Below are 288,358 nucleotides of genomic sequence, written 5' to 3'. Positions count from 1 at the left end.
TTGTGTAAATTAACTGTTCTTGTAATTTCCCACCACAGTTGATGCTTCATTGTAGTGAATGGGATTTTAAAAAGGTCACTCAGTGCTGGTGGCTTTGATGGGAATATTAAGGCACAATTTGGTTGTAGACATTTTCATTGATTCTTCACTAGTCAGTGGTTGCAATGAATGAATCCTGTTTTCCACACCAGATGTAATAGGTACATTTCCCTTGAAATCCTTCTTTACAAAATCTACAATAAAATCTACAAGTCCTTACAAGCACTTCTTGATGTAGATTTTGAAGCATTCCTTAAAGCTACAGTCATACATTGTGAAAACTTTCCGCTGTGAATTTGGTCTCAAATCTGAGACAATGCAGAAGCCGCATGTGTTTTTGTGGATTTCATTGCAGATTTCACCCTACGTCATTACTAAGCATTGATTAGGATGAGATCCATACAGGAAAGAGTATACTACAGATTTGAAGTCAGCATCATGATTTCATCCTCATGCAGATTTTTTTTGGAGAAGCCAGATGTGGACGGCACCAAACGTATCTCATCTCCGGATATGGTCCCCAGCCGGATCTTTTAGCTATATTTTCTTTGAAACATCGGAGAAATATGTACCTGGCTGCAATCGTGTATCCAAGCCTAGATTTGAGAAGCCTGAATCAAGTGACTGGTTTGCCGTAATATTAATGTTGTATTTATATACTTGGCCTATGGAAATCAAACCTAAGAACTGGCTAAAACAACCAAAATAATAATATAGGGTAGGACATATTGGAGGATCGTTTTGTTTTTTTATCTCCTTTAGCCTGTAAAAAGCACAGTCGCTCCTCTGACATTTAGCTGCTGTTTATGGCATTTTCCATATGGACATAACCGGTGGAGATTGATAGAGTGGCTGGCTCGTTATATTGTTGGAGGGAAAAAATTGGCTTATGTTAAATCAATACTAAATCGGTAAATAAAAATCTTTAATGCTTGCATTTAAGGCATGATTCTCAGTCCAATCAACTACAGTAATTTCATAGATAAAGTATTGTTTTCTTTCTTTACTGCACCAGCCCTGACATATGGATATTTTTTATATTGATGTCTGGGAGATGTTACTGTAGGCTCTCAACATCTGGGAGATGCTAAGACGTCCAGCGAGGTCTGTCTTATAGATGCATTTTGCACTGATGCATTTTCAGGATAAGACTATAAAGGAATGTCCACATCGGACGGAAATGTTGCAGATTTCCTATTCGGATTTCTTTACTGAAAATCTGCAGCAGAATAGAATAACAACAAAGTGTAGGAGGCTTTAAGAAATTGAAGAAATCTCATCCATGTGCCACAGAAATTGTCCTCATGAAAATGAACCTGTGGTGCAATTCTTAAATCACTGTTCTTGAAAGAGTAATAATTTGTTGCGGTTTTTCAAAATTCTCAAGTAGTCAATTTTTCCGACAATTAAGTAAAATTGTTTAATAAAATAAAAAAATGTAATATATATGTATTTATTTTATTATTATTTTAGACACTTTTACGTGCATTGTGTCACGATTCAACTGACGAGTGATTTGGGACCAGGGGGCACCTTTCCTAGCCCTAAAACTAGGATGCGCCCCAGCTCACCCTGTTCCCAGGGATACTTCAGATGGCGAAGATGCTGGAGACTTCGCCCTTGCCTTATCTCCTAGAACAGCCCTACGTCTGTCCTCTTTCCCCCATCCGGGGATGAGAGGAGCTACTGTGCACCACAGTACACCAACCCGACAGACAGGGTGACAAAGAGATGGATAAATTGAAAACCCACACACATAAAATATACACTTACATATAACAGAGGTATTCCCCAAGGTGTGAAGGGAGGCGAAAGAAAGTAAAACAGGGTAGGAAAAGGGATTTCCAAGTGTACAAACCAGCCAACAGTCTCTAATAAAGTCCTCCAGCTCTCCTTCACAACACCAGCTTGTCCCACTCCAAGATCATGCAGCAAACTGCTAACACTGGCGATGACTTGGAAATCAAGCCCAGATTTTATAGGGAAAAGGAGTGGCTAACCGAGCACAGCTAAATGTAGGAGTTTTCCAATATTGCCGATTAACTCCTGTTCTGGAAAGTGCTTCTTCTCAGCATAGCAGGAGTGACCAGTTGCTGCGGTCTTCTGGCTCCGCTCCATTGCGGTAACCCTGTCACACATTGCTTAGGAGCACATTCATACTGTAGCCACCCAAAAGACAAAACCAAAGGAAAAACTAAATTTGCATATACCTTGTAGTAAGTAAACAAGTAATTATACGTAGAGTGGGTGCGGAAAGTATTCACTATATGTTTCATTGCAGCCATTTGGTAAACTCAAAAAAAGTTCATTTTGTTCTCATTAATGTACACGCTGTACCCCAGCTTGACTGACAAAAACACAGAAATGTAGACATTTTTGCAACTTTAATAGAAAAGAAAAACTAAAATATCACAGGGTCATAAGTATTCAGACCTTTTGCTCAGACACTCATATTTAAGTCACTTGCTATCCAGTTCCTTGTGATCCTCCTTGAGATGGTTCTACTCCTTCATTGGAGGCCAGCTGTGTTTAATTAAACTGATAGGACTTGATTTGGAAAGGCACACACCTGTCTATATAAGATCTCACAGCTCACAGTGCATGTCAGACCAAATGAGAATCATGAGGTCAAAGGAACTGGCCAAGGAGCTCAGAAACCGAATTGTGGCAAGGCACAGATCTGGCCAAGGTTACAACAAAATTTCTGCAGTACTCAAGGTTCCTAAGAGCACAGTGGCCTCCATAATCCTTAAATGGAAGACGTTTTGGACCACCAGAAGTCTTCCTAGACCTGGCCGTCCAGCCAGACTTAGCAATCGTGGGAGAAGAGCCTTGGTGAGAGAGGTAAAGAAGAACCCCCAGATCACTGTGGCTAAGCTCCAGAGATGATGGAAGAAATTTCCACAAAATCAACTATCACTGCAGCCCTCCACCAGTCAGGCCTTTATGGCAGAGTACCGAGATATCCTGGATGAAAACCTCTTCCAGAGTGCTCTGGACCTCAGATTTGGCCGAAGGTTCACCTTCCAACAAGACAATGACCCTACGCACATAGCTAAAATAACAAAGGAGTGGCTTCAGAACAACTCTGTAACCATTCTTGACTGGCCCAGCCAGAGCCCTGGCTTAAACCCAATTGAGCATCTCTGGAGAGACCTGAAAATGGCTGTCCACCAAAGTTCACCATCCAACCTGACGGAACTTGACGGAACTTGAAAGGATCTGTAAGGAAGAATGGCAGAGGATCCCCAAATCCAGGTGTGGAAAAACTTGTAGTATCATTACCAAAAAGACACATGGCTGTACTAGCTCAAAAGGGTGCTTCTACTCAATACTGAGCAAAGGGTCTGAATACTTATGACTAGGGTTGAGCGAAACGGATCGTTCATTTTCAAAAGTCGCCGACTTTTGGCAAAGTCGGGTTTCATGAAACCCGACCCGATCCCTGTGTGGGGTCGGCCATGCGGTACGCGACTTTCGCGCCAAAGTCGCGTTTCGTATGACACGCTTGGCGCCATTTTTTTCAGCCAATGAAGGGGCGTGGGCAGAGTGATGACATAGGTCTTAGGGGCGTGGACGCCTATCGCCATGTTGACGCTTGTGCGCTGTAGCGATTTGCACTGTAACACCAGCTTTTCAGTTCAGGGACAGACGGAGGGGGAGAGAGAGAGAGAGAGAGAGAGAGAAAAAAAATAAAAAAATTTCCCATTGGCTTTGCATTGGGTTTCGTGTTTCGGTCGATCCTCGACTTTTCGCCATAATCGGCCGATTTCACTCGACTCGACTTTTGAGATAGTCGGGTTTCGCGAAACCCGGCTCGACCCTAAAAAAGTCAAGGTCGCTCAACCCTACTTATGACCATGTGATATTTCAGTTTTTCTTTTTTAATACATTTGCCAAAATGTCTACATTTCCGGGGGGGTTTCAGTCAAGATGGGGTGCAGAGTGTACATTTATGAGAAAAAAATGAACTTTTTTGAATTTGCCAAATAGCTGCAATGAAACAAAGAGTGAAAAATTTAAAGGGGTCTGAATACTTTCCTTACCCTCTGTATATCTGGAGCAGCATTGCAGAAAGTGGAGGGACCCCTGTTTACTTTCCACCTAGCACTTCAGAAACTTTATTCCTTGATACAAGTGTTTAGTCTCCTGAGGATTTACTTGGAAGAAATGCGTCGGGCATGCAATAAGGGAGAGTGCAATAAGGGAGAGTGCAGGGCCTCCATTACAGGGCTAAATGTGGACTGCCCTTGTCAGGGCGGAAGTACATGGGGCTAGAGCTAGACATAGCAACTATTGGGAAGTATGGGGCTATACTACACCCCTTCTTTCTCCTGGATAAACACATCAAGATGAAGTACATCCCCATCTGAAATGAAGAACATAGGATGGGTGAGAACGTTACATCATGTACCAAGCGCTAGTTTGAATTTCTATTCCTTATATTTGGACATGCTCTAATGTATACATCTTATCATGTTCTATTAGTCCTAATCTGACTACGGAGGACATAGAATGAACTTCAATCCAATATTGCGGCCAGCATGCAGCAAGCGAGTAAGGAAAGGGTGAATCAAACACCCGAAAACTCCGCCCATATGACCGAAAACCGGTCCCGCCAAATTCAGGTGACAGGTTCCCTTTAAGATGAAGAACCAGCCCTCTTTAGGCAGCTTTTTTTTATCTAACCGATTAAAAGTTAAGTCTTATCTTAATTTTCACAATTGCTATTATTGAATAAAATAAGAGCTACAACTGTCCATACACCTGGTGTCAGGTTCTCATTAAAGAAGTTTTCTGTTTTTAGGAAAAATTGGGGCAAAAAGTAGTTAATGCTTTACAGCAATGAAATAAGCATTACTTATTTGTGGAAGCTTCTGCCGCCAGCTCTGCTTTCCACTGCTTGCCACAATCTATTTTTACAGGGCTGCTGTAGTGGTGACATTCCATATACATTACAACCACTGAAGCCAATCACTGGCCTCATAGACAACGCATTGATTGGTTGCAGTAGTCATATGTTGTAGTCAGCTACCACACAGCCATGTTTATAGTCCATGTTCACCAAAACTTAGAATTGGTCCTAGCCACCTATTCAATGAAAGTCAGTACAATACTTGCTTACTTTGGCAGAGGTGGTGGTTCAAAGAGACCCCCACTAGAGTTGGGTGGATCTTTTGAAATTCGAATTCACCGGCTTTGCTGATTTTTCCCAAAAAACTTATCACTGCAAATCACAATACTGAAAAATCTCAAATTGCTCGGGAAAATACGTGTGTAACATTCAGAGGTCTACTAGGACTGTGCTGAACCCCTTTTGAACTCTTTAATTCAGACACAGCACAGGTGATCTAAACCTATCTGGCTTGGGGATAATGGATACTAACCATTGTTAACGAACAGTGGTACACGGGTCGCATGTACAAGTCTAATATCGGGCGATTACTGCAAGTATGTGTTCAAAAATTAGACAATGAGGTAGAAAATTGAAAATATCCAAAAAATTCAACTCGAAATTGAGTCTCCGCGAATCGATCCACTCATCTCTAACACCAACAGGCTTTTATGACACACCTAAAGACTCCAGTTAGAAAAAAATATTCTGATGTATGGGGAAATATAAACACATCACTAACATAGAAAAAATGTTTTCCCTTTTAAAATAGGGAAAAAGAAGGTTTAACTGGTTATTTCACCCTATTTTGTTTAACCCTCTTTCTTCCCTTTATTGATACTGATTTATTATACCCATACCCATCTTCTTGATTGCAAACCAGCATGTTCATATTTGTCATTTTTATCCTTGTGTTATATGGGGGTTGATTTTAGTTTTTGTTTGAAAAAAGGCCTTTCAAAAGATCAATAGTGACCAGTTCTTACTCTGACATTCCGACTCCTCCAGTGAACATTCTACTTTTTGTTTCTTTTGAATCCGCTATGCGTTTCTACCAAGGGGGCGTGGTTTACATGGTTTTTATAGGGCGTGTCTTTATGCTGTTTTGCATATTTACATTGTGAGCGACCAAAAAAATATGACTAAATATAAAGGCCCATATCTCTAGAACCGTATGGTGGAATTTAAAAAATAAAAAAGTAGAAAACTCAGGGGAGCATCACAAATAAAATAAAAGAAGAAAATTGACAGGTGAAACATTCTCTTTAAATTGTTTGTAAATAAACTTTTGGTTTTAATAAGTAAAGGAAAAATGTTCTATGTTGGTCATGTACAGTATAAGGGTTACCATTGCAGGAAAAATCTTTACTTGTAAAATACCAGTTCTCCAAAGTTTGGGTGGATGTTCCAGAGCATTGACGTAATGACTGATTCTTGAGAGGAGAATGGGGCAACCACTTTAATATAAAGGCCCAATTCCTAGACATTAGCTTACTAACAGGATGAAGAGGGCAATCTTTGGCAGATTTTTTTTTCTAACCAGAAATAAAAGGGGAAAAGAGTAACCAAGGTTGGGCTCTATATATCTCCAAACCCTATAAAATTAATGTCCTCAGGCCTTTTTTTGAGTCCTAAAAAGTTCTACAGACAAAAGGGAATTCTAAAAGAAAGGCATTCCTATTGCCATTTAGAAAAACACCATATGCTAAAACCTGTAATCAATAAAAACATGTTTCCTTGACATCCCAAAAGCTTGTTCCCGTGGCAGATGTAGCCCGAGGAGGCGTCTAAGCATCACAAGTAATAATATTACAAGGGGCACGCTATAAAAGGCCGTTCATGAATTTCACTAGACAACAATGTCACTTTGGGGCTCGTAATTCCCTGAGCAATTTATTCCTCGCAATATCTGATAGCAAACTCGTTCTCTGACATCTTTCTCCCAGATTTCCAATGCTTATCCACAAATGGTTAATATTCGGTCACATGTATCCTGAATATTATTAACCTTACGCTTTCTGACAGCTCCCAATCTTTAAAGGTGACCCCTCTACCCTGTACACATGATAAATTAGGCACCTATCTTTACCTGCTTCAAAATTACAAATCATCCTTCTTACCCCGATATCGTTCATTAGACACAAGGCCACATTTCGTCTTCCCCGGATGCATCTGTCCTTAGAAAGTCACGATGTGTTATGATATCTATCAGTGATGGGGATGAAACATTATAAGATATTTATATATTAGTTATGCTATATATGTTATATGTCAGTTATATAATGCCTGTAATGACAAAAATCATTAACACAAATCTGGTTTCTTTAAGGGCTCATTCACTCAGTACATGTTGTATGTAGCCAGGGGCGTAGGTAGGATTTTGTCAATTAATTTTTTCTGTTCTTTTTGACAACTTATCAAAAAACTCAGTCAACTTTTTTTTACAGACACATTGGAGAACCATAATAAATTACTAAGATGGCAGCCCATAGTTCTGAAATGAAGACATTAGCTGCATTCACTGTGAACTGAAAAATGATAATAGTTACAGTCATAATAATCTGCACAAGTTTGTCTGCAGGCACAGGAATCATCAAATTTTCTTATGGACAGAAGAAAAAGTGCCCAATTTTTACAAAAGTTCCAGAATTCTTCAAATGGTTGGCGACCCTGGTGAGTACACACAGACTTGAGCAATGTGTGCACTAACACACGTACATGTACATTATATCTGTCTATCTATTTATCTATACATAGTAAGATTTCCATCGGACAGGTCCTCGAGGGGAGATATGTATCATCGAGGTTTGGAGCCTCGGTGATCTCAGCCCAGAAATACAGGCTCCAGCACATATAGTGCTAACAGAATTAAGAGGACGTGTCCAGGACCTTGTTTATGAGCAGTCAGAGAAATGGGTGAGACTAATTATTCACATATCCTGAACCCACGGCAGGGTAGGCCTGATATAAGGCAGTCCAGCTGTATCATTGTTGCACTGTGACTGGAGGTGTGCAGACCTCCAGTGTTGTCTGCTGGCAGAGACTTAGAGCTGGACACATTATTTTGTTCGGGTTGAGCCCAGACTGTCATGTAGGTGCCTATTTGCATGGACTATTTATTTTGTTTTCTTTATACCTAGAGGCTGTTTTTATGTTTATTTTGTGGAAGATTTATGATTTTTTAACAAACTATCCTACATGTATTAAGAACTTGCTACAGGTGAATACCTGAAGCGCTGCCGAGTTACACAAAGCTGTACTGTGTATGTACATGGACACACATACTCCTCCAGTGGCTATTCATGAACTGACTTATATTGGCCCATAATATACAGAGTATTTGAGAAAGGCTCATTCTCTTGGGGCTTAAAGGGAACCTGTCAGAAAGATTGTGCATAGTAACCTACACATAGTGCCAGATCGGCGCTGTTATATTTATTAAAATGATGCCTTGGTTGAGTTTTTGTCTCTTTCTTCAGTATGTTAGGTATTCATTATGGTCAGTGAGGGATCAGTGACCTGTCAGCAGGTTGCATTATGAATATCTAATCAGAGCCCCACATACATGAACCCCGCCTTTGGGCACGAGAATCTCATTAACACAAAACTGAAAATAAAGATTAAACAACAACCACAAGACAGATTTCATCAACCCAGGTATCATTGTAATCAGTATAACAGCACCGACCTGACATTGTCTGTAGGTTACACGATAATCCCCTGGAGTGCTGCCTCTTTTTGGAGTATATGAAAGAAGATGGCTGGTTCTATATCTAGAGGCATGTGCCCACCATTGCTGGGACTTCTGACGCTGTTTGTCAGCTTTTGGACACCTTTTAAGGTGTTTTCTATGTGTTTGTATGTGTTTGTGTTTGCCTGCCATTGGTTTCAATGGGGTTCGACGGTGTTCGTCGATTGTTCAGTTCTCAGAACCGATCCGAACCCAAACACTAGGGAGGTGGCTCAACACTAGTGTCGGCCTCCCCTTCATCCGTCGGTACATGCAGGGTGGCTGGAGCAGGAGCGGCAGGCAGTGCTGGCACAGGTGAGCCTGCTTGGCGTGGATTGGCAGGTGGAGACAGGAGACGGGGGCCCTATCACCGGTCCTCTCGGTGGGGAGCTTACAGCAGGTGGCGATCGGCCGGCCCAGACAGTAGCGCTCTGCCTGAGACAGAGCAGAGAGCATCAGGGCCGAGCTCGGCACAGCTGCATAGGCCAGAGGGAGTTCTGTCACATCAGTCTGGAAGCTCCACTTCGCACTGTAATGTGAGCAGCGATTCTCAGCATGGGCAACCTTATATTGGCCTAGGCACCAGAGCCCCGGCAGCAGCGGCTGCAGGGGCCCCCAGACATACAGATGGGACACCACAGGACAGCAGTCAGCTGTCTGAATTAACTGGAGACCAGCGTGGAAGGAGTCCAGAAGAGGTTTCAGGATCTTCGGCTGCTGGGTCCACAGTGCTCGGGCAGCTAGATGAGAAAGATCCTTTTTTCTCTTGTACCCCTTTGTTAACTTCCTCTGTGAGTAGTAGTCGGGATATGTTTACAGGGGAAATTGGCAGAGGGGTTAAGTTTAATCATGCATGAGCTTAGAGATCTGGTTTCATTGTGGGGTCCGGAGGGGTACACGTAGGGGCACCACCATCTTCCGTGTGGATTGGGAATCTTAGGGAGACTTCTGGTTTTGGGGGTCCGCTGGGAGGGGGCAGCAGTGTGAGCTCAAGGGACGGGTTGTCAGAGGGCACAAGGAATGATAACGCAGTGTCGGGTGCCATCTCACCCTCAGTCGCTGTATCTGCTGCTAGTCAAGCAGGAGAAGGGGTAAAAGAAAAAGAGGATTCAATGCGCTTGGATGATGCGGCACGGGGCGAGGTGTATGTATGGATTGAGAAAAGGAATGACACCAATTCGACTGGACAAGATGGCGCACTTTCTAAATAGGTACCCTGATGCAGCAGAGGCTGCTCTGCTAAAGGAGGGTTTTAGGGAGGGTTTTCAAGAAGTATCATTTCTCCTTGCGGAGAGTGACATGATAAGCATGTCGAGGTGCGGAGACTTAAAGCCGCAATGTTCCTCTGGGAAATATGCAAATTGTCTCTTCAGAGAGGAAGAGGACTAAAACTCTAGTGCCACCTATAGGAAGTAGCAATCCTTAGCTACTGTCGACCCTTTAATGAGCCTTGTCACATGACTTAGGATAATAGCCAAACCAGCATCTCAATTTGCAGACACTGTGTTTCGGGGTACTGCCCCTCGTCAGTGCAAAGTGGAGATCTGGTTTGGCAGATTCAGAGGCGTCTGACCGGGATCCAAGAAGTATTGTGCGGAGAGTGACATGATAAGCATGTCGAGGTGAGGAGACTTAAAGCCGCAATGCTCCTCTGGGAAATACGCAAATTGTCTCTTCAGAGAGGAAGAGGACTAGAACTCTAGTGCCACCTATAGGAAGTAGCAATCCTAGTTGGGTTTTCGAATCCCATCTGTTGAAACATCAGTTAGTTTTTCCACGAAGAATTTGAAGTCGGCTTTGCAGTTCCCAGAGGTAGTCACAGAAAAGTTGGAGAAAGAAGTCAACCTGGGCAGGATGGCTGGTCTGTTCCCAGTAGCTTCCATACATAATCTGAGGGTAGTTCCAAAAAATGAACCCAATAAATTCAGATTAATACATCACTTGTCTTTTCCCAAAGGGTCATCGGTGAATGATGGGATTGATCCTCAGTTGTGTTCAGTGAATTATACCCATATGGAATTGGTCCGTTTATGTGGGCAAGGTGCAAAGTTGGCAAAAACAGACATTGAAGCGGTGTTTAGGCTACTGCCTGTTCACCCTGATAGTATGCATCTATTGGGATGTTATTGGGAGGGAGGGTTTTTTGTTGACTGCTGTCTTCCTATGGGTTGTTCTCTCTCTTGTGCTTAATTTGAAACCTTTAACACATTTTTGGAATGGGTTGTCAAGGATGTTATCTTGATGACTTCCTGTTTATAGGTCCGGCTCAGAGTTCCAATTGTTCGTTGTTATTACATACAATGGAAAGAATGGCAAAGAGTTTTGGGATTCCGTTAGCGGCGAATAATACAGTGGGACCAGTTACCGTTTTGAGTTTTTTGGGGATCGAAATTGATACATTGGAAAGGGTTTGCAGATTGCCTGATGAGAAGATTAGCGCTTTGCGCGAAGAGGTGTTGAGGGAGCGTAGTGCAAAGAAATTGAGGTTGCGAGAGGTACAATCTTTGTTGGGCAAGCTGAATTTCACTTGCCGGATCATGCCGATGGGCCGGGCATTTTGCCGAAGGCTATCATTGGCAACCGCGGGCGTAAGATCTCCGGCTCATTTCATCAGGTTAAAAAAAAGATTTTGCCGTCTGGGTGAATTTCTTGGAGAATTACAACGGAAAATCTATCTGGATCAATCCGGTAGTGAATGCAGATACTGGGGTTTGCTCATTGCTGTAGTGGACGAACGCGGTTTTGGTTTGTTTTTTCAGGACAGTTGGTTGTTGGAAGAATGGCCTGGTTTCTGGAGAGAGCAGGGATGGTTAACGAATTGGGTTTTGCTTCATTTGTTTCTGATTGTTGTTGCGCTATCTTTATGGGGCAAGAAAGTTCAAAACAGGAAGATCCGTTTTCCATGTGTGTCGGAAGGTTTGGCGACCTCGATAAAATTCTTTATCAGCGGCTTCCCCGGCGGTGGTAAAAATACTACAGCATTTGGTGTTTTTGGGGTTATCGTTCAATTTGTGGATTGCGGCAGAAGTCAGGTCAATGGCGTTCAACCCTGTCGTTGTTGCTCTTTCTCGTCTGCAGGGGGACCGTTTTCGAGAGCTGGTACCTCAAGCAGATTCAGCAGGCTTGGAATGTCCAGCGTAATTGTGGAGTCTTCCCGGTGGGCAGTAGCTCATTTGTTTGCAAATTCTTTGTCAGTCAGGACCTGGGGGCAATATGATAAGGCATGGGGTATTTGGGAGGATTGGATTGTGTCTTTAGGTGAGGGATTACAGGACGAGAGCAGATTGCTGTTGTTGATTGGGCATTGCAATGAATCGGGTTGGTCCGTGTCAAAATTGAATAAGTTATTGGCAGATCTTGCATTTGGCTTTAAAGCTCGAGGCCTTTTTGGTGATTCAAATGTTAAAAGGGTGGAGAAAGGGTTGGTCGGCAACGGATAAGAGACGCCCAGTTTCTTATGAGGTATTATTAATTTTGGGTAATCAGCTGTCAACATTGTGTTTATCACGGTGGGAGGTGGATCTCTTTAAGGCAGCTTTTGCGCTAGCTTTCTTTGGAGCTTTTCGTTTAGGGGAATTGGTTAGCCCCTCTAAATTAAACAAAGGGGGTGTGTTGATGGAAGATGTGGATGTTTATAGTGATATGGTGGTAGTTTTTCTTCGATCTTCCAAAACTGATGTTCAGGGAAAAGGTTGTAAATTGGTGTTTTTCAGGGTAGCGGTGACGCCACCGCTGTGCTTTACGGCTGACCGGCGCTTACACAGGGCAGAGAAGCACAGCGCCGGAGGACAGACACCGAAATGTAAGTATGTAGTGTTTTTTTTTTTTTACGTTTACGCTGGTATCCAGGGTAAACATCGGGTTACTAAGCGCGGCCTTGCGCCCTGACCCGATGTTTACCAGGGGACCGGCATCGTTGGTCGCTGGAGAGCGATGTCTGCAGGAGGTCCAGCGACGAAATAAAGTTCTGGACTTTCTGCTCCGACCAACGATGGCACAGCAGGATCCAGATCGCTGCTGCGTGTCAAATTGAACGATATCGCTAGCCAGGACGCAACGTCACGGATCGCTAGCGATATCGTTCAGTGTGACGGTACTTTAAGCCTGGAGGCCAAGGTTAAAAAATGTGCATATCTGTTTATTTTGAGGTTTCGAGGGCCACCCCTCCTTGGGGGGGATATTGTTGAATTTGTTGTATTTTATGTTTAATAAAAGGCTGCTGTGGCCATTTAATTCCAAATTTGGTCTAATGTCATTTCTTTGGGTTTTCGTCATAGCAACTAATATCTTCTAGAGTGAGTAAATTATCAGTAATGTGGTGAGGTATTTAGACCAGCAAAGGCGGTCATGACCACACTCTGTATGTAATGCTCCCATGAAATCTGCACAAGCAGAAGCAGAAAACATTATATATTGTGCCAAAATGGAGGAGAGCTGCAGGAAGTGGAGAGTCATGGAGAAGAACTGGGAAAATTCTAAAGAGTGTGTGAAGGCACAAGGATAAAGTTTTAACCCTTTGTCTATGCACCTTTATGTAGCTATAACATGGCACTGCTCTGCTATAGGGAACATAGTGCTCCATTGCCTTGTTATCACAATTTCAGGTTAGGTTGGTCACATGAAGTCACACTTGTACATCTTGTTTCATGCAGCCTCCATGTAGGACAATAATGAACAATACTGAATTGCGCTCTAATGTGAGATAATCATAAAGACAAGGCCTTAAAAAAAATCAGGACCGATAATTGTGTGTATATATTCACATTTAACCACTGAAAATTGCCTCTTTGTCCCATCTCTTTTCACAAACATTGGATGTTTCTTTTAGGCCAGGGTCACACTACAGCGTAATACGGATGAGTGCTATGCGATAAAAAATCGCATAGCACTCGGACCAACGTTAATCTATGGGGCAGCTCCCATCATCTGTTCTTTTCTCGTCCGTATTATATTTGCGAGTGAAATCGCAGCATGCTGCGATTGTCCGCGTATCTCAGCCGAGAAACGCCAATGCAAGTCTATGGGTGCGATACAAAATCGCACAGCACACGGACCATGCGGGTGACTTGCGAGAAATTCTCAAGCATTGGGCAGATGACAGGAAATTGGCTCAGCCATTATTTGCTCATTTTGCAAGTGTGTGAGAAAATCTCACCATACGGATGACACACGGATACTTTTTTGAGAAAAAAACACATCCTGGCATGGCACACAGATGACATACGGATCAACATACGGAGAACATTTGTGCGATTCTCGGCAGACAAAATCGGACAGATTTTTTATACATTGTGTGTGACTCCAGCCTTAAAGGGACACTGTCACCTGAATTTGGAGGGAACAATCTTCAGCCATGGAGGCGGGGTTTTGGGGTTTTTGATTCACCCTTTCCTTACCCGCTGGCTGCATGCTGGCTGCAATATTGGATTGAAGTTCATTCTCTGTCCTCCATAGTACATACCTGCGCAAGGCAAGATTGCCTTCTGCAGGCGTGTACTACGGAGGACAGAGAATGAACTTCAATCCAATATTGCAGCCAGCATGCAGTCAGCGGGTAAGAAAAGGGTGAATCAAAAACCCCAAAACCCCGCCTCCATGGCTGAAGATTGTTCCCTCCAAATTCAGGTGACAGTGTCCCTTTAATGTGTCAAAATAGGAGAATAACGTAACGTATTTAAAACAGTAATAGAGATGAGCAGATTGATCCGCAGAGTATTGAGATCAAATCGTCGTTTTTGAAATTTGAGTTTTCACACAAATTCGAACATTTTGAGATTTGATTCGTCGGTAGCAAAAAAATCTTGCCCCTACACCATTTCCTACATTGCTGAAGTGTCAGAGAGCTGGCTAACATGATTTATTGTTGCCACATGGGCCTCCTCCAATTCCCTGCAGCTTTGACATCTAGTGGATTCTAATACCTTGTACAGTGGTGGTCAGAACCAGGACCATCACAGATCAGCGGTTCCTGGTTGAGTACAGTCACTGGTAAGTCTCTCTCTCCTGTAGAGTGTAAGTTCTCGTGGTTAACGGGTTCCTCGATTTCTCTCTCCTGTAGAGTGTAAGCTCTTAGGTTATGTTTAGTGATGAGAGAATAGAATTGTTGCTCGGGTCTCCCCGAGCACGCTCATGTGATTTCCGAGTATTTGTTAGTGCTCGGAGATTTAGTTTTCGTCGCCTCAGCTGCACGATTTACGGCTGCTGGACAGCCTGAATACATGTGGGAATTCCCTAACAAACAGGCATTCCTCACATGTATTCAGCCTTTCTAGCAGCCGTAAATCATGCATCTGCATCGACAAAAACTAAATCTCCGAGCACTAACAAATACTAGGAAAACCCGAGCAGCGAGTATACTCGCTCATCACTAGTTATGTTCCTACGACGAGATTTTGGTGAGTTTTTGACATTGCAAATTTTTGATGCTTCAAAAATGCAGTGCCTTACAGTTCCAGCAAAGTGTATGGATTTATAGAAATCTCCTGCCCACTGCACTTCTTCTTTTTAATGCAGAGAAAACTGACCTGCGGTGCGTGTTTCAAATCCTCAACATGTCAATTTCTCTTGTGGGTACACTGAGTTTTCTGTATGAAATTTCCCCATAGACTTTCATTAGGTGCAGAAAATCTGCAGATAAAAAAATGAGTTTCTGCAGCCAAAATGCCTAAAAAACGCATGTTATTCAAGCATAAGTATATCAATAACGCTTTGTCAAAGTCAAATACCAAGAAGTATCAAAAGCAAAGCAGCATTATTTAAAGTATGACGCAGCAAACATAAAAAACACAGCGCTAAAACACAATAAAAACACGTTTAAAAAATGCACATAAAAACGCAGGTAGCCTAATATAAATAATTCTACAACATCAAATATTCAACAAAAGCTCATAGTGGGAATGTAGCCTTATGTTCAGCAGGGTCGTCTCTCTCTCTCTCCTCTCCTGTATTTTCTGAGAAATTGCAAGCATTACTTTATTGATATTCACACAAATTTGTTCGCTGTAAGGTTATATGCACACGTTGCGGATTGTATGCATTTTTGCCGCAGTTTTTCGCGAAAACGCATACACAACACAGCCCATTGAATTCAATGGAAAATATGCAGCATGCTCATTCATTGTGCGGAATCGTGGTGATTCAGCACACATAGGAATGCACTGATCTGCTTACTTTCCACATGGGGCCATGCCCACCATGCGCAAAGTAAGCGGATCATGTGCGGATGGTACCCGGGTGTGGGGGACAGGAGACTCTCCTCCAGGCCCTGGCTACCATATCCCTGTTATAAAAAAAGAATTAAAATAAAAAATAGTTATATACTCACCTTCTGGTGGCCCCCGCAGCCTTCCCGATCCTTGCGATGCTCCCGGCAGCTCCCGTTCCCGGTGATGCTTTGCGACAATGACCTGTGATGATGTAGCGGTCTCGCGTGATGCTACATCATCTGGGGTAATTGTCGCAAGGCATCACTGGGAACGGGAGCTGCCTGGAGCATCGCGAGGGTCAGGAAGGCTGCGGGGGCCGCCGGAAGGTGAGAATATCAAGATTTCTTCTTTTTTTTTATTTTTTAACATTATATCTTTTTACTATTGATGCTGCGTAGGCAGCATCAATAGTACAAAGTTGGTCACACTTGTAAAACACCATGTTTGACAAGTGTGACCAACCTGTCAATCAGTTTTCCAAGCGATGATACAGATCGCTTGGAAAACACAAGCATTCTCCAAGCTAATTACGCTTGCAAAACGCTTGTGTTTAGCGGGAAAACACATGCCAATTCCGCATGCGTTTTACCAGTGGCAGGGAGTTGCGGAATTTCCGCAGAAATTTCCGCGGCATTTCAGCAATGTGTGCACATAGCCTAAATCAAATTTTGGGGGAAAATTCAGCGAAGTTGCCAAATTCAAATTTCAAAAGATACGCTCATCTGTAAATAGTACATTCCTTAAATACATGGAAAAAAACAAAACAGTAGTTACCATTGTACTTGCTGTATGACAGTTATTCTCTCTGCCCCCCATGTAGGATAGGACAATACCTGCATGACAGGTAACTTGAGCCTTTTTACAGGGACTCTAGCACGCCCCGGGCTTTATATGTAACTGTGTCTCAGGTGTGTATGGTGGACAGGTAACTTGAAGTTCAGCTGTCCTGCCGGTGTCTGTAAGTCTTAGAGTCCCTTACAACCTCAGTGGTTCGGCTAACGGTTATCTGCGCTTCAGAAGGAGGCAGCCTGCTCGCAGCTGGTCTCCCCTGATATATCCTCTCTTGTGCTTCGCTCTCCTTCACGCTCTCTGAACAATGTCCTTTCTTTCTGTATGTCTCTTTCCAGGAGCTGTAGTACTTCAGACTACACGGCCCCTTATACGTTCTTCCTGCCTCAGACTGCTCCAGTCTGCTTACTGGCACTTTTTGATAAAACTGAACTCTCTTTCCCTCCAAACCACAATATATATAGGGGAGTCACCTAGAAATAGGATCATAAGCTCCCCCTTGTGCACTGGAGTGTGAACATGTTGTGTGCATTGTGGTTACCTGATGAGAGTTATCCTTCATCGCTTCCAAACGTAACATCACTCTCCCCGTGAGGAAAGAAATGCTACTGTGAGGACCAGGACCCTGGGGTGCAACACATGCACATTTGTGGCCTGCTGGAGTTCATTTTGCAGGGCTCTGACAGTGCTCCTCCTGTTCCTTCTTGCACAAAGGCTGAGGTAGCAGTCCTGCTGGGTTGTTGACCTCCTACGGCCCCCTCCATGTCTCCTGGTATACTGGCCTGTCTCCTGGTAGCGCCTCCAGCCTCTGGACACTACGCTGACAGACACAGCAAACCTTCTTGCCACAGCTTGCATTGATGTGCCATCCTGGAAGAGCTGCACTACCTGAGCCACTTGTGTGGGTTGTAGAGTCCGTCTGTAGAGTGTGAAAGCACAACCAACATTCAAAAGTGACCAAAACATCAGCCAGAAAGCATTGGTACTGAGATGTGGTCTGTGGTCCACACCTGCAGAACCACTCTTTTATTGAGTGTGTCTTGATAATTGCCAATAATTTCCACCTGTTGTCTATTCCATTTGCACAACCAACAGCATGTGAAATTGATTGTCAAACAGTGTTGCTTTCTAAGTGGACAGTTTGATTTCACAGAAGTTTGATTTACTTTAAGTTATATTCTGTTGTTTAAGTGTTCCCTTTATTTTTTTGAGCAGTGTATATATAATCATGATGTAAAGAAATGGCAACAAAAAGAAGCCGCAACAAAAGTGTGAACATGGGTTTAGAGGTGAAAAATGGGACAGCAACTCAGTAATAAAAAAAAACAGCATGGAAGAGGCTAAGTGTCTCATTATGTTTCTGTGTGTTATGTTTCGATCTATATTATATAGAACAGCAGCCAGACACATGACTGTCAGGTGCGGTGGGACTTGGGAACGTGGTGGCTAGCGGTATGACTTGACTACTTGACTGCGGCTTATAGGTGAGGGATTGCCTTTGGCTGTTCAGACTCAATTAGTGCAGCTTGCGTGGCTGGATTTTTCCCCCTTTTTAAGACTCCTGTTCTCTCTCTGTTTTCTTCCTTAATTGGAACCCAGAGAGACCAGCCAAAATCGCATTAACGCAGGGCCCCGCCAGAGAGAGCCATCCATCTTTTTTTATTACAGCGTAATGGGGCTGCTCGGGAGCCTCCATTCGATTTGTCACCGGCCTCGTTCGCTGATAACGGGCATTTGTCATCACTTTCTCTCCGTGTTAATGTCATCATCTCGAGCTGACAGCTGGCCCCGTCGAGGGAACACTGGCGACAGAGCACATCCGTCAACATAATATTTCCGTGACTGTGGGGACTGCTGCTGCAATGAACACACATTAAAGCACTTATGAAAAAAAAAAGAATGTCTTGTCATTAATTAAAATGTTAGTGTGTGCCATAGCATTCCTTGTATATGTTCGTGAAGACTTGTGTGGCACATGCATAGATTCTGCTCAGTTAACAGGGAGCAGGAGTGATAGGGTGTTAACCACTGCAAGCTGATCTGCATATTCCTTTGCTAAATCCTCGGAGGACACAGCTATATCAGGAATATAAAAATCTAGGAAAGCATCAAAATGTATCAAACATATTTACATCTACTTTGCACCTTCAGGAAGGATGATGAGATTTTAAATTTTGAACGTTACGCATACACAGTGTATGCCAGCGCTGCGTGCCAGCCTGTCAAGGGATGCCAGCGGAATTAATTTGCCTTTAGAATGAAGTAGAACAGAACAAATAACAAATTATTATGGATCAATAGTCAATATCAATGACAACCAATAATTGTCACGTTTATAGAAAGTGGGACGCTGGATAAATCACATTTAAGTTTCCCTTCTTCCCCCATCATGTCCAGGGTGTCACCCTCTTCGACTCATCCTGCGTTCAGAAGGGTAGACTTACTAAAACAGTTTTTGTCATATCTTATCACCAGCACTCTTTAATGTGCTGTTTCATTGGAGGAAGTATGATATTTTTGGGTGGAAATAGAGAAAAAGGAAATGTACTCAAATCAAAATTCAACCCAAGTTAGAATCCAATCTCCCCTAAAAAATATTATTAATAATAATAATATGCATTTTTGTAATATATTTCATTACTTTATTTTGCTTCATTCTCGCCAAAACACTATACTGTAATGCTGTTTCAGTTCCAAGTCTATGCTCCTTTAGGAGGTCCTTTTACTTACTGCTCAGCAAAGATTTGTACTTTATACTCAGTCTGTGTATGGGCGTTTACCTGTCTGAGCCTCAGTGCTCCACAAGTCTCTCCCTACTCAGACAGAGAAAGTTGTCCCATACTCTGACTGTTTCATGCATGGCTCTTTATTGAGCAGCAGCTGAAAGCAGCTTCTAAAGGAGTGACAAACCCCTTTACTTTGGTGCATCACCAAACTATAGGTTACACTTTTCTCCATATATGATTACTAGGGATGAGCGAATATGCTTGTTGATATTCGGATATCATTCAAGTTTCTGGGTGCTCAGATGTGCTCGGCTCTCGACATGCATTAGTTGGTGCTCGGGTTTGAAGCTTGAATCTAGCCCCATGTTTGGCACCTGTTACACATCCAATAAGCATGCGAGAAATGCCTGCCAGTCATTGTAATGCCATAGCCATCTTGGTAGCGGAATTACTATGATTGGCTGGCTGCATTACCTTATCAGAGGTTATAAAAGGACGGGCGCCGCGACACTTTGCTCACTGATGCCATTACACAACTTGGGGACCATTGGAGGGAGAGAGCAATTATACCGGCCTGTGTGTGCAGTTTAACTAATCAGAGTCTTCTAGTGTTGATACTGGTGCTGATGCTGAAATATTATAACAGTCCTTCTTAGTGCTAATCTTGTGCTTTGCGGTTTGTATCATATTCTGCATTTAGCCTAGGGAGTTTTGCTAAGAAAAAAAGATAGAGGTTTGCATCCTGATTTGGATTTAAGAGAGATGAATAAGATTACTGTACATAACCCATATCAGTTAACTCTTTTTCCTTATCTGTTTAATCAACTAGTGGTGGCCAAGTGGTTTTCTAAACTGGATGTGGCATATACCCTTATACGTGTTTGCAAAGGAGATAAGTGGAAGATTGCCTTCAATATTCCAGAGGGTCACTTCTAGAATTTGATGATGTCATTCGGTTTGACTAATGCTTCTGCTGTATTTCAGAACTTCAGAACTTCATAAATTATATTTTATCCTCTTCTGATTTGTGTTGATTTACTTGGATGATATTTTGATCTACTCAGGTTCTCAAGAGGTGCATCGGAAACATGTTCGACATGTGCTTCTAGTTCTTCGTGACAATCATTTGTTTGCCAAGCTAGAGAAGTTTCATTTTGAGGTGCAGCAGATTCAGTTTTTGAGTTATCTGGTTTCTGTTGAAGGTTTTCAAATGGATCCCGTTAAAGTATAGGTTGTTCTTGATTGTGTGCAACCTGCTAACATTAAATCTTTATAGAGGTACTTAGGTTCCGCTAATTTTTATTGTAAGTTCATTAAAAACTTCTTGGTCATAGTCAAACCTCTTACTTATATGACTAAGAAAGGTGCTGCCTTCACCTCTTGGTCGTCTAAGGCTTTTGATGATTGTGCTGCTCTCAAGTTAGCCTTTTCAAAATCTCCAGCCCTCAGTCAACCCGATGTTGATTTGCCTTTTGTGGTTGAGGTACATGCCTCTTCTATAGGGTTGGGTGCTGCTCTTTCACAGAAGGAAGGTTACTTTCACCCTGGTGCTTTTTTCTTGCGGAAATTCTCACAAGCAGAGTCGAACTAGGATATAGGCGATCGGCAACTCTTGACGGATAAGTGCCTGAATACTAGACAGGCCCTTTGGTCTATCTTTTTTTACTCAGTTTGATTTCTCTGTGAAAGATCTCCCTGGTACTAAGAATGTTAAGGCGGATACCTTTTCACGTAGTTCCGTTCTGGAGTTGAGGGATGAAAATTGAGTCAAAATTCTTAGTGACGGGGCAGAGTAGGAATGAGTATCGATCTCAGGCATTGCATTACGGAGGCTCAAGATGTGGCACCCGAGGCCTTGCCACTTGTCAAGATTTTTATGCCTTCCTTGCTTCTCACTGATCTTTTTTTAAAAAAAAGTACATGACTCGGTGTTGGCCAGACATGCTGGAACCTCTGCTACCTGAAGAACTGTTTCCAGGTCCTTTTAGTGGCAGAATACTCAAAAAGATGTGGATGAGTATGTCCGTAAGTGCAAGATTTGCGACAAGTCTAAAGTCTTTCGCCAGGCCCAGGCAGAGTTTCTATGGCCTCACGAGGTTCCGCCTCAACCTTGGATCCACTTGTCTGGATTTTGTCAAAGACTTGCTTAATTCTGGTGATAATACTGTGATGTGGGTGGTGGTTGACCGTTTAGCAAGATGGTTCATTTGCTTCCTTTGCCAAAATTGCCTACAGCTAAAGGTTTAGCTACCACGTCTTTAAACTACATGGTGTTCCTAAACACATTATTCCCTATGAAATTTCGAAATTATGTTTCATTATTAGGATTATACCGTAATATTGATATGTTTTTATATTTTCTGGTATTATTGTATGTAATATGTTCGTTTCCATTTATTACGTTGCATGGTTTTTTGCAATTTGTCTGTTTCTTTATATTCACCAGGACCTTACATACCATTTGATATGTCTTGAGACAATTGATTGTTTCTGGGTCTTTTAAAACATTTATGCTTTCCAGGTGTAGTAAATAAAGATTACTGCTGCGATCTAAACACGTCGCTTTTTGTCCCAGTGTGCACTATAGTGCGGTTTAGGAGCTTGTCATGTCTTAAGAATTCGAATAAATTAACAACCAACGTGCTTTTCTTACTCACATCCTACGACAGGTTTCTGTCAGTGTAACAAGGTGGCAGCCATTTTAATTCTATAGTGATTACCTCTCTAGGCAAAATAGTTGAGATTTGCTAATTAAATGTATTTAGGAATTTATAATGACAATTAGTTATTTTTATTCCTATTCCTGGAGAACTCTTTTAAATTACTCTGAAATGCCTGGGTGTAACATAGGCAGGGTTTCTCCTTCATTATACTTTGCGACCTACATGACCATTACAGCTGGTGTACATCACTTCAGACTCCAATTTGGAAGTCTTTTTATCTTTTATCCTGTTAATCTAACTCTTTATGGATACGTTGACCTCACAGATGTTAAGGTGAGAAAAGAAGTCCTAAACATCTTCTCATATTTTATAGAAACACACAAGCGATAAAAAACATCCTGATTTAAAAAACAACAAAAATAGAATAGCGTAAAATCAATAAAAATCACTTTGACTGAAGACTGACGTGACTGTGGTGTACTAGAAAATACCTATTTCATGCAAGCAGGTGTTTCATAATCACTTTACTTTACATTTTAATGAAGTTAAGATAGTGAATATAGCATGCCTCACAGAGTGGAACAATCTGATTGCCATTCATCTGCACAAAGAAACAACTGCGCTGAAGATAACAGGTGCGTAGAATGATCTGATTAGTGATATGCTGCAGGGTCTTTTTAATGGTGTAGAAAGCTAGTTTAGGAACGACAGCTAATGATTTATTACACCTGTAAAATACTCTCTGATGTCATAATCAGCCTCTAAATGCTCGAAAACACAAGAGTGTGATTGAAATAAACCATGGTGAAAAAAACAGATACACGTGCCACGAGGAATGATAGTATTTGGGTAAGAAACAAAGCTGGCCATCACTTACAATAAGGGCAATAACCTTTATGCATGGGGTCTATGGAGATGGTTAAGATGTGCCAAAGGACATTTCTACATAATCACCAAGTCCAGAATCAAAACTAGTCCATTTTCCATATTAGTAGGGTTTCAAGTGACTGGATCAACTGTGATTACGTTCATGTGGTATATCCTACTGACTAGTATGTTGTCATTCCATTCAATATTATTTAACATTTTCATACATGGTATCCATGACTTATTGGGTAATCAGCCACTGGGCAACCAAAATCTTGGTCCTTTTCTATGGTGTGCACTGACAGGAGAGGGCCCTTGGGCAACAACAATATATACAGTGGGTACGGAAAATATTCAGACCCCTTTAAATTTTTTACTCTTTGTTTCATTGCAGCCAATTGGCAATTTCAAAAAAGTTCATTTTTTTCACATTACTGTACACTTTTCACCCCATCTTGACTGAAAAAAAAAACAGAAATGTTAAAAGTTTTGCATATTTAATAAAAAAGAAAAACTGAAATATCACATGGTCATAAGTATTCAGACCCTTTTCTCAGACACTCATATTTAAGTCACATGCTGTCCATTTCCTTGTGATCCTCCTTGAGACAGTTCAGTTCAGCTGGAGACCAGCTGTGTTTAATTAAACTGATAGTACTTGATTTGGACAGGCAAACGCCTGTCTATATAAGACCTCACAGCTCACAGTGAATGTCAGACCAAATGAGAATCATGAGGTCAAAGGAACTGGCCAAGGAGCTCAGAGACAGAATTGTGGCAAGGCACAGATATGGCCAAGGTTACAACAGAATTTCTGCAGTACTCAAGGTTCCTAAGAGCACAATGGCCTCCATAATCCTTAAATGGAAGAAGTTTGGGACCACCAGAAGTCTTCCTAGACCTGTCCGTCCAGCCAAACTTAGCAATCATGGGAGAAGAGCCTTGGTGAGAGAGGTAAAGAAGAACCTCAAGATCACTGTGGCTAAGCTCCAGAGATGCAGTAGGGAGATGGGAGAAAGTTCCTCAAAGTCAACTATCATTGCAGCCCTCCACCAGTCGGGCCTTTATGGCAAAGTGGCCCGACGGAAGCATCTCCTCAGTGCAAGACATATGAAAACCCGCATAGAGTTTGCTAAAAGCACATGAAGACTCCCAGACTATGAGAAATACGATTCTCTGGTCTGATGAGACGAATATAGGCCTTTTTGTGATAATTCTAAGGGGTATGTGTGGAGAAAACCAGGTACTGCTCATCACCTGCCCAATACAATCCCAACAGTGAAGTATCTTGGTGGCAGCATCATATGGGGGTGTTTTTTAGCTGCAGAGACAAGATGACTGGTAGACATTGAAGGAAACATGAATGCGGCCAAGTACAGAGATATCGTGGATGAAAACCTCTTCCAGTGCTCTGGACCTCAGACTTGGCCGAAGGTTCACCTTCCAACAAAATAATGACCGTAAGCACACAGCTAAAATAACAAAGAAGTGGCTTCAGAACAATTCTGTGACCATTCTTGACTTGCCCAGCCAGAGCCCTGACCTAAACCCAATTGAGCATCTCTGGAGAGACCTGAAAATGGCTGTTCACCAACGTGCACCATCCAACCTGATGGAACTGGAGAGGATCTGCAAGGAATAATGACAGAGGATCTCCAAATCGAGGTGTGAAAAACTTGTTGCATCATTCCCAAGAAGACTCATGACTGTACTAGCACAAAATGGTTCTTCTACTTAATGCTGAGCAAAGGGTCTGAAAACTTATGGCCATGTGATATTTCATTTGTTCTTTTTCAATAAATTTGCAAAAATTTGCAAAAATTCCTCCTTTTTTTCAGTCAAGATGGGGAGCAGAGTGTACATTAATGAGAAAAAAATGAACTTTTTTGAATTTACTAAATGGCTACAATGAAACAAAGAGTGAAAACTTTAAAGGGGTATGAATCGTATGAATAGTTTCTGTACCCACTGTATGGGCCCTTCACAGTCCAATAGCTCATCATAATGCCCAATGTCAATTGCTTTTGAAGCTAGATGGGGCCCCCTTACCTCTAGGGCCCCTATGCGGCTGCATAGATTGCAGCACACCTGGTCCTCTTGAATGAACATAATTGCTTTTTATAGCTTTGTGTTTCAGCAGCCATCAACCACTACCTTCTTATACTGTTCCAGTTGGGGCTGGACAGGTTCCTCATAGTACAGTGGCTCACTCTCCACATTCGATCCCACCACAGAAGAAGTCTCCAAGCTCCTCTCCTCTTCTCGTCTGACTACATGCACCACCGACCCCATTCCCTCTCATCTCCTCCAATCTCTCTCTCCAATCGTCACTACTCACCTAACTACAATCTTTAATCTCTCCCTCTCCTCTAGCATTTTCCCCTCCTCCTTCAAACACTCTATCATTACTCCATTACTAAAGAAACCCACCCTAGGCCCATGCTGCACAAACAATTACAGACCGGTCTCTAATCTCCCCTTCGTCTCTAAACTCTTGGAGCGCCTGATCTACTCCCGCCTTACCCATTACCTCTCCACTCACTCACTCCCTCCTAGACCCTTCACAGTCTGGTTTCTGCCCCCTACATTCAACAGAAACTGCACTCATCAAAGTGACCAATGACCTTCTGACAGCAAAATGTAATGGTGACCACTCTCTGCTCATTCTTCTCAACCTTTCTGCAGCTTTCGACATTGTTGACCACCCTCTCCTACTCTCTAGGCTCTAGTCACTAGGCATTAAGGACACTGCTCTCTCCTGGTTCACCTCCTATCTTTCTGACCGCTCCTTCAGTGTTCTGTTCTCTGGCTCCACTTCATCTCCTCTTCCTCTCACTCTCGAGGTACCTCAGGGCTCAGTCCTTGGCCCCCTTCTCTTCTCCCTCTACACAGCCCCAATTGGACAGACCATCAGCAGATTTGGCTTTCAGTACCATCTTTATGCTGATGACACACAACTATACATGTCAGCCCCTGACCTTACCCCCGCTGTACTACAGAACGCCACTGACTGTCTGTCTGCAGTTCCCTCTCCATGGGTGGCACCATAATAACGCCTCGGCAGCAGGCGCGCTGTCTGGGTGTTATGTTTGACACACAGACAGCTCTCCAGCGACCAACGATGCTGGTCCCCTGGTAACCAGGGTAAACATCGGGTTACTAAGCGCAGGGCCGCGCTTAGTAACCCGATGTTTACCCTGGTTACCAGTGCTAATGTAAAAAAAAACAAACACTACATACTTACATTCCGGTGTCTGTCCCCCGTCGCTGTGCTTTCCTGCACTGACTGTGAGCGCCGGCTGGCCGTAAAGCACAGCGGTGACATCACCGCTGTAATCTGCTTTACGGCTGGCCAGCGCTGACAGTGCAGGGAAGCAGAACGCCGAGTGACGCGACAGACACCGGAATGTAAGTATGAAGTGTTTTTTTTTTTTACATTTACACTGGTAACCAGGGTAAACATCGGGTTACTAAGCGCAGCCCTGCGCTTAGTAACCCAATGTTTACCCTGGTTACCAGTGAAGACATCGCTGAATCGGCATCACACACGCCGATTCAGCGATGTCTGCAGGAGATCCAGTGACGAAATAAAGTGCTGGACTTTCTGCTCCGACCAACGATGTCACAGCAGGATCCAGATCGCTGCTGCGTGTCAAACAAGTTGTACTTTTGAATTACACCCCTGCATTTTTCCATAGTGTGAATTGGGTTTCATGATCTCTTCTTACTGCATTGATTTTAGGTAATGTAGGAATTTAGAAAAATGGATTTAGTCATTTTTAAAATGTTTTTATTTATGGCATTTGCCAATCAAATAAAGTAATTTTGATTGATCAGACTTCTAACGGGGGAAAGAAGGGTGTTGTGTGTTTTTCTGTATTTTTTTTCAAAGTGTTTAAAACTTTTTTTACTGTATTTGTTAGTTACTTTAGCGGATCAGTATGTGCAGTTGATTGATTGATTGATTGATTATACTGCACTCTTCAAAAAAATAAAGGGAACACTAAAATCCCACATCCTAGATATCAATGAATGAAATATTCCAGTTGTAAATATTTATTCATTACATAGTGGAATGTGTTGAGAACAATAAAACCTAAAAATGATCAATGTAAATCACAACTACAACCCCTGGCAATAATTAGGGAATCTCCGGCCTTGGAGGATGCTCATTCAGTTGTTTCATTTTGTAGGAAAAAAGCAGATCACAGACATGGCACAAAACTAAAGTAATTTCAAATGCCAACTTTCTGGCTTTAAGAAACACTAAAAGAAATCAAGAACAAAAATGTGGTAGTCAGTATTGGTTCCTTTTTTTAACCAAGCATTGGGAAAAAATTATGGAATCACTCAATTCTGAGGAAAAAATTATGGAATCACCTTGTAAATTTTCATACCCAAAAATAACACCTGCATCAAATTAGATGTGCTCGTTAGGAAAACAAATATAAAAAGGAGTGATCACACCTTGGAGAGCTGTTGCACCAAGTGGACTGACATGAATCATGGTTCCAACATGAGAGATGTCAATTGAAACAAAGGAGAGGATTATCAAACTCTTAAAAGAGGGTAAATCATCATGCAATTTTGCAAAATATGTTGGTTGTTCACAGTCAGCTGTGTCTAAAATCTGTACCAAATACAGATAACATGGGAAGGTTGTTAAAGGCAAACATACTGGTAGACCAAGGAAGACATCAAAGCTTCAAGACCGGAAACTTAAAGCAATATGTCCCCAAAACATGAAATGCACAACAAAACAAATGAGGAACGAATGGGAGGAAACTGGAGTCAACATCTGTGACCGAACTTTAAGAAACCACCTAAAGGAAATGGGATTTACATACAGAAAAGCTAAACGAAAGCCATCATTAACACCTAAACAAAAAAAAACAAGGTTACAATGGGCTAAGGAAAAGCTGGACTGTGGATGACTGAATGAAAGTCATATTCAGTGATGAATCGTGAATCTGCATTGGGCAAGGTGATTATGCTGGAACTTTTGTTTGGTGCCCTTCCAATGAGATTTATAAAGATGACTGCCTGAAGAGAACATGCAAATTTCCACAGTCATTGATGATATGGGCCTGCATGTCAGGTAAAGGCACTGGGGAGATGGCTGTCATTACATCTTCAATAAATGCACACGTTTATGTTGATATTTTGGACACTTTTCTTATCCCATCAATTGAAAGGATGTTTGGGGATGATGAAATCATTTTTCAAGACGATAATGCATCCTGCCATAGAGCAGAAACTGTGCAAACATTCCCTGAATAAAAGACACATGAGGTCAATGTCATGGCCTGCAAATAGTCCGGATCTCAATCCAATTGAAAATCTTTGGTGGAAGTTGAAGAAAATGGTCCATGACAAGGCTCCAAACTGCAGAGCTGATCTGGCAACAGCTATCAGAGAAAGTTGGAGCCAGATTGATGAAGAGTACTGTGTGACACTCATTAAGTCCAGGCCTGTTGTGAATTCTGTGGCAGAGCTCCCTCCTGTGGTCACAAGTGGTACTTCGGCTGATTCTCTCTGTGAGCTTCCGTTGGAGGAGGAAAGTGGTACTGCGGCTTCTGAGTTTCCTTCCTCAGGTGATGTGGTGAAGTCGTTAGGTGCTGCTCTATTTAACTCCACCTAGTGCTTTGATCCTGGCCTCCAGTCAATGTTCTAGTATTGGACCTGTTTCCTCCTGGATCGTTCCTGTGGCCTGCTGCTCTGCATAGCTAAGTTCCGCTTTGCTATTTTGTTTGCTGTTTTTTTCTGTCCAGCTTGTCTATTTGTTTTTTCCTGCTTGCTGGAAGCTCTGGGACGCAAAGGGTGTACCTCTGTGCCGTTAGTTCGGTGCGGAGGGTCTTTTTGCCCCCTTTGCGTGGTTTTTGTAGGGTTTTGTGTTGACCGCAAAGTTACCTTTCCTATCCTCGCTCTGTTCAGAAAGTCGGACCTCACTTTGCTAAATCTATTTCATCTCTACGTTTGTCTTTTCATCTTAACTCACAGTCATTATATGTGGGGGCTGCCTTTTCCTTTGGGGTATTTCTCTGAGGCAAGGTAGGCTTATTTTCTATCTTCAGGCTAGCTAGTTTCTCAGGCTGTGCCGAGTTGCATAGGGAGCGTTAGGCGCAATCCACGGCTGCCTCTAGTGTGGTTGGAGAGGATTAGGGATTGTGGTCAGCAGAGTTCCCACGTCTCAGAGCTCGTTCTATGTTTTTGGGTTATTGTCAGGTCACTGTATGTGCTCTGACCTCTATGTCCATTGTGGTACTGAATTATCTTATCATAACAGTACTGGAGGCCCAAAGTACTAATGATTCTCAATAGAGGGAAAAAAGAAGTTCTGAGACCATTTTTTTTCTCTGCACTGTGTTTTGCCTTTTTTTTCCCCTAGACATTTGGGTGGTTCAGGACACAGGTGTAGTGATGGACATTAAAGGTCTGTCTTCATGTGTGGATCAGCTCACGGCAAGAGTACAAAATATTCAAGACTTTGTGGTTCAGAATTCTATGTTAGAACCGAGAATTCCTATTCCTGATTTGTTTTTTGGAGATAGAACTAAATTTCTGAGTTTCAAAAATAATTGTAAAACTATTTCTGGCTTTGAAACCTCGCTCCTCTGGTGACCCAGTTCAACAAGTTAGGATCATTATTTCTTTTTTACGTGGCGACCCTCAGGACTGGGCATTTTCTCTTGCGTCAGGAGATCCTGCATTAAGTAATATCGATGCGTTTTTCCTGGCGCTCGGATTGCTGTACGATGAACCTAATTCAGTGGATCAGGCAGAGAAAAATTTGCTGGCTCTGTGTCAGGGTCAGGATGAGATAGAGGTATGTTGTCAGAAATTTAGAAAGTGGTCCGTACTCACTCAATGGAATGAAGGTGCGCTCGCAGCTATTTTCAGAAAAGGTCTCTCTGAAGCCCTTAAGGATGTCATGGTGGGATTTCCTATGTCTGCTGGTCTGAATGAGTCTATGTCTTTGGCCATTCAGATCGGTCGACGCTTGCGTGAGCGTAAATCTGTGCACCATTTGGCGGTATTACCTGAGCTTAAACCTGAGCCTATGCAGTGCGATAGGACTTTGACCAGAGCTGAACGGCAAGAACACAGACGTCTGAATGGGCTGTGTTTCTACTGTGGTGATTCCACTCATGCTATCTCTGATTGTCCTAAGCGCACTAAGCGGTTCGCTAGGTCTGCCACCATTGGTACGGTACAGTCAAAATTTCTTCTGTCCGTTACCTTGATCTGCTCTTTGTCATCGTATTCTGTCATGGCATTTGTGGATTCAGGCGCTGCCCTGAATTTGATGGACTTGGAGTATGCTAGGCGTTGTGGGTTTTTCTTGGAGCCCTTGCAGTGTCCTATTGTCCTTGTGGGAATAAAAGGACTAGAAATAGGAAAAACCCAATGTGGCTAAACAAAGAAGTAAGACAGGCAATTAACAGTAAAAAGAAAGCATTTGCACTACTAAAGCAGGATGGCACCATTGAAGCTCTAAAAAACTATAGGGAGAAAAATACTTTATCTAAAAAACTAATTAAAGCTGCCAAAAAGGAAACAGAGAAGCACATTGCTAAGGAGAGTAAAACTAATCCCAAACTGTTCTTCAACTATATCAATAGTAAAAGAATAAAAACTGAAAATGTAGGCCCCTTAAAAAATAGTGAGGAAAGAATGGTTGTAGATGACGAGGAAAAAGCTAACATATTAAACACCTTCTTCTCCACGGTATTCACGGTGGAAAATGAAATGCTAGGTGAAATCCCAAGAAACAATGAAAACCCTATATTAAGGGTCACCAATCTAACCCAAGAAGAGGTGCGAAACCGGCTAAATAAGATTAAAATAGATAAATCTCCGGGTCCGGATGGCATACACCCACGAGTACTAAGAGAACTAAGTAATGTAATAGATAAACCATTATTTCTTATTTTTAGTGACTCTATAGCGACAGGGTCTGTTCCGCAGGACTGGCGCATAGCAAATGTGGTGCCAATATTCAAAAAGGGCTCTAAAAGTGAACCTGGAAATTATAGGCCAGTAAGTCTAACCTCTATTGTTGGTAAAATATTTGAAGGGTTTCTGAGGGATGTTATTCTGGATTATCTCAATGAGAATAACTGTTTAACTCCATATCAGCATGGGTTTATGAGAAATCGCTCCTGTCAAACCAATCTAATCAGTTTTTATGAAGAGGTAAGCTATAGGCTGGACCACGGTGAGTCATTGGACGTGGTATATCTCGATTTTTCCAAAGCGTTTGATACCGTGCCGCACAAGAGGTTGGTACACAAAATGAGAATGCTTGGTCTGGGGGAAAATGTGTGTAAATGGGTTAGTAACTGGCTTAGTGATAGAAAGCAGAGGGTGGTTATAAATGGTATAGTCTCTAACTGGGTCGCTGTGACCAGTGGGGTACCGCAGGGGTCAGTATTGGGACCTGTTCTCTTCAACATATTCATTAATGATCTGGTAGAAGGTTTACACAGTAAAATATCGATATTTGCAGATGATACAAAACTATGTAAAGCAGTTAATACAAGAGAAGATAGTATTCTGCTACAGATGGATCTGGATAAGTTGGAAACTTGGGCTGAAAGGTGGCAGATGAGGTTTAACAATGATAAATGTAAGGTTATACACATGGGAAGAGGGAATCAATATCACCATTATACACTGAACGGGAAACCACTGGGTAAATCTGACAGGGAGAAGGACTTGGGGATCCTAGTTAATGATAAACTTACCTGGAGCAGCCAGTGCCAGGCAGCAGCTGCCAAGGCAAACAGGATCATGGGGTGCATTAAAAGAGGTCTGGATACACATGATGAGAGCATTATACTGCCTCTGTACAAATCCCTAGTTAGACCGCACATGGAGTACTGTGTCCAGTTTTGGGCACCGGTGCTCAGGAAGGATATAATGGAACTAGAGAGAGTACAAAGGAGGGCAACAAAATTAATAAAGGGGATGGGAGAACTACAATACCCAGATAGATTAGCGAAATTAGGATTATTTAGTCTAGAAAAAAGACGAATGAGGGGCGATCTAATAACCATGTATAAGTATATAAGGGGACAATACAAATATCTCGCTGAGGATCTGTTTATACCAAGGAAGGTGACGGGCACAAGGGGGCATTCTTTGCGTCTGGAGGAGAGAAGGTTTTTCCACCAACATAGAAGAGGATTCTTTACTGTTAGGGCAGTGAGAATCTGGAATTGCTTGCCTGAGGAGGTGGTGATGGCGAACTCAGTCGAGGGGTTCAAGAGAGGCCTGGATGTCTTCCTGGAGCAGAACAATATTGTATCATACAATTATTAGGTTCTGTAGAAGGACGTAGATCTGGGTATTTATTATGATGGAATATAGGCTGAACTGGATGGACAAATGTCTTTTTTCGGCCTTACTAACTATGTTACTATGTTACTATGTATTCCATTGAGAGGAATTGATGCTACGCCTTTGGCCAAGAATAAGCCTCAGTACTGGACCCAGCTGACCATGTGCATGGCTCCTGCACATCAGAAGGTTATTCGCTTTCTGGTGTTGCATAATCTGCATGATGTGGTCGTGTTGGGGTTGCCATGGCTACAAGTCCATAATCCAGTATTAGATTGGAAATCCATGTCTGTGTCCAGCTGGGGTTGTCAGGGGGTACATGGTGATGTCCCATTTCTGACTATTTCGTCATCCACCCCTTCTGAGGTTCCAGAGTTCCTGTCTGATTACCGGGATGTATTTGATGAGCCCAAGTCCGATACCTTACCTCCGCATAGGGATTGTGATTGTGCTATCGATGTGATTCCTGGTAGTAAATTCCCAAAAGGTCGACTGTTTAATTTGTCTGTGCCTGAACACGCCGCTATGCGGAGTTATGTGAAGGAGTCCTTGGAGAAGGGGCATATTCGCCCATCATCGTCGCCATTAGGAGCAGGGTTCTTTTTTGTAGCCAAGAAGGATGGTTCACTGAGACCTTGTATAGATTACCGCCTTCTAAATAAGATCACGGTTAAATTTCAGTACCCCTTGCCGTTGTTATCTGATTTGTTTGCTCGGATTAAGGGGGCTAGTTGGTTCACCAAGATAGATCTTCGTGGTGCGTATAATCTTGTGCGTATTAAGCGAGGCGATGAATGGAAAACTGCATATAATACACCCGAGGGCCATTTTGAGTATCTAGTAATGCCATTCGGACTTGCCAATGCTCCATCAGTGTTTCAGTCCTTTATGCATGACATCTTCCGAGAGTACCTGGATAAATTCCTGATTGTGTACTTGGATGACATTTTGATCTTCTCGGATGATTGGGAGTCTCATGTGAAGCAGGTCAGAACGGTGTTTCAGGTTCTGCGTGCTAATTCTTTGTTTGTGAAGGGATCAAAATGTCTCTTTGGTGTTCAGAAGGTTTCATTTTTGGGGTTCATCTTTTCCCCTTCTTCTATCGAGATGGACCCTGTTAAGGTCCAAGCCATCCATGATTGGACTCAGCCGAAATCTCTGAAAAGTCTGCAAAAGTTCCTGGGCTTTGCTAATTTTTATCGTCGCTTCATCTGCAATTTCTCTAGTATTGCTAAACCATTGACCGATTTGACCAAGAAGGGTGCTGATTTGGTCAATTGGTCTTCTGCTGCTGTGGAAGCTTTTCAAGAGTTGAAGCGTCGTTTTTCTTCTGCCCCTGTGTTGTGTCAACCAGATTTTTTGCTTCCGTTCCAGGTCGAGGTTGATGCTTCTGAGATTGGAGCAGGGGCTGTTTTGTCGCAGAGAAGTTCTGATTGCTCGGTGATGAAACCATGCGCCTTCTTTTCCAGGAAGTTTTCGCCTGCTGAGCGAAATTATGATGTGGGCAATTGAGAGTTGCTGGCCATGAAGTGGGCATTCGAGGAGTGGCGTCATTGGCTTGAAGGAGCTAAGCATCACGTGGTGGTCTTGACTGATCATAAGAACTTGACTTATCTCGAGTCTGCCAAGCGGTTGAATCCTAGACAGGCTCGTTGGTCGCTGTTTTTTTGCTCGTTTTGACTTTGTGATTTCGTACCTTCCGGGCTCTAAAAATGTGAAGGCGGATGCTCTGTCTAGGAGTTTTGTGCCCGACTCTCCGGGTTTATCTGAGCCGGCGGGTATCCTCAAAGAGGGAGTAATTGTGTCTGCCATCTCTCCTGATTTGCGGCGGGTGCTGCAAAAATTTCAGGCTAATAAACCTGATCGTTGCCCAGCGGAGAAACTGTTTGTCCCTGATAGGTGGACGAATAAAGTTATCTCTGAGGTTCATTGTTCGGTGTTGGCTGGTCATACTGGAATCTTTGGTACCAGGGAGTTAGTGGCTAGATCCTTTTGGTGGCCGTCTCTGTCGCGGGATGTGCGTACTTTTGTGCAGTCCTGTGGGATTTGTGCTCGGGCTAAGCCCTGCTGTTCTCGTGCCAGTGGGTTGCTTTTGCCCTTGCCGCTCCCGAAGAGGCCTTGGACACATATCTCTATGGGTTTTATTTAAGATCTTCCCGTCTCTCAAAAGATGTCAGTCATTTGGGTGGTCTGTGATCGCTTCTCTAAGATGGTCCATTTGGTACCCTTGTCTAAATTACCTTCCTCCTCTGATTTGGTGCCATTGTTCTTCCAGCATGTGGTTCGTTAACATGGCATTCCAGAGAATATCGTTTCTGACAGAGGTTCCCAGTTTGTTTCCAGGTTTTGGCGAGCCTTTTGTGGTAGGATAGGCATTGACTTGTCTTTTTCCTCGGCTTTCCATCCTCAGACTAATGGCCAGACCGAACGAACCAATCAGACCTTGGAAACATATCTGAGATGCTTTGTTTCTGCTGATCAGGATGACTGGGTGTCCTTTTTGCCTTTGGCTGAGTTCGCCCTTAATAATCGAGCCAGCTCGGCTACCTTGGTTTCACCGTTTTTCTGCAACTCTGGGTTCCATCCTCGTTTCTCTTTAGGGCAGGTTGAGTCTTCGGACTGTCCTGGTGTGGATACTGTGGTGGAGAGGTTGCAGCAGATTTGGACTCATGTAGTGGACAATTTGACCTTGTCCCAGGAGAAGGCTCAACGTTTCGCTAATCGCAGACGCTGTGTGGGTCCCTGTTATGATAGGCAATTCAGGAACACAATGTACATAGCGATCAGAGCACACACAGTGATCTGACAACAACCCAAAATAACAGAACGAGCTCTGAGACGTGGGAACTCTGTAGACCGCAATTCCTAATCCTCTCCAAACACAACTAGAGGCAGCTGTGGATTGCGCCTAACGCTCCCTATGCAACTCGGCACAGCCTGAGAAACTAACTAGCCTGAAGATAGAAAAATAAGCCTACCTTGCCTCAGAGAAATACCCCAAAGGAAAAGGCAGCCCCCACATATAATGACTGTGAGTAAGATGAAAAGACAAACGTAGGGATGAAATAGATTCAGCAAAGTGAGGCCCGATATTCTAGACAGAACGAGGATAGGAAAGATAACTTTGCGGTCTACACAAAACCCTAAAGAAAACCACGCAAAGGGGGCAAAAAGACCCTCCGTACCGAACTAACAGCACGGAGGTACCCCCTTGCGTCCCAGAGCTTCCAGCAAAACAAATAGACAAGCTGGACAGAAAAAATAGCCACAAAAAGCAAAGAAGCACTTAGCTATGCAGAGCAGCAGGCCACAGGGATGATCCAGAGAAACACAAGTCCAACACTGGAACATTGACAGGAAGCATGAATCAAAGCATTAGGTGGAGTTAAGTAGAGAAGCAGCTAACGACCTCACCAGATCACCTGAGGGAGGAAACTCAGAAGCTGCAGTACCACTTCCCTCCACAAACGGAAGCTCCCAGAGAGAATCAGCCGAAGTACCACTTGTGACCACAGGAGTGAACTCTGCCACAGAATTCACAACAGTACCCCCCCCTTGAGGAGGGGTCACCGAACCCTCACCAGAGCCCCCTGGCCGACCAGGATGAGCCACATGAAAGGCACGAACAAGATCGGGAGCATGGACATCAGAGGCAAAAACCCAGGAATTATCTTCCTGAGCATAACCCTTCCATTTAACCAGATACTGGAGTTTCCGTCTTGAAACACGAGAATCCAAAATCTTCTCCACAATATACTCCAATTCCCCCTCCACCAAAACCGGGGCAGGAGGGTCAACAGATGGAACCATAGGTGCCACGTATCTCCGCAACAATGACCTATGGAATACGTTATGTATGGAAAAAGAATCTAGGAGGGTCAGACGAAAAGACACAGGATTAAGAACCTCAGAAATCCTATACGGACCAATAAAACGAGGTTTAAACTTAGGAGAGGAAACCTTCATAGGAATATGACGAGAAGATAACCAAACCAGATCCCCAACACGAAGTCGGGGACCCACACGGCGTCTGCGATTAGCGAAACGTTGAGCCTTCTCCTGGGACAAGGTCAAATTGTCCACTACCTGAGTCCAAATCTGCTGCAACCTGTCCACCACAGTATCCACACCAGGACAGTCCGAAGACTCAACCTGTCCTGAAGAGAAACGAGGATGGAACCCAGAATTGCAGAAAAACGGTGAAACCAGGGTAGCCGAGCTGGCCCGATTATTAAGGGCAAACTCAGCCAAAGGCAAAAAGGACACCCAGTCATCCTGATCAGCAGAAACAAAGCATCTCCGATATGTTTCCAAGGTCTGATTGGTTCGCTCGGTCTGGCCATTAGTCTGAGGATGGAAAGCCGAGGAAAAAGACAAGTCAATGCCCATCCTACCACAAAAGGCTCGCCAAAACCTCGAAACAAACTGGGAACCTCTGTCAGAAACAATATTCTCTGGAATGCCATGTAAACAAACCACATGCTGGAAGAACAAAGGCACCAAATCAGAGGAGGAAGGCAATTTAGACAAGGGTACCAGATGGACCATCTTAGAAAAACGATCACAGACCACCCAAATGACTGACATCTTTTGAGAGACGGGAAGGTCAGAAATAAAATCCATAGAGATATGTGTCCAAAGCCTCTTCGGGACCGGCAAGGGCAAAAGCAACCCACTGGCACGAGAACAGCAGGGCTTAGCCCGAGCACAAATCCCACAGGACTGCACAAAAGTACGCACATCCCGCGACAGAGACGGCCACCAAAAGGATCTAGCCACTAACTCTCTGGTACCAAAGATTCCAGGATGACCAGCCAACACCGAACAATGAAGTTCAGAGATAACTCAACAAACAAACAGTTTCTCCGCTGGGCAACGATCAGGTTTATTAGCCTGAAATTTTTGCAGCACCCGCCGCAAATCAGGGGAGATGGCAGACACAATTACTCCTTCCTTGAGGATACCCGCCGGCTCAGATAAACCCGGAGAGTCGGGCACAAAACTCCTAGACAGAGCATCCGCCTTCACATTTTTAGAGCCCGGAAGGTACGAAATCACAAAGTCAAAACGGGCAAAAAACAACGACCAACGAGCTTGTCTAGGATTCAAGCGCTTGGCAGACTCGAGATAAGTCAAGTTCTTATGATCAGTCAATACCACCACGCGATGCTTAGCTCCTTCAAGCCAATGACGCCACTCCTCGAATGCCCACTTCATGGCCAGCAACTCTCGGTTGCCCACATCATAATTTCGCTCAGCAGGCGAAAACTTCCTGGAAAAGAAAGCGCATGGTTTCATCACTGAGCAATCAGAACCTCTCTGCGACAAAACAGCCCCTGCTCCAATCTCAGAAGCATCAACCTCGACCTGGAACGGAAGAGAAACATCTGGTTGACACAACACAGGGGCAGAAGAAAAACGACGCTTCAACTCTTGAAAAGCTTCCACAGCAGCAGAAGACCAATTGACCAAATCAGCACCCTTCTTGGTCAAATCGGTCAATGGTTTAGCAATACTAGAGAAATTGCAGATGAAGCGACGATAAAAATTAGCAAAGCCCAGGAACTTTTGCAGACTTTTCAGAGATGTCGGCTGAGTCCAATCATGGATGGCCTGGACCTTAACAGGATCCATCTCGATAGTAGAAGGGGAAAAGATGAACCCCAAAAATGAAACCTTCTGCACACCAAAGAGACACTTTGATCCCTTCACAAACAAAGAATTAGCACGCAGGACCTGAAAAACCGTTCTGACCTGCTTCACATGAGACTCCCAATCATCCGAGAAGATCAAAATGTCATCCAAGTACACAATCAGGAATTTATCCAGGTACTCTCGGAAGATGTCATGCATAAAGGACTGAAACACTGATGGAGCATTGGCAAGTCCGAACGGCATCACTAGATACTCAAAATGACCCTCGGGCGTATTAAATGCAGTTTTCCATTCATCGCCTTGCATAATTCGCACCAGATTATACGCACCACGAAGATCTATCTTTGTGAACCAACTAGCCCCCTTAATCCGAGCAAACAGGTCAGATAACAATGGCAAGGGGTACTGAAATTTAACCGTAATCTTATTAAGAAGGCGGTAATCTATACAAGGTCTCAGCGAACCATCCTTCTTGGCTACAAAAAAGAACCCTGCTCCTAATGGCGACGATGACGGGCGAATATGCCCTTTCTCCAGGGATTCCTTCACATAACTGCGCATAGCGGTGTGCTCAGGTACGGCTAAATTAAACAATCGACCTTTTGGGAATTTACTACCAGGAATCAAATTGATAGCACAATCACAATCCCTATGCGGAGGTAGGGTATCGGACTTGGGCTCATCAAATACATCCCGGTAATCAGACAAGAACTCTGGGACCTCAGAAGGGGTGGATGAGGAAATTGACAGAAATGGAACATCACCATGTACCCCCTGACAACCCCAGCTGGACACCGACATGGATTTCCAATCTAATACTGGATTATGGACTTGTAGCCATGGCAACCCCAACACGACCACATCATGCAGATTATGCAACACCAGAAAGCGAATATCCTCCTGATGTGCAGGAGCCATGCACATGGTCAGCTGGGTCCAGTACTGAGGCTTATTCTTGGCCAAAGGTGTAGCATCAATTCCTCTTAATGGAATAGGACACTGCAAGGGCTCCAAGAAAAACCCACAACGCTTAGCATAATCCAAGTCCATCAAATTCAGGGCAGCGCCCGAATCCACAAACGCCATGACCGAATATGATGACAAAGAGCATATCAAGGTAATGGACAGAAGAAATTTTGACTGTACTGTACCAATGGTGGCAAACCTAGCGAACCGCTTAGAGCGCTTAGGACAATCAGAAATGGCATGAGTGGAATCACCACAGTAGAAACACAGACCATTCAGACGTCTGTGTTCATGCCGTTCAACTCTGGACAAAGTCCTATCGCACTGCATAGGCTTAGATTTAATCTCAGGTAATACCGCCAAATGGTGCACAGCTTTACGCTCACGCAAGCGTCGACCGATCTGAATGGCCAAAGACATAGATTCATTCAGACCATCAGAATGAAAGGGCAGAGCTCCCTCCTGTGGTCACAAGTGGTACTTCGGCTGATTCTCTCTGTGAGCTTCCGTTGGTGGAGGAGAGTGGTACTGCGGCTTCTGAGTTTCCTTCCTCAGGTGATGTGGTGAAGTCGTTAGGTGCTGCTCTATTTAACTCCACCTAGTGCTTTGATCCTGGCCTCCAGTCAATGTTCTAGTATTGGACCTGTTTCCTCCTGGATCGTTCCTGTGGCCTGCTGCTCTGCATAGCTAAGTTCCGCTTTGCTATTTTGTTTGCTGTTTTTTTCTGTCCAGCATGTCTATTTGTTTTTTTCCTGCTTGCTGGAAGCTCTGGGACGCAGAGGGTGTACCTCCGTGCCGTTAGTTCGGTGCGGAGGGTCTTTTTGCCCCCTTTGCGTGGTTTTTGTAGGGTTTTGTGTTGACCGCAAAGTTACCTTTCCTATCCTCGCTCTGTTCAGAAAGTCGGGCCTCACTTTGCTAAATCTATTTCATCTCTACGTTTGTCTTTTCATCTTAACTCACAGTCATTATATGTGGGGGCTGCCTTTTCCTTTGGGGTATTTCTCTGAGGCAAGGTAGGCTTATTTTCTATCTTCAGGCTAGCTAGTTTCTCAGGCTGTGCCGAGTTGCATAGGGAGCGTTAGGCGCAATCCACGGCTGCCTCTAGTGTGGTTGGAGAGGATTAGGGATTGCGGTCAGCAGAGTTCCCACGTCTCAGAGCTCGTTCTATGTTTTTGGGTTATTGTCAGGTCACTGTATGTGCTCTGACCTCTATGTCCATTGTGGTACTGAATGATCTTATCATAACACAGGCCTCAGAGACTGCAAGCTGTTATAAAAGCCAGAGGTGGTGCAACAAAATACTAGTGATGTTTTGGAGTGTTTTTTTATTTGTTTGTTGTTCATGATTCCATAATTTTTTTCCCTCAGAATTGAGTGATTCCATAATTTTTTCCCTATGCTTGGTTAAAAAAAGTAACCATTACTGACTACCACATTTTTTTGTTCATAATTTCTTTTAGTGTTTCTTAAAGCCAGAAAGTTGCCATTTGAAATGACTTTAGTTTTGTGCCATGTCTGTGATCTGCTTTTTTTCTACAAAATTAAACAACTGAATGAACATTCTCCAAGGCTGCGGATTCCATAATTTTTGCCAGGGGTTGTAATATCCCAAGGAGGTCTGGAGTTGGAAAGAAGCTCAAAATCAAAGTGGAAAATGAAGTTACAGGCCGATCTAACTTCAGCGGAAATACCTCAAGACAAGGAATTTGTGCTCAGTAGTGTGTGTGGCCTCCACGTGCCTGTATGATCTCCCTACAATGCCTGGGCATGCTCCTGATGAGGCGGCGGATGGTCTTCTGAGGGATCTCCTCCCACACCTGGACTAAAGCATCTGCCAACTCCTGAACAGTCTGTGGTGCAATGTGACATTGGTGGATGGTGCGAGACATGATGCTACCTCTAGCAAGCACATGGAGGGCTATACGGCCCTCCAAAGAAATGCCACCCCGCACTATTACTGACCCACTGCCAAACCGGTCATGCTGAAGGATGTTGCAGGCAGCAGATTGCTCTCCACGGTGTCTCCAGACACTGTCATGTCTGTCACATGTGCTCAGTGTGAACCTGCTTTCATCTGTGAAAAGCACAGGGCGCCAGTGGCGAATGAGCCAATCCTGGTTGTTCTGTGGCAAGTGCCAAGCATCCTGCACTGTGTTGGGCTGTGAGCATGAGTCGCCCGACAGGGCCGTGGGGTACTCGGTACCGGGTCCAGTACTTAAGGGGATGTGTCACCGCGGTGACCTGGTTGGTGGCCCTGGGTGCCCATGTAAAGGGAAAGGTCTTTTAAGGGGTTTTGAATAAAGTTTGTGTTCATGACACCACCTGTGGTATTCGGTCAGTAGAGGCTGACGCTGCTTAAAGGGGTCCTCTGGGGTGATGTTATGGCAGCTAAGATGGAGTGACTTCCCACAAATTAAGTAGGTCCCCAGGGCCTGTGTAGATGGAGGATGGTGAGTGGTGCAGTAAAGAAAGGAGCACACAGGTTTGCAGTCTCTTTACCTGGTTTACTGAAGGCTTCAGGCAACCGCAGTCCAGGGCACCAGATCACAGGTACATTCAGGGTCCGGCCGGCTTGGAAGTTAGAAGCCTTCCTATCTGCGCGGTGATGTTGTAGTCCCTTACTGCCTATGGCTTCTGGCAAGGTCCTCACAGTTCTCTCTGTCCTCCATGAAAGTTAGGACACAACCTTTTATGACAGGTGGCTCAAGCCTTTTCACAGGGTCTCTATAACGACCCAGGCTCTATGTGTCCCTGTGTCTCCTGGGTATTAGGGCAGACAGGTTACTTGTAATAATCCAGCTGTCCTGCTGGTTTCTGCTGTGCCTCCTAGAGTCTGACACAACCTCGGTCTTCTGCCTACCAGGAATCTGTGCTCCACAGGGAGATAGCCCATACGCTGCTGTCCTCCCCTGGTGTTACTCGGCCTGTGCTTCACTCTCCTGCATGCTCACTTTATGCTGTTCTTCCTTCTCTGTTTTCCTGTCCAGAAGCTGCAGCACTTCTGGCTGCACGGCCCCCCACATGTCTCTCTTCTTTCCTCTTTCCGCCAGGAGCTGCAGACCCCAACGTCTGCTCAGCTATTCTCCTATCGTACCAGCTCCGTCTCAGCTGAAGTTCTGTGACAAGCTCCTCTCTGGCTTTCTCCAACTCTCCTTCCAGCCTCAGACTGCTCCAGTCTGCTGTCTAGCCCACTCGCTCGCTCTGCTTTGTCCCTCTGACAGACTTCCTTCTCTCTTGGTCTCCCTGGACCGACTGACTGCTTTCCCTTCAAGCCAGAATGTATCAATGGGAAGTTCCCCTGAAAACCAGATTCAGAGCTCCCCCTTCTAGCCTGAAGTGTGAACATGTTGTTTGCATTGTGGTTACCTGATAAAAGAGATCTTCCCTTCCTTCCAAGCATGACATCACTCTCCCCGTGAGGAAAGCAATGCCACTGTGACAACCAGGACCCTAGGGAGTCACAAGTACAACCCTCATCTGTGGATGTCAGGCACTCAGACCATCCTCATTGAGTCGGTTTCTAACCGTTTGTGCAGACATATGCACATTTGTGGCCTGCTGGAGGTCATTTTGCAGGGCTCTGGCAGCGCTCCTCCTGTTCCTCCCTGCACAAAGGCTGAGGTTGCGGTCCTGATGCTGGATTGTTGCCCTCCTTCGGCCCCCTCCATGTCTCCTGGTGTACTGGCCTGTCTCCTGGTAGCGCCTCCAGCCTCTGGACACTACACTGACAGACACAGCAAACCGTCTTGCCACAGGTCACATTGATGTGCCCTCCTGCATAAGCTGCACTACCTGAGCCACTTGTGTGGGTTGTAGAGTCCGTCTCATGCTACCACAAGTATCAAAGCACAACCAACATTCAAAAGTGACCAAAACATTAGCCAGAAAGCATTGGTACTGAGATGTGGTCTGTGGTTCCCACCTGCAGAACCACTCCTTTATTGAGTGTGTCTTGATAATTGCCAATAATTTCCATCTGTTGTCTATTCCATTTGCACAGCAGCATGTGAAATTGATTGTCAATCAGTGTTGCTTCCTAAGTGGACAGTTTGATTTCACAGAAGTTTGATTTACTTGGAGTTATATTCTGTTGTTTAAGTGTTCCCTTTATTTTTTTGTGCAGTGTATATACAGCACGACCACAGTATTAGTGCATATAGTAAAAATTAAGGTCTCCTTTAAATCCTAACTACAGGCTGGTTTTCATCAGAGCTCCGTGATGACAAGCACTGGGGTCCTCAACAAACCCCCAGCTGTCCGTTGATGTCCCGCGATGGTGTTGCAGAGTGTCTGATGGGAGCATAGAATGGCACACACATGCCAGCAAGCTGTTAGGCTACGTTCACATTTGCGTTGTGCGCCGCTGCGTCAGCGACGCAACGCACAACGCAAATAAAAACGCACCAAAACGCATGCAAAAACGCTGCGTTTTGCGACGCATGCGTCCTTTTTTGCTAAAATTTGGACGCAAGAAAATGCAACTTGTTGCGTTTTCTGCGCCCGACGCTTGCGGCAAAAAAAACGCATGCATCGCACAACGCAGCACAACGCATGTCCATGCGTCCACCATGTTAAATATAGGGGCGCATGACGGATGCATCGCCGCTGCAAACACGCAAAATGCTAATGTGAACGTAGCCTTATCGACACTGTCCAAGTTAGACTGCAGCATTGTATCAGCTACCAGTCACAGACGAGCTTCACTCCACCAACACCTATTAAAGACAGGTCCTGGCTGTGAAACGCAGCCATTATCTGCAGGTTCAGCTTTTGACTCCATACACCTGGCCACATCTTGCATTGTACATGTACGGCAAATGTTGGCAAGGGGTTAAAGCCATCCTTACTTTTGTTTTTTGTTTTTTTTACTGGACAAGGTGTCAGTGGTTTTCCTTATGTCCCAGAGGTCTTGGATAATTGTACTCCCTTATCCTACTGAATTACAATATCTGTTTTCTTTTATTTTTGAACAGTTGAAGACTAACATGCAACATATTTGAAGAATTACATGATTTTTTTGCTACAAAAATGCAGAGAAAAAATAAGTCAAAATCAGCATATTTGATTTTGCTGAAAATTCATGCCCTATTTTGACGAATTTGAAGCAAAAAAAGGCAACAAATGCAACTGGACAAAAGAGAAAAATCACAAATAATGTGTGAAATACATTAGCATGACTCCAGACCTGAGTTATGGTACTAAATGCATTCTTCAATGCTGCTAAAGAAACAATATGACTGTTCTAACACGAGTACTACATGTCTTATAAAAAGCCAAAAAGACTTTGTAAGATCGCAGCAAAAAGCTCAAGAGTGACCAAGATGGTTAAAACAAAAATATTCTCCTACCTCCATATTTGCAAATATTTTGACCCCTGAAGCAATTCACTATCGCATATTATCAAAAAATTTGTGCTAATGTCTAATATTTCATCAGACCACAAGTAAAATATTCTCAACACTAGAAAATGTACCCAAACAAAACATTCATCTTTTATGAAACCAGAAAGCTGCACCCATCAAAAAAGAAAATATTAAAGGCTGCAAATCTGCCGTTTTTTTTTTGTCAAACGCATTCGTAGCGCTGGCAAATTCTTAAATTCAAAGAATACATAAGATTAGTCACCCAGGGCCAAAGCCACTAGTCTATCTAGGAGAAGAGGTGCCAAGAATAAGTTATGAAATGCCCCAAAGAAAATCTGTCGACTTGTAATTAAGAAAATAAATTGTGCAGATCGTTACAGGCGAATTATCTAGAGATGTCTGATAAGAATTACTGTCCTGTTTATTTCAGATTTTGTTAATTTTTTTTCTAGCGGTGCTGAGAGAAACATGAAAACCGTTATATTTTGCCTGAGAGTAATGCAACGATGTTATATAAAATAATAAAAAAACATAATGGCTTCTTATTGAACTAGTTACTGCAGCGTAATTTATGGCTTGAAAGGCACAAAGAATAAATAGAGCCTTTGGTGGAGGTACTTAAGGAAGGTGGCAAGGATAAATTGAATATACATTTGGGATTAATTAACATATTTGCTTAACTAATGCACATTTACTTAGCCACACAGAAAGGACAGGTTATCCAAGCAGACAGGTCTAGAAATGTCATGTATACACATCTTCATGGGAAGGTAATGGGGATATTATTTGTAAAATTGCATATTATAGTATCCCTTGAGAAACATAATTTTTTTTAAAAAAAATTGTGTATCTACTAATCCACTCTATTACAAAAGAATTGCCCCCTCTATCTCGAATATAGAGAGTTCTCCTGTTCATATTCACAGAAACTAGGCAACATAAGATAGGTAAATAAGACCTTAGTTGGGATAACCCTATTTGCAGCGTAATAGTATATGGACTCTTCAACTTGGAAGTTTCTGTATGCTCTCTCACACCACCATATTTTCTGGCCCAGTGTGATCCAACAAAACCTCAGATCACACTTGGACCAATAATCTATGGGGCTGCACAGATGTCCGATTTTTTTTCCTCTCAGAGTCGGCGAGATGAAACAAATCACAGCATGTCAGAGTTTGATCTGATGGATCGCAATTGGCTTTGCAAGTCCATGAGTGTGTGAGAAACATCGGACTGTCTAAAGGTACCGTCACACTTAGCGACGCTGCAGCGATACCGACAACGATCCGGATCGCTGCAGCGTCGCTGTTTGGTCGCTGGAGAGCTGTCACACAGACCGCTCTCCAGCGACCAACGATCCCGAGGTCCCCAGTAACCAGGGTAAACATCGGGTAACTAAGCGCAGGGCCGCGCTTAGTAACCCGATGTTTACCCTGGTTACCAGCGTAAAAAAACAAACAGTACATACTTACATTCAGCTGTCTGTCCCTTGCCGTCTGGTCCCTGCACTGACTGCTGGCCGCAAAGTGAAAGTGAAAGCACAGCACAGCGGTGAGTCACACAGTGGTGACTCACCGCTGTGGCTGTGCTCTGCTTTCACTACGGCCAGCAGTCAAGGCAGGAACCAGACAGCAAGGGACAGACAGCTGAATGTAAGTATGTACTGTTTGTTTTTTTACGCTGGAAACCAGGGTAAACAGCGGGTTACTAAGCGCGGCCCTGCGCTTAGTTACCCGATGTTTACCCTGGTTACCAGTGAAGACATCGCTGAATCGGTGTCACACACGCCGATTCAGCGATGTCTACGGGGAGTCCAGCGACGAAATAAAGTTCTGGACTTTCTTCCCCGACCAGCGATCTCCCAGCAGGGGCCTGATCGCTGCTGCCTGTCACACTGGACGATATCGCTAGCGAGGACGCTGCAACGTCACGGATCGCTAGCGATATCGTCTAGTGTGACAGTACCTTAAGGATGACATCTGACTGCAGTCGAATTTCCAAATACTGACACAATGGAGAAGCTGGAGACATTTTGTTCTCCATCTTCTCCTCACAGCGTGCTCTGATTCTCTCATTTGATCACCCTACGCTGTCACGCTGATTAGAGGTTGATCAGAGTGCCGTTTGCATAATCAGCCCAATTCTCTTGGATGAGAGAATCTATGGTTGTGTGCCCAAGCCCATAAAATGGTGGTACGAGATCGAAGGAAAACAAACAAGCACATGGCTGTGTAATGCCGTGATGCCCTACTTTGCCATAGGTCACTCACCATATGGTGTGCTGATGTTACTACTTTACTATGACAGGGACAAAAGAATAAAAGAAACCGGAGTTTGTGACTCCAGGGTGCACTCAATTAACCTCTGCTGGTAACGTAATGTGGTGCCCCCCAAATAGTCCAGAAAACAGGGAGGCCAGAGAGGCTGTTAAAAGGCTTTACTTGTTGCACGACTACACAGAGGTACATCCAGAGAAACAATTATTTAACAGAGATTCAATTCCAATTCAGCAATCACAGTTACTTTCCGGTATAGTCATGCAGATATAAGAATGGTGCAGAGATTCCGGAGTCTCAGCTTCTGCTTATATGCACAGTGCTGATCACACGGCTATCCGAGCTGAAGTTGTGGTTTCTCTTTTACAAGAGTTTCTGGCTGTTTCCTACCTGCTCCTTTATCTTTCCTAGGCAGCTCACTGGTGCACACAAAATGTCTACTTCTCTCTCAGTGCTAAACCCAGGACCCAGTCATGTGGTCTAATCATGTGACCTTATGGCCACATATGGAAAGCACAGCTGCTTTAACTATTTACATCCTCCTGATAGCAGAACATAATAAGTCCATCACTCTACGCATATATAAACCACTTCTATGTACTGAATTCTAAGGCATACTAGCTGCAGAGGGAAATGTGAACATTGTGCAAACCGAATACATGCACTACCACTTTGGGGCATTATAGTTGGCTTAATCTATAAATACTCTTTCATATGGGCTGTTTTAAGTATTGCACCTCGTAGAAGTTTATAGAGTTAAGCTGCATGTCAGACAGAGCCTAAGTTGAGGTCAAGCGAGATTTACGGTACCTAGAATTTTTTAAAACTTTTGATATGTCATAAGTTTTGATTGGTGGGGGGAGGGTCTACTGAGAGGCTTTGCATTTTCAGATTATCCTAAATTTCCATAAACAGCAGATTATGAGGTGTACAAATCTATGAGGAGTATGAGGCACAGAGCTCAGCTGAATTCCTTTGTGCCCGTTCATTTTAGTGATTGTTGTGGTCTCACTGTTCAAAGCTTCTAACGTCACTATATGAAAAGTTATGGAAAATTATTGTTAAACTTTAAAATGAGTCATGTAAAAATGTACTGAGAGATTGTCATATAGGGATACCTTTTAAAGTGGAATTGCAAACTGTCTGTTTTTGACTAAACCAAGTTGCAGACTACAAGGCTTTGTACCATTTTACTCCCGCAATGGCGCACAGTGTTAAGTGGTAGAATCCTCAGAATGTGGTCCCAAGTGTTGTCACTAGTGATGAGCGAGTATACTAGGTACTCGGATTTTCCCGAGCACGCTCGGGTGGTCTTTGAGTATTTGTTAATGCTCGGAGATTTCGTTTTTGACAAAGAAGCTGCATGGTTTACGGCTGTTAGATAGCTTGAATACATGTGGGGATTCCCTAGCAACCAGGCAACCCCCACATGTACTCAGGCTGGCTAGCAGCCGTAAATCATGCAGCTGTGTCGACCAAAACGAAATCTCTGAGCACTAACAAATACTCGGAGACCACCCGAGCGTGCTTAGGAAAACCCGAGCAACGAGTATACTCGCTCATCACTAGACTAGTTACCAATCGGCAGTGGCTTCTGCAGCATTTCTGTCAAAGTGCAAAATCAGAAGAAGTTTAGGCTGGAACCAAAAGTTCAAGCAAGAAAAAAACTTTAGGAAATCATGAAGATAGAGTAAAAAATCCAGTGGTTAGGTCCAGAGAGATAACAGCGAAGACAAATAATCTAAAGGAGAAGAACAGAGGTGAAATTTGAATTTGAAAATATTATATGCTCGAGGCAATAGCTAGAAAAGTGAAACTCAAGAAATCATGCCTGATTATGACATCTCCATTGTGCACCAACTGCCACATCAATACAGCGCCTCCACCAGCTGAACACAGGAGAACGGCTCTGGATCAAAGTGCAATAATAAAATAGAAAACCATGTCTGAATAAAAAGATGCAATTTGTATGCATACTGTAATCAGAGTACTGTACTGTCCTCAAGCTTAAGGCACCCATACAAATTAAATTAATGTCGCCTGAACCCACCAATATCGACAGGTACAGATGATTGTCTAATGTCTAGGGGGGAGCAGGCCAACTGATCATTGAGAGAAATAATGATCAGACATGTCCAATTTCGGACTGCCGATTGCATTGTTCTCATTGAGATAATCCTCCAGCCTAAGGGTACCGTCACACAGTGCAATTTTGATCGCTACGACGGCACGATTCGTGACGTTCGAGCGATATAGTTACGATATCGCAGTGTCTGACACGCTCCTGCGATCAGGGACCCCGCTGAGAATCGTACGTCGTAGCAGATCGTTTGAAACTTTCTTTCGTCGTCTAGTGTCCCGCTGTGGCGGCATGATTGCATGGTGTAACATATATCGTATACGATGTGCGCATAGTAACCAACGGCTTCTACATCGCACATACGTCATGAAATTATTGCTCCAGCGTCGTAGATTGCAAAGTGTGACAGCAGTCTATGACGCTGGAGCGATATTGTTACGACGCTGGAGCGTCACGGATCGTACCGTCGTAGCGATGAAAATTGCACTGTGTGACGGTACCCTAAGTGTCAGTTGGCAGCTTTCTCATAAAGAACACGTGAGCGCTTGGCCAAACGAGTGCTAATTTCTATTGGAGAGACTTTGGCTGTTGGCCAAAGAATCGTTCGGGCGACAGCCATCTAATGTGTAGGGCCAACTTAAGCTATATGGAGAACCTGTGTATCTGCTGATGCATTACGCTTTATGATCTAACAGACAGTGTGTCAGTTTTGAAATAAGAATTTGGGTGCCTTTTTTTGGAGAAAGTATAGATCAATTGCTTTTTTCTTGTTTGTATTTTGTTCCACAAATTACAAATTGATATTGACCACATGCTATTAAGAAGATAAAAATTGTTTTTAGGTTTTAGTTGCACACAATAGTTCTAATTATACACATTAGCCTCTATTCTTTAAGTGTTTTGTGACCATTTTAATGAGGGGCTTGGAGGAATGATATGCCCTAAATTCATAATGCAGTGCACACCACTTAATGAATTTGACGAATCTTATCAGTGGTGTGTGCTTCCAGTCATGGACTGGAGTAACATTTTTGGCTTATGTAATGCTGCTACTTAACGTGAATTTGACAGGTTGGTGTAGCCACACCCTACCTTGTTCCAGCTCCTCCTCAACTACACCAATCTTGGCATGAAAATGTCACAAGTTGCAAAACTTTTGCACAACTCCCGATATGCAATGACAAGCACAGGCGTCTTCTGTAGTGATGAGCAAATATACTCATTACTTGAGATTTCCCAAGCACGCTCGGGTGTCCTCCGAGTATTTTTTAGTGCTCGGAGATTTAGTTTTCTTCCCCGCAGCTGGATGATTTACAGCTACTAGCCTGCTTGATTACATGTGGGGATTCCCTAACAACCAGGCAACCCCCACATGTACTTAGCCTGGCTAATAGCTGTAAATCATTCAGCTGAGGCGATGAAAACTAAATCTCTGAGCACTAAAAAATACTTGGAGGACCCCCGAGCGTGCTCGGGAAATCTCAAGTAATGAGTATATTCGCTTATCACTAGTCTTCTGCAGACCCCAGTCTGTCATGCCAAACCATCAGTGCCCCACAATCATGTGGCAGGGGTGCTGATGGGCAGGGTTTGTGACCTGTTTCCAGTGCGCTCATGTGATTGACAGCAGTATTTGACATGTTAACAGATGCGAACTGATCATGATTCCACCTGCGGCTGTTAAAGGGCACATGACAGGGCTGGGGTAAACACAGCAGAAATGCTTGGGATGAGGTTCGATGAAATTGCTGGTGATGTGAATTTAGGGGAATAGGGTGGAAAGTCTGTTATCACTAATGTTGTTGAAGGAGGTTATAGGGATTTTTGTAGTTGTGCAGAGGGGCTTGGTTTGGAGTGTTTTTCATCTATTGTTGCTCTGTAGATCCAGACATTTGCTTCATTTTTGACAGATTGCTGTGCCAGGGCAGCCTATTGATTGGTCAAAAGCTGTTGCATGTGTAAGGCGCCTGAGCGAGGTAGTTGTGGACAAGCTGCTGATTCTGCACGTTCTGGCACCCTACAGGAAAATATTGCCCCAGTCCCGATGTTCTGCTGTGTATGAGGTGCATCACATTTACTTGTGGCCCATAAGCCTTTACTGGCTCCAGGCTTTCATCTTCCAGAAACTGTGCAGCACACAATCCAGGGGACACTGAATGCTTAATGAAGCATGTAGAATAGGGGCACAACAGGTTACAGTTTTTTGCATCGGTACTGGACATAACTTCAGCCCTAGTTCTTGGTCTGAGTCTGGGTAGCGTATCCCTCTTGCTAACTCGTCTAGTGCTAGGAATTCTTCTCCCATGAAGACAGTGCACCTGGATTGCATTACCTTTCGCCTCTGAGAGTCTGAGTCCATCTTTTCCTGTAGCACTGCAGGCTTGGTGCCCCCGAAAGTCCGGACATCCATCTCGAGGTACCAAGCCCAACAGCCAGCCGACTTGCCCAGATGGGTTCTATGGCAATCCACTGCCCTGAGTAACAGGCTCATGTTGGCCCTAGCAGCGCAATGCATCTGACCACTGCTAGCACTTTACCACACTCCCTCGACCTGAACTGAAACTTCCTGAATGTAACACTAACCCTCAGTTCCCCCTCCCCATTCTGGGCCAGCTGTTACAGTTAACTTAACCTTGTCTATGCTATATTGCAGCTACGGGGGTGTCGGGGGGGGGGAGCGGGGGGTTCTGTCAGATAACATACATAACTATAAAATATATTTAACCACTTGGGTTTTAGAGAGTGGAATACCATTTCCACGACTCCCACATGTGAGAGGGTTGATGGCTTTGAGAGCTGCAATGACTATGGTGTTGTAGAAAACAACGGCTACTTTTTCTGTTCATAATTGGCAATATTACTACATTTTCCTGGATTGTCCTAAATTTTTTGTAAACATATCCGGTAAATTTAGCATACCTTGGTTCAAAAAGCGCTGTGGTTTACATTAACATCACCCCAAAATGAGAATGTCCCACTTGGATTTGGGCGTTTCTGAGGTCTTCTTAGGGAGAGACTTAATTTACCAACCAAGATGTTGCTAATAGAGATGAGTGAATACATTGACAAGAAATGGTCCAGTGGTCTGGTTAGTAGTGATGAGCGAGTGTGCTCGTTACTCGAATTTTCCAAGCAAGCTCTCTTAGGCATGCTTGTATATTATGTTTGAGTCCTCGCAGCTGCATGATTTGCAGGTATGCCTGTTTGTTACGGAATCCCCACATGTATTCAGGCTGTCTAGCTGTCGCAAATCATGCAGCTGCGATGACTCAAACATAATATACGATCGCACCCAAGATACTCGAACACTCGAGATCGTGATCATATTGACTCCATGGTTGTGTCTCAGAATTTTATACCATTGGGCAGTGAGAATTTTTTTTTTACAATTTTACCACAAAAAAAAAAATTTGGCCCCAGATTTAACATTTTCACATAGGGAAATGAGTAAAACTGGCAAAATAATATGTGTCACACAATTTCTGCTGTATGTGGCAATACCCCATATGTGCTTGTACAGTACTTCTTAGCCACACAGCGTGACTCAGGAGGGAAGAAGTGCTATTTGACACTTGGTGAGCAAATTATCGCAGAATAATTTGGGGACACCAGATTCAGAGCCCCTGAGTGCCAGAAGAGCAGAATTTTCCACTCAAGTGAACCCATTTTGGAAATTACATCCCTTTAGTGACCATTTTGACATGTGTGCTTTCCAGAAACAATCAGCAGTAGACGTTACTGAGTAAAAATCTGCCAGTGTAGTGACCGTACGTTGTAGTGCCCATACATTGTGCCTAGCTGCTTCTGGAGACAGCCACCCCATAAATTAAGCGGACTTTCACTGCTACAGGTATGCAAAATACGTGAACGCTAAATGTGTTTTAGACACACTGTGGGGCTCAGAAGATGGAGGGGAGGGGGTATTTGGATTTGGGAACTCAGAATTTGATGGATTTCTTTTGAGCAGCGGTGATCTATAGTGCTTTTCCATCAGAGTTACTGGCCTCTGCTCAGTGGTATCCTTTTCAGAGGTGCACACTGTTGTGCAGAGGTCCAAACTGGGGCCAGCAGTGCTTTTATGCACGCTTAAAGGGAACCTGTCACAAAGTTTTTTCCCATATAACCTATGGCCATCACCTTTCAGCCCCATGTGACTTTTAAAATGCTGTATATATGACTCCAATTCGCCCTATAAGGCAAAAAGAACAAGTTTTATTATACTCATCTACATGGCGGTCCAATGGGCATCGCTAGTCTTCATTCTACACCTCCTCTTTTCATGTGATTGTATTCTGCTTCTTTGTTTTGTGTGAATGACGTGTGTCACGGATCTCTCTCCGTGCGGCCACTAATTAGTCACGTATCTGCTCTCAACATGTGACTTGGTTTTGTGCCTGCAAGGGTTAATCTATCTCCCCACTCTCAGGCAGCATTCAACCTCTGTCCTATGCTGTAATGGGAGCATAAATCACACAGGCCACACAACCGCTCATACACGCTGCCACCACTCACCGAATACACAGGCGATGAGTCCCGGAAATATTACTAATACTGTCCATCACTCATAAAGCTCACACACCTTAGGCTATGGATTCTTTAGAACATACAAGGATCAACTGTTAAAGTTTTATGCTTTAATACAAAAAGGTTCAGTGCTTACAGTAAAGAAAAAGATGCAAAAATATGGTAAAAAGACATACAGGTATGCAAAACAGTATAAAATAAACAGAAGAAAACTTACAGAAATAGCTAACTTATAGTCTGCTTCTATTCCCTGAGGGTAGGATGAATATAGACTGGATCACATCAGCTTCCCAGGCTGCCCTCACATGTGAACAATTTTGAATGTATACAAGTCAAATTTATAGAGTCACCCCGGAGGTCAGATTTCTAGACCAGCCCCTCAAGTTGATATTCTAATTGCTTGTTTTTGATTGGACCACGGCTGCGCCCCCAATGAATATATTATTTTCTCTGAGATTCTTTGTGTAAAGCTTCCCACAGATAGTGTCAGGCCGTAATTGACATCTTTCTTCAAAGAGCTAGAAGGTGTCAAATGTTCCCTTTCTTATTGGTTCCCAGCACTACCCCCTGGTGAGATCGGAGACAGTAGACTGCCTTCTCAGGAAAATACATATTAACACCTGGATGAGACCTGCAGCCTTCAGGACAGATGTTACATTATTACTAGTCACACAATAAACCTATACATAGTTCACTGCACACATATATATATATATATATATATATATATATATATATATACACACACACACACACATATTTCACTACAACGTGTTTTATGTCATAAACAGAGTGTTCCCCTTTGCTCTCCTACACAGGCGCAATTCTTTCTGCCCTGCTGAGGGCAGTGTATAGTACTGTTCTGCGCAAGCATGGTGAAATGCCAAATAGTGAAATGCATCTGCGCAGGAGCGTGAAGGGAAACACTGTGTGGATGACATAGGACACGTCATCCACATGAAGCAGAGAAGGAATAATAATCATTTTTATTTATATAGTGCCAACATATTCCGCAGCACTTTACAATTAAGCGGGGACATGTACAGACAATAAATTCAATACAAGTTAAGACAATTTAAACAGTGACATTAGGAGTGAGGTCCCTGCTCGCAAGCTTGCAATCTACAAGGAAATGGGGGACACAATAGGTGAAAAATGCTTGTTATTTCAGGTCTTTTAATTATAGTAAATAGGGATTTTCATATAGCTGCATGATCCAGTCATCAGCCCCTGTGTTTATGTGCAATAGTCTAGTATCAAGTGCAGTTATTGTGTGCATGGAGGGTGTGGAGGCAGATGAATAGTAGGGTGCAGATTCAAAATAATATTTGGAAGGAGGGAACAGGGCAAAGTTAGTTTACTGAGTAGTTGATGTGGTAGACTTGTTTGAAGAGTTGGGTTTTTAAAGTGCTCTTGAATAGGTCAGGGCTAAGTATCAGCCTGATTGTCTGGGGAAGTGCAGTCCAGAGAGCTGGCGCAGCACGAGAGAAGTATTGGAGATGGACGTGCGAGGTTCAGATTACGGGGGATGTTAGTCTTAGTTCATTTGTAGAACGGAGGGCACGTGTAGGGCGATAGAGATGAGAGAGGAGATATAAGGCGGTGCAGAACTGTGGAGATCTTTGTGGGTGAGAGAGATGAGTTTATACTGAACCCTGTAGCGAATGGGTAGTCAGGGTAATGACTGGCACAAGATGGAGGCATCGGTGAAGCGGCTGGACAGAAATATGACCCTGGCTGCCGTATTCAAGATGGATTGGAGAGGAGAAAGTTTGGTAAGAGGGAGACCGATCAGAAGAGAGTTGCAGTAGTCCAGATGAGAATGAATAAGAGCGACAGTAAGAGTCTTAGCAGTTTCAAAGGTGAGAAAAGGTCGGATTCTGGAGTTGTTTTTAAGAGCGAGTGAGAGATCGGATATAGGGAGTAAAAGAAAGTTCGGTGTTGAATGTGACCCCAAGACAGCAGGCATGCTGCTTGGGAGTTATGGTTGAACCCTCCAGGGTAATTTCGATGTTGGGTAGAGTGAGGTTAGTAAAGGGGAGAAACACAAGTAGTTCAGTTTTGGAGAGATTTAGTTTCAGACAGAGGGAGGACATGATGTTAGAGACAGCAGACAGACAATCCTTGGTATTTTGAATTAGGGTAGGGGTGATGTCAGCGAATGAAGTGTATAATTGGGTGTTGTCAGCATAGAGATGATACTGGAACCCAAATCTGCTGATTGTTTGTCCAATAGGGGCAGTGTAAAGAGAGAAGAGGAGGGGGCCTAGGACTGAGCCCTGCGGAACCCCGATAGTAAGGGGACGAGGAGAGGAAGAGGAGACGGAAAAAGATGCAGTGAAGGAGCGGTCAGAGAGGTAGGAGAAGAACTAGGAGAGGACTGTGTCCTTGAGGCCTATAGAGCAGAGCATAGTGAGGAGGAGTAGGTGATCCACAGTGTCAAATACATCAGAGAGATCCAGGAGAATCAGCAGGGAGCAATGACCTTTGGATTTAACTGTTATTAGATCATTAGAGACTTTAGTGAGGGCAGTTTCAGTGGAGTGTAAAGGGCGGAAACCAGATTGTAAGGGGTCCAGAAGAGAGTTATCCGAGAGATAGCGGATTAGACGGGAGTGGACCAAGCATTCCAGGAGTTTATAGATGAAGGAAAGGTTAGAGACAGGTCTGTAGTTAGCAGTGCAGTTCTGGTCCAGGGATGGCTTTTTAAGTAAAGGGGTTATGAAGGCATGTTTAAATGAGGAGGGATAGATACCTAAAGAAAGAGGCTAAATATTTTAGTCAGGTGAGCGGTGACCACTGGTGAGAGAGACTGCAGGAGATGTGAAGGAATGGGGTCACTGTTGCAAGTTGTAGACCGAGCAGCAGCGAGGAGCTTGGAAACTTCTTCTGAAACAGGCTCAAAGATGTCTACTGAGCTTGAGGTGCTGCAGGGAAGGGGATACAGGCACTGAGGAGATTGGGCTGAGATATCCTGATGGATGTGGTTGATTTTTTCTAGGAAATATGTGGCCAGATCCTCACCGCTGAGGTTGGCGATGGGGGCCTGTACTTTAGGTTTCAAGAGGCAGTTTAAGGTTTCAAAAAGTCATTTTGGGTTGTTGGATAGTGAGGTGATGAGGATGGTGAAGTGCAATTGTTTGGCCATATGAAGGGCAGAGTTATAGGTTTTGAGTATGAACTTATAGTGAATGAAGTCTTCTACTAAGAGATTTTCTCCACTGCTGCTCTGCACACCTTGAGCAGTGCTGAAGAAAGTGTGTTTGCATTGTGTGCCAGGGCTGCCGTTGTCTGTGTCGTGTCTTTCTGCGTATAGAAGTTGCTGCTTCATCTAGGGCATTCTTCAGTATATTATTGAGGTGTGGCAGTGCTAAGTCTGGACAAGAGAGGGAGGAGATGGGGGCTAAAGATGTGTGGAGATTGTCCATAAGCTGCTGGGTATTAATGGTACATGTATTCCGATAAGTGTGGTAAGTGGGGGGTCCCGGGTGAGGAGACAATTCTTGACATAGAAGGAAAGAAGGTTGTGGTCTGAAAGCTGGAGAGGGGCGTTAGTAAAGTCGTGCAGCGAGCCAGGATGGGAGAAAACCAGGTCCAGAGTATACCCATCCTCATGTGTAAGAGAATTAGTAAACTGTGAGAGGCCGAATGAAGAAGTTAGAGAAAGAAGATGAGAGGCAGATTGGGAGAGGGGATCATTGATGGGGATATTAAAGTCTCTCATGATGAGGGTGGGGATGTCACCGGACAAAAAGTGAGTAAGCCAGGTGGCAAAGTGGTCTAGAAACTAGTGGGAGGAGCTTGGAGGGTGATAAACAACTGCCACTCGCAAGGAGAAGGGCTTAAAGAGTATGACTGCGATGACTTCAAAGGAAGGAAATGTAAGTGAGGGAACCGGGGGGTTGACCTGGAAAGCACATTGTGATGAAAGGAGCAAACTAACACCTCCACCCTGTCTGTTCTCAGGTCTGGAAGATGGCATCGCAAGAAGAGAGGAGACACCGTACCAAGACCAGCTATGCCCTTTGGACCGGATCACCAGAACTGTGCTTTTTTGCCTTACAGGTCAAACTGGAGTCATATATACAGCATTTTAGAATACTGTTACATGGGGCTGAAAGGTGGTGGCCGTAGGTAAAATAGGAAAAATCGGGTGACCGGTTAGCTTTAAAAAGAAGGACACCGCTGACTCATAGGCTAGATGGCATCTACAGTGTATCCACCTGCCTCATTATAGGACATCGTGTTACCTATAGGGGTTTACACGGAAACCCTGGTGTAAGCGCAAAGAATTACTGTGATCTTTGGGAGGCAGAATGTACAAATCACAGCAGGCCAAGAACTGGTTTTATTTTTTACACCATTCCTCGTGCAGTGATTAGACGACTTTATTCTTTGGGTTGGTACAATTATTGCAATACCAGATGTATATTTTTTTTTGTTTGGCTGCTGTCACACACTAAAAGATGCTTTTTTATTGCAAACACAAGTTTTTGCATAGCCATATTTTGAGAGCTATAATTTTTGTGCCAACAGATTAATGTGAGGGCTTGATTTCTGCGGAAAAGTCATCGTTTTTATTGGTACCATTTTCAGCCACATAACATTTTTTGATCGCTTTCTATTCAGATGTTTGGGAGGCAGAATAAACAAAATCCAGCAATTCAGTATTTTTTTTTCTTTGTTGTCAGTACAATTACAACATTTATATACAGCTCTGGCAAAAATTAAGAGACCACTGCAAAGTGTTCAGTTTGTCCGATTTTTCTCTTTGTAGGTATATATTAGAGTAAAATGTAAATTGTTCATTTATTCTATAAACTTCTGATAACGTGTTAGGCGTCGAGTTTCCGCCGCTGCACAGGAGGAATCTCAAGCCATGTCCTCTGCAGACTCCCATTCTTCTCCTGCCGCAGTGGAGCCTGCTCAGCGGATACGTCAGTCCCAGCGCCTGGCCAGGACAGATACTGAACATTTGGTTACTGCTGCCCTTCCAGGTTAAGCCATTATAACTAGTGCTGTTTTGCGGCGAGCAGGCTCTCCTGGGACTAACTAAATCCTGCTTTTCCCCTCCTGAGTATGCCCAGGGGAAGACCTCTCATTGGAGGTCGGGGGTCACATGCTCAGGTCCTGTAGCAGCTCTTATTGGTCCACTAGGAAGGTCCTGAACTGCTACAGCTATAAAAGGTTTGCATGGCCATATAATTTGTGTTAGGCAGTTGCCAGTGGATACTCTGTCACACTGTATATAAGTGGTGTGAATCTGTTTAGCCTTGGGGCTGTACACTCAGGCAGGCAGCTAGCGTCAGTGGGTGCAATTAGCCTTGGCTTAACATCTGGTTCCTTCATGTGTGCGGTTAGCACGGAAGAGTTCCAGAGTAAGCACAACTTTTAGTTAGGGTTTTAGTCCCTGTGTACAGCGCAACTCTGTGAGGCAACAGAGCTTGCTTTCATTTCACGTGGGGTGAAGTGTAACCCACGTGTGAGCTCAGTGTCCATCCGCCATTACTTGCTGCAGGTATCTCTGCACGGTGGACCCCGGGCTGCGAACGCACCTCGTATCTGTAACCCTATTACTTGGTGCATTCCGCTAGCCCTAACAATATGTCTCTGAATTTCCAAGCAATACATTTTGTATTTATTTTCTAAAAAGGAGAAACGGTCAAAAAAAGCAAAAAACAACATTGCTTTCAGAACTCAAATAATGTAAAGAAAACCAGTTCATAATCATTTAGAAACAACAATACTAATGTTTTAACTCAGGAAGAGTTCAGAAATCAATATTTTGTGGAATAACCATGATTTTTAATCACAGCTTTCATGCGTCTTGGCATGCTTTCCACCAGTCTTTCACACTGCTTCTGGCACAAAAATGTAAGCAGTTCTTCTTTGTTTGATGGCTTGTGACTATCCATCATCCTCTTGATTACATTCCAGAGGATTTCAATGGGGTTCAGGTCTGGAGATTGCTGATGACAGGGTTTTGATGTGGTGGTCTCTTAATTTTTGCCAGAGCTGTATTTATTTATGTTGTGGTGCTTTTACACAAAAAAAAACATTTTATAGAAAAAAAATTGTTTTATATTCTGAGAGCTTTAACTTTTTTATTTTTCCACTGACTGAACTGTGTGTTGACTTATTTTTTGCGGGTCAAGACTTTTTGATCGTGTTTTATTCCACTTTTAGTTTGGTGGTGCAATAAAAAAGCATCATATTTTGCACCTTTTTTACAGTGTTCACTGAAGAGATTAAATTGTGTGACAGTTTTATAAATTGGGTTGTTCTTGATGCGGGGATGCCAAACGTGTGTACTTTTTTTTTTTCTTTTTACATACAATGAATATGTGTATTTATTGGTATAATAATTTTTTCATTTCTTTGTTCTTTAATTTGTGATTTTTTTTATATATATATTTTTACCTTTATTTTTTTTACTTAGTCCCTCTATAAGATATTATTTTCATTCTGATCACTGGTAAAATACCTTGCAATACTTTATACCTGTCAGTGCTGCACTGACAGAAGACTCTGAGCATGGTCTAACAGGCATGACATAGCTTGCTGATTCGGAGGTCGTAATGGCGATTTTGCGTTGCTTTGGCAATGATCGGGCCCTCGCGATTATGTCTCAGGAGTGCCGATCAGATGAAAGAAGTTGCCCCCTCAGTCTCCCAGCCTATTAAATGCTTTGATCAATATCAATTGCGGCATTTAGGGGCTTAAATTGCCAGGGACGATATGGGCACCACTACTGGCAGTGATAGCCAAGTCTCAGCATTAACTTAATTTGAGCACCACTCTTGAAGACATACCAGTGTGAAAAGGTTGTTGGATGAATAGCAGATAATGCTTCCACGGTCACTTTGCCAGCACCACACTGTCCAGTTTCAGTAGCCATGATTCTTGGCCACATAATCCTCACCCTGATCCTCCTTCTTTCCACCAAGCCGAGTGCCCGGAGACAAGTGATGCCACACTTGGACACTCCAAAGAGCTGTTCACATTTGCATTAATAGATTCTGGCCTCTCACCCTGCCAGTTTCAAGCTGGACATCAGGAGATTGCATGTAGCGATGCCCAAATATTTGAGCAGCCATGGTCACTCAAAGGCGATGGTCGGAAAATGCAATTACTGTAGCAAGAAGTGGATGATTATGAGACACAATTGCCAACAACAGATGTTGTGCGAGTTAGCAAGTCAGGAGGAGGACCAGAGTGCGGAAGTGGAAGACGAGGTGGTGGACGATGAAGTCACTGACCCAACCTGTGAAGGTGACATGCAGAGCAAGGACAGCAGTGCACAGGGGGAGGGATCCACAGCACCACAACAGGCAGGTAGAAGCAGTGGGAAGGCCACAGACACAATGCGGGCAACTATTCCCCAGAGCACCAACATGAGTGAAGATTAGTGATGAGCAAATTTGTTTGAAAAAGATCACCAAACATAAAATCAGCACAAATATGGCACATTTGGATTCGTGATCGAAAACGAAAGCAAAATTTTATAAAATCTGAAAAAATCAGGAACATTCAGTAAAAAGTCCGGGAAAATATTTGCGTTGCCACTAAAGTATTTTGAGCACTTTGACTATGATAATGGTGGTGTATAATGAGCGTGGAGCAAGTGATTGATGAGGGTAGGGGGTTTGCAGAGTTCAGAGGAGCGGCTTGCTTATAAAAAAATGTTTTTCTTCTAACTGTATGTGTGCACATTGCGGCTAGCCAAACAGGGCGCGGGAAACATCCACAATGTCCTGACACAATGGCTTGTGTCATTGGATGCTGAAATCACATGTCCCTTTCCGCTTAAAGAGCACACATCTTGTTTTAGTGCCATATTGATACTAACAGCACAGAGATGCTGTTCCTGACGCTGAGACTGGTTGCTGCTAGATTTTAGCTAGTTAGCTAGGCGGTTGTTTCTTAGTCAGATAGTTTAGCTAGCTAGTTTCCTTTGAGGCTGTGAAATCAACCTTCCAAGTTTTTTTCTTTTGTGCTATTACCGAGGTCCACAGACAGCGGGGCACACTTCATACAAGTGTGTTATGCCTGCTTCTATTGTGCTCCATGAGTAGACCGTTCTAAATCTCATTCTTTTCACTTGCTAAATGTGAGACAGCACACCATAGCCTACCCTGTCTTTTAGTGGTGTGGTGTGTGAGGCAGTGACCGGAGCATCTGCAGTGTAAAGAGGAGACCCCCAAGATGAGGGGTGATCAGCGCTGTAAAGAGGAGACCCCTAAGGTGAGGGGCTAACAGTGGTGTAAAGAGGAGACCCCTAATGTGAGAGGCGATCAGAGGCTGTACCAGTGGTCCTTTGCAGAGACTCGTCCCCCCAGATCTCAGGCATATAACTTATTGCAGTTGGTGGAGGAGTGACTCCATCCTGAGACCTTGACCCCACGTCCAGATGGTAGAGGGTGGTGGTCGACCGGCTGGTGAGGGCTCTGCCAGCCACCGTGCCGCGTTGGGTGGGACAACGGGACTTGGGCACTCTGGAACATCTGGTAAAATGGATTGAGTGCTATACAGCAACTCAGGACATTGTACGGGACACTGCTCCTCTTCGACTGACATGTTGGGCATGGGAAAGATCCCCAAACCACTGTTGGGGCTAACCAAGACCAAGCCCGTGATGAGGGGGTAACCCGAAGTGAGGGTGACAAAAGTCCCATTTCCCCAGAGCATCTCCAAGGTGTAGTCATGTCGCAGCGATTAAGTGTTGGCAGTGCCAAGGGCCAGGACATGTGGCTGCCAACTGTCCCTTGATAACGGAGCCCATGGACTGCGGGTATGCTTTCCGTGTATGCCCAGCCAGTATGTACCGCCACTAGAGGCTCTGCCAACTGCGAACCCCAGTGGTGCCACTGCCAGGTACTTGTGAACGGGTACCAAACAGAGGCTCTCCTGGACTCGGGGAGCATAGTGACTTTGGTCCATGGGTCCCTTGTTGCTGCGGACAACCCCAAAGGACGGAAAGTGGATGTGATGGGTATCCATGGGGAAATCCAGGAGTACCTGACCATGGAGGTTAATTTTTCCACACTTTGTGGGGACATAAAACATGTTGTGAGAGTGCTGAAGACCCTTCCATATGGGACTGTGTTGGGAAGAGACTTGCTTCTGTTCTGGTCCCTGTGGAAGACCAGAGCCAACCCTCCCAAGGTATATGAGGCAGTTACTGGTGTCACATGTGATGGTCCCTGTGTGTTCCCCCCAGAAAACCTGCTCTAGGCTTTTATTTTTTAAACGGACTACAGGATGGTGGTGGGGAAGTCCATTTCCTTCCAGGCAGAGTTTTCCATGTGGCCTACGGCCAGAGGTAGCTTGTAGAAACCCCTGAAGTGTCAGGGTCAGAGTCAGTTTGGGTTTGGCAATTGTGCAGAGCAGATGGCTCTGCAGAGCTCCACCTGTGTAAGGCAACACAGGCAAGCGGAGCTGCAAGGTCTGGCACTTGCAGCATACACAGCAGTAGATTCACCCACGGCAACTGGTCTTAGAGGTGGACTGGCATGTTTATTGGCTGCAATCCAGAGGATATTGTGTACTGTGTATTGCTGTGAGTTGAACATTAAATAGACTTTTGTTTTTGAACATTGCTGAGTCACTGCCTCATCACTGCATAAGTGTGCTACCGATGGACTACAAGTGACATTGTTCTGTGATTTGAGCTGTTGGCCAGTTTGGCAGTTGCTACCGTGATTCAGCATGCCATATCTCACCTTGTTAATTAGTGGCGGTGAAATTCAACTCTCTGTATTGCTCATGTAGAATAAAAAAAGAAAAAATTCTGTTGCTAAACGCGATACAGCCTGCCATATCCCACGTTGTAATTTTGTGGCTGTGAAATTGATGTGTGTGTAGAGCTGTTGCTCATAAAAAAAAATATATTTTTTTACAAACGTGATAAAGCAGGCAAAATCCGAGTTTGAAATTGTTTGGAGCATATCCTCTAGGTTATACAGGCCTCATCCACACTAAAAAATGTGATCAGTTACTAATGTTCTACAATAGGGAAGATCTCACTTTGAAATTGTTTGTAGCATCTAGTCTGTGTTATACAGGCCTCATCCATAGCCCCCAATTTACTTTGGTTACTAACATCATACAGAAGAGAACATCTCATTTTGAAATTGTTTGGAGCATATCCTCTTTGTCATACAGACCTCATCCCCACTCAAAAAAATCTTTCTTCTGTTACTAACATCATACAGTAGGGTAGCTCTCATTTTGAAATGGTTTGGAGCATCTAGTCTATTTTATACAGGTCTCATCCACACACAAAATAAATTCCTTATGTTACTAACGTCATACAGTAGGGTAGATCTCACTTTGAAATTGTTTGTAGCATATAATCTATGTTATACAGGCCTCATCCACAGGCCAAAAAAACTGTGTTCGGTTACTAATGTCGTACAGAAGGGTAGATCTCACTTTGAAACAGTTTTGGAGCATCAAGTCTATTTTATACAGGCATCATCCACAGCCCCTCTCCAAATTTCATCTTTTACAAACGTCATACAGTAGGGTAGATCTCACTTTGAAATTATTTGGAGCCTCTACTCTATTTTATACAGACCTCATCCACACACACAAGCAAAATCTTTCTGTTACTAATGTCATACAGTAACATAGTAACATAGTAACATAGTTAGTAAGGCCGAAAAAAGACATTTGTCCATCCAGTTCAGCCTATATCCATCATAATAAATCCCCAGATCTACGTCCTTCTACAGAACCTAATTGTATGATACAATATTGTTCTGCTCCAGGAAGACATCCAGGCCTCTCTTGAACCCCTCGACTGAGTTCGCCATCACCACCTCCTCAGGCAAGCAATTCCAGATTCTCACTGCCCTAACAGTAAAGAATCCTCTTCTATGTTGGGGAGTAGTAGGGGAGATATAATTTTGAAATATTTTGGAGCATATCTTCTTTGTCATACAGGCCTCATCCACACAAACAATTCTTTCTTCTGTGACTAACGCAATTCAGCACGCCATATTTCTCCTTGCCGCTGAAATTCAGATGTTTGCAGAGCTAGTGCAGAGTTTAAAATCTAATTTTTTGTAGCCAATACTGTGCTCCTACCACACTATCTGAGCAACATGACTGGGAAAAAGCGTGGCCATGGTGGAAGAGGAATTAGGCTTGGTGTACGAGGGGTAGCTGGTAATGTTTGTGAAAGTACTAGTGAACCAACAACGTCACGTCCTATGCAAAGACAACTTCTGTTACTGGACGGGCTACTCCACTACCTTTCTGTGGCAGACCCACAGCGGTATGCCTTATTGATGAGACCCAGAAAGAGCATGTGTTCGAGTGGATAACAAGCACAGCTTCAAGTGGCCTCTCCTCCTTTTCATCCACTTCAACATCACACTCCAAATACGCTTGCTTACCCCCACGTCACAACTCTCGAACCACCCAACTGACTGTAGGGAACCACAGATGGGTGAGTCTGAAGAGCTGTTCACACATTCTATGCCATGGGCATCGCAAGGGTACGCAAAACCTTCACAGAGTCAAGAGGAAGAAATCAGCTGCACCAATGCCCAAATTTTTTTTTAGCTTGGATCTGGGGCAGGACGAAGTAGGGTCCAAGCCGCATCTTGACGGGCGGGAGGTGATTCTGGCGAGACTCATATCTGTAATCGAAATAGTGCTGACTACTGAGTTGCCATTCTGTTAGATCCACGTTATAAAACCGAATTTTGCCAGATGCTTCCTGCCCTGGAAAAGGACCCCCAAAATCTGGAGTATCGAAACACGCTTTTACACAACCTTAAGAGAGGTTTTCCCCAAGACAGCAGTAAGGCACACACTGTGCATCGCAGCTTGAGATTTCCAACCTCTGTCAAGTCAATGCTGCAGCAGCATTTGCAATTCCCAGATCACCAACTGGTGTGCAATGTCCCCATGCATTGGAACTGAACATTACATATGTTGGCAGAAGGCAGTAGTTGACAGTATGGGTATGTCAAAGGTCGCGAAGGGGTTAAAATTCCCTACTATTCTCCCTATACAGCTAATCTCTATATCTGTTTTTTTTTTCTTTATTGACTGTGATGCTTTGTTTGAGGGCAGTCTCAAACGGGATTTCTCACAAGGATGGCCCTCCAATCTCTTCCCCACAGCTTCTCTCACCCCCCAGAACAGTTACGTCATCAGGGGGCTGTACTGATGACACTAACCACAGCTTCTGTCACCACCGTTCCCTGCTGACACCCAAAATCAATCACAGTGATATAGCAGCAGAGAAGTGACTGCAATGCCGTAGTTTCTATCACCACCGCCACACTATCATCAGCTCTTCTTTTACGAAAATGAGACGTCATCAGTAGGAATTTTTTAAATAAAGCAAGTTAGAACAGTGGTTAGAGCTTAAAAATAGATATTTACAAAAGTGGTTATCCGATATTTATTTATTGGATAACCCCTTTAAAATATCCGAGGATGATGAAGGGGGGTCCGTTGACAGGAATAAATAGATATATAAAACTTTTAGGAAACCATTTAAAAGCTTTAGATCCAGCTTTTACATATTTAGAAGTTAAACATTTCATGTATTTCTTGTTATTTAAAAAATCTGCTTGTACAAGCAGCTGTTGTATTTTCCCTTATTTTGGGATCATATAACATAGCCACTACACCAGTTTTCATTTTCCAGCTGAATTCTTTCATTAATGAATACTTGTTAAATTAACATCATTGCTTATTCTGGTCCATTAGTTAAGTCTTTTAAGCATTTTTGTAATTTGTACCTTGAAACCTTAGAAGTAGTTTGCACACAATAGTGACATTCATATTATGTGCTAAGTACGGCTTTTACAGCTCGCAAAGTAAGGAATGGATGGTCCATACTCATTAGTTGTATCTATTTATGAGATTGGTGTATTCTGAGTAAATGGAAAAAAAACACATTCTAGTAACTGTTTAAAGAGACAGATTAAAAGCAAAAAACACTTAACGTAAACAGGTTTGTCACACACAGTGCAACTAGAGATCTTTTACATTTCCAATTCGCCAGTTTCGATAAATATTTCCCAAAACTTTCATTTACATCGAATCGCAAGTGCTGCAAAGGCTCCAATTGCCTGAAAACACGCGGACAACACTTTGAGGTCTCCTAGGGCTGTATCCAACCCTTTTTTTAACAAGTACAGACTTAGTAATGTCAAAGTAACCTAACCATATATGACGTTACCCGATAGCAAGCAACAGACTATTAGAGAACTGACACAGTTTTTCAAATGTTTAAGTGAAAAAAAAAACAGTCCAAAAATTATTTCTAATAGTATTAATCTTTTGTGATTAGGCAGGCCATTCTGTTAATGGCTATAAGTCAAGGAGAACAACTGAAATTTCTTGAGCACGGCCTACTAAGAATTTACTTGCCTAGGCCTACGGTCCAAGGCAAATAGTTTGACTTTGTATTTCTTAAAACGATGCACGCCAGGACTTGAGGACGGCCATCTACATTTTTATCACTGTTGTATCAACTTTTTTATGTAGCTTTATATGTCTTCCATATTGTCTAGACCATGGAAAACGTAGACCCAAAGTTTTATTCCTGAATCCTGATTTAATTACTCTCTCTAACCTTGTGAGCAAGTGAGGAAAAATAACACTAACAGCCTTTTATGCTCCCAATCCTGGGCAGAGACCCAATCCAGCGCAGAGGCCTACTATACAGGGGCATGCACTGCTCTGTGCAGAGAAATGCATGTTCTGGACGGGACTCGGTTGTGTGCATCTGGTCTTTCAGTAACAAATGGCCCTTTGGGGACAACCATTAAATTGGTGTGGCCCTTGGTGAATATGAGTTTGACACCCCTGATCTAAGACAAGTTACCATCATTTTACTGTCATGTACTAGTGGTGTTACACTTAATGGCTTCTTTTTGTCATCCATTACATATCATACTGTATCTAGTGATGAGCAAACCCGATCTGGAAAGTTCAGGGTTCGTATCGAACATTGCCTGCTCGGGTTCAACCACACCAACCCCAAACAGGGAATGTTCGGAGTTTGCTCATGAGAAAATAAATATCCCTTCTCTCCCCTGTGCTGAGGTCCCGACCGGAGTGGAGAGTCTTTTTGACCAAGGGAATCCCTAGCTAGGAATCCTGAAAGGGATTCCCTCGGGTACGATGACATATTCACACAATGTGGAAGTGCATGGAAGAGGACTGAAGAGGACCCTCCGCGTCTGCCGGTACCTCAGCGAAGGGGTAAGTAGCATTTTTCTAATTTTGGTTATAGACATTATTAAAATGAATTTTAAACAAAACAATTCAGATGCCGTTGAAGATCAGACTTTCAGCTTTCATTTCAGGGTATCCACATTAAAATAGCATGAAGGGTTTAGGAGTTTCAGCCCCTTAACATGTGCCACCCTGTTTTTAAAGTGACCAAAAGTAATTGGACAATTGACTCCAAGGCTATTTCATGGATAGGTGTGGGCAATCCCTTCGTTATGTCATTCTGAATTAAGCAGATAAAAAGCCTGGAGTAGATTTGAGGTGTGATGCTTGCATTTGGAAGGTTTTGCTGTGAAGTAAACATGCAGTCAAAGGAGCTCTCCATGCAGGTGAAACAAGCCATCCTTAAGCTTCTAAAACAGAAAAAAACCATCTGAGAAATTGCTACAATATTAGGAGTGGCAAAATCTACAGTTTGGTACATCCTGAGAAAGAAAGCACTGGTGAACTCCTCAATGCAAAAAGACCTGGGCGCCCACGGAAGACAACAGTGGCGGATGATCGCAGAATAATCTCCATGGTGAAGAGAAACCCCTTCACAACAGCCAACCAAGTGACCAACACTCTCCAGGAGGTCGGCGTATCAATATCCAAATCTACCATAAAGAGAAGACTGCATGAAAGTAAATACAGAGAGTTCACTGCACGGTGCAGCCACTCATAAGCATCAAGAATAAAAAGGCTGGACTGGACTTTGCTAAAAAAAAACATCTAAATAAGCCAGCACAGTTCTGGAAGAACATTCTTTGGACAGATGAAACCAAGATCAACCTCTACCAGAATGATGGAAATAGAAAAGTATGGTGAAGGCGTGGTACAGATTATGATTCAAAGCATACCACATCATCTGTAAAACACGGTGGAGGCAGTGTGATGGCTTGGGCATGATGGCTGCCAGTGGCACTGGGTCACTAGTGTTTATTGATGATGTGACACAGGACAGAAGCAGCCGAATGAATTCTGAGGTATTCAAAGACATACTGTGTGCTCAGATCCAGCCAAATGCAGCCAAACTGATTGGTCGTCGTTTCATACTACAGATGGGCAATGACCCAAAACATAAAGCCAAAGCAACCCAGGAGTTTATTAAAGCAAAGAAGTGGAATATTCTTGAATGGCCAAGTCAGTCACCTGATCTCAACCCAACTGAGCATGCATTTCACTTGTTAAAGACTAAACTTCAGACAGAAAGGCCCAGAAACAAACAGCAACTGAAAACCGCTGTAGTGAAAGCCTGGCCGAGCATCAAAAAGGAGGAAACACAGCGTCTGGTGATGTCCATGAGTTCAAGACTTCAGGCAGTCATTGCCAACAAAGGGTTTTCAACCAAGTACTAAAAATGAACATTTTATTTGTTCCATGGATGAAAGCACCATGGAACTAGGGGTCTTTAAATATACACCTGAGGAGGAGGAGCGTATTCTTGGGGGCATCGAGGGAGAAGCTTTTTTCCTGAAAACACCCTCCACGTTGGAATTAAAACGCAAGTATGAAAGTGATGTGAAGCGATTGGTTAACCTACAGTTACATATGATGTCTTTGGGACAATATTATAAAGAAGGCAAAATCCCTAGGGGACGGAGATCAGGTATACACCCAAATTTATTCCAGGGTAATGCGGTATATTGTGCACGCTTCGTCATGATATCAAACAAATATGCTATGGACACTATCTTGCTCAATATTGATTTTTTGCAAACTGAAATATAAAAATTACAATCGAACATTGGGGAATCTGAATGCAAGATACAAGCATTGTTAACAGTTGAAGAGTGGAATATATTTAAAGAAAAAGTGGATAAAGAGAGTGTAAAATTGCGCAATGACCTGGAAGAGATTAAAAGGAGAAAGTGGAATAGAGATCTAGAGGACTATGAAACGGGACATATATACACTTGGCAAAAAGAAAGCAGCAAACCCATCTGGAAAAAGAAAGGTGGCTGTAGCAACAACCATATAAGTGATGATAATGAGAGATTGACTAATAATGATATTGTTCCCTATAGATCAGGACAATGGTATGGAAGGACAATCAAGCGCAAGAGGAGAGGAGGCAAACATCACCACCGGTACCAAAAGAAAACCAGAGAAAAACAGGTCACAGCTACAGAGACAAGTAACCTCCAAGAAAAAGGATCAGAACTCGTGATTAACATCTCTAATAAGGTACTAACCCCTGCACAGATCTCGATCTTGAGTAGAGGATTATCGTTTGCCCCCTGTACACACACAAAGTGGTTTGATTTACAAATAGACATGGAGAGGTTTTTCAGATCAATAAAACTAAAAGAATGGTTCCATGACAAGAGTACAGTGAATAAAATAAGAAATAGCAAATTCGACTCCAAGAGTTTGGAGTTGAGGAAAAGTAGTGACTTTGTGCCACCTATAAATTCTGCCATTGTTGATGCCTTTGAAGGAGCAGTAAGGAGGGATATTGAGGAAATTAGAGATGGGGCCTCTGAGAAGTTTAAACATCTAAATATTTCAAGGGAGGAATATAGGGCGTTGCAGGAACGTGTCCATGATGACGACATCATAATAAAGCCCGCGGATAAGGGTGGTGCTGTTGTCATCATCATGGACAGGTCAAAATATATTGCAGAAATTAACCGGCAACTAAGAGATGAGATGATATACCAGAAATTGGACAGTGACCCTAAATTTGAAATAATGGGGGAAATTAATGATTGCCTAAAAGAAGCATTAGATAATGAAATTATTGATCAAGAACTAAAAAATTATCTGTCTATAGAATTCCCAAGAACTCCGGTATTATACATAACCCCGAAGATCCACAAATCACTGGTCGACCCTCCTGGGCGACCGATAGTGTCAGGGGTGGACTCTGTCTTTAGCAGGATAGACATTCTTTTGGATAAAATTCTCAACCCCATAGCCAAAAAATCAAAATCATATATCCAGCGTCAGACTGGAGTACCTTGGGCCCACCAGAGAAAAATCATTCTTGGGGCCCACCTTGCAGTTATATAGAAATAATACCAATTATGTTGCAAAATGATGTAATATCAAACGTAGTGTTTATTAACCAATAAATAACCAATTTAACTTACTGTATAAATAACAAACTAAAGAAACACTCCAATACTCTGACAACAATAAATACTTTCAAGGTACATTTCCTTAAAGTCGAAGTCCCACAAATGGAACTTGCATCTAATTTGAGAACGCGGCCCTGTCACACAGTGATGTAAGTGGTGAGGTAGTCAAAATTCTGGCCATCTCTCCACTAACCGCAAAACAGATGCCTGTTCCATTTGTGAGAACCACATCTACTATTCTGGCACATCCTGGAAATATGGGAGCCCCCATTAAAGTGCAGTAACAACAAATGAGTATTGTTTACTAGATAAAAATAAATATTATATAAAACCGATTTTACAAAACAAAATGTATAATTCCCAAAGAAATATGAATTTCACTTTTCCCAATTTTAAAAATTGGAAATCAAATTTGCCTACAAGCCATCTCAGCATATTCTTAGAATTAACTCAGTAATGCAAATACACAACATTAGCTCAAAGCATGATGACAATAAGCTGGGAATCGGGAATCACCCAGCAGCACCATTGAAGCAGCACATCAAACTTGCCCCACTGGAAAAAGGTTTAAAAATTATATGAACATTTTCAACTTTAGTTTTGCATGTTTTCTTCCCCTCTTTACTTAGTGACGTAGTATATTGCCCAGCCACGTAGTATATTGCCCAGCTACGTAGTATATTGCCCAGCTACGTAGTATATTGTGCAGCCTGGCCACGTAGTATATTGCCCAGTGATGTAGTATATTGGCCAGCCATGTAGTATATTGTGCAGCCTGGCCACGTAGTATATTGCCCAGTGATGTAGTATATTGGCCAGCCACGTAGTATATTGCCCAGCCACGTAGTATATTGCCCAGCCACGTAGTATATTGCCCATCCACGTAGTATATTGCCCAGCCACGTAGTATATTGCCCAGCCACGTAGTATATTGCCCAGCCACGTAGTATATTGCCCAGCCACGTAGTATATTGCCCAGCCACGTAGTATACAGCAGAGCCCCGTAGTTTATTGCCCAGTGACGTAGTATATTGCCCAGAGCCACATAGTATATACAGCACAGAGCCACGTAGTATATTGCACAGCTACGTAGTATACAGCACAGAGCCATGTAGTAAATACAGCAGAGCCACGTAGTATATTGCACAGTGACGTAGTATATTGCCCAGCCACGTAGTATATACAGCACAGAGCCACGTAGTATATTGCACAGTGACGTAGTATATTGCCCAGCGACGTAGTATATTGCCCAGCTACGTAGTATATTGCCCAGCTACGTAGTATATTGCCCAGCTACGTAGTATACAGCACAGAGCCATGTAGTATATACAGCAGAGCCACGTAGTATATTGCACAGTGACGTAGTATATTGCACAGCGACGTGGTATACAGCACAGAGCCATGTAGTATATACAGCAGAGCCACGTAGTATATTGCCCAGTCACGTAGTATATTGCAGTGACGTAGTATATTGCCCAGCGACGTAGTATATTGCCCAGCAATGTAGTATATTGCCCAGCCACGTAGTATACAGCAGAGTCACGCAGTATATACAGCACAGAGCCACGTAGTATATACAGCACAGAGCCACATTGTATATTGCAGAGCCACATAGTATATTGCACAGCGACATAGTATATTGCCAAGCCACGTAGTATATACAGCACAGAGCCACGTAGTATATTGCCCAGCCACGTAGTATATTGCCTTCCTCACTGTGTCACATCACCTGATTTCCTGAGGACCCCTTCCCCACTGTGTCACCTAATTTCTTGAGGGCCCCCTGTGTGCCCCTTTGGGGCCCTTCCCCAGAGGTGAAATGGTGGGAGAGGTGACCGGGCCCCACAGTAAATTAGGAGACAGTGGGGAAGGGGGACCACAGGAAATTAGAAATTTTATATGGGTGCCCCCCAGACCCCCACCTTGTGTCACCGCTTTAGATTGCAGGGGCCGGGGGGGGCCTCCCATAACTGTCTCAGTGGCTGTCTACTGCTGCAGCCTGCAGGCATATTTTACTCACATACTGATACTACATACATTAGTACATTGATTTATTACAATAGTAGTGACTCACTAAGACAGGAAATTCCTGGACTGTCTCTGAACCATCAGCTAGAGGCAGCACTGCAGCCTCTCCGACTATGAATGATAGTGCAGGACTCAGTGCGCCTGTGCAGTCTCTGTGCTGCTTGGGCAGGAGGACAGTCGACCAATCACAGCACAGCTTACTCTGTGCTGTGACCTGTGAGGTCACACAAAGCAAAACTAATGCTGATTGGCTGCATGTCAGCCAATCAGCATTAGAAAACCGTAGTCCAATCAGACCACAGAACTAGAAGAGGAGGCGGAGTTGAGAAGATCATGAATGATGCTCATGCAAATCAAATGTATGCAATGGTATGTGACTGAGACTGAGTGACTCCTCCTGACTGGTGCTGGTGGCGTAAGGGGTGGTGGTGGCCGGGTCTGCTGAGCGGCGAATCGCTGCGCCTGCGCACGGGCTGCCTGCTCTCAATAGCATGATAGCAGCCAGGCAGCCAGTAGCGCACAGTCGGCACTGCAGCGGCTGCAGACAGTACTAGCCACTGCACTGTCTGCAGCCAGCCCAGCACTGAGCGCGCGGTAATGAAATAGTGTGTGTGGACTAGTGTGGTGGTGATGTGATGTCATGTCATGTGGAGAAGGAGCTGCCGCGCGGCTGCACTTCTCATACAGGACATGAGATCACATAATTTTCTTCGGTTCAGCAGCCTGTGCGCGGCGCCGGCCCCGGGCTTAGGCTATCAATTTTGTTTAACTTGTTGTGTGCACACACAGCACAGTGCACAGTCAGCAGTGCACTCACTCAGCATGAGTCAGCACAGTGACGTGACTCGAGTGACTGAGGCTGAGCACACTATGCGAGCGTGAATGAGGCAGCCCCTGGGCACTGCAGGGACAAATGAAGGAGGCAGGCAGGGCCAGGGGGCGTGGCCCACCGGAGGATTCTCCGGTGTCCCGGTGCCCCAGTCCGACGCTGCATATATCCAAGATACCACTGATTTCCTGAATAAATTAGAGGCAATAAAGCTAGAGGGTGAGGTAATTCTGGCATCATTTGATGTCATTTCGCTTTACACCACAATTGAACATAGTTCTGGAATAAAAGCGGTTGGGGAGAAACTAAATACTCTTGAGATATCAGTGGTAGGTAAAGCATTCTTGATAAAATTGTTGGAAATAATTTTAAGGCGGAGCTATTTCTTATTCGGTGACACATTTTACTCATAAAATTGCGGTACAGCGATGGGGGCCAATATGGCCCCCGCATATGCAAATCTGGTCATGAGTGTCTTGTAGGAGTGGTGGAGATACATAGACGATGTCTTACTCCTATGGAATGACAGAAAAAGAACTAGAGGATTTTCACCAGTACTTGAGCAGAATAGAGGAGACCATCAAATTTACATTGATCTCCTCTAGGACTAATATACAATTCCTAGATGTCTCTGTTAGGCAGAAGAATGGAGAACTGACAACCACTATGTTTGTCAAAGAAACTGACAGAAATAACCTCCTTACCTATGACAGTCAACACCCTTGTAATATGGTGAGGTCAATACCACTTAGCCAATTGCTAAGGGTATGTAGAATTGTGAAAGAGGATGGGGAAAGAGATGGTGTCATGGATACCTTAGCAAAAAAATTTGTGAACAGGGGGTACCCACAAGGAGTAATAAACATTGCCAAAAAAATAGTTTCAAAGAAAGATCGGAAGGAGCTGTTGGGAAAAGATGGCCAAAATAAAAAGAGATCACTGACCAGAATACCATGTGTGAGGACACACTGGGGAAAGTGGAAACAGCAGGGATAATTAAAAAACATTGGGGCATGCTGGGCAATTGTTTACCAGGAATAAAAGAATTTAGAGAGCCCCCACTGTTTTCTTATCATAGGAGTAGAAACATTAAAGACTATGTAGTAAAATCAGATATTGGCTCCTTGAAAAATATAAGTCAAACCACAATCACTGGGGGGAGTCAGAAGGGCTGCTTTCCATGCCTGTCGTGTGTAAATTGCAAGTATAAAGGGATCTACTTTTAAGCACCCGGGTACTAATAAAAAATATGCTATTAAGCAATTTTTAACATGCAACTCTGACCATGTGATTTATCTATTGGAGTGTTCCCTGTAAATTATGGTACATAGGAGAAACGACCTGCGAGTTGAAAGTACGTATCAACAATCATAGACACTCAATTAGGAAAAAACACTTAGACCTCCCAGTCTCAAAACACTTCACAGAGTTGGGACATACCGAGAAAGATCTTAAATTTAGGATCATAGATAAGGTCCCCATACAAAGGAGAGGGGGGGACAGAGTAAGCCTTCTGAAAAAACTAGAACTAAAATGGATCTATGTTCTTGATGACTTAAGGCCGAAGGGGCATAATGTGGAATTTAAAATTCACCCTAATATGTATTAGCCCTATAGGGATATTCCTAGCAATCAGATGTATAGAGACCCCTAGTGTTGGAATATGGTATACAAATGAATTGTATGATTTTGGCACTCCAATTTTAATATTATTTTATATTGTTCTAGTGATATTGCAAGCAATCCCTGGCCTGCCAGCAGATGGAAGATAACCACATGGAGGATGAAAAAACATATATATTTTCTTTATATTGCTTTTTTTGTTTTTCTTTAAAAACATTTTTGCTTATTTTTCATAATTAATCTGTCATGACTGTCGGCCGGTTACATTGTCCCAGTAATATAATTAAACCATGCATGATATAAGATTGTGGTGTACTAAGAATGAGCGCGTTAAGGACCTTCGATGACGTCGCGGCTTGTGATTGGTCGCGTGAGCGGTCACATGACGCTACCGCGACCAATCACAAGCCGCGACGTCATTGAAGGTCCTTAACGCGCTCATTCTTAGGAAGGGAATCATGGCAGTTGCAGCGGTGACAACCAGGGCGCGTCCGAGGGTAAGTATATCAATATTTTTTATTTTTATTCTTTATTTTACACATGAATATGGATCCCAGGGCCTGAAAGAGAGTTTCCTCTCCTTCAGACCCTGGGAACCATAGAGGAATACCTTCCGATATTTGTGTCCCATTGACTTGTATTGGTATCGGATATCGGTATCGGCGATATCCGATATTTTTCGGATATCGGCTGATACCATCCGATACCGATACTTTCAAATATCGGACGGTATCGCTCAACACTACCTCTCAGTCTTCTTTTTTGCAAGCTAAACATTCCCAAATCCTGTAACCATTCCTCATAGGACATGGTTTGCAGACCAGTCACCATTCTGGTCACTCTTCTCTGAACTTGCTCCAGTTTGTTGATGTCTTTTTTTAAATTGTGGTGCCCAAAACTGGACATAGTATTCCAGATAAGGTCTGACCAAAGAGGAGTAGAATCCTTCAGGTCCATTCACATGCACTAAGTAGTTGCAGCAGACAATCTGCAGCTAATTTATAGCAGAAATTTCTACACTAAAATTGACATCTAGTGTTGCGGGTTTGATGAGACAACCTTGTCCTCTGGCTGTGATTGACAATGGCTGGATACCTGCAAATCACGGTTGGTGGACAAGGTTACCACTCTGCATATGACCATGGCAGACCACTGTATCTTAAAGGCAGGACTTCTGCTTTGAAGCTGAGCAGAGAATTAGACTGCAACTAAACAAGTGAGGCATAGTTGGAATCAGTAGGCCTCATCCTACATTATACTATCCTCAAAGTTTCGTTTTAAGGCAAAAAAAAAAAAAAAATCACATAGTTTTCTATATCAGCACTTGGTAATATATACTTTTTCACATTTGGGCAACATAAATTTTGCAATAATTCTACATAATGGAAATGTTAAATGCTTACCAGAGTCATGCAGAAAGAACAGCTGCTGGATGCCACCAATATTGATCCCCCGGAACTCCTGGGGAATGAAAAGTTGATCTAGGGTTTGGGGCAACCTTGGAATATTGCCAAGTTGCCTTGATAATCGTATTGTTCTCTTCAGTGATGCTTTCTTTGGGAGAAGTGCTACAACATTAGAATAGGCTCCTGAAATGACTTTTGTGAGAATCTGTTGTGGTGTCTCCTGTGTTGCCTTTGCCCTGGTGACCGCTTCATTGACAAGTCAGATTGCTTCAGGTCTTGCTGCTTGTGCTGCGTGGTTGTGGGGATTGGTTACTTTCACCACTTCACCAGATGCTTCTTTGGTCCAAACACATCCCTTGCAAGTCGACCGTTTTTCACACACCCAGATGGAATGGACAACATCAACCGCTCATTTGGAAAATACGTAAATGTGATTCTCGTAGACCAACTTCCTCCCATGTTTGGATAGAACTGAATTCATACTTGTAGAAAGTGAATTGCTGTGGAAGCTTACTGATTTTTTTTGTGCTACTACACCTCTCTCTTTGTAGAGATTTTAGACACTACTATATTCTGATGTAAAGATGGAATAAGAGCTGGTCTAATGTAACTTGCAGGACACCTGACATGAAAATTGTTACATCTGCAACAAAACTTGCAAACAAGCAGGTCAGTGCTGGGTCAGGTAAAAGTTCACAAAATGTTTTGATTTTAGAGTGATTTACATTCCCCACCTAAATCAGGCCTCATTCACACTACATTTTTTTTAAATCCGTTTATTTTTTTCGTGTTATGTTTTTGCAACACAAAAACGTTTTAGAAAAGTTTTTGAAAATGTCTTGTTAAAATTGCAGGCAAAATGCTCTGACACTATAATGCAATCAGGTGTGAGATTTACAGATGGAAACAGTTGATTTAATAAGTCATAAATGCAGCACTCTGTACAGTACTTTTGTGGCATGTGGATTGATGAGGGACGGGAATTCATGAACCACAAGGACAAACTGGTGAAACATCCAAACACAAACATCCGGGGGAGAACTGCTGGGGGCGAAACATTGACGGACGGGAATTCATGAACCACAAGGGTACAAACATCCGTGGGTTAACTGCTGGGGGCGAAACATTGATAATGGATGGGAATTCATGAACTACAAGGGTACAAATATCCGGGGAGAACTGCCGGGGGCGAACTGCTGGGGCGAAACATTGATGATGGACGGGAATTCATGAACCACAAGGGTACAAACATCCAGGGGAAAACTGCTGGGGGGCCAACTACTGGGTGCGAAACATCCAGGGGAGAGCTGTCGGGGGCAAACTGCTGGGGGTGAAACATTGATGAAGGAAAAGAATTCATGAACCACAAGGGTACAAACATCCGGGGGCGAACTGCTGGGAGCGAAACATTCAGGGAAGAACTGCCGGGGCGAAATGGCGAACTGCTGGGGGCAAAATGTACCCAGGGGCGAAATGTGCGGGGGCAAAACATCCTGGGGGCTAAATGCTGGGGACAAAATGTGCGGGGTGAAATGTACCCAGGGGTGAACTGCTGGGGGCGAACTGCTGGGGGTGAAACATCCTATAACCAGCAAAATCTCCGATTCTTCTTGAACATTTCTGTCCTTTACAACATCCAGCCATTGGACCTTTCCTACCACTCATCGCCATGATGCAGTCCTTGCTTGGCACGATTTTAGACCGCATAACAGTTGCCATCTTGCTTGTAACTCAAGTCTCCCCTGCATCATGATATTCTTGATGCAAGGCTTGATCCTGCGAACAAATGTAAAGTGCTGCAGAGTGGTAGTCATGAATAAGCTGGTGTCCCTTCACAATCTGGCATTTTACATGAAAATTGTGTGGGTCCTGGCTGGCTGTTGATATTGGTGTTGTGTGGGCCTTGCACTCGTGCAGGGCACCTTTAGCTAATGCTATTGGCTGGCCAGGACCACGGCTTCCACAGATCAATGAATGAGACTTCCATGCAAACATGGGAACTTAACAGAACTTAATAAGGGTTAAGTACATGGAATAGGGACCACTCAGTCTTAAGTATGTTTCATTTACAGCAAGGAGCCTTTTCAGAGACATTGTTTCCTTCCACTGTTTCACACTACTTTGTCACAGGCTAGGTTACACAGGATATTATTCAGATTACATATCACATTATACACAGCACTGATGTCATCAAAGGGGAGCAGGACAATACAGTTAGGGCCAGAAATATTTGGACAGTGACACAATTTTTGCGAGTTGGGCTCTGCACGCCACCACATTGGATTTGAAATGAAACCTCTACAACAGAATTCAAGTGCAGATTGTAACGTTTAATTTGAAGGGTTGAACAAAAATATCTGATAGAAAATGTAGGAATTGTACACATTTCTTTACAAACACTCCACATTTTAGGAGGTCAAAAGTAATTGGACAAATAAACATAACCCAAACAAAATATTTTTATTTTCAATATTTTGTTGCAAATCCTTTGGAGGCAATCACTGCCTTAAGTCTGGAACCCATGGACATCACCAAACGCTGGGTTTCCTCCTTCTTAATGCTTTGCCAGGCCTTTACAGCCGCAGCCTTCAGGTCTTGCTTGTTTGTGGGTCTTTTCGTCTTAAGTCTGGATTTGAGCAAGTGAAATGCATGCTCAATTGGGTTTAGATCTGGAGATTGACTTGGCCATTGCAGAATGTTCCACTTTTTGGCACTCATGAACTCCTGGGTAGCTTTGGCTGTATGCTTGGGGTCATTGTCCATCTGTACTATGAAGCGCCGTCCAATCAACTTTGCAGCATTTGGCTGAATCTGGGCTGAAAGTATATCCCGGTACACTTCAGAATTCTTCCGGCTACTCTTGTCTGCTCTTATGTCATCAATAAACACAAGTGACCCAGTGCCATTGAAAGCCATGCATGCCCATGCCATCACGTTGCCTCCACCATGTTTTACAGAGAATGTGGTGTGCCTTGGATCATGTGCCATTCCCTTTCTTCTCCAAACTTTTTTCTTCCCATCATTCTGGTACAGGTTGATCTTTGTCTCATCTGTCCATAGAATACTTTTCCAGAACTGAGCTGGCTTCTTGAGGTGTGTTTCTGCAAATTTAACTCTGGCCTGTCTATTTTTGGTATTGATGAATGGTTTGCATCTAGATGTGAACCCTTTGTATTTACTGTCATGGAGTCTTCTCTTTACTGTTGACTTAGAGACAGATACACCTACTTCACTGAGAGTGTTCTGGACTTCAGTTGATGTTGTGAACGGGTTCTTCTTCACCAAATTAAGTATGCGGCGATCATCCACCACTGTTGTCATCCGTGGACGCCCAGGCCTTTTTGAGTTCCCAAGCTCACCAGTCAATTCCTTTTTTCTCAGAATGTACCCAACTGTTGATTTTGCTACTCCAAGCATGTCTGCTATCTCTCTGATGGATTTTTTCTTTTTTTTCAGCCTCAGGATGTTCTGCTTCACCTCAATTGAGAGTTCCTTTGACCGCATGTTGTCTGCTCACAGCAACAGCTTCCAAATGCAAAACCACACACCTGGAATCCACCCCTGACCTTTTAACTACTTCATTGATTACAGGTTAGCGAGGGAGACGCCTTCAGAGTTAATTGCAGCCCTTAGAGTCCATTGTCCAATTACTTTTGGTCCCTTGAAAAAGAGGACGCTATGCATTACAGAGCTATGATTCCTAAACCCTTTCTCCGATTTGGATGTGGAAACTATCATATTGCAGCTGGGAGTGTGCACTTTCAGCCCATATTATATATATAATTGTATTTCTGAACATGTTTTTGTAAACAGCTAAAATAACAAAACTTGCGTCACTGTCCAAATATTTCTGGCCCTAACTGTATGTCCATCTACTTACAAATGAACCGCAGAACTTTCCTGGAGCAGATCCATTTACCAGAGGTGGAGACATTGGAGGTTAGACTTGGCAGTTTTCAAGTTGTGGATAAAAGACATAGACAAGATCTTAGACTCTGTACTGTAGTCTCTCTGGACATTTTCTCAAGAATTGCCGATCTCGTCGTCAGTTTAGCAATCTGTTGGGAGAACGTCTGAATCTGGGTGACAGCTGAAGAGGTCACTTAGACTCCCAGGTACCTTTTTCTTCCTCTGATAAAGTACTGATAAATATAATTTATCCTTCAAGAACCAGGTTGCATCAACATTAGAGTTCATTGACTGTGGGTCTGCTGCTAACTTTATTAATTTGGGACAAGTTCTGATGTTAGAGTTAGGGACAATTAGTTTAGACAGACCCATTCAAATGCTTTCCCTTGATAAGACATCATAAGTCTGGAATTTAGTCAAGAGGGTAATGGTGGATTTCATGCTCCAAGTGGGAGCACTCCACTCTGAGTCCATCTCCTGCTTTGTTTTTGATAATTTACCTGCTGGGTTGGTACTGTGGCTTCCATGGTTGAAGATTCACAATCCTGTAATTGATTGGTGTCAGGAGGAGATTGTGAAATGGAGCCCAAATTGTTGCAAGAAATGACTAAAAACTGTACAAATATGCTCCTTTAGTCTGAAAGGTCTGCGGGGAAACCTGAAGGACATCGGAGATGTGTTCTCGGAAAAAGAGGTGAAGACACTACCTCCCCATTGTGCTTATAATTGTGCTATTAACCCCTTCATGACCCAGCCTATTTTGACCTTAAAGACCTTGCCGTTTTTTGCAATTCTGACCAGTGTCCCTGTATGAGGTAATAACTCAGGAACGCTTCAACGGATACTAGCGGTTCTGAGATTGTTTTTTCGTGACATATTGGGCTTCATGTTAGTGGTAAATTTAGGTCAATAAATTCTGCGTTTATTTGTGATAAAAACGGAAATTTGGCGAAAATTTTGAAAATTTCGCAATTTTCACATTTTGAAATTTTATTCTGTTAAACCAGAGAGATATGTGACACAAAATAGTTAATAAATAACATTTCCCACATGTTTACTTTACATCAGCACAATTTTGGAAACAAAATTTTTTTTTGTTATGAAGTTAGAAGGGTTAAAATTTGACCAGCGATTTGTCATTTTTACAACGAAATTTACAAAACCATTTTTTTTAGGGACCACCTCACATTTGAAGTCAGTTTGAGGGGTCTATATGGCTGAAAATACCCAAAAGTGACACCATTCTAAAAACTGCACCCCTCAAGGTACTCAAAACCACATTCAAGAAGTTTATTAACCCTTCAGGTGCTTCACAGCAGCAGAAGCAACATGGAAGGAAAAAATGAACATTTAACTTTTTAGTCACAAAAATTATCTTTTAGCAACAATTTTTTTATTTTCCCAATGGTAAAAGGAGAAACTGAACCACGAAAGTTGTTGTCCAATTTGTCCTGAGTACGCTGATGCCTCATATGTGGGGGTAAACCACTGTTTGGGCGCACGGCAGGGCTTGGAAGGGAAGGAGCGCCATTTGACTTTTTGAATCAAAAATTGGCTCCACTCTTTAGCAGACACCATGTCACGTTTGGAGAGCACCCGTGTGCCTAAAAATTGGAGATCCCCCACAAGTGACCCCATTTTGGAAACTAGACGCCCAAAGGAACTTATCTAGATGCATAGTGAGCACTTTGAACCCCCAGGTGCTTCACAAATTGATCCGTAAAAATGAAAAAGTACTTTTTTTTCACAAAAAAATTCTTTTAGCCTCAATTTTTTCATTTTCACATGGGCAACAGGATAAAATGGATCCTAAAATGTGTTGGGCAATTTCTCCTGAGTACACCAATACCTGACATGTGGGGATAAACCACTGTTTGGGCACATGGTAAGGCTCGGAAGGGAAGGAGCGCCATTTGACTTTTTGAATGAAAAATTATTTCCATCGTTAGCGGACACCATGTCGCGTTTGGATAGCTCCTGTGTGCCTAAACATTGGCGCTCCCCCACAAGTGACCCCATTTTGGAAACTAGACCCCCCAAGGAACTTATTTAGATGCCTAGTAAGCACTTTGAACCCTCAGGTGCTTCACAAATTGATCTGTAAAAATGAAAAAGTACTTTTTTTTCACAAAAAAATTCTTTTCGCCTCAATTTTTTCATTTTCACATGGGCAGTAGGATAAAATGGATCATAAAATTTGTTGGGCAATTTCTCCCGAGTACGCCGATACCTCATATGTGGGGGTAAACCACTGTTTGGGCACTCGGCAGGGCTCGGAAGGGAAGGCGCGCCATTTGACTTTTTGAATGGAAAATTAGCTCCAATTGTTAGCGGACATCATGTCGCGTTTGGAGAGCCCCTGTGTGCCTAAACATTGGAGCTCCCCCACAAGTGACCCCATTTTGGAAACTAGACCCCCCAAGGAACTTATCTAGATGCATATTGAGCACTTTAAACCCCCAGGTGCTTCACAGAAGTTTATAACGCAGAGCCATGAAAATAAAAAATAATTTTTCTTTCCTCAAAAATGATTTTTTAGCCTGGAATTTCCTATTTTGCCAAGGATAATAGGAGAAATTGGACCCCAAATATTGTTGTCCAGTTTGTCCTGAGTACGCCGATACCCCATATGTGGGGGTAAACCACTGTTTGGGCGCACGGCAGGGCTCGGAAGGGATGGCACGCCATTTGGCTTTTTAAATGGAAAATTAGCTCCAATCATTAGCGGACACCATGTCACATTTGGAGAGCCCCTGTGTGCCTAAACATTGGAGATCCCCCAGAAATGACCCCATTTTGGAAACTAGACCCCCCAAAGGAACTAATCTAGATGTGTGGTGAGGACTTTGAACCCCCAAGTGCTTCACAGAAGTTTATAACGCAGAGCCATGAAAATAAAATAAAAAAATTATTTTCTCAAAAATGATCTTTTAGCCTGCAATTTTTTATTTTCCCAAGGGTAACAGGAGAAATTTGACCCCAATATTTGTTGTCCAGTTTCTCCCGAGTACGCTGATACCCCATGTGTGGGGGTAAACCACTGTTTGGGCACACGTCGGGGCTCAGAAGGGAAGTAGTGACTTTTGAAATGCAGACTTTGATGGAATGGTCTGCGGGCGTCACGTTGCGTTTGCAGAGCCCCTGGTGTGCCTAAACAGTAGAAACCCCCCACAAGTGACCACATTTTAGAAACTAGACCCCCCAAGGAACTTATCTAGATATGTGGTGAGCACTTTGAACCCCCAAGTGCTTCACAGACGTTTACAATGCAGAGCCGTGAAAATAAAAAATCATTTTTCTTTCCTCAAAAATGATGTTTAAGCAAGCATTTTTTTAGATTCACAAGGGTAACAGGAGAAATTGGACCCCAGTAATTGTTGCGCAGTTTGTCCTGAGTATGCTGGTACCCCATATGTGGGGGTAAACCACTCTTTGGGCACACGTCAGGGCTCAGAAGTGAGGGAGCACCATTTGACTTTTTGAATACGAGATTGGCTGGAATCAATGGTGGCGCCATGTTGCGTTTGGAGACCCCTGATGTGCCTAAACAGTGGTAACCCCTCAATTCTACCTCCAACACTAACCCCAACACACCCCTAACCCTAATCCCAACTGTAGCCATAACCCTCATCACAACCCTAACCACAACCCTAATTCCAACCCAAACCCTAAGGCTATGTGCCCACGTTGCGGATTCGTGTGAGATATTTCCGCACCATTTTTGAAAAATCCGTGGGTAAAAGGCACTGCGTTTTACCTGCGGATTTTCCGCGGATTTCCAGTGTTTTTTGTGCGGATTTCACCTGCGGATTCCTATTGAGGAACAGGTGTAAAACGCCGCAGCAGTTTCCCATGAGTTTACAGTTCAATGTAGACCTATGGGAAACAAAAATCGCTGTACACATCCTGCGGAAAAACTGCACGGAAACGCAGCGGTTTACATTCCGCAGCATGTCACTTCTTTCTGCGGATTCCGCAGCGGTTTTACAACTGCTCAAATAGAAAATCGCAATTGTAAAACCGCAGTGAAATGCGCAGAAAAAACGCGGTAAATCCGCCATAAATCCGCAGCGGTTTAGATAAATCCGCAGCGGAAAAATCCGCAGAGGACCAGAATACGTGTGCACATACCGAAACCCTAACCCTAACCCTACCCCTACCCCTAACCCTATTCTAACATTAGTGGAAAAAAAAAAATTTCTTTATTTTTTTTATTGTCCCTACCTATGGGGGTGACAAAGGGGGGGGGGGGGGTCATTTATTATTTTTTTTATTTTGATCACTGAGATAGATTATATCTCAGTGATCAAAATGCACTTTGGAACGAATCTGCCGGCCGGCAGATTCGGCGGGCGCACTGCGCATGCGCCCGCCATTTTGGAAGATGGCGGCGCCCAGGGAGAAGACGGACGGGACCCCGGCAGGATCGGTAAGTATGATGGGGTGGGGGGGACCACGGGGGGGGGATCGGAGCACGGGGGGGGGAATCGGAGCGCGGCAGGCGTGGAACGGAGCACGGGGGGCTGGAACGGAGCACGGGGGGGTGGAACGGAGCACGGGGGGGTGGATCGGAATGCAGGGGGGGTGATTGGAGCACGGGGGGAGCGGACAAGAGCACGGGGGGAGCGGAGCACTGGATGGAGGGGAGCCGGAGCAGTGTACCGGCCAGATCGGGGGGCTGGGGGGGCGATCGGTGGGGTGGGGTGGGGGCACATTAGTATTTCCAGCCATGGCCGATGATATTGCAGCATCGGCCATGGCTGGATTGTAATATTTCACCCGTTATAATAGGTGAAATATTACAAATCGCTCTGATTGGCAGTTTCACTTTCAACAGCCAATCAGAGCGATCGTAGCCACGAGGGGGTGAAGCCACCCCCCCTGGGCTAAACTACCACTCCCCCTGTCCCTGCAGATCGGGTGAAATGGGAGTTAACCCTTTCACCCGGCCTGCAGGGACGCGATCTTTCCATGACGCCACATAGGCGTCATGGGTCGGATTGGCACCGACTTTCATGACGCCTACGTGGCGTCATGGGTCGGGAAGGGGTTAATCTTGTCCCTAATGCCAAATTACCTAAAGCTCATCTTTACAATTTGTCTGGGCCTGAAAGGACTGCCATGAAAGAATATGTTAAGGAAAGTTTACGGGAGGGTCATATCCATCCTTTCTCCTCCCCAGAAGTTGCTGGATTTTTCTTTGTAAAATAGAAAGATGGTGGTCTCCATCCTTGCCTTCAATTTCCGAGAACTAAAGAATATCACAGTTAAAAATACTTACCCACTTCCACTCAACCCTAACTATATAATCAACTTCTGGGGGCCAGGATCTTTTCTAAACTTATTCTTAGAGGGAGGCTAACAATTTGATATGCGTCTGGAAGGGTGACGAGTAGAAAACAGCGTTTTTAACATCTGAGGGTTCATTTGAAACTTCTGTCATGCCTTTTGGGTTATCCAATGCACCTGCTTTGTTTCAAAATTTTGTGAATGATCTTTTGTCTGATTGCATTGGAAGATATGTTATGATTTACCTGGATGATATACTAAGATTCTCTCCCGATTTGGACTCTCACCAGGAACATGTCCATGATGTGTTACAAAGGTTGAAGGAACACTCTGTTTGCTAAATTAGAGAAATGTTTTTTCTGTTCAGGAAATTTCATTCTTGGGGTTTATTTGGTCAGGAGAAGGATTTAAGATGGACCCTGGGAAGGTGCAGGCCTTACTTGGTTTCAACCTCATGATCTCAAGATTTTGCAGCATTATCTGGGATTCGCCAACTATTATAGGAAATTTATCAAGAGTTTTTCTCAGATTCTTAAACCGCTTACTGACCTTACATGTAAGGGGGTGAATCTCAAGGTTTGGTTGCCGAGTGCCATCAGGGTGAAAAAAAATTGTCCTAGTTTAATTTTTCTATTACATTCAGGTTGGGGTTTAAGAATGTGAACCTCCATCCTTTATTATTCCTCAGGGTATTGTGGTTTCTATGGTAACCTCAGAATTGGAAGAGGAGATTCATAAAGTCCAGTCTTTGGCTCCTTTCGCTACTCCAGGTTCCAAATTATTTGTGCCTGTGTACCTAAGATTGCGTGTGTTACAGGAATTTCATGATTCCATCTTGAGTGATCATTCTGGGGTTACTGCTACATGGAAAGTCATTGCTAGACTTTTTTGGTGCCGTTAATGTATAATTAATGATATTAAAGATTTTGTATCCACTTATCAAATCTGCACAGGCACTAAAAGTTAGTCATAGCCAGCTAGAGAATTGGCTCCATTACCAATTCCAGACAGATAATGGACTAATTTTTCTATGAATTTCATGCTGTCTTGGGGGTAGTTGACCGATTCAGCAAACAAGCTCATTTTGTTCCAGGTTGTTTATTTTTCATATTGTAAGGTTACATGAGATCTGATAGGGGAGTACAAGTTGTCTCTAAATTCTGGGGAGCTTTTTGTAGTAAACTCAGGATTGACTTGTCATTTTCATTTGCTTACCACCCTGAAACCAATGGTCAGACAGAGAACAAATCAATTATCCCTCTGTGTCTGTACTGTTACATATTTAGGCTGTTAACCAGTTCATGCAGCTTTACATGAACACCCGATTTCTTACACTATGGCCGGTCCGAACAACGTAAGCAATTGTTACCATTCACCTCTCGTGTCTCCCCTTTTTCCTCATAGATTGTCAGCTTGCGAGCAGGGCCCTCATTCCTCTTGGTATCTGATTTGAACTGTGATTATTGTTATGCTGTAATGTCTATTGTCTGTACAAATCCCCTCTACAATTGTAAAGCGCTGCGGAATATGTTGGTACTATAAAAATAAAATTATTATTATCTTTGGAACAAATTTTAAGGTGCTTTGTGGTGGCTTGGCAGGAGTACTGGTCTTTGTTTTTACCTTTCGCGGAGTTTAATTTTAACAGTCGAGTAAATCATTCATAATCATTTTTCTGTAATTATGTTTTTCATCCCTATTTTGGAGAATTTGCTAGGATTAGTTCTGAATATCCTACTGTGGTGGTCGCCGTGCAGAGACTTGGGGATAACTGGAGGTAGGTTCAAAAGAATATTGGGACCTCTCAGTTTCACCAAAAATGGAAGGCCGATAGAAGATGTTCAGTGGGTCCTGTTTTTAAGATTGGGGATAAGGTTTGGTTGTCATCTAGGAACAGTAAACTTAACCCCTTTCTGACATCGGGCGTAATAGTACCCCGATGTCGGGCACCTTCCCTTTGATGTGGACTCCAGCGCTGAGACCACATCTTTTCCGGCACATGTCAGCGGTTTTCCTAAAATAATATTTAGATGCAGGTCCACAGTCCATAATTCTGATATGAAGAGAACTGTTGCATTCACTGTTAACTGCAAAATGATGATAATTGCACTCAAAATATATATACGGTACATTTGTTCTCTTCAGATTAAGAAAAAAAAGCCTCAATTTTTTTTTACGGACAGGACAAAAAATGTGACTTTTATTTACAGACTTGTGGAATTTCTGGACAGTTCACAACCCTGCCAACAAATCCTTTAAGCCTTTACACATATCGTAATGCACCGCAAAGTATATAACAATACCTCTCACCTCTTCCTTCGCTTCTAATCCGATGATTACCAAAGGACATTTAATCTAAAAGCAGAGGATGATAAATTACCCGTCAGCGAGCAGACAAGTTTTCCTTGGCAATAGGAAAGACTCGAGCACCCATAAACAAAAAATAGTTGCACGCGAGGAAAATGCAGTGCAAGATTTGGAGAGACAATTCCCAGATGTGAACGGAATTGCTTGTACTTTGTAAATGAAGAACATAATTAACATTAAATTAAGGTAATACAAATGAACACCACACAAAGCTTGACAACACGAGTGTTTGGGGAGACAGCCGAGATGTGATTCATATTTTTAATTTACTGTACAAATAAACTGGCAATCCAGGCACACAGGACTTCAAAGTCGAGGCAAAGGGTTTTTTTTGTTGTTGTTGTTTTTTCACTGTTTTGCTGTGCTTAAATACACAATGACTATTAAACTCAACTGTCCATATAATAGGACATCCACTACATGAGTGAATTCCGAGAGGCAGCTTGCTGTAACCATAAATTGCTTAATGCTGTCTGCTGGTACACAACCTTGGGGATGCATCAAAGGCAATTCTTTTATGTAAATACCCTTTCATCAGAGATTTAAGGGCAACTGTTGACATTGCTCCCTCCAGCATCTGACAAGTGCTCATCTTGTGTGAACCAAACCAGTGATATTTGGGTATTCGAAGAACAGCCAGCTCGGAGGCTAAACGTTCTAATGTGTTGCATGAAATGACGTATTTCATGCCAGGCTTGCTGAAGGGCCTGGGAATTGTCCTGTGACTTTTTGATGATCTGATCAAGGCCTTGAGGCTTACGTTATTATTTTACAATTCCTTGCATGATCTTAGGACAGTTTGGCTGATTCAGGACAAATAAATTGAATTTAGATACCATCTAAGGCTGAGTTTCTAAAACGATGTACATAAGAGCCCTAAGGTCCAACACTTATAAAAGGGAATATGCATATAGGAGTTACTGGATATAGTCGAAAAAAAGGAAAGATCCCAGAGGGCGAACATTTCCCTGATTTTCTCGTCTGTAATTTGAATAGACAGAAGACTATGAACAGCTTGATGTAACTACTTGAAAACGTACAAGACTGCATTTATAGAGGGGAGTGCTTTGTTCATTTTTAGAGATGTATAATTAATATTTCAAGCTTTGATAAAGACTGGTGCCAAGTTCCTTTTTTATCCTTTCTCTCCTTCCATATGCCTCCTTGGTGCTGCTTCTCTGTATAGCTCTGGGGTTGGGCCCTGAACAAAATCAGTCTCCTTCCCCTTCTGGCAGCCGCCAATATAGTCCTTTTTTAACTTACTTGTAGAAGTAGTCTTAGGTATAGTGCAATAGTACAGTAAGAGGCTGGGTTGCTTTACTGACAGAAAGCTATTTTTATTGGCTGCTTTCTAGTGAACAGAGGATTAACATGCATAAAATGGACCATGGTTGGTCAAGAAACACACTACTGTTGATATGAACCTTTAACATTGACTTTTGAGTTGATGTCTGTTGTAAGGGTACCGTCACACTATACCATTTCGATCGCTACGACGGTACGATTCGTGACGTTCCAGTGATATCGTTACGATATCGCTGTGTCTGACACGCAGCAGCGATCAGGGATCCTGCTGAGAATCGTACGTCATAGCAGATCGTTTAGAACTTTCTTTCATCGCTGGATCTCCCGCTGTCATCGCTAGATCGGTGTGTGTGACACCGATCTAGCGATGCGATCCAGCGATGCGTTCGCTTGTAACCAGGGTAAACATCGGGTTACTAAGCGCAGGGCCGCGCTTAGTAACCTGATGTTTACCCTGGTTACAAGCGTAAAACTAAAAAAAAACAAACAGCACATACTTACATTCTGGTGTCCGTCAGGTCCCTTGCCGTCTGCTTCCCGCACTGTGACTGCCGGCCGTAAAGTGAAAGCAGAGCACAGCGGCTGTGCTTTCACTTTCACTTTACGGCCGGCAGTCAGTGAGTGCGGGAAGCAGAAGGCAAGGGACCTGACGGACATCAGAATGTAAGTATGTGCGGTTTTTTTTTTTTTTAGTTTTACGCTTGTAACCAGGGTAAACATCGGGTTACTAAGCGCGGTCCTGCGCTTAGTTACCCGATGTTTACCCTGGTTACCCAGGGACCTCGGCATCGTTGGTCACTGGAGAGCTGTCTGTGTGACAGCTCCCCAGCGACCACACTACGATTTACCTACGATCACGGCCAGGTCATATCGCTGGTCGTGATCGTAGGTAAATCGTATAGTGTGACGGTACCCTAAGTCATTTTCTGTTATCTTGGATGACAGGAACGCAGGGTAATTGAACAATAGACGTTTGTTAACATGTTGATTACACATTGTACCAGGAAAGTTAGTTTGTTGACCTGCAAAACAGAGAAGGGCAAACTATGCAAATTGATTAAAAACTCAAACAATGAGAGTTAGACTCATTCCACCTACCCCCTGACCTGTGGATGATGACCTGAGCCACAGAAGTGGGTATAAAAAGGGATTTTCTATGCTTCTGAAAGAATCGGAGACTCTTTACAAAACCACAGCTAGTAACACTTAACAGGACAGCAGCCACGATATTATGGCTCCATCGAGAGGGACACAGATTTGACAGAGGAAGAAAGCACATGATAGGAACATAAATACAGGATAGAAGCTGTGCTGATATAGAAGTTAATGAGGACGGTAGCACCCTGGATACACACAGACCTTATTACCAGCCTATATTACTGGGAGAGACACTCCCACAAGAGAAAAATCTGATCTTTTGATCAGACTGGAAACTGCATATCAAGGGGTCTGACAATGAAGATCACTTGCTGAATTTAATTGACTAAAAATAAATTAGCAGCATACGTAAAAATTATTTTTTCCAATTAAAAGTGTTCACAGGCTTTAAAAGTCAATGAAGATATTATGGGTTTCCCCAAAAAAGTGAATGGGAGTTGAGCTGCAGTACTTCAAAATGACAACTATAAAGTGTATAGGAGCTGTGGTGTCTTTAGTTCCATACACTGTAAACTTCCAGTGGCCACATGAACTGTTACCAGCTCATTGATGGGGATGCCGGGTGTTGGACCATGAGTGATCTGATATTGATATTCTATCCTAAGAGCGCAGTCATACGGCGGTATAAATGGGACCGAGATTGGAACTCAGTACATGGACCGGACGGCGGCTCTATCAACCCTAGCATGACGTCTTCATGCATTTCTATGAATCTGGCTGGCAGCTCTCCCGACACACGCAGCCAGTCTGTACAATGCTCTTGGTCCGATTTATGCAGTGCTTCCTGTCTCAGCAGTGGACACTGCAGACCCTCACACAGCGTGGTTCCACGCAGATCTCCTCTATCCAGGTGACTGATGAAGGTCAGGTATTGACCGATACGTCTCTTAATTTTCTAGAACCTCTACATTCAATAAATACGTTCTAGAATACACCTATATGAGTGCCAAGTATTTCTACATTGCGATTTATACTGTCATCTGACTTCGCCCTAAGGTAAAAATAAATATAGTAAGGTAAATATCTATATAGGAAAAGTAGCATTGACATTAGTAATTTTCTTATACTGGAGAATTATTTTTATTAGATGATGAATTGGCAGAAATTTCTGACTGCTGGATCTAGTTTAATGGAGTCTTGCTGTGTTAGCATCTACGCATATATTTACCCATTATTTAACGAGATTCCTCTAAAGCTCATTCCAACACAAAGTGCACAAAAAGGCATTAAGTGCTGCATACAGTGTAATGTTCAGTGATTAACAGGTCCTTGTGGGGCGGAAATCTTCGCTTTCAAACTTCTAAATGTGATGTGGTCAAAAAACGATATCCATAGGAAAACAATACGGAATGCGATTTACCATCTGCTGGAAACCATATTCAGCGTGGTATATGTACTATAAATCTCACAGATACACGTGATATAAAAATATATATCACACTCAAAGGGGAAGAATTGCTGCATGATAAACTTCCCAATCACTTCCGTGAGAAATAACGATTATAATGTAATTTATTTCTTAAGATTCGCATTGTTCTAAGCAGCTTTAAATAGGAGAGAGAGATTTGTTTCAGAAGTTTAAATAGAGCAAAGCTCGGCATTTTATTCTGCTCCACGTGCTTTGCCAACGCAACAGAAGTGTAATTTAGGTTTGGATATTATGGAAGTCTCTGTGCTGTAAAACAGCGGGGTACTCAGTGCCTCATTAATAAAGAATAAACTTGGAATCTATTTACAATACACTTTTTAGTTATTTACACTCGGTTGTATCTATGTAATATACTATTACAATAGTCTGCAGAATAGGAGGAAGGCAAAATACCCATGTAATGGAGATTAGGGTAAATTGTAGGACAGAAAACTCTGTACTTTTATTATCTAAATGCAAACTATGCTCTTTTCTTTTTACAGAGTGTTTCGGAATTAAACAGTTTGCAAACTGCGCTATATTAAATCGCAGGGTAATTAAGGTTTTTTATCATGGGAGGCAATCATTAGAAAATCCAAGATTAATAAGGAATGGGACTAAAACTACCAACATGCCATGTCATTGAGTAAATTAAAGATACTGTATTGTCCACTAACTTTATATGGTCAGCACCTTAATAATAATGTCGGATTGTTGACGATGCAACACCCGACACCCTCCGCCGATCAACTGTTTTTGGTGCCGGCTCCGTCTACTGTATAGTGGCCGTGGCAGGGTACTGCACATCCAGCCTTCTATTTTAATCAGTTAGGGGAAGATGTACAGTACCCGGCAAAGGGCACTATGCAGTAGATGGAGCTGTGCTGTACAGCTCTGTAATTGTAGATTTCCGGCCACCGACGTCACCAAGAACAGCTGATTGGTAGGGGTGTCACATCCCCACCGAAGGATAGGCCATCAATTTTAAAGTAGTGGTTGTGGACAACCTCTTTAATGAACATTCTCTGTACATACTTAAGTGCAATTATACATATATATGGATAGATAATATGATCTTTTTGTTCCAAAACTTAAAATATATAACACAGAGGTAAATTTAACAGAGATATATTAATTGTTTAAAGGCAAATCGAATTCACTTCACATTTCCACCAAAAAACAGATTCGCCACAAATCCAACATTTTTTGCTACTCGATTCACACAAACCCAGATGGCTGGTCACCATTTTGTTGAAAATTGTTTAAAATTTTTTGAAAATTTTGAAAAAAACATTAGTTACCCAGCCCTCACATGTCTTCTTTGGTCTGGTCACTGGTGAGATCTCCACTGGGCCATCTTCAGTATTTAGCATCTTTGATGTCTCCTGTGACTAAGCTACAAAGTCATAACATCACAGCCTAGTCTGTGCAGGAGACACCAAAGATGCAGAGTGCCTAAAGGCACCAAAGATGGCTCAGTGAAGACCCAACTAGTGACTCAACCTACGAAGACAACTGGTCCAGAGAAGGGATATGTGGCAAGACAGATGAGGGTCAGGTATCCGCAAATCTTGTAGACCAGAATAACTCTGTAATATGGCATGGGCAGCACGGTGGCGCAGTGGTTAGCACTACAGCCTTGCAGCGCTGGGGTCCTGGGTTCTAATCCCACCCAGGACAACATCTGCAAAGAGTTTGTATGTTCTCTCCGTGTTTGCGTGGGTTTCCTCCGGGTACTCCGGTTTCCTCCCACATTCCAAAGACATACTGATAGGAATTCTAGATTGTGAGCCCAATCGGGGACAGTGATGATAATGTGTGTAAAGCGCTGCGGAATATGTTAGCGCTATATAAAAATAAAGATTATTATGTGAGGAAGCAAGCAATGAAATGTACACTGCATAGGTTATATGTTATAATAGATTGGGGGGGGTTTAAACAAATGACCTTAGTAACGCTGCTCGACCAGAGAATATGAGTGGTTCAGCCGGCATGCATGCTCGACTATGGCTCCATTTAAACTCCTCCTCGTGAGTGGCACGACTATTCATTTTTAGCAATCAAGGTGGTTCCTCTGGTTGCTGCAGCAATTCAACATTTAACATCTACTAAGTGAAAAAATCATGACACGCTCGAATTTGGATACACCCCCTCAAACCACGCAAAGAATGCATTGTGTCTCCCGATAAGTATAATTTTTAAAGCGAAACTACAGTCAAGTCTTTTAGTAACTTTCTGAAGTTAACTTTAATTGGTTTGGAGTAAAGTTTTCCTTATCCAGATGTTTTCGCCCAATTTATCATTTGTACCATTTCAACATTTTTTTATTTATTTATTTTTTTAAACACAATTGTACTCCAGTAACTTGAGTTTAAAATCTGTCTAGTCAAAGACTAACATACAAAATTTTAAATTTAATCTGAATGAGCCATTTTGAATCATTTGATGTAATAAACGGCAACAAATATCACATAACAAAAGTGTATAATGTGTAAAAAAACAAAAAAAACCTGCAAATAATCAATCGGGACCATGTGTTATGTTCGCTTAGCTTTTTCATATCTGTAGCAAAGTCTGGTAAAGTTCAGGCCAGAGGCTGGTAAAAGTATCTGCTCCTATTCATCATTATACAAACGGCATAACACATTGCATTTAATCAATTCACGGATGGCAGTCAACTCAATGAATCTGCTGTTGTGCCATTAATCACCTATCCTTACCGCATCAGATGTGCTGTCTAATTCATCTCACCTCCATGACATCCTTTTTTGCTCACTTGAGAATTATATTGTTCTAAAAAAGTAACATTTAGTTAACAGGATTCAATAGGATAATTTGTTCTGAAAATCACAAGGCCATTTACAGCATTTCTTCATATTAACTGTTAAGCTGCTCATCTTAACACTGTGGCTAGATAGAATTTTTGCAGCAATGCACAGAAATACGTTTAATCACAAGAGTCCGGTATAGATGTAGTTTCAATGACAAAATATGCAGAGATCATGGAGAGTTAAAAATGCTGTATAGTTCGTTTTGGATATTTTTTTTAAATTAATGTTGAAATTTCTTCTCAAACGTTTGTTTTAATTTTGTGTATTGCTAAATTATGTAAGTAAGTAAATTATGTAAGTGTTACACACCTGTTCCTGGTCTGGGCGTTGCCCCATCTGCCCTGGTCCGTTGAACTTTCTGGTGTTCCACGTCAGGCTTTGCAGGTAGCCTGGCATGCTTCCATGTCCAGAACTGCCTAGGCCTATTTAACAACTTCTAAGACACCCCCAGGACTTGGTATTGAATCAGAGACTAGACTTTCAGTTTGTGTGTGCACAGCAAACTGATTGCGGGCTGAAAGTCGTCTCCTATATACTATCAGCTTTTGGTGCCTCCTCCTACTGTCTGTGGCTTCTAGTTACTCTACAGTTATGTTGGCTACATGTCACCCGGCCTACTGGACCTCTTACCTTGTCCACCTGCAGTTTTCAGGACATATTCCTGGCTGTGTGCCACTTCCTTGGTTGCCAACTTTCTGGTTACTCCGTAGTGTTATCTGTTACCTGACAACGATTTCCTTCACTCCGCCTGCTTGCCTGCAGTTTCCTGACATTCGTCGCCTGCCTGTGGTCTCCTGCAAGCTGCATGCCTGGGGTTTCCGGACATCCTCTGCGTGTGGTTTCCAGCATTTCACCTGTCTACCTATGCTTTCCAGTCCCTCTGTTCACCAACCTGCTGCATTGACGACTGCAGCCAGAGTGCCTACCTTGACCTTGAGCTTAGAGAGTCCACCTCACCAAGTGAGCCCCTTGAACTTCTTGCACCAGTAAGAAGTTACTTAGATCTCCGCAGTTCCTCCAACATATATCCAACTTTCTATCTATCTAAGAATGATACTCTACATCGCTCTGGTTCCAGCTTTATCAGAGATTGGGTGACATCTTAGCTTTGCAGAATGGAACCTTGTCATGGACCAATTTTCTTAATTTCCAGCATAAATTGTTTTATCAGATGAAGATCCATCCTGTTTGTTTGTCATGTCACTGAGCTGATTTGCATTTCCTGAACCCTTTTTGGTCCATGACAAAATCCATTATCTTTATAACAAATTACTAAAGAAACTATTCTTAGGGTATTTTTACATTTCAGTGTTTGTATAATTACAGGCAGAACGGTAGGAATGAGAGTCCTGAAAACTCCAGCAATTGCTCAAAACCTTTCCCCTTCCTCAAAATGTTAGCAACTCAGCAAATAAGATTGCACATTTCCTGTCATACATGAATTCATTACAATGCATAGCTTTCGAGGTTTGTACAATTCCATTTGCCCCAGAGGTTTTAGAAGATACTTCCATAGTTACACCAAAAGTAGAGGTCAATTTTATATTTTTCTAACATAACTTTTCATTGTAGAAGTTTACTTTGCTGCCCTTTTTTTGCCTTATTGTGCATTGTACACTTGTCCAATATTGGTCAAAATTTTGCAAGTCAAAACATTTTGGACATGGTTCATTAAAAATAGCATTTTGCACACCAGTCTTAATAAATTTCACGCATCTTACTACAGCAATACCTTAGAGCAGTTCAACCCTTAATGAATTTGGCACATCTTACATATGTTCTGCGCCTTCACGAGAAATGTTGCCTCAGCCAGGGGCTGAATTTGTCCAGTATGCTCAGTCACGCCCAGTCGAGCCCCAGCTCCACTTACATTGGTGTTTCTACGCCAATTCTAACCAGCTCTCCCAAAGTCGCAAATGTTTTGAGCAATTTTGAGGTGTGTAATCATTTTGTAACATTTCAAGGAGTCTCACCTCAAAATTCTGGTAAAAACACGGTGGCCTTACTTCTCATCCCCACCTTCTAAAGACCCTTTCTGAGTGAGACATTTAAATAGAAATAATTTTGGCTACTAATTACGAAGTCATCATGAAATTTATTTAAGAAATCATTTTCAGTAATGGGAACACTTTTTATGACAAGTCTGAAATAACTGGACGCCCAAATTTGGGCTCTGGACATCACCACAAATCCAGCACATCCTACACACGCCAACATTGGCTCATTGTCCCACAGACTGGGAAGCTTCCACTTGATCATGATTTTAGTCATTTTCATGGTAGGGAGTATTCCAGTGAACTGCTCTCTAATGCTCCATATCCATTGAATCTCTTTAGTTTCACATCGTCTACAAGTATTACTGGCTTCGACAAAGATTTTTCTTTTGAAAACATTTCGCTAATTTCCAAAAAGGTTTTATTCTTTGTTTCTGGAATGATAAAGTAAACGTAGACAGCTACAAATAGACAAACCGCACAAAACACCAGGTAGGAGAATGCTCCTGCCGACATCTGCAAGGAAAATTACAAAATTAGTTTCGTTCACAAGTTCAATCCTGAGTATTACAGAACTAAAGGAATTGTCCGGCATTTAAGAAACTGCTCTTGTCGATGGGCTATCTATTCGTTACTGCGACTCACTTACATTCAAATGGGTCAGACATATTGTATATTTTAACAAATGTGTTTGTTATCTGTATTTTCTAGTATTGTACCTCTTCCCCATACCAGACCTAGCACACAGCCTAGGGATAGAAGTGGCACTCTGTGGTGTAGTGTGGAGAGGGAAAATGCGGGTAGACGATGGGTGCAAAATACTTACGTTGCCCGCTACTGAAAATCCAAGCTACACCACTTTTTGGGGGAAAAACATATTTTCTGTAACTTTTGAGCTTTGACAGTGTTTTCTCACAAGGGTAACCTTGGTAAAAGCTCCATATTAGAGCATATGAATTAATAGAGTAGATTTCCCTCCAAAACCGAACTCTCCCACATGAGCCAGAATGAAGACCTGCCTGATATGACTAACCTAAAAAAAAAAAATCATACACTGTGGCAAAAACTAAAAGATTCATGACCCAAGCCATTTTGCAAAATTTTTGCTAAAAATTAGGTTACCAGTCAAAGACTTTTTTTGAAAAAAAGCCAAAGAGCCAAAACAAAACCACTAAATATTAGAGATACAAATGGTTTGCTTGTAGTCAGTGGAGAATTGGTTAAGTTACATAAATAAATGATATTACTAGTTCACTAGTGCAATAGGGTATTGGACAAAATAGTCATTGATTACTCTCTCACTAAAAGAGATTCTGTCAGCATAAAATGACTGTTCAAACCAAACACAGACACCTGTTGCACCCTTGGTGTGGCCGTTCAGTTCATTGCACCTTTCCATTGACAGGTTTTTTTATCCATCTCTGCCCTCCACTTCTTTGTCTCTTGTAATGCCAGAGCTGTCAATCAAAGAAGAGGAAGGCAGAGATGGATATAAAACCTGTCAATGGAAAGGTGCAATGAACTGAATGGCCACACCAAGGGTGCACCAAGTGTCTGTGCTTGGGTTGAACAGTCATTTTATGCTGACATACTCCCATTAAGACCAATTTGTTGCCCAACAGCAATGTCTGTCAGTTGAGTTTATGATAGACCAGTTCTTCTAATTCACCACGTAGTTCAAGTACTATGGGTTCATTTATAAAACATGGCATACTGTTTAATGCCATAATGAAAAAATAAAGGCAATTACCTGTAAAAAAGGGAACACAAAACCAACTGTAAAGTTTGAAAGCCAGTTGAGTGTTCCTCCGACAATATAAGCTGCGGGCCGATGTGACTGCATGAAAAGTTCTCCCGTCATTATAAATGGAAGTCCAGCTGAAAAAAAGCACAGAAATTGAGATATTGAACAGTCAGTGAACAAATAATAAGCCGAAGCATGAGAATCTGAGGCAGGATGTAATACTGATTATATATATACTAGATGGCAGCCCGATTCTAAAGAATCGGGAGTCTAGAATCCATATATACTTTATTTATTCAAATGTAAGAATAATACAATTAATAAATAATAGTAAGAAAGAACAAAAATAATAGGCAGTATATGGAGAAAACACCAAACAAACGTTCAAAATTGGTGTGAAAATGTCACTGAACCACTTCACAACTAAATATATATAGTTTTGGTAAATGGTATTATCATTTTTTTGACGAAATTCGGCAGGAGCTTGAAGAGCAACGTCACTGGGCCCGCCTCCACGCAGTAGAAACTTGCTGTGAGGTAAAAATTCAAAAATCACACCAAAATGGTGGACGGAGTGTGTCACAGTACGGCACGTTTCGGATTGGTCGCTCGCAGCAGGCGGCAACCAGACACTGGACACTGTTGAAGTCACTTATCTCCGGACATTAGCTCCGGACATTAGCTCCGGACATTAGCTCCGGACATTAGCTCCGGACATTAGCTCCGGAAGTTGGCACAAATTGCAGGAAGTAGTATTCTAGGCAATTAATCTCCGGACATTAGCTCCGGACATTAGCTCCGGACATTAGCTCCGGACATTAGCTCCAGACAAAGCCACGGAAGTTGGCACAAATTGCAGGAAGTAGTATTCTAGGCAATTAATCTCCGGACATTAGCTCCGGACATTAGCTCCGGACAAAGCCACGGAAGTTGGCACAAATTGCAGGAAGTAGTATTCTAGGCAATTATATATTAGATGGTGGCCCGAATCTAACGCATCGGGTATTCTAGAATATGTATTTATGAATGTATATATCAGCCACATAGTATATAGCACAGGCCACGTAGTATATAGGAGTACTTCGTGGCCTGTGGTATATACCATGTGGCTGCTATAAACATATTGTAGAATACCCGATGCTTTAATATAGGCCATGCAGTAAATAACAGCCCACGCAGTATATAACACAGCCCACACAGTATATAGCAGCCACGCAGTATATATAACAGCCCACTTAGTATGTAACACTGGCCACATAATATATAGCAGCCATGTAGTATATAACGCAGCCCACGCAGTATTGAACACAGCCCACATAGTATCTAACACTAGCCAGGTGGTATATAGCAGCCACGCGGTATCTAACACAGCCCACGTAGTATTTAGCAGTGTGGACACCAGATCCCTCTCGAGACCGCTAAGTCTTCTGGGTAATTTCACAATGCATCTCTAGGAACGGAAGCTGGCGGCAGGTACGGGCGCATCGTCGGACTATGGAAGGTGAGAATAGCAGGTTTTTTGGTTTATTATTTTTAATACTAGACCTAGGCAGCATCAATAGTAAAAACTTGGTCACCCAGGGTTAATAGCGACAGTAACTGAGTGGGTTACCCACGGCATAACACGGTCCATTACCGCTGGCATTAACCCTGTGTGAGCGCTGACTGGAGTATGGAGCGGGCACTGACTGCGGGGAGAATGGAGCGGGCGCCGAGCACTGACTGCAGGGGAGTAGGGAGGGACTTATCGGACTGTGGCCGTCGCTGATTGGTCGCGGCAGCCATGACAGGCAGCTGGCGAGACCAATCAGCGACTTGCATTTCCATGACAGACAGAGGCCGCAACCAATGAATATCCGTGCCAGACAGAAAGAAAGACAGACGGAAGTGACCCTTGGACAATTATATAGTAGACTAGATGGTGGCCCGATTCTAACGCATCGGGTATTCTAGAATATGTATGTCCATGTAGTATATTGCCCAGCCACGTAGTATATTGCCCAGCGATGTAGTATATTGCCCAGCCACGTAGTATATTGCCCAGCCACGTAGTATATTGCCCAGCCACGTAGTTCACGTAGTATATTGCCCAGTCACATAGTATATTGCCCAGCTTGCCCAGTCACATAGTATATTGCCTAGCCACGTAGTATTTTGTCCAGCTTGCCCAGTCACATAGTATATTGCCTAGCCACGTAGTATTTTGTCCAGCTTGCCCAGTCACATAGTATATTGTCTAGCCACGTAGTATTTTGTCCAGCTTGCCCAGTCACATAGTATATTGCCCAGCCACGTTGTATATTGCCCAGCCACATAGTATATTGCACAGCCCACATAGTATATTGCACAGCCCACATAGTATATTGCCCAGCCACATAGTATATTGCCCAGTCACACAGTATATTGCCCAGCTATGTAGTATATTGCCCAGTCACATAGTATATTGCCCAGTCACATAGTATATTGCCCAGTCACATAGTATATTGCCCAGTCACACAGTATATTGCCCAGCTATGTAGTATATTGCCCAGTCACATAGTATATTGCCCAGTCACATAGTATATTGCCCAGTCACATAGTATATTGGCCAGCCACATAGTATATTGCCCAGCCATGTAGTATACAGCACAGAGCCACGTAGTATACAGCACAGAGCCATGTAGTATACAGCACAGAGCCACGTAGTATACAGCACAGAGCCACGTAGTATACAGCACAGAGCCACGTAGTATATAGCAGAGGTCCCCAACTCCAGTCCTCAAGGCCCACCAACAGGTCATGTTTTCAGGATTTCCTTTGCATTGCACAGGTGATGCAATTATTACCTGGGCAAGACTAAGGAAATCCTGAAAACATGACCTGTTGGTGGGCCTTGAGGACTGGAGTTGGGGACCCCTGGTATACAGCACAGAGCCACGTAGTATACAGCACAGAGCCACGTAGTGTACAGCACAGAGCCACGTAGTGTACAGCACAGAGCCACGTAGTGTACAGCACAGAGCCACGTAGTGTACAGCACAGAGCCACGTAGTATACAGCACAGAGCCACGTAGTATACCGCACAGAGCCACGTAGTATATAACTGAGTCACGTACTATACAGCACAGAGCCACGTAGTATACAGCACAGAGCCACGTAGTATACAGCACAGTCACGTAGTATATTGGCCAGTCACGTAGTATGTACCATATCCCTGTTAAAAAAAAGAATTAAAATAAAAAATAGTTACATACTCAACTCCTGGAGCCTCCAGATTGAAGCGGCCGGTTCCAGATGCTCGTCACGCGCTCCGGTCTGAAGATTGCATTGCGGTCTCGCGAGATGATGATGTACATATTAGACATTAGATATTTTTATTATTCATGCTGCATAGGCAGCATGAATAGTAAAAAGTTGGTCACACAGGGTTAATAGCAGCGTTGACCGAGTACATTACACCGCGGTCAACACTGCCAGTGTGAGCACTGACCGGAGAGGAGTATGCGGACGCCGGGCACTCACTGCGGGGAGGAAGGAGTAGCCATTTTCTTCCGGACTGTGCCCGTCTCTGATTGGTCGTGGCTGTTTTGCCACGACCAATCAGTGACTTGGATTTCCATGACTGACAGAGGCTGCGACCAATGAATATCCATGACAGACAGAAGGACAGACGAAGTGACCCTTAGACAATTATATATATAGATATATACAGTATATATATATATATATATAATCCTCCAACCATAGATTCCAGGTGAGGGTTGTTTTTTTTAATTAATCTATTTAACCATCAATACCCTGTTGGCCAATCACTTGTTTAAGCATACACTCTCACCTTCACTGAAAGCATATGTACGATCAGTCAAGTGAAAAAAACAAGCTACTAATAAACACCACCAGAATACTTAAAAAGGGAATCTGTCAGTAGGGTCAACACCTCTAAGTGGTCTACATTGGCATGTGGATCACAGAAAGATGAATAAAAGGATACCTTGATATCTGCAATCCGATGTCTTATTCCAGAGAAATACACATTTTTCTTAATATGTAAATGAGCTGTTAAGATCTATTTGCTGGACATAGATCTCCCAGAGAACTTGCCTCCAGAGAATATTCTAAATAAAAAGGGGGCATCACCAGTGTGAGACATGTAGATCAGGAGTGCACACTGTCAGTCATTACATGTCTCACCTTAGTAACATCTCCTTTCATCTACAATAAGTTCTGGAGATAGTTCTCAGGGAGATCTATGTCCGGCCTATAGATCTTAACAGCTCACTTACATATTAAGAAAAACGTGGACGTCTCCGAAATAATACATCGGATCGCAGATATCAAGATCATTTTTTGTAACTTTCTACGACCTGCATGCCCATAGAGACGGCTTAGGAGGGATAATCCTACTGACAGATTCATTTTAAAGGGGATATCCATTTTCAGGAAAGTGGTCTCTAAAGTATGTAAACCACTTAAAGTAATCAGGTACTTACCCTTCCTGGGTCCTGCACCGTCTTTCCGTAGCTGTTGCAGGCCCAGTGTCGTTACTGCTTTATTAACACGTGCTGTTGGCATGGTGTCACAATTCTAGTCATAGGACTGCAGCAGCAGCGGGAAGCCAGCGCTGAACTCTGGGAGGGCGAGTACCTGATAAATTTGTTATTTAATGTGCTCTATGCACATTAGGGACCACTTTACTGAAAGAGGATATCCCCTGTAAAGTTTGTGCACCTCAATAAAAAAAATAAATCTCCAACAGTGCCTCCAGCTATCACGGGTATTTAATAACATTGGTTTTCTCATATGGACCAAAGTGAGTTTTTGGGTCGCCATTAGTTGACTGGTACTACTGAAAAATTGAAGGGTTAGGCCTCTTTCAGTCTTTTGGCGTCAGTCTGAAACCGCCATTTTCCTCAAATAGCGGATCTGCCATTTTTTGGGGGGCGGATCCGCTATTTTCCCACAGACATACATTAGCGACGGATTGTGGCGGATGGTCGTCCGTTCCATCCGCCATGTGACGGATCCGTCGAGATTTGGCGGACGTCATCTAGACATTGACGGACATTATAATGTTTTTTATCTGCACCGAAATCGCGGTTCGCGACAGATCCGTCACATCCGCCATTCCATAGAATGGCAGCCTATGGGCGACGGATCCGTCGCGACCGTCATTTGGCGGATCCGTCGCCCCAATCCGCTTTTTCAATTGCGCATGCTCCAAAAAGTAGATACTTTTCCCAGACAACCCCCAAGTAACGGATCCGTAAAAAAAACAAGGATCCGTTAGAACCGTTTTCACAACAATTGTGACGGATCCGTCACTATTTCGGAGCAGACTGACGCCAAACAACTGAAGTTTGAAAGAAGCCTTAGGCAAATTTTCAACTAATGTGTATGGATTCTTGTGTCTTTATCCTAGGATCCTGGCAAGAGATAAAGGGAATTAGACTAAACACGCTTCCATTACAATTATGTTTTCCATTTTCAGTTTACAAATAATAATTACCGTTATTATATGAAGACCTATTCTTGCAACCTTATAAGAAGTCACCCAGAAAATAATAATATCAACAGATATGACCTTCACAGTAGGAATTAGTCTGTTTTTGTTAGCTGTTCCACTGTGATGATAAGGTTGGGATTTACCATTAGCACTAAGCGCATCTGATCACTGCACCCAACATAATAAGAGCAGTCATAATCGTGCATGATAATAATTCCTAATATTTATAGCGGAGGACGGAAAACATATTGTAGGGCTTCTTATTATCAGAATTCAGTGGGCTCTTTGGATTCAATATTTAAAACAATTTACTTATTTAACCAAAAATATGGGATATGAATTAGAACCGAAACCTTAAAATGTAACATTGCACTATTGCAGTACGTTATCATCATGTGGCTGTCTCTTTTGGCATATATCTTGGCCAGGAGGTGGCAGACACCCTCAGCTTTTAAGGCTTCCAGGAAGATGTAAGACAAGTTTAATATTTACGGAGATGACTACAATCTTTGCAGAAAAGAAGAGGGAAATTAAAATATGAAATTTTAATATTTTATTTTGATTTGAAATATAATTTCATTAGCAGCTTCTGCATATATACAATGCAATTCCAAAAACGCAACATGTCTCTAACCACACTTTGCAAATTATTTCCGAAGAATATTTGTCAAAATGTAGTATTTATGTATGTAGATATATTTAAACTTCTCAGTATTGTTTATTAATATTTGTAATAAAATTATTTAAGTTAATGAGACTAGGATGTCGCCTATTTGGAGACCCTCCCAACTTACCTTTTAAGAAGGCAACTACAGTTGATGTTTTTTTCTCCTCAAAGTAGAAGGTTTTAGTTTTGTCGTCTCTTTTTCAACCTGAATTTTTTATGGACATATGTTCCTGATATAATTGTTGCTGTAAAACATCATCCAATTTTTCTCATATTATTGTGTATAAAAGTTATAAGGAAACAGTGCCGACACTTCCTGGGGCTTAGAAGGATGGCCTCAAAAAGGGCATTGGTGGCATTGCAATTGGAGATGCCTTCAATGACCGATCTGCGGGGCTTTGACAAACGTGGCCCTCTCAGTTCTCTAGAACAGAAGTCCTATGGTTGTTACACTTTATTTGGAGGCTTCACATTATAGTCATGTTGGGAGAAAACTGAATGGAGATGACAGGAGATGAAATATCGTGACAATCTCTTGGCAACTTGGTCACCTCTTGGTCTGGTCTCTGCTAATCAGTCAGGCCAACAAAAATAGACTTCTGTTCAACAAGCTAGATTGACAAAGAGGGAGAGCTGCATCTTCCTGCCAGGGAACGCAGTCATTTTCCCTGTAAGAACAAGTTGTCTATTGTATTTTCTTGCAACGCAATACATGAGAGATGATCGAATCGTTTGAAATTCAAATTTGCCAGCTTCATTAAATTCTCGCAAAAAAAAAAAAAAAAACTGGCTTACCACAAATTGCAAGTACTGAAAAGTCTCCCATGCGTTTTTCCCCATAGACTTGTATTGACGACGCATTGCGACGGATTGCCACACGTCACATCCGTCGTGCGACGGATGCGTCGTGCTTTGGCGGACCGTCGGGAGCAAAAAACGCTACATGTAACGTTTTTTGCTCCTGACGGACCGCCTTTTCCGACCGCGCATGCGCGGCCGGAACTCCGCCCCCACCTCCCCGCACCTCACAATGGGGCAGCGGATGCGCCGGAGAAATGCATCTGCTGCCTCCGTTGTGCAGTGCGTTAAACGCTAGCATCGGAATCTCTGCCCGACGCATTGCGACGGGGAGATTCCGACGCTAGTGTGAAAGTAGCCTTAGGCTACAAGTCTGCAGTCACTCTGTGAGACTGCAGACTTGTGAATCCTCACAGCACACACATTGTGCGGTGTGAGAATTGTCCAGTACAGATGAGCGGAGCACGACCACAAGTATATTATTTGTACACATGCAGTCACATACTGACTAGCTGGGTGCGACCTTGCTCAATGCAAATGTATTAAGTGAGTCTGGATACAGTTAAGCCGGAATGTGGAAGTATGCAAATCACATACTGGTGGTTACATGACCGCCGGCCCCAGCGCTCGAGAATCCTCACAGCGCGCAGATAAGATTACTGCCGACTAGCAGGAGTGGATCACTTCACACAACCCTGGTCCACGGTCCAGGTCACTGCTCTCTGGCCATGGACAAGAGCTACACGAATTTCTTGAGCTCACCGAAACGGCATTCAATTTACCAGTCTGGTGAGATGGCATCTGTGCGGCACACACATGACGCTTTGCTAGTCTGGTAAATCATAAGCCAAGCCTGAGATCTTGGAGGGGAAATAAATTCAAGTAGCTCCTTTTTAAAGCTATAGAGCACTGACATGGATTGTGGTCTGGGGTTGCACGAAGCGATCTGTTCATCTTTATTATTCAGTATTTTATGACTCTCTCTCCCCATCTCTAATGCTCAAGTGCAACGTCCTCTCTTTCCAGATTCACCTAAAAACGGCTGCTGCATTTCCTCCATCTACTTTTATATGGGCTATCATAGTCCCTCCTGATTAGCTGCACTATTCCATGTGATGTGATAGCTGTAAAGCATTATTATGAAGCCTGCGGAGCAGTCACTAAGGTCAAGTGACCCTTCTCTCTTCTTTTTTTGCAAACCAAAAATTTATCAAATGTGCTGGGTATAGGGAATTTCCTAAAATTCAATAAGAAATTGATTTGCATCAAATCAATTTGAAAATCACTAGTAAACATACTATCAGACTATGTGGGTGCAATGCCAGCCTCTGGGACAATAGGCTTAGCATTTTGTTGGCTACTTACTCTTGGCTACTGAATGGTGCAGATCTAAACAGGACCTTCTTTCCAGAACAGCATTATTAACCATAGGACTTGACTCAAGGGTCACGGAGATGGCAAAACCCTGCACCAGAATTGTACGAGCTTTTTTTTTTTACTGCAATTAAGCACCCTCTCTACGCTGTATGTCACTGTTTCCTTGTTTATTGTGTGTTAAATACTTAGGGTGCGATAGAAAAAAATAAGCTGTAAGGACACAGCTATTGCTTCTACACTCACTCTAGCACTGGAGGAGGATTAAGTTGAGATGTATATAAAATAAATTTTATTTTTTTATGTCAATAAGGGACAGAAAAGATTCAAGTGAAAGGAAATATCAAAGTTTTGCTCTTAAGGTTTTGCTTTTAGTTTAGTATATCTTTAATGCGGACCAGTCACCAGATTATATATTATATAGATCATTAACTAAATCCCTTTGGCATTGCAGTCTTTTTTCTTAAAATCAACGTCAACTTGTCTGTATATTCCTGATATTAAATGTAGGCTGAAATAACTCATGAGTCCAAATTTATTAAATTTTCACCAGCTCAGACTGACAGCTGCAGCTTCTAATGAGCAGAGCGAGATCTCAGCAGCAGGAGGGACACTGTGGAGCGGTCAGATCAGGCTGGGATGGCAGAAAATGGGTTTTATAACTTTTATAAAGGATTACACAGCTTGATATTGATCTTCAAAGTAAATACAACATCCTCATAAGGTCTAAGAGTTATTTACTAATGTATTCAGTTTATATTGTGAAATCTGGTGACAATAATAATAATTTTTATTTTTATAGCACCAACATATTCCGCAGCACTTTACAATTTAGAAGGGACATGTAGAGATAATATCACGCATTACAGAGTAACACATAATTCAAAGCATTCCAAGAGGAGTGAGGGACGTTCTCGCAAGCTTACAATCAATGTCATGGCTGTTGTGTTTCTATACAGTAAGGTTTGCCTTTTAGAAGTTTGTCATCCCTCTCTCCCTGTTCGCTTCTCTAACTCTGATGTCAGCAACCTCCTTTCTTCCTTATTGTGAGCGTGGCAGCCATGTTATGAAGCCACATGTCCTTCAGCTCTGGTTCAGAATAATCTTCTGTCACTGTGCATAATTATAAGAATTAAGCTTGAAAATAAATCTTCTTCTGGAATCTGCTTCCTGCAGTCGAGTCAAGCTATTTATTATTATACTTTTTTTTATAGCGCCATTTATTCCATGGCGCATTACATGTGAAAAAGGGGGTAAATATAGACAAATACAATAAACATGAGGAAAAAACAAGGCACTAACAGGTACAGAAGGAGAGAGGACCCTGCCCACGAGGGCTCATAGTCTACAAGGGATGGGTGAGGATACACTAGGAGAGGGTAGAGCTGGTTGTGCAGCAGTTCAGTAGGTTGAGCATCACTGCAGGCTGTCGGAAGAGGTGAGTCTTCAGGTTCTTTTTGAAGGTTTCTATGGTAGGCGACAGCCTGATGTGTTGGGGTAGAGAGTTCCAGAGTAGGGGGGAAGCTCGGGAGAAGTCTTGGATGTGGTTGTGGGAAGAAGAGATAAGAGGGGAGTAGAGAAGGAGATCTTGTGAGGATCGAAGGTAAGCTATCTGACAATGTCTCTTCGTGCAAATAGAGGAACATACAGACATCCACAGAAATGTTGTCTCAAGCATCCTACATGCAAATCCTTGTTATGTAGCCAGAATAATCAATGAGGAAATATTTGGGGGAACAAAAGGTAAAATTAAACTGCTTGATGTAGAAGATTCAGCCATCGGTATAATAAATAGGGGTATTCAAATAATGCCATATGAACCGGTCACCAGCCAGTATCTGTATAAGTACAGATACAAAGTGGTACTGAATGTGTGGAAGGGATAACAGGGAAAAGTTAGATAGGTGAGGTGTAAAGCAAGTCTATAAATGCATTTTTAGGGCACGCTTGAAACTGTGGCTACTAGAAATTAAATGGGTTGTCTGGGGTAGTGCATTCCAGAAAACCAGTGCAGCATGAGAGACCGATGCTCTTTAACAACAATTATGGTCTTATTTTGATCTTTGCCATCTTTGCTATGGGACTCCTTTTCTGCCATTGTTTGCTCGTTTTTATCATGTGTTTATAAATTAAAGGGAACTTGATATGAATCAGGCACTGTGTTGTTGCAAGCTGATATGCTGCACTCAGAAGCGCTGCGTCATTTCAGAGAAAACATACCTCGAAACGCCAGGCAGAAACTATGGTTCAGATGACTAGTCCAAGGGTGGTCCCCAGTGGCTTCTGATCTGTGTGTATAGGGAGATGGCTGTCTCATGAGAAGCGGGGTGGGTATAAGCCGGGTGGAGACCTTCATCTTGGACTAGTCATAGAAGACACATAGTCCAAGGTTGGCTTCTGAAAATATGTCTGCAATTCATCAGTATTTCAGAGTAAAATATACACAGAGTGGGTCACGTTGTACATTGATTTGTGCAGCATGAATCTCCTGTCAGGTTCCCTTTAAGGCACTATAACATTAAAAAAAAATATATATATATAAAATACCTTAGGACAGAAAAATATTAAGCAAGAGGAGATATCATGTGAAGTCAAGTCTTGTATTTTAGGGTTTTTTTTAGTTCCGTTTGCCTTTAAGTATAAACAAGCTTCAAATATCTGTGGTTCCAACAGACGCCTCCATCGGTTACAAATCTTTAGATTCTAATCAACTCGGAGAACACCAACTGATTATAGTCCAACGTTAATAGAACATTGTCTACACTCAACCCATTGTTGGTGTAATGAGTTTAATGTGCTTCCGGAGAAGGCTTAGACACCAGTTCATTATTTCCACACCATGCCACATATAGAACTCTTAATGCAGATAAAATCATGCAGAACACGGAGTATATAGACTGGTTTTCATGCAGATTTTTTCCCTCTAATCCTGGTTGCTTTAAAAGTCATATTCATCATTGTTTATGAACAATGAGCCATAAAAATCCTAATTAAAGATGTAATTACACTGAATAAATTCTTAGCTGAAAATGAATTATAGATTTGTTGGAGGCACAGTTAATATATCAATGGGATAAACCACCACAGTCTTCATCCATCATTTTAAGATAGAGTCTGCAAAGCAGCTAATATGATTTTAACTCCTTATGGGTTCAACTAAATGAAGATCATGATATTGCGGCTAATTCGAGCTCATTATATGTAACTACAATGTACGGTGTATTTTTCACCTTGGTATGGAAAGGAAATTGCTATGTAAATTGCTTATCATTAGTACAGAAAATGTACTTTGTGATAGAAATGAAAAGGGGTGTCTACTACTTTGATATTGGTAACCATCAATATCAGATTGGTGGTGGTCCGACTCCCGGCATCTGCACCAATCATCTGTTACGAGCTCCGGCAGTGGATGGATGTATACACCATGTACAGAGTTTAAACAGTACAGCGCCATTCACTATTTAGTGGCCATTTTTGGAAACTGCACCTCAGTTCCTATTCAATTGAGAATAGGTCATCAATATATCAATGTATTGGACAACCCCTTTAAATTTAGTTAATCCATATTGACACATAAAAAGCCAAGAGAATCCACCACCTAATAAATTAGGGGCATTCAATACTACTCTGAAATATTCCAGAGCTTCCGATTATGTTCTCTTTGTATCCCCCCCCCCCCCCCCCCCCAATATAAATAACCACACCTGAAGTCACAAAGGAGCGGCGACAACTTCCGATGATAGAACCGAGCATGAGCGGTTTATTCTCAATGGGTTTAGAGTCATGAATTCTCAGTGGGTTTCTTTTTTTTTTAAATTGTAACACCCCAGGTAACTGGTTGTTGCAGTGATGTTGCCTTCCTTTTGGGGAGGGCGATATCACGCTTGGAGGCAAGTAGGATTCTCTTTACCAGGTAACAAACCCAACATTCAACACATTCCAAATCCAGGCCAGAAGGGGGAGCTCTGAACCCAGATTCAGGGGAGCTTCCCCAGCTTTAAGTGTTCTGGTCTGGAGGAGGAGTTAGGTAGTTGGTCCAGGGAGACCAAAGAGAGCAGTCGGTTGGACGGTGAGGAGAGAGAAGGAAGTCTGGAACTGAGAGCAGACAACGGAGCTGTGCAGTCAGGACTGAGCTGCAGCTCTGGGAAAAGAAGTGAACCCGAGGGGTTGAAAGTGGTGGAGCTACTGAGGAAAGGAGCACAGTGTAGAAGGAAAGGGGCTCAGAGGAGAACTGTGACCTGGCACCCTCAGAGCCGAAGCGCAGGAACCAGGAGCCCGAGGCTGTGGCATACTCCAGGAAAAACGGTAGAACCGGAGGGCATAGAACTGTATGTGATTTGCCTACACTACACCTGAAGGTGAAGCAGCACCTAAAGAGCCCGGGTCATGATAAAGACCCTAAAAATGTCTCAAGTTGCCCACCATACAGGTAACTGTCCCAGGACAGGAGAGAGAGGACTTTGCCAGCAGCCCCAGACAGCAGGGACCTCACATACTAGCACGAGTAGGAAGGCTTACGGACCTCACCTGGGAGAGGGATTCACTATTGCCTCCAGGCCGGCTGGACCATACCATCACCTGTTCCTGGTACCCTGGACTGCTACTGACAGTAAACCAGGTAAAGACTTTACACCTTTGTGTCCTCCACTTATTTGCCGGCATACACCATCCTTGCCCATACACCTTGAGAGCTCTGGGGACCCTACTTCACCTGTGGGTAGCATCACCATCTTGCTGCAACAACATCACCCCAGAGGACCCCTTTAAGCAGCGTTGGTCCCCTCTGACCGAGAATCACAGGTGGCTTCATGAACACAAACTTTAATACAATTCCCTTAAAAGACCTTTCCCTTCGATTGAGTGCCAAGGGCCATGGACCGGGTCGCAGCCACCGTGACATCCCCGTTAAGTGCAACCGGACCCTGTACAGAGTACCCCACTGCCCAGGCGGGTGACTTAAAATCATCCTCTGATTCTGAAAAAGTGTAGTGAGCGTTCCTAACACTGGCTCGTATGCCAGTGCTAATAATTAGTAGAAGAAAAAATACCGCACACTCGAAACTGGTATGATGCAAAAGGTATATGCCAGATTTATTCACGAAAACAAGTCAACAATTGCCACTGTGATAATTCGTAGATAGAAACCCGACGTTTCGACCCTCCCGGGTCTTATTTATGGGGTTACTTAGCTCTTTTGATACACAGACATAGGAGTGGCAGTGATAGAAGGCAAGACAATGGTCCTTTTAAGGAAAAACCTTATAGTGGGTCCAGTAATTGCTCCTGTGGTATAGGTAGAGGGGTACTGTTTAGGGTGAGCCACAGCATATAAAGAAGTCCTTATAATGGGTCCAGTGAATGCTCCTGTGGCATAAATAGAGGGATCCCGCTTAGGGTGGGCCGCAGCATGTGGAGCTGTCCTGCTCTGTCTTGTGTCCGGGGGTCAGCAGCGCATCCCGCGCCCAACTGTGTTGCCCAGGATTGGAGGTCTGAATAGATCCCTCTATTTATGCCAAGAGGAGCATTCACTGGACCCATAATAAGGACTTCTTTATATGCTGCGGCTCACCCTAAACAGGACCCCTCTACCTATACCACAGGAGCAATTACTGGACCCACTATAAGGTTATGCCTTAAAATGACCATTGTCTTGCCTTCTATCACTGCCACTCCTATGTCTGTGTATCAAAAGAGCTAAGTAACCCCATGAGTAAGACCCGGGAGGGTCGAAAAGTCGGGTTTCTATCTACGAATTATCACAGTGGCAATTGTTGACTTGTTTTCGTGAATAAATCTGGCATATACCTTTTGCATCATACCAGTTTCGAGTGTGCGGTATTTTTTCTTCTACTATTGACTTGACCACACGGTCTGTTTTACCAGCACCTCAGTGTCCTTGACCTGAGTGCACACCATTATCCTTGTTCAAGTGCTAATAATTAGGCGAAATGCAGTTACCAATCAATGGAAATGGTCAGACTGGAAATGAAGCACAGCTACGAAGGGGAAAAGGCCGGGAGAAGGCAACGGGAGGGTCATAAGCCTGAAATTAAGTATGTGAGTTGTCTTTACAATGGGAGAACAGAGGCAGTAATGGTGTTAAAGGAACAAAATATAGTGGAGACCACCTCTAAGGTCTCATACACACTTCTGTAATATGACTCTTCGACTATGAGATGCACAATGCTTTGTTCATGAAATAATACAAGGCTCTAGAGCAGGGGTCCCCAACTCCAGTCCTCAAGGCCCACCAACAGGTCATGTTTTCAGGATTTCCTTTGCATTGCACAGGTGATGCAATTATTACCTGGGCAAGACTAAGGAAATCCTGAAAACATGACATGTTGGTGGGCCTTGAGGACTGGAGTTGGGGACCCCTGCTCTAGAGTACCACCATATGCCTCAGATTTCATACAGGTACGAAAAAAAAATCATTCGGTGGACGCCACATTGGGGCAGGCAGGATTCTCCCTCATACATAAATACACCGGTTTTACATATGGGACACTATTGACCAATAATTACCTGCCAATTCAACAGGCATTCCTTTACAGGTTGAAACATACTTACTTCCCATCTCTTTTCCTTCAAGCAGGACTGACGAAGGTCCATGTGGGACCGAAACGTTTATTGACCAGACTGCATTAAATTAATCCTGGATTTACTATTTAAGTTGAGTGCCAAGTTCTATTTCTTCGAAAAAAAAATCATGACATGCATTACCAGACTATTTAAATAACATTATGTTTATGGGGAATCTAATACTGCAGCACACAAGGTGCTTATGGCTCTACATATACGGAGCCACACGAGTTCTGTGGTTCTCCATACTGGCCTGCGGACCCGGCTCGACCGTCAGATGGAGACCTAGTTCTGGATGGAGTTTTTGTTTGTGATCATCAGCCTTCATCAATAAATTGTCACGTTGACTGCTGCCCTTTGCCTAATGATTGCTGCTGACATTATTGATGACCTAGTTAATTAGCTTAATAATCTACTTTCTCAAAGCAGAAATCAGCAGCGAGCTCTAAATTAGCAAACAACCCATTAATAAACAGGTTTATGCAAATTACCTTAAAAATACAGCACTCACTCAGCACCATACTAGGATATGATATTCTTTTGGTAGACCTCCATTGAGACAACCTTAGTGTTTCCATGTCAGCAATTGACCATCGTGGTCAATGGACTAGTCTATGCACCCCAGATGAGTGATCTCACATGACCGATTGGTGGCTACCAGTGGTTCAGAAGGCAAACAGTCCAACAGCAACCTACCTGTGTAGGGTGGACCCCATCAGTTGCCACCCATCTGAGAAATTGGACAACAGGGCAGCAGCGGACTACCCACGATATGAACTTGAAAGGATAAAGGTTCACATCGTTCCTTAGTGTTTAGTAATATATATGGGCATAAGGAGGCCTATTTAAGATATAAACATGTAACTTAGGCCTCACTCAGATGTTTGGGTTTTTTGCATTTGAGAAAAAAAGACCTCCTTCAGTGAAATGAAATCAATTGTCATCCATTTCTGATCTGTGTTTTTTTTTTTTTTCTTATCAGTGGGGCATCTTTTTACTCCAATGCAAAAAAAATTACCAAATCTCTCCACCCACTGAACCCCCCCAAAAAAACCAGTCTGCTTTTGGATGACACACATATAGCATTGTGGTGCTTTTTTATGGCCCCATTGATTTGATTGTGTATTTTTGATCCCTAAATCTGATCAAAATTGAACACGCTGCTGTTTTTCTTTTCTGCATTTTGCAAAAACACGGTCACGTGAAGAACCGCGTAGACTATAATGGGTATGTGTGCCAGCCATGAAAAACACAGAGAGAACATGCAAGTGAAGCATAGATGTCTGGAAGATAGGAGAAAAGAGATGAATTTGTGTCTATAGGTAACACTTACCGGGCCCAATACAAAAACCAGCAATGATTCCAATCACAAAAATGACACTGGCATAACGCATCAAAGGAATCCGTGCCTGTAAAAGGGGCAGAGAAAGCACAAATATTTGCTCAGTTTTCCAAATACACTTCCAATTTTTTAAGCTAATATTGTATGTTTTAAACAGTTTATCTGAGACATTAAAAAAAAAGCTTTTTTATTCCAGGAACAGTGTCCTTGGGCCTGCCAGGTGTTGTAGCATAGCCCTTTTACTTGGTTTAATATGTCACATTTTAATATAAAGCTCAGCTTTACCTTTAGCACTATTTTAATATATTAAACAATTGCATCTATGGTAATTTCAATTTTATATCTGTTACACGAACTCGCCCTCTATAACACAAAGTGGTATCAAATTGGTAAAATCAAATTGACCATTTTCTTCTGATACTCTACTGGGCTCCAATCATAAGCCTGTCATTGCCATTGACAGAGCCTATATTTTGTGAATGGCGGGAGGAGAGGCTCGTTTTACAGTGTTGCAGCCAGGGATTATGATGACACCATTCCTCCCTCATCTTAAAGGATTCCCCCCCCAGTAAAATAACAACACCTATACTCAACCTCAGGTCTTCACTGGATCTCCGAAGACTTGCTAGACATTGTACTATCATGTGATACCTGCGACAAATCAATGCTGACTTCACTCTCCTCTCCTACAGACGTAATTGCATCTGGAGGAAGTGAGAGTTGCGGCTACTCCATCACTTCCTCCAGATGTCTTGATTTGTGTGAAAGAGAGGAGAGTGAAGTCAGAGCCGAATATTATGTCATACGCACCCTGGGAGAGCCAGTGCCGACTCAACTGGAACAGCGGCAGCATCAGAGGCGAGTATAAGGCCGGCGTCACACTTGCGAGTTTTACGGACGTAAGAGCGCAGAATCTACGTCCGTAAAACTCGCAAAAAATACGGCACAATTATTCTCTATGCCCCTGCTCCTATTTGCCGTATTTTACTGATCAGTATTATACGGCTTTCTACGGCCGTACAAAATCGCAGCATGCTGCGTTTGTCACCGTACTGCGCAAGAAATACGCCAATGAAAGTCTATGGAAGCGTGAAAAATACGGATTACACACGGACAAGCAGTGTGACTTGCGAGAAATACGCAGCGCTGTTAGAGAGAAAAGCCGGCAATTCAGTGCGGTGTACAGTAAAATCACACTGACAGCTTACAGTCCAATAGGTAGAATAAATGTGTACACATAGAATAGGTACAGTGGGGCAAAAAAGTATTTAGTCAGTCAGCAATAGTGCAAGTTCCACCACTTAAAAAGATGAGAGGCGTCTGTAATTTACATTATAGGTAGACCTCAACTATGGGAGACAAACTGAGAAAAAAAATTCAGAAAATCACACTGTCTGCTTTTTTATCATTTGTTTTGCATATTATGGTGGAAAATAAGTATTTGGTCAGAAACAAACAATCAAGATTTCTGGCTCTCACAGACCTGTAACTTCTTCTTTAAGAGTCTCCTCTTTCCTCCACTCATTACCTGTAGTAATGGCACCTGTTTAAACTTGTTATCAGTATAAAAAGACATATGTGCACACCCTCAAACAGTCTGACTCCAAACTCCACTATGGTGAAGACCAAAGAGCTGTCAAAGGACACCAGAAACAAAATTGTAGCCCTGCACCAGGCTGGGAAGACTGAATCTGCAATAGCCAACCAGCTTGGAGTGAAGAAATCAACAGTGGGAGCAATAATCAGAAAATGGAAGACATACAAGACCACTGATAATCTCCCTCGATCTGGGGCTCCACGCAAAATCCCACCCCGTGGGGTCAGAATGATCACAAGAACGGTGAGCAAAAATCCCAGAACTACTCGGGGGGACCTAGTGAATGAACTGCAGAGAGCTGGGACCAATGTAACAAGGCCTACCATAAGTAACACACTACGCCACCATGGACTCAGATCCTGCAGTGACAGACGTGTCCCACTGCTTAAGCCAGTACATGTCCGGGCCCGTCTGAAGTTTGCTAGAGAGCATTTGGATGATCCAGAGGAGTTTTGGGAGAATGTCCTATGGTCTGATGAAACCAAACTGGAACTGTTTGGTAGAAACACAACTTGTCGTGTTTGGAGGAAAAAGAATACGGAGTTGCATCCATCAAACACCATACCTACTGTAAAGCATGGTGGTGGAAACATCATGCTTTGGGGCTATTTCTCTGCAAAGGAGCCAGGACGACTGATCCGGGTACATGAAAGAATGAATGGGGCCATGTATCGTGAGATTTTGAGTGCAAACCTCCTTCCATCAGCAAGGGCATTGAAGATGAAACGTGGCTGGTTCTTTCAACATGACAATGATCCAAAGCACACCGCCAGGGCAACAAAGGAGTGGCTTCGTAAGAAGCATTTCAAGGTCCTGGAGTGGCCTAGCCAGTCTCCAGATCTCAACCCTATAGAAAACCTTTGGAGGGAGTTGAAAGTCCGTGTTGCCAAGCGAAAAGCCAAAATCATCACTGCTCTAGAGAAGATCTGCATGGAGGAATGGGCCAACATACCAACAACAGTGTGTGGCAACCTTGTGAAGACTTACAGAAAACGTTTGACCTCTGTCATTGCCAACAAAGGATATATTACAAAGTATTGAGATGAAATTTTGTTTCTGACCAAATACTTATTTTCCACCATAATATGCAAATAAAATGTTAAAAAAACCGACAATGTGATTTTCTGGATTTTTTTTTCTCAGTTTGTCTCCCATAGTTGAGGTCTACCTATGATGTAAATTACAGACGCCTCTCATCTTTTTAAGTGGTGGAACTTGCACTATTGCTGACTGACTAAATACTTTTTTGCCCCACTGTATGTATATATATATATATATATATATATATATATATATATATATATATATATATATAGATCGTGGGAAATTACCTAGAAAGCTCCCTGGCTTTCTAGATAATTTCCCACGATCTATGAACATCCAGCAGAGGGCGCCTCACCGCAAATGAAGCTAAATATAGATCATTGATCTATTTTTAGCCTCATTCCCTGGGGTTTTGCAGCGAGGAGCAGCCTGCATTAGCACAGCTCCTTGCTGCAAAATGTTTTAACCCCTTCAGAAGGATTTACATCGTTGGACGTTACAGATCTGCGGAGGGTAAGTATATTGTTGGTTTATTATGTTTTTTTACTCACAGAACGAGGGTCTTCAGTGACTGGATTGGGCGTTGAATAAAATACTGCAACAACCATTGTTTTTATTTCATTAAAATAATTTTAAATAATGTGTTTGTGTTTTATTTAACCCTTCACTACAATTGGATTAATAATGGATAGGTGTCATAATTGACGCCTCTCCATTATTAATTAGGCTTAATGTCACCTTACAATAGCAAGGTGGCATTAACCCTTCATTACCCCATATCCCACCGCTACACGGGAATGGGAAGAGAGTGGCCAAGTGCCAGAATAGGCGCATCTTCCAGATGTGCCTTTTCTGGGGTGGCTGGGGGCAGATATTTTTAGCCAGGGGGGGGCCAATAACCGTGGACCCTCTCCAGGCTATTAATATCTGCCCTCAGTCACTGGCTTTACTACTCTGGCGGAGAAAATTGCGCGGGAGCCCACGCCAATTTTTTCCGCCATTTAACCCTTTGTTTTAAGAGCTAGAACGGCCAAATTTTGCAGATACACACTACTGACATTAGTAGTGTGGAATCTGCAAAAAAAATGGAGAGAAGACATGGTTTACTGTATGTAAACCATGTCTCAAATCATGTCGGGTTTTAGGAAGGAGAAAGAAAAAGCCGGTAATTGAATTACCGGCTTTCAAGCTGTATAGCGCTGGAATAAATATTAATATATATACATATATGTGTCTCACTGACATATATATATATATATATATATATATATATATACCTATTCTGTGTGTACACATTTATTCTACCTATTCTACTGTAAGCTGTCAGTGTGATTTTACTGTACACCGCACCGAATTACCGGCTTTTCTCTCTAATATATGTGTCTACTGACATTATATATATATATATATATATAAATAGACAGTATATATATATATTTTCTTTTCTTTTTGGGACACATGGATCACTTCTATAGCGGTATGTTGGTTTTGCTAGCCTGCGAGAAAACCACGCAGTACGGATGCCATACGGATTACATACGGAGGATGCCATGCGCAAAAAACGCTGACACACCCTACCTACGGAGGAGCTACGGACCACTTTTTTCGGGACTTTTCAGCGTATTACGGCCGTAATATACGGACCGTATTGTTTTACGCTGTGTGTGACGCCGGCCTAAGTGTTATTATTTTACTCAGGGGAACGTAGGGATTCACAAGGGAGTTGTCTAAGTAGTGGACAACCCCTTTAAGTTTCCACACACATTAAACTGATGACAGCGGAAGCCACTAATATCAGCAAGCTCGGGTGAAAACCTAATATGTATGGGAGCTTCCACACGCTCCCCTGAGTAGATGTTGGAGAAGAGAAAGACCAGGATTTCCACTCTTTTTGTTTTTGCTGAAATAAGCTGCTGCTGTTTCCTTGCAGAAAACACGAGCTGAGTGCCCTTAAAAATGAAAAAAATGTAGGAGTTGGGAGAGATAGCGGTCAGCCCTATTGTGTATGGGGGGCTTTACTTCCTGCCACTGATCTCCTGCAGCATCTTGTCGCTTGCTTACAAGCCACAGCTAGTTGCACAAGCTTCTGGCTTCCTTCAGGGCCAATGCACCATTAGTCTCTGACTGCATTCAATGCCCTAAGTTTTTTAAGGATCCTTCCAACCTCACTTAGTACACAAACCAAGTGAACCTATTGTTCAGGCACAGTTAGGTGCGTTATTACTACATCGTTTGCCATCAACCTGGTTATTTTTATTTGACTTGGTCTTCATTGTTGCTGGGTTCCTGACCTATGCCAACCCACCGGTTAATAACAAACACCACCTGCCAGATCCTTGACTAAGAGACTACAATTTTGGTCTCCTAAATAAAGTGTATTGGTGTCTTCATTTCATTCATGAGTTAGGGGCTTATTCCTACATGTCCGCTTTTCTGGGCTTTCATGTATTTGGAGAAGTCGGGGATAGTCCTCAGGGTCTCAGCAAATGAGTATTTTATGTAAGGGGTTATTCCACAAATAACATTTCTTACCGGTCTACAGTACAAGTGGTAAATATATAGCCCAGTGATCAAAACCACCATATACATTCCATTCCAAATGGTATTCGATAAAGTGCACACTTATCATTGAGAGGATGTGCCCCAACGCGTTTCCCCATTGTCACGGTTCATCAGGAGGCCTGTTAGATGTTGCCAAAGATGCCAGATGCCTTTTTTTTAGGTTGGTTTTCCATTTGGGAAATGTTTTTTCATTTATTCTCTCTTATCTATATGTTTTCCCACCTGTTTTGACAAGGCTATCTGGGGGACTGAGGGATAGTCCTCATTGAGTGGGGGCGCCAAAAATCGTACTTCTAGGGTGCCAACCTCCACTGCTAGGCAGGCCTAAGACTAGGTTTGTTGTAGGGTCTCTATAGGTTATTTTATCAATTTTTGTGATCCATGTATATTTTGGTATTTAACCAATTAGGTACACTGGGTAGGCGTCTTTTAAGTATTATATCTAATTAAACTTTACAATTTTAAAGGGATTATATGTTCACGTTTAATTCATTTTCCCATTTGTATAAGACCTTGTTACATAGTTGTTGGATCGATATGTGACTTCAAGACTGAACAATTAGATTGTATTGATGAAGTTGAAAAATAAAACAGGGACATAATCTTGAAAGTAACTGCTGAAATGTAAGTAGTCATTCTTTCTTCTAGGTAAAGCTCTGTTGGAGCTCCATATTTGTACTTTAAATTTTCCTCTGCCTGTGGGGCTCCGATAATGAGATAGGAAATATTTAATTAAGTTCAGTACCAAAGATTCATTACTCTTACTATATATTACAATAGGCTGGTACACTGCATCAAGGTCTCTTCCTACCATGGTCCTAATATTACTTACCTGAAATACAAGGGCTACAGTAATTCCAGCACAGCAGAATCCCATAAAACTAAATCCACCAATGATAAGAGGCCGTCTTCCCAACTTCTCCACTGTAAAACACTGCAAAACACAGTTTTTAGTAGTACAACTCAAATATTCGTGGCTACATAATTGTTACTTACATAAAATTGTAAGCAGTCTGCTTTCATATGAAGGTCAATGTCTATTGGAATGGAATTATTCTCCTTGAAATCCAGTTAGTAAGAAGCATTTAGACTGGGAATAAGTACGGTATGTAAAATAGGTCTCCTAAAGAAGAATGCGGTGTCTTTAGGGCCACCTGTAAAAACGCCATCCTATTTTGGACAAGTAAATAGAACCTATCAGCACGATTTTGTAATGTAAAGTAAATATATGGCTGTAATGGCGCCTTAACAGAGATTAAGTTGATACCTTTGATGAAGAAATCCACTTTGTGGTTCCTCTTTAACACGTCAAAGGTCGTGTCTTGCCTTTGATGTGGGCCTGCATACCGAGCCCACATAATTCCTCACACTTGATGGCTGATGTGATCAGCTATCAAGTGCCTTTAACAGCCGCTGGTGATTTACTGCTCCGCCCGTGGCTGTTAACATGTTAAATCCCGCTGTCAATCATGGACAGCAGAACTTAACATGCGCTGGCTGGAAGCATATCAATAACCTTGCTCACCTGCGCCCCGGTCACGTGATAGGGGAGCGCTGATGCATTGTTATGACAGTCAAGGGTTTGCAGAAGACTCTCGTATCTATCACTGTGAATCTCCTGTGACCGCTGTCTCATGGCTGACGCTCATAGGAGATTTCGATGACTGCCATGTATAGCACAAGCCATTGGATGATCGTAGCTTCAAATCTCCTAAGGGGAATATTGAAGTCAGTAAAAGTGAGAAAAATGTAAAATAATATATATATATATATATATATATATATATATATATATATATATATATATATATATATATATATATATATATATATATATTTCAAATCACCCCCTTTTGCCCCATTGAAAATAAAACAATTGCAACAACAAAACGATAAATCCAAATCGGTGAATGCCGTAATGAAAAAAAAAAATCAAAATAACAAATTTATATTTCTTTGACTGCCGCAACATTGCAATAGAATGCAATAAGAGGCAATCAAAACATCTTATCTACCCCAAAATGATATCAATAAAAATGTCAGCTCAAGCCACAAAAAAAAAAAAAAAAAAAAGAGCTCTCATCCAGCCCCAGGTCCCAAAAAATGAAAACGCTACAGGTCTTGTAAAATGGTGACATAACCAAATTTTTTGTTCTTACAAATTTCAGAATTTTTTTTCATCACTTAAAAAAACAAAACAACTAGACTTGGAGAGTCATATTGCCAAGTCAGTTTTACTATATAGTGAACATATTAAATGTGAATTGCATTTTTTTTTTTTTTCAATTTTACCACACTTGGATTTTTTTCCTCTTTCTCAGACACTATACAGTAGCATGTAAATGTTTGGGCAACCCTGGTAAAAACTACTGTAAAACGTGACATCTTTAACTTTAGCACTTTTACTTTGTATTTTTGGAACAAAATACATTTTTTACATTTTAAAAATTATAAAAAAAAAAAAAAAAAAAAAAAAAAAGGAAAATGGGCAGATACAAAAGTTTTGGGCACCCTGCATGGTTAGTACCTAGTAGCACCCCCCTTTTGCAAATATCACAGCTTGTAAATTTTTTTTTCTTTTAGCCAGACAAGAGTCTCTCAATTCTTGTTTGAGGGATTTTTATCCATGCTTCCTTGGAAAATTTTTTCAGCTCTGTGAGGTTCCTGGGGCGTCTTGCATGCACTACTATTTTGAGGTCTAGCCACAGATTTTCAATGATGTTCAGATCAGGGGACTGTGAGGGCCATTGTAAAACCATCAGCTTGCACCTTTTGAGGTAGTCTATTGTGGATTTTGACGTAAGTTTAGGATCATTATCCATTTGCAGAAGACATCCTCTTTTCATCTTCAGCTTTTTAACAAATGGTGTTCTGCTTCCATCAAGATTTAGTTGAAATTTCATTGAATCAGATCTGCCCTCTACCCATGAAATGTTCCTCGTGCCATTGGCTGCAACACAACTCCTCTGTGCCACCTTGCCACCCTTACCTGTGATTATTGTGGCCAAAGAAATCTCATTTTAACCTCATCGGTCCACATGACTTGCTTCCAAAATGCATCAAGCTTGTTTAGATATTCTTTTGCATACTTCTGATGCTGAATTTTATGTTGAGGATGCAGGAGATGTTTTCTACTGATGACTCTTCCACAAAGGCCATATTTGTGCAAGTGTCTCTGAACAATGTACCACAACTACAGAGTCTGCTAAATCTTTCTGAAGGTCTTTTGCAGTCAAGCAGGGGGTCCAGTTTTCCTATGAGCAGCTCTCACTGAAATTTTGCTTGGTCTTCCAGACCTTATGTTGACCTTAACTGTTCCTGTTACCTGCCATTTCTTAACTACATTTCGAACTGAGGAAAGGTCAACTTGAAAATTCTTTGTTCTTATAACCGTCTCCTGCATTGTGGGCCTCCACCATATTCATTTTCTGAGGGCTAGGCAGCTACTCAGAAGAACCTATGGCTGCAGTTTTTGGCACAAGAGGAGGTTGGGTTTTTATAAAGCTGGGAAATTTGCATCACCTGGCATTTCCTAACGATGATAGTGAACTGAACAAGCCATTACCCTAACAAACATGTTAAAATGAATGGTGTAATTCAAAAGTAGAATTCGTTCAGAAACAAAACAAGCCCTCATACCGCTATGTTGACGGTAGAATAAACAAACAAATTAGGAACAAAGGGTGGGAAAAAATGAAACCACCAAAACCAGAAAACTGCAAGGTCACGGAGGGTTAATCAGCATTTGAAGTTTTCTGCTAATTAGATTTTGGTGCACAATAATAATAATAATTTTATTTATATAGAGCCAACATATTCCGCAGCGCACAAGGGCTGGACTGTGCACTGGGTCTTCTCTTCCTTGTCTGTGATTCCCCGGCCGCTCCACCTGCCTCAGGTCTTTGAATGACGGGTCACTGCTGAGCTTTCAAACAGGGGAGGCAAAACATTAAAAGACTGGAGGCAGCAGAGGGGCTGGAGAATCACAAAAAGGGAGAAGACCCAGTGCACAGTCCAGCCCCTGTGCACCGAAATCTAAATAGCAGAAGACTTCAAATGCTGATTAACGAGGAAGCACAAAGCAGATTTCTTCACCAAAGGTATCAATTTAATCAGTATTACAGCCATATCTGTACTTTACATTACAAAGTCATGCTGACAGGTTCTATTTAAAGGAATGGTCTCAGAATCCCATCAGAATCACACAGCCTCCCTGCCTGTTATCGTAGGGGTGTTACGCTATCTATGATTGACATAGCTTAGCCCTTGGCCACTTTCCGATGCTGCCAGGACAGACCGCTTTGCCTTTGCTGGATCTGAGTAGTATAGAGATGCTGAAGATGGCTGGATTCAATATATATATTATATATCTTGCATATGCAATGCTAAATACTCTAAAAAAGTAATTAGGTTTAGACTGCAGTAGAGTTTTTATTATTTTTAAAGGAACACACCCAGCAATTTATATTACATAGTCCTACACATTTTATATTTGGCAGAGTATAACATTTAAGTGATCATGCTATAATTAAAAAAAATAGCTACAAAAACAATCTCAAATATGATACGAAATAAATATATCGCGTTCTAAATTCCATAGTATAAACTGATCAAAAGATATTGAGGCGTATAAAAAAAACATAACAAAGAATCGTTTAAAAGCTACATTAGCTTCAACTTTCTTTCTCCCCGCTGGAAGACGAAAGGCAAAATGAGAGAAAAAAAAAAAGCTTTGAGCAAAACCAGCAAAAAATATTGACAGCAGAACAAATGCTTGTAATTTTATAACCAATCTCCTAGTGTCCATCGGGTGCCATTTCTGTCTCCACTCAGGACCAATCAGACTTACAGAGCTATGAGTCTGCCTGAGTGAATGTGAGCCGCTTACTGCAAACCCATTCCTCCTGCACCTCTTCAAGCACTTTTATTACTGCTCAATAGTAGATGGCAAAAGCGAGGACCATTTAGCGGGTCAGAGTACGGATGAATAAAGAGGGGGATTTGAGAAAGATAGAAAGGGGTAAGTAAGCAGAACGGGTGGGCAGAGGGGGATTCTGCATTTCACTTCTTCGAGGAGATGTGTTTATTAAAGGAAGGCCGTGCTGTGAGATTTTGCTCCTGGGAGTCGATGGCTCACATTAGTCTCTCTAATTGTCAAAAATCTAATTTAGTGTTATGTAGCACAGGCCAGCCCTGGGTTAAAAATATGGGACGCGTGTTTGGTTATAAATTTCATCTCCGCTGAGGTAACTCTCGGATAAGGAGACTATAAATGGTTTGTGGATGGGGGGAGGTCGAGGACAGGATCAAAAGGGGACAAGACAGCGACATGAAAGTAATCAGCTTGTTAGGTGGCCATTTTTCTTTGTGTTTATAGGGAAGGATAATCCGCCAACACCCTTCTCAGTTCTCCGGTCTCAGGTGCTCTCACTGCAAACTCCTTTGTTTCATTGTATGTTCTAGAGCAGGGGTATCAAACTGCATTCCTCGAGGGCTGCAAACAGGTCATGTTTTCAGGATTTCCTTGTACTGCACAGGTGATAATTTAATCACCAACTCATTATTTGTGTAGGTGATTAAATTATCACCTGTGCAGTACAAGGAAATCCTGAAAACATGACCTGTTTGCAGCCCTCGAGGAATGCAGTTTGACACCCCTGTTGTAGAAGGATACCTATAGTCTGAAATAAATTCATTTTTACACCGATTGTAATACGGCGAGCAAGCTCCGAGCAGCTCTGGATGAGCACAGGTCTTATCTATAATATAAGGCTGGGAGCGTCACTCTGTCTGAAGCCTTTATAGACTGCGCAAGCGCCGGCGCAGTCTGGACCCCACAGAGTGACACTCCCAGGAGATCGTGGTATGCATAAGCACTGAACGCACACCGCGATCTCCAACGGAGAGGCAGGGACGTGCCAGGAGGGTAAGTATAAGCAATATTCACCTGTCTGTCCCGTTCCAGTGCGGCGCGCCGCTCCATCTTCCGGGTCCTCTGCCTGTGAAGTTCACAGTTCAGAGGGCGCGATGATGCGCTTAATGCACGCCGCCCTCTGACTGAACAGTCACAGCCAGAGGACCCGGAACACGGAGCGGCACGCAGCGCTGGAACAGGACAGACAGGTGAATATAGCAAGAGTCGGGGGCCTGAGGTAGCGGCGATACCGCCACCTGACCCCCACAGCGCGCCGGTGTTCCTGCCTGCTCAGGCCCCCCAGCACTCGGCGCCCAGTGATGATAGGTGAGTATGTTATTTTTTTTTTTAATATATATCGCAGCAGCATACGGGGCTTATAATACAATGGAGCATCTTATGAGGCCATCAACATTTATGGAGCAGCATACGAGGCATATAGTATGGAGCATCTTATGGGGGCCATAAACCTTTATGGAGCAGCATACGGGGCATATAGTATGGAGCATCTTATGGGGGCCATAAACCTTTATGGAGCAGCATACGGGGCATATAGTATGGAGCAGCTTATGGGGGCCATAAACCTTTATGGAGCAGTGTACGGGGCATATACTATGGAGCATCTTATGGGGGCCATAAACCTTTATAAACCTTTATGGAGCAGTGTACGGGGCATATAGTATGGAGCATCTTATGGGGGCCATAAACCTTTATGGAGCAGCATACGGGGCATATAGTATGGAGCATCTTATGGCGGCCATAAACCTTTATGGAGCAGTGTACGGGGCATATACTATGGAGCATCTTATGGGGGCCATAAACCTTTATAAACCTTTATGGAGCAGTGTACGGGGCATATAGTATGGAGCATCTTATGGGGGCCATAAACCTTTATGGAGCAGCATACGGGGCATATAGTATGGAGCATCTTATGGCGGCCATAAACCTTTATGGAGCAGTGTATGGGGCATATACTATGGAGCATCTTATGGGGGCCATAAACCTTTATGGAGCAGTGTACGGGGCATATACTATGGAGCATCTTATGGGGGCCATAAACTTTTATGGAGCAGTGTACGGGGCATATACTATGGAGCATCTTATGGGGCCATAAACCTTTATGGAGCAGCATACGGGGCATATACTATGGAGCATCTTATGGGGGCCATCAACCATAATGGAGCAGCATATGAGGCATATACTATGGAGCATCTTATGGGGCCATCAACCTTTATGGAGCAGCGTATGGGGCATATGGATGGGAGCAGCAAATTACAGAACGGTGGCGCAGGATGGGAGCAGCACATGACAGAATAGGGCAGCACATGACAGAATGGGGGTGCAGGATGGAAGCAGCACATGATAGGATGGGGGCACAGGATGGGAGCAGCAAATGACAGGATGGGGGTGCAGGATAGGAGCAGCAAATGACAGAATGGAAGCGCAGGATGGGTGCAGCACATGTCAGAATGGAGGCGCAGGGTGGGTGCAGCACATGTCAGAATGGACGCGCAGGATGGGTGCAGCACATGTCAGAATGGAGGCGCAGGATGGGTGCAGCACATGTCAGAATGGAGGCGCAGGATGGGTGCAGCACATGTCAGAATGGGGGCGCAGGATGGAGCAGCACATAACAGGATGGGGGAGAAGGATGGAGCAGCTCATGACAGGATGGGGACGCAGGATGGAGCAGCACATAACAGGATGGGGGAGAAGGATGGAGCAGCTCATGACAGGATGGGGACGCAGGATGGAGCAGCACATGACAGGATGGGGACGCAGGATGGAGCAGCACATACCAGGATGGAGACCATATACCAATATAAATGCTCGCCACCCGGGCGTAGAACGGGTTCAATAGCTAGTAAAAGTATACATGGAGAAATAACAGGAGCTCCAAGTCCTTCACAACTGTATCTGAAGTGTATAAGGACTTTTGCTGTGTACATAGGGACCCAAATCTAACATGTGCTATTCATGATAGTGGTGTCTACTTTGGCATATGGATTAATAGTAAGAGACCTAGCACTCATCTTTAAGTAAGATGCAGCAGGAACAATTTATTGTAGTAAATACTACAATAATTTTTTCCTGCTGCATCTTACTTAAAGTTGAGTGCTAGGTCTCTTACTATTAATCTATATGATTGGTCGTGGCTGTTTTGCCGCGACCAATCAGCGACCGGCACATTCCGGCGGAAAAATGGCCACTCCTTCCTCCCCGCAGTCAGTGCCTGCTCCGAACTCCCCTCCAGTCAGCCCTCACACAGGATTAATGCCAGCGTTAATGGACCGCGGTGTAACGCACTCCATTAACGCAGCTATTAACCCTGTGTGACCAACTTTTTACTATTGATGATTCGTATGCGGCATCAATAGTAAAAAGATCTAATGTTACAAATATTATTATTATTATTATTATTAATACAAAAAAGGTTATTCTCACCCTCCGCCGTCGTGTCCTGTCCTAGGCAGTGCAAGTGGCAGGTTCCGGTGCTAAGGATGCTATGCGGGAAGGACCTTCCATGACGTCACGGTCATGTGATCGCGACGTCATCACAGGTCCTGCGCTCATCTAACCCTGGGACCGGAAGCTGCCGCCTGCACTGCACACAGGCGACAGGACTACAAGGGCTCCCTTGGAAGGTGAGTATATGTTTATTTTTTATCTTAACTCTTTTTTAACCTGTTACATATGTGTCTTGACAATATACTATGTGACTGTGCTGTATGCTACGTCACTGTGCAATATACTACATATAATATATATTCTAGAATACCCGATGTGTTAGAATCGGGCCACCATCTAGTAAGTGTGTGTGTGTATGTGTGTATGTATGTGTGTATGTATATGTGTATGTATATATGTATGTATGTATGTATGTATGTATGTATGTATGTATGTATGTATGTATGTATGTATGTATGTATGTATGTATGTATATATATATATATATATATATATATATATATATATATATATATATATATGTGTATGTATATATATATATATGTATATGTACAGTGGGGCAAAAAAGTATTTAGTCAGTCAGCAATAGTGCAAGTTCCACCACTTAAAAAGATGAGAGGCGTCTGTAATTTACATCATAGGTAGACCTCAACTATGGGAGACAAACTGAGAAAAAAAAATCCAGAAAATCACATTGTCTGTTTTTTTAACAATTTATTTGCATATTATGGTGGAAAATAAGTATTTGGTCAGAAACAAAATTTCATCTCAATACTTTGTAATATATCCTTTGTTGGCAATGACAGAGGTCAAACGTTTTCTGTAAGTCTTCACAAGGTTGCCACACACTGTTGTTGGTATGTTGGCCCTTTCCTCCATGCAGATCTCCTCTAGAGCAGTGATGTTTTTGGCTTTTCGCTTGGCAACACGGACTTTCAACTCCCTCCAAAGGTTTTCTATAGGGTTGAGATCTGGAGACTGGCTAGGCCACTCCAGGACCTTGAAATGCTTCTTACGAAGCCACTCCTTCGTTGCCCTGGCGGTGTGCTTTGGATCATTGTCATGTTGAAAGACCCAGCCACGTTTCATCTTCAATGGCCTTGCTGATGGAAGGAGGTTTGCACTCAAAATCTCACGATACATGGCCCCATTCATTCTTTCATGTACCCGGATCAGTCGTCCTGGCCCCTTTGCAGAGAAACAGCCCCAAAGCATGATGTTTCCACCACCATGCCTTACAGTAGGTATGGTGTTTGATGGATGCAACTCAGTATTCTTTTTCCTCCAAACACGACAAGTTGTGTTTCTACCAAACAGTTCCAGTTTGGTTTCATCAGACCATAGGACATTCTCCCAAAACTCCTCTGGATCATCCAAATGCTCTCTAGCAAACTTCAGACGGGCCCGGACATGTACTGGCTTAAGCAGTGGGACACGTCTGGCACTGCAGGATCTGAGTCCATGGTGGCGTAGTGTGTTACTTATGGTAGGCCTTGTTACATTGGTCCCAGCTCTCTGCAGTTCATTCACTAGGTCCCCCTGCGTGGTTCTGGGATTTTTGCTCACCGTTCTTGTGATCATTCTGACCCCACGGGGTGGGATTTTGCGTGGAGCCCCAGATCGAGGGAGATTATCAGTGGTCTTGTATGTCTTCCATTTTCTAATTATTACTCCCACTGTTGATTTCATCACTCCAAGCTGGTTGGCTATTGCAGATTCAGTCTTCCCAGCCTGGTGCAGGGCTACAATTTTGTTTCTGGTGTCCTTTGACAGCTCTTTGGTCTTCACCATAGTGGAGTTTGGAGTCAGACTGTTTGAGGGTGTGCACAGGTGTCTTTTTATACTGATAACAAGTTTAAACAGGTGCCATTACTACAGGTAATGAGTGGAGGAAAGAGGAGACTCTTAAAGAAGAAGTTACAGGTCTGTGAGAGCCAGAAATCTTGATTGTTTGTTTCTGACCAAATACTTATTTTCCACCATCATATGCAAATAAAATGTTAAAAAAACAGACAATGTGATTTTCTGGATTTTTTTTTCTCAGTTTGTCTCCCATAGTTGAGGTCTACCTATGATGTAAATTACAGACGCCTCTCATCTTTTTAAGTGGTGGAACTTGCACTATTGCTGACTGACTAAATACTTTTTTGCCCCACTGTATATACATTCAAAAATAAACTCACGTCTCCGCTGGGAACGCTGCCCGCATTCTCCACCAATTGTAGCGATTTCACTCACTCAGCTGCGACGGCTGACACTCAGGAGACGTGTTCCTTTAAAGTTCACTGGGTTTATTGCTTCATAAACCATGTGGCAAAACAACAGAAAGCAAAATAGCCTTTAGTTCAGGCAAAGGAAAACAAGGGTCCAGTTCATCCGGCTCAGTCCTGAAGCCGAACACACTCAGGAGGGTTTCACCTCCACACATATCTGCTGTGTAAAGGATTAGCCTGTCTTATATAGGACTAACCACACCCAGTAATCTATCACATGATTAGCCATGTGGTCTGACATCACCACAGGTCCTGAAACACAAATATATGGTTATATAAAACAACGCAATATTCCGGGCTACATTACAGCAACAAGGCACTTATGTGGCACATACCTCCCGTCGACTACACACCCTTTAGCCATGCTACATACCTCCCCCCTCTGCTTAAAGCCGTGGGGCTTGGCACTTTCTCCCACTAAACAAGGGATTCTTGATAGGGCATCCGCATTACCGTGCAGCTTTCCGGCCCGATGTTCCACATGGAAACTGAAGTCCTGCAGGGGTAAGAACCAACGGGTGACCCTAGCATTTCTACCCTTCGTTTCCCTCATCCACCTAAGTGGGGCATGGTCGGATATCAGTCTAAATTTACGTCCCAGCAGATAGTACCGTAATGTGTCCACTGCCCATTTTATGGCCAAGCACTCCTTCTCAACGACTGAGTAGTTCTTTTCAGATGAGGACAGCTTCCTACTCAGATAGAGAACAGGATGCTCCTCCCCATGTAGTTCTTGGGAAAGGACTGCTCCCACCCCAACATCTGAGGCATCTGTCTGAAGAATAAACTCTTTCTTGAAGTTTGGGGCCATCAGAACGGGTTGCTTACACAAAGCGTTTTTCATTTCTTGGAAGGCGGACTCTGTTTCTTCGGACCACTTAACCATTACTGGTTTTGTCCCTTTTAGCAGGTCAGTCAGAGGCGCAGCCATCGTGGCGAAGTTTGGGATGAACCTCCTGTAATATCCCACGATTCCCAGGAAGGCTTTAACTTGCTTTTTGGAAACTGGTTTTGGCCACGTTTGAATTGCCTCCACTTTACTGATTTGGGGTTTTATTTCTCCGTGACCCACTATGTATCCAAGGTACTTAGCTTCTTCTTTACCCAAGGCACACTTCTTCGGGTTTATAGTAAACCCGGCCTCTCTTATAGCATCCAACACCGCTTGGACTTTCTCCAGATGACTCTCCCAGTCCGGGCTAAAGATGACGATATCATCTAGGTACGCAGCAGCGTAGGCCTTATGGGGTGCAAGGACTCTATCCATAGCCCTCTGGAAGGTCGCCGGAGCTCCCTGTAGGCCAAACGGCATCCGGGCATACTGGAAGCATCCATCAGGTGTCGAAAAGGCTGTCTTCTCCTTGGCTTCCTGCGCCATGGGGATCTGCCAATACCCCTTTGTCAGATCCAAGGTGGATATATATCTGGCGTGCCCAAGCCTTTCGATGAGCTCATCAACACGGGGCATGGGATAAGCGTCGAACTTGGAGACCTCATTCAACTTCCGATAGTCGTTGCAAAACCTCCACTCTCCATCAGGTTTTGGGACCAGGACAATTGGGCTTGACCAACCGCTCTTGGATTCCTCAATGACTCCAAGCCTCAACATACGCTCCACTTCCTTGGAGATAACTTCTCGACGAGCCTCAGGAATACGATAAGGTTTCACATTCACCCGCACATGGGGCTCTGTTAGGACCTCGTGCTCTATGACCTTCGTGTATCCTGGCAATTCTGAAAACAGGTCCCTGTTTTTCTGGAGTAACTCCTGGCACTGCTGTTTCTGGGTTTTCGATAGCGTCTCTGCTATAGTAACCGCTCCAACCTCACCTTCTGGGTTGCTTAATAATGACGGAGTTACTGTCGGCTCTCTATCTTGCCATGGCTTGATGAGGTTGACATGGTAAACTTGGAATGGTTTCCGTCTTCCTGGTTGGTGAATTTTATAATTTACCTCACCAAGTTTCTCGACAACCTCATATGGCCCTTGCCATTTGGCCAAGAACTTGCTTTCCACCGTTGGAACTAACACCAGAACTCGGTCTCCCGGATTGAACTGCCTCACTCTTGCAGACCGGTTGTAGACCCTGGCTTGAGCTTCTTGTGCTTGGAGAAGGTGTTCTTTCACGATAGGCATCACCTTTGCAATCCTCTGCTGCATCAGGGCCACATGCTCAATGACGCTTCTGTGGGGCGTGACTTCGGCTTCCCAGGTTTCCTTGGCTATATCCAGGAGTCCTTGTGGATGTCGGCCATATAGAAGCTCAAACGGTGAGAACCCTGTGGAGGCCTGTGGAACTTCACGAATGGAAAACATCAGATAGGGTAAGAGACAATCCCAGTCTCTACCGTCTTTCTCTATAGCTTTTCTCAGCATGCTCTTTAGAGTCTTGTTAAACCTCTCAACAAGACCATCTGACTGGGGATGGTACACCGAAGTCCTCAACTGGGAGATCTTCAGGGCTTTGCATAACTCCCTCATCACCTTGCTCATGAAAGGTGTACCCTGGTCAGTCAGGATCTCCTTTGGCAGACCTGTCCGGGAAAAGACATGGACCAACTCGCGGGCTATGCTCTTTGAGGAAGAATTCCTCAAGGGAATTGCCTCAGGATAGCGTGTGGCATAGTCCAGGATGACTAATATATACTGATGGCCCCGAGCTGATTTAACTAAGGGACCGACCAAGTCCATGGCAATTCTCTCGAACGGTACCTCAATAATGGGCAGTGGCACAAGGGGGTTCCGGAAATGAGGAGTAGGAGCAGTTAGCTGACATGTAGGGCAGGACCTGCAATAGTTCACTATTTCCCGGTGACACCCAGGCCAATAGAACCTCTGCACAACCCTTTCCTGCATTTTTTCCACCCCTAGGTGTCCACCCAAGATGTGTGAATGGGCCATGTCCAACACTTTCCGTCTATACGGACCCGGCACTATCAACTGCTCTACCAACTCCTCCCTTATTTTCGTGACCCGGTACAACAATTCCCCCCTCAACAGAAAATGGGGAAATCTTTTGTCTGCCCCCGGCTCCTGTACCACCCCGTCAATAACTGTGACATTATTAAAGGCTTCCCTCAGAGTGGGGTCCCTATGTTGGGCAGTCCCAAAATTTTCACCGGTAACCTCTAACTCCAGAATGTCAGATGTAGGGGATACTTCCTCCTCATCCCCAACCAGAACACAAAAAGGAAAGCTGTCTGCCTTTGGGTGTGGCGATACCGTTCCAGGGTTCACTGGTTCCCTGCCAGGGAGCTCAGAACCCTTTCCCCACAAATCCCAAAACAAACAGAAATCCCGGCCAATAATTATAGGGTGCAACAAGTCCTGAACTACGCCGACCATGTGGGATTCAGTGCCACATGCCGTTTCAATGTCCACCCTGGCCATAGGGTAGTCCTTTGCATCACCATGTATGCACCGCACTCCGACCTTCTTTCCTGGGAGCAGGTGAAGAGGAAAAGTGGCCCTCACCAGGGTCACTAGGCTCCCCGAGTCTAACAGTGCCGTTACTGCTTGACCGTTCACCTTTACGGGACACGCTTGAGGTCCCTCGTTGGATGGAGAGTTCACACTACAGACTGGATACGCATAGTATGAACAACGGCGTCCCATGCTGCAGTCCATCTGCTCAGTGGCTTGGGAACAACGGGCAGCTATATGTCCTGGCTTGTGGCACCTCCAACAAATAACATCACCCGTGGGGACCTTGGGCACCACCTCCCCCGCCCTTTGTGACCTTGGACGCACCACCCCTTTTTGGGACTCAGCTGCCCTCTGGGACCCCCAGTACGGCATGGGCTGCCTCCCGAAGGAGCCTTCCAACCCTTGGTATCTCTCAACCAGTCCGATCAGCTCGTCGGCATTCTGGGGATCACCCTGGGCAACCCAAGACTGTATAGGCCTCGGGAGGGAATGGACAAACCGATCCATCATCACCCGTTCTACCATCTGTGCAGGCGCAGAGGTCTCTGGCTGCAGCCATTTCTGGACCAGGTGCAACAGAGCAAACATTTGGGAACGAGGTGTTTTGTCCCGGTGATAGCCCCAGGAGTGAACTCGCTGTGCCCTGACAGTCAGTGTCACCCCCAGACGTGCGAGAATCTCGGCTTTCAATTTGTGATACTCTTTGGCATCCTGCAAGGTCAAATCATAGTACGCCTTCTGGGGTTCTCCCGTCAGGTATGGCGCAAGTACCTCTGCCCACTGCTCTGGCGGAAGTTTTTCCCTCTCAGCGACCCTCTCAAACACCGTCAGGAAGGCCTCAACATCATCCCCGGGAGTCATTTTCTGCAATGCGCGTCTTACCGTCTTCCGGACGTGGGTGTCATCAGCCAAACCTGGGGTTGGGGCGCTCGCCTTGCCCTGGATGGCGGTTGCCAGAAGCTGCATCTGCTGCTGATGCTCCTGCTGGCTCTGTTGTAACTGCTGCCGTTGCTCCTGCTGGCTTTGCTGCATCTGCTGCCGTTGCTCCTGCTGGTTCTGTTGTATCTGCTGCTGGCTCTGTTGTATCTGCTGCATCAACAGCCTGTTGGTCTCTTGCTGCCTTTGCTCCTGCTGGACCAAGTGTTTCAGCAGGTCCTCCATTTTCTCCGGCAATGCTTGCTGGCTTGCAACAGCCTTGACCCAGGACATTCAAAAATAAACTCACGTCTCCGCTGGGAACGCTGCCCGCATTCTCCACCAATTGTAGCGATTTCACTCACTCAGCTGCGACGGCTGACACTCAGGAGACGTGTTCCTTTAAAGTTCACTGGGTTTATTGCTTCATAAACCATGTGGCAAAACAACAGAAAGCAAAATAGCCTTTAGTTCAGGCAAAGGAAAACAAGGGTCCAGTTCATCCGGCTCAGTCCTGAAGCCGAACACACTCAGGAGGGTTTCACCTCCACACATATCTGCTGTGTAAAGGATTAGCCTGTCTTATATAGGACTAACCACACCCAGTAATCTATCACATGATTAGCCATGTGGTCTGACATCACCACAGGTCCTGAAACACAAATATATGGTTATATAAAACAACGCAATATTCCGGGCTACATTACAGCAACAAGGCACTTATGTGGCACATACCTCCCGTCGACTACACACCCTTTAGCCATGCTACAATATATATATATATATATATGTATATATGTATGTATGTATGTATGTATGTATGTATGTATGTATGTATGTATGTATGTATGTATGTATATATATGTATATATGTATATATGTATATATATGTATATGTATATGTATATGTATATATGTATGTATATATATATATATATATATATATATATATATGTATATGTATATGTATATGTATATGTATATGTATATGTATATGTATATGTATATGTATATGTATATGTATATGTATATATATATATATATATATATATAGGTTTGTCTGTCTTGGAAATCCCGCGTCGCTGATGGCCTGGTGGCCTCGACCAATCAGCGACGGGCACAGTCTGCCGCAAAATCATCATTTTCCTCCACTGCTGTCAAGTGCCGCCATTGTGTTGTCTAAGGCAGGGGTGTCAAACTGCATTCCTCGAGGGCCGCAAACCATGCGTGTTTTCAAGATTTCCTTAGCATTGCACAAGGTGCTGCAATCATTATGTGTGTAGGTGATTAAATTATCACCTGTGCAGTACAAGGAAATCCTGAAAACATGACCTGGTTGCAGCCCTCGAGGGATGCAGTTTGACATCCCTGGTCTGAGGGTCTAATTGTCTATTCTATTCTAGAATACCCGATGCGTTTGAATCTAGCCAACATCTAGTGTATATATATTATATTTCTTTTTGCTGCAGCAATTTTTTCACACTCAGATTTGGCTGGTGAAAAAACTCCCTCAGTTACCCCATGAAATATCATTGGACTGAGTGCCCTCTGTTTGAGAGCAGAGTGACCAAGTGAGAAGGGACCTGAGAAGTGACACCTAGCTGAACGACTCAGAGTAGCTTACTGCTCTTAAAGGTAATGGGCCAAGACAGAATAGAACATGAGATGAAGTGAGTGCCCCGGGCAGCAGTTCTCCAAGCATTCGAGCAGGGCTGGACTGGGCATCTGGCAATTCTGGCAAATGCCGCCAGAAGGGCCTGTCTGGTCATGGACTGCCTTGTCTGCTACGTTGTTAACAGAATCGGCGTTCTCAAGATACCCATACTGTTAATAGTTGTGATGGAGCACAAAGTCGCTGACTCCGTCACTTACTCCCGTAGCCCACAGGTATCATTAGTAATATTGGCCTTGTAGATAATCTGCCTTTCTTCCATCCAGGATAATATTATTTATATATTCCCATCTGGTTCATGGGGACGGGGACAGCATGGTCCTGTGTTACTTCAAATGCCAGGACTGAATTTCAGCCCCAGTCCATACCTGCATCCAAGAGATAGAAGCTGAGTCTGGCCTTATTGGCAAACCTTCTTCTCTGCAAGGAGAGTCAGACAGAGAACCACAGGAAGCTGAAATTACCATCACGGACTGTACTGTGGTGCTAAGCTGGGTGGTGATGAAGGAGATGAGAACAGTGGAGGCAGGAATGTGTGAGGCTGAGGAAATAAGACTGTGTATTGAGATGTTCTGCACTGATGAAGAAATGTTTGAGAAGTTGTGTACCTGCTCTCCTGTGTACAAAGTTGCCACACAATGGCTGTTTAATGAAGCATTTGGAACGCCCGCCAGGGCAGTGGGGTACTCGGTACTGGGTCCGGTCGGCACAAAGGAGGATGTCACGGTGGTGGCGACCAGGTCCGTGGCCCTATGCGCCCATGTTAAAGGGACGGTCTTTATTTAGGGTTAGTTGAATAATAAAAGTTTGTGACGCCACCTGTGGTATTCGGTCAGGGGTGACCAATGCTGCTTAAAAGGGGTCCACTGGAGTGATGTTATAGCAGCATGGATGGTATGGCTTCCCACACGTGAAGCTGGGTCCCCAGTGCTCCCAGTGTAGTAGGGACAGGTGGTAGGTGGTGTACAAAGAAACGGAGGACACAGGGTTGCAGTCTCTTTACCTCTTTACTGTATGATTCAGGCAGCCACAGTCCAGGGTACCGGATCACAGGTGCTGGTGGTGATGCGGCTGGCTTGGAAGCATCTCCGGAATCCCCCTAACCAGGTGAAGTGGTAAGCCTTCCTTCTAGCGCTGTGTTGTTGTAGTCCCTTGCTGCCTTAAGCCTCACAAAAGGTCCTCACGTTCTCTCTCTGTCCCCCTTTAGGTATGACACTAACCCGTACGACAGGTAACTCAAGCCTTTTTTACAGGATATCCATCACGACCCGGGATCTATCAGTTACTGTGTCCTCGGGTGTTAATGGTGGACAGGTAATTTGAAATCTAGCTGTCCGCTGGTTTCCTCTGTGGGGCAAGAAGTTACCCCCACAACCTCGGTCTTGCGGCTACCGGTATATGTGCTCAGCGTGGAGGAAGTTCAGTCGCAACTTCTCTCTCCAGCTCTTCACTTCGCCTTTGCTCCTTCCTCCTTTCAGTCTCTTTACAAGTTGCTCTGCTCTCTTTTTTTCTTCCCAGGAGCTGCAGAATCACTTGTCTGCATGGCCCCAGCTCTCCTTCCTCACTCCCCGCTCTCCTCTCACCAACGGTCTAACTCTCCCCAACTGCCTAGCAACTGACTCCTCCTCCTGACCAGAGAGAGCAGCTTCCCTGAAGTCGGGTGTAAAGCTCCCCCTTCTGTCCTGGAGTCAGAACGGTGTTGTATGTGCTGAATACCTGTTAAAGGGATCCTTCCTCGCTTCCAAGCATGAGATCACTCTCCCCGTGAGGAATGCAAAGCCACTGTAACAACCGGTTAACTGGGGTGTTACACATTGTTTGTTAAAAACTAATGGTCTCCTTTGTTCTAAAATGTTCTGCCATTTTGCTGCCGAAGAGATTCTGCAAGTCTTTTATCTAGCTGACTGCTTTTGCAAAACTGATATAAAATCACCAGTACTCCAGCTGCTGGCCCTCTTCCTTGCTTGGTCCTCAGTGTAAGGGTTCGTTCACACTGGCGTATAGCATAAGAGAGAGAATTGGATGTTATATGGAAATGACCCTTGGCTCAAACTCTGCTGCGAGTGTGAGCAGAGTATCATTTTACTGTGATCCAATTCTTTTGCATGCGAGAATAGGATCACAGGTTTGGAGACAATGAACTTAATTTCTCCATCTTCTCCATTGTGGGAGTTGGTGTATATCAGACCGCACTCGAATGACGTTAGAGTGCAGTCCGATGTTTTGCACATATCCACAGACTTGTATGGGTGTGTGATGTTCGATATACACTGCCAATTGCAGCATGCAGTGATTTTCTTTATTATGAATGAGAAGTCAGCCTTGCCCCATATAACACTGGAGCGAGATACATCAGATAGCAGTCGTCCGAGTTCTACGCTTGCTAGTCGCCAGTGTGAATGAACCCTTAGAGATATCAGCAGAAATCCAGTGGAGAGGGGAGAAAACATGTACGGACTCAGGGAGGGCAAAATAGTAAAAGGAGGAGAGCAAGTGAAGACACTGTACTGATACGTGAGCTAATGAAGAAAGCAGCACCCTGGATACATATAGAGGTCACACACAGCCTATTTTACAGGGATAGTCTAGCAAGAGAAAAATCTGGACCTCGGATCAGGCTTAATATCTCCTTAAAGCATTTTAAAATTTGCCAACCAGTTCATAATAACTAGTGAGATATACTAAAAAAAATGGTTTTAAAAAAAAGTGTATATTATAATATAGTGCTGTATATTTGCTAATTTTAAGTTTAATCAGGATACCGATTTTGAGGGCACAAACTAATCATATAAGATTGTAATATTTGCACCTTAAGAATATCTATCCCAATTATAAAGAACTTTAAATTGATTTTCAGGAATTTGCACATACCCCAATCAGACCTGCGATTATTTCAATGACACCGGTTCCCACAGTTGTGTATGGTATCTCCGCCAAAGGGACGCCGGCATTTTCAAATATGGAGTTTGTATAGAACCAAATCTGCAAAGAAACAGAATTTTATGCTTTCAATCAGATCTTGTGGACGCCATATTTCATTAATTCAAGGTGGTTTCAAAAAAATTTGTGGACTATCAACAGAATATAGCAAAAATGTCTGATGGTGTGAACCCAGAGGTGGAACCTGCATCTATGTGGGAAAACAGGATCCCTAACCCACTTGCTTGGATTCTTCTGTTCCGCCTATAAAAGTGGGTAACGCCATCTTGTAGCTATGCCATGAATATGTGATGTTAAGAATACCCATCTGTGCTAATGCTGTCCACAAGCCGAGATTACCAGATTTATAGAAAAGTAAAATAAATGATTACTCTAAAAAACAAATAACGTCAATTAGTATCAATGCACCAATGTGTGGATTGCTCTGCGACTTCCTGAGGTGTTGCAAAGTTGCTGGAACAATACTTCCGATCAGTCAATGACTAATTGGACTGTAAGACATATGAATGGAAAATTAGACTTTGGCTATATAAAGTATTTGCTTAGAGGGGATAGCCGGGAGTTTAAAATAAAAATGAACCTAAGCACTAACAGGCCGGTTGAGGCTACCTACCTTCCTGTTGTGCCAGGCTACATTCTCTGCAATCACAGACTTTCGCTGACATCTCGTCTGCAGAGGAGCAGTTTCTTTTCCTGCTGACAGGACTACTGCTGTCATGCTGATTGACATCCAGCTCCCTGCTACCTAAGTGGGGAAAGTCGAATTTCAATCAGCATGAAGCCTGTATTCCCACCCTGTCAACAGGAAGAGAAACTGCTGCTCTGTTTATAGGAGCAGTGAATGACCAGAGCTGGGTACAACAGGCAGGAAGTTGCCTCTGTTAGCAAGTACCTGCCTGTTAGTGATTAGGCACTTTTTTTTTTCTTAACGTCTTGAATATACCCTTTAAATCTTCTTCCAACATGGAGTAGTTGCTGCATTGAATAGTAAATAGGAGCCGAGCTGCAGTATTTTTAATTGGCCACTTGAAGCAGAGTACAGAGCTGTAGTGTCCTGGATGTCTGCTCACCATGTGACTTGCTAACACCTGATTGGTGGAGGGGTTGGGTTGTTGGCCCCCCCACCACTGATATTGATGAATTATTATTAGGATAGTTCATCAATATTACACCCTCTTGGACAAACCCTATAATAAAAAAGGTTATCCAGGATTAATTGTTTTATAATAGCAAAGATATTTAAAAAAAACATTTTATTTAACATCGGTTAAATTGCCAACCATTTCATCACCTCTGATCTTGTAGGCCCCACACATCTCTGTTCCCTTTGTTGCCTTACATCCATATTACTGTTGCAGCAAATTACTAGTCTCAGTTGTCTTGATTTATACAGGCATTAATAATGAGGTCAATGAATGGATGCAGTAGCCATGACCAAAATAAAATAGGATTTTTGTATACTCACAGTAAAATCTGTTTCCCGGAGCCTTCATTGGGGGACACAGTTAACCATGAGTGTATTCTGCTGCCACTAAGAGGCTGACACTATGCACACAAAAATTAGCTGCTCTTCAGAAGTGTATACCCCACCAACTGGCACTAAGTTAATCAGTGAATGAGAAAGCAGTAGGAGAAACAAGTAGAGCAAGAACACAGAAACAAGTACACAAAATCCAACTGTACCAATAGAAAATAATAATTAATACAGCTATCAAACATGGGAGGGTGTCGTCTCCCCCAATGAAGGCTCCAAGAAACAGATTTTACAATGAGTAATCAAAAATCCTGTTTTCTCTATTGTTTCATTGGGGGAATACAGGAAATCATGGGACATCCTAAATCAATCAGTGGGAGGGAAACTGCACAAATCCATTCAGGTCGGAGAAGTAGCCACTGCCACTTGTAGGATTGTCCTGCCAAGGCCATCATATGCCACCACCATGACGTTTTCTGTTTGCACTCGATCTGGTAGGCCTTGAGGAGGTCCTGCAAGTGGAGAAAAGACAGAAGAATGGCTCAGATCTCAAGAATGCTGATCAGCAGTGAAGCCTCGTCTGGTGACCAACGGCCCTGTACCGTGAGGTAGCGAAAGACAGCTCCCCAGCCGAGGAGACTGGCATCCGTTGTAATCATTTGCCAGTGGATAGGAAGAAAAGAACAACCCAATCGAATGAGGGGGAGGACAGCCACTAGTTTAGGGATGCCCAGATCCAGACTGGGTGATCCAGAAAGAGTACAGACCTGTTCCATTGGGACAGCATGGTCTGCTGTAGAGACCTGGTGTGAAACTGGGCATTGGAGAGCTAGAATCTTTTCAGACAAAAGTTTTTCTCCCCAAGGAGGAGTGTTGAAAAACATGCCCAGCAAAATAAATGCTGGGTCGGGACTAAGCTGTTGACAATCCAGACGGGGTGGTTATAACTACTAGGCCTCTGGACCGTAAGATGCTATTATCTTTGTACAGACCCTGGGTGCAGTTGCCAGACCAAAAGGAAGAGCGATGAACTGAAAATGGTCCTTCCATACTGCGAGCTGAATGAATCTCTGATGACCTGGGAAAATCGGGACATTGAGGTAAGTGTCTTGGATATCCACCGAACACAGGAACTCTTGCAACTCCATGGAAGGTATTACTAAACAAAGGGATTCCATGCTGAATGTCGTAGTTGGACTTTCCTGTCCTGCAACTTCAGATCCTGTCTTCTTTGGGTCTACAAAAAGGTTTGAACAAAAACCTGTAAAATGCTCCTGAGGTAGAACAGGAACCATGACTCCTGTTCAGAGAAGGAAGGCAATGGCCGCGAAGAAGCTGGAATCAGGGAGGGCTCACTTGGTGGGACAGGATTCAAAGAAACGGTCTAGGGGATGCAAAATTAACTCTATTTGGATCCTGAAGATACCACCTCTCTGACCCAGGATTCCTAGACAAAGGCTATTCAATTGTCCCTGAAGGACAGGAGACAGCCGCCCACCATGGGAAACTTCCTGGGCGGCAGAGATGAGTCATGCAGAGGAGAATCTGATAGGCCTGCTCCTGGAGAAGTTGCCTTTCGCATTGCGGGGACACCAGGAGGGAATCAGTTTGAAAGATGACCTTCTCCTTTCCTGCCATGCCTGCAGCCTTTCCTGGAGGGAAGAATCTTCCTCAGATAAGAAATGCTGAAAAGGACAAAAGAGACAAAATTCTCATTTAGGGGAAGATGCCGGGGTTTGGCCTGAGGAAGAAGAGAGCTTTTCCATCCAATGGCCTCGATTATAATCTGGTCCAGTCTGGTTCCAAAGCGTCATGATCTCTGGAAAGGAAGACAGGTCAGAGACTTCTTGGAGGAGAAGTCTGCCTACCAAGCCTTAAGCCATATGACCCGGAGGATGGCTACAATATTACTGGACGTTTGAGCTGCATAGGAGACGGCGTCCAGAGAGGCAGCCAACACGTACTTTTCTGCTTGGGAGATCTGGTCAGTCAAATCAGCTAACTTGTCAGACATGGCTCCTGCAAGTATGTCTTGACAAAGTTGCTTAGCCCATGCAGATAAAGACTTTGCCACCCATGTGGTGGCAAGGCAGGGCATAGGAAGGAAGAGGTCGCTTCAAAGGCCTACATGACAAAGGACTCAATGAGTCTGTCAACGGGTGCATTGAGTGATGCCCCATCCATAAGGGGGAGGACCGTGTTGATGTTAAGTCTGGACACTGGAGAATCCACAGCAGGAGAAACAGCCCAATTTTCAGTGAGATCTGGTGGATACCGAGCCCCTTCCTTCTCTAGAAATGTCTGGTCTGGTTTTCCCAATCTCTAGTGAGGACCCCCTCAAAATTCCTTATGGGGAGTGAACACTTTAGGTGTTTATGTTGTCTGTCTGAAAGACACTGCCTGCTTAGCAGGTGCTGTAGGAGTATCCTTTATATTAAGGGTCTGGTTAACCATCACAATAAGACCCTCCACCATGTCTCATGTTAGAGGCCTGGTAAGAGTCCAGGTCCGAATCAGTTTCAGAACCAAAATCCATATCCGGTTCCACTGGCGTATCTGAGGAGGATGACTCGGAAAAAGCCGCCTGCCAAGAGGGGCCAATGGGAGACTGGGAGCAAGAAGGGAATCTGGAGCGACTCTCCTGCCTAACCCTCTTATGGCCATTGCTAGTACCCATGGACGAAGGAAATAGTAGGAAATGGGGTCCACTGGCAGTGGCGGAGGATAGATAGGTAACTCATCCAGCATGAATACTAGGGTCTGAGACACCTTGGTAAGATCCACAACGGATTAAGACAGAAAAGACAACAACACTGGGATAATGGGGCCACTTTCTATGGAAGCAGTGGAGGACTCCTGGGTAGTAAAGGATTGCTGCAATCCTGACAGAGGGAAGAAGACTGACCTGAAGGGAGTCTGCATTTACAGGCTGAACAAAGTGTGACAAGAGTGGTAGAGGCCAGAGGGCAGGAACGCTTTCATTTAGAATTAGACATGACAGAAGACAGGCAGACTCATTAACTAATGCCAGAGATCAGGGCATAGAAAAAAAAATAAGAGTTGCTGAGGAGAGTGTCCATCTGCAGAGCAGAGCATACCTAAAGGAGTTCTTGGCACTCAGAGAACTAAACCAGAGGTTAGCAGTGCTGAAGGATCTGGAGAGATTTACTGGAGAGGCACCTGTGGTGCTGGAAGCTCGGATGCCAGAAAATGGTGGCCACGGGGAGGAAGAAGTCCCCGGTGAGAGAAAGGCATACAGTTTTCCAGTGCCACTGAGGGAGGAGAGGGAGCGTGTCTGTGCCAGGCAGAGAAAAAGATGGCACGTTAAGGCGAAGGTGGGCAGAGTCGCACAGAAGTCAGAGCCTCGAGTAGAAGAAGCGGCCGGCACAGATGGAGGGACCGGCGCTGATGTCTAAAAGAAAGGTGAAGGGCAGGCCTTGCGGCTGACCCAGACAAATACACACACACACAAAAAGACCCCCATATCCCTGTGTAGTATGATAATAGAGTCCTGATATCATGGTTGACTCCCACATTCAGTAGAGTAGATCTTCCTGCTAACTCCCAGAGGGGGAACCTGTAGAAAAAAAGGGGGTACATCTTCATCCCTGAAGATGTCCAGAAATACCATGAGACGGCCAGACTTCACTGTAAACAGGGGAACTCAGATTGCTGGATGTCGGTACCTCATGAAACCATCAGGCTCTGGTGGGCGAGAGGGCAGGAGAGAGGGGCCAGAACCAATCTTCAGATCACCTGGACACTCCTGATCAGGTATGGACTGGGGATGAAATTCAGCCCTGGCACTTGAAATCACACAGGCCATGCTCTACCCGTCCCCATGAAAAAGATGGGATATATTACTAATATTACCCTGGATGGAGGAAAGGAAGATTTAGTACAAGACTAATATTTCTAATGATTCCCGTAGCCTGCTGGGGTAAGCGACTTGTACTCCTTCACAACTCATAACAGTATGGGTGTCTTAACAAGACAGATTCTGCTAACAATGTAGCAGACAAGGCAGCCCATGACCAGACAGGCCCTTCTGACATTTGCCAGAATTGCCAGATGGCCAGTCCGGCCCTGCTCTTGATGTGTTAGGGGCTGGAGTCCTGCCAGATAGACAGATGAGGATACAAGGTGTCATTCCACGCTGTACTCCCTGTCTCTACATGGGACCACTGTGTGACTGTTCATTCTGTTTCCCTCCGAGGAAAACTTTCTGAAAATGAAAAAAGGAGCAAAATAACTGGAAAACGATGAAAACCAAGGTAGATATGCATCTAGTATGCATGTGTATGAAGTGTATTCTATACACTTCATATACATGCATACTAGATGCGTATCTACCATAGATGCATATCTATGCATATCTATAAGTGTCCCAATATAAACTACACAGAAAATAGCTGCTATAGATCAAAAATGCAAGGCACCTAAAAACTTGTGAACAAAATAAAGAGGATGACAGGGCATTACATACCTAGTAAAGGGCTGGTGGAGATCCCCAGGCGTCCCTCTGTCCCGACGCGCGTTTTGCTCTGCTTCTACGGGAGGCGTGATGCAAGTTTTTGGCAAAGTACATGGCAGTACTTTGTAGAGGATTATATTGTGCCATGATTACTATGTAATACTATTTTGCTGCTATTATTAGCGTTTTTCACATGATGCATTTTTTATTGCATATTGCAATCATTATTATCATCTGTGCACCTTTGTGATCGAATTGGATTTCATTGTTGGGGGTTTGAGTACATCAGTGGGTTTTTGTTGTAGGATACCCCAGGGCTTTGTAGTCCCTCTCTATTTCTTTGAGCTAATACCTTTCTTGTAATTATGTTTTTAACTGTCTTTACAAAACAGATATACTTTTTATCTAGTGAGTACCAATTTTTGGGACCATTTATTTGGTCTCTATCAGTGTGATATTGTAAGGGGTAATATCTGACCTTGTGGAGAGTGACACGCCTGACATGCCATGGTAAGGAAACTTATAGGCCATTGCAATGCTTGCTCATAAGGGAAAATAATTATGCAACTTGTCTCTTCAGAGAAGAAGAGGACTTGAACTCTAGTGTCACCTATTGGAAGTAGGGATCATAAAAGTCAATATTGATTATTTTTTGAGCCTTGCCGCATTACTTAGGATAAAAGCCAAATCAGAATCTCAATCTGCAGACACGTGTTTCAGGGTGATGCCCCTTCTCAGTGCAAAGCAAGAGATGTGATTTGGCTATTTAAGAGGCTTCTGACTTACCATTTAGACCTCAGTCAGATGCCCCTCATACAGCCAAATCAGATCACTTGCTATGCACTGAGGTCGGGGCAACACCCTAAAACACATGTCTGCAGATTGAGATTCTGATTTGGCTTTTATCACAAGTCAATGCTAATTAAAGGTTGATATTGACATTTAGGATTGCTGCTTCTAATAGGTGGCACTAGAGTTCAAGTTCTCTCTGGAGTGGCAATTTTCATATTACGGTATATATATCTGTAAAAACTCATGCATATAGCAAAAGAGTGCATACATTAAGGAAAAGGGTGTGATACCACCTATCATTTGCATACAGCTGGCAGTAAAGATTAGATACAATATAAAATATTATGGCACATAGCATATAACACAGTAGGAATGAATTTTGCCTAGTAATAACGTAACCGTGTGATGTATCCATCACATCAGGGTCAAGAGTATCCTAAAGCAAACACTATTTGGCCATTCCATATATAAATAAATGCTTGAATATGATTATATTGTAATGTAAAGGTCTGGCCCCAGTATTTATTATGTGATACTTACTGCATCGATTCCAGACAGCTGCATACCCATATTGATCACAACCACCGATAGAATCTGCCAGAACAAGGTGCGGTCCATTAATAGCTGACACACAGAAACAGTCTTCACTGAAGTTAGAGACTGCTGCTCCTCCTGCATTTCCTCAATAACATCATGGACATCATACTCTCCACGAAAGCACCGAAGAGCTGAAATAATAATAATAATAAAAAAAAAAAAAAAGATATAAACTGAGGATTCTTATTTTGGGCCATAACAAAATGCTTCAAAAAGATTAAGATTAGGGATGACAGAACCTGAACTGTAAAGTTTGAGGTTCGTACTGGACACCTAGTCCGGGACTGAACCCCAAAACACAAACTTCTTACTGTACGTTCGTATTACTGTTCTGGTGACTAATAAAGCTTCTTGAAACAGAACAGCCAATCATCAAGCTTTTCTGCTGTGGGCATTTTCAGCACCATCACAGATATGCCAAATATTGACGTGGCTGTGATTGGCTGGCGTATCATGTGAGAAAAATGATAATTACTTACCGGTAATTTGATTTTCCAGATCCATGACAGCACCGTTACATGAGATGGCTCCCGCCCCCAGGAACAGGAAACCTGCAGCGGAGATAAAAAATGAGGGTGGCACCTCTCTCCTCAGTATGCAAGGTAACCGCTTTGTTAGTTTGGGTTTATGTACATTACATTTATTTCCAAGGGTTGATACTTGGTATTAATTACATATTTAACATTATCCCCATCAGAGATAGAGATAGAGATAGAGATAGAGATATTCTTTTGTGAATCACACAACCATCACGAAGATAGGGCGGGAATTAGTGTGGTGCGGTCATGGATCTGGAAAATCAAATTACTGGTAAGTAATTATAATTTTTTCCCTTCCCCATGACAGCACCGTTACATGAGAGGAAGAAATAGAAAAGACTCCTAGGGTGGGACAATAGCCGATAAAACTTTTCTCCCAAAGGCAATACTTGAAAGCCCCAGGTCTAGCCTATAGTGGTGGAAGAAAGTAGAGGGTGAAGACCATACTGCAGCAATGAAAATTTGCTCTACCAATGCATTTGCCCTTTCCGCCCAGGATGTGGTGATAGTTCCTGTAGAGTGGGCTGTAACACCCAGTGGAGGGCTTTGCCCCGAAAAGGAGTAGGAGAGTGAAATAGCCATACGAAGCCACCATGCGATAGTAGATTTTGTGGCCTTTTTCCCGTTTGCCCCCTGGAAGGAGACAAAAAGGGCTGAAGACTGTAGCCATGGTTTTGATACTTCTAGGCATTGAAGTAGGCAACGTCTGACATCAAGGCAATGAAAGGTTTTTTCTCTCTGGGATTTTGGGTTGGCACAAAACAAGGGCAAAATTATCTCCTGGTCCCTGTGGAATTTTGAACTGACCTTTGGTAAGAAGGCCAGGTCAGTTCTAATTATTACTCTGTCCTCCAAAATGGTATGGATCTACAGAGATAGCTTGGAGTTCACTAATACGTCGGGCAGACATAAGGGCAACCAGGAGAACAGTTTTTAAGGTTAGCGCTTTCACTGAAATGGAAGCAAGCGGTTCAAATGGAGGGGAGGTTAAGGCCTTCAGCACTAAATTTAGAACCCAGGGAGCTACCTTTGGCCGAGGTTTAAATGGTCTGGCCGTGAAGGAGGCTCAGATGAACCTATACACCCAGGGGTGATCAACCAGATTTTGGTCAAACAAGGCGCTAAGCGCCAAAACTTGCACCTTTAGGGTGCTGGTAGACAATCCTCGTACCAACCCTTTTTGGAGGAACTCTAGGACCTAGGTTATTGGGACTTTTTGGGTGGTATTTGACAGGTGTCGTCCTGAAAATTCTAGAAATTTTTTCCCACACTTTCTGATATTTATCAGTTGTAATTTTTTTTCTGCTAGATAGAGTAGCAACTAAAGGACCTGAGAATGCCTTTGCTAGCAGAAGTCCCCTCAAGTTCCAGGCAGTGAGATGTAGGCTGTGCACTTGAGGATGGAATACTGGACCTTGGTGTAGGAGATTTGGAACATCTGGATGTATCCATGGGTTTGATATGGACATACGTCTGAGCCAGGTGGCCCTCTTCGGCGAGAAGGGTGGGACCAGAATTATTCGTGTCCCATCCTCTCGGATTTTCTTCAAGACTGTTGAGATTAGCAGAATTGGGGGAAATGCGTAGACAAGTTGGAACTTCCACTGGTGCAACAGCGAGCGCATCCACTCCTTCTGGGTTTTCCCTTGGGTTTAGGGAATAGAATCTCTCTACCTTCCGATTTTGTTTTGTGGCAAAGAGATCCACTTGTGGAGTACCCCAGATGGCTCAGATGCCTCCAAAAATTTTCTGATTTAAGGACCACATGCCTTGGTGCAGCACGTGCCTGCTTAAGAAGTCTGCAACAAGGTTGTCTGTCCCCTTTAGGTGTGTGCCTGTCAAGGATAAGAGGTGGTTTTCTGCCCAAGAAAACAGTCTTTTGGCCTCTTCCAACAGAGACCTCGATCTTGTTCCCCCATGTCGATTTATGTAAGAGACTGCTGTACTGTTGTCAGACAATACCACTAAGTGCCTTCCTTTGATGTTTTCTTCTGTTTGAAGAATTGCCTGCCTTACTGCCGTTCGTTCCTTTAGGTTGGAGGATGCTGCCTCCATTTGAGGATCCCACCGGCCTTGCAGAATCTCATCTGTTAAGTGCGCCCCCCACCCCAATGGGCTCGCATCCGTGATTAGTACCAATGGATTTTGGACTGACCATGGTATCCCCTTTTTGAAGTTTTCAGATTTTAGCCACCAATTTAAAGAGTCCCGAACTTGTGGCCATAGTACGATTTTTCGATTTAAATTGTAAGGGCTTTTTGCCTGCTCTGCCAGGATCTGCCACTGTAACTCCCTCAAATGTATTTGTGCCCATTGAACCGCCGGGGTTCTTGCAGTTAACATCCCTAGAAGGGACATGGCTTCCCTTACCGAGATGGACTGGGCCATCTGTGTTTGTTTTATTTTTCGTTTTATGGCTTCTATTTTCCTGTCTGGAAGGACACAAACTTGTTTGATCGAGTTTAGCTGAATCCCAAGGAATTCTTGTATCTGGACAGGATACATTGTTGATTTTTTAAAGTTTATTAATCCATCCCAGCTTGGACAGCAGGTCCCATACTCTTGTCACTGCCTTTACGTAGTCTCCCTGGTTGTCTGCTATAAAGGAGAAAATCGTCTAGATAGGGTACTAGTAGGATGTTTTCCTTCCTCACAAACGATGCCATCTTGGAAATTATTTTTGTAAAGATTCGAGGGGCCACTGATACCCCGAAGAAAAGACCTGGTACTGTAAATGAGCTGTACTATCTACCAAGAATTGTTGATGTTCTACGCAAATTGGAACATGGTAGTAAGCATCTGTGAGATCTATCACTGCCATGTAACAACCTGGATATAGCAGTTTAACCGTTGTTTATAATGTTTCCATTTTGAATTTTTCTACTCGGATGTATTGGTTCAGTGATTTTAAATTGAAAATAGTTCGTAAGGTACCGTCACATTAAGCGACGCTGCAGCGATATAGGCAACGATGCCGATCGCTGCAGCGTCGCTGTTTCGTCGTTGTGTGGTCGCTGGAGAGCTGTCACACAGACAGCTCTCCAGCGACCAACGATGCCGAAGTCCCCTAGTAACCAGGGTAAACATCGGGTTACTAAGCGCAGGGCCGCGCTTAGTAACCCAATGTTTACCCTGGTTACCATTGTAAATGTAAAAAAAACCAAACACTACATACTTACATTCCGATGCCTGTCGCGTCCCTCGCCGTCACCTTCCCTGCACTGTGTAAGCACCTTGCCGTAAAACAGAGCGGTGACGTTACCGCTGTGCTCTGCTTTACGGCCGGCCGGCGCTGACACAGTGCAGGGAAGCAGAACGCCGGGGGACGTGACAGACATCAGAATGTAAGTATGTAGTGTTTGTTTTTTTTACATTTACAATGGTAACCAGGGTAAACATCATGTTACTAAGCGCGGCCCTGCGCTTAGTAACCCGATGTTTACCCTGGTTACAAGTGAAGACATCGCTGAATCGGCGTCACACACGCCGATTCAGCGATGTCAGCGGGTGATCCAGCGACAAAATAAAGTTCTGGCCTTCTAGCTCCGACCAACGATCTCACAGCAGGATCCTGATCGCTGCTGCGTGTCAAACACAACGATATCGCTATCCAGGACGCTGCAACGTCACGGATCGCTATCGTTATCGTTCTAAAGTCGCTCAGTGTGAAGGTACCTTAAGTGAACCATCCGGTTTTGGTGTGAGGAACAGGGTGCTGTAAAACCCCTATCTCTTGTGCTGGTACTTCTATGAGGACTTATTTTGCCATAAGGAGATGAACTTCCCTCTCTAATATCACTTGGTTTCTTTTGGCCACATGGGTGATTTTTATTCGTTGAGGAGAGGGGGTGATGAAGTTTAACCGTAGGCCTTCAGATAATAGACTGATTATCCATTGTGAGGCTTGTAATTTTTCAACTGATGGACAAAGAACCGAAGCCTTCCCCCCACCCGGCACTAGGCGTCATTGTTGTTTGGGGTCTGGTTTTTGAGGGGGCTTATTGAAGAGGAATCCTCTCTCTTCTCTCATTCCAGGACATTCCTCGTATAGACTCGTTCCCTGGCCGGCCCCGGCCTGCTTTCCCTGATCCCCGAAAGGATCGTCGGGTATCACTCCAATGACGTCTCGAGAAGGGGGAAGGAGGGTAGTGTTTTTTCTTATCCGCTGATTTCGTCTAATGCTTTTCCAAGCAAATATTGCCCTTCACAAGGGACTGCACACAGTTTAACTTTTGACAAAGTCAGCAGTCCAATTTTTTGCACATGCACGGGCATAAAAACGTTCCGAGTCAAAGGTGGCATCTGCTAGGAAACCCACTGCATTTTGTAATGAAGGTATTACTTCCAAGAGTCTGTCTCTTGGACACTTGTCTCTTATTTGCTCACTCAGTTCTTCCAACCATTTAACCATGGCCCGAGCCGTGCAAGTGGCGGCTACCCCTGGCTTAAATGCCCATGTTGATGCTTCCCATGCTGACTTAAGAAGGCATCCGCCAATTTGTCAAGAGGATCTTTTAAAGCTCCCATGTCCTCAAAAGGAAGCGCTATGCCCCTGGAGGTACTTGCAATCGCGTGGTCTAGTTTAGATACTTTTTCCCATTTGTCGCAGATTTCTTCATCAAATGGATATTTACGCTTAAGGGCCTGAGGGACTGACATTTTTTTATTTGTTTTTTTCCACTCTCTTTTAATTACGTTTAATACATTATTATGGAAAGGAAAAAACTCTCTGTTTTTTTTCCCTCCAAATTGCTAAACATAGAGTCCTGGATTGATTTTTGTTCTTATGGTGTTTCGACCCCCAGGGTAGATCTGACTAGCTTAAGTAGCTTCCCCACATCTTCAGATAGTACATACGGGCGACCACACTCTTCATCTGAAGAGTCTAAAGGTACTTTCACACTGAACAACTTTCCAACGAGAACGACAACGATCCGTGACGTTGCAGCGTCCTGGATAGCGATCTCGTTGTGTTTGACACGCAGCAGCTATCAGGATCCTGCTGTGATATCGCTGGTCGTCGCTGAAAGTCCAGAACTTTATTTGGTCGTCAGGTCGGCGTGATTCGGCATGTTTGACAGCAAAAGCAACGATGCCTGCAATGTTTTTTCATGGAGCAACAACCAGCGAGAACGATAAGTACGTCACTGGATCGCTCCTGCATCGTTCAGCTGTTGCCGATGTTTGACGTCTCCTAGCGAGCTAAACAGCGATGCTGCAGCGATTGGCTCGTTGTCTATATCGCTGCAGCGTCGCTTAATGTGACGGTACCTTAGTCTGAGTCATCACCGGGTGGTAATTCCCCCAGTTCACCTTGAGATTCCATGTCAGAATTTTGGGCAGGTGTAGAAGGTGGATTTTCAGAGCTATGTAAACCATGCTGTTTCATTTGCTCTTTTACTGTGATTTTAACTTCATCCCTAACAATAGCCTTTATGTTTTGGAGTAAGGATGATGGATTGGCCACAGTTTTATCTATACATCAGGGGTGTCAAACTGCATTCCTCGAGGGCCTCAAACCATGCGTGTTTTCAAGATTTCATTAGCATTGCACAAGGTGCTAAAATCATTCTCTGCAGGTGACTCAATTATCACCTGTGCAATGCAAGGAAATCCTGAAAACATGACCTGTTTGCAGCCCTCGAGGAATGCAGTTTGACATCCCTGCTATACATGATCGGCAAATCCGCTTCTCATATGTTTTAGGGAGAGCTTTATCATAGAGTGCACACACTTTATTTTTCTGTTTGGCGGTAGCCTTCTTTCCCTGCATAACATGACACAAAAAGACACTATTACTGATGCATTTTTTGCCTTACAAAGGCACTCACCCACCAGAACCTCAGTACCACGGCAGTCTGTGGGTTGCTTTCCACTGGAACCGGCGATTCCGCACTCGCGTCCACCATTCTGCCAGAGAGGCTACTGCCACCATTGCTTGTGCTCTGCCTCTTTAAATAGTATAGGGTGAGAGTGGTGTGAGCGTCCCTGAACTCTCTCCCCTCCGGGAGTGTCAGCACACCGCTCCCCCTCGGCGTGCGACGTCACTTCCGGTTTGAACCGGAAGTCGTCCCATTCACTTTAGCGCCAGCTTAGTGATGGGCACGCCCTTACCCCGGCCCAGCCTCTGGACAGGAGTGGACGCCGGGGAGCCCGCAGCGGAAAGGATGCCCTAAACACAGCCCCAGGGTCCGTAAGTGACGCGCGTGCGCCAACCCAGCTGCTCCCGCCACGGACCTTGGTCTCCGGACCAGCGCTGTCAGAGAGAGATCCCTCCAGATTCAGCGTTGCAGGCTCCCCACAGGAACAGGAAACCAAACTGAGGAGAGAGGTGCCGCCCCCATCTTTTATCTCTGCTGCAGGTTTCCTTTTCCTGGGGGCGGGAGCCATCTCTCATGTAACGGTGCTGTCATGGGGAAGGGAAAAGTTTTATTTATTTAAATGAAAAACGTGGGGGTGTCCCCTATTTTTGATAACACAGTTTAGGCAGCCAATTGTGAGGTGCAGCCCTCAGCTGTCTGCTTTATTTTGGCAGGTCATCAAAAATAGAAGGGCCCTATTACTTGTTATTTAAATAAATTTAAAAAATGGTGTGGAGTTCCCTCCCTTTATTTAGGGTGCCCCATTTGTAATAATCAGCAAAGGTAAAGCTGGGGTCTGATATTAATAGGTTAGGAAGGTCCATGGATATTGTCCCCTTCCAAGAATTATAAGACCAGCTCTTAGCTGTCTGCTTTGCCTTGGCTGGTTATAAAAATAAATTTTCATTTAATCAGTATTTTTTAATTCATTAGCAATAAATAAAATAAAAAAAATAAAAAAAAACTGTGTGGGGTCCACCCTATTTTTAATAACCAGCTAAGGGAAAGCAGACAGCTGCGGGCTGATATTAACAGGCTGGAAATGCCCATGGTTATTGGTTCATTCCCAACCTACAAATATCAACCTACAGGTGTCCCAGAAGTGAGAATCATATTTGATGCACCAATTCTGGCGCTTAGACGCAGCTATACCAAATTGTCCCGATGTGGTGTCAATCGTGGTAGTTGTTTTGGGGGTTAGTAAATGTAGAGGTGTAACTCAGACGCCCCCATTACTAACCCAGTAGTAAAAATAAACACACACACATAAAAAATATAAACTTTATTTGAACAAAGACTCTCGTACACTAGCCTTCGTTCACCCATTTATTAATAAAATGATCCCAAGAAGTAATCCCCATTTATCTTCTTCATTGTCTCCAGCGCCTGTGGATAGCAGTCAAACTATCACTATGCACAGATGTTGGCTGATGACTACTCATTAGCGTTGCCTGGTTTCACTGCTATCAGCGCGAGCAGGAGACTGTGATGGGAGTAGTAGTCATCAGCCGGCGCCTGACTGGCAGAAACCTTGTCATAAGTGCTGGCTCACATGCGGTCCTTTGTGTGACAATGGGGTGAATCGTGATATCCAGCGGCTGTCACCGGCAATGACTTCAGTAAGGTTACCACTGGTTAGAGCAACTATTTCCCACACTGTCACACAGAGGACAGCGTGTGAACCATCAAATGATTGGGCCCCCCACTGGCTTGAATGGGGTTTGTCCAAACCTGATCAACCGGAATATCCACACATTTGCTCATCTCTAATTAAGATCAGATATTAAAAAAAAAGGTTATTGCATCATCACACTCCTGTCTGCAGAACTTCTCCCGTGCTGCACTTTTTATTTGGCATGCGCTACCCTTGACCATCTGAATTTTTCCTAACATTCTCAGTTTTAATTGTGACTTAAAAATAAGTTTCTTTAACTTCTTTACAAACTATGTATGTTTTCATCATAGGTCGCAAAGGACTATGAAGCAGGCATTACACAGACTGGATCTGCCTGTAACTACAGCAAGCAGAACTAGTTCCAATCTCTGCAGATTAAAGGGAACCTGTCACCCCCAAAATCGATGGTGAGGTAAGCTCACCGTCATCAGGGGCTTATCTACAGCATTCTGTAATGCTGTAGATAAGCCGCCGATGTTGCCTAAAACAGGAGAAAAAGAGGTTAGATTATACTCACCCAGGGGCGGTCCTGCTCCGATGGGTGTCTCAGGTCTGGAACAGCGCCTCCCATCTTCATTCCATGACGTCCTCTTCTGGTCTGCACGCCGCGGCTCCGGCGCAGGCATACTTTGTCTGCCCTGTTGAGGGCAGAGCAAAGTACTGCAGTGCGCAGGCGCCGGGCCTCTCTGACCTTTCCGGCGCCTTCGCACCTAAACAGGGCAGACAAAGTACGCCTGCGCCGGAGTCGCGGCATGAAGACCAGAAGAGGGCATCATGGAATGAAGATAGGAGGCGCCGGAGCGGACATGAGACACCCATTTGACCGGACCGCAGCGGGACCGCCCCAGGAGAGTATAATCTAACCTCTTTTTCTCCTCTTTTAGGCTACATCGGGAGCTTAACTACAGCATTACAGAATGCTGTAGATAAGCCCCTGATGACAGTGAGCTTACCTCACGATCCTATGAAGTCTAGCTACAGGCTAGACTTCATAGGAGAGCTACGATTTGTCTCTGTACTGCAATGCTGTAATTTCTCGGTATATAATATATTAGCAATTCAACAATTGTAGATTCAAGTATCTGATTGAACTAAAACATTGAAAAACATTTTTTTTTTTTTAAAGTTTTAAATGTTAAAAAAAATATACAAAAAAGTTTAAAATTATCCCCTTTTTCTTCAAAAAAATTAGATTGACGCCCGCACGTCAATAGTTAACAACAGCCGCCAGCCAATTGGAGGCTGGCAGCTGAAGTCGGCCGCAGCGCACACGTCTGACGTCACTGTCAGTCGCCGGCGAGTGTGGCTGCTGGAGGGAGCTCGCCGCCTGGAGCACTGGTAAGGTGAGGAGACTCTGTTTGGGGTTTTTTTGTTTTGTTTTTTTGATAACCTAACGGTGGACACACTGGGGGCAATGCTGGAGGACACACTGGGGCAATGCTGGAGGACACACTGGGGCAGACTGCTGGACACACTGGGGCAGATGATTGCCAGAGACACTGGGGCAATGCTGGAGACACTAGGGCAGATTGCTGGACACACTGACGGCAATGCTGGACATACTGGGGCAGATTACTGGGGGTAATATGCTGGAGACACTGGGGCAGATTGCTGGACACTGGGGCAGATTGCTGGACACACTGGGGGCAATGCTGAATACTCTGGGGCAATATGCTGGACATACTGGGGCAGATTGTTGAACACACTGTCTGGGGGCAATGCTGTATACACTGGGGCAATGCTGGAGACACTGGGGCAATGCTGGACACACTGGGACAGATTGCTGGACATACTGGGGCAGATTGCTGGACACACTGGGGGTAATATGCTGGACACACTAGGGCAGATTGCTGGACACACTGGGGCAGATTGCTGGACACTGTCTGGGGGCAATACTGGACACTGTCTGGGGGCAATGCTGGACACACTGGGGCAGATTGCTGGACACACTGGGGGTAATATGCTGGACACACTAGGGCAGAGTGCTGGACACACTGGGGCAGATTGCTGGACACACTGGGGCAATGCTGGACACACTGGGACAGATTGCTGGACATACTGGGGCAGATTGCTGGACACACTGGGGGGTAATATGCTGGACACACTAGGGCAGATTGCTGGACACACTGGGGCAGATTGCTGGACACTGTCTGGGGGCAATGCTGGACACTGTCTGGGGGCAATGCTGGACACACTGGGGCAGATTGCTGGACACACTGGGGGTAATATGCTGGACACACTAGGGCAGATTGCTGGACACACTGGGGGCAATGCTGGACACTGTCTGGGGGCAATGCTGGACACTGTCTGGGGGCAATGCTGGACACACTGGGGCAGATTGCTGGACACACTGGAGGTAATATGCTGGACACACTGGGGGTAATATGCTGGACACACTGGGGCAGATTGCTGGACACACTGGAGGTAATATGCTGGACACACTGGGGGTAATATGCTGGACACACTGGGGCAGATTGCTGGACACACTGAGGGCAGGACTGGAGGCATGGGCAGAATGTAGACACGGGGCAGAATGAAAGACATGGGGCAGGATTGGATCATGGGGCAGGATGGATATGATGGAGACAGATGGGGCAGAATGGGGAGATCATATGGTGTAGAATGGATACTCATGAGTGCAGGATGGGAGAACATATGGCTGGAGCCAGGAATGAGACACACGGGGCCAGGATGGGGAATATTATTACCATAGGGGCTAATTAAGGGATATTATTACTGCAGTGATGACACACTGGGGGCAATGCTGAATACTCTGGGGCAATATGCTGGACATACAGGGGCAGATTGTTGAACACACTGTCTGGGGGCAATGCTGTATACACTGGGGCAATGCTGGAGACACTGGGGCAATGCTGGACACACTGGGACAGATTGCTGGACATACTGGGGCAGATTGCTGGACACACTGGGGGTAATATGCTGGACACACTAGGGCAGATTGCTGGACACACTGGGGCAGATTGCTGGACACTGTCTGGGGGCAATACTGGACACTGTCTGGGGGCAATGCTGGACACACTGGGGCAGATTGCTGGACACACTGGGGGTAATATGCTGGACACACTAGGGCAGAGTGCTGGACACACTGGGGCAGATTGCTGGACACACTGGGGCAATGCTGGACACACTGGGACAGATTGCTGGACATACTGGGGCAGATTGCTGGACACACTGGGGGGTAATATGCTGGACACACTAGGGCAGATTGCTGGACACACTGGGGCAGATTGCTGGACACTGTCTGGGGGCAATGCTGGACACTGTCTGGGGGCAATGCTGGACACACTGGGGCAGATTGCTGGACACACTGGGGGTAATATGCTGGACACACTAGGGCAGATTGCTGGACACACTGGGGGCAATGCTGGACACTGTCTGGGGGCAATGCTGGACACTGTCTGGGGGCAATGCTGGACACACTGGGGCAGATTGCTGGACACACTGGAGGTAATATGCTGGACACACTGGGGGTAATATGCTGGACACACTGGGGCAGATTGCTGGACACACTGGGGGCAATATGCTGGAGTCAGACACTGGGGCAGATTGCTGGAGACACTGTCTGGGGGCAATGCTGGACACACTGGGGCAATATGCTGGACACACTGGAGGTAATATGCTGGACACACTGGGGGTAATATGCTGGACACACTGGGGCAGATTGCTGGACACACTGAGGGCAGGACTGGAGGCATGGGCAGAATGTAGACACGGGGCAGAATGAAAGACATGGGGCAGGATTGGATCATGGGGCAGGATGGATATGATGGAGACAGATGGGGCAGAATGGGGAGATCATATGGTGTAGAATGGATACTCATGAGTGCAGGATGGGAGAACATATGGCTGGAGCCAGGAATGAGACACACGGGGCCAGGATGGGGAATATTATTACCATAGGGGCTAATTAAGGGATATTATTACTGCAGTGATGTATTTTATTTTTTGAGTATACTGTTTTAAATGGGGGGCGGTCCTGTTACTGTGCAGAGTGACACTATATCGCCTTTTTTTCTTCATGTGGTGTAATGTAGAAGTTGTGAAAAATTAAGTAATGTGTTCTGCAAGCGGAGCTCGAGATAACTTATTTCCTGCAGAAACGAGTCCTGGCTGGAAGAAATGATGGCGGTCTGTGCTGGATGAAAGATGAAGGACTTCACCTAGAGACGTCACTGGTGAGTCAGTGTTACCTATACACTGACACTATACACTGTATACTATATACAGAGGTCCTGTGTACAATGTCATCAGTGATCACTGTATTACCTATACATTATATACAGAGCTCCTGTGTATAATACCACCAGTGATCTCTGTATTACCTCTACACAGACACTGCATACTAAGTACAGGTCTCCTGTGAATACTGGCCCTAAGGCCGGGGACACACACAACGTATAAAAAAACGGTCCGTTTTTGACGGAGGAGAATCGCAAAAATTTTTACAAAACAGTGATCCGCGTGCAGTGCGAGGATGCGATTTTCTCGCATCAAATGATCCGTGTGACATCCGTATGGCATCCGTACTGCGTGTTTTTATCGCAGGCTTGCAAAACCAACATACGCCAATACAAGGGATCCATGTGTCAAAAACAAACAAATTATATATATATATATATATATATATATATATATATATATATATATATATATATATATATATATATATATATATATATATATATATATATATATATATATATATATATATATATATATATATATATATATATCAGTAGACACATATATGTATATATATTAATATGCCAATTTTTTCCGCCATTTAACCCCTTAATAGCTAGAACGGCCAAATTTTGCATAGACACACTACTGACATTAGTAGTGTGGAATATGCAAAAAAATGGGGAGAAGACATGGTTTACTGTATGTAAACCAGGTCTCAAATCATGTCGGGTTTTAGGAAGGAGAAAGCAGAAGCCGGCAATTAAATTACCGGCTTTCTGCTATATCGCGCTGGATGAAATATTAATATATATATATATATATATATATATATATATATATATACACATTTACATATACAGTCTGGCCATCGAATGTGGCCGACACAGGCAGAGCTACAAGCCCAGGGAGGAAAGACTGTGCCAACACTGTGACCAGGAGGCCATAGAGGACGAAACCCACTTCCTGCTACACTGCTCCAAATACTCAGCAGTGAGGGACACTCACTTCAGGAGACTCTCACATCTCTTCCCAGACTTCATCACCATGAAGGAGGAAGAGAAAACATATATCCTGCTGGGAGAAGAAGAGAGAGCGGTGGAGATAGCAGCGCGGTATGTGAGCGAATGCCATAGACTGCGAGAAAGAGAACTATGATGCCATGGACTATAGCCCCCAACCTGGATCTGCCCCATCCACCTCCCCTATGCCATGGACTATAGCCCCCACAATGGACCTGCCCCAACCACCTCCCCTATGCCATGGACTACAGCCCCCAACCTGAATCTGCCCCATCCACCTCCCCTATGCCATGGACTATAGCCCCCAACCTGGATCTGCCCCATCCACCTCCCCTATGCCATGGACTATAGCCCCCAACCTGGATCTGCCCCATCCACCTCCCCCCACAGCTCCTACCCAACATCCCCTCAGTCCCTATCCCTATTGCCTCTATACACTTGCTTTGGCAAAACTGATGTGTATTTGGTCCTGCCAATAAAGCTTCTTTGAATCTTGAATCTTGAATCTATATACCTATTCTATGTGTACACATTTATTCGACCTATTCTATTCTAAGCTGTCAGTGTGATTTTACTGTACACCGCACTGAATTGCCGGCTTTTCTCTCTAACAGCGCTGCGTATTCCTCGCAAGTCACACTGCTGGTCCGTGTGTGATCCGTATTTTTGGGGCTTCCATAGACTTTCATTGGCGATTCTCGGCCGCGAAACGCTGACAATCGCAGCATGCTGCGATTTCACTCGGATCCTGAATACGGCCGAGAAAATATCGGATGATGGGAGCTGCCCCATAGATTAACATTGGGACGAGTGCTATGCGATTTTTTATCGCATTGCACTCGTCCGTATTACGGTCTAGTGTGACCCCGGCCTTATGGTGATAGTATTGTGTTTTTTTTTTACTATTGATCAGTATTGTAGTATTCAGTCACTATGTGGTGGTAATATGGGGTCTGGAAATGGTGTTGTGGTATTTGTCCCTTGTATGTGCTATTTGGTCACCAAGTGGTGGTAATATGTGGTCTTGACATGATGCGGTGGTATTTGTTCCTTGTATGTGATATTCGATCACTGTGGTTGTAATTTGTGGTCTGGTCATGGTGCGGTGGTATTTGTTCTTTGTATGTGATATTATTGGTATTTAATAGGTTACAGTAGAGTAGGGCCCGGCCATTTTTCTGGAATAATCTGGTTCGGGTATATCATGACCCCGTCACATGACCCTGGTCACATGACCGGGGGGGCCCACAGTGTGAACAGCCCGGGGCCCTGGCTACCCTTAATACACCTCTGCCGGTCCTACTCCCACTCCCAGGACCTCCCAACACCCAGGTTACTCAGGATCACACAGGTGGCCTGTCCAGGTACTATTCAGGATGTCCATTCCCAGCTGGGACCATCCAATACCCAGGCCACCAGTAGCAAAGTCCCACCACGTGCTCTTCAGGGCTAGCACGCCCAACACAGAGGTTTCTATCAGAACCTTGCACCTGTACCATACAGGTCTACACACTCAGACCATGTGACCCACACCCTGGTCACATTACATACCTTAAACCACTCCCCCGGGTGAGAGTGTGGGTGTGTGGCTAGTTTGTCCTGCCCATCTCACATAACTAGCCCTGCCAGCCTCCCATGACTATTATATAACACTATACTTGCAGGACTACAGGTCCCAGAACACCACATCGCTTCAGGCTGGCAGCGCAGAGTCTTCTGCTCTGCAACACACATCGGCCATTCACCACAATGACGGACTTTGTCACATTTTCACAGTCATGCCTGTGATTGCCATGCACTCTCACAGCCTCAATATACCTCTGTGCGCATACTGGGGAGACCATGCAGCGCCCCCTACCTGTTACAGGGGTCACTGCATCACAGTAGGTAAAGTAGCGGCTTTTCTTGGTACTGCAACTAAAAGCAATAAATAGGACCGAGCTGTAATGCTGGATACAGCTGTGATTATATGTTATATAGTCGTGTTACACTCCCCTCACTTATTGTAGCCTACAAGTGTACAAAGATATTATACAGTCACCATGTCACAAGTGGGCCTGTGTACCTTCAAATGCCAGGGCTGAATTTTAGTCCCAGTCCGGCCCTGCCTTCCTCCATACTTTTGGGGAGTCTCCCATGTGTCTTTTGGCAAACTCAAAACAAGCCTTACAATTTTTCTGTGCAAGTAAAGGCTTTTTTCTTCCTACTCTTCCAAAAAGGCCACCACTATAGAGTGTATGGCTTCATGTGGTCGTATGGACACATACTCCAGTCTTTGCTTGGGAGCTCTTCAGCTCCTTCAGGGTTATCTTTGGCTTCTGTGCTGCATCTGTAATTAATGCCCTCCTTGCCTTGGCTGAGAGTTTTGGTGGGTGGGCCTCTCTTGGCAGGTTTCTGTTGGTGCCAAAAATTCATTTTTACCACCAAAATTTTGTTTTAGCCCCAGATTTTACATTTTCACAGTGGGAAATGGGTAAAAATGACACCAAAATGTGTCCCGCAATTTCTGCTGAATCTGGAAATACCCCATATGTGGCTGTACAGTACTGCTTCCACACAGGAAGAAGGAGGGATGAAGCGCTATTTGCCTCATGGAGCACAGATATTCCTAGAATAGTTTGTGGCTCCATATACAGAACCCATAAGGGCTAGAAGAGCAGAATTTTCCTTCCAGTGACCTCATTTTGGAAATTATACCCTTTGGGAATTTATCTACAGGTGTAGTGACAAATTTGACTCCATTAATATTTTTCAGAAACTTACAGTAGTGGATATTGCTGAGTGAAAATTGCAAACTGCTGTTGTAGTGACCAGTACATTGCAGTGACCAGTACATTGTGCCCAGATTATGCATCTGGAGACATGCAGCCATAAATTAGATGGGCTCTCATCGATACACACATACTAAACATGTGGATTCTATATGTGGTTTAGGTACACTGTGGGGCTCAGAAGGGAGAGGTTCATTTGGATTTGAGAATGTAGAATTTGCTGGATTTCTTTTGGGGTGTGAGGATTATACTTTTCCAGAGCTTTTGTACTACCAGTAATGTGGAAGCCCCCTGTATTTCCATTGACAGGTGAAGGACCGGAGTGTGGACTTGCTTTTTTGTGGATTTATTGGAAGCTTTTATTGGGAAAATTTTGTGTTAAATGTTTGGGATCACATTTATCCAGCGCTCTACGCTAAGCACTTACTTTGGGGTTTATTATTATTATTATTTATTGTTATAGCACCATTTATTCCATGGCGCTTTACATGTAAGGAGGGGAGGGTTTCCATCTAAATCTCCAACCAACATTCACTATAATGAGGCAGCAGAATTACTCTGGAGTTTGTGCCTCTGTTCAGCGGTGTCCTTCTTTGCAGAAGTGCACAAAACTGTGGCCGATGGCACTTCTATGCACGCCTAAAAAGACGGACACCGCCGGATCAGAGACCAGACAACGTCTACAGTGTCTCCATCTGCCTCATTATAGCGAATCTTCTGCCAGAGTTTCTGTCTGAATCACGTATTTCAGAAATTTACACTGAAACACTAGCGTAAGCGCTCAGCACAGGATAAATGTGCGCCAAGCCTTACTGGGATCTTTGGGAGACAGAATGAACAAAGCAACAGCAAGTGAAGAATTGGTTTTATATATTTTTTTATGTTGTTCTTCTTAAGTGATTAGACGACTTTATTCTTCGGGTCGGTGTGATTACAGCGATACCAGATTGATATACCGTATATACTCGAGTATAAGCCGAGATTTTCAGCCCAAATTTTGGGGCTGAAAGTGCCCCTCTCGGCTTATACTCGAGTCAAGGTGGTTGGCAGGGTCTGCGGGTGAGGGGGAGAGGGCACTGAGGCATACTTACCTGCTTCCAGCGATCCTGGCGCTCCCCGCCTGTCCCACGGTCTTCGGTGCTGCAGTTCTTCCACTGTTCAGCGGTCACGTGGGACCGCTCATTAGAGAAATGAATAAGCGGCTCCACCTCCCATAGGGGTGGAGCCGCCTATTCATTTCTCTAATCAGTGGTGCCGGTGACCGCTGATAGAGGAAGAGGCTGCGGCACCGAAGACCAGCTGTGCGGGAGAAGGAGCCGGACGCTTGGAGCAGGTAAGTATCGCATATTTACCTGTCCACGTTCCAGCCGCCGGGCGCCGCTCCATCTTCCCAGCGTCTCTCCGCTCTGACTGTGCAGGTCAGAGGGCGCGATGACGCATATAGTGTGCGCGGCGCCCTCTGCCTGATCAATCAGTGCGGAGAGACGCCGGGACCGGATGCTGGGAGCTGCAAGCAAGAAAGGCGAGTATGGCATTTTTTTTTTTATTGCAGCAGCAGCAGCAATGGCACAGATATATGTGGAGCATCTATGGGGAAATATGAACGGTGCAGTGCACTATATGGCACAGCTATGGGGCAATAATGAACAGTGCAGAGCACTATATGGGGCACAGCTATGGGGAAATATGAACGGTGCAGAGCACTATATGACACAGCTATGGGGCAATAATGAACGGTGCAGAGCACTATATGGCACAGCTATGGGGAAATAATGAACGGTGCAGAGCACTATCTGGCACAGCTATGGGGCAATAATGAACAGTGCAGAGCACTATATGGCACAGCTATGGGGAAATATGAACGGTGCAGAGCACTATATGGCAGAGCTATGGGGAAATATGAACGGTGCAGAGCACTATATGGCAGAGCTATGGGGCAATATGAACGGTGCAGAGCACTATATGGCAGAGCTATGGGGAAATATGAACGGTGCAGAGCACTATATGGCAGAGCTATGGGGCAATATGAACGGTGCAGAGCACTATATGGCAGAGCTATGGGGCAATATGAACGGTGCAGAGCACTATATGGCAGAGCTATGGGGCAATATGAATGGTGCAGAGCACTATATGGCAGAGCTATGGGGCAATATGAACGGTGCAGAGCACTATATGGCACAGCTATGGGGCAAGAATGATCAATTTTTATTTTTGAAATTCACCGGTAAATGCTGCATTTCCACCCTAGGCTTATACTCGAGTCAGTAAGTTTTCCCAGTTTTTTGTGGCAAAATTAGGGGGGGTCGGCTTATACTCGTGTCGGCTTATACTCGAGTATATACGGGTAGTTTTTTTTACGTTTGGTTGCGGTCACACACTAAACAAGTTTTTGCATCTCCATATTTTCAGAGCTATAATTGTTCCATTTTTCTGCCGATAGTCATGTGACAGCTTGTTTTTTACAGGACGAGTTGATGTTTTTATTGGTACAATTTACGGGGACTTGACATTTTTCGATAATTTCTATTCCAATTTTTGAGTGGCAGAATGAACAAACACCAAGAATTCAGGAATTGCTGTTTTTTTAATTTTTTTAAATGTTCCGTGTGGGGTAAAATTGATAAGGTAGCTTTATTCTTTGGGTCAATATGATTACAGAGATACCACATTAACCCCTCTGTGACCTTAGACGTACTATCCCGTCGAGGTGCCCTGGGCTTATCTGACCCTGGACGGGATAGTACGTCATAGCCAATCGGCCGCGCTCACGGGGGGAGCGCGGTCGATCGCGGCCGGGTGTCAGCTGCTTATCGCAGCTGACATCCGGCACTATGTGCCAGGAGCGGTCACGGACCGCCCCCAACACATTAACCCCTGGCACACCGCGATCAAAGATGATCGCGATGTGCCGGCGGTGCAGGGAAGCACCGCGCAGGGAGGGGGCTCCCTGCGGGCTTCCCTGAGACCCCCGGAGCAACGCGATGTGATCGCGTTGCTGCGAGGGTCTCACCTCCCTCCCTGCTTCCTCCAGCCTCGGATCCAAGATGGCCGCGGATCCGGGTCCTGCAGGGAGGGAGGTGGCTTCACAGAGCCTGCTTAGAGCAGGCACTGTGAAGGCTGCAGCGCTGCATGTCAGATCAGTGATCTGACAGAGTGCTGTGCAAACTGTCAGATCACTGATCTGTGATGTCCCCCCCGGGACAAAGTAAAAAAGTAAAAAAAAAATTTTCCAAATGTGTAAAAAAAAAAAAAAAAATATTCCAAAATAATGAAAAAAAAAAAAAAATATTATTCCCATAAATACATTTCTTCATCTAAATAAAAAAAAAAAAAAACAATAAAAGTACACATATTTAGTATCGCCGCGTCCGTAACGGCCCGACCTATAAAACTGTCCCACTAGTTAACCCCTTCAGTAAACACCGTAAGAGAAAAAAAAAAAAAAACGAGGCAAAAAACAACGCTTTATTATCATACCGCCGAACAAAAAGTGGAATAGCACGCGATCAAAAGGACAGATATAAATAACCATGGTACCGCTGAAAGCGTCATATTGTCCCGCAAAAAACGAGCCACCATACAGCATCATCAGCAAAAAAATAAAAAAGTTATAGTCCTGAGAATAAAGCGATGCAAAAATAATTATTTTTTCTGTAAAATAGTTTTTATCGTATAAAAGCGCCAAACCATAAAAAAATGATATAAAATGAGGTATCGCTGTAATCGTACTGACCCGAAGAATAAAACTGATTTATCAATTTTACCAAACGTGGAACGGTATAAACGCCTCCCCCAATAGAAATTCATGAATAGCTGGTTTTTGGTCATTCTTCCTCACAAAAATCGGAATAAAAAGCGATCAAAAAATGTCACGTGCCCGAAAATGTTTTCAATAAAAACGTCAACTCGTCCCACAAAAAACAAGACCTCACATGACTCTGTGGACCAAAATATGGAAAAATTATAGCTCTCAAAATGTGGTATTGCAAAAAATATTTTTTGCAATAAAAAGGGTCTTTCAGTGTGTGACGGCTGCCAATCATAAAAATCCGCTAAAAAAACTCGCTATAAAAGTAAATCAAACCCCCCTTCATCACCCCCTTAGTTAGGTAAAAATAAAAAAAAAATGTATTTATTTCCATTTTCCCATTAGGGCTAGGGCTAGGGCTAGGGCTAGGGCTAGGGTTAGGGCTAGGGTTAGGGCTAGGGCTAGGGCTAGGGCTAGGGTTAGGGCTAGGGTTAGGGCTAGGGTTAGGGTTGGGGCTACAGTTAGGGTTGGGGCTAAAGTTAGGGTTAGGGTTTAGATTACATTTACAGTTGGGAATAGGGTTGGGATTAGGGTTAGGGGTGTGTCAGGGTTAGAGGTGTGGTTAGGGTTACTGTTGGAATTAGGGTTAGGGGTGTGTTTAGATTAGGGTTTCAGTTATAATTGGGGGGTTTCCACTGTTTCGGCACATCAGGGTCTCTCCAAACACGACATGGCGTCCGATCTCAATTCCAGCCAATTCTGCAACAGTGCTCCTTCCGTTCCGAGCTCTCCTGTGTGCCCAAACAGGGGTTTACCCTCACATATGGGGTATCAGCGTACTCAGGACAAATTGTACAACAACTTTTGGTGTCCAATTTCTCCGGTTACCCTTGGGAAAATACAAAACTGGGGGCTAAAAAATAATTTTTGTGGGAAAACAAAAAGATTTTTTATTTTCACGGCTCTGCGTTATAAACTGTAGTGAAACACTTGGGGGTTCAAAGTTCTCACAACACATCTAGATAAGTTCATTGAGGGGTCTAGTTTCCAATATGGGGTCACTTGTGGGGGGTTTCTACTGTTTAGGTACATTAGGGGCTCTGCAAACGCAATGTGACGCCTGCAGACCATTCCATCTAAGTCTGCATTCCAAATGATGCTCCTTCCCTTCCGAGCCCTCCCATGCGCCCAAACGGTGGTTCCCCCCCACATATGGGGTATCAGCGTACTCAGGACAAATTGGACAACAACTTTTGGGGTCCAATTTCTCCTGTTACCCTAGGGAAAATACAAAACTGGGGGCTAAAAAATAATTTTTGTGGGAAAAAAATTGTTTTATTTTTATGGCTCTGCATTATAAACTTCTGTGAAGCCCTTGGTGGGTCAAAGTGCTCACCACACATCCAGATAAGTTCCTTAGGGGGTCTACTTTCCAAAATGGTGTCACTTGTGGGGGTTTCAATGTTTAGGCACATCAGTGGCTCTCCAAACGCAACATGGCGTCCCATCTCAATTCCTGTCAATTTTGCATTGAAAAGTCAAACGGCGCTCCTTCCCTTCCGAGCTCTCCAATGCGCCCAAACAGTGGTTTACTGCCACATATGGGGCATCAGCGTACTCAGGACAAATTGGACACCAACTTTTGAGGTCCAATTTCTTCTCTTACCCTTGGAAAAATAAAAAATTGGGGGCGAAAATATAATTTTTGTGAAAAAATATGATTTTTTATTTTTACGGTTCTGCATTATAAACTTCTGTAAAGCACTTGGTGGGTCAAAGTGCTCACCACACATCCAGATAAGTTCCTTAGGGGGTCTACTTTCCAAAATGGTGTCACTTGTGGGGGGTTTCAATGTTTAGGCACATCAGGGGCTCTCCAAACGCAACATGGCGTCCCATCTCAATTCCTGTCAATTTTGCATTGAAAAGTCAAACGGCGCTCCTTCCCTTCCGAGCTCTCCCATGCGCCCAAACAGTGGTTTACTGCCACATATGGGGTATCAGCGTACTCAGGACAAATTGGACAACAACTTTTGGGGTCCATTTTCTCCTGTTACCCTTGGTAAAATAAAACAAATTGGAGCTGAAGTAAATTTTTTGTGTAAAAAAGTTAAATGTTCATTTTTATTTAAAAACATTCCAAAAATTCCTATTAAACACCTGAAGGGTTAATAAACTTTTTGAATGTGGTTTTGAGCACCTTGAGGGGTGCAGTTTTTAGAATGGTGTCACACTTGGGCATTTTCTATCATATAGACCCCTCAAAATGACTTCAAATGAGACGTGGTCCCTAAAAAAAATGGTGTTGAAAAATGAGAAATTGCTGGTCAATTTTTAACCCTTATAACTCCCTAACAAAAAAAAAATTTGGTTCCAAAATTATGCTGATGTAAAGGAGACATGTGGGAAATGTTACTTATTAAGTATTTTGTGTGACATATCTCTGTGATTTAATTGCATAAAAATTCAAAGTTTGAAAATTGCGAAATTTTCAAAATTTTCGCCAAATTTCCATTTTTTTCACAAATAAACGCAGGTACTATCAAAGAAATGTTACCACTATCATGAAGTACAATATGTCACGAGAAAACAATGTCAGAATCACCAGGATCCGTTGAAGCGTTTCGGCGTTATAACCTCATAAAGGGACAGTGGTCAGAATTGTAAAAATTGGCCTGGTCATTGACGTGCAAACCACCCTTGGGGGTAAAGGGGTTAATATAGTTTTTTACGTTTTGTTGCTTTTACACAAAAAAAACTATTTTATAGAAAAAATTATTATCTTTGCTTTTTCTGAGAGCTATAACTTTTTAATTTTTCCACTGATTGAGCTTTATGGTGGCTTGTTTTTGCAGGACAAGATGACGTTTTTCAGCTATACTATTTTTATTTACATTCATCTTTTTGATTGTGTTTTATTCCACTTTTTGTTTGGTAGTATGATGATAAAGCATTGTTTTTTATTTTCATTTTTGATGGTATTCACTGAAGGAGCAGGAGCATTACCATACCTGCCAGTCCTGCAGAAGTAAGTTAGTTAGATAATGCACTTGCTAGTGATTGGTGACCCGGATGTCGTCATGACATATCCATGCACCCAAGGTCGTGAAGGGCTAAAATAATAGAAAAAAAAACTATATTGCCAGGTCAGTTTCACCATATAGTGAACATTCTAAATATATAAAACAAAAGTAAAAAAAACTGTGGACTTGCACTATCCGCAAGAGAAAGTTACAAATTGCAGATGTGAAAGATGGTCAGTTTATGCTGAATAGTATAGAAGAACAGTGGGCAGGAGATTTCTATAAATCTCATCCATTTTGCTGGAACTGTAAGATGCTGTGTTTTTGAGGCTGCAAAATTACGCAGCCTCAAAAAGGCACCAAAAGCTCATTGTGGGAATGTAGCCTTCAGATTCCCTGGAATCTTTTACTGAACTCTTTACTGTACCATGACAATGTAATATTAGTGACCTGTACTGCGGCTTTTTACGTGAGGAGTACTGGGTACAAGACTAGGGGTTTAGTAAGATAAGAAACTACAGATGTAAGAGATTTCATTTTTACCCATAGCTTATTGAGCACCAACATATTCCACAAAGATTGCCATTCTTTGCATTGTGAGACATATTGGGGACCGGGACCATCTACTTTTCCTATTTTAGATACATTCGTGCGCTTGAGTCAATTTCATGGGAAGCCAATTAATCTCTTAAAGGGAACCTTTCACCAGGCTCTTCATATATAATGTACGGCCAGCAGCTATAAGCCCTATGTAGCAGCATTTTGTTTTATGGAGAGTACATTGGGGACATATAGGGCTTACAGGTTGCTGGCCCTACTTTATGTGGGAAAACTTGGTGACAGGTTTAAAGGATTATTTCCAAAATAAAAATGTGGTCGTGTAATAATGTACACTTATATTTACGCATTTGCGCCAACATAACTCATTTTTAAATCTGTCCTGTTTTTACATATCACCCCAAAAAAAGTCTCGAGGCTCCATTTACCCTCCAGTTGCCATTGGAACTGTCCATTGCTCCTGGTCCGTCATGCACAGTGCAGTGTCTCTCAGATGCCTGCCTGCATAGCTATTTTCTGTCTCCAGCACTTCTAATGTATTCTACCTTTACAATATACACTATGCTTATGTGCACTGTTTGATCCTGTAAAGTATTCAGTCTCAGAGTGGTGGGGCTAGTCACTAAAACCCAAGAGAGTGAGTGAGGGGGCTGCAGCACTGAGGAAGAGCAGGGTGCTGCGGGATAATCTAGTTTTGGAAGTGTAAGAATGGGATTGCCCATTCAGTTATGTGAAGCTGGATGCACAAGGGGGAAGACAAATGAAAAAAAAAAAAAAAAAAGGTACAAGGAGTAAACTTTAAGTTTAACTTAGTCTGCATAGTAACATTAAGTATGCATTCACTGTTCCATGCAAAAAAAATGCAATTATTGGAGTAACTTTTTGATATTTGATGGAAGTTTGTGGGATAACCATGGTATTCAGAACAAACATTCCCAAACACTGAAGAACATGCAAACTCCGTGCAGTTGTTACCTATGGTTGGATTAAAATCCAGGGCCCCAACACTGCAAAAAAAAAACATTACGAACCACTGAGCCACCCAGTCTCACTATCATTCAATGATATGATAATTACTACATATGGTGCATCAGGAATTGTAAGTTATAATACCATAGGTGCTAATTTATAGTGAATTGGTAACTATAGCCATACAGAAATCTGGTTAATATTTTAAATTATATGATTCTCATGCTGGATTTTTATAGACAAGCATCAGTTATATTCCTCAAGTTGCTGCCTCCTTAAGCCTAATCCTGTGAGCAGGTATATCTCAGAAAAATCATTTGGTCCTATAACTACAATCTTATTAACCGCAATAAAAAATTGTCTGTTTACCATCTGTACCAAAATAAAAACTGGCAATGCCTACCAGCGGTGAAGCTAAAAGCACCTGGGGCCTGACAGATGGCAGACTTTATAGCTCAGAAGTCTTGTGGGAGTGCGATACAGCGATATCATGGCACAGTGCTCCCAATTTAGAAACTGCAAAATAGCCCAATCTGGAGATACCATGATTGCAAAAGAGCAGAGAATAAAGCTGACTGACAACAGCTCCGAGCGAGTCCCCAGAATATTTGAGAAGTTATTCCATAGATTCACTGCTGAGGTTCTACTAAATTTTGCTAATTTTAAATTGCTGTCCTACATAACTTAATTACGTTTTTTCCAAATTCCAAATGTCAGATAATTTGGGTATTTCAGTGACAGATCTCAAAGGGAACCAGTTTGAGTCTCTGAACAAATACCGCCTTTATCTGCTCCTGCGCTGCATTCCACAAACGTGTCTAGCATCTTCTGACCCCAAAAAATAGAATTAGACTTATTGGTAATTCAATTTCTAGGAACCCTCCACAACAGGATATACAAAGAGTTTAAATAGTCCAACCCCTACTTCTTGTCTCCATTGTTTTTATAAAAGGACCACACCAGTATGAATGTTTCAAAATTTATTTACAGCAAACAAATGATACAATGAGATATTAGGATGGGATTACCCAAGTTTTTGTGGAGGGTTCCTAGAAATCAAACTACCGGTAAGCAGGATTCTATTTTTTCTAGTCACATTCCACGGTAGCACCACAGGAGAAATGCCAAAGAATAAATTAATTTAGGGAGGGACAATGGCCTGGAGAACTTTGCTTCCAAAGGCCAAAAACAGTATTAGACAACTGATCTAGCCTGTAATGTTTTGAAAAGGCATGGACCCATTGAGACCTATTACAATCCATATTTTTTTGTTCATCAAAAATGCAATAGCCTTCCAATGGAAGAACCCAAGCCCAGCCACTTTTTTGATATTGTTGACAACATTAATTTGCATAGATCTTATGAGTATAGATTTGCAATTGTTCAGGACTATTTTGATAAATAGGTTTACGGAATGGGCGAAATGGTTGGAAATTTATCCAGAATCAGTGAATTAATGGAATGGTGTGTGCTAGCTCAATTCAAACTCAGATGTATTAAAATTGAGTGTTAATATGTATATATTATATAGAACCTGCTAGGACTTTTTAGTCCTCTCTGTTGTTATGTTCCCTTATCCTACCCTGACACCCTTCTTCCCCCTCCCTTTTTTTTCCTCCCCCTTCCCTTAATATGTATGTTATAATTCAATAAAAAATTATTGGAAATGAAAAGGCATGGACCGAGGAAGAGGTGGCGGATCTGCAGATCTTCTCGATGGAGATGCTTGCCCTTTCAGCCCATGAGACCGATACAGTTCTGGTGGAGTATGCCGTTAACTTTTATGGAGGTACCAATTTTTGTTTTTTGTAAGCTCCACAAATTGCCACATATCTAATTCGCAATTATGCCCTTTGAAGCCTTTTTCCCTTTGTTTTGTCCATAGTGTTGTATGAAGATTTTTTTGGTCTTTTCTCCAGGATTTTGATCTTTGAAGATAGTGAAGGACAGTTCTTCGTACGTCCAGAATATGGAATTTAATTTCTTTACTATTGGACAGGTTTTGACAATAAGAGGGCAACACGATTTAGTTGGACATATGGAACTCTGAAGTCGTTTTAGGTAAAGATGATTGATCCAAGAGAAAAATAATTCTATCATCTAGAGTTCTTAAGTAAGGTTCTCTGGTTGAGAGGGCCTGCAGTTCACCCACTCTCCTTGCTGCCGTGATTGCCACCAGAAAGGCTGGTTTCCAGGACAATTTATCCACATCTGTAACATCTATAGTCTCAAATGGAGGCATTGTGAGACCTTTGAGAACCTCGTTTAGGTTCCAGGATGGCAGCAAATTGGAAACTCATGGTTGTAAATGAGAGGCTGCGATCATAAATCTTCTCACCCAGCAATGGTCTGCTGACTATGAGTTGAGGGATGCAACTTGGACCTTTAAAGAGCTAGTCTTTAGACCCTTCTCCAGTCCACTCTGCAAAAAAATCAAGGATCTGAGCCATGTTCGGATGTAAAGGATCAACGGGGTGGGGTAGAGCCACACCGGGATATGAAGGTTTTCCATATTTTGTTTTAAATGGAGTTGGTTACTGGCTTCCTGCTTCTCTGAAGCATATTTATCACTTTATCCCAGAGACCCCTAGCCCTTAGGATGATGGACTCAGAAACCAGACTGCAAGCTGTAAGGCTTGAGGATCTGGGTGATAAATCAGCCCTTGATGGAGAAGGTTCCTGGTTGATGGAAGAATCAGGGGACCATCTATCCTTAGACTTTTCAGGGTGATGAACTAGCTTCTCCTCGACCAAGGTGGCGCCACTAGAATTGTTTTGGTTTTGTCCTTCCTAATTTTCTGCAATGTTCTTGGCGAGAGAGGAATCAGAGGGAAATCATACGCCAGTTTGAAGTCCCAGCAGTGAAAGAAAACATCTACTGCTAGGATAGTATCCTTCGGGTCTAGGGAGAAGTATTTGCCCACTTTTGCTCTCTGCTGGATAGCAAACAGGTCCACTTCTGGAAGACCCCATTTTCTTGTTAGCATCCAAAATATTTCCACATCTATGCTCCACTCCCCTGGGTGTATCATTTCTCTGCTGAGGAAATCGGCCTGGATGTTGGTGGAACCATTTATATAAAATGCAGACAGGGAGAGCACATGTCGTTCTGCCTAAGCAAAGATCCTGCCTGAAATTACTTTTAAACTTTTGGGTCTCGTTCTTCCTTGGTGGCGTAGATGAGCAAATGTGGTCATATTGTCTAAGTATATTTTTAAAATAGCTCAGTTTACTAAAGTTTACCGCAGCTTTCAGCACTTCCTCTTCCAACTCTCTCAAATTGGAAGAGCAAATACTTATGTCTTGAGACCATATCCCTTGGAATGAGGCACGGGAAACGGTGGCTCACCAGCCTATTCTGCTGGTGTCTGTTGTGACAGTTGATAGGGGATTCTGATCCCAGTCTACTCTTCTGTTTAAGTTTCTTGGATTGAGCCACCAGCTGTGTGAGGCTTTTACTTGTCCCGGTAAGTTGATAGTACCGTCCAAGCAACATAAGATGTGGGTTTGTAAGCTTCTTGTGTGAGCCTGAGCCCAAGCTACTGCCGGGATGCACAAATTCATGGAACCTAGGGCGGACATTGCGAATCTCAGTACAGAATATAGAAGGGATGCTCACTGTAAAAAGGTGCTCTGGAGAAAACAATATATAAATCTCAAAAATAACTCCGGCACACTGAAAAAGTTCCAGGCGAGTAAAGTTTTATTACATTTCAAAAGAATAATGTTTTTTCATTCCATAACATATCCCGCACATGGTAGCCAAACAAGAAAAAAATTACTTGGGTATTAAGGTTCGACGTTTCGGCTTATTGTAAGTCTTTTTCAAGAAATACCTATGTATAAAACAACATAAGCATAAGTTAGATTTTAAACAGTGTTACTTGAAAAAAAAATTACATAAAAATCTGAAAATAAAAAATAAGACAAATTGTTTCTCTATTCCACAAATAGATGGTAACAAAGCTTGAAATATACATACACACACAAGTGGGATTACAGCCATCATAGTCTATTAAATACTGAATTATCTGTGCCAAAAATATATGTATATGTGATCATTTATTAGAACCTCAATATATATATCTACTTATCTGTATAAAGATATTTTTATCTAGGACTGTGTCCATATATAGGAAAGTGAGATATATCCATATATAAAAAAAAGAGATTCATCATTGACAATAATGAAAATACGGAAGATAAAAAATATGAAAGATAAGGTAAGTACCTTAAAAAAGGAATCACGTTTGGCTATGCAACACAGACATATAAAAGGGCTATTCCTTTTTTAAGGTACTTACCTTATCTTTCATATTTTTTATCTTCCATGTTTTCATTATTGTCAATGATGAATCTCCTCTTTTTTATATATGGATATACAGTGGGGCAAAAAAGTATTTAGTCAGTCAGCAATAGTGCAAGTTCCACCACTTAAAAAGATGAGAGGCATCTGTAATTTACATCATAGGTAGACCTCAACTATGGGAGACAAACTGAGAAAAAAAAATCCAGAAAATCACATTGTCTGTTTTTTTAACATTTTTTTTGCATATTATGGTGGAAAATAAGTATTTGGTCAGAAACAAACAATCAAGATTTCTGGCTCTCACAGACCTGTAGCTTCTTCTTCAAGAGTCTCCTCTTTCCTCCACTCATTACCTGTATTAATGGCACCTGTTTAAACTTGTTATCAGTATAAAAAGACACCTGTGCACACCCTCAAACAGTCTGACTCCAAACTCCACTATGGTGAAGACCAAAGAGCTGTCAAAGGACACCATAAACAAAATTGTAGCCCTGCACCAGGCTGGGAAGACTGAATCTGCAATAGCCAACCAGCTTGGAGTGAATAAATCAACAGTGGGAGCAATAATTAGAAAATGGAAGACATACAAGACCACTGATAATCTTCCTCGATCTGGGGCTCCACGCAAAATCCCACCCCGTGGGGTCAGAATGATCACAAGAACGGTGAGCAAAAATCCCAGAACCACGCGGGGGGACCTAGTGAATGAACTGCAGAGAGCTGGAACCAATGTAACAAGGCCTACCATGAGTAACACACTACGCCACCATGGACTCAGATCCTGCAGTGCCAGACGTGTCCCACTGCTTAAGCCAGTACATGTCCGGGCCCGTCTGAGGTTTGCTAGAGAGCATTTGGATGATCCAGAGGAGTTTTGGGAGAATGTCCTATGGTCTGATGAAACCAAACTGGAACTGTTTGGTAGAAACACAACTTGTCGTGTTTGGAGGAAAAAGAATACTGAGTTGCATCCATCAAACACCATACCTACTGTAAAGCATGGTGGTGGAAACATCATGCTTTGGGGCTGTTTCTCTGCAAAGGGGCCAGGACGACTGATCCGGGTACATGAAAGAATGAATGGGGCCATGTATCGTGAGATTTTGAGTGCAAACCTCCTTCCATCAGCAAGGGCATTGAAGATGAAACGTGGCTGGGTCTTTCAACATGACAATGATCCAAAGCACACCGCCAGGGCAACGAAGGAGTGGCTTCGTAAGAAGCATTTCAAGGTCCTGGAGTGGCCTAGCCAGTCTCCAGATCTCAACCCTATAGAAAACCTTTGGAGGGAGTTGAAAGTCCGTGTTGCCAAGCGAAAAGCCAAAAGCATCACTGCTCTAGAGGAGATCTGCATGGAGGAATGGGCCAACATACCAACAACAGTGTGTGGCAACCTTGTGAAGACTTACAGAAAACGTTTGACCTCTGTCATTGCCAACAAAGGATATATTACAAAGTATTGAGATGAAATTTTGTTTCTGACCAAATACTTATTTTCCACCATAATATGCAAATAAAATGTTAAAAAAACAGACAATGTGATTTTCTGGATTTTTTTTTCTCAGTTTGTCTCCCATAGTTGAGGTCTACCTATGATGTAAATTACAGACGCCTCTCATCTTTTTAAGTGGTGGAACTTGCACTATTGCTGACTGACTAAATACTTTTTTGCCCCACTGTATCTCAAATTTTATATATGGATATATCTCCCTTTCCTATATATGGACACAGTCCTGGATAAAAATATCTTTATACAGATAAGTAGATATATATATATATTGAGGTTATAATAAATGATCACATAGACATATATTTTTGGCACAGATAATTCAGTATTTAATAGACTATGATGGATGTAATCCCACTTGTGTGTGTATGTATATTTCAAGCTTTGTTACCATCTATTTGTGGAATAGAGAAGCAATTTGTCTTATTTTTTATTTTCAGATTTTTATGTAATTTTTTTTTCATGTAACACTGTTTAAAATCTAACTTATGCTTATGTTTTATACATAGGTATTTCTTGAAAAAGACTTACAATAGTAACATCTACTATATAATTATCTAAGGGTCACTTCCGTCTTTCTTTCTTTCTTTCTTTCTCGGATATTCATTCGCTGATTGGTCTCGGCAGCTGCCTGTCATGGCTGCCGCGACCAATCAGCGATGGCCACAGTCCGATTAGTCCCTCCCTACTGCCCTGCAGTCAGTGCCCGCTCCATACTCCCCGCAATCACTGCTCACACAGGGTTAATGCCAGCGGTAATAGACCACGTTATGCCGCGGTAACTCACTCCGTTACCGCCGCTATTAACCCTGTGTGACCAAGTTTTTACTATTGACTCTGCCTATGCAGCGTCAATAGTAAAAGGATCTAATGTTAAAAATAATAAAAAAATTATTATATACTCACCTTTCCCGCTCCTCGCGACGCTCCGGTGACCTCTCCATGCAAGCGGCAGGTTCCGGTGCCAGCGATGGTATGGGAGAAGGATCTGCCATGACGTCATGGTCATGTGACCGCGACATCATCACAGGCCCTGCTGTTGTGAATTCTGTGGCTGAATTCACTCCTGTGGTCACAAGTGGTACTGCAGCTTCTGAGCTTCCTCCCTCAGGTGTTCTGGTGAGCTCGTTAACTGCTTCATTACTTAACTCCGCCTGATGCTGCTATCCTTGCTCCTTGTCAATGTTTCAGTGTTGGATCTGAGCTTCTCCTGATTGTTCCTGTGACCTGCTGCTCTGTATAGCTAAGTGCTTTTTGCTTTTTTGTTGCTTTTTTTTTTCTGTCCAGCTTGTCTTTTGTTTTGCTGGAAGCTCTGAGACGCAAAGGGTGTACCGCCGTGCCGTTAGTTCGGCACGGTGGGTTTTTATTGCCCCCTTTGCGTGGTTTTGCTTTAGGGTTTTTTGTAGACTGCAAAGTTCGCTTTACTGTCCTCGCTCTGTCCTAGAATATCGGGCCCCACTTTGCTGAATCTATTTCATCCCTACGTTTTGTCTTTTCATCTTACTCACAGTCATTATATGTGGGGGGCTGCCTTTTCCTTTGGGGAATTTCTCTGGGGCAAGTCAGGCCTATTTTTCTATCTTCAGGCTAGCTAGTTTCTTAGGCTGTGCCGAGTTGCCTAGGTAGTTGTTAGGCGCAATCCACAGCCGCTTTTAGTTGTGTTTAGGATAGGATCAGGTGTGCAGTCTACAGAGTTTCCACGTCTCAGAGCTCGTTCTTGTATTTTTGGGTATTTGTCAGATCACTGAGTGCGCTCTGATCGCTAAGCACACTGTGTTTCTGGATTGCCTTCATAACACCTGTCATTAGCAAACATAACAGTACAAGGAGCCAAACTAATGATTCTCAATAGAGGGAAAGAAAAAGTTCTGACATCATTTTTTTTTTTTTCCTGCTCTGTGTTCACTTTTTTTTTTTCCTCTAGACATTTGGGTGATTCTGGATACAGGTGTGGACATGGATATTCAGGGTCTGTGCTCTTCAATGGATAATCTCGTTATAAATGTACAAAAAATTCAAGATACTATTGATCAGAAATCTATGTTAGAACCAAGAATTCCTATTCCTGATTTGTTTTTTGGAGATAGAACTAAGTTTCTAAGTTTCAAAAATAATTGTAAGCTATTTCTGGCCTTGAAACCTCATTCTTCTGGTAATCCTATTCAACAGGTTTTGATTATTATTTCTTTTTTGCGCGGCGACCCTCAAGACTGGGCATTTTCTCTTGCGCCAGGAGACCCTGCATTGAGTAGTGTCGATGCGTTTTTCCTGGCGCTCGGATTGCTGTACGATGAGCCTAATTCAGTGGATCAGGCTGAGAAAAATTTGCTGGCTTTGTGCCAGGGTCAGGATGATATAGAAGTATATTGTCAGAAATTTAGGAAATGGTCAGTACTCACTCAGTGGAATGAATCTGCGCTGGCAGCTTTGTTCAGAAAGGGTCTCTCTGAGGCTCTTAAGGATGTCATGGTGGGATTTCCTATGCCTGCTAGTTTGAATGAGTCTTTGTCTTTGGCCATTCAGATCGGTCGACGCTTGCGCGAGCGTAAATCTGTGCACCATTTGGCGGTACTGCCTGAGGTTAAACCTGAGCCTATGCAGTGCGATAGGACTATGACTAGAGTTGAACGGCAGGAATACAGACGTCTGAATGGTCTGTGTTTCTACTGTGGTGATTCCACTCATGCCATTTCTGATTGTCCTAAGCGCACTAAGTGGTCCGCTAGGTCTGCCGTCATTGGTACTGTACAGTCCAAATTCCTTCTGTCCATTACCTTGATATGCTCTTTGTCGTCGTTTTCTGTCATGGCGTTTGTGGATTCGGGCGCTGCCCTGAATCTGATGGATTTGGATTATGCTAAACGTTGTGGGTTTTTCTTGGAGCCTTTGCGGTGTCCTATTCCATTGAGAGGAATTGATGCTACACCTTTGGCCAAGAATAAACCTCAATACTGGGCCCAGCTGACCATGTGCATGGCTCCTGCACATCAGGAAGTTATTCGCTTTCTGGTGTTGCATAATCTGCATGATGTGGTCATGTTGGGGTTGCCATGGCTACAAACCCATAATCCAGTATTGGATTGGAATTCCATGTTGGTATCCAGCTGGGGTTGTCAGGGGGTACATGGTGATGTTCCATTTTTGTCGATTTCGTCATCCACCCCTTCTGAGGTCCCAGAGTTCTTGTCTGATTATCAGGATGTATTTGAAGAGCCCAAGTCCGATGCTCTACCTCCGCATAGGGATTGTGATTGTGCTATCAATTTGATTCCTGGTAGTAAATTCCCTAAAGGTCGATTATTTAATTTATCCGTGCCCGAACACGCCGCTATGCGCAGTTATGTGAAGGAATCCCTGGAGAAGGGACATATTCGCCCATCGTCATCACCACTGGGAGCAGGGTTCTTCTTTGTAGCCAAGAAGGATGGTTCGCTGAGACCGTGTATTGATTACCGCCTTCTTAATAAGATCACTGTTAAATTTCAGTATCCCTTGCCATTGTTATCTGACTTGTTTGCTCGGATTAAGGGGGCTAGTTGGTTCACTAAGATAGATCTTCGTGGTGCGTATAATCTGGTGAGAATCAGGCAAGGAGATGAATGGAAAACTGCATTCAATACGCCCGAGGGTCATTTTGAGTATCTAGTGATGCCGTTCGGACTTGCCAATGCTCCATCTGTGTTTCAGTCTTTTATGCATGACATCTTCCGTGAGTATCTGGATAAATTCCTGATTGTTTACTTGGATGACATTTTGATCTTCTCAGATGATTGGGAGTCTCATGTGAAGCAGGTCAGAATGGTTTTTCAGGTCCTGCGTGCTAACTCTTTGTTTGTGAAGGGATCAAAGTGTCTCTTCGGTGTGCAGAAAGTTTCATTTTTAGGGTTCATCTTTACCCCTTCTACTATCGAGATGGATCCAGTTAAGGTCCAAGCCATCCAGGATTGGATTCAGCCGACATCTCTGAAAAGTCTGCAAAAGTTCCTGGGCTTTGCTAATTTTTATCGTCGCTTCATCTGTAATTTTTCTAGCATTGCCAAACCATTGACCGATTTGACCAAGAAGGGTGCTGATTTGGTTAATTGGTCTTCTGCTGCTGTGGAAGCTTTTCAGGAGTTGAAGCGTCGTTTTTGTTCTGCCCCTGTGTTGTCTCAGCCAGATGTTTCTCTTCCGTTCCAGGTCGAGGTTGATGCTTCTGAGATTGGAGCAGGGGCGGTTTTGTCACAGAGAGGTTCTGATTGCTCAGTGATGAAACCATGTGCTTTCTTTTCCAGGAAGTTTTCGCCCGCTGAGCGTAATTATGATGTGGGCAATCGAGAGTTGCTGGCCATGAAGTGGGCATTCGAGGAGTGGCGTCATTGGCTTGAAGGAGCTAAGCATCGCGTGGTGGTATTGACTGATCATAAGAACTTGACTTATCTCGAGTCTGCCAAGCGCTTGAATCCTAGACAGGCCCGTTGGTCGTTATTTTTTGCCCGCTTCGACTTTGTGATTTCGTACCTTCCGGGCTCTAAAAATGTGAAGGCGGATGCTCTGTCTAGGAGTTTTGTGCCCGACTCTCCGGGTTTATCTGAGCCAGCGGGTATCCTCAAGGAAGGAGTCATTGTGTCTGCCATCTCCCCTGATTTGCGGCGGGTGCTGCAAAAATTTCAGGCGAATAAACCTGATCGTTGTCCAGCAGAGAAACTGTTCGTCCCTGATAGGTGGACTAATAAACTTATCTCTGAACTTCATTGTTCGGTGTTGGCTGGTCATCCTGGAATCTTTGGTACCAGAGAGTTAGTGGCTAGATCCTTCTGGTGGCCATCTCTGTCACGGGATGTACGTACTTTTGTGCAGTCCTGTGGGATTTGTGCTAGGGCTAAGCCCTGCTGTTCTCGTGCCAGTGGGTTGCTTTTGCCCTTACCGGTCCCAAAGAGGCCTTGGACACATATTTCGATGGATTTCATTTCTGACCTTCCCGTTTCTCAAAAGATGTCAGTCATTTGGGTGGTCTGTGATCGCTTTTCTAAAATGGTCCATCTGGTGCCCTTGGTTAAATTGCCTTCCTCCTCTGATTTGGTACCTTTGTTCTTTCAGCATGTGGTTCGGTTGCATGGCATTCCTGAGAATATTGTTTCTGACAGAGGTTCCCAGTTTGTTTCAAGGTTTTGGCGAGCCTTTTGTGGTAGGATGGGCATTGATCTATCCTTTTCCTCGGCTTTCCATCCTCAGACTAATGGCCAGACCGAACGAACCAATCAGACCTTGGAAACATATCTGAGATGTTTTGTTTCTGCAGACCAGGATGATTGGGTGTCCTTTTTGCCGTTGGCTGAGTTCGCCCTTAATAATCGGGCCAGCTCGGCTACCTTGGTTTCTCCATTTTTTTGCAACTCTGGGTTCCATCCTCGTTTCTCTTCAGGACAGGTTGAGTCTTCGGACTGTCCTGGTGTGGATTCTGTGGTGGATAGGTTGCAGCAGATCTGGACTCAGGTAGTGGACAATTTGACCTTGTCCCAGGAGAAGGCTCAACGTTTCGCTAATCGCAGACGCCGTGTGGGTCCCCGACTTCGTGTTGGGGATCTGGTTTGGTTATCTTCTCGTCATATTCCTATGAAGGTTTCCTCTCCTAAATTTAAACCTCGTTTTATTGGTCCGTATAGGATTTCTGAGGTTCTCAATCCTGTGTCTTTTCGTTTGACCCTCCCAGACTCCTTTTTCATACATAATGTATTCCATAGGTCGTTGTTGCGGAGATACGTGGCACCTATGGTTCCATCTGTTGAGCCTCCTGCCCCGGTTTTGGTGGAGGGGGAATTGGAGTATATTGTGGAGAAGATTTTGGATTCTCGTGTTTCTAGACGGAAACTCCAGTATCTGGTTAAATGGAAGGGTTATGCTCAGGAAGATAATTCCTGGGTTTTTGCCTCTGATGTTCATGCTTCCGATCTTGTTTGTGCCTTTCATGCGGCTCATCCTGGTCGGCCTGGGGGCTCTGGTGAGGGTTCGGTGACCCCTCCTCAAGGGGGGGGGGGGGGTACTGTTGTGAATTCTGTGGCTGAATTCACTCCTGTGGTCACAAGTGGTACTGCAGCTTCTGAGCTTCCTCCCTCTGCCTATGCAGCGTCAATAGTAAAAGGATCTAATGTTAAAAATAATAAAAAAATTATTATATACTCACCTTTCCCGCTCCTCGCGACGCTCCGGTGACCTCTCCATGCAAGCGGCAGGTTCCGGTGCCAGCGATGGTATGGGAGAAGGATCTGCCATGACGTCATGGTCATGTGACCGCGACATCATCACAGGCCCTGCTGTTGTGAATTCTGTGGCTGAATTCACTCCTGTGGTCACAAGTGGTACTGCAGCTTCTGAGCTTCCTCCCTCAGGTGTTCTGGTGAGCTCGTTAACTGCTTCATTACTTAACTCCGCCTGATGCTGCTATCCTTGCTCCTTGTCAATGTTTCAGTGTTGGATCTGAGCTTCTCCTGATTGTTCCTGTGACCTGCTGCTCTGTATAGCTAAGTGCTTTTTGCTTTTTTGTTGCTTTTTTTTTTCTGTCCAGCTTGTCTTTTGTTTTGCTGGAAGCTCTGAGACGCAAAGGGTGTACCGCCGTGCCGTTAGTTCGGCACGGTGGGTTTTTATTGCCCCCTTTGCGTGGTTTTGCTTTAGGGTTTTTTGTAGACTGCAAAGTTCGCTTTACTGTCCTCGCTCTGTCCTAGAATATCGGGCCCCACTTTGCTGAATCTATTTCATCCCTACGTTTTGTCTTTTCATCTTACTCACAGTCATTATATGTGGGGGGCTGCCTTTTCCTTTGGGGAATTTCTCTGGGGCAAGTCAGGCCTATTTTTCTATCTTCAGGCTAGCTAGTTTCTTAGGCTGTGCCGAGTTGCCTAGGTAGTTGTTAGGCGCAATCCACAGCCGCTTTTAGTTGTGTTTAGGATAGGATCAGGTGTGCAGTCTACAGAGTTTCCACGTCTCAGAGCTCGTTCTTGTATTTTTGGGTATTTGTCAGATCACTGTGTGCGCTCTGATCGCTAAGCACACTGTGTTTCTGGATTGCCTTCATAACACCTGTCATTAGCAAACAGAACACCCTGCGCGAGAAGGACCTGCCATGACATTACGGTCATGTGACCGTTACGTCATGGCAGGTCCTTCTCGCGCAGGCGCGAAGAAGCTGCGGTACCATGGGACAGGCAGGGACAGCGTCAGGAGCAGTATTTCATATTCACCTGTCCGCGTTCCATCCGCCGGGCGCCGCTCCGTCTTCACGTCCTCTTGCAGTGACTGTGCAGGTCTGAGGGCGCGATGGCGTATTAGTGTGCGCGCCACCCTCTGCCTGAACCATCTCTCCGCACTGACTGGAGGCTGAGGAGCAGCAACAAGAGATGAGTATGTGATTTTTTTTTTTTTTTTTATTGCAGAAGCAGCATTAAATGTGGCACAATGCTGTATGGAGCATCTATGGGGCCATAAAGAGCTGCATGGAGCATTAAATGGGGCATCTATGGGGCCATAACTGCATGGAGCATTAAATGGGGCATCTATGGGGCCATAACTGCATGGAGCATTATATGGGGCATCTATGGGGCCATAATGAACTGCATGGAGCATTATATGGGACATCTATGGGGCCATAATGAACTGTATGGAGCATTATATGGGGCATCTATGGGGCCATAACTGCATGGAGCATTATATGGGGCATCTATGGGACCATAACTGCATGGAGAATTATATGGAGCATCTATGGGGCCATAACTGCATGGAGCATTATATGGGGCATGTATGGGGCTATAACTGCATGGAGCATTATATGGGGCATCTATGGGACCATAACTGCATGGAGCATTATATGGGGCATCTATGGGACCATAACTGCATGGAGAATTATATGGAGCATCTATGGGGCCATAACTGCATGGAGCATTATATGGGGCATGTATGGGGCTATAACTGCATGGAGCATTATATGGGGCATCTATGGGGCCATAACTGCATGGAGCATTAAATGGAGCATCTATGGGGCCATAACTGCATGGAGCATTATATGGAGCATCTATGGGGCCATAACTGCATGGAACATTATATGGGGCATCTATGGGGCCATAACTGCATGGAACATTATATGGGGCATCTATGGGGCCATAACTGCATGGAACATTATATGGGGCATCTATGGGGGCCATAATTGCATGGAGCATTATACTACGTGACTGGGCAATATACTATGTGACTGGGCAATATACTACGTGGACATACATATTCTAGAATACCCGATTGTTTGAATCGGGCCACCCTCTAGTAGTAACATAGTTATTAAGGTTGAAGGAAGACTTTAAAGGGACACTGTCACCTGAATTTGGAGGGAACAATCTTCAGCCATAGGGGCGGGGTTTTTGGGTGTTTGATTCACCCTTTCCTTACCCGCTGGCTGCATGCTGGCTGCAATATTGGATTGAAGTTCATTCTCTGTCCTCCATAGCACACGCCTGTGCAAGGCAAGCCTCCATGGCTGAAGATTGTTCCCTCCAAATTCAGGTGACAGTGTCCCTTTAAGTCCATCTAGTTCAACCCATAGCCTAACCCAACATGCCCTACAATAAGCCGAAACGTCAAACCTTAATACCCAAGTCATTTTTTTCTTGTTTGGCTATCGTGTGCGGGATAGGTTATGGAATGAAAAAACATTATTCTTTTGAAATGTAATAAAACTTTACTCACCTGGAACTTCTTCAGTGTGCCGGAGTTATTTTTGAGATTGCGAATCTCAGTGATATCTTCTTCTGATCTTGCAAAGTTGTTATCTTGGACCGTATCTGGATTTGTTTTTCTTTCGGCAGCCAATACATGTGGTCCTGCATATCTAACATTATCCGTTAGAAGAGTTTCTTGGTGGAAGGGATCAGTTCAGATTTCTGATTGTTCATCAGCCACCCTAGGGATGTAAGAAGTCAAAGAATTTTGTGTATGTGAAAGCAGTGTCTGCCACAGAGCACCGAGGGAGGACCTCCTCATGCCCTATAGGGACAGGAAAAACAATGGAGACAGGAAGAGGGGGGCGGGTGCTATTTGACCTTTTTGTGTTTCCTGTCCCTATTATAGTGGGGAGTATTTCATCCTGTGGTGCTGTTGTGGGGGGTGACTAAAGAAATTTTTATTTCTATTGCTCCTGAGCTGTATGTAAATGAAAATGGTCTCGTCCAATGGGCGTCTTTGCTGTGTAATCTGTGCCTCATGTCTGCTTCTAATCGCCATTCTCCAGCTTTGATTGATGTGGATGATGGGTCCTTTGTCATCCACATAGCCAAAGATGATGTTGTGCCTACATACTAGCCCCGAAGGAACGTGCAGGCGCACTTTTTTCTTACCTACTGCAGGCGGAACATAAAACATCACAGGTCAAGCGCTGAGCAACATCATTCCGGCTCCAATGTACCGGAGGCTTTCGCCCTAATTCTTTTCTTCCATGCCCCCAGAATGACATTGATCGGCATTTGCGCAGTGATATTTTATGCTCTGTCTGCAGTAGGGCAAAGCAAAGTGTGACTGTGCAGGCCAACGAGGCTACTGTGCAGGCGCAAGATCTCATTTTGCCATGTGGATGATGCTGCATGCATCATCCACATCAATCAAAGTTGGATGATGACGATTTGAACTTGCGATCGTTTGATTACTCATGCTATATACTGTAATGCTACTGGGCTTTTTAAAAGAACTAAGGTGGCAGCCATGGTGGCCTTCAGCAGGCCCATGGCTGCTGAGGTAACCCATTAGTTCTTTATTCGCGGCGGAAATTATGAAAACTGGCACATGCAGGCATCAGCAAACAAGCGATTTCAATGCTGCTGTCAATCACTGTTGAAGCTGGCAACACAGTCGGCATCTGTATGGTATTGAGCTAGCTCAGTACCTGACCCCACTCCATACAACCCGCATGAGACCCATGATGAAAATGTCAAAAGTTATTAAAGGGTTAATAGCAATGAGGGGCAGCACGGTGGCTCAGGGGTTCGCACAGCAGCCTTGCAGTGCTGGAGTCCTGGGCTCAAACCCCACCAAGGACAACATCTGCAAAGAGTTTGTATGTTCTCTCCGTGTTTGCGTGGGTTTCCTCCGGGCACTCCGGTTTCCTCCCACATTCCAAAGACATACTGACAGGGAATTTAGATTGTGAGCCCCAACGGGGACAGCGATGAGAATGTGTGCAACCTGTAAAGCGCTGCGGAATATGTTAGCGCTGTATAAAAATAAAGATTATTATTATGAGTGAGCGTTCTTGGATAAGGTGTTATCCGAGCATGCTCGTATGTTGAGTGACTTCGGCGTGCTCGAATAATATGTTTGAGTCCCCGCACCTGCATGTCTCGCGGCTGTTCGGCAGCCACAACACGTGCGGGGATTGCCTAACAAACAGGTAATCTCTGCATGTGTTGCAGCTGTCGAACAGCCACGAGACATGCAGGCGCGGGACCCAAACATATTATTCGAGCACTCTGTAGTCACTGTGTTAGCACAGGAGCATGGTCGGATAACACCTTATCCGAGAACGTTAGCCCATCACTAGTTAATACTTAAAACTGATAAATACTGGGCTACATTCCTTAGTGACCAGAGTATTATAATTTATAAAGGGAGAAAGAAAAAGTTATAACTTTTGCAGTTATTTTATAGAACACACTGAAAAATAGAGACAAATTGATTTTCTTGGAGGACCAGCTAACCATTAATGGTGGAGACAAGAGAGCAGAACACCCCTCCTCTTCCATTTGTCTCGCACTTTCGGACTCGTGATTATGAGTCATTTTAATAGCCAACAGTGTTGTCTCAATAGCAAATGATCATTGCTTTGTGTGTACTGGGCAATCCAACAAACAGACAGAGAGAAGAGTGAGAGTGAAGAGATTCACAGGTATCTTCTTTAACCCGGGGGAAGCAATGAATGTGACAGACAGGACTACAAGTGGTATCAGCCATTCATCTTCCTAAGAGCATGAAATAAGCATCAGCAATTCTACAATGGAAGTTCTGACAAAAGGACCAGGCGGAAGGTGTCAGGGATAGATTTGTGGAGAGACAGTAGTCAAGTTCTGAATGAAGAGTCATTTTTGCATTTTGCGTACTTTACCTACAATAAGTTGGAATAAAACCAGCCTATTTTATCTGCTGATCTTTTTTACCTTGTGAACGGTAAACACGGATTAAAAAGACAACTCAACTCTTCTGGTCCCTGCACATCACAGAGCATGCCCACACCAGTCTCTTGTAGAAATTAATGAATCCTTTCAATCATTTTGTTTAATTTTCATGTTAATTACAATAAAAAAACAACCTTGAACTGTCACTGGTCATTGAGCCTCAGAAGACGCTGACACTTCCTCTTCTATAGAAATAATTTCTCAGAAGCATCTTATCAACATCACAGGTAAGATTACACTTCTAAACAACACATTTACTATAAATCAGGTGTGTAATAAAACTCCACAGCATTACCCGATGATAAATGACAGCCATTATTCTCTTCCTCCCCCTCCCCGCACAGTGGATTCTGCACAGGCAACAGAGCATGCCCACAACACTTTCCTGTACAAATCAATAAGAAACCTTCATTTGAAAAATATCTCATGTTCAATTGTTTGCTGTGAATGCATCTATAAACTTACGTTCACAGCTTAGAGCAATGACCGCCACTGTTCTCTTCCTCCCCCTCCCTGCACAGTGGCTTCTGCACAGGCTACAGAGCATGCCCACAACACTTTCCTGTACAAGTCAATAAGAAACCTTCATTTGAAAAATATCTCATGTTCAATTGTTTGCTGTGAATGCATCTATAAACTTACGTTCACAGCTTAGAGCAATGACCGCCACTGTTCTCTTCCTCCCCCTCCCTGCACAGTGGCTTCTGCACAGGCTACAGAGCATGCCCACAACACTTTCCTGTACAAGTCAATAAGAAACCTTCATTTGAAAAATATCTCATGTTCAATTGTTTGCTGTGAATGCATCTATAAACTTACGTTCACAGCTTAGAGCAATGACCGCCACTGTTCTCTTCCTCCCCCTCCCTGCACAGTGGCTTCTGCACAGGCTACAGAGCATGCCCACAACACTTTCCTGTACAAGTCAATAAGAAACCTTCATTTGAAAAATATCTCATGTTCAATTGTTTGCTGTGAATGCATCTATAAACTTACGTTCACAGCTTAGAGCAATGACCGCCACTGTTCTCTTCCTCCCCCTCCCTGCACAGTGGCTTCTGCACAGGCTACAGAGCATGCCCACAACACTTTCCTGTACAAGTCAATAAGAAACCTTCATTTGAAAAATATCTCATGTTCAATTGTTTGCTGTGAATGCATCTATAAACTTACGTTCACAGCTTAGAGCAATGACCGCCACTGTTCTCTTCCTCCCCCTCCCTGCACAGTGGCTTCTGCACAGGCTACAGAGCAAGCCCACAACACTCTCCTGTACAAGTCAATCAGAAACCTTTATCCTTGAGTGCGTCTATGAACTTCTGTTCACAGCTTAGAGCTTCATATTAAGCAGATCATAAGCCCCTAACTTTATGTAAAATCATTTGCATTGTATTCTATATTTAATAATAATTTGCTAAAATCATACATTTTTAGTTTTCCGCTCCTTTTTAGAACATGTTATTACTCACCATCTATGGTAGCATGAACATTGCCCTTATCTATAAGCAGGTAGCGTGGACTTTCTGGGAAAAAAGGCAACATGGAGACCTGAATCAACGTTGGCACCACAATCAAGGAGAGAAACAGAGGCCAGTACTCATCCTGTGAACAGAGGTAAATGCAATGAGAATAGCGGCAAAGTATTAGCGCATTATCCATTATATTCCGTCATAAGCTTTCTGCATAAATGATCCCTGTACATGTCATGTAAGTTTCAAACCCAAGGCTCCTGTGATTGCCACCAAAGTGGAATGGGCAATAAAAAATTATGCAGAGGCAGATTTTATCAAAGCAAGAAAAGAAGCTATGGGCTACTTAATATGCCTGATTTGTTGGCATGAGCTGCTGCTCTCGGTTATTGACTGCAGCGCTGTCGACGTGACATCACCACTGCAGATATTGACAGATACTTGGAGCAGTCATGGAGGCTCAGTGTTGGACCAGGGGAGGGTGAATAAAACAGTCTGTTTTCATTTAAAATAATCTACTGCACAAGTGACAGAGGCTTTCTTAAGTTGGAAAATCCCTCTAAACCTTCCTAACTTGTTAGATGAAAGTCATTCAGACCCGCATTTATTTATATGGAGTAGTTGGGGTGAAAAATAGCTGTTGGCTGATATTTAGCTCTTGTGTATGGCTAGCTTTTAAAGTCCTCCAAGGTCAGGCAATTGCAATCCTACTTCTACACTATGATTTCCATATGCCTAAAAGAATACATAGACAAAGGATATCATTGGGAGACAGTGCTATAAAAAAAAAACTGTTTCCCAAAATGAAAATTAGTTAAATATTAGGGAACGCATTTACCTTGAAAATTAAGAGACAGGAGCTTGTACCTTATAGAAAGGCTTAAAAAGTCTGTCAGCAAGTTTTTGCTAAGTAATCTGAGAGCAGCATGATGTAGAGGCAGAGACCCTGATTCCAGAGATATGTCATTACTGGGATGAGTTTTGTGGTTTCAATAAAATCACTGTTTTATCAGCAAGAGATTATCACTACAGGATAAGCTGCCTCCTACTTCCTTATTCTACCCCACCATGGATTAGCAGCTATTTGCACACATTAAATACATAGTGCACAGAAAGCTGCAATCAGTGGGGTGGGTGGGTTATGCACAGCTTAGCATACTAAGCTCTGCAGCAGAGAAAATGGATTCTGCCATGCCTCGGTTTAGGGATTTGATCCGTTGGTCTCTTGCTGTGTGGTCAGATCTCCTGTGTCTGCAGAGCGATGGCCCTTCTCTTCCCTGTCCTTATGCTGATTGTTCCTATTGTCTTAATTTTTCCTTTTTGGGTTTGCTCCTCTTCAGGTGTTTCCCATTGTGTGTATGTATGTATGTACGTACGTACGTACGTACGTACGTACGTACGTATGTATGTATGTAGATAGATAGATAGATAGATAGAGATATATATCTTCACTACACTTCCTTGCTGGCTATACTTCTAATGGATTAGTGCTAAGGAGTTCCAGCTCTTCAATAAAGTGATTTTCTCCGCTAGGCAAACACCCTTTGTGTTTCTGTTGTGTGTATGTTTGTCTGCCTTCCTAGCACCTTTCCTTTCTCCTTAGTTAGATTAGTGGGAAATTATTCTAATTGAATTTATTATCCTCCTCATTCTCCTTATTTTCCCTTCGTGCACGTGCCTTAAGTTTCCTCATCCTCGGTCCCCCGTGTATGATCCATACCAGTGTATGAGTGAATTACGTGAATAATAGATTCTATCACATCTGCCGCATCCAGTAAACTATGTGATACATCCATGGAATCAGGGTCTCTGTCCCTATATCATGCTACACTTGGATTAGGTTACAAAAACATGCTGAAACATTTCAAAAATAAGTCCCATCTTGAATGAAACCCAACAAAGATATAAAAATGCTTTTCAGACAATTTTTTCTAGAAAGTTTTTTTCCTGCATAATTGTCACCGTCTATACAATACTGACCTGACCCAGTAGCTCCGGAAGGCCAAGCACTTGTGCGGTAAATACTCCAAGGCAAATAAAAAGGCTTGGCATTAAGCCCAAGAAGCCTCGTAAATTCTTTGGTGAAATTTCTCCCAAATACATGGGAACCACACTGAGAGAAATACCTATAGCAAAATTCAGATATCTAATAAATTATAAGAATGACAGTGGGTTTAGTATTATTTACAACATAGACCAAGCCAAAACAAAAAGCTGGATTGACTTTTTGAAGGACAACTGCTGCAGTCTATTTAAATAGATTTCACACAATACACCCCCTACTACAAAATATGAAGACAGCAAACATGATGTGAAAAAAAGTGTTTATGGACAGAAGAACACAGGATTCCCAGTCATGCACTATGTGTGGGCAGTAGAACAAGGACACCCAGGCTTTCTCTATATGTGAGCAGGAAAAACAACTTCCAAATATTCTCTATGTGTTGGCTGGGATGCAGGTTTCCCTGTGTGTGGGCGGAGGAAGCAGATCTCTCAGGCTTTCCCTATGTGTGGGCAGAGGAAGCAAGACTCACAGGCTTTCCCTATGTACTGCAAAGTCAAAAGTTTACATACATGTCATTAGTATTTGGTACCATTACCTTTAAACTGAATGACTTGGGTCAAACATTTGGGATATCCTTCCACAAGCTTCTCACAATAGTTGGTCGGAATTTGCGCCCATTCATCCTGACAAACTGGTGTAACTGATCCAGGTACGTAGGTCGCCTTGCTCGCCCCTGTCTTTTCAGCTTTGCCCATAAATATTCAATAGGATTGGGATCAGGACTTTGTGATGGCCGCTCCAAAAACATTGACTTTGTTATCTTTAATCCACTTTGTTACCATTTTGGCAGTATGCTTCGGGTCATTTCTGCCCAAGCTTTAACTTCCTGGCTGATGTGTTGATATGTTGCTTCAGTCTTGCCGCATAATCTTCTTTTCTCATGATGTCATCTATTTTGTGAAGTGCAGTCCCTTCTGCAGCAAAACAACTCCACAACATGATGCTGCCACCCCCGTGTTTCACAGTCGGGATAGTGTTCTTAGGCTTCCAAGCTTCTCCCACTTTCCTCCAAACGTAACGATGTTCATTATGCCCAAAAAGTTAAATTTTAGGCTCTTCAGTCCACAGGATGTGTAAAAAATTATGGTCTTTATTCCCGTGTGCATTTGCAAACATTAATCTGGCTTTTTTATGTTTCTTTTGGAGTAATGGCTTCTTCCTGGCAGAGTGGCCTTTCAACCCATGTTGATACAGTACTTGTTTCACTGTGGATATTGACGCAATCTTACCAGCTTCCGCCATCATATTCACAAGGTCTTTTCCTGTTGTCCTTGACTTGATATGCACATGTCGGACCAAAGCATGTTCATCTCTGGGACACAGAACCCATCTCCTTCCTGAGCGGTATGATGGCTGGACATTCCCATCTTGTTTATACTTGCGTATAAATGTTTGAACAGATGAACGAGGCACCTTCATGTATCTTGAAGTTGTACCCAAGGATGAGCCAGACTTGTGCAAGTCCACAATTCTCTTCCTGATATCTTGGCTTATTTCTTTAGACTATCCCATGATGCTACACAAATAAGCAGTGTGTTTCAGGTGTGCACTAAAATACAGCCACAGGTGTGTCTCTAACTCAAATATTGCCAATAAACATATCAGAAGCTTCCAAACACATGACATCATCATATGGGCAGTCAAGAACTGTTTAAATGCATAGTAATCTATGTAAACTATTGACTTTGCAGTAAATAATAAAAATGCCTTAAAACATTCTCTCTCTCAATATTCTGGCATTTGGCAAATAATAATTATGGTAATCCTAATTGACCTAAAACGGGAAAGGTTTATTCGGATTTCATTTCAAATATTGAGAAAAACATGCAGATGTGTCTTTTTATAGAGTAAGTAAACGTCTAGTTTCAACGGTATATGAAAATACTGAACCAAATTGTCACGGCGGTAACTTGCATGCCTCCTCTATGCACCGTGCGGTTTCTTATGCCATTCCACTAGTCTCCCTCATGCTGCACTGCTGCATCTGCTTGTGGCATTCAATTAGCCTTAGGGGGGCATGGCCAGTTTCTGCAGGAATTTAACCCTGCTAGCTTCAACTGAGATCAGGTTTCCGGGTCTATCCAATGCTAGCAGGGCCTTTATTAGGCAGCTCCGTCTACCACTCCCCGCCCGAACATTGATTCCTATACTGTTACCACCCATTCATGTGTTCCTCCTTATTCCGCTTACTGTTACTGACCCGGCTTGTTTACCCAGCCTGTTTGACCTCAACTATGTTTACTGATCTTGTGCTGCCTGCTCCGACCTCGGACCGTTTGACTACGCCTCTGCCTCGCCCCTCTGTACCTCGTAACTATGCTTCTGACCCCTTCGGTCAGCTGCTACAGACACAGGGACAGCCCAGGAGTGCTACCTGGTGACTACCATTGGAAAAGCCTATCCTCCCCAACAGAGACTCTAGCAAATACCCAGTAGTCACTTAGAAACACCCCTGCTGGGTAAGCCCACCACATGGTGGTGGACTCTAACAGAGTCAACGTAATAGCAAATACAATATATATGTGAGATAAAGTTTCAAATTAAGTTTTTAGTAACTTTTCAATGACTTTGTCAGTAGACTGTTCTCCAAACTTACCTGAGTGAATGCCAGTGATGAATCGTCCAAAAATTACCATTTCAGGAGACCCTGCTATACGACTGAATCCCATCAACGCACCAGCAATGAAAACCAGTGGAGAGCTTTTTATCACCGTTCCTTTTCTGCAGAACATTAAAGAAATGTTTGGACAGTGGAAAAAATAGTCATGGTCCTGTAGAAAAATTGTGTCATCTTGCATTTCGCTGGGGTTGACAAAAGAAGATTGTGCTCATATTTATAAAGCTAATTTTGGAGATGTAAGAGCCACATCTCCTGCTGGTCTACTGACCAGACTCACCATTCCGTTTCCAGAGATTTCTGTTATACAAGTATACATTAAGGAGGCAATTCATCAAAAAAAATTTGACAGATTTCTGGAGAAAAAAAAAGCTTTGAAGAGTTGCAATGTTTTTGCGCAATGCAAGGTTGCGCAAACAATTGTGACTTATGGCATTTTCATGCCATTCTTGCTCCAGCTCTGTCAAAGTTTGTGGAGCTAGGGTAGGACAGGTCATGACGGGGTGGCAGTTAGCTGTACCATAAATCTTACTCCAGCAGAAGCAGGGGTGAGATTTGTGGTGAAACGCATATAGCGGCGGATGCCACTATGCGCCTCACCTGATTCATTAAGTGGCGTGAATCGCTTAACTGATCATGAGCGTCAGCTCCAGATCACCCTGTCACCATATAACCATTTGACTTTTAAGACAATTTTCAGGTCCATACTGTTTATTTAAAGGTATCTTCAGGAGATGGATAGAAGACTAATGAAGTCTAAAATTAATTGGCTCAAAGGTTGCATATTATCGTCTATTAAATCAGGCAAATTAATTTAGTATGCGTGTAAGGTAAGTCCTAAGCATTGGCAGAGAGCAATTAACAAAATCTTTTTTTCAATGATGTCATCACCCAGTCATTTTCTATGGCCATAGCAGTGCCTGTAGTGCCACTGTATTGTACTTTGTACGGTAACAAGCTATGTACATCTTCATACAACTTTTTTTATTGTTCATTTGCTTAGAAATGCAAAGTTAAGTAACTTTCTCAATTATCTTAAAAAAAAATGTACCATTTTGCTGCTACAGAGAGTCTAAGTCTTCTCTCTTGCAAAGCAGTCAGAGCTCAGGCTCCTGATGTGTCTACTCCTGCGCTGTTCTCTCAGTATTAGAGATAGCAGGAGGGAAGAAGAGAGATGAACAAACATCTGCAGATCCCAACATTTTTGGGATGTGTAAGTCCTGCCCCCAACCCAGCCCCTATCAGAGAATGACCCACCTCTCAGGTTCCGGTGCCCTGGGAAATTCGGGACAGTTGTCATCAATGCAGTGAAGACAGGGAAAATAATTTAAAGTTTTATTTCTGAGCAAAGAATCAAACTATAGATAAGAAAGAAAGTACATGGAGAGAAAAAAGTTCTGTGACTGGATTTATACATGAAGGTAAGTGAAGACTGCAGCTCCTTGGATAGAATAAGAACTTACATCCAGCATGTATTACAGGGAGAGACACTCCCACAGCAGAAAAATCTGAATCTTGGATCAGGCTGCATACTGCATATCAAGAGGCTGGAAATGAATGAAGGAATAAAATTGCAGACTGAAACATATCGCCCAATTCCATCCTATGTTACTGGGAGGGACTCTCCCACAAGAGAAAACCCTGATGCTTGCATTAGTCTGCAAACTGCATATCATGGAGGTATGAAATGAATAAAAGAATGAAGATTGCAGATGGAGACTTGGTGGAATCTTACTAGCTAAAAGGTGACAACTAGAGTTGAGCGACTTTTACTTTTTTCGGATCGAGTCGGGTTTTGCGAAACCCGACTTTGTCAAAAGTCAGGTTGGGTGAAATCGGCCGATTATTGCGAAAAGTCGGGGGCAGACTTAAACACGAAACCCAATGCAAGTCAATGGGGAATCAAAGTCAGCAGTGAGTGGAGGACAGGAAAACACCTACAGTGCCCATTTTAATGCCAAAAACATCAATTCGTATTACTGAAGCTTGTCAGTCTTAATTTACTTCATAATAATAGTTAGGCATTGAAAACTGGGGGTCATTTTGCTAAATTTGTGGGGGGTAGGGCTGGCTCAAGATTTTTGTTGGCCCAGGAAACGCGGAATACGTCACGGCGGTGGAGCAGGGAGAGGTAAGTATTTCAACTTTGCAAGTGCTGTGATCCTGAGCAAGCAGGGGGGGCCCACTCGTTGGCACTGGCACAGGACCCCTCATAGTATGGCGGTGTGTTTGATGGCGGGTGGCGCCTCCCACTGGCAGAGACACTTTTGCATACAATGAGGGGCCCTGTGCCAGTGACGCTGCCAACGAGTATTACCCCCCCCTCACCTGATGAAGGAACCTGCACTTTCATCTGCACCTTCCTCTTTGTCCCCGTGTAGGGTGGTATAGTATGCGGGAAGGGGAACCTGACATTCAGCAGGGTCAGATTCAGGCTGTGTAGAGTGCAAGGGGAATGTAGTGGTCTGGGTCAATGTACCAGCAGACTCATCTAGCAGTGGCTGGGCAATGGGCAGGATGAGGAGGAAACACAGATATAGGCCCAAATAATAAAGTGGGCTAAATGCAGTTCAAAATTGGTAACAGGACTAACCAGGGGGCATAGCTTTGTTCAGTGGAGGACAACTGTAATTAGTGGCAGACAGTTAGTAGGCCCAAATAATAAAGTGGGCTAAATGTCTGCCAAAAAATCTATATATATAATTGTCTAAGGGTTTTTCCGTCTGTCTGTCTGTCTGTCTGTCCTGGAAATCCCAGCTCTCTGATTGGTCGAGGCCGCCAGGCCTCGACCAATCAGAGACCGGCACAGCATCGACGTAGAAATCCCGCGTCTGATTGGTCGAGGCCGCCAGGCCTCGACCAATCAGCAACGGGCACAGCGACGATGATGTCATAATGGTTGCCATGGCGACGATGATGTCATAAAGGTTGCCTCGACCAATCAGCGACGGGTACAGTCTGCCGCGAATTCTGGAATCATCATTGTCCATATACTACAGGGACATGCATATTCTAGAATACCCGATGCGTTAGAATCGGGCCACAATCTAGTTGTTCATAAATAAACAGGTGGCATAGCTAGGTACAGGGGTGGGCTTCTCTGCTGAGTAGCAGACAGTGGTAGTAGGTGCAAAGTACTAACTGGTCTAAATGGAGGCCAGGGCCCCTGTATATTTTCACTATCATCTATCATTTCAACAAATTTGTATTGGCAGTGCCATTGAAGAATTTAACAGCACAGACTACACAGTGGTGGAGCAGGGAGAGGTAAGTATTGCAAGTGGTAGAGCACTGCTCGAGCTGGGGGGAAACACTCTCTCGTGGGCGGCGGTACTGGCACAGGGCCCCTCATATTACGATGGTGTGTCTGACGTTGATTGTGCACCACCACCGTCAGAGACACTTCATTGTACTATGAGGGACCCTGTGCCAGTGCCGTCGCCCAAGTGTGGGCCCACCCACCTCTCCAGGCAAATGGCACACGCATGGGTGCTTGCGCCAGGTGGTGACCACGGCCCTGTGGGGGGGGAGTCAGCCCATTTAGGGAGGTATAAAAATGGCCTATGGTGAAAATTCAGCAGCTGCAAATGGCGGAATTGGAGAAGTCAGTAAGAGGAGGCCAAAAGCAAGACGTTTTTCAGTCAAGCTACATGTCAGCAGGAGAAGGTGGGGCAAAATAATTTGACCTCCAGCCTTAGGTGCTATTGTGCTTTTGCCACTACCACCAAATTCACCACCACCACCATCAGTACCAGCTGGCAACCACCGCCCACGGCCTCTTCACCAGACTTCCTCATTTTTTGGAAAATGTAACCAGAAGAACAACCGTTATATGGTACTGTAAAACAAGGTAGAAGGTGTATATAAACTTGTTGAGAATTTAAATCTCCTTTTTTTTTTTTTGGGGGGGGGGGGAGAGACTGAACCAAAACTCAGGCCCAGTGTATACAACAACGCAATCCAAGTGGCAGAAAGTAGCTTGCTGATATACGACAAACTAACAGGACTGAAGTATATCCACTTTGTGAGAGTTTGGATCTCACTTTTTTGGGGGGTGACTGAACCAAAACTCAGGCTCAGTGTATAAAACAACACAATGTAAGTGGCAGAAAGTGGCTGGAAGATATATGAAAAAATACAAGGGCTGTAGTACAATTTCAATCTCCCTACAATGATCTCAGGACAAGTATGGCAGCAATAAAAAGGACTGCTGCACACAAAAGTGTGGATAAATAAACAAGATAACTGTGCAGAAAGGAGCAACAGGATTTTTGATTTTAAAAAAGCAGTTGGTTTGCACAGCAGCGTGCAAACAGCAATGCAGCTATCAGGGAGCCTTCTAGGGCAGCCCAATGAGCTACAGAGCTGATGCACAAAAATGTAGCCTGCACTGTCCCTGCAAACAAATGGTGGTGTTGGACAGTGGAAATCGCTACAGCACAAGCGGTTTGGGGGTTAATCTTCCCTCCCTAACTATATCCCTTCTTCTGATGAAGCTGCAGCAACCTCTCCCTATGCTCAGATCGGCAGAAGTAAGACGGTGGTCAGCGTGCACGGCCCTTTATTTCCCCTGTGACGCCGCAGACAGCACGCCAATCACTGTAATGCCCTTCTCTAAGATGGTGGGGACCGAGACCTATGTCATCACGCTGCCCACACTCTGCGTCCTCCTTCATTGGCTGAAAAATGGCGCTGAAAGAGTCATATGAAACGCGACTTTTGCGCGCAGATCGCCGACCTCATGGCCGATCCCACACTGGGATCGGGTCGGGTTTCATGAAACCCGACTTTGCCGAAAGTCGGCGATTTTTGGATTTGTCCGATCCGTTTCGCTCAACCCTAGTGACCATTGCATACAATTACGTCCACTGCCTTAAATGAAGCAACAGTACTAGGAGAGAATATCTCCATAATACAACACGTAATGGAACATGGAGATATATTTTTTGCTGTTGAACTACTGGAATGGGACAGAAAAAACCTGCATATAAAATTGAAGGCACACAGAGGTACAGTATGTCCGCACACTTCTGTACAATCTCTCTCATTTAATAAGACCTCAACTATTTATGAATGGTAATGGCTTGAAATTATTTTACTACTTTACATATCAGGGAAAAAAATTACACCTTACAATAATATGGTTATAAAAACACACAAACAAAGCCAGCTGATAAAGCCATATAAACTGTTATCATCAGCGAGTGCAACCTCTTGCCATTAACGGAAACCATTATGTAAATGAAGAGGCCTGGGTTAATAGTGTGAGAAAGTGGTTAATCTGGAATGGAAGATAGCAGGCAGCCTTGGATGAGGTTCGAAGTAAACTATATTCTGCTCCGGTAGTCACAATATGTTCCCATCATACACATAGGAAGACTATGCATTCTGAGCAACTTTGCTATCCCATGGATATTAATTGGTTATATGTAATCAGTCCTGTGCGGGAAATAGCAAACCACAAATAAATCCTATGGAGATAAAGGGTAAGTGGCTTTTTCTTTCCACCATTTAGTTAACCCTTCTGTGTACAGAGAAGAACCAACCTATACAAATACACTTTATACTAAGAGTTGAGACTCTTAACAAAAAAAGGAATATATTGAGTGCGTTTAAGGGGGTGATCTTTTTAGAAGACCTATTTTTGTATCCTTTGTTAGGGATTTCAGAGTTAAAATAGCGAGTTATCTTCTCAGGATCCTCACATTTGTTAAGGAGACCGATTACTAAGAATATACCCGATTTTGGATGACCTGTCTTGTATTTTACACACAGCCCAATGATTTGAATATACACAGTGTAATACTCAATTACTCCTGCGGAGGTGCTGCAAGGAAATGAAGACACTTACTGATGTTTCCTCCCAAATTTCAGCTGATTTCTGAGGGTTCCAGTAGAGGGACAACCTGTAAACCCATCCTTCTCGATGATATAGTATTATGTCATGGAAGGAGTGTGGGTATATGCAGTGGGCTCAACAGCTGACCTCTCTCCATACACGACAGGTGCCTGCTGTACTATACAGCCAACACCTGTCTCTAGCAGCAGCAATCAGAGCTGTTGCTTAACCACTTAAATGCTTTTGTCAGAGATTTATGGCATTTAAGAGGCATGATCCAGATGGGACTTCTTTTTTTTCCGCCCTTGACGTGATTGAGTGGTGCCAACCGCAGCCAAGTAGCCTGCTGAAAGTCAATAAGAATACCATTTTGGTACACATACGAAGCCAAGAAGTATTAAACTAAATTACAAGTAATTAAACAGTCAGAAACTAAAAAAAAATAAAATAAAAATAAAAAAAAGTTTTAAAAAATAAAAGGAAAAATAAAACAAATTAAAATCACCCTCATTTAGTTAACAAAAAATTAAATATATTTAATATTCCCATGTTAGTTAAACTCTGATCTGTGAAAATACATATTTTTTGATCCTGTAAGGTAAACAGCTTAACCCTGCTGTTGTCTTCGGTCTGGGGAGACCGATTTTAAACTTTGGTATTTTTTGGGGTGTTCAAGACGCGGTTCTGAAACTTGTGGTTGATTGACTTAAATGAGGATGGATCGGTCGGCCATGGGTTTCAGAGCCGCATCTTGAATATTTTAAAGAATATTGAAGTTCAAGGTCGGTCGTTTTTGACCGAAAACAACAGCAGGGTTAAAGGGAAAAAAAAATGCAGTTTTTTTGCTGACTGCACCGCCTCCAAGAAAAAGCAATGAAAGCGATCAAAACATTTTGTACCCCAAAATAGTACAAATAAGGCTTTGTTCACACATACCGTGTTTTTTATGGCCCATTATTGTGGGCCTTATGGCCACAATTTTCATGGTCTACCACAATAACGGACCTAAAAAAAACTTGCGGATCACTGTTTTTCAGGATTCCAATACTATAGAAATAGTATTGGAAAAAAAAAACAGCGTTCCGCAAAACCGGAACTCACCGTGCACTGCAAAAACAATGTTCTGCAAAAAAAAAAAAAACAAGCCCTCACACAGCTCCATCGATGCTAAAATACAAAAGTTATGGATTTGGGAAAATGACAACACAAACCAAAAGTAATTTATGGATTCAATTTTTTTTTTTTTTTTAATGTTACCAATTTGCAGAGTTTTTTTTTTTTTTTAAAGCTGCTAAAATAATACAAAACACACACAAGTTTGGTATTGCCATAATTGAAAAAAGAATAAATGGTGGAATTGGAATTTATTTCCAGTTTGTCAGAACATTATATTGTAAAATTAATGGTGCAAATCAAAATAACTTGGTCGAAAATAAATAAAAAAACATTCAGGCCATGTTCACACGATCCTTTTTTTCATGCGGAATTGCCGCGATTTTCCCGCTGCGGGTCCGCAGCTGTTTTCCATGCAGGGTACATTACATTGTACCCTATGGAAAACAGGAACTGCTGTGCCCACAATGCGGAAAATAAAAAAAAAAAACCCGCGCTGAATAGCTGCGGGAAAAAAGAAGTACCATGTCACTTCTTTTTTCGGAGCCGCAGCGGTTCTGCACCCATTGACCTCCATTGTGAGGTCAAACCCGCAGTAAAACCCGCAGATGAAAAATATATCTGCGGGTTTTACTGCGGTTTGTGGTGCCGAACCGCTGCAGCAGGAAGTGCGGGGAAGCGGGCAGAAGTGCGTGGGCGGAGTGTGGCTGCCCCCCCCCGTGCTCCGATCCCGCCCCCCCGTGCTCCAATCCCACCGCCCCGTGCTCCGATGCCCCCCCCAGTGCTCCGATGCCCCCCCCGTGCCCTAATCTCCCCCCCTTATACTTACCCGGCGTCCCGGTGTCCGTCCGGCCGTCTTCTCCCTGGGCGCCGCCATCTTGCAAAATGGCGGGCGCATGCGCAGTGCGCCCGCCGAATCTGCCGGCCGGCAGATTTGTTCCAAAGTGCATTTTGATCACTGAGATATAACCTATCTCAGTGATCAAAATAAAAAAAAATAGTAAATGACACACCCCCCCCCCCCTTTGTCACCCCCATAGGTAGGGACAATAAAAAAAAATTAAGAAATTTTTTTTTTTTTCCCACTAAGGTTAGAATAGGGTTAGGGGTAGGGTTAGGGGTAGGGTTAGGGTTAGGGGTAGGGTTAGGGGTAGGGTTAGGGGTACGGTTAGGGGTAGGGTTAGGGGTAGGGTTAGGGTATTTTCAGCCATTTTAACTGCATAGAAAACTGCATAAAGGATCAAAAAAAGGATCAAAAAAAGGATCAAAAAAAGGATCAAAAAAAGGATAAAAAAAAAGGATCAAAAAAGGACCTGCGTTTTCTGCCAAGAGCTGCAGTTTTTTAAAAAACAGTCCTGAAAAAAAAAGGATGGAAATCAGGAACGTGTGAACATACCCTCATATGGCTATGTTGACAAAAAAGTAAAAAAAAAAAAAGTTTGAAGCGGAAAAAAAATAAATTGACCCTTCAGCATTAGTGTTCTCACTGTCCGTAGGCAGTGGGGTCTGCAAAGGGTCCCTTCTAAGTCTTGAAACTGGGTTTATTCTCAAGCAGTTATGTACCCATAACATTACATTTCTAAATACAAATTTATTGAAACTAAAATGATCAGGCGGCCCATAAATGACCCTTCTGGCTTACCATATGTGTGATCTAAACATTGGGAAAAATTAATAGACCAGCCATGAGCCAATACTGAATATAGACCAATTTTAGAACCGCTCTGACAAAAGATATGAAGAAACATGGCAGAAAGGAGAAGGAAAATCTTACCGTCCAAATCTGGAGACCAGAACACCAACAAGGAGTGACCCCAACATGCCACCAATTGCGAATATAGACACAGTCAAGGCATATAAAATGGTTAATGGGCTTGATGGAAGAGATTCTCCATATCTCTGGAGCCAGGTGTTATTGTAAAAAGCTTTAATGTGCTGGAATACAATGAATCAGCTAATGTTAAGGTATGAGAGTCAAATTCATCACCGGATTAAGAGATAAAGGTCTTTATAACAAGCAATATTTATTATACTAGACTGTAATAAGATATGGATGCAATAAATAATATACGTGAGGATCTGCTACGCAAAAGCGCTCTACTTAGATGTGTGTAAAACACATGACGAGAAACAATGTGAGTGGCCGTGTGATCCAGAAACGGCAGGGATCCTGACTGACACTGACGATAATTGACTACATTTCTTACAATCAGGTTCAAACACATGACATAGGTCACACATTCCCAGGAATAAGCTCCTATTTTGCATGGAGCACTCCCTGGAAGACCTCTTCACTTATCTGTATTAGGAACATGCTTCAGGCAAAGCAAAGTGAGAACACTGCGGAGGTAGAAGAAGCTATTTTCTTCTTTTGATTAAGTTCATATCTACCTTTTAACACCAATGGGGTTTATTAATCGTAACGTCAGCGTTCCAGATTTGTGCAGCCACCACTAGAGGAAGAACAGTAGCTACTGCTCACTAGTATACACCACGGAAGGGAGCTTAGCAGCTACTGCACACTACTGGAGAGAGCTTAGCAGCTACTGCACACTACTGGAGAGAGCTTAGGAGCTACTGCAGGTTACTGGAGAGAGCTTAGGAGCTACTGCAGGTTACTGGAGAGAGCTTAGGAGCTACTGCAGGTTACTGGAGAGAGCTTAGGAGCTACTGCAGGTTACTGGAGAGAGCTTAGGAGCTACTGCAGGTTACTGGAGAGAGCTTAGGAGCTACTGCAGGTTACTGGAGAGAGCTTAGGAGCTACTGCAGGTTACTGGAGAGAGCTTAGGAGCTACTGCAGGTTGCTGGAGAGAGCTTAGGAGCTACTGCAGGTTACTGGAGAGAGCTTAGGAGCTACTGCAGGTTACTGGAGAGAGCTTAGGAGCTACTGCAGGTTACTGGAGAGAGCTTAGGAGCTACTGCAGGTTACTGGAGAGAGCTTAGGAGCTACTGCAGGTTACTGGAGAGAGCTTAGGAGCTACTGCAGGTTGCTGGAGAGAGCTTAGGAGCTACTGCAGGTTACTGGAGAGAGCTTAGGAGCTACTGCAGGTTACTGGAGAGAGCTTAGGAGCTACTGCAGGTTACTGGAGAGAGCTTAGGAGCTACTGCAGATTACTGGACACCACTAGAGGGTGCATGGGAGCTACAACATGCGTATGTGTGTACACCCCCACAGGGTATAGGAGCTCTGCATGCTAGTAAATACCACTAAAGGGAGCATACTGCACATTAACATACACCACTGGAGAGAGCTTAGGAGCTACTGCATGCTAGTGTACACCCCGAGAGGGAGCTTAGACACTAATGCACAGTAATATAATACATACATACACACACCACTAGAAGGAGTATATGAGCTACTAAATTTTAGCGTGCACCACTAGTGGGAGCATATGATCTACTGCTTGCATCACTAGAGGGAGCTTAGGCGCTACAGCTTACTAGTAAACCTCTAAAAGGGAATTTAAGAGGTATTACATGCTAGTTTTCACAACTAGAAACAGCCTGTGAGTTAATGCATAAAAGTATACACACCAGCAGGGAGCTTAATAGCTACTGCATGATAGCATACACCACTAGAGAGCTTAGGAGCAACTTATTGCTTTAATTCACCACTAGAGGGAGCTTGAGGGTTACTGCATCCTAGAACATACCATTGGGCTACTTTCACACTTGCGTCGTTTGGCATCCGTCGCAGTGCGTCGTTTTGGGGAAAAAAACGCATCCTGCAAAAGTGCCCGCAGGATGCGTTTTTTTCCCATAGACTTGTATTGCCAACTTGTATTGCCGGAACTCCGCCCCCTCCGCATCTGCTGCCCACGTTGTGCCGAATTTGCAACGTCCGTCGATACGTCACACCGACGCTTAGCGACGGACGCTTACCGACGCAAGTGTGAAAGAAGCCTTAGAAGGAGCTTAGAAGCTACAGCATGCTAATAATTGCAGTTTTAGTGAGCTTAAGAGATACTGTATACTGCTATACTCATAATATGACAGTATCAAAATAGAGATTCCAACAGCATAAATAAATACCACCAGCTAGAAGCATTGCTATGCCTGCTTCTCCATTGATTATATTGCAAAATCAAAAATAGTGGACGAATAAACTATACCACCTAAAGTTGAGTACAAAGTACTCATAGACCACTATAGCACTCAAAATGTAAAATCAATAAAGTTTATTGAACATCAATATTAAAAATACATTGTAACATATGAGGATCTCAAAAGACTACGGTAAGTCAAAAATCCATGTACAGCAGTGGTGATACATTAACATATATCACATAGCATTGTATCGTATATACATGTATTCTAATCCCATATGAGCTTCACAACACATCCTATAAGGTCACAGTCTCATATACATATTCATACCCGGATGAAGGAAACTTAACATTAGGGATATCCATGTAGAGATTGTAAATCAATGCTTACCCATTACGAGTCATAGACCCCACCGCAAAAAACGCCCCAAGTATGCAATAAGCTCCTAAACTCCCCCCTAGTGGTGACTGTAGACAGACAGAATTTTAGCAGTTGACTATAAATATGCAGGCATTTGATGGTCTGTATGCAAGAAAAAGAGAAGAATCAAAATATTTGGCCAAGTAAGAGGCACCATGTTAGACTGTACCAACGTTCTTTGATGCAGAGTAGAGAATGCGCAAACATGTGGATGTTCGTGTTCGCCAGGTTAAAAAAAAAAAAAAACACAGTAAAAAGTTTTTGTTCAGGTCCAAACTTGACCGTGAACCCAGACCCAATAGAAGTCAATGGGGAACCGAACTTCTGTGCTTCAAAATTGCTGTAAAATGGTCATAGTCAGGGCTAGGGGGCTGAAAAAGGAAGTTAATGGGGGTAAGAGCAAGACAATTGCCCTGCAAACAAATGTGAAATTACTTAAAGGGGTTCTGTCACCATAGCAATCATGATAAAATAGGAAGTAAATGAATAACACAAAATAATAAACAGTGCCCCCACAGAGACGTAGGTTAGCTACTTACAGTCCAGCTAAAGATGTCACCCACAGAGCATGGGGCACAATAAACCTACATTAGCAGCTTACAAATTATACCAATAGAGCAAGCGACAGAGCACCCCTACATTCTCAACTAACAAATTTCATCCACATAGCCTGATGCAGAATACCCCTACTTTATCAGCTTAGAAATTTCACCCAGAGTGCAAAACTTTTATCTTCAGTAACATTCAGTAGAGCAGCTACTGCCAATCCCAGTCACTTTTCCTTGGGACGTCTCTCCAATGTTGTTGACTTAAGTGTTTCCTTTGAAAAAAATACTATTCAAAGCAGGCAGCCACGCATGAATACTTCAGCTAGGTATAATGGAATTCGATTTCGTTTCTAGTTTTTTGTTTGTTCGAACTAGGGCTATGATTAAGAGGGGACCCGGAGGAACATAAAGTCAAAGAACTGTAGGCACCCTCAGCCATCCAATCTCAACCACCCACAGGTGGGGTTGCAGTGTGCACACATGTAATGGAGAATTAAGTTTGTATTCTGGAGAGGCAACCTTATAAATGTGTACAACATCCAAAGAAGGCAGCAGTCAAGTTAATTAATCACTTTGCAACTAAGTCAGCAGCTGATATTAAGACAAAATAGCCATCCATGACAATTTAGAGGCTCTATAATTTGAATGTGTAATTAAATCTTTAAAATGAGCTTTAGGCCACAAAAGGTGGAGTAAAATTATTTTTGGGCACACTACTGGTACAGAGTACACAGAGGCTTTGGGGCACAGTACCCCCTCAGAAGGTGATAAAAAATTTCCCCACAGAGCATGTTTCCACATTTATCCCACAGAAGTTGGTAAATTTCACACCCAGACAATGGCCCACAGTACCCCACATGCAGAGTACACACAGCGGTTTAAAGGCACATTACTTCCACAGATGTGGGTTAAAGAATACACACCACAAAAGCTAATAACTAGGGTGTAACCATGTATTTGGAACCCCTAGATGGTCCTCTAATAGAAGTACATATATAAAGCCAGGAGGAACCCAGTAAACTTAAAATATAACTTTTAATTATCTCTTCTAAAACATTTTCCGATGGACAAAACAAAACAAAGTGCATATAGTGCTCAAAACAACCAGTGCTCAATTAAAAAAATGGTTTGATCTCACCACATCAGTCGCTTGTTCAGGAGCATCCAAACGTACATACGGAAGCACGGGGAATAAAGTATATGAGTATGCAGAGTAACTATACTACCCGGTCGTGCCCCTGTACTGCTCCCGTCCTGACAAGGACAGTACCCAAGTCAGACTAAATCTTGTACCCACCATAAACAGAGATAAACATCCATAGTCCACACCAAAAGTCAGGTGCACTGGACACATAGTAGCCACCTGCCAATGCAGGGGCTATACACCTCTTAATTACATACAGTATTAGAGGTATACCCCCGAATTCTTTTTGTTCCCCTGAGGAGTCTCCCCTATGGGAGAGGAAACGCGTAGGGATGTTTATCTCTGTTTATGGTGGGTACAAGATTTAGTCTGACTTGGGTACTGTCCTTGTCAGGACGGGAGCAGTACAGGGGCACGACCGGGTAGTATAGTTACTCTGCATACTCATATACTTTATTCCCCGTGCTTCCGTATGTACGTTTGGATGCTCCTGAACAAGCGACTGATGTGGTGAGATCAAACCATTTTTTTAATTGAGCACTGGTTGTTTTGAGCACTATATGCACTTTGTTTTGTTTTGTCCATCGGAAAATGTTTTAGAAGAGATAATTAAAAGTTATATTTTAAGTTTACTGGGTTCCTCCTGGCTTTATATATAAAGAATACACACAATAGATTTTGGCACAGTACTATCACAGATACGGTTGCCTAAGAGTATAAAAAGGGTAATTAGACCTACCGGTAATTGTATTTCCAGGAATCCATCCTGACAGCACCATTGGAAGGCGTCCTTCTCACCCTTAGTGGGACAGGAACAAAAAGCGGTTAAAAAGGACCCTCCCTATTTCGACCCACCAGTGATTTTCCAAGTACCACATCTGGATGGATGCAAAAAAAGAGTTTATTAACAATTCACACCAATTTTACATCACATTAGTCTATCTACAAACTTGCAGTGGGAGGGAACTAGTAGTGCTGTCAGGATGGATTCCTGGAAATATAATTACCGGTAGGTCTAATTACTGTTTTCCAGTTCACCACCTGACAGCATCATTGGAGGAATACCAAAGAATGGTAACCTAGGGTGGGACTACTGCATGTAATACTTTTCTACCAAAAGCTAACTGCTCTGATGAGACATCTAGTTTGTAGTGTTTGGCAAAGGTAGAAAGACTAGTCCAAGTTGCCGCCCTACAGATCTGTTCTGCAGAAGCTCCCCCTTTCTCTGCCCAAGATGTGGCAATAGCTCGGGTTGAGTGGGCTCTAAGGATATCTGGGGGATCCTTCCCCTGGACTGTATACGCTCGATTTACAGTAGATTTAATCCACCTTGCAATGGTTGATTTTGCTGCCTTACAACCTTTATTTGGTTCTCCGTACTGTATGAAAAGGTTATTGTCTCGTCTCCAACCTTCCGTCGCCCCCAGGTATTTTAAAACAGTCTCTTACGTCAAGGTTGTGATAGACCCCTTCCTTCAAGTTTCTAGGGTGTTGGCAGAACGAGGGAAGAATTACTTCTTGGTTCATGTTTGTGCATGAAACTACCTTGGGGAGAAAGGCTGGGTTAAGTCTTAAGACTATTCTATTGTAAAAGATCTGAAGGTATGGATCGTGTATGGATAGAGCCTGCATTTCCCCTAACCTAGTAATGGAAGGGATTTAAGGATAACATTTCTGGAGGTTTTAGCCCTGAGATGTTCCTCTAAATTGTCCATCCATAGGTGCTACTGAGGTTGCCGCTATATTGGCCCGTATTATTGTCGCCGAGGATTTCCAAGTTCTCCTAAACAGTCCATCTGCTTTGCAATCCATTGGATCTTTTAACATGGAGGAGTCCTCAAACGGAATCGACATCTTCTTTGCCACTTTTGCTAATGGCACATCTATTTTGGGAACTTCGTTTACCTTATAATCCAGAGGATATAAAGGTTTGGATGGAGTCTAAAGTCTCTAGGCACCACCAGTCTTTTCTCCGCTTCCTGCCATTCCTCTAATATCATGGAACTGATATGATTGTTAACCGGAAAAACTTTCGTGACTTGGGCATGCAAACCATCAAACATTTCATCTTGAATCGAGGTTTCCTCCGGAGTGTCCTGTAACTGCATGGTGTTACGCACTGCATGTAGGAGCTCATCCGTATCAGCCGCCGAGAAAAGGTATTTCTTTCCTCTTCCTAATGGCTCTTCTCTTTCCTCTTGATCCAACTGCTCCATATCTTCTTCGTCAGAAGAAGGACTTGACTCTCTCGGTCTTTTCCGTGATTTCTGCGGTTCTGTCTGACTGGTCTGAGGAAGATTCATATTCGAGATGGATGCCTGAACCTCCTGACGTATCATTGCCCTCATGTTGGTTAACAATGAAGTCTGTTCTTCACCGACGATTTTAGATGTGCATAATTTGCAGAGTGGCTTCCGCCAGTTCTTCAGAAATCTAGCCGCACAAATGGGACATTTATTCTTCCTAGGTTTTTTCTTTTCAGCTGCAGGGGTGGGAGGCTCTCCCTAAAATATACAGAGATTCCATGTTTTACCTCCAAGCAACTAGGGAGATATACCACAATGCTTCTTGTGTGTCTTTGAATAGCCTAGTCACATGCCCCTGTGTTTGCTGTGGGCTCTCAGGTCTGCCCGTTTCCTCCATATGAAGGCACACTAGCCGGGTGCTCCTTATCAGTATGGCCGGTGGCAATAGATCCCCATACCACATTTTTATATGCATCTTTACCTGGTTGATCCTGCCCTCCTCACTGCGCCATGCGGCCTGACTGTGCTGATAGGCCTCTCCTGAGGCCTGCGCTGCCATCCTGTTCTCCGGCAATCATTGCGGCCGGAAGTGAGGCGGCTGCTGAACCCAGCAGGAAGCGGCAGCTGCACTGAGAGCGATCTGCCACGGATGGAAGCGGCTGCATGCTGGAACCGGCCACCGTGTTAGAAGCAGCCGCCGCGCACACCCCAGCAGACAGGCGCCCGGAGGTGGAAGAGGCAGAGGAGGAGGAAGCCACTACAGTTTTTGGGGTTTTTATTTGGAGAGGAGGTCCCCAAATGAAACGAATGGCACATAGAGAATATTGGCTGGGTGCTGCTGTTAAAGTTGTCTAGTCATCCAAAAGGTATGGATAAGTCCTGTTGGATCCATTTTAAGGAATGTTAGCTTCCCCACGTTGGATGTAGACAGGTGTATGTGATGACACCTCCTACTGTGATAGTACACTAGCTGCAGGGCAGGCCGGCACCTTTAAAGGATAAAGGGCAAGCTCAGGCTGTGTGTCCAATTTGGAGACCCACAGGTTAAATGGAGCAGAGGTAAAAATACATCAATTCAGTGGTCATTCTGCAGGCATTGCTGCATGTACTGGCTCATGTGTGCCAGGCTGCCCAGTGACAATGACAAGCTGTCCTCGGTGGGAAGTATTTAGTATGGGTTCTCTGTATATCCCCCAAGCCATGCTCCAATAATGCTTGTAAGCTAACTTGAGTGCCACCCTGCTGTGAACATGGTTGTTCCTCCTCTCCACCTCCTCCTCATCTTCATCGTCATCATCCACAACTCTTCGCTGGCTTTACAGTTGGGTACCTGGCCGATGGTGGTAAAATAACCCACCCTCTGAGACATGTGTGGATGACAATATAAAGTGACTAGCACACTCCAGGGTGTTGTGATGCAAAAAAGTGGGGATTTATTACATACAGTAAATCACAAACGTTTCGGTCGATGCTGGACCTTCATCAGTGTGCTAGGTATATCTGTATACTTGTATGGCCCCAAAAACAATAGAATACTCGGATTTGCATCAATCAGACATGCTGGAAAAAAAGCAACAAGCCGGGAAGAAACAGAACCAGGCTGGTCAACTGACGGTGAGTCAGAATAATGGGTGGCGCTGAGGCTTAAAAGAGCTGTCAATACGCCGGGACACTAGGGATAAATGCGGTATCCACCGCTAATAGAGTGACACACTCTTTTAAGCCTCAGCGCCACCCATTATTCTGACTCACCGTCAGTTGACCAGCCTGGTTCTGTTTCTTCCCGGCTTGTTGCTTATTTTCCAGCATGTCTGATTGATGCAAATCCGAGTATTCTATTGTTTTTGGGGCCATACAAGTATACAATTATACCTAGCACACTGATGAAGGTCCAGCATCGACCGAAACGTTTGTGATTTACTGTATGTAATAAATCCCCACTTTTTTACATCACAACACCCTGGAGTGTGCTAGTCACTTTATATTGTATACGTTCAGGTTTGGGCACCTATGACTGTGCACCTCCCCTATTTAGGCTGTGCTTAGCATCTTCTATATCATGTGTGGATGACAGGCCTGATAACGGAGTGAATTGGCTCTGCTCCGCCGCCTCCTGCTCCACTTCCTCCTGTGCCACTACCTCATCCATCATGGCCTGAATTGTTTTTTCCAGAAGGCATATAACTGGTACATTAATGTTCATGATGGCGTCATCAATACTGGCCATGTTGGTGGAATATTCAAAGCAGTTCTACATGACACACACTCTCACATGAAGGCCCAGTCATTGGTGGTGAAGTGGTGGTGTCCTGCAGTGCGACGCAGCTGTGCACGCTGCAGCTGAAACTCCACTATTGCCTGTTGCGGTCTCTCCAGCATATGCAAGGTGGAGTTCCACCATCTTGGTACATTGCATATCAGTGATCGGGAAGGTAAAAGTGATGCTGCAGCGCAGACAGGCAAGCAGCAGCAGGGTGAGAATGCCAAAAATGCAGACACACTGCCTGCATTTTCAGCAGCAGCTCCGATATGTGTAGGTAGTTTTTCAGGAAGCTCTGCATCATCAAGTTTAGCACATGCGCCAGGCAAGGGCTGTGCGTCAAATCTGCTAGGTCCAGATCTGCTATGAAATTTCGCCCATTATTGCACACCACCAGGCCAGGCTTGAGGTTCACTGGCACCACTCTTTGGTCGGCTGTTTGATCCCAGTCCACGGCTCCTGCATGTTGTTTGGGGGTTTTGTCCCCAAACAGAGGAGTTTAAGAACAGCCTGCTGTCGTTCCATCTGGTTGTGCTCAAGTTGGTGGTGCAGGTCTTCCTGTGACCGAATGAGAAGGTGGTGGAGGAAGAAGAGAAGGAGGAGGCAACCTGGACAGATAAACATCCAGTAATACTGTACTAGGTGTTAGTGGTGGTAGGACATGAGCTAGAACACTTCCCACCTGTGCCCAAGCCGCCACTACATTTACCCAGTGGGCAGTTAGCGAGATGTAACGTCCCTGGTCATGCTTACTGGTACATGTATCGTTGGTTATGTGGACTTTGCCACTGATGGCATTGCGCCCACTTGATTTGATCCGCAACATGTTTGTGCAGCGCAGGGATGGCCTGCCTAGAAAAGTAGAGGGGGCTGGGAAGAATGTACTAGGAGACAGCCACCATCAGTTTTTTTTTTTAAAGTGTCTGTCTCCACCAGCCAGAATATCAGCATTTCAAAGGCCAGTAATTTGGAAATACTGTCATTCAGGACCATGATGGCTCATGGCTGGCTAGGTTGGCATCTCCTCTCTCTGTCGAGGATTTGGAGGATAGAAAGCTGAACGCTTCCATGGGATGGTGTGGAAATGCTTGGTGACACTTGTGGTGGTGGTGATGCTGTCACATCCTCTCTTTGCGGTTAGACAGGTGGTCCTGTTGATCGCAAGCGGGAAGAAGAGGCTGAGACGGCAGCAGCATAGGCAGCAGGAAGAGACTCAGATCTTTCATGCTTTTTAAGGTGTGTACTCCACTGCCCCTCATGCTTGAAACAGATGCCTAGTCATACATGTGGTTCTCAGGTTCTTAACATTTATGCCTCGCTTCAGGGTCTTATTGCACAGATTGCAAAGCAGATGTCAATGGTCGTCAGCATATTCCCTGAAGAAATGCCATGCCAGAGAGCTCTATTGAGCTGTCTTTGGTGTGTTATATCAGCGGCGCAGTGGGCAGTAGCACCCGTTTTACTCGATAGGGGCTATATACTGTGCCTTTGCACCCTGCTCCCTTTTTTGTTGTGCTCTTGTGGCAGTGTGGCCACCTCCTCTTCCTCTGAACTATGCACATCACTAGGATGGCCTCCGCTCCATGTCTAGGACCTCAGCATCCTCCGCATCATCTTCCACCAACTCCTCAACCCTGCCCTCCTTGCGAGTCTGTACACTGCATAAAGACGATGCAGTTGTCAGATGATGACGATACTCAGTTGCCATGTGTTGCGGTGGTCCACTGACTGTGTGCACTAGCCCACCCACATACTCATCCTCTAACCTAACAAGTGGTTAAGTATTAGTGCACTCAGTCTCTTCCACTTCTGGAGCAGAGGCAGGTGGATGGGCCACGTAACCCCAGCCAGCAGAGATCTCAAAAAGCAGAAGAGACTGCTTGACTGACTTGCAAGGAGGTGAGGTGGAAGCCGAGTGCCCATGGTCCCCAGGTGCAAACTGTGCAATTTCTGCATCAGACCGGATGGAAGCTAATGCAAAGGAACTGGAGCCACTCTCAGCCATCCAATCTAACACCTTTTCAACATATTGTGTCCTCACCATTTGTGCAGCGGTATTCAGGCCTACAAAAGGCCTACAAAAGGGACACATAACATCCTATTGGCTGTGTGCACCAGAGGAAGGTGTTTTATTAGAGCCGTGAGCCCCCGGAGCCCACAGTCTCAAGAAAATGGCCGCTGGAAGTGCACAGATTGAGATCTCGGCTGGACCACGATCCTAATCTACGCACATGCTGCCTTTGGTAGCCACAGCTTCGGCAAGATCGCCACCAGGAAACCAATTATGCACTCTGCTCTGCTCACCACCGACACCGGGTTGCAGCATCACCACACTTCTACTGCTGGCTCCCTAAGGAAGGGACCCTGCTCCACTCTGCTCCACCACTGCCACAACCCCCCCAAGTAAGCCTGAATTCGGACTATAAGACGCACCACCCATTTTCCCCAAAAAATTTGGGAGAAAAGTATGTCACAGAGGTCTTGAAAAGTTGTTTAATTTGCCTACTAATGGCAATGAGATGGCTAATGCCAATTATTTATTTCTCAGACTACTAGAAAATATACAGCGCCTTAAATTAACAGTACTCCCACAGGCATGGGAGTGCAGAGTACACAGAGCAGCTTAAGGTACCTTCACACATAACGATATTGTTAATGATATCGTTGCTTTTTGTGACGTAGCAACGATATCGTTAATAAAATCGTTATGTGTGACAGCGACCAACGATCAGGCCCCTGCTGGGAGATCGTTGGTCGCTGAAGAAAGTCCAGAACTTTATTTCGTCGCTGGATCTCCCGTGGACATCGCTGGATCGGCGTGTGTGACACCGATCCAGCGATGTCTTCACTGGTAACCAGGGTAAACATCGGGTAACTAAGCGCAGGGCCGCGCTTAGTAACCCGATGTTTACCCTGGTTACTAGTGTAAACGTTAAAAAAACAAACACTACATACTTACCTACCACTGTCTGTCCCCGGCGCTGTGCTCTGCACTCCTCCTGTACTGGCTGTGAGCGTCGGTCAGCCGGAAAGCAGAGCGGTGACGTCACCGCTCTGCTTTCCGGCCGCTGTGCTCACACAGCCAGTACAGGAGGAGTGCAGAGCACAGCGCTGGAGGACAGACAGCATTAGGTAAGTATGTACTGTTTGTTTTTTTTACTTTTAGGAAGGTAACCAGGGTAAACATCGGGTTACTAAGCGCGGCCCTGCGCTTAGTTACCCGATGTTTACCCTGGTTACCGGCATCGTTGGTCGCTGGAGAGCGGTCTGTGTGACAGCTCTCCAGCGACCAAACCGACGCTGCAGCGATCCGGATCGTTGTCGGTATCGCTGCAGCGTCGCTTAATGTGAAGGGGCCTTTAAAGGACAGTACTTCCACAGATATAGAGTAGGTGCAGAGTACACACAGTGGCTTAAAGGACAGTACTCCCACAGATGGGGATTGCAGGGTACACACAGAGGCTTTAAGCACAGTACTAGCACAGTACTACCACAGATATGGGTTGTAGGGTACACACAACATTTTTTACAGAGTGCACAGTCACTAACTGTCCCTCACTCCAGCTGTGTCCTATCCCTACACTAATGAGAGCATAATGGAGGTGGCACTCATAATCCGGCCTTTATAAGGGTGGGGTCAAATGCTGCATCGGTCAATGACATCCATGAACCTAGACAGGAAACTGAACACACAGTAAAAAGTCTGTTTTGGGTTCGGTACCGGATACCTAGGTGCGTACCCCAAACTTTTCAGTCCGGGTTCGCTCACCCTAGTAGAGAGTTCCCCAAATAGAGACAATAAAGAAATACAACTTGGTTGTGTAAGTGTATATATACTGCTTATACACAAGGCTTCGGATACAATAGCTCATTAATGTTTCCTCTTACCTCTGATGGAGAATTCACTACTGCTAAATTGTAGCCATAAAGCATAGATGACCCACAAGAGGAGAGCAGGGAGACAGCCAACAATGGAAGTGTCAGGTGCTATAAAAATAAAACAGTGATAAATAAAAGGGGAGAAGAGATGGGAAATAAGGAAAACTGTGGTGTTTCATACACCATTATTATACAACATCCCATTGGTTGAAGAAAAGAAGAAGGATCCATAGCAGCAGGAAGGATCCATAAAGGTTATCTCTTTATGTCACCAGGTTCCTTAACATCTGACATGCCCATTACAGTCATTTAATCTATGTAGATATAGTTATTTAAAGGTCATCATCACTCATCTTCAGTACAAACAGTTTGCACAAGTATATAACCTATGGTTTTTTTTTAAAAAAAAAACAGAGTTTAAAGGGAGCCTGTCACCCCCCAGAGCGTTTTTAAGTAAAAGAGCCACCTTCAGCAGCACTAAGGCTCCATTCTATGAGGGTGGCTCTTATGTTTAGCATCCCTAGGAATGCTGAAATAATTACTTTTATAAATTTCGCGCCATACTTCTATTGAGTCACGGAGATATGTCTTCTCCCCCGGTGTCAACCACCTCCGAGGTGTCAATCATCCCCGTGTCCTCCGGGCACAGCCTCCTCTCTGTCGTGATGTCACCGGCACCTTTGTGTAGCTGAGGCCTCAGATCCCGCCACGCAGTGTGTTATGATGTATTCACACTGTGGGGCTGGGAATCTGGTGCCTGCGCAATGGAGCGGGTCACCATGCTCCATTGAAGATAGTGCCGAAGTCTCGCGAGACTTCACAAATCTTGTGAGACTTTGGCACTATATTCAATGGAGCACGGTGACCTGCTCCACTGCACAAGCACCAGATTCCCAGCCCCGCAGTGTGAATACATCATAACACACTACGGGGCGGAATCTGGGGCCTCCACTGTGCGCAGGTGTGATCTACTTACATCACTTGATGTAAGTTCGAGGGCAGCGTGTATGGCGCATGCCCGATTATTAATTGCAGAGCGCAGGCGCAGGTGATGGCACAAGACAGAGGAGGCGGCGCCCGGTGGGGTGATAGACAGCTGCGAGGCGCTTGAGTGAGGGAGAAATCATACCTCCCTGACTCAATAGAGGTATGATGCGAAATTTATAAAAAAGTAATTATTTTAGCTTTCCTAGGGATACTAAACATAAGAGCCACCTTAACAGAATGCAGCCTTACTGCTGCTGAAGGTCGCTCTTTTACTTAAAAACGCCCTGGGTGGGTGACAGGTTCCCTTTAAAGTAGTGGTCCAGGACTTTCATATTGATGGCCTAATAGCTGTTCCTGTTGTCAATAGCAGCCAGATGTGCAGAGTTGGGAAACTACATCAATGGAATAATGGCCATGGCCGGGTACTGCACTTTCCCCCATATTCGAATTAGTAGTGAACAGATGTGCCCATTCCAGCAAAAGACTAGGTTAAAATTACTACTGTCACTTTAAGCTGTAACACTCTGTTAGTGATGTCTAATGGGGTAATAGCAGTGTCTGGTGACGTTTAATTGTATTACATGTTTTTCTGTACAGATGTCAATTGCATTGTGGGAGAAACCAATGCATTTTGGGTAAGAAGGTCCTGGTGAAGCTGTAAATTTGTAAGAAACAGTCTAGCAGATCAGTTATGTAAAACTTTCTCCTGCTTTATGTTACCAAAACTGTATTATCCAGGATAAATTCTATCTGGTAAGAGAACTGTTCTGTGGTATTGTGTATTCAGAACTGTTGTTAAATCAGACGGTGATTGTTGCTAGGTCATGAGTTTACATGTACAATCTCCATCTTGCTGTGTGCTTTCACTGTTATTTGTAAATGTTATAGTTATGTGATATTCTAAGCTCAATGCTTATACCTGTTTTTTGTATTCTTGTAGTTTTACCATCTATCCACATTCATACATTCCAATTCTATACATCCATCTGTTGACCAATAAACAAATTAGACTACAGAGAACGGTCTGCTCACAGTGGGTACGGAAAGTATTCCTAACCTTTTACATTTTTCACTCTTTGTTTCATTGCAGCCATTTGGTAAATTCAAAAATGTTCATTTTTTTCTCATTAATGTGCACTCTGCACCCCATCTTGAAATAAAAGAAATCTAGTAATTTTTGCAAATTTATAAAAAAGGAAATACTGAAATATCACATTGTCATAAGTATTCAGACCCTTTGCTCAGTATTGAGTAGAAGCACCCTTTTGAGCTAGTACAGCCATGAGTCTTCTTGGGAATGATGAAACTAGTTTTTTCACACCTAGATTTGGAAATCCTCTGCCACTCTTCCTTGCAGATCCTCTCCAGTTCCATCAAGTTTGATGGGGAACATTGGTGGACAGCCATTTTCAGGTCTCTCCAGAGATGCTCAGTTGTGTTTAGGTCAGGGCTCAGGCTGGGCCAGTCAAGAAAGGTCACAGAGTTGTTCTAAAGCCACTCCTTTGTTATTTTAGCTGTGTGCTTAGGGTCTTGTCTTGTTGGAAGGTGAACCTTCGGCCAAGTCTGAGCTTCAGAGCACTCTGGAAGAGGTTTTCATCCAGGATATTTCTGTACTTGCATTCATGTTTCCTTCAATGACAACCAGTCGTTGTGTCCCTGCAGCTGGAAAACACCCCCATAGTATGATGCTGCCACCACCATGTTTCACTGTTGGGATTGTATTGGGAAGGTGATGAGCAGTGCCTGGTTTTCTCCACACATACCTCTTAGAATTATCACCAAAAAGGTCTATCTTCATCTCATCAGACCAGAGAATCTTATTTCTCATAGTCTGGGAGCCCTTCATGTGTTTTTTAGGCAACTCTATGTGGGCTTTCATATGTCTTGCACTGAGGAGAAGCTTTAGTGAGGCCTCTCTGCCATAAAGGCCTGACTGCTGGAGGATTGCAGTGATAGTTGACTTTGTGGAACTTTCTCCCATCTCCCTACTGCATCTCTGGAGCTCAGAAACCGTGATCTTGGGGTCACTGTCGCCCTGAAACACTCCCGCCTGGACTACTGCAACGCTCTATTAATTGGCCTCCTCCTTACTTGACTTTCCCCTCTCCCGTCTAACCTTAATGCAGCAGCCAGGGTTGTCCATCTAGCTAATCGTTACTCGGACACGTCCGCTCTTCGCCAGTCGTTACACTGTCTGCCCATTCATTATAGAATCCAATTCAAAGTACTTGTTCTCCCCACAAAGCTCTTCACAGTGCAGCACCCCCTTACATCCCCTCCCTCATTTCTGTCTGGTTGGAGACAAGCTAGCGGGCCCACTAGCCGCAAGGTACCGAGAGTTGGCATCCCAAGGGGATATCATTACATACGACTGGCAGCTGAGATGGGGGTCCATAGAAGAGTTTAGGATCCATCATCACATCTTGATCAACTTGCGGGCAGTAGAGACGGAATACTTGACTCAAAGGCTACAAGAGTTGATGGCTGATGGCCAGAACCAGGGTCAGGTTCCTCAGTATGGAAGGGCAATATCGCTGGTATGTGGTGGGTGTGATCCGAGAAGGGTGGGGAACAGAATGAACCCTTGTGAAATGAATGTGCCTGGGAGAGGCTCTTCATGGTGGATCGAGATGAATCTACCACCCCCGAGAGATTGTACAGTCCTTGGGTTCCCAACCTGCTATGCGAAAGCTGGCGATGGTGCAGGTGACACAGGGGGCTGCAAAATGAAAGAAATCCAGCTCCATGAACTGTGCATGTTTTATGTCCACAAATTGCTTCAAGGATATACAGAGTCAGCAGTACAGCTCATGAGATACGTGGCATCCATGGAGCTGAATTTCCTTCATTTTGAATTGTCCTACATGTCTAGGGCTCCAGAACTACCCAAAACTGGATCACTTACAGCCCAGGGACCTGGGAATCAGCCTGCAGGAAGCGGGTGGAGGCAGTCCCCCCAGTCTCCCAAGAAAGGAGAAGAAGCAGACACCTGAAGAGGATTACTGTATTAGGCTGCCGTCACACTAGCAGTATTTGGTCAGTATTTTACATCAGTATTTGCAAGTCAAAACCAGGAGTGGAACAATTAGAGAAAAAGTATAATAGAAACATATGCACCACTTCTGCATTTATCACCAACTCCTGGTTTTGGCTACAAATACTGATGTAAAATACTGACCAAATACTGCTAGTGTGACGGCAGCCTTACCCTTCTTATATTTTTTCTTGACTTTGCACTTTGTGCAAAGCTTTTGAGTATAGGAGTACATCAATGTTGTGAATTCTGTGGTCAAGCTCCCTCCTGTGGTCATGAGTGGTACTGCGGCTGGTTCTGTCCATGAGCTTCCTTTGGTGGATGTGAGTGGGGCTGTGGCTTCTGAGTTTCCTTCCTCAGGTGACGAGGTTAAGTCGTTAGGTGCTGCTCTATTTAACTCCACCTAGTTCTTTGTTCCTGGCCTCCAGTCAATGTTCCAGTATTGGTCTTGCTCTCTCCTGGATCGTTCTTGTGGCCTGTCTGCCCTGCATAAGCTAAGTTCTGCTTGTGTTACTTTTGTTTGCTATTTTTTCTGTCCAGCTTGCTATATTGGTTTGTCTTGCTTGCTGGAAGCTCTGGGACGCAGAGGAAGCACCTCCGTACCGTTAGTCGGTGCGGAGGGTCTTTTTGCACCCTCTGCGTGGTTGTTTGTAGGTTTTTGTGCTGACCGCAAAGCTATCTTTCCTATCATAGTAACATAGTTAGTAAGGCCGAAAAAAGACATTTGTCCATCCAGTTCAGCCTATATTCCATCATAATAAATACCCAGATCTACGTCCTTCTACAGAACCTAATAATTGTATGATACAATATTGTTCTGCTCCAGGAAGACATCCAGGCCTCTCTTGAACCCCTCGACTGAGTTCGCCATCACCACCTCCTCAGGCAAGCAATTCCAGATTCTCACTGCCCTAACAGTAAAGAATCCTCTTCTATGTTGGTGGAAAAACCTTCTCTCCTCCAGACGCAAAGAATGCCCCCTTGTGCCCGTCACCTTCCTTGGTATAAACAGATCCTCAGCGAGATATTTGTATTGTCCCCTTATATACTTATACATGGTTATTAGATCGCCCCTCAGTCGTCTTTTTTCTAGACTAAATAATCCTAATTTCGCTAATCTATCTGGGTATTGTAGTTCACCCATCCCCTTTATTAATTTTGTTGCCCTCCTTTGTACTCTCTCTAGTTCCATTATATCCTTCCTGAGCACCGGTGCCCAAAACTGGACACAGTACTCCATGTGCGGTCTAACTAGGGATTTGTACAGAGGCAGTATAATGCTCTCATCATGTGTATCCAGACCTCTTTTAATGCACCCCATGATCCTGTTTGCCTTGGCAGCTGCTGCCTGGCACTGGCTGCTCCAGGTAAGTTTATCATTAACTAGGATCCCCAAATCCTTCTCCCTGTCAGATTTACCCAGTGGTTTCCCGTTCAGTGTGTAATGGTGATATTGATTCCCTCTTCCCATGTGTATAACCTTACATTTATCATTGTTAAACCTCATCTGCCACCTTTCAGCCCAAGTTTCCAACTTATCCAGATCCATCTGTAGCAGAATACTATCTTCTCTTGTATTAACTGCTTTACATAGTTTTGTATCATCTGCAAATATCGATATTTTACTGTGTAAACCTTTTACCAGATCATTAATGAATATGTTGAAGAGAACAGGTCCCAATACTGACCCCTGCGGTACCCCACTGGTCACAGCGACCCAGTTAGAGACTATACCATTTATAACCACCCTCTGCTTTCTATCACTAAGCCAGTTACTAACCCATTTACACACATTTTCCCCCAGACCAAGCATTCTCATTTTGTGTACCAACCTCTTGTGCGGCACGGTATCAAACGCTTTGGAAAAATCGAGATATACCACGTCCAATGACTCACCGTGGTCCAGTCTATAGCTTACCTCTTCATAAAAACTGATTAGATTGGTTTGAAAAAAAAATGTCATCAATACAGTCTACAGCACCTGGTGTTCCCTGGAGGTCTCCCATCCAAGTACTGTCCAAGCCCAGCCCTGCTTTGCTTCCGAGATCAGACGAGATCGGGCGTATCCAGGGTGGTGTGGCCAGTAGACACTGCTTCTCCTCGGTCTAATATCCTCGGTCTATTCAGTAAGTCGGGCCTCACTTTGCTAAAATCTATTTAATCTCTGTGTTTGTATTTTCATCTTTACTCACAGTCATTATATGTGGGGGGCTGCCTTTTCCTTTGGGGAATTTCTCTGAGGCAAGGTAGGCTTATTTTTCTATCTTCAGGGCTAGCTAGTTTCTCAGGCTGTGCCCGAGGCGCCTAGGTCTGGTGAGGAGCGCTCCACGGCTACCTCTAGTGTGGTGTGATAGGATTAGCAGAGTTCCCACGTCTCAGAGCTCGTCCTATGTGATTAGCAACTATCAGGTCATTTTCTGTGCTCGTATTCACCAGGTCCATTGTGGTTTTGAATCACCAGTTCATAACACATTAACTACACTTTTCAAAAGATTTCAATGAGGCCCACCAGTTGTCGCCGTCAAGGGTCTATAGATGACACTCCTTATAAAGACTTTGCACAAAGTACAAAGCCAGAAAAAAATTATAAGGCGGGTCATCCATAGGCCTTTGAAGGCAACAACTGGCGGGCCTCGCTAAACTATTATGAAAAGTGTAGTTGATGTACTTCTAAAGTCAAAAGGATATGCACAAAGTGCAAAGCCAGGAAAAAATTATAAAGAGGATCATCCATACACCCTTGAAGGCACCAAATAAAGTGAATCATAAAAAGAAATTTAGAAAGTCTAGTTGAGGAACTTATACACTCAAAGGCTTTGCACACATCCAGAAAAACAATTATGAATGTAGAAGTGGCTTAAATGGTGTATGGATTGCCCTGCTTGTAATTTTTGGCAGGTTTTGCAATGTGTGTAGAGCTTTTATGAGTGTAGCTGTGCCACTAGGGTTGAGCGAAACGGGTCGTTCATTTTCAAAAGTCGCCGACTTTTGGCAAAGTCGGGTTTCATGAAACCCGATCCGACCCCTGTGCGGGGTCGGCCATGCGGTACGCGACTTTCGCGCCAAAGTCGCGTTTCAATGACGCGAAAAGCGCCATTTCTCAGCCAATGAAGGTAAACGCAGAGTGTGGGCAGCGTGATGACATAGGTCCTGGTCCCCACCATCTTAGAGAAGGGCATTGCAGTGATTGGCTTGCTGTCTGCGGCGTCACAGGGGCTATAAAGGGGAGTTCCCGCCGACCGCCATGTTACTGCTGCTGATCTGAGCTTAGGGAGAGGTTGCTGCCGCTTCGTCAGAAGCATGGATAGCGTTAGGCAGGGTCCATTAACCACCAAACCGCTTGTGCTGTAGCGATTTCCACTGCCCAACACCACCTTCGGTGTGCAGGGACAGTGGAAGCTACATTTTTTTTTTTTCCCCCTCAGCGCTGTAGCTCATTGGGCTGCCCTAGAAGGCTCCCTGATAGCTGCATTGCTGTGTGTACGCCGCTGTGCAAACCAACTGCTTTTTTCAAAGCACAAATCCTCTTGTTCCTTCCTTTCTGCACAGCTATCTTTTTGGTTTGTACACACTTTTTATTTAATTTGTGCATCAGTCCACTCCTTATTGCTTCCTGCCATACCTGGCTGAGATTACTGCAGGGAGATAGTAATTGAAGGACACTCCCTGTTTTTTTTTTTTTTTTTGTGGGAGATTAAGATTGACATTTCTGCTAGAGTGCCATCCCTGTCTGTGTCATCTCTCACTCAGTGGGCCATAGAAAGCCTATTTATTTTTTTGCTTGATTTGGGTTCTAAAATCTACCTGAAAAAATCACTACATCAATCAGTGGGAGAAAAATATTGGCCTCAGGGCTTGTGCCACTCCTGACTCCTGTGTGCATCATCACTCACTCAGTGGGCCATAGAAAGCCCATTTTTTTTTTTTTTTTTGCTTTATTTGGGTTCTAAATTCTACCTGAAAAAATCAATAAATCAATCAGTGGGAGATTAATATTGGCCTTTGGGCTTGTGTGCCAGTCCTAAGCGTGCCATCTCTCTCTCTCAGATAGTGGGCCATAGAAAGCCTATTTATTTTATTTTTTTTTTTTATTGGCTTTATAAATTTTCCCTGGAAAAAAAAAAAAAAAGTGGGAGATTAATATTGGCCTCTGGGCTTGTGTGCCAGTCCTGAGCGTGCCATCTCTCTCTGTCTCTCAGATAGTGGGCCATAGAAAGCCTATTTATTTATTTTTTTTTGGTTTTATAAATTCTCCCTTACAAAAAAAAAGGGAGATTAATATTGGCCTTTGGGCTTGTGTGCCAGTCCTAAGCGTGCCATCTCTCTCTGTCTCTCAGATAGTGGGCCATAGAAAGCCTATTTATTATTTTTTTTATTGGGTTTATAAATTTTCCCTGGAACAAAAAAAAAAAAGTGGGAGATAAATATTGGCCTCTGGGCTTGTGTGCCACTCCTGACTCCTGTGTGCGTCATCTCTCACTCAGTGGGCCATAGAAAGCCTTTTTTTGTTTTATTTGTTTTCTAAATTCTCCCTGAAAAAATCATTTTATTTTCTTTGGTTTCTAAATTCTTCCTGAAAAAATCATTTTATTCTATTTTTTTTTTTTTCCTAAAGTCTCCCTGAAAAAAAAAAAAAAAATCAAAGGGAGATTAATATTTACATTTGTGCTTCAGTGACAGTCCTGCGTGTGTGGCATCTCTCTCATTTGTTGCCACCAACAACAGAGTGTGTAACATTGTGCCTGATTTTCGTTGTGGTCTCACTCACCTGTAAAGGGGTAGCTAAATCATACTGAAGTTATAGCTCACCGTGTAATTTGTGTGACAGCAACAAATACCGTTAGTTTGTTTACGTTTTTAAAACAATGAGGAAGTATGGTGGAAGAGGTCGTGGCCGGGGGCGTTCATTGTCAGCTGGTAATGAGGGTAGTGGTAGTGGTGGAGCATCAGCTGGTCGTGGGGAAAAGAATATTGCACCTAAGTCTGGAGCTGTGGAGCCAGGTTCGTCGTCTGGCTACACAAGGCCTCGAACGCTCCCTTTTCTGGGAGTAGGAAAACCGCTTTTAAAGCCGGAGCAGCAAGAGCAAGTTTTGGCTTATCTTGCTGACTCAGCCTCTAGCTCTTTTGACTCCTCTCGTGAAACTGGTAAATGTCAAAGCAGCGCGTCGTTAGTGGATGTTCACGGTCAGGGACAAGTCGCTTCCTTGTCCTCTTCAGCAAAAACAACAACAGAGAAGAATGCAGCAGGCGACACAACGGGTTACTCCATGGAGCTCTTTACACATACCGTCCCTGGCTTAGAAAGTGAAGCAGTTAACAGTCCATGCCCATTACAAGTTGAATCTGACATGGAGTGCACTGATGCACAGCCACAGCCAGACTACTATGCTGGTCCTTTGACTCAGACCACAACATTGCCCTCGCAGGGTGCTGATCAAGAATCAGACCCTGATGAGACTATGTTGCCCCATCACGAACGCTATACCACCGACCGACACGGTGACACAGACGAAGTTGCACACGAGCTACAAGAAGAGGTTATAGATAACCCAGTTCTTGACCCCGATTGGCAGCCATTGGGGGAACAGGGTGCAGGCGGCAGCAGTTCTGAAGCGGAGGAGGAGGGGCCGCAGCAGGCATCAACATCGCAACAGGTTCCATCTGCCGGGCCCGTATCTTGCCCAAAACGCGTGGCAAAGCTAAAACCTGTTGGAGGACAGCGTGGCCATCCGGTTAAAGCTCAGTCTGCAATGCCTGAAAAGGTATCCGATGCTAGAAAGAGTGCAGTCTGGCATTTTTTTAAACAACGTCCAATTGATCAGCGCAAAGTCATCTGTCAAAAATGTTCAACTACCTTAAGCAGAGGACAGAATCTGAAAAGTCTCAATACAAGTTGCATGCATAGACATTTAACCACCATGCATTTGCAAGCCTGGACTAACTACCAAACGTCCCTTAAGGTTGTAGCACCCTCGGCCAATGAAGCTAGTCAGCAACGCAACATCCCTTCCGGCAGTGTAGGGCCACCATTTTCCGCACCACCTGCAGTATCTGTGCAGGTTTCTTTGCCAGGCCAAAGCCGTCAGGGTCAGGGAATCACCAGTTTCGTAGTAGGAAACACTGCATCTAGGGCACCGGTGGCAACAATACCATCTCCCACCGTCTCTCAGTCTGCCATGTCCACCGGCACCCCCGCTAGTTCCACGATCTCCAGCTCTCCAGTCCAGCTCACCCTACATGAGACTATGGTTAGAAAAAGGAAGTACTTAGCCTCGCATCCGCGTACACAGGGTTTGAACGCACACATAGCTAGACTAATCTCATTAGAGATGATGCCCTACCGGTTAGTTGAAAGCGAAGCTTTCAAAGCCCTGATGGACTACGCTGTACCACGCTACGAGCTACCCAGTCGACACTTTTTTTCCAGAAAAGCCATCCCAGCCCTCCACCAGCATGTTAAAGAGCGCATCGTCCATGCACTCAGGCAATCTGTGAGCACAAAGCACCTGACAACAGATGCATGGACCAGTAGGCATGGCCAGGGACGTTACGTGTCCATCACGGCACACTGGGTAAATGTGGTGGATGCAGGGTCCACAGGGGACAGCAAGTTTGGGACAGTTCTGCCTAGCCCACGGTCTAGGAAACAATTGGCTGTAGCCGTTCGCACCCCCTCCTCCTCCTCTTCGTCCTCCTGCAGAAGCGAGAGCTCGTCCACAGACCGCAGTCGCACAACCACTCCATCCGCAGCTGCCACTGTTGCACACCAGGTCTCCCATTATGGGGCAGCTACTGGCAAACGTCAGCAGGCTGTATTGGCTATGAAGTGTTTGGGCGACAACAGACACACCGCGGAAGTTCTGTCCGAGTTCTTGCAGAAAGAAACGCAGTCGTGGCTGGGCACTGTAGATCTTGAGGCAGGCAAGGTAGTGAGTGATAACGGAAGGAATTTCATGGCTGCCATCTCCCTTTCCCAACTGAAACACATTCCTTGCCTGGCTCACACCTTAAACCTGGTGGTGCAGTGCTTCCTGAAAAGTTATCCGGGGTTATCCGACCTGCTCCTCAAAGTGCGTGGACTTTGCTCACATATCCGCCGTTCGCCCGTACACTCCAGCCGTATGCAGACCTATCAGCGTTCTTTGAACCTTCCCCAGCATCGCCTAATCATAGATGTTGCAACAAGGTGGAACTCAACACTGCACATGCTTCAGAGACTGTGTGAACAGAGGCGGGCTGTTATGTTTTTGTGGGAGGATACACATACACGGGCAGGCAGTAGGATGGCAGACATGGAGTTGTCAGGTGTGCAGTGGTCGAAGATTCAAGACATGTGTCAAGTCCTTCAGTGTTTTGAGGAATGCACACGGCTGGTTAGTGCAGACAACGCCATAATAAGCATGAGCATCCCCCCAATGCGTCTGCTGATGCAAAGTTTGACGCACATAAAGGATCAGGCGTCTGCAGCTGAGGAAGAGGAAAGCCTTGATGACAGTCAGCCATTGTCTGGCCAGGGCAGTGTACAGGACGAGGTAGCGGGCGAAGAGGAGGAGGAGGACGAGGAGGATGATGGGGATGATTATATTTTTAATGAGGAAGCTTTTCCGGGGCCACTGGAAATTGGTGGCGCGGCAAGGCCGGGTTCTGGTTTTTTGAGGGACACAAGTGACGTGGATTTGCCTGAAACTGCCCCTCAACCAAGCACAACCGCAGATTTGAGAACTGGAACTTTGGCCCACATGGCGGATTATGCCTTACGTATCCTCAAAAGGGACACACGCATAACTAAAATGATGAATGATGACGATTACTGGTTGGCCTGCCTCCTTGATCCTCGCTATAAAGGCAAATTGCAAAATATAATGCCACATGAGAACTTGGAACTAATATTAGCAACCAAACAATCAACTCTTGTTGACCGTTTGCTTCTGGCATTCCCTGCACACAGCGCCCGTGATCGTTCTCACACGAGCTGCAGGGGCCAGCAGACCAGAGGAGTTAGAGGGGCAGAAATCAGAAGTGGCGTTGGCCAGAGGGGTTTTCTGACCAGGTTGTGGAGTGATTTTGCTATGACCGCAGACAGGACAGGTACTGCAGCATCAATTCAAAGTGACAGGAGACAACATTTGTCCAGTATGGTTACAAACTATTTTTCATCCCTTATCGATGTTCTCCCTCAACCGTCATTCCCATTTGATTACTGGGCATCAAAATTAGACACCTGGCCAGAATTGGCAGAATATGCATTGCAGGAGCTTGCTTGCCCGGCAGCTAGTGTCCTATCAGAAAGAGTATTCAGTGCTGCAGGTTCAATACTAACAGAAAAAAGGACTCGTCTGGCTACCCAAAATGTAGATGATCTAACCTTCATTAAAATGAACCACAACTGGATTTCGAAATCTTTTGCCCCACCTTGCCCGGCTGACACCTAGCTTTCCTATGAAAAGGTCTTGCCTGTGGACTATTCTGAATGCCTTTTCCAATCTCGTAATTTTCTGCACCTGATTGTCCAGCATACGACATGTTTACACCTCACTAAATGGCCAAACTCCCCACACGGGGCCGTTGTATCGACACTTGGCGACAGCACCCGTGAGAGTGCAGTTTGTCTGAAGAGGTGGGTGAGCCCGCTTTTGGTCGACGGCACTGCCAATGGGTCCCTCCTAGTACAATAAAGTGTCTCTGGCGGTGGTGGTGCGCACCCAACGTCAGACACACCGTTGTAATATGAGGGGCCCTGGGCCTGTACCGCCGGCCACAAGACAGTTTCCCCCCACCCCAGCTCAAACAGTGCTCTACCACTTGCAAAATTATCTCACAGCTCCACCAATGTTTAGTCTATGCGCTGACATCCTTCAATGCCTGCCACTGACAATACCATTGTATTGACATTTTTGTTATGTTAGGCCTTCGATGCCTGTCTGTGGTCACTCCTTCCACTAGGCCTCCACTGACCACACCACTGCTGCCCGTGTACCCCTGGAACCAATTTAAAATTGCCTACAGCCATGTGTTATTATTTTAGGTCTTCGATGCCTGTCTGTGGTCACTCCTTCCACTAGGCCTCCACTGACCACACCACTGCTGCCCGTGTACCCCTGGAACCAATTTAAAATTGCCTACAGCCATGTGTTATTATTTTAGGCCTTCGATGCCTGTCTGCGGTCACTCCTTCCACTAGGCCTCCACTGACCACACCACTGCTGCCCGTGTACCCCTGGAACCAATTTAAAATTGCCTACAGCCATGTGTTATTATTTTAGGCCTTCGATGCCTGTCTGCGGTCACTCCTTCCACTAGGCCTCCACTGACCACACCACTGCTGCCCGTGTACCCCTGGAACCAATTTAAAATTGCCTACAGCCATGTGTTATTATTTTAGGCCTTCGATGCCTGTCTGCGGTCACTCCTTCCACTAGGCCTCCACTGACCACACCACTGCTGCCCGTGTACCCCTGGAACCAACATCAGAAAATATAAAAATAAGTATTTTGCTTATAAAAAAGAAAATACTGGAGAGATATCAAATGCAGACATTTTAACATTAAAAACAAACACATACAACAAAAATCTGGTACAGTACTAAAAATGGCCACCAGCTACAATAACTTTCTCCTGCAAGTAGTTAACTGAAAGGTTTTTTCAATTTTAAACACAGATATGGCATCCACCGAGTGTTGTCCTGTCGCGTCTTCTTTATATTATTGCCAAGAAGATGCAAAACAATGAAAATAATAAAATCATTATTTACCAAAAAAATAGAGTAAGTCAAAACCACATTGCAAATAAACATTCATTACAAATAAAGAAGCAGGGCGCGTCCGAGGGCGAGTATATACCTAATAAGAATATAATCACCCTCGGACGCGCCCTGCTTCTTTCCAACAGCCTTCCTTCCTAATAATCAGCCCTTCCGTGGTGTAGAGAGAGGGTTTGTTACACTCCAAGGTGTTCCCCAGGTTGCCTTTCCTGAGCTACGATCTTCCGGCTCTCGTTTAGTAGTTGTTGGAAACTACGCTGCATTGGGCCTACAAATTGGGTATGGGGTGTAGAGAGATGGCGTGTTCCACTCCAAGGTGTTCTCCAGGTTGCCTTTCCTGAGCTTCGATCTTCATGCTCTCGTTTAGTAGTTCTTGGAAACTACACTGCATTAGGCCTACAAATTGGGTATGGGGTGTAGAGAGATGGTGTGTTCCACTCCAAGGTGTTCTCCAGGTTGCCTTTCCTGAACTTCTATCTTCAGGCTCTCATTAAATTGTGGTTAAACGGAACAACTGCATTTGGCGTACTAGTTGGTTTGGGGCCTACTATCGGTGTCTGCCACTCCTTGCTGTTCTCCTGGTTTCCTGTCCTGAAATTCCGTTTTCAGGCGCTCGTTAAGTAGTTGTTAATGTTAGACTGCATTTGGCCTACTAGTTGGGTTGGGGCCTACTATCGGTGTCTGCCACTCCTTGCTGTTCTCCTCCACTGAACAAAGCTGTGCCGCCTGTTTACTACGGTTGCCAATTTTTAACTGCATTTCGACTACTTACTGATTTGGGCCTACTCTCTGTGTCAGCCTCTCATTCCAGTTGTCCTCCACTGCAATGCCCCCTGGTTATTCCTGTGTTACCAATTTTGAACTGCATTTAGCCAACTTTATTCTTTGGGCCTATATCTGTGTTTCCTCCTCATCCTGCCCATTGCCCAGCCAGTGATAGATGAGTCTGCTGGTACATTGACCCATAACGCAACATTCCCCGTGCACGCTACACAACAACATTGTGACCCTGCTGAAAGTCAAGTTGCTCTTCCCGCATACCATACCACCTTACACGGGGACAAAGAGGAAGGTGCAGATGAAAGTGCAGGTTCCTTCATCAGGTGGGGGGGAGGAATACTAGTTGGCGACGTCACTGGCACAGGGCCTCTCATAGTACGCAAAAGTGTTGCTGCCGGTAGGAGGCGCCCCCGCCGTGCAAACACACCGCTGTACTTTGAGGGGCCCTGTGCCAGTGCCAATGCCAACGAGTGGGCCCCCCCTGCTTGCTCAGGTTCACAGCACTTGCAAAGTTGAAATACTTACCTCTCCCTGCTCCACTGCCGTGACGTGGTCCAGATTTCCTGGGCCCACTAATTACTTGAACCAGCCCTACCCACCACAACTTTAGCCAAATGACCCCCAATTTTAAATGCCTTCCAATTATTATAAGGTAAATTACGCTTGACAAGCTTCATTAAGAAGAATGGATGGTTTTGACATTAAAATGGGCACTCTAGGTGTTTTCCTGGCCCCCACTCACTGCCGACTATGCTGCCCCATTGACTTGCATTGGGTTTCGTGTTTCGGTCGATCCCGACTTTACGTCATAATCGGCCGATTTCACTCGACCCGACTTTTGAGATAGTCGGGTTTCGCGAAACCCGGCTCGACTCTAAAAAGGTCAAGGTCGCTCAACTCTATGTGCCACAACTACACTTTGTTTACAATATTTGAATGAGTTACTACAGTTGGTGCTTTCAAGGGTGTATAGATGACCCTGCATGTAATTTTTGACAAGCTTTGCATAGCCTTTATGATTGTAGGAGTGCCACTACATGATAATTTAAACAGAATGTGTATGAGGCCTGCCTTTATGTCTAATACAGGGTGTATCCGAGTCCCTCTTCCATCCAATTTTTGGCAGTTGCTTCTTTCATAATTTACATTAAAATTTCCAATTTTGATTTAGAAAAAAAAATATAAAAACCTTATAAAATTTTCAATTTTGGTTTACTTAAATTATATATATTTAAAAAAATGTTGCCTTATAGACAAGTCATTATACAGGAAAGAGTGTAACATTTTTTTTTTCTAAACTTCAATTTCTCATCGATTTTGAATGTTGTATTGTCAGTCTTTAAAGTGGAGTAAAAATGTAACACCAGCAGCGATCTTGGAGTCAAAGATGGTTCCAGGAGTCTTCCCCATGCTGTTCGCCTTCCATTCAGCATTTCTTACATCAATTTCAAAATTTTCACCCCTGGCTACTTTAGAGAAAGAAGTAAGAATCTCCACCTGTCTACCAGCTAATATCCTTTGACTTTAGCTATGGAGGAAACTTCAAGTAGCACACACTGAAAGATCTAAGTTCATACTAATCTAATTTTTACTGTCAATGTACCATAATCTAACACCTGGGAGACTCGTGGAATGTGTCTTGGACTGAGGGCTCCTTTACCGGCTGTCACACAGTGACGTAGCACCATTCTGCTGTCTGATATCAAATACTGTTCCTTGGTATTTAATTTTCTTCTGTGGATAATGTGTTTTGTTTTTTGTCATCTAGTAAAGAGAATTCACATTCTATATCTTCTCCCCCATACAGGATCTCTGTTATACAACCTACATCATGGACTATACCAGTATACTGGCAGCTGTGCCCATAATGAATTATGCACGTTACTGGCCTAAACTTGCTTAATTAAAAAGCAGTCATTATGGAGCAGTATAAGTGCTTCATTATGTACTAAACTATGTTTACAGCTCCACCTTGGTCTGCAATGTTGCTATGAACACACCCTTTGACAAAAAATGGAAACAAAAAGGAAAGGAAGTACAAAAAGGTTTGGGAAAAAAATGTTGTCTACTCTACTTGGGTCAATGGCAGATGGTGCAAAGCTCAAACGCAGCTATGATCACATCATACAGAAAATGTTCAGATGGGCAAAAAAATGTTTTTGATCAGCAGTACATGGAGTCCCTATGCAATGCAGTGGCATGGCCAACAGCAGGCATCAGGGGATCCTCAGGGAACTGACATTCTATATATGCGTTTTCTGGATGCAAATCTAGTATGGCTCAACTTGGAGACACATCACACATTAGGCCTTCAGCTTATGAGTCACTGAGGTCACATACATGCTGGTCGAAAAATTGGTGTTATGTTGCTGCTTGTACCATGGTCATCCCATAGAATTTAAACCTCTCTGTACCACATAAGAACACAAGTGAACACTAGACTTTTTTGGTAGTGTGCAGTTTTTTTCATATGGGAATCACTAGAGGGGCTGTAAAGCAAGAAAATTGTCATTGTGTGTGAGCAATACTCTTTTACTGAAGGTTATAAAGCACAAGGGCACAAAGGTTGGCAGTATTACATTGTGGGCACACAAAGGGGGAAGTTTTCGGTGGAAGGAAAGACAGGCAACTTTTACTTTCTTGGGGGCTACAGAGGAGGGCAGGTATAATGGGGCACTTTGTTGCGTGTGCGAAGTGGAAATTATTAGAGTAGAGATATTGTGGGCCATTACTATTTAGTGGGGCACAATTACTGTGTAGGAGGCACTGAGAAAAGCACTCAGGGTAGATTGGGGAGGTAGTGTGCAAAGACAAGTCATGAATAGAAGAAGACGACTTCATGGAGGTTTGCACTCTAGGATGAAAACAAAGTGATTACAATTGAAGAGTACATCACTTGCAATTTATATATACTGAAAACCTATTTACACAAAACTTTTATCCATTATATTTTAAGGGTTTAGACATGAAAACAAAAGCTTTGTGGCTTCTGTCCTTGATGTTTGAAGATGCTCAAAAGTGTTAGGGTGCCGTCTCACAGTGGCACTTTGGTCGCTACGACGGCACGATCCGTGACGCTCCAGCATCGCACCATTATCGCTTCAGCGTCGTAGACTGCTGTCACACTTTGCAATGCACGACGCTGGAGCGATAACTTCACGATGTATTTGCGATGTAGAAGCCGTTGGTTACTATGCGCACATTGTATACAATATCGTGCACACCTTTGTTACACGATGCGATCATGCCGCCACAGCGGGACACTTGACGACGAAACCGGTTTTTACGTACCGGTAATAGGATTTTACAGAGTCCACGACAGCACCCACAACGAGAGAGGGGATCCGCCCACCTTCCGGACAGGAACCTACAGGTTAAAAAGGGGCGGTCCCCCTCGCCCTCCAGTTTGTGTTCCAGAGTACAAGGGTTACCGCCAATGAATCAGTACATGACAATATTATATTAAACACTACTAAATACCACCACCTCTATAGAGTGATCTCTAAGGCACACCTTCCAACAGAGTGCAGGAATAAGAAACTATATACGGGGGGGAATGTATGGGTGCTGTCGTGGACTCTGTAAAATCCTATTACCGGTACGTAAAAACCGGTTTTCCTATCGCCACGACAGCACCCACAACGAGAGACTTTCAAAGACTATTTAACTGGGAGGGACCACAGCACTAAGTACTGAACGGCCAAACTGTAAGCTGGAATTAGCAGATAGATCAAGGCGATAGTGCTTATAAAAGGTGGAAGGTGATGACCAAGTTGCCGCCTTACATATCATTTCAATGGGGACATCCGCCTTCTCCGCCCAGGATGATGCCATGGCCCGAGTGGAGTGCGCCCTGATGCCTTCTGGTGGTGTTACTCCCCTGGCAGAATAGGCAAGACATATCGCTTCTCTAATCCATCTAGCGATAGAGTTCTTCGTGACACCAGAACCCTTTTTCCGATTCTGGAAAGAAACAAACAGAGACCTACTCTGTCTCTAGCTTTGTGTCCTATCCAGGTATTCTAAGATCACCCTCTTTACATCTAGAGTATGATATTTTTTCTCCTCTTCTGAACCTGGATTTTCATAGAAAGATGGTAAATAAATCTCCTGACTTCTATGAAATTTAGTTACTACTTTTGGTAAATATGCAGGATCGGGTTTTAGGACAATCTTATCCTGGAGAATTATTAGATAGGGAGGATCTACTGATAACGCATGTACAGTGGGGCAAAAAAGTATTTAGTCAGTCAGCAATAGTGCAAGTTCCACCACTTAAAAAGATGAGAGGCGTCTGTAATTTACATCATAGGTAGACCTCAACTATGGGAGACAAACTGAGAAAAAAAAAAATCAAGAAAATCACATTGTCTGTTTTTTTAACATTTTATTTGCATATTATGGTGGAAAATAAGTATTTGGTCAGAAACAAAATTTCATCTCAATACTTTGTAATATATCCTTTGTTGGCAATGACAGAGGTCAAACGTTTTCTGTAAGTCTTCACAGGGTTGCCACACACTGTTGTTGGTATGTTGGCCCATTCCTCCATGCAGATCTCCTCTAGAGCAGTGATGTTTTTGACTTTTCGCTTGGAAACACAGACTTTCAACTCCCTCCAAAGGTTTTCTATAGGGTTGAGATCTGGAGACTGGCTAGGCCACTCCAGGACCTTGAAATGCTTCTTACGAAGCCACTCATACGTTGCCCTGGCGGTGTGCATTGGATCATTGTCATGTTGAAAGACCCAGCCACGTTTCATCTTCAATGCCCTTGCTGATGGAAGGAGGTTTGCACTCAAAATCTCACGATACATGGCCCCATTCATTCTTTCATGTACCCGGATCAGTCGTCCTGGCCCCTTTGCAGAGAAACAGCCCCAAAGCATGATGTTTCCACCACCATGCTTTACAGTAGGTATGGTGTTTGATGGATGCAACTCAGTATTTTTTTTCCTCCAAACACGACAAGTTGTGTTTCTACCAAACAGTTCCAGTTTGGTTTCATCAGACGATAGGACATTCTCCCAAAACTCCTCTGGATCATCCAAATGCTCTCTAGCAAACTTCAGATGGGCCCGGACATGTACTGGCTTAAGCAGTGGGACACGTCTGGCACTGCAGGATCTGAGTCCATGGTGGCGTAGTGTGTTACTTATGGTAGGCCTTGTTACATTGGTCCCAGCTCTCTGCAGTTCATTCACTAGGTCCCCTCGCGTGGTTCTGGGATTTTTGCTCACCGTTCTTGTGATCATTCTGACCCCACGGGGTGGGATTTTGCGTGGAGCCCCAGGTCGAGGGAGATTATCAGTTGTCTTGTATGTCTTCCATTTTCTAATTATTGCTCCCACTGTTGATTTCTTCACTCCAAGCTGGTTGGCTATTGCAGATTCAGTCTTCCCAGCCTGGTGCAGGGCTACAATTTTGTTTCTGGTGTCCTTTGACAGCTCTTTGGTCTTCACCATAGTGGAGTTTGGAGTCAGACTGTTTGAGGGTGTGCACAGGTGTCTTTTTATACCGATAACAAGTTTAAACAGGTGCCATTACTACAGGTAATGAGTGGAGGAAAGAGGAGACTCTTAAAGAAGAAGTTACAGGTCTGTGAGAGCCAGAAATCTTGATTGTTTGTTTCTGACCAAATACTTATTTTCCACCATAATATGCAAATAAATTGTTAAAAAAAACAGACAATGTGATTTTCTGGATTTTTTTCTCAGTTTGTCTCCCATAGTTGAGGTCTACCTATGATGTAAATTACAGACGCCTCTCATCTTTTTAAGTGGTGGAACTTGCACTATTGCTGACTGACTAAATACTTTTTTGCCCCACTGTATATCACTGACCCTCCTGGCAGATGTTAATGCTAAGAGTAGAGCTGTTTTTAAGGTTAAATTTTTTATTGAAATAGAGTCTAACGGCTCGAACGGAGGTTCAATCAACGCCTCAAGCACCAAATTTAAATCCCAAGGGGGTATTCTTACAATATGGATTGGGTTAGACCGCTGACATGCCTTAATAAATCTAGCAACCCATCTATTTCCAGCTATATCACTGTTATATAGAGCTCCCAAGGCTGAAACATGAACTCAGAGTGTTGACTGCTAAACCCAATTCCCAGCCTTTCTGAAGGAATTCTAAAATAGCTGAAATCGGAGCTTTATCTCCTAATGGTTGCTGATAAAACAAAAGGAATTTTTTCCAAATTTTTGTGTAGATCTTTGTAGTGACCTCCTTTCTACTTTTCAATAAGGTATCTATTAAAGCATTAGAGAACCCCCTCTCCTTCAGAAGCTCCCTCTCAAGTTCCAAGCCGTTAAGTGAAGAGTCTCCAAATTTGGATGACGAAATGGCCCTTGAGAGAGGAGTTCCGGAACCACTGGCAACACCCAGGGATCGGTCACAGACATTGTCCTGAGGAGAGAGAACCAAGGCCTCCTGGGCCAGAAAGGGGCAATTAAGATCACTCTGGCTCTTTCCTCCCGGATTTTCCTGAGAACTATCGGAATCAGAAACATTGGGGGAAAGGCATATGCCAGCTGGAAGTCCCAACGGACCCGAAGGGAATCCACTATAAATGGTTGGTCTGCTATCTGTAAAGATGCGAACCTTCTGACCTTCCTGTTCTTTCTCGTAGCAAACAGATCTATTGTCGGCAACCCCCACAGATTGACTATCTGATCGAATATCTGATGGTTCTGGGACCACTCTCCCTGACGAAGGGAATGGCGACTGAGGTAGTCCGCCTCTATATTGAGTTCCCCTTTTATATGAACTGCCGACAGGGATTGTAAGTGTTTCTCGGCCAGAGACAATATCTGTGCTGTAGTGGTCATCAGGGATCGAGATCTTGTCCCCCCCTGATGATTGATGTAGGCTACCACAGTCATATTGTCTGTTTGTATCTGTACATGCATATTCCTCAGGGATGGTAGTAAGGAAAGAAGAGCCTGATTGACTGCCGTAAGCTCTCTTAGATTTGAGGAATTCTGGGACTCTTGAATCGACCATCGCCCTTGGCTTAGAATGTCTCCCATATGGGCTCCCCAACCGAACGGACTGGCATCTGTTGTAATTATGTTGTCCGGAGTGATGGTCCAGAGAACTCCTTTTGACAAATGTGCTAGATTGAGCCACCATCTCAGATCCTGAAGAGTGGCGGGTGATAATTTGAACCTTCTGCTCAGAGCACCGTGAAGATCTTTTTCTGCTTGAAGAACTTCGTACTGAAGCATTCGGGTATGAGCCTGAGCCCATCTTACCGCCGATATACACGCAGTCAAAGATCCTAGAAGCGACATTGCGTCTCTTAGACTTAAGTTTGTAGCTTTCCTTACAACCGTGATCCTTTGAACGATCTTCCGCTTCTTCTCTTCTGGTAGGAAGGATGACTGATCTTCTGAGTCTAGAACAACTCCTAGGAACATTTGACGTCTTGTGGGTTCCAGTTTTGACTTTTCCCAGTTGATAATCCATCCGAGCTCCTGTAGGGATGATATTATGGCATTTACCCTAGACGTACACTGATCAATTGAATTTCCTACTATCAAAAAATCGTCTAGATAGGGCACCACAAGGGTCTCTCTCTCCCTGATATGTGCCATTACTTTTGAAACAACCTTAGTAAAAACTCTAGGTGCCATGGACAGGCCAAAGGGCATTGCCAAAAATTGAAAATGCTTAATTTGATGGTTTACCCATACTGCCATCCTGAGAAATTGCTGGTGATTTCTGTGAACTGGAAGATGGTAGTACGCATCTTTTAGATCCAAGACCGACATGTAGCACCTAGGAAACAAAAGCTTAGTTGTTGACTTAATGGATTCCATCTTAAAAGCGTGGTACTGAAGATATTTATTCAATTTACGTAAATTTATGATAGTCCTAAAGGACCCATCAGGTTTAGCGATTAAGAATAGCGGAGAATAAAAACCCGTCTTCTCCTGATGTTTTGGAACTTCTTCCATAACTCGCTTTGTAAGCAATTGTTGAAACTCTAATTCTAAGGCCTGTTGTTGGGCCGGAGTGTCCAGTGATGTTATCACAAACTGATCCGGGGGAGTTCTCAAAAATTCTAATTTTAATCCGGACTCAACCACCCCCATTATCCAGGCACTAGAAGTAATTTTTTTCCATATATCTGAGAAGAACTTTAGTCTTCCGCCTACTGGTAGATCTGTCTTATCTGTAATTACGCCTACGTCTTGAGAAAGATGAAGGGTTCTTATAGTATCCACCTTTCTTCTTATGATCTGATGTTTCCCAGTCGCGATTATATCCCTGCTGGTCTGGCTGGAATCTCCTGAAGGGCATGCGTCTTCGGAAGGCGTTCCTAAAAGTGGGATTAAGCGTTTTAGGAAATCCCTTCTTCCTATCTTCTGCCTTTGCAAGGATGTCATCCAGCACCGGGCCGAATAGGTACTCACCCCTACATGGAATGGAGCAAAGTTTGGCTTTAGCCTGGGCATCCCCCTTCCAGGTCTTTAGCCATAGAGCCCGTCTGGCTGCATTCGAAAGACCTGCCGATCTTGCGGCCAATTTCAGAGAATCAATTGAGGCGTCTGCTAGATAAGCTGCTCCTTCTCTGACCTGAGACAGGGAATTCAGCAACTTATCCCTGGGTACCTTCGCTTTAAGCTGCTCCTCCAGCTGAGTCACCCAGACCATGATTGATCTGGCCGTACAGGTGCCTGCGATAGCAGGCTTAAAGGCTCCAGATGATGACTCCCATAGTTTTTTAAGGAGCATGTCAGCCTTTCTGTCTGAAGGATCCTTGAGGAGCCCTACATCTTCTAACGGAAGTGAGGCTGTTTTTGAAGTAGAGGCTACTGCCGCATCTATTTTAGGAACCTTCATCCACTGTGATAAGGTGTCATCTTCAAAGGGGTACCTTCTTTTTGCAGCTGAAGGTAAAAACCCTTTATCCAGCTTGTCCCACTCCCATTTGACCAGATCTTTAACAGAATCCACCACTGGGAAAGCTTTTCGACTTCTCTGGCTCAGCCCTGCGAACATGATCTCCTGGGTTGTTTTTGGTTCTACTCTCTGCAACCCCCATAGTTGCACGGACTGCCTTAATTAAGGTTTCCATACCATCCGTGGAAAAGCAAGGTCTTCCCTCCTCATCTGAAGAGGATGCCGAAGAACTTTCCGAACACTCGCCCTCTTGAACCAAAGGGCTGGAATCGGACACCAACTCCACACTGCTTTTTTCATGCCGTCAGGTTTTAAGGGATGATTTCATTTCTTCCCTAATTACCTCCCTCAGATCCGATACTCGGAGAGGGGCCTCTTCTTCTAACATACGACATATGCATAATTGGCATAACTTTTTAACATAGGTGTCAGGTAGAGGCTCTGTGCATACAGCACACTGCTTATGCTTGGATTTGGAGACCTTTTTCCCCCTATAATAAAGCATAGTGTAGAAAACGGCTGTATCAGGCAATGGTCTACATATTACACTCACCACTGCTGAAAAAAATGTAGAGTACCGGTTTTTGAGGGGGTGAGGCGCGACGTGACGCTGGTTTGCCAGGATCCTGCTGCCCACGTTCGCCGCTATGAGACCTGTGCTCTCCTGCCTGTCGGTGTTCAGCGTCTCCTGCCGAAGACATATTGCCGCACACACATCTCACCTGAGCGCTGCTCCTTTTCAAAAGTCCCGCGCTCCTCCTCCCGGTCTCCTCCGGAAGTTGTTCGCTCTACTTCCGGGTCATAAGCGCCGACCTGCTCCTGCAGCGTCGCGCGCGAGTGGACGACCCAGGGTGGCGTGCCTTCCCCCGGGAACGCCACCGCTCCTTGCCAGACGAGGGGGGAAGCTGACACAAGACTTCCCCCGACGCTGCTTCCGGGCCCCCGACTCTGCCGTTCTCCCCGGACACCGCACAGAGGCTTGGCGGACCCGGGTAAGAGGAAACGACCTGTAGGCTCCTGCCGTCCGGACAGGAACCCAAACTGGAGGGCGAGGGGGACCGCCCCTTTTTAACCTGTAGGTTCCTGTCCGGAAGGTGGGCGGATCCCCTCTCTCGTTGTGGGTGCTGTCGTGGCGATAGGAAAAGAAAGTTTCAAACGATCTGCTACGACGTATGATTCTCAGCGGGGTCCCTGATCGCAGGAGCGTGTCAGACACAGCGAGATCGTAAGTATATCGCTGGAACGTCATGGATCGTGCCGTCGTAGCGATCAAAATACCACTGTGTGACGGTACCCTTAGACCAGTTTGTCTTTATTTTAACAGATTTGTTGGAGATCTAATTTGTTGACAATTACTAATACACTACTCAACATTGAAATTGCAATAAAAAGGAAAAGTTGTGCAATTATGGAAATCGCATGATGGATAGACATGTTACTGATCTGCAAATGATGAAAATGTGATCAAAATTTTCAAAGCCTCGTTCTCAATTTAATTCACACCAAGAATGAGCACCTCATGCAGAAATACAGGCACTTACACGCCTTGGTTGCTATCATTGTAGCTATTAATGACTTGGTGTTGTCGTGTTGAAAATGGGTCCTGGGTCACTTGGCCATATACAGGTTTCCCTATTCATCCATTCTGTTCTGCAAGTGAAATTGGACGTCACATTCTAAGCCCGTCAGTGTCTTCACAAAAAAAAAAATTAGAATGCATCTGGACATTGGGCTACAAGCCAGACGTCCAGAAACAGGTGCTCCGTTGACCACACGTCACAGCTATCAAAGGCTATCATGGTGCACAGCAAGACGGAAATGGAGGTCTATCATTCTCAAAGAAGAGTCCAGTTTTCTCTTGAATGCAATGATAGCCGGATATTGGCCTAGCTACAACATCAGCAATGCCATTAAGTGGCTTTCACGAGGGATCATCACACCTGTTCTATTCATGAGATAATGGTGTGGGCTGGTATAATGTACGGTAGATGGACCCCTCTTGTCTTCATTGCAGGTACACTAACAGAACATGTTACTCGTGATATGGTGAGCAGCCTGCATGTCCTAAAGGTGCTACTATGGCATGCAACATCTCCAGACTTGTCTCCAATCAAGCACATCTAGGTGGTCATTGGCTGTCAATTGCAAAGGTAGCAATAAGAAGTTCTTGCGTATTAGCGTGCCCAAGTACAGCATGGCAGAACATTCCTTAGACATCCATTAATAACCTCATTAAAAGCAGCCAAGGTTTAGAAGTGTGGGGAATTCAGCACGTGGAGCTCATGCATGATATTGAATAATTTTTCAATGTTTTGAATATTTTGTTTACATTTTTTTCTTCATAATTTGCATATCATTGAAATGTCTATCCATACTGTGAATATCATAATTCCGCAACCTTTTCTTCTTGGTGTAGCAATTTGAATGCAGAGGAGTGTATAAAAGTTTTACAGGTTCTTCTCCTGCGCTTGTTATTTCAGGATCGCGATCCACCCGCGGCGCTTAAGTAGTTAAATGACGCTGTCAATTTCTGTGTAGACTGTGAACCATAAATTGAGCAATGTGGGAGCCAAATTTTGTGCAGGAAGCACAGTGAGGGGCAATTATTCAGTGGCTCCGCATAGGACAGATATTTTTATTTAGGGGAATTATAATGACAACATGTTGGGATGTAGCGAAAAAGAGAAAGGGAAAGTTTGCATAGTTTCTCCTTACCATTGTTAAAATGTATAAATGTGGGGACAGACTTGACATTTCAATGGATTGGTTCTGTATTCATGTACTGACTGTGGTGCTGGTGATGTGTTCCTGTAATGATGGTGGTACTGTTTTCCTACACCAACAGTGGTACTGATGATTCATTGATGTCCTGATGCTAGTTCTATATTCATGTACTGACTGTGGTGCTGGTAATGTATTCCTGTATTGATGGTGGTACTGTTTTCCTACACCAACAGTGGTACTGATGATTCATTGATTCATTGATGTCCTGATGCTAGTTCTGTATTCATGTACTGACTGTGGTGCTGGTGATGTATTCCTGTAATGATGGTGATACTGTATTCCTACACCAACAGTGGTGCTGATGATTCATTGATGTCCTGATGTTAGTTCTAGTTCTGTATTCATGTACTGACAGTGGTTCTGATGATGTGTTCCTTCTTTTGTTTTATATAGTATACTGCTATACTTTGATGAAATATAAGCAATCAGATGACCACAGAATCAATTTCCCCTAAGGAGAGTAAATAATAATGAATGAATACCATAATAACAATGACAGCATTGCATTTGTTCACTGCAGATTTATTATTCCCTTCCCGGAGGGGTGTCATTTGTAGTTTCGACCCAGGAAAAAAGTTAGAAAAGTCCAAAATACAATTCTATGCACTTCTCAGCTGAGAGCAGGACAAGTTATGTACAAGAGTTGTGCCAGTGAGTATTAAACAGGAGTATCCTCATTCATTGTCTGCAAACAGCTATGTTGAATATGGTGAAGAACTGAAAATACAAAGTCCGGTATAGCAGAAAGTTGTAGAACTTTTCACTCATACAGTAAGTTCTATTTATAGACAATTGGAATATGCTTGTATATATTTTGGCCACAATGCCACTTATTATGGATTAATTCTCCTTACACATCACATGCATGGTATTAAGGAACAACATGATGTACTGTGGCACTGACAACATCCACATGCTGCAAGTAATTGCTTTAGAAACTTCATCCGGGGATTAGGAAAAGCTTAAAATCTACTGTTGGTGGCTTTCAGATGCATTCATACATGACAACCACATAAGATTTTATACACATATAGACCTGTTTTATTGATATGGGCCCTTACCCGCCTTTTTCCCAGCTGTCAGACAATATTGGTACTATTGGGCTATGTAGCTCAACACTGTGTGATACCATGGTACAACATGCAGTATTTACAAAAAATAAACTCTGGATACCACATTCATCTCAATAGAAAAAATAGCAAACCAAAAAAGTTAAAGAAACCAGATGATATGGCAGTGTACAAGTGAATAAGAAGTTACCTGGTAATTCTAGGACCTAGGACACTGTTTATATTGATATATAAGGAAACTCACAAATAGAGAGCTTCCTTCTCCCATAGAAAGCAATGAGAAAGTACAAAAATGCTGCAAAACTGCGCACATAACACCGGCTGCTTATTTGCAGCTTTTTTTTAGTGAATAACAAACTACCGGTAACTTTATTAACATATACTATAGAGAAACCACACATATAATCCTCTTAAAAAAAAAAAAAAAAGTAGCAAAATGCTGTGTTTTATATGCAATTTTTTTACGTACTGTTAAGCATGAATGTTTTGTCTGCAGAAAAAAAAAAAATTAATTAGCCTTACTGTGTTAGATCACAATGGGGGCATGCCATGGCAACAAAAAAAAAAAAAACAATCCAAAAATGTTGGATTTTTTTTTCTAATTTACATGCATTGTTTTCTACAATATACAATCACAATTGTATGCAGTATTGCAATTTTATTGCATCCGATTTTGCCATATTGCAAATATTCATGCAACACCGAGGAGTCCCACTAAAAAGTACAATGTTCAGGGTTGTTTCAAGTCACACAGAAGAAAAATGTGACAGTCACATAAAATGACCATTGATGCGATCCTATTATACATAAAGGAATTAACACAAGGCGATAATACACTGGTGATAATAATAAGTCCATTCACGCTATATAATCTGCACAGACTGTGCCGCTCAGCAGCATTAGGAGGACTTACCCCGGCTATATGCTGTGCACTGAAGGCTTTCTTGTGGTTATCCATTTACAATGAATAAATTGTCACTTTTTCAAAATAAAAAAATATATATATATCTCCCTAAATTAAACTTTACAATTTTCCAAAAAGAAAAAAATTAATTAAAGCTACTAAAAAAGGTACATGTGCTGGTAAATGTGGCCACATTCACCTCCTCATTAAGAGCCTGTCTTCATCAGACTGGAAAGCTGTAGAGAAAGGCAGGACTCACATGATTTAGCTTTTTTTCTAATGAGGAAATGGTAATCAATTTGTCAGAGTTTTTTTTTTCCTTCTTTGGTTAAACTGCAGGCTGCCCACAACATATTGGAACGATCACATGTGAGGTGTCTGGTGGTGTTATCCCACGTGGGGCTCATAGTATGTGATCCAAGATAAAGAAATTTTACGTAAGTGTCTCACATGTATGAATGTTATCCAACGTCGAATAGAGCTGTTATTTCTGGCAAAAGAGCATAGGAGGATTTAAAAATGGAGTTTTTGGGGCATTTTATATATATATATTTCTCCGTGTGCCAAAGCTGGAAATGGAATAAAGCCAAAGTGTAAGGCCGGGGTCACACTTGCGTGTGCAATGCTGGAAACTCGCACGAGTCTCACGCATCCATACCTGGCACAGCTGCCGGCACTCGTGAGCGGAGAGTGTGGCTGCATGTATCTCTATGTAGCCGCACACTCCGGTCCCGAGTGCCGGGTATTGATGCGAGAGACTTGTGCGAGTTTCTCGCATTTAACACGCAAGTGTGACCCCGGCCTTAGGATGAGTTCAGACAGCCGTGCGGAAAACCAGGCCAGTGGTGACTGCAAATTGTGGATGTCAGTGACTCCGTGTTCTGAAACTGCATTTTGCTGCATGCATTTATTCTGGTCCATATAAAAACCAAAGTAATGCATACACAGATTCTTTTTTTTTCCCTTACAGACCATGGGACCATATGGAATATCGGTCACATGTACTGACAGGTTGACTGCAGGAGATTTCTATAAATCCCGTCCACGGTGCTTGAACCACAAGATGCTGCGTTTTTGATGCAATGAAAATAGGCAACGTCAAAAACTCATCGTGGGCACAAAGCATAACGGTAAAGCTGATACTTATCTCTCTTTTTATTACTCCTGTCTGGAGTCACAAGTGCACTTTTTAGTGTAATGTTTGGTGCAGATTCTTGAGCCAAACATAGGACTGGGATAGAAAAGTATTATACCTTTCTTATTACTTTTCCTTTTTTATGCACTCCTGATTAAGGCAACTAAAGCTGCATTATAAATTACACGTGTAATTCTTAGGACTGATGCACACTAATGCAACATGTCTCCTGTTTATATGACCCTATAAAAGATATATTTACACTTGGCAGAAAAATCCCCCAAAAAGTCACAAAGCCTCTAATTGCCTGAAAAAGATGTCAATGATTTTGTAAAAATACAAAACATTATTCATCAACATTTTTCTACCTTCTACATAGCAATCCATTTTTCACGGACCCATAGATTTGCATTGCTGATTTTTATCTGACACTCAGGTAAAAATTGGACATGTTTCAACAATTTGGCGCAAAATAATTGGACATGTGAACAGCCCCATTGATTATACTTGGTACAAGTTCTCTCCATGAAAAAACGTATGTCTAAAATAACCTTCACAGGCTGCACAATGCCATCCTTGTGCTGTTTGTCATTTTCACGGACCCATAGACATGTATGAGAAATTTTGATCTGTGACTTGAATGAAAAATGTACACTTCTTTGCCCCCTTCCGGATCTCTTATTCTTTTACATATTTGTCACATACAGTGGCGTAACTACAAAGTTAGGGGCCCCGGTGCAAACTTCCAAATGGGCCCTACCCCTGCAGCCCTGCCATGCAACTCAATGTAACCCCCATAGAATACAACGCAGCCCACCTAATAGTATAATGCAGCCCCTCCATACAGGGGCAGTGAGAAAGACACGAGCAAATGGTGACGAGGGGGCAGGGGACAAGGACACAAGGGGGCTAGGGGAGACAGGCACAAGGGTAACATAGGGGGGCTACGGAGCAAGGAAGACAGGCACATGGGGGCTAGGAGGCAGGGGAGAAGGTTACAAGGGGACTAGTGGGCAAGGGAGCCTGACACAAGGGGCACATGGGGACAAGTGGGCAAGGGATACAAGCACAAGGGGACACAGGGACAAGTGGGAAAGGGAGACTGACACACAGGGACTAGTGGGCAAGGGAGACTGACACAAACACAAGGGGACAAAGGAGACAGGCACATGGGGACAAATGGGCAAGGGAGACTGGCACACGGGGACAAGGGACACAAGTCCCTGACACACACACACACGATACCAGCTCATATACACAACTCACAATCTCCTCTCTGGTACAGGGGTGGCTGATGTAAATCGGCTGCAGCTCCGCAGCTTTTCCTGACTAAAGCGGCTCCGTCCCGCACAACCCCCCCCCCCCCCCCTCCCCCCCCCTGCTCTCACCTTCTATCCCGGGGCTGCAGACTAGAGCAGAAGCTGACAGTCTCACCCGGCATGATGACTGGAGCTGCTTCCTGTCTCTCACGTGCCCCGGCTGCCCCCTCCCCCTAGATACGCCTCGGACTGTTGCCGTGCAGGAGGAATCTCCTGCACTGCAACATGGTGTTGGGTGCCCCTGACCTGCCGGGCCCCTGACCTGCCGGGCCCGGTCGCACTGGCGACCGCTGCGACCGCGGTAGTTACGCCACTGGTCACATATAAATGTTTCAGATCACAAAACAAATTTAAATATTAGAAAAATATAGCCCAGGTAAACTCAAAATGCAGTTTATAAATGGTTTATGAAAGGTCTTTATTATGAAGGGAAAAAGAAATCCAAACCTACAGAGCCCTGTGTGAAAAAGTGAGTGAGGGCCAACCTTAGCAGCAACAACTGCAATCAAGCGTTTGACATAACTGGCAATGAGTCTTTTACTGTGCTCTGGAGGAATTTTGGCCCATTCACCTTTGCAGAATTGTTGCAATTCCGACACATTGTAGGGTTTCCGAGCATGAACCACTTTTTTAAGGTCATGTCACAGCATCTCAATTAGATTAAAGTCTGGACTTTGTGTAGTCCACTCGAAAGTCTTTATAATCTTGCCTTGCGCAGGCGTGTACTATGGAGGACAGAGAATGACCTTCAATCCAATATTGCAGCCAGCATGCAGCCAGCGGGTAAGGAAAGGGTGAATCAAACACCCGAAAACCCCGCCTCTGTGGCTGAAAATTGTTCCCTCCAAATTCAGGTGGCAGAGTCCCTTTAAGCTGTTCAGAGGCAGACTTGCTGGTGTGTTTTGGATCATTTTCCTGCTGCATAACACAAGTCCGCTTCAGCATTAGGTCACCAACAGACGTACGGACATTCTCCTTCAGGATTTTTTGGTAGGCAGCAGAATTTCTGGTTCCATTTACTACAGCAAGTCTTCCAGTTCTTGAAGCCGCAAAAGACCCCAGACCCTCACACTACAGCCATATTTGATTGTTGGTATGATGTTCCTTTTCTGAAATGCCGTGTAACTTCAACGCCAGATGTAATTGGATAAACACCTTCCAAAAAGTTAAAGTTTTGTCTTGTCAGTCCACAGAGAATTCTCCCAAATGTCTTGGCTATCGTCAAGATGTTTTCTGGCAAAACTGAGTTGAGCCTATATCAGAGGCGTAGCTAGAGCTTTTGCCGCCCGGGGCTGATCCCGAGTTTGGCGCCAAACCCCCCCCCCCCCCCCAGCTCAATACACACAAAGGTTACCAAAAATGGTTTTCCTGTTTTGTAGAACTTAAACTGGGCCTAATGGTGTCACCCCCACATGCCACACCTGTGACTTAATACCACCACACCATGACCAGGCCACATAGTGACCGAATAATACTACATACAAGGGACAAATACCACCGCACCATTTCCAGACCACATATTACCACCACATAGTGACTGAATACTACAATACTGATCAGTAATAAAAAAAACCCACAATACTATCACCATAAGTGCCAGTATTCACAGGAGATCTGTACTTAGTATGCAGTGTCTGTGTAGAGGTAATACAGAGATCACTGGTGACATTATACACAGGACCTCTATATAGTATACAGTGTATAGTGTCAGTGTATAGGTAACACTGACTCACCAGTGACGTCTCTAGGTGAAGTCCTTCATCTTTCATCCAGCACAGACCGCCATCATTCCTTCCAGCCAGGACTCGTTTCTGCAGGAAATAACACAGTTATCTCGAGCTCCGCTTGCAGAACACATTACTTAATTTTTCACAACTTCTACATTACACCACATGAAGAAAAAAAGGTGATATAGTGTCACTCTGCACAGTAACAGGACCGCCCCCCCCATTTAAAACAGTATACTCAAAAAATAAAATAAATACATCACTGCAGTAACAATATCCCTTAATTATCCCCTATGGTAATAATATTCCCCACCCTGGCCCCGTTTATCTCATTCCTGGCTCCAGCCATATGTTGTCGTATCCTGCCCTCATGAGTATCCATTCTACCCCATATGATCTCCCCATCCTGCCCCACCAGCCTCCATCGTATCCGTCCTGCCCCATGATCCAATCCTGCCCCGTGTCTCCAATCATGCCCCGTATCTACATTCTGCCCATGCCTCAAGTCCTGCCCCCAGTGTGTCCAGCATATTACCCCCATGTTGTCCAGCAATCTGCCCCAGTGTGTCCAGCATATTACCCCCAGTGTCCAGCATTGCCCCAGTGTGTCCAGTATATTACCCCCAGTGTGTCCAGCAATCTGCCCCAGTGTCCAGCATTGCCCCAGTGTGTCCAGAAGTCTGCCCCAGGGTCTCCAGCATTGCCTCAATGTGTCCAGAAATCTGCTCCAGGGTCTCCAGTATTGCCCCAGTGTGTCCAGCAATCTGCCCCAGGGTCTCCAGTATTGCCCCAGTGTGTCCAGCAATCTGCCCCATGGTCTCCTGTATTGCCCCAGTGTGTCCAGCATTCTGCCCCATGGTCTCCAGTATTGCCCCGGTGTGTCCAGCAATCTGCCCCATGGTCTCCAGTATTGCCCCAGTATGTCCAGAAGTCTGCCCCAGGGTCTCCAGCATTGCCTCAATGTGTCCTGAAATCTGCCCCATGGTCTCCAGTATTCAGTGTGTCCAGCATTCTGCCCCATAGTCTCCTGTACTGCCCCAGTGTGTCCAGCATTCTGCCCCATGGTCTCCAGTATTGCCCCAGTGTGTCCAGCAATCTGCCCCATGGTCTCCTGTATTGCCCCAGTGTGTCCAGCATTCTGCCCCATGGTCTCCAATATTGCCCCGGTGTGTCCAGCAATCTGCCCCATGGTCTCCAGTATTGCCCCAGTATGTCCAGCATTCTGCCCCATGGTCTCCAGTATTGCCCCAGTGTGTCCAGCATTCTGCCCCATGGTCTCCAGTATTGCCCCAGTGTGTCCAGCATTCTGCCCCATGGTCTCCAGTATTGCCCCAGTGTGTCCAGCATTCTGCCCCATGGTCTCCAGTATTGCCCCAGTGTGTCCAGCAATCTGCCCCATAGTCTCCTGTATTGCCCCAGTGTGTCCAGCAATCTGCCCCATGGTCTCCTGTATTGCCCCAGTGTGTCCAGCAATCTGCCCCATAGTCTCCTGTATTGCCCCAGTGTGTCCAGCAATCTGCCCCATGGTCTCCTGTATTGCCCCAGTGTGTCCAGCATTCTGCCCCATGGTCTCCAGTACTGCCCCAGTGTGTCCAGCAATCTGCCCCATGGTCTCCAGCATTGCCCCAGCCCCAGACAGTCAGACATAAAGAAAAAAAAAAAAAAAGTAAAATCCTCACCTCTCCCGTTCCCAGCGCAGGTCCGGTGCAGTCAGCGTCTCTCCGGCTCTGCGACGCTCAGGACAGAGAGGCAGAGCGGCGCGCACAGTAGTGACGTCATCGCGCCCTCTGCTCTGAGACGTCGCAGAGTCAGAGGACGCTGAAGCCGCAGGAACCAGGAGAGGTGAGTATTAGAGCGGGGGGCGGGGGCGGGGGCGGGACCCGGGGGTGGGGGGAGCTGGCCCTGGTCGTGGCGGCGGACGGCGCCGCCCAAAGATTTAAAGGGGCGTCTTTTTTTTTTTTTTTTTTTTTTCTTCTCCTGCAGCGCCGGCCGCCCCCAGCATTGTGCCGCCCGGGGCGGACCGCCCCCCCCGCACCCCCCTTCCTACGCCACTGGCCTATATGTTCTTTTTGTTCAACTGTGGTTTCTGTCTTGGAACTCTACCATGCATGCCATTTTTGCCCAGTCTCTTTCTTATGGTGGAGTTATGAATAGAGATGGGCTGACCCTTGCTCAGGTCTGGCCAAACAGTTAAAAAAAAGTTTGGGTTTGGGTGCCAGAACAGTACCCGTACCCCATTTATTTGAATGGGGGGGTCCGAACATCCAGTGTTTGCCATGCTGTCATACGTATGACAGCACGGAAAACACTGCTTCTGATCGACGGTAAAATCATTACCACCGGTCACACAACCATGGTTTCCACACCGTCAAATGACTGCGCCGCAGCTGTGATCGGAGGTAAAAAGTTTACCTCCAGCTACTGGCACAGGCTGATGGGACTTTTGCTCCCATCAGCCTATGCATTCTGCTGTTAATAATGGCGAGAGCAGGCCCGGCTGATGGGAGCCTGTGCTCTAAATATTAAAACAAAAAAAAAAAACTGTGTGGGTTTCCCTGTATTTTTGACAACCAGCCAGGCAAAACTGACATCTGGGGGATGTAACTCTCAGCTATCAACGTTATCATGAATACAGGGGTCCTGTTATGGACTGACCTGGTTTGGAAAAGTGATATTGCAACCACTAGGGGCAGCATCGGCAGGTAGCGTAGTCAGGGATAGGTACGGAATTGGTACACAGGAACAGTACTGTAGTTTGAAAGAATAAACAGGAATAGTAGTAAAGGAAGCCAGAGGCCGTTACCAGGAGCAGCAATGTTGTTTGAAGGAAAAGCAGATGGAAGGAAGCTTGACTAGAGGCTGATGGCTCAATAATCACACAAGGAAAGGAGAGCAAGGCCAGTTTTAAATAGGGTGTGCAATCAGGATGAGCCAATCAGGAACTTAGTGTGGCAAAATCAGCAACAACATACAGTTGTGGCCAAAAGTATTGACACCCCTGCAATTCTGTCAGATAATACTCAGTTTCTTCCTGAAAATGATTGCAAACACAAATTCTTTATCAACAATTTACATACCTTCCGATGATCTGTAACGTCCCACGATGTAAATCCATCTGAAGGGGTTAAAATATTTTACAGCCAGGAGCTCTGCTAATGCAGCTGTGCTTGTGGCTGTAAAACCCCAGCAAATGAATGGAAACTAGGTCAATGACCTGTAGTTACCTTCATTCGCGGTGATGTGCCCTCTGCTGGTTGTCCTCATATGAACTCGAGCCTGGGAACTTGTCTGATTTTTTTTTTTCCCACGCTCGAAGGACATCCAGCAGAGGGCGCATCACCGCGAGTGAAGGTAACTACAGGTCATTGACCTACATTACCTTCATTCCCCGGGGTTTTACAGCCACGAGCACAGCTGCATTATAGCAGAGCTCCTGGCTGTAAAATATTTTAACCCCTTCAGATGGATTTACATCGTGGCACGTTACAGATCATCGGAAGGTATGTATATTGTTGGTTTATTATGTTTCCTTTGTTACAGAGTGAGGGTCTTCAGGTGGATTGAGAGAACAATAAAATATTCAAACAAACTGTGTGTTCATTTCATTAAAATAATTTTTAATAATGTGTGTGTGTTTTAATTAACCATTTCATGCTATTGGATTAATAATGGATAGGTTTCATAATTGACGCTTCTCCATTATTAATCTGGCTTAATGTCACCTTACAATAGCAAGGTGACATTAACCCTTCATTACCCCATATCCCACACCGCTACACGGGAATGGGAAGAGAGTGGCCAAGTGCCAGAATAGGCGCATCTTCCAGATGTGCCTTTTCTGGGGTGGCTGGGGGCAGATGTTTTTAGCCAGGAGGGGGGGGCCAAAAACCGTGGACCCTCTCTAGGCTATTAATATCTGCCCTCAGTCACTGGCTTTACTACTCTGGTGGAGAAAATTGCGCGGGAGCCCACGCCAATTTTTTTCCGCCATTTAACCCTTAAATTTAATAGCTAGAACGCCCAAATTTTGCACATACACACTACTTACATTAGTAGTGTGGAATATGCAAAAAAATGGGGATATGAGATCGTTTACTCTATGTAAACCAGGTCTCATATCATGTCGGGTTTAGGAAGGAGATAGCAAAAGCCGGCAATTGAATTACCGGCTTTAAAGCTATCTAGCGCTGTGTGAAATATTAATATATATATATATATATATATATATATATATATATATATATATATATATATATATATATATATATATATATATATATATATATAATGTGTCTCAATGACATATATATATATATATATATATATATATATACCTATTCTATGTGTCCACATTCATTCTACCTATTCTATTGTAAGCTGTCAGTGTGATTTTACTGTACACCGCACTGAATTGCCGGTTTTTCTCTCTAACACCGCTGCGTATTTCTCGCAAGTCACACTGCTGGTCCGTGTGTAATCTATATTTTTCTGGCCCTCATAGACTTTCATTGGCGGATTTTTTGCGCAATAGGGTGACAAACGCAGCATGCTGCGATTTTCTACAGCCGTAGAAGACCGTATAATACGGATCAGTAAAATACGGCTGATAGGAGCAGGGGCATAGAGAAGCATTGTACCGTATGCAATCCGTGTTTTCAGCACCCCTCTTACGTCCGTAAAACACGGTAGTGTGACGCCGGCCTTTGAGTCGTTGCTCTTCTCTTGGGGTAATTTTGGCCAGCCAGCCACTCCTGGGAAGATTCAGAACTATTCCATATTTTTGCCATTTGTTGATAATGGACCTTACTGTGGTTCACTGGAGTGCCAAAGCTTTAGAAATTGCTTTTAACCTTTTCTAGACAATAGATTTCAATTACTGTTTCTGATTTGTTCCTGAATTTCTCTGGATCATAACATGATGTCTAGCTTTTAAGGATCTTTTGGTATACTTCACTTTGTCAGGGATATATTAACTGTGGTTTATGTTTTAAGGGGGGATGTGGTAATCACATTTTCACACGGTGCCCCGTAGGTTTGGATTTCTTTTTCCCGTAATTATAAAGACCTTCTTTAAAAAAAACTGCATTTTGCGTTATCATTGTTATATTTTAATTTTTGTGATCTGAAATATTTAAGTGTGACAAACATACAAAAGAATAAGAAATCCGGAAGGGGGCAAACACCACTGTAGGTATAGCTCCATAGACTTTTTTGGGTTCATGTCCTATCTGTGATTCATGGATGCCTCAATAATGTCTAAGTAATGTCAAAGTGGCCTCAGCATATCTGTTTAATAACACTCGGCAGTATCAGACATTTTATGCTATTTAAAATGTAAAAATGGTCCAAAAATTATCTCTTTTGGGGACATATGACTGCTCTGTTGGTGCTTTGTACACTGGTGTTGCAAATGGACGAAGCTGTTTACTGCTGCTTGGAACCCTACACTGTACAGTGCACATATAGTAAAGCTATGGAGCAAAATTAACAAAATGGTGGCCATGGAACGGGCAGTAAAGACACAGGATGGATGATAATGCAGCAGGTAAAGAGATGTCCGACTGTTTAGAGCCAGTGCTGGCAGCCCCTGCAGCACAGTATGGAAATAACATGATGGACAAGCGGGAGATTCCCTGTGGGGAAATGGGCATTGGCAGCAGAAGAACGATGAAGAAAACAATGGACAGGCAAGCAGATGCTATGGCCAATCTAATCACTGGCAATCTTCTGACCAAGAGTGCAGTCAGGACTTGGGGTACCTAGTAGAGAAAGGGTACAATCCAGGTACAACTAAACCTGTATTTAAAAGCAATGAGTCTTTGCTTACTGAAGTGTGTCAGGTTAGAAGATAAAGCATCTGTTCCATCATGTAATATATATACTGTAATCTTTGCTGCTGCCTCCTCTTTTTGTAGCCCTCGTACTGGCACAGGCGCGAAAGTATTGGGCTTGCAGAGCACATAAAGAAGCCTCCAGGTCAGATGTGCAGTCAGCAGGTGTTTGCTCGGGAAAAGCTTTGACAAGCACTGAACACAGCTTATCCAGGTAATGCATTAAGTTTGACTCCCTTTCGGAAGTCCTAAATGGTTCCATCAGTTTGCTTTTAGAGCGAAGATCTAAATGCATTGGCTGTTGAAGGCATCCCTTTCATTGATGGTAACAATATGCTGGGTGTCCCGCAAACAATTGACCATACAGCTTGCTGGCACAATAGAGGGCCTTGTTGGTTCATTTTCAATTTTAATGTGGTGTTTGTGGTGTATTTTCATGCAATTGTGTCTATGCTGCGTTTTTTTTTCTGCATGAGTTTATTCGATAGTTAACACAATACAATCAAATTTGAGACTAATTTTATCGGATCCAAGAAGTATGGTTTCTCCTTGCGGAGAGTGACATAAGCATGTTGAGGTGAGGAGACTTAAAGCAGTACCCCGAAACACCGTGTCTGCAAATTGAGATTCTGGTTTGGCTTTTATCCTAAGTCATGTGACAAGGCTCGGTAAAGGGTCAACATTGACTGTTAGGATTGCTACTTCCAATTGGTGGCACTAGAGTTCTAGTTCTCTTCCTCTCTGAAGAGACAATTTGCATATTTCCTACAGGAGCATTGCGGCTTTAAGTCTCCTCACCTCGACATGCTTAAAGGGACACTGTCATCTGAATTTGGAGGGAACAATCTTCAGCCATGGATGCTGGGTTTTTGGGTGTTTGATTCACCCTTTCCTTACCCGCTGGCTGCAATATTGGATTGAAGTTCATTATCTGTCCTCCGTAGTACATGCCTGCACAAGGCAATCTTGCCTTGCGCAGGCGTGTACTATGGAGGACAGAGAATGAACTTCAATCCAATATTGCAGCCAGCATGCAGCCAGCGGGTAAGGAAAGGGTGAATCAAACACCCAAAAACCCCGCCTCCATGGCTGAAGATTGTTCCCTCCAAATTCAGGTGACAGTGTCCCTTTAACATGTCACTCTCGGCAAGGAGAAACGATACTTCTTGGATCCCGGTCAGACGCCTCTCAATCAGCCAAACCAGATCTCCACTTTGCACTGACGAGGGGCAGTACCCCGAAACAGTGTCTGCAAATTGAGATTCTGGTTTGGCTATTATCCCAAGTCATGTGACAAGGCTCGGTAAAGGGTCGACATTGACTGTTAGGATTGCTACTTCCAATAGGTGGCACTAGAGTTCTAGTTCTCTTCCTCTGAAGAGACAATTTGCAGACTAATTTTATGAAATTTGAAGGTCTCGGCGAATTTAAACAATTTGTAATTCGATTCACACAAATTTTCAGAAGGGTGGCTACTTTTTTTTACACAGACTCCAAGGACAACTGTGCGGGCTTCCCCATGATGCCTTGCAGCTATTGTATCATATGGCATAGCATTGCAATTCAGGAGAGACTATAACCTGTATAAAATCCTAAGCAGGGATTGCAGTAGCTATTTTAGGGTGGTGAGAGAACATTGGCGCTCAAGGCTCACCAGTCGAGACAGGAAGAGTGTGCTCTAAAACATTTGACAAATACTCCAGACTGTAATATGTTGAATAACTGCAGCAGTGAAGATTCAAGTAATAGTAGTCTGTGAAAATGGGTGCAGACAGCCAGCTGTATATCACGGGCAATGATCACATTGCAAAGTTCTGACTAGCCAGAGGTTCTCCTGACCCAAGCGTGACAGCATGCATTTCTATAGAGCTGTCACGGTCTGAACAGGAGAGCCGCAAGCCAGTCTCCGCATTGCAATGTGATCGTAGTCCTTGTTACACAACTGTAAGTCTGCACCATTAGGGTACGTGTCCATGATCAGGGATTGCTGCGGTTTTGACACTGCATATTTATGCAGTGTCAAAACCACAGCGGCCAGATGTTACAGCATAGTGAATGGGATTTCTAGAAATCCCATGTTCACTTTGGCTAGTTTCACATTAGCGTTTGGCAGGGCTGCGGATGGCAGCCTTCTTCCTCCGTTAAGCCCCACCCACTGCTGCACCTCTTCCTTCAGCTCCGCCTATGTCTGCATGGGTCCTGTGTACCCTATCTTTAACATTGGGTACGCAGGCCATGCGGATGTATGCGGAAGCCTCCGCATACGTCGTTTTGACGCTGCGCTGAACTGTGTTGAGCGCAACATGTTGCATTTTGTTGCAGTCAGTGCAGCATCAAAATGGTGCATGCGGAGGCATCCGCATGGCCTCTATACCCAATGTTTAAGATAGGGGACACATGCAGACGTAGGCGGAGCTGAAGGAAGAGGTGCAGCAGCGGGTGGGGCTTAATGGAGGAAGAAGACTGCCATCCGCAGCCCTGCCGAATGCTACTGTGAAACTAGCCTTAGCGTGTGTTTGCCTGTAGATCACCTGCTAAAACTGACACGCGCACATCTTTCAGGACCGCAGCATGTCAATGTCTCTTGCAGAAATGCCAGTCTCCGTAAGGCTAGGTCCATATTGCGTTTGGGCGATCCGTTTAACGGATCCGTTACTTAGCGTTAGTGCCACTAAGTAACGGATCCATTAACCCACCCATAGACTTCAATAGCGTAACGCATGTCGAAATCGGCGGTCTACAGCGTTTTTGGGTATGTTAGGTCTAACGCACAGCGAACGGACACGTTCGCTGTGCATAGACCTCTATTGCTAACGCATGCCAATGCAATGCTACCATGCATTAGCGCGATTGTAGTAAAGAGATTTTGTGCATCCGTTTAACGGATCCATTAAATGGATGGCACAAACGCAATGTGAACCTAGCCTTACAAATGTAATCAATGGAATGTATTGAGGTAAATCCACACGGTTCAGTGACCCCATGTGAATTTGACTTCATTCAATAGAAGGCAGTGCTTTGGACGCAGCGATAAAGCTGCTCCTTTGGATCGTGGGCACATAGCTTAAGGCCGGGGTCACATTTGCGAGTGCAATGTGAGAAACTGGTGCATCAATACTCGGCACTGCCGCAGGCACTTGGGACCGGAGTGTGCTGCTGCATGTATTTCTAAGCAGCTGAAATGAGGTTAGAGACTCACGCATTGCACTCGCAAGTGTGACCCCGGCCTAAGACAGAGATTCAACTGAAGGGGGAGAAAGAGATGGGAAAGACGCCAGACTCAGTGTGATTGATTAGTAACAGGGCTCATGAACATGGATTTTTTTTTTGGTCCGAGTATCAATTGACAAATCATTGGAGTCACTCGGACAAATGTTACTCTATTGGGCCGTGAACATGTAGGATTTTTCCCTCAGACTAAGCTTGTCTGAGGAACAAAATTGCTGCATGCCCGAGTTTGATTCGAGAAAATGGAGAATTTTTTTTTCCTTCTCTTCATTTGAGAGAATTGGATCACACTCTGTGTGATTTGCATAATCGACCCAATTTTCTCAGATGAAAGAATACAAATGTCGTCTGCACCTGACTATGTGGTGGCGATGGCATAAGTCCTGCTGCATTTGGAATTCAATTGTCTTATATTTATTTTGCACTTGTTGCATGTATTCTTAATTACTCATTTGCACATGTCATTTTATATTGTTTATTTTCGCCTAGTAGCCATTATCACATATACACATGATTGTATATATGTATTGCTTCTTTAAGAGTATATGTGGTCTTATTTATGTGTCTTTACACCAAGTTTTATACACTTATGTAATTTTTTTCTTGTGCTTTACTTTATGCGGTCCATGCACAAATTATGTTTATTTATACACATATTGCACTTTATATTTATGCTTTTTGTCTAGTAACTACATCTATGTTTACACAATTATATATACATAATCTGCATTTCTTAGACTATATGTGGTTTCTTATCTTACATGTATTTCTCCTTCTGATATATAGGCTATTTATGCTTTTGGAAATTACCCATGGACATCGTACTGATGTCCTTTCGGCCTCTTTTCCGTTTTTTTGTTTCCGTTATTATTTTTGGCACTTCATATATGTGCCGTTTGTTCTATACATCTCAAGTGTTAATCCAGTTTTCCCTAATTACTTTGGTGAATTTAGGAAGCAATTGACTTAGTGGATATATTTGGTTGCTGTTACATACATACTGTTTGCTCACTTTGTGCTGGGCTCCGCTTTGGTTAGCCGTTGTCCTCGTGACGTGATGCCTGCATGCAGGAAGTGACGTTACAGCTGGACAACGGGACTTATGTCTCTGAATCCAACCGCTGTCATGACAACACCATCTCCGTGTACTGGGCATATGCGCATGCGTCAGCTCTAACATCCAGGAAGGACTTCTTTTACCATCGCGTGAACAGTGACCTCTGACTGATAGCGTTCTGACGTCAATACTTTACCTAATGAATTTAGTTAATCACAGGTGAATGGGAGGGTAACAATCGGTTCTGTCTCTATTATTGACTACGAGTTATATAAAACCCTCTCTGGCCAGTACCCAACCACCCCTGGATGAAGCATTTCAATGCGAAACGCGCGTCGGGTGTGGTGGGTCCCCGAGTTCGCTCCTTGGTAACTATGTCTTGATTACATTATGTAATTTTCAACATTTACATATATGTGGGTTCTTTAAGTTAAATACTGTTTACTGTGGTTCGCCTTCTTGGTGCCGATATGGATACCACTGTATGCATGATGATATATCTGTATTTACCGATGTATCTTTACTTCATCACAAGATTTTGATTTTTCTTTTACGTTTCGTTTCCCTAATCTGCACTTTGCTTGGTGAATTATCCTATATACTTTCTTTGTAATATTAATATTTACATAATTGATGTGCTATATTGCATTACATAGAGGTACCTTGTTTGTGTTCGTATTTTGGGGCGGCTCTTGTTGGGGGTCCCACCATTTCTCCTGCATTTGTGGTTTTGCCCTGTTTTTAATGGTTATTTATGCTTTAATAAAGATATATATTTTTAAATAACTTTGCCTCATGTCAAGGTTTTTGTCTTTTTGGGTATTTTATTAAATAGAAAAAAATAATGAAAAAAGTAGACTTTAAACAATTTGACAATCACGTAAATGCCAGATCTATACTACAATTACTGCCACATTCTTCTTTCTGTACGTGTACCTACCTGCTTAACATTTCATATTACATCTCCTTAGGAAAAGATTGAATAATTGGAGATGAAAAGATTGTCAAAAGTTAATTATATTATTGGGCAAAATCTATGGTAAAAGAAAGTTTTGACATTGCTGTGCACTATTTTCCCTTCTTATGGCAGTTTTGCAGTGGTTTTTCAAGTGGAATCCTGTTGAAAAACAATGTGTGCAAAAACCCTTAGGGGGCGGGGGTTTCAATGGAGAATGACAGTTGGATTGGGCGGGGTAGCGCGTTCCAGAGTATGAGGAAGCATAGGAGAAACATTAAAGATGATTGTGAGGAGGTGACAAGAAGAAGAATAGAGCAACGATGGAGGTCTAGTGAAGAGAGAAATGACATGTGGTGAGGTGACCGCAGATTAGGTTAGAGATGTAAGGAGGGAGACAAATTATGGACAACTTTTTAATTTAAAATTTTGAATTGAATTATTTCAATAATGGCTACTAAACAGATTGGCATAGGGAAGAAGTGGATTAAGGATGGATTGGAGGGGTGCAAGATGAGAGGCCACAGAGGAGGATGTTGCAGTAGTCTTCCGGGAGATGAGGACATCCACTAACTTTTTTGTTTATGCAAAATTGAGAAAAGAGGAAATTAAAAAAATGTTTGAGCTAGAGGCAACAAGAAGTAAGCCAAATATTGCCCCAAAATATTGGACTTGGAGATTGGGCATATTGCAAAGCCATTAACAATGATTTTTATATCTGGTGGGAGATTTTACTGAGCGTGTAAATCTATACATGACTGCAGTTACATTGGATGAACGGCTATAAGTGATGAGTGAGTGTACTCGTTGCTCCGGTTTTCCCGAGCACGCTCAGGTGATCTGAGTATTTGTTAGTGCTCGGAGATTTAGTTTTCATTTCCCCAGCTGAATGATTTACAGCTACTAGCCAGGCTGAGTACATGTGGGGTGGCCTGGTTGCTAGGGAATCCACACATGTAATCAAGCAGGCTAGTAGCTGTAAATCATTTAGCTGGGGTGATAACTTAATCTCCAAGCAGTCATACTCGGAGATCACCCGAGCGTGCTCGGGAAAACCCGAGCAACGAGTGTTACAGAACCCGCCAGCACCAAGAATGTTACGCAGTATATGTATGTATAATAGGTTCCATGTGAAATGCATCAGTCCACAGGCTGCACCCCTGGACAAGATATTCTCTTTCTGACCTCCCACCACCTTTGTAATTCCCACAGTAAATAGCAGCAGGCTCCGGCCCCCTGCGGCTATTGTAATGTATGTCTGGCCAGCTGTTTTCCTATTGGCCTGCCCTGTGCATCTATGTTATATATTCTGTGTGCTGTAAATAAAGGTTGTTCTGAGACTGGAAATACGTGGGGTAGCAGTCAGCTTTTATATGCTCTCATGTAATCAAGAAATTCTTGCCAGTGTCCTTCATTCAGAATCTAGTAAAAGCAGATTGGACCTCCTGAAACACGGGGTGGTACTGAAAGAGGTACCCCAGCTTGGTAGACCCCATTACACTGGTGACAGACAGCGGGATGTGATATCCCTTCTACAGGAGGAAAGGAATGAATGGAAGACAACTACCAGAAGTTAAAGAGGACTACATTAAAAGATCTGGTGGAAGCCCGAGGGTTAATCGCCAGCCACAAAACAAAAGCGGATTTGATAGCAGCCATCATGGAACACAACAGTGCAGCGCCCCCCAATGTGAACGTGGAGGAGACTGAATTCCAGAGGGAGGTAAAGAACAGACTGGCGTTCTATGGCCCAAACCCTACAGTAGAGATCATACGAGAGGTGATGGCTGATGTGCGTACTGATCTGAAGGAAGAGATGGCCGAGCGGACCAGGATAGAGCTAACCAAGATGGAGATGGCAGAGCGGACCAAAGTGGAGCTGGCCAAGATGGAGATGGCAGAGCGGAGAGAGGAGAGTCAGCGAGCAAGGGGAGCTCTGGCCTCCGCCCAGGTACCTTCAACCGTAAGCCACAAAAAGATCCAGTATAATGCCTTCCGACAGTTGGGGGAGGCAGAGGAAGACATTGATGGCTTTCTGCAGGACTTTGAGTGGCAGTGTGCCCTTCATCAAGTGAAGCCGGAGGAACGGGTTCAGATTCTGGCCAGCAAGCTGACAGGCCGGGCAGCGGACGCCTATCGCACGGTACCCAATGAGGACTGTATGGACTATGAGCAGATCAAAGAAGTGATCTTGGCCCGGTATGCGCTGACACCAGAGGCATACCACCAAAAGTTCCGCGGACTTATAAAACGAGTAACCGATACCCGCGCTGAATGGGCCTGTAAATTACGGTGGTCACTGCTACAGTGGGTACAAGGGAGCCAAGCAACCACTAAGGAGGATGTCCTCCAGCTCTTCTTGTTAGAACAATTCTTTAATGGACTAAACCCCGAGACACAGGAATGGCTTCGGGACAGGCGGCCAATGACTCTTGAGGAAGCCGCTCGTCTAGCCGATGAACATCATGACGCCAGGAGGCCTCAGTTGTCTGGATCAAAGATGGTCACTAGGGGTCCGCCCATGGACCTGGAGGGCCCCAAACCACCGAAGATTGTAGGGAGACCAGCTAGAAACCCGGCCTACCACAGTTCCCCTGGGTCGCGATGCCACACCTGCCGTCAGCTGGGCCACCTGCAAAGACAATGTCCCAACCGGACTCCGCATACCCAGTGGCCAAAGGCGGGAACAGCTACCTTCCGCCGGGCTGCTGTACACTGCTACCAAGGTGAAGCTGACCCGGCATTGGGGGCTACAACTAGCCAAGGGGTGGAAGACATGGAGGAAGTGCTGCATGAAGTAGACCCCGTGCAGGCAGCCCGGGCAGATAATCAACAACAGCATCGACAGGTCGTGTGGGTTAATGGGAAACGCATTCAGGGACTATGAGATTCCGGAGCAACTTTGACCCTTGTGAAGCCTCCTCTCATCCGGGACCAAGAGAAGATGGACCGGACAGTGGCAGTCCGTGTAGCAGGGGGAGCCATACATCGACTGCCCACTGCCAGGATTCACCTGAACTGGGGAGTTGGGGAGGGCCTTGTTGAGGTCGGCTTGATGGAGGATTTGCCTGCAGACGTTTTGCTAGGAAATGACTTGGGGCCCATGTTGTCTGCCTTCTCGGTTGCCCCTCTGGCTGAGACATATCCTGTGACCACCCGGAGACAAGCTCTAGATGCAGAGGCGGAATCACACTCAGAGGAGGCCCAGGTAAGACATCCCAGCCCTACACGTATTCCCATAGCCAGACACATTTCTTGGGCCACCCCAGATGAATTTAAGAGGGAGTTACTTGAGGATCCTTCATTGGAGGGATATCGTGGGAAGGCACAGGAGGGGAGAGGGGTACTGGAAGGGGAACAGTTTATATGGAAGCAGGGACTCCTCTACCGGATCACAGAGCAGCACCGACATGGGAAGAGCATCTAAATCACCTAGAGACAGTATTAGACAGGATCCACAAGGCCGGAATCACCCTGAACCCAAACAAGTGTCACGTGGGCAAAGCAGAGGTTCAGTATTTAGGGCATTGGGTGGGAAGTGGGAAACAGAGACCAGAACCAGCCAAGATTGAGGCCATAGCCAAATGGCCCACCCCACGCACTAAAACCCAGGTCATGGCATTTCTAGGGACAGCGGGGTATTACAGGAAATTCGTTCCCAATTACAGCAGCGTAGCCAAGCCCCTCACTGATCTGACCCGTAAGAACCAACCCCGCCAGGTAACTTGGATCCCAGAGTGTGAGGAAGCCTTCCACCAGCTAAAGGACGCCCTCACCAATACCCCTGTATTGGCCGCACCCGATCCAACTAAACGTTTCCTTGTCCACACAGACGCTTCTATGTTTGGATTGGGGGCAGTACTGAGCCAAGTCGGGCCGGACAGCCAAGAACACCCGGTAGCTTACCGTAGTCGGAAACTACTGCCCTGTGTAGTGAGCTATGCGGCCATCGAGAAGGAGTGCCTGGCAATAGTATGGGCACTCAAAAAAATTACAACCATATTTGTATGGGCAACAGTTTTCCCTCCTAACGGACCATAATCCCCTAGTCTGGCTTAATCGGGTCTCCGAAGACAATGCCAGATTACTGCGGTGGAGTTTAGCCCTACAACCTCTGGACTTCACCATCCACTACAGACCCGGCAAACAAAACGGTAACGCCGATGGACTAAGTCGACAAACGGAACTCGTACCAACCCCATAAACTTCGGTCATCCCCAAACCGATCCATTAAGGATCAGACTGTGTATGCCGATCGCGTCTCTGAAAAGGGGAGCCGTGTTACAGAACCCCCCAGCATCAAGAATGGTATGCTTATATGTATGTATAATAGGTTCCATGTGAAATGCATCAGTCCACAGGCTGCGCCCCTGGACAAGATATTCTCTTTCTGACCTCTCCCCACCTTTGTAATTCTCACAGTAAATGGCGGCATGCTCCGGCCCCCTGCGGCTATTGTAATGTATGCCTGGCCAACTGTTTTCCTATTGGCCTGCTTGGTAGACCCCGTTACAACGAGTATACTCGCTCATCACTAATGGCTATAACTTTACGTAACATTCCTTAGATTTGATCAACAGCATTTCTCTACAGTTCTACACCAGCTTACTAGAGTCATAATACAGAATCTATTTTTTTCATATTAAAGTAGTTTTTTTTTTTATCCGCCTCTGATTTTGACTCAAAAAAGGGATAAAAACCCCTCCACAAATGTATGTGGATACAATAATTTTTTCAGACATCGCTCTGTAACCCACCTGAAAGTGCACTAAATAGAATGAACACATGCACTGCAATGTAAAAATGACGTTCTGCTCACATGTTCAGGGTTTTGAGCTACTTTTAACTGCTTCACATATAAAGAAACAAAGTAGTGAAAAGAAATGACCCAACTATTCTTCAGGCAAATTCCGCTGAATACACTGATGAAGGCGCTGTATCCTTTACAATACAAATCAATGAGAAGGCTCATAAGACGCTCTGAGGTCGCCAGTCGATAAGATGCTACAACTGTTAAAAGTCAATCAAAAAAGAGCTCAGGAAAAGACTATAATAAAACAACAAAAACTGGCTTTCCTGGAGTATCTCAATGCTGAAAGACTCAGCGGGTCTCACCCAACCAGAAAAAGATATTGAGTGCATACCCTAGCATAGATATTCTCTTCTAATTTCACACGAGAAGAATGCTTCTGTAATTCCGCAATATCAGCTGTTCCACATTGTGCATGAGATCAGTCATCATAATTTGCATGACATCACCTATGGTTAGGAGGGAATATACCATCATCCTGTATCACTAGCCTATTGATATGCTTTTTATATTTTTCTTTTGCATTAATTGGTTTAGGCACAGATTCATCAGATTACTCCTGAATTCTATCTGAAGTGTTTGAAATGTCTCAATTGTTGCAGAATTCGTAGTGGAGAACAAAATGTTGCAACTTTTTCCATTTTTTCCACCAGTCCCTGACAACAAATGCAACTCACTGAAAAGCAGGTGGAGCTTAGTGGAAGGGAATGTGGCCAAACTGGCCTACAAGGTCTTCGAAATTTATGCCACCTTGTGGTCAAACTGTGTTACATGCTGTAGTTTTACTTCTGATCTGCGCAGGTCCTCAATTCCATAAAGGGTGGAAACTTTCAAAAAACAATGGATAACATATAGGTGTGCATATCATGATTTCAGAATAAACTATGCATACAAGTGTTTTGTGAGAATGAACAATAAAGGAAAAAGGTTCTTGCATATTCTCAGAATTGGTGTAATTACAAATTCTCTTAGTTCGTTTACCATTGAAGCCCAAGGATAAGTGCATTGTACATAAAAAAGATAAAGGCATTGAATAAAATAAGAGATGCCCCATAAATGAAGTATATCAGTGGGTGTTCCTCCCCAAGGGGTTATTCAGGATCCTTTTAATACTTGGACTTGTAGATGTTGCAAATCTCAAACACCGCAATACTCGTCCAACCCAGGTCCAGTAAAGTCTCTCTTCTGCCGTTCTGGTCTTTGCCGACTGGCTCCAGAGGAAACCTCATGACTACAGTGCACTAATTTGGCTGCAGCTGGCCAATGTGCTGTAGTCGTGAGACTCGTGACATCACTGATGTAGACTGTCGACAAAGATCGAAGCATTGGCGGATCTATGAATAGTAGGTATTGCTGTCTAAAATGTTACAATGGACTGTATAGTATGACATTTAAGGGGTTCTCTGGGAATATTTTGTATTTATCATTGGGCTTGCAGTTAAGATAATGACAAAAGAAGAAATACTCGCCGTCCAGAGATGCTTCTCTGTCGCTGTTCCAGTCTTTGTTGATTGGCTGCAGTGGAATATTACAGCGTGACTATAAGGGGGGCTGTCAGTACAACATGACTGGTCAAATCAAACACAGGTTCTTGCTGAACACTTGGCATGTCCAAGTAGTTTAATGCATCGCCTCACCTATTTGTTTCCATCTGTATTGTGAAACCAGAGTAGTCAAAGAGTAAAGGGTGGTGACTACTGATGAGCGAATGTGCTCAGATAAGGTGTTATCCAAGCATGCTCATGTGCCAACAGTCTTTGGTGTACTCGAATATTATTTATTATTATGCACAACACAAGAAAAAAGGACAGCATCATAAAGAATGGGATCACCACAAGTCAAATGTCTAGCAAATATATACAACAATCTTTATTTAGACCACACCACACAATAACTATGTAAAAACAATTAAAAACTCCCGCAAACAATGGGAGATAAGGGTCCATACATTACAAAGTATAATACTAAAACAGCATTGAAGAGTCTAATCCTAAATGATGCAAGTAATGTCATACACAAACAGTGGGAAGCATGGTGAAAAAACCCCTATGTGCATGCTGTCACTTAAAGATTAGCCACATAGTTCATCAAATAGGTATCTAGGACACACTGGTCATCCTCACAGGCGGTATCCCATACAGGCTTAAAGAGGGTTTACAAAATATCAAAAGGGACCTAGCTGAAAGCGGTTACTAAGTGGAAGCCAAGCCGCCCAGAATCCTCTGTCAGAGGACCCCCTCCCCACCGCAAAAAGACTAGTAACCGGCTAGATCAATGCCAAGACTCTAGCAATGCATGACCCACGCGTATCGACGCTGGAGGCGTCTTCCTCAAGGTCCACATTATTTATTATTATAGCGCCATTTATTCCATGGTGCTTTACATGTGAGGAAGGGTATAACATATGTTCGAGTTCCTGCATGTCTCAAGGCTGTTTTACACCTGCGGATTCCTATTATGAAATAGGTGTAAAACGCTGCGGAATCCGCACAAAGAATTGACATGCTGCAGAAAATAAACAGTTTCCGCGTGGAATTTTCCGCAGCATGTGCGCTGTGGATTTGGTTTTCCACAGGTTTACATGGTACTGTAAACCACATGGAAAACTGCTGCGAATCCGCAGCGTCAAATGCGCTGCAGATCCGCAGCAAAATCCGCAACCTGTGCACATAGCCTAATGGCCAACGCTAGTGATGAGCGAGTATACTCGTTGCTCGAGTTTTCCCGCGCTCGCTCGGGTGACCTCCCGAGTATTTGTTATTGCTCGGAGATATAGTTTATCACCTAAGTTGCATGATTTACGACTGCCAGATACGCTGAATACATGTGGGAATTCCCTAACAAACAGGCATTCCTCACATGTATTTAGCGTATCTGGAAGCCGTAAATCATGCAACTTAGGTGATAAACTATATCTCTGAGCAATAACAAATACTGAGAGGTCACAGAGCTCGGGAAAACTCGAGCAACGAGTATACTCGCTCATCTCTAGCCAACACGAAAAGAACACTGACTGGATATCACAAAGTTCTGATATGCTACAAATGACTTGCCATGCCAGCTTTGGCTTATTGAATACCCTCGGGTAAGCCATTTCTATAAACCTTGTTAGTTCTGCCAAAATAATGCTTATTTTATTTCCCACACGAAAACGTATTGAAGTTAGTCAATAAGTTATATGTTCACCAAAATTGAAATATTTGTAATACTTGTCACTATCTAAAGGTACATTATTTCTGTAAAAAGTGTTGCGTTAAAAAAAATTATTTAAAACCCTCCTTTAAAGTCATTAATGTCCAGATTAGCCCATTCTAGGGTGTGATATCTGTCTGAACAGTGAAGGTCCAGTGTGTGCTGGTGACTCTACCCAATGACAGGTGTCTGCTGTCTATTCTCTGCTGCCTGCTATGGAAGTAAATTGACGACATGTACTTAACTTTGAATCCTCAATGAATCCCTGATGAACTGCCTTGAAACAGTGAAAAGTATCAACGTAATTGCAGCAATCTGAGTCATGACATGCTTGTATGTAGTGTAATTACCTGATACTGCTCCCCATCCAACTCTTCACAAGTCTGCTATATGCATCCGGAATACAACGCTTTATCTTTATTGTTCTTCATTTACTGTAAGAACCATATGACGTTATTTCTCAAATGCTCACAGATGTCTAACACTTTCACTAAAGATCCGCTCGCTTCAAAAATAAATGAAAAAGTGGTTGTGAAGTTTTAAGCCTTGGCCAGAGGGGTAGGACAACATCATGGGGGGTTTTCACCCAAAAGGAGATCATGCAACAAGTTTCTCAACAGAAGAATTTGCCTCTCTCCGTAGCAGGGCGTTTTACCTGCGCATTTTTCAGAATCCGCAATGTGTGCACATACCCTTAGAGTAGGTGCTATTGTAATGTGCCATGAACGAGGTACTCATCTCTTGCGACCCAGCATGTTAGATGAAAATGGGGGTCCTGGCTGCGTATGGAGACTTTTGCTTGCACGCCACAAGTAACTGATGTTGCTGGTTGGCCAAGACCAGATGTTGGACAGTTCAATGAGGGACAGTACCATTCAAAAATATATATTTTTTTTTTTACTGAACACGAACTTGGTGGCGAGTATGTACAAGAGATCACAGGTATAAAATCATGTGAACGTTTCCTTTCCAAACAGCATCCTTCCTTCCTTTTTTGTTTTCGTTCCCTCTTTACACTCTCCACTGGTCCTCTGCATTCACTGTTTCTCACTCCTTCACCACAACCCAGTACTACTCTATAGTCCTGCTTACCAAGAATACTGTACTTGACCTGCCAGGGCCTTATCTTTAGTGCTGAAGCACATGGTACAATTAATCAGTAAACTACCCAAAGGAGCCTCTGTGCTCTGAAAGCTTGCAAACCTAATTCTTCTGGTTAGCCACTGAAGGTATCACTTCTAGAATACGGTTGTCATTTTTGGGCATAAAAGTATTTATTACATTTTTCTGGCACAGTACAATATATTTTTATATTGTACCATCAATTTCAAAGTGAGTTAATTTTATTAAAATGAAATGAAGAAAAGTCCAACATTTACATTCTGATCAATGTTCTGTTGTGAATAAAATCTGGCTATGACAACTTTTTTTTTGTGTGGTTGTACTTTGATGCATAACCGTGGGTAGTATTCTGGGGTACACTCATAGCAGCATTGGGATTGGGAATGTGTGCAGAAATTATTTATGGATGATAAGGGTTCAATTTTTTAAATTAAATTTTATTATATAAAATACACCTTGAAACTGACAATTAGTTTGTTTTATTAACATATGGAAATTTCCAGTTGAACAGTGGAAAAAAAAAATACCATGATCCCATCACAAGTGAACAGAGGTACAACACATCACATGAACAATCACAGTTTAATTTTTAATTTTTTTTGTTTCCATAAATTTGGGAACCGGATAGAAATAACCCACCTATTAAATTTTTATTTTTTTTTTGCAAAATTTTAAAATCTGATCAGAAAGGCTTTCATGAGTAAGGCAACAATTGTTAATAGTGCTAAGGAGAAACTATGGGTAAACGAAAGACTTCTGGAAAAAAAAGTGCCATGCTGTGTTTGAGCGCAGATATTAACTTTGTTGTGTGTGTCAAATTTCCAGATTTCTATTCTAGATAAAATCTTCATCTGCAGTGTTGGCTGAATTCTTAAATGGGGGGGGGGGGGGGTGAGATGATATGTCAGCATCAATCAATGACACAAATAAAGTAACATGCATTTCCATAGATTACTCTCATAAAAAATAGAACTTTAGACCTTGTAGCCATTGAGAACCCATTTTGTACATTTTATGAAAGTAAGGGCGTGAAAAAATAATCATCATAACAAATAGGCAACAGTCCATGAGCATCAGATTATAAAATAAAGATCTAAAAGATGGGATGTGGGATCCTTCATAGCTCATTTTAACTTTTTGTAAACCCTTCATCACAAAATACTTTCGAGAAAAACTTGGTAACAGATGGTATTCCATCAAACCGTTTTCTCTGTGAAAAAAAATTGGTATAGAAACACATGACAAAAGAATCACATCCAATATTCAACAAACACAAGTGTGAATCCAATGGTTCAGTATTGTAGTGCGGCATGAAATCCTATTTAACGTTGCTTGAACACACATCGGATTACCCTATCAACACCAAACTCATCAAGGTTATCAAGTATATCATCACCATGCATTGGTACAAGGCATACATCACAGCAACAAACAAATGTAGAGTTTTTGTTGTCCATCATTTCAGAAATTTGATTTTTTTCTTTTTTTTATAATTAGAAGCTTTTAAAACCAATAACACAGTACGTAATACTTAGGGAAACATTGTATGGGCCCAAACAGTTTAGGTACGGTAGTTTAAAAAAAAAAAAAAAGAAAAAAGAAAACAATGTCATCTTCACAAAATAACACACTTTTTTTTAATCATGATTTTTTTTTTCAAATAAACTATGGTCATTCGCATAGCTGCACTTCAGAAATAATAATGTGTTGCGGTACTTTGTACATACATTTGATATATATATATATATATTTTTTTTTTAAGAAAGATTTTGAAGAAATTACATTACATTTGAGCAATTTCCTTTCATAAACTAATAGTTTGTTTTAAGGAGTATTCCCATCTCCAAGATCCTATCCCAATATGTAGTGGGTGTAATAATAAAAATAGTGGCAAATGCCTCCAATTAGAAATGTAGTATAGTTCTTCTGATGAGCTGTGTCGCTTACCCCATGTGCAGGGTATTGCCGTAGGTTAGGTATCCATGGTTATGACCACTCATTAAGTGACAGTAGTTAGTGGTCATAACCTTGGATACCAAAGCTATTGCAATGTCCTGCACATTGGGTAAGCGACACAGCTCATCAGAAGAACTATACTACATTTCTAATTGGAGATATTTGGCATTAATATTATCATTACACCTACTACATACTGGGATAGGATCTCAACTTTGCAGCAGAGTATCATAGCACCCATGGTTAATCATTCATTCACATCAAACGCTTTACACCACAAAGCATTAAGGCTACGTTCACATTAGCGTTGCGCGCCGTTGCGTCGGCGACGCAACGGCGACGCGACGCACCAAAAACGCGCGCAAAAATGCTGCGTTTTGCGACGCGTGCGTCGTTTTTTGATGAAAATCGGACGCACGAAAAATGCAACTTGTTGCATTTTCGTGCGTCCGACGCTAGCGTCGAAAACGACGCACATGTCGAAAAACGCAAACAAAAAAACGCACGCGTCCCCTATGTTAAACATAGGGGCGCGTCGCCGCTGCGTAGCCGACGCAACAGCGACGCACATTAGCGTAACGCTAATGTGAACGTAGCCTTAGTAGGTCATGACTACAGTTCAGAGAACTTATGTCTGCCAGTGTGAAACCAATACGACCCAGAACAAAGTTTACTAAATACTTTATTGAAGAAGGACAAAGATGCCACTCTCCGTCATTTCTTCATGGGGTTATGGTTTTAAATCGAATACTTAATGGTTACCGTAATTTTATCTTTGTCAGCGTTACAAAACAGGCAATAATGGAGTCTAAATTTTTGGCACAAGAGGAAAGAAAAAAAAATAAGTTCATATTCCTCCTTGACAGATTGCATTTTTGTTCCGTGTGAAAAATGAAAAGTCTGAAATTACTTTTATCCATTGTGAAAGAAAACGACTGAACTTAGAGGATACCCGTTTTCCAAATGTTTTTATTTTCTTTATTGTCCGAATTGACAAAGGATAAAAGTAATAAATTTATATCTGGTAAAATAAAAACAAAAATGAAGCTATTGTTCTGTTGCGTGCTAAACCTCATCGTCAATGGTCATCTTTTATTTTTATTACTAGGAGAAGAGGTGAGACTGAAGATTATAAGGCTATCAATGCTTTTACCAAACACCGGAGATGTACGCGTCTACTGAATGCGCTATAATTAAAGCATGCCTGGGGTGAAATAACGTTCTTACAAATGAAAGTCTACGTTCCACTCTTTAGCTGAGGAAACGTTTGGAGAAATCCGGTGGAATAGAACGAGTCAAAGAATAGACAACGCTGAAGAGAATAAACTACAACTTTCCCAATTTATCTTCCTTCTTCCCCAGTACACTGCCTCCTCGAGATGGGTCGAAGGATAATTTGAAAGCTCTATTTTTCCTACTTCAGCCCCGCAGTTGTCAGAAAATAATAGCTAAAAACTGATAAACTTCGACAAGATTAGCCGTAACCACAACCCGACCTGATGTACCCAATATACTATTCCGATTACTTCACATGCCAATAATAATAATCTTAGTCTTCTTATTTCTTAACAAAGAACACTTCTTAATTTTCTATATTTTTCAGTGATAATTCATTTATATGCCTGTACAAAGTAATGTAAAAAAAACAATAAACATGCAATGCATTTATACTGGATGTTATCTTTTGTATAGTTTGATGACCCAGATATTTGAAATATATATCTATATCGTTACCTTTTATTTGCAGCCTCAAAACAGGTTCCCAGAATTTTTTTAAGCATTTTAAAAAAGCTTAATTGCTGCTCTAATAAACAAAAAAAAAGCAACAAACAAAAAAATAATTTTGTTCCAAATAAATGTGTAATTTGAATTTGCATTTTAAGTTCACTTACCGTACATGTTTTTTTTTTCTAAAAAAAAATGTAGGTTCTTATTTTATTGGTAATATTTTCCTTATGAACTAGAAGGATATTCTTGCCATTTTTCCTAATATTCCCCCTTGCTCCGTTTTTCTCTTAGTTTTAGGCTGTTGATTTGTTAAAACAGAAATAATCCTAAGACATTTGCTAATGTGATGTAAGCTTGATATGTAGCAGGTAGGAAAAAGAAAATATATTTGTGTTGTGCAAAAATGTGAAAACCTAGGAGTTATTTAATTCAATATTTTCACTTGTTTTACAACTGTTTGAATGTATTTGCTCTAAAAATTGTCTAGCAGAGAATAGTAAGCTATGGCGACAGAAAGCTAAAAATTAGTCAAATTAAAAAAAACAATCATTTGTGGTTAATATTTTTCCTGTTCACTATGATAACTCTCGTTTCAGAAAGGCTTGTAAATGGGGATACAACATAAAAAAAATAAAAAAGGCTAAAAAGTTGTAGAAAGTTTTTCCTTCATCTCGGGCACCACGATTCTGTTTGATGTCCTATCCTTGTATCAAAATATACTAGCCAAGGTGAAGAAGCTTCTTGGCGCCTCCTGGCCCCACCCATTCTTTTAACTATGCCCCTGAGTAAAAGCACCACTTAAAGTACCCCAGCATATAAGAATACATGTGTATGCCTTTAATTGCCGGTAAACCGAGCCTATAAAAACTAGTGCAAATAAGGAGTGGAGTTATCCTTAATAAGTAGACTATAGCAGTCATTTTACTGATGAAGGTTTAAAAATGAAAGGGGTTGTCCATTATTCTGACAACCTCTCAATTGCTAGGTTCCCGTTATAAAATAACAGCCTATTTTTTACCTCCGGGGCCGTTCCAGTGATGTCTCACATGAGCGCTGTTGACAATCGGAGACGGCTTCAATCTCACTTGGTTTGGAAGAAACTGACACTCCGAAAGAAGTGAGAGCTGTTGCTCTCGGATCTCTCCAAATGTCCATTACGTCCAAAAGAAGCGAGAGGGAAGTGGCTGCTGATTGGCTGCAGGGCTCACATGACAATTCATGTAAGCCTCATGGGAGCCAATGCCGACATTGCTGGAACGGCGCCAGAGTATAAGTGGAAACAGCCACTAAAAAGGATTTGTTCAAATAGTGGACAGCCCCTTAAACAAAAAAAATATTGAACCTCAAACGGTTTTTGAAGCCATGGCCCACCTCACTGTATTAAGGTTTGTTGTGGAGAGAATGTCCTGTGTTGCTATATGCATTTACATATGTATTGTAATTAGGATCAATTGAAGTCACTGCAGCACCTGACCTCAGTCAAACGTGTGTCAGGAACCATAACCACAATGACATTACATTGCGCTATAAAAAAAAATCTAAAAAAATATATAGTTTCTCAAAATTTAGGGCTTCTTCAGATGTCAGTGATTTTTCTCGTACACGTCAAAATGGTTTGAGCTTCATCAACTCTTTTGATCAGAGTCTCGTCTGGCGAAACTCTGATCAAAAACTGACACAGACGAGATCCTGGTGAAACTCAGACTCTGTGTTTGATCAAAAACTAACACATATGAGACTGTGAAGACACAAAAGAGAATAGTAAAACCAAAAACACTCAGTTTGAAAAAATGTTTGCAGTAATCCGCAAGTGCTAGTAAAAGATGTAAATAACAGGGTATTTGGTTGATACGTTTTTTCAAACTGAGTGTTTTTGGTTTTACTATTCTCTTTTGTGTCTTCAGGTTTCTTGGTGGTGTGTGAACATGTTCTTACAGACTTGTTCACTGTGCAAGTAGCCCATGTGTTCCTGTTCCTGTTTCCACATATGAGACTGTGTCTGATCAAAAATTGAGTTTCGCCAGAGTCTTGTCCATGTCAGTTTTTGGTCAGAGGTTCGCCAGAGTCTCGTTTGTCAGTTTTTGCTCAGTGTTTCATCAGTTTTTCCTCAGATGGAGGAAGAAGAAAAAAAAAAAAAGCTGACGGAGGTTTTCACATTTCTATCAAACAGGATGTGAAAAACTGACAGCAGACAAAGGGCTGTCTAACATTTTTCACTGACCCATAGACTTGTATTGTCGACCTTGAACACTTGGATCATTATCGGACAAGTCTTGATGGTTTTCTGCTGACCACTCAGTAAGAGAAAAATAAAAAAATGGTTTGATGCATTACCCAACATATATGGGGACAGCACTAATGTGAAAAAAACTGACGTGTGAAGGAGTCCTTAGTAGTGATGAGCGAGTATACGCGTTCCAGTCTCCCCGAGCACGCTCGCGTGATCCCCGAGTATTTGTGAGTGCTCGGAGATTTAGTTTTTATTGCCTCAGCTGCATGATTTACGGCTTCTGAACAGCCTGAAAATATGTGGGAATTCCCTAACAAACAGGCATTCCTCACATGTATTCAGCCTGTCTAGCAGCTGTAAATCATCAGCTGTGGCAAGGAAAACTAATTCTCCGAGCACATCCAAATACTTGGAGATCACACGAGCTGCTCGGGGACACCCAAGCAATGAGTATACTCGCTCATCACTAGTCCTTAGTAAACCATTATAATGGCTTTATGGTACTCACAGGATTTTATGTGGGCTCTGCCACGACCACGAATTACTGTATGGCTCAGACAATACATTTCGTGGACTGTAGAAGACCTGAACTGTGCACTTACTATGTATATGGTAAGAAAAGGTTCAGTAAAAAAGTACAAGTATAGGCCTGGATGCCTTTCTTGAAAAATATAACATTACAGGCTACGGGCACTAAATTGTGTGATGGGACATTGACCCAGGGATCTAGACTGATTGTCATAGATGGCGTTGACCCAGGGATCTAGTCTGATTGCCATAGACGGCGTTGGGATGGAATTTTCCCTATGAGACAATTGGCCTCATGACGTTTTTGCCTCCCACTGGATTAACAAGTTCAGTTATAGGTTGGACCTGATGGACCCATGTCGATCTTCTAGCTTTTAAAAACTATGAAGCGCTGCATATGTATTAAGGGCATTAAGTAAATACTCCATACTAACAACACATTTGCTATGATCCTTTAAGATCTAACCAGCAACCATAGTCTACAATATACAGCTGTGGCAAAAATTAAGAGATCACTGCACAATGTTCAGTTTGTCTGATTTTTCTCTTTATAGGTATATTTTTGAGTAAAATGTAAATTGTCCTTTTATTCTATAAACTTCTGACAACATGTCTCCGAAGTTCCAAGCAACAATTTTTGTATTTTTTTTTTTGAAAAGTGGTCAAAGTAAAAAAAAACAAAACACAACACTGCTTTCAGACCTCAAATAATGCAAAGAAAACAAGTTCATAATCATTTAGAAACAACAATACTAATGTTTTAACTCAGGAAGAGTTCAGAAATCAGTATTTTGTGGAATAACCATGATTGTTAATCACAGCTTTCATAAGTCTTGGAATGCTTTCCACCAGTCTTTCACATTGCCTCTGGCACAAAAATGTAAGCAGTTCTTCTATGTTTGATGGCTTGTGACTATCCGTCATCCTCTTGGTTACATTCCAGAGGTTTTCAATGGGGTTCAGGTCTGGAGATTGGGCTGCCCATGACAGCGTTCTGATGTGATGGTCTCTTCATTTTTGCCAGAGCTGTATACAGTATGTGATGCTGTGATTGGTAAAAGTCATTAGTCGTCAAACTGCTAGATTACTACAAAGTCTGTGGTTTAAAAAAATGGTTTCTGGGGCCTTTTAGCTAAAAAACAAGCACAGATAAGAGTTAAGAGGACACTGCAAATGCGTCTACTTCTGCATAATAGTGCTGCACACAATTTGCAAATAATAATAATAATAATAATTTCTTGTAAATAAAAAAAAAATCTGAAAATGTTGGAACTTTTTGGCAAAACAATCAATATTAGCCTACTGCTGTACCTGAGGATATGGAACACGACAGAGGTTCTGTCTTTGGTGTTTTTTTTAAATACAGGTGCCATGTTTTGCCCCTAAAGGCTCTGCGCCAGCCATTGCTCGGGGTATTCGTTTTGCATGGAGATTTAGGACTTGATTTAGTAGAAAATACAGATGAATGGTCACTGGACAAAAATGAGATGACAACATTTTCGTGGTGGTTGTCCTCCCACGACAACACTGAGTCAAACTGCACAAATAACAATTTAAACCAATCCTAATGTTAATACAATAAATCATTTTAAAGTTATTTTTCCCTAAGAGATAATAAAATATCTAATCCATGGTTTTGTCTCTACATTTAATAGCCCATACAGAACTAAAACATGACTACAACACATGAATTGTTTTGAAATGGAAGGAGGGAGGAAAACTAAGTGTAAAAAAATAAATAAAATCTAAACTTAATAAAATTTTAAAAAAATTGGAGGGGTATAAAAAAAATCCATGCTGACGAGGGCAAAACATACATTTTTATTTTACTAGGAGTCTTGATTTGATGAAAGAACTCTTATTCCAAATTCCCAAGTTATTTGCGTAAGTTCTACAAATTTCCAAACGTATCCACACTTGACAGCGGCGCGAGCTGAAAATTGTTCTTTTGCTTACGGCAAAGCAACGGTTAATCCGGCAAGACATTTAAATATATTTAATGAAACTGTGACTTGTCCGTTTCCTACATTTAAACAATTAAAGAAAAAAAAAAAAAAAGTACCCCCTAGTCACTGATACCGGAGTGTGCAAGCCTCTAGCAACATAAGCAGCGACCCCCTGTACCGATGATCGAGAGGTGGATTAAAAATAAGAAAAAAAGCCGATGATCATCTTCACGTAGCAGCACTCCAGCAGTCCGCTGTGCTCGACGGCCCGGGCGGCTTCACGCTGTCACACCGAGTCATTATTTCAGGGTGTGTCAGGACAAACTGCTCTCTGTCATCAAATACTGGTCAAGTAAATAGTTGATTTTCCCCGGCATTCACAGGCGACTCATTTACCATATCTTCCAGGCAAGTCCTGCAGCACACATAACGAAAGGGTCGTTAATGAAAAGGGAAAAATGCAAAAGTCAACAAGAAAATTCACAGAAAATTATTTTTTTTTCCTCCCCTGCAGTAAATCTAAAGCAGCAATTACACAGCTCTCTCTGGTAGTTTGTTACAATGTACCAGTCTGGAGTCCACAACTGTTTATTAATGGCAGCTTATCCTAAAAGGAGGCGTCATAAAAAATGTTACAGAAGTCTTTGGCCGATTATTGACTGCAGCATTTAAGAGCCAAAATCTGGACCAGGCATCTGTTCAGGCAGCTATCACCCACGTGAGGAGTTTATGGGTTAAAGGGAACCTGTCAGCAGGATTGTGCGCAGTAACCTACAGACAGTGTCAGGTCGTGGCCGTTATACTGATTACCATGATACCTGGTGATGAAATCCGTCTTGTGGTTGTTGTTTAATCTTTATTCTCAGCTTTGAGTTAACGGTATGCTCGTGCCCCGGGGCGGCCTGTGGGGGTCTTCATGTGGTGCTCTGATTAGGTATTAATCTGTATGGCTGCTGACAGGTCACTGATCCCTCACTGAGCTGCTCCCTAGTTTACCTACTGAATATAGGTTTTGGTAAAACAAAAAAATCTCACATTCAGCTAACCGGCGCCGTAACATGGTCGCATCTATAATATCCATGTAATTATTTTATTTGGTGTTATAAATTTATTCAGAAAAAGAAAAAAAAATTCTCCCAAAATGGCGCCCCTGGCCGCCAGGTGCGGTTGACGCCATTTTGAGAGAATTTTTTTTTCAATACATTTATATCGCCAAATAAAATAATTAAATGGATATGATAGATGCTATAATGCTACATCATAGGTGGTGCTGCCTGCCTGCTGAATGTGGGCATCTTACAGCACCAACATCTCATGACAATGGCCCTTTACAGAGAACTCAACCCGAGGTTATTCATATAACGAGCTGAGACGGTGAGTGGAATTTCTGACCCAGGAGCAGCATTGTGACGCTGACCGTACCTATCCACCTAATTCATTGAGTAAGGAGTAATGATGAGTAAATATACTGGGATAAGGTGTTATCTGAGCATGCTTGGGTGCTAACAGAGTGTCTTCGAAAAATGTTCGAGTCCCCGCGTCTGCATGTTTCGCAGCTGTTCGACAGCTGCAACACATGCAGGGATTGCCTTAGTTAATTAATCCCTCCATGTGTTGTGACTCTCGAACCGCCACGAGACGTGCAGCCACGGGGACATATTATTCGAACACGCCGAAGACACTAGGTTAGCCCCCGAGCATGCTCAGATAACACCTTCTCACAGCACGTTCACTTATTACTAGTAGGGAGCAATGCAGACAGATACTCTCAAAGGAGTTTTGGGTAGTCAAAAGTGAGTGAGCTTTTAAGAAGACTTATTGCTTTCATCCACGTTCTGGCATCATGCGCTTAAGATTTGACATTTACTGACAAGCAAAAGCATAAAAATTCCAGGCGGACTATAGCTAGTATCAAAGCAGCCACACATGTTTAGTTACAATGGGCGAGTGGTGGCCAAAGAATTTCTTGATGTTCACTGGAGGGATGCAGCCATTGCATCAGCTGACCTTTTCTAAGACGACCAAATCCGCTCCATACAATGACAGCATGGCTCTTGTCAGCTAAAAAGATCATTTGTTGTTAAATGCCAGGTAATGGATGTTCTTTATCAGCTTTAGTCCTACACAACAATCACTTTTGTTAGGGGAAGAAAATCTGGGCTCCCCACCAGATCTTCAGTGTGGTGACAATACAATACAAAACCTCTCAGCTCCCTTGACACCCATGGGTGCAAAAGGAGTGGGGTAGAAGTAGGACATTGTGGATAAAGAGCAATCTAAGTGGAGTTCATTTGATTGTACCTAGGCAGGTAATAAGAGCGCTCATAGGCGTGTTTATATCTGATCATTGACTAGTGAAAATAAGCCATCTTTAGAGCAACTAATGGCCCGTTCATTGTCTGATCGAGTCATTAATGTGAGCATCAACAATATCCTTGATCGCCAGCACAATCCCTAATGTGACCAGAGGATGTGCTGCCGAGAATACACAAACTGGATGGTATTGTAGTACGACGGCTCATCCCAATACAGTTTGCATATGGAGATCGCACGTAAATGGAAGGACTTTTAGGATTTAAAGAGAACCCGTCAGCAGGATTTAGCCCGGTGAACTAAAGGCATAGTAATAATGGCGCTGTGATGCTGATTAATATGATACCTGATGTACAGGGATCCGCTCAATGACTGATGAATACTCACCTCATGAAGTTTTCATAAAATGACGTCTTGTGTGGTCGAGGTGAGGCGTGGGGGAAAGGTCTTCTTCTGGTTCTTTACCTCACCCCCCACCGGCCTCCTGTGCTTCTTGTACAGGTCACTGACTAGTCAGTGATCTGCCTCATTTTTAAAATTTCGCGCTGCCACCATCATTGTGTGGGCGGTACGTGCGCAGTGTGAGTCTGCATCCTGTATGCAGGACTTCAATAAAATGGCGCAGTGCGTGGGCAGACCAAACTTACTGAGCCGAAATCTCAATCTGAGCATCCGGCGTCATTTTATTGAAGTCCTGACAACAGGATGCCGACTCACACTGCGCATGCGCCACCCATACAGTGATGGCAGAGGTGCGGAATTTTAAAAGGAAGCAGAGGAGGCCAGTGGGGGTGGCGGAGAACCAGAAGAAGATCCTGTCCCCACGTCACGCCCCGAAACACACAGAAGATGCCATTTTCTGAAAACTTCACAAGGTGAGTATTCAGCAGCGACTGAGCGGATCCCCGTACATCAGCCATCAGATTAATCAGCATCACAGCGCCATCATGGCCATGCCTTTAGCTTATAAGGCTCAATCCTGCGGACACGTTCTCTTTAATATATTATTTGTAACAAATATTACATATGAAGTCAGCAAATCTACAGTTTAGTTGGTAAACCTGTAATGACAAGTTGAGGTAAAATAATGTAAAGGACATGATGTCTCTTGGGCCTTACCTGTGCAATAATGAGGTACTAGTTAGTGTTATTTATCTGGAGATGTACGTGTATGTTCTAGAAGGTGAACGGGAGGACTCCTCATGTGCCGCTGGGTCATTTAGAAAATCCCAAATGAGTATCGTGTCATCATGAGAACTGCTAACTATCTGGAACTCATCGAACTGTAGGCGGAAAACTCTTCCTGAGTGTTCCTAGAAAAAAACAAAGTCACAGGAACAAACCATTACAAAGATACAGTCACGTTAAAAAGAAATATGTGACAATACGGGGAAATGCCCTTCGTACTCACTTGTGGCTCATCTGAAGAACTTAGCCCCTCTGCCATATAAGCAGTATTACTCAACAGCATGTTAGGTGGGGGGCCATTACTTACGGTATGCTGAAGCCAAGGAGAAGGAAATTACAGATCTACCCATATACCCTTTTATAGCATATATAAAGGAGTCTTCTCCATAGGGCAACCCCTTTAAGAGAATATATTCACATATGGCTTTCTTGTTGCGGAAGTGTAAACCATCAGCCCATTTAGGTGAATGGAACCAGTTTTTTTCAGCAACAAATCTGCCATTTGTGAGTGTAGCCTTAGCTTAGATTCATGTAGAGGTTTAATAAAAAAAAGAAAATGCTGCAACCAGATGTTAGCTTGAAGTTAGCGGTAATATGCAAAGCACACTACAGATGGGGCGTTAGTTTTGTGGTCATTGTTGGTTGCGTTTGTGCTTTTTTAAAAACTTTTGTTGGGGGCTTTTTATTTTTGAAAACACAGCGTTATTTATCTGTGGGTGTTTGTTTTCATGCATTTTCTTGCATAGGTGGCCCCCACTAGGAGAACACATGAATATATAATGTATATGTGAACAAAAATAAATAAAAAATAAATGAATTTAAAAAAAGAAACCCGATTTGTCTGGAACAGGAATCTTGATGCAATAGGTCATCAGTATGAGATTAGTGTGGGTACGAGACCTGGCAGCACCACTCATATCTCCTCCGGTAGCAGAATGCAGAATATTCCCTTGATGGGGAGATCGCCTGCAGTACCTGGCAGCGGCACTACATGTAGAGAGGTACTGTTCGGCGTCATACATCGCTTACCTCCGGCTACTGCTGAAGCACGTATCAGCAGGCCAGTGGGTTAGCGGGTGTCACACTTATACCAATCTCATATTGGCCTACAGCTCTGGCAAAAAATTAAGAGACCACCCACATCAAACCCCTGTCATGGGCAGCCCAATCTCCAGACCTGAACCCCATTGAAGAATGTAATCAAGAGGATGATGGATAGTCACAAACCATGAAACAAAGAACTACTTAAATTTTTGCCCCAGAAGCAGTGTGAAAGACTGGTGGAATGCATGCCAAGACGCATGAAAGCTGTGATTAAATATCATGGTTATTCCACAAAATATTGATTTCTGAACTCTTCCTGAGTTAAAATATTAGTATTGTTGTTTCTAAATGATTATGAATTTGTTTTGTCTGCATTATTTGCAGTCTGAAAGCAGTGTTTTTTTTTTGTAATTTTGACTATTTCTCCTTTTCAGAAAAATAATACAAAACTTATTGCTTGGAAATTTGGAGACTTGTTGTCAGAAGTCTATAGACTAAAAGAACAATTTCCATTTTCTCAAAAATATACCTATAAAGAGAAAAATCAGACAAACTGAACATTTTGCGGTGGTCTCTTAATTAAGTCATCAATATGACTGTCTGGGACCCGCAATATCAATGCGAGTTCCCCAATAATGCCATTAAGGCATCACTATGTTTGAATAATCTCTTTCCATATGCTCCATTTTGGAATGGGCCCTTCCTCAAACTGGACTGTGACTTCTTTTTGCCCATTTATTCCTGAAGCGCACTTTAATTTATCTGTGTAATCTAAGAAATATTAAAAAAAATGTACCACCCCACTGCAAAACCTCACGGTGCCACGAAAAGAAATAAATTAATTCAGTCTCCTCTTCTACTAGCGCCACATGTGTAAAATTGCAATTAGCGGCCCTTTTGTCAATGGGCTGTGCCTGGAATTACAGCTGTATCTCCTTATTCATGTGAGTTGAAAACCCAGTCTTGTCCATGTGCAAGAGTGGCGCTATTTCATGCGGTGGTGAGAAAAATCCTTCTTTTGCAAACTAAGAAAAACAAACTAAACAAAAAAATTTTTAAAAAGAAATATTGGCAAAAAAAAAAATTCACATTGGTCGAGGTTTGCAGGTTTACTCTAGAACATTAAGAGTATTTAACCCCTCATTGTTGGACAATTCGGCATTTATCTGTAAGGATGCAGAACACATTGGAAGATATCAGGAGATCGTGCTATTGTCAGCAAGTCTAACTACGCACTAATCTCTGGACTACAAGCTATAAAAATGAGTCATCACATTATCACGCCAGATCAAGCAGACGTTGCGATGTCTTATAAACTTCAACGTGAAGACAGATGAGCCTACAATCGACAGTCATGAACTATGAACCTCCTCCTACTGCTCGCAATCTGAGCAGAAGCGATAGGAGGCTATTCCATTCCTGGTCCTCAGCCAAGATTAATTTTGGACGGCCATAATGGCAGCACTCTAAATTCTGATCTCCTGTGGTCACAGCCATACACAAACCGCAGCTCCCATCCTTTTAACTGCGCTTCTATTTAACAGGCCGCAGTGAAATTTTGCCAAGAGGGAAAATAATGGTTCCTGGATGAGGCGGCAATTACACAGATCTTGTTTCACATCAACTTCAGTAACAAATTGAGAAGCGTAAAGCTTTGTACCACTTGCTAAAAAAACAAACAAAATGAAAGCCTTTTGGCGATCTGTTCGCTGATACTATGTATCACTAATCCCCTGTTCTGCACAATATCGAGAATGTGTCCAAGCCCTAACATGTGAAAGTGTAATACATGTCATCATATTGTCAAAAGTGAGCAGGACTTTATTGCTGTAAAAGCTAAAAATAAAAAATATCGTAAAACGGAGCACCAATTATTCCTACTATCATCCGTCACTTTGGTGCAATTCATGGCAGCTTTCTGGCGCAGGAAAGATGCAAATTTTGGTGCATGCTATATTTGTGCTAAAATTTACAACTTTGTCTTTCTTTCTCCACCTTGTGTTAGGTGGGGGTAACGCAGGCACTTTATAGGCAGGGGCGGGGGTAACGCAAGCACTTTATAGGCAGGGGTGGGGGTAACGCAAGCACTTTATAGGCAGGGGTGGGGGTAACGCAGGCACTTTATAGGCAGGGGTGGGGGTAACGCAAGCACTTTATAGGCAGGGGTGGGGGTAACGCAGGCACTTTATAGGCACGGGTGGGAGTAACAGGCACATTATAGGCAGGGATGGGGGTAACACAGGCACTTTATAGGCAGGGGTGGGGGTAACGCAGGCACTTTATAGGCAGGGGTAACAGGCACATTATAGGCAGGGATGGGGGTAACACAGGCACTTTATAGGCAGGGGTGGGGGTAACAGGCACATTATAGGCAGGGGTGGGGGTAACGCAGGCACATTATAGGCGGGGCAGGGGTGACGCAGGCACATTATAGGCAGGGGTGGGGGTAATGCAGGCACATTATAGGCAGGGGAGGGGGTAAAGCAGGCACACTATAGGCAAGGGCGGGGGTAACGCAGGCACATTATAGGCAGGGGATGGAGAAATGCAGGCAAACTATAGGCAAGGGCGGGGGTAATGCAGGAACACTATAGGCAGGAGCGGGGGTAACACAGGCACACTATAGGCAGGGGAGGGGGTAATGCAGGCACATTAAAGGCAGGGGCAGGGGTAATGCAGATTTATAAATATAGGCCTCATTTAGATGTCCGTTTATTATTTGGTACGTTCCCAGTTTAGTTGATTGTTGGGGGTTCTATCGGTCAGACCCACACAAAGCTAACAGTTATCACCTATGCAGTTGATAGGCGATCATTTATTTAAGCAGGAATAACCCTTTAATGTGAAGTTTAAGGGTTATTCCCATCTTCATAGAAAGGCATTATCAATTGATAGGTGTAAAAACAAGCAATTTCGAAATTTACGGCTTCTTAACATTTTCAGACATTCTTGAGATATTAATGGGGTTGTACAGTACTTAACAACAGTTTCTGAATCCATATATTTTCCCCCAGTAAAACATTAACATTTATTCTCACCTCCGGTGCCAGCGCTGTTCCAGCGGTGTCAGCAATGTCTCCCTGGGGCTCACGTGACATTGTTACGTCACGTGATGCCTGCAACCAATCAGTGGCCACTTCACTCACCTCGCCTTCGTAAGTGTCACATAAATCCGGAGGCAGTGAGAGAGGAGCACTGGATGTGATTCGTCCGAAGGCGGGGAGAGTGAAGCGGCCAACACCGACACTGGAACGGCGCCGACACGGGAGGGGAGTACAAATGTGAGCAAACATATTGCTTGAGAAGGGGTTGTCAAGTAGTGGACAAACCCTTTAACACTTTTCTGTAGGGTTTATTCCTCCTAATTATAGCCAGCTTTAGCACAGAGCTTACAAGCTTGACAGCAGCAGTGGTCGGTGTCCTAGGCAATGAGCTTGTAAACAAAGGGAAAAAAGTGTTAATATCTCAATAATGGCTGCAAATTAACTGTAAATTGCAGAAGTGCTGATTGTTGCAAGTACTATCCCATGCTATCCATACATGAAGATGAGCAGAATTATCCTTTAAAAAACAATATATAGATACATTATAAAATATATATGATGCAATATATAACAAAAACAAAACAAAAATCCACATTTCATACTAAAAATGCACATAGAACAGTAAATTGGAAAAATTGTTGTGGCCAACACTGGTACCTATTACGTACTTTAATTTCATAGACCCCTGGTGAATTTTAATGTAATAATTTGTGTTCCTGTGAGATCAGTCCCATTAAATAGCGAGATGTTCAAACAAATTGTGTTATTCCTGTATGTTTTAATGCCTTAATGCTCGTGTTCGGCCAACACAACAAATCTCTTTATACTTACCACAAGTGTCCGCAGACAAAGAGTCCCTGCGGGAGCGCGCGGATCTAATGCAGCCACAAGGTCCCACACTTTAATTTTCCTGCAAGCCAAAGAGTAAGTTATAGATTGCTAGCAATAGGAAGAGACAATACAATAAAACGGGAACCGTTCTCAACAAATTAAATGTTGAAATGGGGAATAAGCTCATATGGTGAGAAGTGATACATGTAGGTTAATGTAGAACGCTTACAATTACTTTCTTATATGCCTGCAGCACATTATTGGGGTCATCTTGGTGAAAGTGGACGTGATACAAGTGTCTGTCCATAGAGAGGTCTAAATGCATAAATACAGAGCCCCTGACCCTAAGGTACGGTATTACGAAGACTTGGAGGGGGTGGATGGCAGCACTATTTTACATCACCCAGTCCCATCCCCTTGTATAAATAGAGGCAGCACTCGGATAATGATACTTAGTGGTTTCCCAACAAAAACTGAAGCCTGCAACTTGTATAAAGAATATATCCTCCTGTAATGTGTCTACAGATCCTAAGAAAAACCACAGATCACCATTAGAGTTGAGCGACCTTGACCTTTTTAGAGTCGAGCCGGGTTTTGCGAAACCCGACTATGTCCAAAGTCGGGTCGAGTGAAATCGGCCGATTATGACGTAAAGTCGGGATCGACCGAAACACGAAACCCAATGCAAGTCAATGGGGCAGCATAGTCGGCAGTGAGTGGGGGCCAGGAAAACACCTAGAGTGCCCATTTTAATGTCAAAACCATCCATTCTTCTTAATGAAGCTTGTCAAGCGTAATTTACCTTATAATAATTGGAAGGCATTTGAAATTGGGGGTCATTTGGCTAAAGTTGTGGGGGGTAGGGCTGGTTCAAGTAATTAGTGGGCCCAGGAAATCTGGACCACGTCACGGCAGTGGAGCAGGGAGAGGTAAGTATTTCAACTTTGCAAGTGCTGTGAACCTGAGCAAGCAGGGGGGGCCCACTCGTTGGCATTGGCACTGGCACAGGGCCCCTCAAAGTACAGCGGTGTGTTTGCACGGCGGGGGCGCCTCCCACCGGCAGCAACACTTTTGCGTACTATGAGAGGCCCTGTGCCAGTGACGTCGCCAACTAGTATTCCTCCCCCCACCTGATGAAGGAACCTGCACTTTCATCTGCACCTTCCTCTTTGTCCCCGTGTAAGGTGGTATGGTATGCGGGAAGAGCAACCTGACTTTCAGCAGGGTCACAATGTTGTTGTGTAGCGTGCACGGGGAATGTTGCGTTATGGGTCAATGTACCAGCAGACTCATCTATCACTGGCTGGGCAATGGGCACGATGAAGTGGAAACACAGATATAGGCCCAAAGAAGAAAGTGGGCTAAATGCAGTTCAAAATTGGTAACACAGGAATAACCAGGGGGCATTGCAGTGGAGGACAACTGGAATGAGAGGCTGACACAGAGAGTAGGGCCAAATCAGTAAGTAGTCGAAATGCAGTTCAAAATTGGCAACCGTAGTAAACAGGCGGCACAGCTTTGTTCAGTGGAGGAGAACAGCAAGGAGTGGCAGACACCGATAGTAGGCCCCAAACCAACTAGTACGCCAAATGCAGTTGTTCCATTTAACCACAATTTAATGAGAGCCTGAAGATAGAAGCTCAGGAAAGGCAACCTGGGGAACACCTTGGAGTGTAACACACCATCTCTCTCCACCCCATACCCATTTTGTATGGCCTAATGCAGTGTACTTTTCTACAACTACTAAACGAGAGTCGGAAGACCGAAGCAATGGCAAGGAAACCTGGGGAACACCTTAGAGTGTAACACACCCTCTCTCTACACCCCATACCCAATTTGAAGGTCTAATGCAGTGTAGTTTCCAAGAACTACTAAACGAGAGCCGGAAGATCGAAGCTCAGGAAAGGCAACCTGGGGAACACCTTGGAGTGTAACACACCCTCTCGCTACACCCCATACCCAATTTGAAGGCCTAATGCAGCGTAGTTTCCAACAACTACTAAACGAGAGCCGGAAGATCGAAGCTCAGGAAAGGCAACCTGGGGAACACCTTGGAGTGTAACAAACCCTCTCTCTACACCCCATACCCAATTTGTAGGCCTAATGCAGCGTAGTTTCCGACAACTACTAAACGAGAGCATGAAGATCGAAGCTCAGGAAAGGCAACCTGGGGAACACCTTGGAGTGTAACACACCCTCTCTCTACACCCCATACCCAATTTGTAGGCCTAATGCAGCGTAGTTTCCGACAACTACTAAACGAGAGCCGGAATATCGAAGCTCAGGAAAGGCAACCTGGGTAACACCTTGGAGTGTAACACACCCTCTCTCTACACCCCATACCCAATTTGAAGGCCTAATGCAGTGTAGTTTCCAAGAACTACTAAACGAGAGCCGGAAGATCGAAGCTCAGGAAAGGCAACCTGGGGAACACCTTGGAGTGGAACACACCATCTCTCTACACCCCATACCCAATTTGAAGGCCTAATGCAGCGTAGTTTCCAACAACTACTAAACGAGAGCCGGTAGATCGAAGCTCAGGAAAGGCAACCTGGGGAACACCTTGGAGTGTAACACAACGTCTCTCTACACCACGGAAGGGATGATTCTTAGGAAGGAAGGCTGTTGGAAATAAGCATTGCGCGTCCGAGGGTGATTAGATTCTTATTAGGTATATACTCACCCTCGGACGCGCCCTGCTTCTTTATTTGGAATGAATGTTTATTTGCAATGTGGTGTTGACTTTCTCTATTATTTTGGTAATTAATGATTTTATTATTTTCATTATTTTGCATCTTCTCGGCAATAATATAAAGAAGACGCGACAGGACAACACTCGGTGGATGCCATATGTGTGTTTTCAATTTAAAAAAACTTTCAGTTAACTACTTGCAGGAGAAAGTAATTGTAGCTGGTGGCCATTTTTAGTACTGTACCAGATTTTAGTTGTGTGTTTGTTTTTAATGTTAAAATGTCTGCATTTGATATCTCACCAGTATTTTCTTTTTTATAAGCAAAATACTTATTTTTATATTTTCTGATGTTGGTTCCAGGGGTACACGGCCAGCAGTGCCCTGGTCAGTGTAGTAGTAGTTGAAAGAATGGACCGCAGACAGGCATCGAAGGCCTAAAATAAAAACACATGGCTGTAGGCAATTTTAAATTGGTTCCAGGGGTACACGGACAGCAGTGGTGT

The 288,358-nt window shown here is 43.6% G+C and overlaps 2 protein-coding genes and 1 non-coding gene across 9 annotated transcripts in view; all 3 read right to left on the bottom strand.

The window, feature by feature from the left end:
* Positions 1-96,674: 96,674 nt before the first annotated feature.
* LOC138665851 (solute carrier family 2, facilitated glucose transporter member 9-like) lies at positions 96,675-244,220 on the bottom strand. Of its 3 annotated transcripts, XM_069753750.1 has the most exons (13): positions 243,988-244,220; positions 215,757-215,855; positions 202,978-203,138; positions 194,231-194,355; positions 191,550-191,695; positions 189,570-189,702; positions 147,212-147,283; positions 146,676-146,863; positions 139,327-139,437; positions 120,618-120,719; positions 114,574-114,649; positions 98,344-98,471; positions 96,675-97,109 (listed from the first exon to the last, which is right to left on the bottom strand). In XM_069753750.1, the coding sequence occupies exons 1-13, from the start codon at positions 244,030-244,032 to the stop codon at positions 96,873-96,875; spliced, it is 1,623 nt and encodes a 540-aa protein (XP_069609851.1). In that variant the 5' UTR covers positions 244,033-244,220; the 3' UTR covers positions 96,675-96,872. The 3 variants fall into 3 exon arrangements, with proteins under 3 accessions (XP_069609851.1, XP_069609852.1, XP_069609853.1); XM_069753751.1 differs by lacking the exon at positions 147,212-147,283; XM_069753752.1 differs by lacking the exon at positions 215,757-215,855.
* LOC138667910 (5S ribosomal RNA) lies at positions 221,738-221,857 on the bottom strand. The gene has a single exon (XR_011318953.1). It is a non-coding gene; the product is annotated as a 5S ribosomal RNA (ribosomal RNA).
* A 31,101-nt stretch (positions 244,221-275,321) lies between the features above and the next one.
* Positions 275,322-288,358, bottom strand: part of BTRC (beta-transducin repeat containing E3 ubiquitin protein ligase) — a 249,597-nt gene continuing 236,560 nt past the window's right edge. For all 5 annotated transcript variants that reach the window (XM_069753745.1, XM_069753746.1, XM_069753748.1 and 2 more), the window contains 3 exons: positions 285,163-285,241; positions 280,175-280,368; positions 275,322-277,157 (listed from right to left, as the gene is read on the bottom strand). In XM_069753745.1, the coding sequence (XP_069609846.1) occupies positions 280,207-280,368; positions 285,163-285,241 (241 nt within the window). In that variant the 3' untranslated portion in view covers positions 275,322-277,157; positions 280,175-280,206. The remainder of the gene's footprint in view (positions 277,158-280,174; positions 280,369-285,162; positions 285,242-288,358) is intronic.

Source organism: Ranitomeya imitator, chromosome 2 (assembly GCF_032444005.1).
Source record: "Ranitomeya imitator isolate aRanImi1 chromosome 2, aRanImi1.pri, whole genome shotgun sequence".
NCBI classification, from domain to species: Eukaryota; Metazoa; Chordata; class Amphibia; order Anura; family Dendrobatidae; genus Ranitomeya; species Ranitomeya imitator.
Note: the sequence above shows the minus strand (reverse complement) of the source record. Positions and strands in the feature narration are given on the sequence as shown.

Excerpts from the sequence above, each read along its gene's own strand:
- LOC138665851 (XM_069753750.1), bottom strand. The coding sequence starts at position 244,032 with ATGGATAACCACAAGAAAGCCTTCAGTGCACAGCATATAGCCGGG. Across the intron at positions 194,356-202,977 it reads CTGGTCTCCAGATTTGGACG|AAAAGGAACGGTGATAAAAA; the intron begins GTAAGATTTTCC and ends AATGTTCTGCAG. Across the intron at positions 114,650-120,617 it reads CTGTAGCCCTTGTATTTCAG|GCACGGATTCCTTTGATGCG; the intron begins GTAAGTAATATT and ends CCCCTTTTACAG.